The 224340-nt window shown below is 33.6% G+C and overlaps 3 protein-coding genes and 1 pseudogene across 3 annotated transcripts; 2 read left to right on the top strand and 2 right to left on the bottom strand.

Annotated features, from left to right (window-relative positions):
* The first annotated feature begins 498 nt into the window (after window positions 1-498).
* Window positions 499-13042, top strand: LOC140446188 (rutC family protein UK114-like). The gene is made up of 3 exons (XM_072538725.1): window positions 499-636; window positions 4231-4460; window positions 12859-13042. Exons 1-3 carry the CDS (start codon window positions 572-574, stop codon window positions 12975-12977), a joined length of 414 nt encoding a protein of 137 aa, XP_072394826.1. The 5' UTR covers window positions 499-571; the 3' UTR covers window positions 12978-13042.
* Window positions 13043-14845: 1803 nt separating this feature from the next.
* LOC140446279 (large ribosomal subunit protein eL6-like) lies at window positions 14846-20595 on the bottom strand (annotated as a pseudogene).
* A 1740-nt stretch (window positions 20596-22335) lies between these two features.
* LOC140446278 (uncharacterized) lies at window positions 22336-189402 on the bottom strand. Its single transcript, XM_072538816.1, has 14 exons — window positions 189185-189402; window positions 152786-152998; window positions 150136-150267; window positions 140352-140515; window positions 136427-136570; window positions 132102-132307; window positions 131398-131630; window positions 120097-120270; window positions 119294-119473; window positions 94557-94777; window positions 87009-87231; window positions 52641-52964; window positions 51162-51356; window positions 22336-22466 (listed from the first exon to the last, which is right to left on the bottom strand). Exons 2-13 carry the CDS (start codon window positions 152988-152990, stop codon window positions 51172-51174), a joined length of 2391 nt encoding a protein of 796 aa, XP_072394917.1. The 5' UTR covers window positions 152991-152998; window positions 189185-189402; the 3' UTR covers window positions 22336-22466; window positions 51162-51171.
* On the top strand, window positions 29197-39342 carry LOC140446187 (uncharacterized). The gene is made up of 3 exons (XM_072538724.1): window positions 29197-29523; window positions 36807-37375; window positions 39078-39342. Exons 1-3 carry the CDS (start codon window positions 29280-29282, stop codon window positions 39294-39296), a joined length of 1032 nt encoding a protein of 343 aa, XP_072394825.1. The 5' UTR covers window positions 29197-29279; the 3' UTR covers window positions 39297-39342.
* Window positions 189403-224340: the final 34938 nt, after the last annotated feature.

The following is a 224340-nucleotide window of genomic DNA, read 5'->3' as shown; positions in this document are numbered from 1 at the left end:
ATTATGAGAATATCATTAAAATAAATAAATATCATTTGATAGTAAATTGAGTTATATATATGTGGATTGTTGAGTTATATATGATAGTAAATTTTCAGTAATGATACCACTAATTTTGTTATGAACAAGTTCTTCAAGAAGTGTGTATGTGCAGCTAAGGAGTGCCTAAATTGATTTCTAATTTTGCGGTTGGTCTGCTGGTTTTCCTGGCACAAATAGATAAGAATTTATTAAACCTTAGTTTGAACTAAATTTTATTCTTTGTTGATCACAAATAACTCGATTGAAAAGCACCGTAAATTTATATAATAAAAATGTACGGTAATACTGTAAGTACATAGCCCATAAAGCGGAACTTTTGAAGTAAACTAACTTATCGAAAACATTATTTAAATACCTCAAACGAGTATTTTCAATTAGCCATTACATACAACAAACAAATACTTCTAAGTGTTTTATAAAAATATATTTGTAATATCTAGTGATGCATTTATATATAAAGCTTTTCTGAAGAACAATAATTGACATATATTGAAAGATTTTTCATTGCTTGAACATCTTTCGAATCACAATGGCCAACTTAGAAATCAAAATAATTGAATCTCAAGAAGCTCCAGCTCCGATGCCATTTTTAAGGTAATTTTTATTTTATTAAGGTCATTTAAAATATGTTCCATATTCAATAAAAAATATTCGTCTTTTATGTACTTGTTTGTGATATTCTTAACACTGTTATCACTAACATCATCATCAACAATTTTTAACAAGTCATATTCTAAGTTATCTGTTCGATGTTTAGTCCCAGATTCTATGCTTAAGATTTTTATTCCCTTTTCCTCTGCCTTAACATATTTTGCCCACTTATATCAAATATACCTATCGATGGCTTAACTTGCACAGCGGCTAACTCCGTTTTTTTAAACTTTACAGGAACACAAAAAAACTTCTTAAAAAAATTAATACTTACAATATCAAAATTCCAAAAATCTATTTGTTGCCTATTTATTCTGCACTTTGAAGTTACTAAAAAGCATAAAAAAATATTTTGATTAAATAGCAATTATTTAAATTTTTGGAGTTACCCTCTTTGTAATTAAAAGAAAATAGTAAATATTCGGGAGTTGCCCACTTTTCTCTGCATCGTATTATGGAACCTCTTTAGAAAAATGAAATCAATCTATAAGTATACGTTTGTTTATTTTTGTTTTATAATCAAGTATTTTCTTTTTATTATACCATAGAGTATTTTATTTATCAGTCTTCATGTGGCGAATTGTAGTAGTAGTCCCTGTAGTCCACCGGCAAGGTAATTTTTAGTTGTTGTAAGTCTTTGAATATACGACTATAATACTTACTTTAAGCCGATTTTCATGAAGATTCGGTAAGCTTTCAATAGGTTTAACTGAGACCTTTTTATCAAATCGCTGTGGCAGTAACTGCTATTCATCTGTAAACCATAACATAAAGTACAGGTTCACTTGTTTATATTGTAGGGCACGAATATCTGTGACCTAAAAAACAAAACATTAATAATGTTTTTGTCTTCTGTGTCTGTAGAAGACCAAACAAAATTAACATTAAAAGTACCTTGGCATCTCCTATGGCTTTTCCTGGTCTTATTGACTTATAAAACTGTAAACTTGCGAAAGATTTAAAAAATTCATGGGTTAGGTAAGATACGTTGTAAGGTTTAGGATGTTTGCGAGCTCCAATACAAACTTCTGGATATTCAGCTGGTACATAAATTATTTTGTTTTTCAGTTTCCTCTCTATGGTGGCATGCATTTGAGTCCGCTTCCATGTGGGTATGGCCTACCTGTAAATACTTTTGCTGAATTGTGACATTGTTTAATGTTGCCACGTTTAGTAATGCATTTGCCAATATTACGTTTCTATTTTGCGCTGTACATCCATCGCTGTACAATATAATTTTAGTATCCTGTCCAGGTTCTCTGTGAATACCCGGCAAAAGTTCCTCCGTAATAAACTTGACAATTATGGTAGCGTAATTGTCAGAGGATAACCCACCTTCGGTCTCGTTCTAGAGATAACAAAATCCGTCTTTATTTTTTATATTAAATATACAGAAATTGTGCGTGCATATCTTAGTTTTATAATATAGATATGACACATTAGATTTAGGTGCCAATAACACAGCTTGCGTGTCCATTGTGAATACGAATTCTTTTGTATTTTTATCCTGTACTTTTTCAAGTCTAGCTTCATTCTTTCTTTCTATGTGCTTATTGTGTTCTATGTCAGGTATATTTCCGAGTTTGTGAGAGAGGCACTTTTCGCATTTATCTTTTTTTGTACAAGGCTTTTTTTGATCTCCACTCTGGCAACAAATAAAGCTAGGGCGAACTTTTGCGGCAATAATGGGATTCCATTTTTGGAATATTGTTCAAAAACTCTTTAAGTGATTTCACTTATACTTCGTAGGAAGTTTTTGTTGTGTGTTGATTTGTTTTGTAGGAAATATTCTCTTTGCCTTTTTTTTCAGTTCCAGATAGTCATTTTGGTAAGACACAAAGTGTTTTAAAACATCGGTTGACAAACTCTCACGCGGCATTCGTTAGTCAAGTTTAAGTTAAATACCATTCTGCTTTTTCTTTTTGTTAATAATGGGTCTTTTATGTCTCTTGGCTGTTTTGTGGGTACCTCTTGTAGAAGACCATTCACGAAAACTTTTTTTTCCCCCCAAGTCATCCTCCAAAACATTTCAAATATAGTTTTCGTTTCTTCTTCTGAAACTTCGCTACATTTTAAAGCACTTTTATCAGTTGTCCTACATTTGCATCGAGGTTTAAGAACTCGTTTTTTTTTGTGTACTTTCCCATTTCCCTTCAATTTTTTTACGCCCAGTATACTGTTGCCCATTTTCCCTGTGAAGCTTGTTCATTTGATCTTTCCATGTAGCTTTATTTACCTGACACCTTTTTCTTCTCTTAATTCTCGTTGGTTCTTCTTAACTGTTAGAATCAGAGTGCTCAGAATAAGGTACAAGTTGTGCATTCATGCAGTCGCTATCATCACTGAAATATTTGTCAATCAAGCTAGAATTGTAGTAACAGATAATCAGATAGTAAATCAGTAACAGATTTCAAGAAAACAGACGAATTATTCTCGAGACGCGCCATAATCTCATAAGTCATAATCAGTCATAATCTCTTGGAGTTAGCCACGTTTCGGTTTTGTTATGCTAGTGTTAGGAGTTGACCGTTTTATGTGTTCGCCGTTTTCTCCGTAATTTTAAAAGCTAGGGAGATATTTTATTAAACATAATGTGAGCGACAACTAGCAGCAGTCGACAACGCCAAAACCTGTATTTCGGTAAAAAATGGAGTTAGCCGATTTGCAAGTTAAGCCATCGCTATGATTAATATATTCTCTTACTTCTTCACTGCTCTCAATTTTCTTCAATATATTGACAAATTGTTTGTAATTTATTTTTCCGTTTCTATATGCATCAAGATAATATATTATCTTGATATTGTTGATATTTTCAAGAGACTAGAATTATTCTTCTTAATTATTTTCCATTTTTTTAAATCCTTTTTTAGTTTAAGTGACACTTTTTGAAAATTTCTCTTGACATATTTATTCCAAAGTATTTAAGATATTTCTCGTGAATGTTTCATGTTTGAATATATTTTAATACACACACATACATAATCGTTTCTCTTCTAACGTTAAGGTGGGTACACATATGCGAGCCGAACTTTTTGCGAACTGCTCGTGAGCTGTTCGCGAAGAGTTCGTTGAAAATATGTTTATGTTCAGACTATCCAATACCCTAAGTATCTAATAACAAACCGAGAATTATTTTACTTCGTTATTCTAAACATTTCGGTATTTTGTTTACATTATCTGTTATTAATTTCTCTCGTTACTTTTGAATAAGCCGCGCTCGTTCGACAATTTTGTTTAACCGAATGATCTCATCGCACACTTAGCAGAAACAATTTATAGTCTCGAACACCATCCAAATTTAACTGCGAACATTCTTTGTGTTCGTCCCAAAAACCGACAGGCCGCGGTTCCTGACGAGCAACGAACGAACAGCTCGCAAGCGGTTCGTCCCGTCGTACAAATGAACGAATATAGCGTTCACAAACGGTTCGCGAACAGTTCGCATATGTGGACCCGTCTTTAGGTACCGCGAAAGGTGATGAATCTAGTTTAATAAACTCTTAATAATAATTAAAACCGTTCTTATTTTTATTTCAGTCATGCTGTAGCCTTTAATAATGTCCTTTACATGTCAGGATGTCATGGAATCAGGAGAGATACAAATAAAGTCGTTGAAGGAGGCATAACTGCTCAAGCAACTCAAGCTATGGAGAATATTAGGCATGTTCTCAAAGCTGGAGGTTCCAGTTTAGATAATGTGTTAAAGGTTGTGGTATATCTGGCTGACCTTAAAGATTATCCAGGCTTTAACGAAGTTTACAAAAAGTGTAAGTTATGAACTGATTAATTTTTTAATAATATTAAACTTTGGTATATTTTAAAATTATAACATTGGATGTTCTAAGAACAAAATAGCAGAAAAAAGCAAAGACATATATATCACAGAAAGTGATGGAGTTGAAGAAAGCTGCACAAAAATTAAGTCTGATATCTTAGCCTCGGCTAAGGAAATTCTTGGTGGAAGAAATATAAATAAAATTAAATCGTTCCCAAGGCTAAGAACTACATGGTTTTGTACAGAAGTGAAGGAAAAATGTAAAGAAAAGAAAATAGCTTACCTGAAATACATGTCAACCAAAACACAAGAGGCATACCGTAATTGCAAGACAATTAGAAACGAAACACACGCACTTGTAAGAAAAATAAAAAATGATCAATGGGAACGCTTTTCGAAAGAAATGGAACATGATTTTTACGGTCTGCAAAAGAAAATATGGTGCTTTATAAGAGCTCAAAAAACGGAGATAAAGGAACTAATAGAACCAAAACACACAGAAAAGGATACGTGGATTGACTACCTAAAAACGCTCTATGCCGAGTAAGAAACACCATGAAATTATCACAAATAAAGACCTTAATATAAATGTACAGGAAGTTCGGAAATACTTGGAAACCCAAAGAATAGAAAAGCAGCAGGTAAAGACGGGATACCAAACGATTTACTGAAATATTGTGCAGCAGCAATGACAGAACAATTAACAACATTAATTAATAAAATTATAAAACACAATAAAATACCCGAAGATTGGAGAACGAGCGAACTAATTCTACTATTCAAAAAAGGAGATAAAAAACAGCCAAAAAACTACAGAGGTATAAACTGGTTAAATACTACGCTAAAACTTACAACTAAAATTTTACAAGTGCTATAAATCAGAGGATAGGTTTAGCAGATGAACAACAGGGTTTTCGTATTGAAAGATCGTGTACAGATGCAATATTCGTTATAAAGCATATTACTGAGAAATCACTAGAGTATAATAGACCAACATTTTTGTAACTGATTACCTAAAGAAAGCGTTTGACAGAATAAGACTCAAAGATGTAATCCATCTTCTGTATAATAGAGAAGTTCTCCTAAATATTATAAAAACTATCGAAAACATAGTTTACATGATATTACCAGCAACAACGGTATGAGAGTGGCACAGTTGGCAATGGCAAACAAACTAAGAGTTGTTAGTACGTGTTTTCCTCATAAAAATATTCATAAAGGAACCTGAATGATACCTGGTACTAATAAATTTAATCAAATTGATCACATATTAATATCTAAGCGGTGGGCAACCTCCGTAACAGATGTTAGAACATATAGAGGCGCAAATTGCGATTCGGACCATTTCTTGGTTATATCGAAGATAAAACAAAGAATATCAATGGTAAGAAAAGAGAAAGGCGCCAAACAAAGAAAATGGAATACATATATGTTTAAAAATCCTAAAAAGAAGAATGAGTACCAGCAGAAAATAAAAGTAATATTAAATGAAAGAGGAGAACAAAACAACATTGAAGAAGAATGGAATATCATCAAAACGACATGTAACAAATATGGCAAAGGAAACATTAGGTGAAACCTCAAGCCAAAGAAACGAGGAATGGTTTGACCAAGATTGCCAACAAGTAATAAATAGCAAAAATATAGCTAGACAGAAATGTCTACAAAGGGATTCCCGATCGAATAGAAAGGCATATGAAGAACTCAGAAAAGATGCAAAGAAAATATGCAGAAGCAAAAAGAGAGAAATGTTGAATAGAAAAATACAACAAATTACAGATTATAATAACAGAAAAGAGGCTAGACAATTTTACAAGGAAATCAAGCAATGCACCCAAGGATACATAACAAGATCAACAGTTTGCAAGGACAAAAATGGGGCAATTATCAGCGAGAAAGAGGAAATAATGAAAAGGTGGAAGGGGCATTTTCAAGAGCTGTTAAACCCAGAAAAAGAACAAAATGAAGATGAAGAGATAATTCACCACACAGCAGAACAACTAGTTGAGCAACCAACATTGGAAGAAACGATAAACGTCATAAAACATCTAAAAAATAACAAAGCACCTGGCACAGATGGAATAACTGCAGAACTGATAAAGAATGGTGGACATGCGCTATGGAGGCGTATCCATAAACTAATCGACCGCATATGGACACTAGAAGTCATCCCAGAAGATTGGAAAGTGGGAATCATACTTCCTATGTACAAAGGGGGAGACAAACGACTCTGCAAAAATTATAGGGGCATAACAGTTTTAAATGTCATCTACAAGATATTATCAGGAATTATATATAGCCGCCTGGAATCGTTTTCGGAGGAGATTATTGGTGAATACCAATGTGGCTTCAGACCAAAGAGGTCAACTATAGACCAAATACATATGTTAAGAGGTATACATGAAAAATGTGTTGAATATAACATACCTATTTACAACTTGTATATCGATTTCAAACAGGCGTTTGATGGAGTAGATCGACAAAAGATGTTAAAGCAACTATCTATGTTAGGGATACCCAATAAGTTGGTTAAACTTATACGAATGACTCTGGAGGGTTCCAAACTATGGTGAGAATAGATGGAGATATGACGCAGGCCTTTGATATTGAAAATGGAGTTAGACAAGGGGATGCCTTATCAACAACACTTTTTAATCTAACTTTAGAAGCTGTTGTTAGAAAACTGGATATAAACGGCTGTATTAATACAAGATCTATGCAAATATGCGCATATGCGGATGATGTTGCCATAATAAGCAGCAACAAAAGGGTATTAAGGGTAAAAAGTTATAGAACTGAAACGAGAAGCTGCTACGTTTTGTCTATATATAAATGAAAGCAAAACAAAATATATGGAGTGCACAAAATCGAATGAACATGAGAATCTGAAGGTAGACAATCATACCTACAAATATGCCTCCAGTTTTCCCTACCTAGGCTCAATAATAAATGACAACAACAACATCAGTCAAGAAATACAAGCACGGATTCTTAGCGGTAATAAGTGCTTTTATGCATACAAAGACTTAATGAAAAGTAAGTTACTGAATCGTGAGTCTAAGCTGAGAATCTACAAAACAGTAATTAGAGAAGATTAGAGAGATCGAAAGAGAAGTGAATATATTGGAAGAAAATATAACGTAGTGTATAAATGAATGGACATAAAATAGAAATAAGAATGGAATAACTACATAAGCAGAATGGAGGAGACCCGTATCGTCAAAATAGCAAGAGATAAGTCCAATCGGCAGAAGAAGTATCAGACGACCGTGCAAAAGATGGAATGACAACCTTCCATAGAGTTATTAATCCGCCAATGAACATGCAGAATATATGCTTATAAAAAGGAATAAAAAGGAGAAGAACAAAATATGCTTAAAACAACAACTAGGAAAGACATAAATATAAACAAAAAATATGGCATAGAAGTACGCAACATAAAAAGTTTTTCTCTATTTATTAGTTTTTCCAATCCAAGACTTTCCAATTTAGAAGATCGAAATTTTATTTTCGTATTATCATTTGGATCCAATTAATACTAAAAATAATTTGAAATTGTTTTTAAATAAAAGTCGGTATTAAAAAAATCAAAATTTGTCAAGAACAACATATCTCTTTTCGTCTTTCTGTGTGTAGTGGAATACACATCCATCATTAGCATTTTTTATTGACTTTTTTACTTACTTGATTTTCAACTTACTCTTTCGACTATAGGATTTGTCTTAGAACTAATTAATAAGTACTGTGATGATAATAACCTATTGGTATGTTTGATTTTTTTTTTTGATTAAAAAAAGCAATCGGAGATACTTGTAATTTCATAAGTGTAACCTACTTATATTTAAGAATAACCTGATTCTATTTCCGTGTAAAAAAATTATTTTTATCATGAGCTGTAATTAATCGTAACACCTGTAAGACACACGTGTTTTTGAAAGAAAAAATATACAATAGCATACTCATTTTTATTATTTAGGTCAAGGAGATATACCTTACTTGGTAGTTTCTACGCTTCTAATGAATTTTATAGGGTATAATATTTTTATAAATTAATTACTTTGCATATTTCTCTAATTGTCACGAACCGTATGCATTCTAAAGTATAATAATAATAATAATCAATTTTTTTCCACATTTTTAACCACCTGCTTACTTTAATTGCCTTCAGAATTGATTTATATCAAATATTGTAGAATATGGAGAATATTGTGGAAATGTGGAAAATGTTGTAGTTTTGTATTGTACTTTTTGATGGTCAGCAGTAACTCCTTTTCTTCTGAGTACGTCTGCATTTGATATTATATCAGTCCAGGCTGTTTTCAATATTCAATATTAAAAAGTTCATAGTTAGAATGTTTCTATTTTGGTGCAGAAATACTTATTCATTGTTCACGACTTCACACCATAGAGAAGGATACAACGAATATAAAATTTTACTAAACTCTAATTTCACTATTTGGGAGAGTGAGTCATCGTTTGAAGGCGTAGAAGTGGGGAAAGACGTATGAAAATCCAGTGGCGTACACTCACTTTTATTTAAACGTTAATTATATTATATTGTTTAAATATTATTGTTCAAAATAGGCCACAATATATTTATATGCAGGTTTTTACTAAAGTTTCCATCTCTATATCCAAAGACCGTTTTCAAAGATATAAATTATAGTTATATTTATTTTATTTGTTTATTATTATATATTTATATATTCTTATATTATTTTCTTTTTTTTTTCTTAACTTTAAAAACGGTCTCTGTTCTAGAGATCGAAACGTCAGTAAAATAAACATGTAAATAGATGTATTGTGGCTTATTTCCAACATTCTCCCTAAAAATACGGAATGTCACGAGCAAAAAGCCACAGAAAAATAAATATTGCTATCATTTGTATATTTGAAAACGATCTCTTTATATAGAGATCGAAACGTCAGTAAATTAAAACATTTCAATTAAATATATTGTTACTTATTCCCAACATTATTTCTAAATATACAGAACTGCAAGCAAAAAGCCATAGAAAAATAAATATCACATACTATCACTTGTATATTTGAAAACGATGTCTTTATATAGAGATCGAAAAATCAGTAAATTAAACCTATAAATAAATATTTTGTGGCTTATTCCATACAGTCTCCTAACAATACAGAATACAAAATGCCACAAACAAAAAGCTATAAAAAACAAGTAATTTTGCAGAAAGCTTACTGATGCCACCAGGCTGTCGCGGAAGTTACGCTAAAACGTCTTTTGACGTGACCCGTCCTTAAAGAGTTACACAATGAAATTTTTTTAAAACAAATTTTAATACAGTTTCCACACCACCCCAGAGGTATGTCTTGTGGCGCGATACTTTTTTTAAATGGGTGTTCGCCAAGAGCCATATTTTCTTATTAAATAAAATGAACAAAACACTTAAACAGTATAAAACAAAACAAAATAAAATCCTATAAAACAAAGTAAAATTCTATAAAAACAAAATAAAAATAATGTTTGATGTATTTAAACACAAACACTACACACACTTACTATGTTCTTGTCGTTTTTTTTGTTTTTGGTTTTTTTATGCTGATGCCTACTAAACTATTAGAAAATATTATTCGCTGTCTAAATCTGAAGATGCAGTGCTGCTATCGCTGTCATTGTCTTCACCACCCGGTGTAATTATAATTGGCTCTAGTAAAACTTTGATATGAGTGTCAAGTTCCCACATACGATGTTCTTCTTTAATTATGTGGCCTATACATTTAGCCTATTTCTCTGGAGTTACATGGAGGATTGCTTGAATCAAAAGTTTCTTAATTTCGTTTAATTTGAACGTTTTGTTATTGCGTGCTACTTCTCTTTTCACTTGCTCCCAGATAAGTTCAATGGGATTAAGTTCGCAATGATAAGATGGTAGACGCAGAACTTTGACACCATAATCTTTTTCAGTTTCATCTACAGCATATTTAAGATATTCACTTTTCCTTAACCGTGCAATGTCAAGTAGCTAAATTTTGAGCATTGATTCTTCGTATGCAATCCCCTTTCTGTAAGCCATTCTTGAATCCTCCCTTTGAATTTCTTTCATAATCACCTGTTTTTTTCGACTCAAATTGAAGAAAATCATCATCAAGAAACCCTGTATCACTTCCTATATGGGTGACGATTAAACGCCGTCCCTTTCCTGATGGAGCTTTTAATCCTGTATATCAGCCTTCTATAAATGCTTCGCGTTTACTTTTGACATTTAAATCTTGCCAAACTTTTCCAACTGTATGACCTTTTCCAACCTTCGTTAATCCAGGTTTTATCCAAATAACATATTTTGCGTCCAGTGCTGCGAATTTTGCGTATTTCTTCTTCTTCTATTTTCTTTTCCACACAATAATTTTATTTTTTTCTAATAGCATACTTTTTCTGTTGAGTTTTACATATCGAAAGTTTATTTCACGCATGGTCCTGGTTAGACTCTACGAGATATCTTGGGTAAGGAGTCATCGTTTTCGAGCTCTTGAGAAATATTTTTCAATGTTGGAATTTCACTCCGAAAATAAAATGAATGCATTTTTCGACGTATAATATTCCTTATCTCGTCATCCAAAACAATGCTTTTCCTACCTCTAGTTTTACCTTTTTCTTGCATTTTCCGATGTATTTTTAAGTACACGATAAATACAACTAACGGATACTTTTGTTAAACTGCTACAAATGTCGACCGCTTGGCTAACATTTAATTCCATTTTTCTGACGACAATTCCTTCATAAACGTTTCGTATTATTACCTTCTCTTCGGACGTTAACATTTTCCGTCTCTTTTGCGTCATTTCATTTTTGGAATCAACATTAGAATTTTGCTGTCTTCTCTTGGAACAACTCGGTTTTTCGTCCAACTCCAATAAAACTCAAACCAAATAATCACAGAATATAACTAAAAATTTACTATAAAACGACAAACTATAACACTCGTATTATCAATAACAGGTTTTATCAATAACACAAACTTATCGCATAAAATATATTCACAAAATGCAACACATGCCCTACCCTCAGAAACGCCCATGTAAATTAACTATTGTTGATGGGCACTCGCTCGACAAAAACTATAAACGGGTTTCTGTGGATCTGAATCGAAACGGAGTTCCGTCGCTAATTCCAAAGTTGCCAAACGATTGAAAAATATTGTTTTAAAATATCGATTTTTATTTTATAAATTTAAATATGTACCGAAACGGAACATATAAATAAAATTTATTTTTAATACAATTTTGTGCTTAATTTTTACTATTGAAAAATCATGTTTTTTGGTATTTTTATGACGGTAATAATCGCTGCGTGGAAGAATACAGGTTTTGTATGACCATAATTACTACTTGTGAACAAGAATTGGCTACACTGTACGACAACTCCTGGTCAGTTTTTCTATAGAAAAGAACAAATAAATATACTACTTTATATATTCTGTAATTTCTTATGAGGACACGCAAATTGCAATCGAGAAAACAGGCAGTTTTCGAGGGCCGCTGTGTACATTTAAATTTGAGGATATTCGGCGTTTAAACTATGAAATCACTCTTCTGAATTGAGGGTTTCTACTTTAGACGTATTTTTAATTCTAAGTTCAAGTCTCGACTCTCTAGTATTTTTTTCATATTCATAAAGGCGTTTCTGGTTTTTTCAATTTTTATTGTAATTTCCATCGTGGAATCCTTCTGTCAATCTGCTCATTGCTTGGAGGTTAATATTATTAACGTTTTTTTCGATATAACCATAAATTTAGTTTTGTTTATGTTTACTATTAGGCCATATTCTTTGCTTGTTTCTATTCTTCTCTTGTTTTACGTTTATTTCTTCTGTTGATCTTTCTTCAATTTAAATTGTAGCTCTTTGGTTATAGTAAAGATTGGTGACTATTTGTATGTTTATGCAATCTAAATAAAGGGATGGACATGTTTTTTTTTTCGTATGGACGTATGGACTTGAGAGCAAAGCATGGCTCGTGTGGGTATGGCCTCTTACCTGAGAGCTATGGGATAAAAATGAATGGTAAATATACTAAAGGGAAAACGGATTGCGAGACGGCACCAGATTTAACTGAATGTCTCGATAGTAACGAAAGGCAAAATTAAGATACTTATAATAATTTTCTTGATCTAGAAAATTGTTATAGAACTGGCTATTGAGACCATTTTGTGTTCATGGAGATGAGTTGAGATAATGTAATGTAGAATAACAATGTAGAGTTAAAAAGTATAAGTTCCCTTTCCGTTTCTAATTTTGACGTTTAAACATCTAATCAATTTCTATTTAATCACGAAGATAAATTGTTTACTTCTTTTATAATTAACGGAATTTAACGATTATGTGATGCTTTATTTTATAAAGCTACAATTTATTATGTTTTTTACAGATTTTAAAAACGGTCCTCCAGCTAGAACAGGTTTTGCTGTAGGAGCCCTTCCATTAAACTCATTAGTTGAAGTAGAGGTTGAAGCTGCTATTGGAAATGTGAAAAAAGTATTTGTTTAGTTTGTTTATACCTATCTGTACTTTATTAAACTCTGTAGAATTATTAAATAAAAACGTAGAAATTCTTTTCTTTTCCTTTTTTTTATTTAAAGAAAATGTTAAGGTTTGCTATTTGTTATGCCCGGCTTTCAATACTTTTTGCTTTATAGAAAGTTTTAAATCGTCTGTTACATACTTCGAGATTGATTCTGTGTTTTAAATCTTCATTATTGGAAATACTTATGTGGGATGAAATCCACATGAAGTTAACTGTCCCTCTGTTTTCTTGAGTCGGATATACTCATTGGAATTGAAGGAATGGAACCCAAAGAATTGGAAACTTCCGATTCCCAGCTATGAGATAGTGATCTGAGTAAATATTAGCGCATCTATAACTTCTGCAGTTTATAGTATATTTGACCCATGTCATAAATCAATCAGTACGTGATCTATCTGATTTTGGGTCTGTTGATGTAGAGATGTTTGGAGAGAGAGATGGAAACAGTTGAGCGAGGGAAGGCAGTGAATACTGTAGAATCCCTGAATATATATAATATATGATGTAGAGATGTCCACGTCACTTTATGTACACGCTTATATTGGAAGTAGCTCAAAGTGGACGTAAACGTTAACGTTCAACAACTACTAAAATTTGCGTAGAATAGAGAACATTTTGATATAGTGATGGCAAACCTCTAGTAATGGAGTGGACCAAAATCATTATCAAGGATGCTTCGAAATTTACTTAAGTCTCAGAAGATAATTTATTTGTCCTACTTTGGCTTGTCCCTAATAATCAACTTAACGTCAATATTGGGTTGTTGTATTGAACCACGTACGCAGATTTTTTAACCAGGAAATTTTTCGCCTTTCTCATTCCCGGTTTCCTTTTACTTTTACTTGAAGCATTAATTGCAGCAACCCATATCTTTCGCTGTTCCTTATGATGTGATCGGTATTCAATTTTGGCTGTTTTTATTTTGGTAAAAAACTCTTTTTCCTTTTTGCATTCTTTATAAAACGTAATAGTAACGTGGTCGGTATAGAATATCTTCAAGAGTCGACCAAAAAGCCATATTTAGAAAGCCTCAATTTTCTTGCAGGTAGCGTCTGTGAGAGTCCACGAGTCAACTCCGTACAACAGTATAGAAAGATACAACATCGTAGTAACCTGATTTTTATGGGTACTAATAAATCATGGCATTTGAATAACCTTGCCATTTTTGAAATGCAGGTCTTGCTTTCTCTATTCTAGATTTTATTTCTTGGGAATTGTCCCAATTTTCACTGACGTTCGTACCAAGGTAGATGTATGTTTTTACTCTTTCTATTGGTTGACCATTCACACTGATTCTTTCAATTTGCTGTTAATTCTTAGAGATCATCATTCATTTTGTTTTCTTAATGTTTATTGAATTCCGGCTTTAACATCTTCTGCTGCTTCTTAAAAGATTTTCCTAGAGTATATGTTAAACAGCAAGGGTGATAGTATACATCTCTGTCGGACTCCACGTTTGATTTTAATATCATCGGATTCTCCTGCCTCTTTACGGATAGATAGACGATGTTTGATTCCAGTAAAGATTGCTAATAATTCTTTATGGTAATCAATGAAGCATGCATAGATATCGCAATTCACATCTTTATATCTTTGAAATAGCACTTGTATGATAAAGAGATCCTCCCTCGTACCCACTGCGTTCTGATCACTCCGCCTTTTCTTTGTTTCTTGTTCTCTGACTCTTCCTTCACAAGTTGTGTGATTTCGTTCGATTGGCGATTAAGCTCCATTGTCTGCACCGCTCGTTTACAGCTCCGTCCATTGCTTTGTTCTTTCTATTTTATTTTTCAAGATGTTTGTTATCTTGACAAGCTTCGTATTTACAAAGTCAAATGACCAAACAATTTATAGTCTCCTTCAATTCAATCAACTTTAATCTGTGAGGGTACTGTAATAATCTGATTCACCACGTGACTGATAAATAAGCTAAAAGTACTTTGCGGTTTGAGTGCTTCTTGATTACAGGCAGAACTTCTGTATTTACTTTCTTTTGGTCTTCTGTCTTTTTGGTCTACTTCACTAAGCCAAAAACGGATATCTTTTTTGGCTAAGTGAAGATAGCTTTCCTATCTTCACTTACTTTGTAACTTACTTTTTTGGATTGAAAAATATCACCTTCTTCTTTCTTGGACCTCTTCTGCCTTTTTCTTGCAAAATATTCATCATTAAGGTTTCCTGGCAGCTCCAATACATGCCGTTGGCTAATACGCCTCAATGAACAAGCATTAACTCCAAAAAGTCCAGTTATTATAAGTATACCAGAGTGCAGTTGTTTAAGGGATATTTTTCCTTCGTGAAAACGAGCTAACAGGATGAGAGCTGTTGCAGGATTGATTGTATTTCTAATAGATCTCTTGTGCTGATAATGTCCTAGCTGGCCTGGCCTTAATTTTGTCTTGGGTAGGATAGGATGCCTTACGTTTCTTGACCAAAACAAATCTCTTTCCTACAATTTTCTTTATACCAATAATTTTTTCAATAACTTGAGGTTTCTTGGTAGCCTCTAATTTGTACAATGCGTTTTTATGATACTCCATTTCCCAAATCATAGTTTCAAGATTTTCCTGACTTTTGCATCTTAGTGCATCTCCAGCAAGCTTCTTTACAGCCTTTTCCTCAACAATTGCCAGATACGTTTTTCCTTCTTCAAAATTACTTTTTAGTCAAAGATGATTTAAATACTTAAGAATTATTAAATATCTTCTCCATTAGCACTCACCTTTCAGGATGTCAAATATAAAAGGTGGATATCTCAATATGCTTGTCAATATTTTGTATTTGCTGTTTAGTAGAATGATTTCTACAAGCCTAGAAAAGTTGGATGTTTGCCAGACAACCAAGGTAATCCACTACTAGAGACTAAATACTTGAAAGAAATATATGGAAGTAACATTTGGAGATGAAAGGCAGATTGTCATTGAAGACATAGAATGCCAAACAGGACCTCCGATTACCATTGAAGAAGTCACGGCACCTATTAGAAAAACTAAAAATGGTAAAGCTATAGGGCCCGACAAATTTACATACAGAATTTCTGAAACTTATGGACGAACAAGTAATACAATGGATAACGACTATATTTAACAAAATATATATATCTGGAACTATTCTCCAAAGCTGCTTAAAGTCGACCTTCTTAACTGTACCAAAAAAATTTAATGCAAAAACATGCGAAGACTACAGAATAATTAGCCTAATGAGCCACTTACTTAAAACATTTTCGAAAGTGATACCTAACAGAATATATAAAAAATGTGAAGAACAAGTGTCATTGACTCTTTTTTTGTCTAGTTTTTGCAGATAGCCTAGATGGTTTACAAGCAATAAAGTGGCTCATATTAGATATAAGTCGAGAATATAGGCTGGATCTTAATACGAACAAAACAAAGTACATGGTAGTTAGTAAGCTCGTAATATTAAATACACATCTTTTGGTAAACCAACAGCTAATTGACAGCATCAATCCGGTGCATCAGTTCTTCTCCTTCATTTTCATTGTTGATTTCATCTGGTCCTGGTGATTATCCTGATTTCAACCTTTTTACTGTTTCAATAAGTTCTTTGTAAATCTTCCTCTCTTTAATTTCTTATCTCTACTTCCTCAATATTTGTGCTTACAGGCATTATTTATAGCACTAAATATTATAGTTTGTTCTTTAACAGAATAATTCTGCTGGGAAGCTGCTAAGGAATAAGATTTGCTCTTTGAAGGTACGCTCTGTTTAACATTGAATATTGAATGATAATCTGATTAACTAGTTTTACAGAATGTCAGAAACGAATATCTTTCTCTTTGCAAAAAATAAGACTTTGTTTTTTACTAATCTCAAACTTTGACCAGTTTACAGTAAACGGAGCATATGAAAATCCAGTTCAAAATGCGTATGGTTAAACCATCTAATATATTGTGAATATTTAAACTTACAGTTTATATTATTCTTCACGCATTTGAATTGTATATATCTTCTTCTATTCCCTAACTCGGGACAAGAAATTTCCTTTTCTTACATTTAAAAAGTAAGGAAAAACAGTCTTTTTCTGGAAATCAATTACCAAATAATACAATCAAAATCTTATATTTATTTTACTAAAAATTTATAATATGATATCTCTTATAAACTTTTTAAAGACAATATTTTAATTTTAACATAAAATATTCACAAACATTAACTAATTATAAAAATATACAATTTTTTATAGATGATTTATAGGTAATTTGGTTTTTAGTACCTAATAGAAAAATATTATATAAATTAAAGATAGACAATAATATTTTCCAAGTAGCAACAAATAAATACCTACAACAAAACAAGCTTTTCAATTATAAGATAAGTAAATATAATGCAACAGAAAAAGGTGGGTTAAACTCAAAAGTTGGGTGTGGCTCGATGCACACTTGCGTCTTTGCAAGTAGCGTTTGGCGTTTGTTACTCAGAGTTGCCAGATGCGATTTTCTAAATCCACCACTTAGAAACTGAAATTCCCCCAAATTTAAGCTCAAATCCCCCAAACTTAAAATTATAGTAGACTGGAACAGACTACTATAATTTTTTATACTATTTATACTAAAACAATGAATTAGAATAATTTTTCATACTAAAAAAATGAGAATAATTTTACTTCACGATTAATAAAAACTGATGTTACCAGTGATGCCACTTATATTTAAAAATTAAAATTAAATTCAAAAAACAAAATTAGAAAATCGGATGCCATTGATTATGTGTAGAATTTGGACGACTAGGCTCTGAATCCCATTTGTTCTTTTATTACCTCAATAATTTCCAAAGTTTTTAGCCTTCTAAATGACCTATATTTCAAAATTAAAGGCCTATATTTTTGTAAAATATTTAGATAAGTACATTTTTTTTGATGCCTTAAAGGTATCTACTGGAAAAACCAGATATGTATATTATTTATTTATGTAGGAAATAGCCTTTTCTAGTCAGTGTTCTATCTACATTCGCAAAGTTAATTAATGATGATATCCTAAAATCCGCCACAATTTTTCCCCCATCCATTTTGGCTTATAAAAATTCCCCCAGACCCTTTGAAATTACCCCAAAAATGGGGGGAAATATCCCAGTCTGGCAACTCTGTTGTTACTTGCATCTTGCATACTTGCGTCTCGGGACTGCCAATGCGGAGTCACGATTACAAGCGTTTATAGCCGATGCCAACCGAAGTTTTGAATACGCGTTTGATGTTTTAAATTTTTTGACGCCTAGAACGAAAACGTGTAGAATTTTTGGCAAGTAAAACAAGATTCAGTATTTTCGGACGTATTGAAACTTATTTTTTTTTGTCCAAATTTTTGAATATTGTTAATGAATAGGATATTATTATTTGATGAATACGTATACTTAAAGGTTAACGATGTATAAGAAAAATTATTATATCTGAATTAACTTTTTCAAAATTACGAGGATGATTGTAAGATTTATGTCTAAATAGAATATCCGGGAGCAATGCTAAAAATTCGTATAGTTGACTTTATTTTTTGCGTGTTTATTTTTAAAATGTCTTGATAATTTCTTTTTTACAGAAAAAGAAACGTTGCAAACTTAGCAACAATATTTAGTAATTTTATAAATTCTTCTACTTTTGGCATCATAACCCTGGATGGGTCTTTGACTGTCTGGCTATGTCCTTTCATTCAGATCTCTCTTGGACCCTTCTCCTCCATTGTCTTATATATATGGTTTTTAGGTAGTCTTCCACGTAATCCAAACATCTCGTCCTGAGCCTTCCTTTTTCCGCCTTCCTACCGGCTTCCACTGTAACATCTTCTTCGTCATTTTCGTGTCTTCTTGTCGCTGAACATGTCTCAGTCAAGACAGTCTTAGACTTTTCCCAAATTTTACGATGTCATACCCTTCATTCAGTTCATTAACCTCGTCGTTTCTCTCGATTCTCCATGTGCCGTCTTTCTCTTGCACCGGGCCATATACTTTTCTTAGTATCTTTCTCTCGAATGTCCTGAGTTGGGCTTTTTCTTTTTTCGTCATTACCCAGGTTTCACAACCATAGGTTACTACAGGTCTAATCAAAGTTCTGCAGATAGTCATTTTAATTCTTTTGTCTAATAATTTCGATGTCATAATCTTTTATTAGCATAGTATGTACGATTTTTACTAGAAATACACGTGCATTAATTTCGCTGCTTACGGAATTCTTCTGATTGATTTCTGTGCCCAGATATCTGAAAGCATCCACACGTTCAATAGTATAGTTGTCTATTGATATATTATTTTTATTCTCAGGTGTTCTTTTGATAGTCATATATTTAGTTTTTGTTTCGTTTATTTTAAGCCCCCTTTTTTGTGCTTCAGGATCAATTTCCTTGAACGTTTCCATTAGTCGTGACTTGCTTCTACTAATAATGGCGACATCGTCTGCATATGCAGTAATTTGTACTGTTTTGGTATTTATACGACCGGTTACATTGGTTTTTCTGATGACTGTTTCAAGAACTAGGTTAAACATAATGGTTGAAAGTGCTTCTACCTGTCTCACCCCCATGTTGATGTCAAAACAGGGGAGACAGTTCTCTATCTACTCTAACTTTTAAACCCTGCAACGTCATTTTTATGAGGCTGATGTATTTTTTTGGTTTACCTAGATTTCGGAGGTCTTCCAGCATTTTGTGGCTTTTCACTCTATCAAAAGCTTGTTTAAAATCTATATACATATTATATAGTTCTATGTCGTATTCATAAGCTTTCCCTCGTATTGTTCTAAGTATGCTTGTGTTGTCTGTAGTGGCTCTATTTGGTCTGAATCCATTTTGATAATCACCAATTATAATTTCGACAGTATTCTGAGTATTCTGACAATCTAGTGTATCTAATGTGAGAAAGGATTTTGTATATTACATTTAGCAATGTAATTGGTCTGTAATTCTGGCATTCCCTCTTTGCCAGTAACTGCCCATTCTTCTGGTATTTGCTCCTTGGTCCATACCAACTTTATCAGGTAATGGATTCTTCCTCAGAGTTCTTGTCCTCCATATTTCAACAAGTCTGCCGAAACTCAGACCGTTCCTGGCGCTTTACTGTTTTTTAGTTTCTTTATTATTTGAACTACCTCTTCATAACTCGGATTTTCAATGTGCTGCTCCGCTGTAAAATATATTTTCTCGTTTTGATTATTTCCATTGTCTGCGTTTAGGTTTTCCTCAAAGTATTCTTTCCATCTCATTATAATTTTTTGTTTCTCTGTTAGTAGTTCTCTATCCTTGTCTTTGCATATTGTCAATTTTGGTCTAAATGACTGTGTCCTTTCTTTATTCTTTTATAGAATTTCTGCTCTCGTGTCTGTTTTTATGTTCTAGGATTTCTTGTACTTGTTTTTCAAAGCCTCTCTTTTTTTTCTTCTGCATATTCTAGTCGCTTGTATTCTCTTTTCTCGTCGCTGTTATAAATTTCTCTCTTATTTCTTGCGTTTCTTTGAAGTTGGTTAAGCCTAGCTTAACCAACTGTGTCTTTTGATTTTATCACCTACTTGCTGAAGTTCTCCATAGAATCTTTCAACCTCGTCTTTATTAGCCTCTTCCGTCGGTGCATATACATCAACCATTGTCACGTTATGCAGTTTACCTTTGAGTCTTATTGTGCAAATTCTGTCTGATAATGGTGTAAATGCGATAATGGTTTTTCATGGTTTTTCGCAGTCTATTGGTTACTATAAAACCTACTCTTGTTTTACCTTGTCTTATTTCATTTCCGGAGTAGTATAGTGAGAACTTATTTTTACGAATTTCTCCCTGGCGCTTCCATCTGATTTCCTGTAGTGTCAATATTTTAACCCCGTTTTTTTTTTTTAATTTGTTCTGCCATACTCATCATGCCTCCTGACTTTAAGAGGGTTCGCACATTTCAGGTTCCAAATTTTAAATCCATAATTATGTCCATTTTTCATTAGCTATTGTATTCGCAACAATTGAGTTTTACAGGGAAGGGTTGTTAGCCCTTCGCTCAACCCCCTAGTCATCGGAGGACCAAGGCTTCCTTCTTCGTCAGCCCTGACCCCAATTTCCACTGGGGTTGGTTACTCAATCTCCAGTGGGGTTGCTCAGGTTACCGGTTTGTACCCACTTGTAGGTGAAGATAGGAATTGAGTAGGAGAGGCTGAGTGATGCTAACAGGATACGGCATCGTGTATTCCGCTTCTCTACCCCTTTACACACATGTTTTGAAGACGGGCTTTAATAATAAAAATTCAATAGTGACCGGTCAATGGAAGTGATACATTTTATTGATCTCATGAGAATCGTAAAAAATAGTAAAAATCGCTATATGTCTATTTAATATTTATTTAACATCTTTATAGAAACTGACTTCATTTGCAACAATATACAAAAATCATACAAGAAAGCTGCACTTTTCACCTTTAAAATGCATTTTGATTTTTGTCGATAGGACAATCTTATCAAAAGATATCGAATTTTTACCGTCGAGTTGATACAATTTTTTTTTAAATTGATTTGTCGCGCATACCGGACATTAAAAATCACTGGTCACTTCAAGCGTTGTTCCTGAGAGAACGATTCTTTTTACACAAAAAGTGCTAATAAGCATTTTTTTCCCCACTATGAGGGTGGTTTTAGGAGGAAGCCTTGGAGTAAAAGTAGTAAACTTTCTTGAGTCCCAAAATTGACATTCTAAGCAAAATTCAGCTTGTTCGTATGATTTTTAAAGGTCAAATCTCTGACAAATGAACTAATATAAAACAGTTCCAAAATTTTTCTTACAATTCAAAGACAGCTATTGAAATAAAATAAAATAATACTCACTAGCATTGCATCAATAACATGAAGAGTTATATTTAGGAAGGGATAACCAATATGTCTAAATATTCAATGAGTGAATATTAAAACGCTTATTAGTCAATTCCGCTGCTCGGGAAATTAGTTCTTTAATCCATCGATACATAATTCCAGTTTCGAACAGTGTAACTGTTTGTTACACTAGGTTCAAAGTAATTCAACTAAGATTAACATTCAAAAACAATACAACTACTAAAATTTTGTTGATCAAAATTGCAGTCTTCAAAAACTAACTAGGATAGAAAATATTTTTCCATTAGGTACAACGTTCGATAATTTTTTAAATATGTCACAACGTCAGATTTTCATCAATCTTTTACATTAACAGAAAAAGGTGCGATTGTATATAAAAAAGTTAAAAATTTTCCACTTAAGCCTAAAAATTGTGAGTAACAAAAATATCGATGAAAACCTGATGAATAATATATATTTTATAGTAAACAATAATAATTAATCTGTAACGACTTCTTTTCTAGATTCGATAATAAAATCATTAGTATCGTATATATCAGGTTGGTTAAAATGTTTATTATCCGCACCCATATCTCGAAAACCCATTGATTTTATTGTCTTTTGAAGGATGATTGCGTCCGCCGCTGCTTCCCAAAAAGTAGGTGGTGCTCTGAAATAAAAAAAGATGGAATTAAGCATTACGTGTTTAGCAAATTTACATCACACACAAGTGGAAAAAGTTACTTTTACTTAGTGGTGTTACAGATCAAACCATAACCTAACCTAACCTAACCCAACCTTCTTATCTATGAGTCAAACCACCAAACAACTGGTGGGAAAAAGGCATACAATATTTTTTGGGCGTATAAAAAACGCAGTCTTATAGATAAGTACATTCAACCAACTTAAAGCTCTAAACGATTAACGAAATTCACAGAAAACCTTTGGTTGTAGTAAAAAGCACGGTGTTCTTCATAATGTTTAACACTTTGCTAAATTTTAGGTATAAAATTAATATATATATATATATATATATATATATATATATATATATATATATGTGTGTCATTAACCCGTTGTTCATAGTTTTGCATATTTTGTTACATTTTTTTTTAATAAATAGTATTCTTGCATAATATTATTTAACGTAAATTTCTTTCACCTACTTGTTTAATAATTTTTTTCTGAAACAAATACTACCGTACTAAGGATAATTAACACTAGAAAGTCGGAGGGGCCAATTTGGCCCCTGTTGCGATTTGAAGTTATTGTAGTTCTTTTATTTGACACAATAATAATTTCATATTTTATGACTTTTAATATTTTGATACAAAGTCTTATTTAACGCAAAAAAATATTGTTTACTAAATTTATTAAATGGATTTTCTAACAAACCTACCATAGAAGTCTGAAGGGGCCAAACTGGCCCTGTATTAATTATTATCATTTTCTCGGAAATTTGACGATTTCTTTTAACTTTCTGTAGGATAGATAAAATTATGTTTATGTACGTTTATTCCTAGAAGGTATTTTGTTACATACTGTTTGTTCCTTGAAAGTATTTTGTTTATTGAGCGGTTTATTAGGTTCTGCTGACTCTCGTTTCTAGAATATTGAAACATTCGTTCAATTGTGAAAATTCAAGACGACTGTAAAGACGTCTCGTCGTGGACTATCAGAGCTTGAACTTCTTGAAGAAATACGGAAAACACAAGATGTTTCGGGAGGTGAATCTGAATTTGCAGAAAATAATGCGTCAGACGATGAACAATACGTAACACCACAAAATAATGATTCAAGTGACTCTGATGCTAGTTAGAAAGTTTTATTGTACAAGACTCACCAGTTTATGTAAACACTGCTTCTACAACTCAACAGCACGAGTCAGCTAATTTTATCGTGAATCCAAGTGCATCTAAGCCAAGTCACAAGAGAAAAAGAGGTCAACAAGGAAAAACTATTTCAATCGGAGACACCGAACAATCGAAAGACGGAACAACGTGGAAAGTTATTGATTCTGGTAAGATTATGATTTTTAGTATCTTCATATTCATTGAATGTTTGCTCATTACAGGACGCTCAGGACGCTCAGCACAACATTTATCGAGAGGAATCAGGTCCTACGTCGTATGCAAAAAGGAACGTGAGGAACAATTGTGTGGTAAGTGCTTGGCATCTAATAATCAACAGCATGTTACGTCATATAAAAGAATGCACTATTGCAGAAGCACATCGATGTTTGAAAAATGACACATGGACTATAACTTTGGAAGAACTGGAGGCTGCCCTTGCTATTATGTACGCAAGAGGAGTCTACGGCGCCAAAAATTTCCCAACCAACAGCTTGTGGTCAACAGTATGGGGTCCTTAGTTTTTTAAGCAAGCTATGCCACGAGACAGATTCGAGGATATTATAAAATATCTCAGATTTGATATAAAGCAAACGAGATCTGAACGATTGAAAACCGACAAATTTGCTCTAGCCTCTGCGGTTTGGAATGGATTATAGAAAATAGTGGTGCATGTTACAAACCGGGAATAAGCCTTACTGTGGACGAACAACTACTGCCTTCTAACGCCAGGTGCCCGTTCACACAGTACATATCAAATAAGCCGGATAAGTTTGGCATAAAATTTTGGCTTTTGACATGCGTGGAATCAAAATATATTGTAAATGGTTACCCTTATACTGGCACTGATTATCTACGCAAGAAAGATACAAGTGTTGGTGAACATGTTGTTTTGCGGTTAATGGAAAATCAACTGGGAAAGGGCAAAAATGTTACGACAGATAACTACTTTACATCGTTAAAATTGGCCAAGGCATTGCAAAAAAAATCAACAAGTCTTGTGGGCACTTTGAATCGCAACAGAAAGGAAGTTCCTCTAAGCGTAAAGAGTAAAAATGGAGAATTATATGTTACCCATATATTCCAGAGCGACGAAAAGATAACACTTACTGCATACCAAGGAAAGAGTCACAAAAATGTGCTTTTGTTGAGCTCATTACATCAATCAGTGGATGTTGCTGTCGATGGAAAAAAACTTCCTCAAACAGTAAGTTTTTATAATAAAACAAAATACGGGGTTGATGTAGTGGACCAAATGGCGCGTCTTTATACTACAAAAGTTGCTTCAAGACGATGGCCAATGCACGTGTTTTATAACATTCTTGACTTAGGAGCAATAAATGCATGGATTATTTATAAAGAAGTTACTGGAAGTAAAATCAGTCGTCGTAAGTTTATTCTTCAGCTGTGTGAAGAATTGCGGGCTCCATACCTTGCCTCCCGAAATATGGTACTATACCCAGCACCACCGGATTTACCAACCACCAGCACTGTTACTAGCCAAAAAAAAAATGTCAGTTAAAAATGTTTTGTAAAGGAAATCATACTTCCAATGAGTGCCACGGCTGTAACAAGGCAATGTGTGGCAAATGCCAAAAACTGCAAACTGTATGGTGTTCCAAATGTTTAAAATGAAACTAAAAAATTAAATCAAATTCTATCGTCAAGAGTTTATATAATTTCTTAAAACTGTTTATTTTTATTTTTTGTTTATTCCCAAATAAATAGTTAATTCTAAACTTGGTTTTTATTGATTTAGGAACTTGGGGCCAAAATGATCCCTTCGGGCTTTCTAGGTAGGTATGCTAAGCCCGACTTTCTAGTATTAATATTCAAAGTAAATATACAAAGTACTAAAATATCATTTTTAATTTTTGTTAAAAAATACTTCGGAGTAAACTAGAACATTTTCTCAATTTAAATAGTGGTGGTTAGATTGACCATATGTCTGTTAAAGTGTACCGCTTTTGAGACGTCTGCGATAAATGTAGGATTTTGATAAATATATTTAACTTTTTATTTTCAAATGGAAATACTTGTACTAAAAATAAAATAATTGTGGGAAACATTTTAATTTGTTTATGTACGGTTTTCAACCATTTCTAAACTTTTTATCAAACATAATTAAATTACAATCGGCATTCCTAATGATCATTAGGCTAATTTGCTTAATGTATTTAGGATATTTGTAATCGGTTATATTATATTTTACCTCTCAAGCACAACAGTTAGAAAGTTTTTGTTATATTGATCTAAACTCAGTATATTGTAATTCAAACGTGTAATTTCAAATGACCATCATGTCTAGACGTAAGTTGGATATTGATGAGTTAATTGCAAATGTGCATAAATACTTTACCATGGAAACAGACAATGGTGGACCTTTAAAGTCATTATTATGTATAAATCAACGCGTTTGTAACGCACTCGGGATAAGTGAAAGTAAGCTAAAAACTGTCAGAGATTTTCAAGAAGATCTTACTGTGACTGAGTATCACGGACACAACTCGTAAACATTCTAGGAGCATTGAACTACCTGATGGAGAAAAATTTGAAATTCGCAATATTTGTATCGAATGCGTGAAAATAATTAACTTTAGATACTTTACCGACCAAAATAAGAGAAAGACAAATTTCTGAAAGTAAGAGAACTAGCCTTTGGGTAGTGTTGAGAGATTTAGGATTTAAATTAAAAAAAGAATATAATAGGTTACTTTTATGCGAAAGGAGTAGTGTGGTTCACAAAAGAATTAAATTTTGAGAGAATATACTAAAAGTAGACTGTTGTAGACTTAAATCTGAATATGCAACATTCGTATAATAAGATGAGACATGGAAATTTGCAAAGGGTGGAATTAAAATAATTCGACAAGACGACAGCATAAAATCAATAAAACACACATATAGCCAGAGTATATACCACAAATAGTAGTGTCAGTGTAATAGGACGGGTGGAGAGATTTATTTGCATGGGCCCAGCCGTTCGTAATGGCGGCGCGCTACTAGTCACGTTAGGTGGGGGGTATGACATAGCAAGAGACTTATGACGTAAGTAGATTCTTGACTTTATCTCAGTATTAATGTGCCTGTTTCGCCATATAGTATCATTAAGATATTCTGCCAGTCTATTTGCTTTTTTACTTGATCTCTCATTTCTTTATCCAGGTCTTCATAGCTGCACCGTGTAATTACAAGGTATTTTACTTCGAAGAGGGTTGCGTTTCGATTTAATTTGAGTCTCTTACCACTCCCTAACACGTGTTCCTGGGTCTACCCGTCATCAGAGAGAGTTTGTAAGAAGACTCAAACTAAATCAAAACGCTCCGACTACTCTGGCAATTATAGGAAAAATAATTACCAGAGTATGCTACAAGAGATCTCTAGTGAGGAAAGATGAAGTTCTTTGCTGACTATTGTTTTAGGTTTTTAAGATGAGATTGTCATATTAAATCCTTTTGCTCTTATGTTAAATCTGTGAAGTATACTAATGTCATTGATTTCTATTTTACATACTATTTTCTTGACAATATTTATATATTTTCTTTTTTCTTTTACCATTTCTTGCACTTCGTTTGACCACCACCAAGTTTCACTAACCTTTCCTGAGGTTTTTGCAATTATTTCAATTACTGTATCTGTGATAATATTAATATTTTTATAAATTCTAATAGGCACTATTTTATAGTTCTACTCATTTTTTCTTCTACACTTGAGTGCAAATCAAACGAGATTTGAGATTACACGTATTTCAATGTAAGAAGTACAAAAATAAAAAGATGAAATGTGCAAACAATAACTTTATTATTGAACTTACAGAAACTGCTATTTCATTATTTGCAAATCATTGCTTCTCATTCATCATTAAGCGCAGCTTTCGATTCCATTATGCTCCCTGGTGCATGATTTCTGTTCCAGACCCCTAGCTCATCCCAAGCCCTATGCTCGTCCTATACAATATTGAGCAAATCGTTCTTCTGGCCTTCTATACTCTCTTGTAGTTGCCATGTAGGTAGATCCTACTTTCATCCGAGAATATTACCTGACTCCATTGATAGTAGTCCCAATCCAGATTTTCGTGAGCAAATTTTAATCGCCTTTGTTTCTGGGCTGCAGTTATCTTGGGAACTGTAGCCGCTTTTTGATGTCAGGTTGGCTATCTTAAGTCTCCTTCTGACTGTCCCATCCCAAGACAGTCCCTGACTGTCTGACTGAAGTGTGGTTCACCTCAGAGCTCTCTAAGCTTTTCTTTGAGATTAACACCAGTCAAATGTCGATTTCTCAGGGATTTTGATACAAGTAATCGATCATCTCCCTCCGTTGTTATTCGTTTACGGTCTCCTTCTTTTAGACAGACATAATCACCAATATCTTGGTACCAACGATACACTCGGGACACAGCTGATTGGCTTAAATTTAGTCGATTTGCCACGGTCCTCTGGCTCAGGCCTTCTCTTAATAATGCTACTGCTTGAGCTGCTTTGACGGATGTGTAATGCACTTGCGAACTTCGTAAAAAGGACTGATGTTAGTGGGTTGCTATGAAAATTGAGGCGTACGATGTTAACTGAAACAAGTTGGTGCGTGTTGATTTCAATGAGTCAAATTCTGACCTCCTCTCTACATGTTGCAATTTTTATTTTTTCAATAATTTTTTTAAAACTCAATAATGAGGTTAATGATTGTACACTAAATATTTTTACATTTACACGTTTAAGATTGAAACAGGAGACATTCCTTCGTATACATATATTTTCTCGCCTTTTAACATCCCATTACAAACTACTTTGGTAACTTTATAATTTGTTCTAAAATTACTTTAACTAAAAGCAATTTCGTATTTTGCATAATCCACAGGAATAAAAAATTCGAAAGCAGAAATTAATTTATTATTCAGTAATTTCCTTTGTAAACACATTTGGAAAATGCATAATAAAAGTCCAATATTTCAACTTCATCAGATAAAAAAGCGAAAGGTATGGTATTGAGTAAGTTTTAACTTCCAACCTTGAGAATACATTAAGATAAAAATTGCGATTTCAAAGTCGATTTTATATTAGCAGAGCTTATTCATTTTATTATAAAAAAATTTGCAATACAGTGAAGCATACAACTAACTAGTTATCATAAATGGTATCAACTACAGTTGATACAAAAGATGCGAGGTTTGATCGTAAAAACTGCTATCTCCTTCTTCTCCACGTGCCATATCAGAGTTATCCAACTTTGGCGATTTTGTAATATTTTATATCGATTTCTCCTCATTATATATCCCAGATAAGACATTTTTCGATGTTTAACAATCGTTAGCAATTCTCTATCTTTATTTACCCTCCTGGTCGTTTTGCTGTAATGGCCAAATACCCCAGCATTGGCCTACTTGTCAAATACACGAGTAATAGGAGTGCCTTACTTGAAATTGAGTTCGAAAAAATTTGATGTATTTGGCAAGTATACAAATATTGGCGTACTTGCCAAATACACAACTAGTAGGAGTCCACCTTTATCATCTGACATGTGTGTTTAACAAATAGTATGCAGTAAACGATTTAAAAGTGACAGTATTCTGACATTTACCAGTATTTCCTGTACCAAATATTTTTTAGATCTATACAAAATCATAAACTATCTTAAAAATGAACGTTTTGCTAACACGGCATGCCGCCAAGTATATATATTGCGTCCCTGAAGGTCTAAAGGAGTTGATGAACGACATTTCAAGAGAAGTACTAAGAAGCCAACCTGAAAATATCTACTTATTCATAGCTGATTATTTAGAAGCCCTTCTTATTACAAGAGAAAATGCTAGAATCGCCGCAAGGATGGTGCAAAGTATAACCGAAATAACAGAAGCGACAATGGAGTTTTTGGAACAGACCGGTATGTAAAATTTTAACAAAATAATTGGACGAATATATTAAAATATTTGTTCAATGTTATCATTAGCCAGTTAAATTATTTTAGTTCCACTGAGAACTTTTCAGATCTATTGAGGTCCTCTAATCCTAAATTACATTCTTTAGCCTGAACCTTTTTAAAAGGTGTAATATAGGAATAATTTCAAGGCCGAACCTTTCATGTAGTTCTTTGCCGGTGTAAAGAACCGGATATTTGCCAGGCATTGACACAAAAAGTGCTGTGCTGGTTCTTCGCTAGGTAACAAAATCTGTATAGATCATTATTTACCAATCTCATCAGCTTCAACTGCCGATTCAGCTTACAGTGGCCTGTTAACAAATCTACTATGGCTTTGACTGTCCAACCAAAACACTTTACTATCACCTTGAATAACATATGTAAATGTATATTAAATTCTTCTGTAGCACCACATTTCAAAAGCCACAAGGCGTTGTGGTTCACAACGCTAAGATTAATAATTCACAGCCTAAGACTCGACCCCATAAAGTAAGAACGACAACAAATAGCAGCGAAGTACGCAGATTCTCAATGATAATTTTAAGTCGCTGCTGCATAAGGCCTTGGTTATCCTTGTGAAAGCTACTCAGGCTTATTCAATTCAGTATTTAATTTTACGGTGACTATCTGCATTACAATTTAACTGATATCCAAGGTAAAAAATTTGATTAACTTGCACAAGTTTGATACTATTTACATATACAGACGGTTTTATATTCTTTTGATTACTTATTACAAGTATTTTGATTATCGGTATGTTTAGATCGAGACCTGCTTCTTTACAGTTCTCAACGACACTGTCAAGAAGTGTTTGTAGATCTTCTTGACTAGAAGCTACGAGTACTGTGTCATCCATATATAGAAAATTATTGATGACTTCTCCATTCACAATTTTAATTTTCTCTCCAGATTTGATTCCGGTATCCTTTTGCCCTGTGTATCCGCCTTGTGTATGCTCCTACCTTCCTTCGTCTCCTTCTTCATTCATATATGTCATGGAGGACGTCTGAGATGGGTAGGCCATGTAATGCGGATGGAGCAAACCGACCCAGCTAGAAAAACGCTCCTTGATAGACCTATTGGTCAAAGAAGAAGAGGAAGACCCAGAACAAGATTCCTAGATAACATAGATCAAGATATGAGAAATATGGAAATAAGTGCTTGGCGAAGGAAGGCGATGGATAGGGACGACTGGAAAAAAATTCTTGGGGAGGCTAGGACCCACACAGGGTTGTAAAGCCAAAATGATGATGATGTTATGGAGGGAGGTTAAGCATAACCTCCATGGGAACAGTTGGAATAGTCGACATTTCGCTCCTATTATGGTAAAGCATGCTTGTTGTTGAAGCTTATTCAGCTTCTCTTTATTGGTCTCTTCTTGGCGTTTAGACCACCATATTAGTGCGCTCTATGTAATCATAGCTCTGACTACAGCCATATATAGTCAGTACATATGTTTGGTCTTTAAACGTATTTTCCAATCGATACAATGTTTTAATCTTATTTAGGCTATTGCCTCTTCAAGGAAGGGGTAGTTCTTTTTTTTGCTGAGCGAGAGGGTGTGGTAAACGTGATGACGAATGCGTGTGAAGTTGTAGAGGTGAAGTGTTAAAAAGCTCTGCGTCAGAAGGTGGCGTGTGTGATATGGACGATATGGAGCGCACAAGAGGAATTATTGGCGAAGAAAGCTAAACAATTCAAAGAAAGGTGCTTCAAGGTATTACCAGCCATACTGGGAACAGCTCTTAATCAGCGTTTTGGCTTGCTAGTGTTAGCTGCGATGTTTAATGGGTTTTGATTCTAATATATCAAAATACTCATCAAGAAGTTCGTTTCTAGTGTTGTGTAGAAGTTTTCCTGGAGGGAATGGAACTTTTCTTTTAGGAACCCTGGTGAGTATTTGCCCTCGGCGATTGCATGGCCTCTTTAGTATTTGTTTGGCTCGGTTATTCGAGCCTGCAATAGTGCGAAGGACATATCTCTTGCTGAGGGATAGGATTTTGTCCTTAATCGGTGTTAGATTGGCTACCTGATGTATGTTTGCTGACGGATAGTATCTGCACTTCCTCGTGCAGAATCTAAGAATTTTCCTTTCAGTGGCCATGATATTGTTAAGTTAGCGGTCTTATGAAGGTTTTATAGGTGTGCAATAATGTTTTAGTTGACGTCCTGCCCATTTTACCGGACAGCACTTCCAGGAATCTAAACCTCTTTCTTACCCTGTCTAGGGTGTTTTGTATGTCGGTTTTCCAGTTGAGAGTCCTGCTAAAATGAACTCCCAAATAGGAAACCGAGTTTCTGAGAATAGGGTCTTCTCCTAGCAAGATTATCCGGCCATGAACATCACGGCAGTTGGAAGATTTGAATAATATGAGTTGTGTTTTGAAGGCGATTATAGTCATTCTCCATTTATTGCACCACCTAATGACTCGGCCTAGGTAGTTTTGCGCTCTTTCGATATAGACATTTGTCCACGCACTCTTTGTAGCTCTGACGTGAGTAGAGCAGTATCATTAGCATACAGAAGAAGGGTTTGCGATCTATACGCATATACGCAATACGGTATTGGAGCAAGAATTGAGCCTTGGGGTACTTGTGGAGTAAAGAGCCAGGATAAAATGTTGCCAACTTTGACCCTGATCGTCCGATTAGAGAGATAGTCCGAAAGCTTTGCTTTATTGGTTACTTTTACCAACTGGGCTTTTCATGTAAGCCGCTTATCTAGAAATCGACAGGCCAAAGAAACCTACAGAATCTGACAATAGGAGACTATAAGACATCGAAGGCGTAAAAAATTTTACATATCTAGGTTCACTAGTTACCGCAGATAACAATGTCAGTGAAGAAGTTAAGAGAAGAATACATATCGCTAATAAAACATATAATGGACTAATTAAAGATCTAAGATCTAACAACATCACAAGAAAAACCAAATGCAAAATATACAAGACCCTGATAAAACCGGTCCTTGTATATGGATCAGAGAGATGGACACTGTCGAAAAGCGATGAAAACCTATTAGGTACGTTGGAAAGAAAAATCCTTAGACACATATATAAGGGGGTGAAAATGACATACCTATGCCACAGAAGATATAATTTTGAACTATACACAGCATAGAATGAACCCGAGGTCATAACATCTATAAAGATCGGACGTCTGCGCTGGATGGGCCATTTTGAACGGATGTTGGAGACTGAAACACCAAAACATATAATGAGGCAAACACCAGTAGGGAGAAGGTCAAAGGAAAGACCCAAACTTAGATACATGGAACAAGTGGAACAAGATCTGAAAACACTTAAGATTACCAACTAGAAAATGGCGAACAGAATGGCGGAACATCCTAGGACAAGCCAGGACCCAGAAAGGGTTGTCGAGCTACTGATGATGATGATTTGACCTCATTCGTTCATTAGTTTTTTCGTTGTCGCACCACCTAAAAGGATATTGAATGGTCTTTGGAGTGTGCTAGATAGAACATTAACATATTTTTCCCTTAACCTAATTACTAGATCATTACTAGATCAGAAGTCATCCACCAGGAGGGGAGAAAACATTACCCCTGTGGACACCCCTGTAGGGCCAGCTATTGTGGCTAAAATCTCCTCTTCTTGAAGGTCGGTTAGGATCATCGTATTTTCCAGCATTGCTTTGATTCAGTTACATTTGGTAGCGGATATCCCTTTTAATGATACTGCATCATATAGAGAATTTGGTAGTGCGTTATTAAATGCGCATTCTATATCTAGGAAGGCAATTAATACAATCTCTCCATTTTATGAATGTTGAACTAATCTTTTTTGACAACAATTCTTTTTTTTTATCTTCTTTTACTGCTAATTTTAGTCACAACTAATTTTTCTGATTTTTTGTCATATATAATATCATAAGAAAGAAAATTTTGCCGAAAATATTTTCAACTGGTGTGAAAGTTTGTTGCCTGGTAATTTTCGCGAGTAATTCAGTCGAGTGATTTTGTCACAATTTCATAAGTGAAAATTGCCAAAAGGCAACAAACTTGAATAAAATCAGAAGGAAATTTTGTCGGTAAATTATTTTCTCTCGTATGATATTCGACAAGGCTATTTCGCGAGACAATTAATGCACCATATCAACGAAACATAATCTTTATTTATTTGTTAACAATATTAAATGTACAATTATTATGAGCTATAGTAGTTTGCCCATTCTTTTCTACCAAAGCATGATTTTGTGTATTATTGATCTGTAGCATTTGGGAACTCGAAGGTCCAGCTTCGTTTCTTGTTTTGAGATTTTCAATCAACTTCTGGTGGTGACTGGAATCCAGCTGCAGATATGGTTTTAGAGCTTGCATTTGGGTGATCCGCTTATTTAATTAACTCCTGTTTAGAAACACCTTGCTTGAACAAGTCTGACACAGCTGAAGATCGATAAAAATGGTTTGTTATTTTATGTTTTTTTCTGTCTATTCCAATTTTTTCAGCTGAAATTCTTGTCCACTTAGATACGGTGTTGATTACAAGTGAACAGTTTTTGAACCAAGATCCATCCTTCCAGTTGAGGTGAACGGTAGGAAAGAGTCTGTGTGATAAAATCTTTGATCCCCTTTTTCCATTAAGTTGAAAAATAATCTAACTGGGCATAAATTTTCTGTTTGATGTTTGATGAATTTCTTACCAGCCATTTGCTGCTTGCCAAACTTTTCGAACCGCCTTGATTTGTTTTGGAAAAAATGCTGTTGTATTCAATTCGGCCCGTAAATTCTCTCATAACATCAAATTCCTTCTGGAAAAACTGAATTTTGCAGTTTACGGCCTTATCGCCTCTTCAAGCAAGTTCAAATGAGCAAAAGGAAAAAAACTTTTTTTGTGCTCCATCGGGGGTTTCCTCGTCGTAGCTTTGGATGATTTTTAATAGTTCTTTGGTGGATAATGCTTTTGAACTGAGTTTTCTATTTTGTTGAACACTTTGAAGCTGCCTCCTTTTGGTATCTGGCATATTTAAAAGACATATCTGTGAAAGGGTCGATTTTTATGCCGTACTCCGTAAAATATTTTTCTTGTACCAATTTTGCTGTAGTATTTATTACACATTGACTTTACAGACGACTCTTTACAGTCTTCGTCATTGCCTTTTTTTATGTTAAAGACATAATCCTCGAGAATTTTTGCTAGTTCTGTTATGTAGTACATCTTTCAAGCGTAAAATTTCTCACCCGTAGGAACTCCAAAAATTGGGTCCAAATAGAGCTTCTGGACCTGGATTCATTATATCTGTCCAAAATTGATTACACCTTAATGACACCTTTTGTCTAACTGACAACAATAGAATTACCAGACACTTCTGTCATAATTTTGTCGTTGAGAAATCACTGGCAGGAAGAAGTTTTAACAAAGAAAGCATGAATATCTAGGCCACATATTGAGACACGATAAGTACCGTCTACTGCAATTGCTTGTCCAGGGAAAAATAGACAGTAAGCGAGGGCCAGGCAGGAGAAGACACTCGTGGCTCCAAAATCTGAGGAAGTGGTTCGGGCTCACATCGGTCGAACTATTCAGAAGCGCCGCAAACAAGATCAGAATTGCCATGTTAATAGCCAATGTTCGCAACGGAGAGGGCACTTGAAGAAGAAGAAGGAAGAAGTTTTGTCAGTAAGAAACGTGGTATTGCTATGACGTTTTATCAGTTAAAAATATTCTAGTAAAATAGTCATTTAGTATAAAATCTCTTTTGAACTAAAAATTTTAAGATTTCGTTTTGTTATCCAACACATTTTTAGTTCGCGTTTTATTGTTGAAATTAGTGACTGCTTCTATACTATATAATATAAACTATAACTATAGTTACTATTAGGGATAACTTTAAACAATTTATTTTACACATCTGCTTCTTCTTCTTCTTATGGTGCCGTGCACCTATAGTGCGTTGGCGAATTATCTTAAGGTCAGACGTCTGTCTTTTGCGGCATGCAAAAGTTCGCCAGTGTTAGTTACGGCTGTCCAGTTCTTTATATTTCGCAGCCACGACATTTGTTTGCGACCTACTCCTCTCTGGCCCTCAATCTTTTCTTGGATAATTAGTTGAGGGATTGCGTATTTTTCCCCTCTCAGGATGTGGCCCAGGTATCCAATCTTTCGTGCCTTGATCAAGCTGAGCAATTCTCTCTCAGTATTTGCTCTTCTTAGGACTTCCTCGTTTCTCACCCTATCTGTCCATGGTATGCGGAACATTCTTCGCAAGGTCCACATTTCGAAGGCTTCCAACTTGTTAATGGAAGATATTTTCAACGTCCATGTCTCCATGCCGTATAACAATATGGACCATACATAGCACTTAACCATTCTGTAACGGAGATTGAAGGAAAGATTGCGGTTACAAAGTAGCGGTTTAAATTTAAGAAAAGCTTGTCTTGCTTGTTCGGTACGGCATTTTATTTCTTGTTGAGGATCCCATTGGTCATTCACCATCATTCCCAAGTATTTGAATGTTTTCACTTGCTCGATTGGAGCATTATCTACGTGCAGTTGTACTCTGAAAAATGCGCCCTTTCTTATTGTCATGCATTTTGTTTTTCCAGCATTTATCTTCAGGCCATATGTTTTTCCTGTGGTGTTTATTTTATTTAGTATCAACTGCATATCATGTTCGTTATCTGTGATTATTGCGGTGTCGTCAGCGCAACGAATGTTATTTATCGGGTACCCGTTGACCTTTATACCACAATCAGTGCCTTCAAGTGCCTCTGCAAAAACATTCTCCACATAGAGGTTGAACAGCATAGGAGACAAAATACACCCCTGTCGCACCCCTCGTAAAATTCCTCTGTGTTTGTTGATTTGTTCAGCCCCACACGTGCCTTTTGATTCCAATAGAGATTCTGGATAACTCTTATATCTTTCTCATCAATATCAGCATTGTGTAGCATTTTTATTATTTCATCGTGTTTTACGGTGCAAAAGCTTTTTCGTAGTCGAGGAATGTGATGACTATATCTTTTCGTTGGTCCATACAGTTTTGTACCAGGGTATTCAAGCAGAATGATGCTTCGCGCGTCCAGAGTCCCTTCTTGAAACCAAATTGTGTCTCGCCGCTCAGCTCTTCTAGTTTTCTGAACATTCTTGTGTGGAGTATGCGAAGAAATATTTTAAGTAAATGACTCATCAAGCTAATCAGTCTGTGGTCCTTGCACCCTACTACACATCTGCACAAATATTTAATACTTCCTTATATGCGAATATAATAGTTAAACCTAATTTTAGGAATAGACCGTCCACAGGCTGACAAGATAGTAGCCATTATCCATGATACATTTAAAAAACGAATTCGAGATGATGTAGTAACGATACAATTTGAACAACAAACTGAAGACATCGAGGAAGCTAATTTAATTACTGATATATTAACAGAAGCTGACGTGCCGACCGATTTAGCCGAGGAAGCTGCAAAAATAATACAAGGCGCTTATAAAAAGTTCAAATCTCGAAAACAAATGGAGCGGCAACTGCTGAGTGGTATGATCGATTGGAGAATAGCAGCTAGAAGCGCAATAAAATTATATCGACAAACTGGTGTTACCAACGAAGAGGCCAACAGAGCTGCCACGTTAATTAAAGCTGCTTACAGAGGATATTATACTCGGCGAATTATGAACAAGCTTGTGGACGAGCAGAAAATGTTACATCCGATGTTGGAAGAGGAAGTTGGTGATACAAAGGAAGCTGAGGAAGATGACGATATTCCTACATATTATAGTGAATCTAAAACAGTTAAAATTGATTATGATACAGTTATACCCCATGTTGATTTTGACGAGGATATAATCGAAGAGGTAAAAGTTGATCTATTTTTTTATTTATAGTTAAGCCGCGTTTACACGATGATAATTGGCGAGACAATTGTCAGAAGACAACTGACTGGCATTAAATTATTGTCTTCGTCTAAACACTTCAGGCTAAGTGCCTTGCCAACTGTCCTCACAATTGGCCCAAAATTCAGTTGTCTCCGGGAGTAGACTGAGAACAATGAGCTGTGCCCAGTGAGTCTCCCCACCACTCGAAATCTCAATTATAGTGACAATTGTCGCCGTGTGAACGGTGTAGGCCAGTAGTGCTGTCTTGTTTTTTGCCAGTTCCCTCACCGGACACAACAGATGACGAGCAGTCGGCCATGTTTTAACTGTCTACTGCCATGACTGCCATAGTTGGCTCCGTATAAACATCTTCTCGTTCAACTGGACTGGCCTTCGACAATCCGCAACCACGTGATGACAATTGTCCAACGACAATTGTCTCGCCAATTGTCATCGTGTAAACGCGGCTTTAGATCTATTTACTATCTTTTAATTTATAATTTAAGGACCTGTAAGTTACTGAGCATTTGTTTTCTTCTTCTTTTTATGTAGACATCAACTCTGTCTATTTTTCAGTGTGCCCCCAGTAAGTTGTCGTTCTATCATTTTCGTGGTCTTCCTACTAATCGTTTTTGACCGCATTGGCAAAACATTAGCTTTACCTAAAGTTTCTTCCTTGACACTTTCTCTAACTTTATCACTACTATCTGGTTCCTCATTACTCACACTGTTATATCCTACATTAATCATTGATGATCTAATATCGCCAATACAATTAGATACGATTAATTCAGGTGTCTTAACAGTTTCAACAGTTTGGTTTAAACCTCCTAACTCATTTAACACACTAAATGTCCCTTTGCAGCCTCGAATACTTCATTGCATTTCTTTATCCACTTAAATGTATCCTTTTTGGTTAATTCATATAATGGTTTTAAAATTTGTGACAAATTTGGAATAAACCTAATAATAGACGAATAATAATTTGTCATTCCTGCAAAAGCTCTTACTTCTGTAATATTTACAATTTAGCTTCTATATAATGAGCCAAGCTAACCTCTAAATCTATCGCTTGGCGGAAGCCATTCCTACTACTTCTGTCATATTTCTTAAAGCTAAGTTTACACAAAGTATTTCTTAAGATACTACAGTCTCTTGTCGTCTTTACTACACTGTTTGTTGTCATTTGGCATATATGATCGTTCTATTCTACTCTTCTAACAAGAAAGGGCAAGGGTTAGAGAACCTAGGAGAATAGGACCATTTTTTCTCCGGAATACCTAACGATAAAAGAGTCAAGCAAGTAGTGTCCATACTTATTTGAAAAAGACTACGAAGATACATAACATCCTGGAAAGCAGTGAGCTAGCGCATCATTAAACTAAATCTAAACTTGCTAGCAAGTAAAGTCACCATTAACACTTATTTTTTGAGAAACTCTCATATGAAATCTCACAAATAGGAAGCGCGAGAGGAAATCATTCTGTCCCTAGATCGTTATATTTTCTAGTAGTCCTCCAAAGAGTGACACTTAAGGTCATTGTTCTTGTAGTACATCACAATTCATAATATGCTATTATAATATTTATATTTTTGGACCAAAAGTTTTGGATGAAAATTTATAATCTTTAATAATGTTTAAAATGTATCAATGTTTATGAATGTTTAACTTTGGTCTTAGGTAACGCAACCAAAAATTAAAAGGAAAGAATCCACTCCTTCAGATATTATTTCTTTTGCGCTGGACAAAGTATTAGATAACGTTTTGAGGAGAACTGAATCAAGTGCCGAACAAATTATTGAAGAGACACCATCTGAAGTTACTGACGATATAACAAAAGAAGAAATGGATATTGGAACCGTCGAAGACTACCTTAGTACAGATGCTGGTAGTGCTTAACATTAGATTTGATTTTTGTATTGTTTTGTTTTCATAAATATACATGAATAAAAATGTATAAATTTTATTTTTATTTTAAATTCAGCATGGTATATTTTATTGTCAAAATACTTTATATGTGCATTGATTTACGCGTGCAAATAATTTGTAAAATTTTAATAAATACGCAGCATAATATATGTTGATTTGTTTTACCGTGGATAATATTAGCTCTTTGTTCTGTTACACGTTTTTAAAAACTTCATCCTGTCTGGCCTATAAACAATTTTGACCATTAATCAAAAGTGATTCCGATTCCAAAAACTATAGTTTCAAAAACTATGCTTAGATTTTGAATATTTAAACTCACAGATTTCTTGCATTATAATACGTTCAGACATTTTGATTAAGATAATTAATACATTTTTAAATGATGAAATTGTTTTTAAAAACACCTGATTTTATCGGTGTTTTGCTGTTTATCGGCTATTTTGTCCATGATTCATTTAAAATAAACCTATTTTTTATTCTTTTTTTAAATTAAAATGACATATCTTTTACACTATTAGCAGTCAATAAACATTATTCCCATTTTATTAGTAAGCAATGGCTGTCATCAAAGATTCAAATTAATAACTTTAACTGAAAGTTTAACTGAGAATGTTATTGTAATATTTTACTAAAAATTAAAATACATAATTATATAATTAAAATACACAAATATATAATTATAAAGTAATGTTCAAGTTGTTTTTCATGTTGCAAGTAATAAAAATAATATATATTTGCCCCTATAATTGAGTTTTATAAATACTTTTAATAGTCGTGGATAAAGTATAGTATTCTACTCGTTTTATAAATAATAATATCCTACTATTGTTTAGAAACATTTTTTCCACCTTCAACTTTTTTTCTTCTTCATCTTGTTCTCTTTCCTCTTTTACGTAAGGACGCCGACGTAAGGGAATCAACGACGATATAATAAATAATTTTTAACACATTATACTCCAGTCGACAGAGACGAAAATGCCACTGAACCTCTAAAAATCATACCAGCAAGAGAATATTAAATTTGGGACCCCAAAAAAGATGCAAAAAAGTTTACCACTTTTACCCCAGGGCTTCCCACTAAACCCCCCTGTCAGGGCGGTAAAAACGCAAAAAATCGATCATTTTTTGTCTAGAATGAACCGTTCTCTAGAAACAACGCTTGAAGCGACCGTCGATTTGAACGTCAGTTACGCACGCGAAATCAATGTTCAATAAAATGTGTATCAGCTTGACGGTAAAAAATTGATATCTTCTGATATCAAGGATGCAGTATGTCACCCTCACTGTTTAATTTATATATTGAGGCAGTCCTCCAAAATTGGAAAAACCACTGCCAGGGAATGGAAATCCACATAGGAAATGACGTAGTGTTCTCCCTGAACTTTGCGGATGACCAAGTAATCCTAGCTCAAGATTCTTATGATCTACAATTTATGATGAAGCGTCTATACAGAGAATATGTAAAATAGGAGTTACAAGTCAGCATGAAGAAAACATAATATTTAGTTATCAATTCAGATGCAAGGTTCGAAGTGTTGATTGACGAGGACGTGGAAATCAAACAAGTGGAAAAATTTAAATATTTAAGTGTACTCATTTCTAAGAACGGCTTGGGACAAACCGAAATTAAACACCGAATTTCTCAGGGACGTAAAATTGTAGGATGTCTGAACTCCTTATGGTGGGATCGCAACATTTCCAAAAGGAACAAAAAAAGAATGGGCAAACCATGGTTAAATCAGTTCTTTGTTATGGCTCTGAAGTATGGAAAATTAATGCAGACCTGAAGAGAAGATTGTTATTAATTGAAATGGATTATTTGAGAGGAAGTGCTAGAACATCAAGGCAGGAAAGGAAGACCAACGAATATATAAGAAATAAGAATGTTACAGGAACGGTGATTGACAGAATAGAAAGAAAAGGTTCAAAATGGTTTGGACACCTATTGAGAATGCCTGACGAACGTTGGCCCCAAAAACTTCACAAATTGAAGCCCCCTGAAAGAAGAAAAAGAGATAGAACTTGACGCTCATGGAATGAAGGAATTAGAAGAGCGATGGAATCAAAAGGTTTAGAGGAGGAGCATGCCTTAAACCGGCAGGATTGGTGGAGAAGAACGGGAATACGGCGATAGCCGTCTCCAAAATGTATTGTATTTACAAGTTGGATTAATGTCAAACGTTAATAAACTTATTTTAACCTTCAATTGTGGCGTATTCCCATTAAAATAGTAATTACTTTAAAATGCCACAAGAAAATAGCTTCAGAACAATAGATAAGATTTGGATAAGAGAAGGGAGTGTTCCAAAAAGTGAGTGTCGTCAGTCTTACAATGACCTCCCCACCTCTTTCAGAGTACGGTACGTGCCTCCACACCCCTTTCGGAGTACGGTACGTGCGACAGTCAAATGCACACAAGTAAGAGAGGGTGGTTTTAGTTGGTAGGCAGGATAATAAATACCTGAATCTTTGGCACTGCTATCTTTAGTACTTTAAATTAAACTAAAACCCAAATTTTATAGACTCACAATAAGGGTAGCATAAAAAATTTCAAAACCCAACCCTCAGAAAAATTGTGAGTACGCCACTGGTTATGCAAGGAGCACTTTTGTTTATAAATACTAAAATAATTAACTAAAAACGCCTAAATAGTTTTGTAAAACTAAATACGTTTTTTATAGATATATTACTTATAGAGTGTAAATTTTATAATATCGTATTTTCAAAATAAAAGTTGCAGTATCTACTATTGTGTAACTCTGTAAGTTTCAGCATGACCGGTTCAAAATTCAAACCGATAACATTTATATTAAATTTTGTTATAATCTGCCAAAGTGTTGTACAAAGTAATTGATATGGCAACCCTGTTAGTATGACGTTTCGTTTGAAGCGTTTCGAAGCCGAACGTAATGCTATCTATCGATGATAAATACTATAATTGTTTCAGATGGAGCCATCTCCCTATATTACAGTTTGAAGGCGGCAGTTTAAGACATAATTCTTGTTTAACGAAATTTTTCATATGTTTAGGAAAAAATATTTAACGTTTTATTGAAAATATTTTCCAATTTTACAGTTTTATATATGTTGTTATTAAAAAAAATTCGGTTTCTTACCGATAACTTTATTATAAGCCGAAACATATTATTTTTCCCTATTGGGACAAAACTGTAAATTCAACAATTTTCAAAAAATTCATAATGTAACGAAATAGCTCATCTCCGATACGTCATAATTCTTAGAAGGACGAATCTAGAAAACGTAAGAATCGGCATCTCAATAGCGCCCGTCTTTCGGACGGGTGATCTGGATGAGACGAATTAGAGGTGGGACAACGCCAGAATGTTCTCGAACAGTAACTTTATTATATATATGTAACGTTGTTAGGAGTGAGTTTAGTGGATAAGAGAGTATCGAACTGTAATCTTGTAAATAAATATATTTATATAAATTCGAACCGCTCGTTTTATTTAATCTCGCTACAATAAGTATTTCTTATAATTATATCTTGATGCTGTAAAAAAATTAACAAAATCCCATGTTTGGTTTTTCCGCTTTATACTTGGAAAAAAGTAGTTTTTTTGAGTTTTTTCAAAAACGAAAACATGAAGTTTGCTTAAAAGTTGTCAAAATACTTCTAGTCATCACATATACCTTCTCAAATTTTTTCAAATTTTTTGAATTTGGAGTTTGTCTGAAATTATAGCATGAAATTTTAGTTTTGAGTTTTGGTAACAAATGTGAGGCATTTAAAATATGTTTAAAAAAGGCTGGATTTAAACTTTCACATCACAATGGATCTAAAACGTTTTAAACTTTTTGTTTTAATTACACTAGTACGTTTTTCAAAAGAACCAAACTCCTGCTATAAACTATACAAAAAACCGTCTTTTTGGAGGCATTTCTCGTGACTAGCGATCGTTTGTAATGTAAAACATTAAATTCTGCGTTTTTTATTCATATTTCAAAGGCCTCATATTTGTTGCCACAACTTAAAATTAAAATTTCATCTCATAGATTTTAAAGATTGATCTCTAAAAATGGAAATATTACTATGAATAGTCAATAAAAGTGATCAATTTCATTGATCTCAAGAGAATCGTAAAGAATGCCAAGTCGCGATAAGTTTATTTATTTAACACCTTTATAAACACTAAGTTTATTTTCGGCAAAATACGGAAACTACATACGAAAGCTGCACCTATACCTTTAAAACGCATCCTTGATTTTTGTCGATAGGACACTTGGATTAAAAGATATCGAATTTTTACCGTCAAGCTGATACAATTTTGTTGAACATTGATTTCGCGCGCGTAACTGACATTTAAATTTTTTTTTTTATATGGCTTTGGCAGTTTGCCATATAGCCAGTTACATGATCTTTTAATCTCATAAGGCGCAGTAAAAAGTTTTTGAATTATTTGCTAGACTAAAATAGATAAATTTAAAGTTGGGAAAGTAGTACAACAATAATTAATGAAAAGAATAGAAAAAATATATATACATACACATATATATCCATAAACACATACAATAAACATGGGTCACTCGCTTCACGTCCAGGGGCCCATCAGGACTTTATATTATATAACATACACAGGAAAACTAGGTCACGGTAAATAGGATTAAACATATAAAGGAGAAAAAACAAAGGTAAAAAGTAAAAACATTTTTTTAACTAAAGAAGAATATTACATTTGGTCAAAAAATCGATTATGCAATCGTAAATTAATCTATTTTGAGTCGCAAGGGCAGATAAAACGTTAAACGGAGATTTACCGGTAATATGAACTATATTACTGTATAATAAGGTGGATTCTAGGTCACCTTCTACTCCACATTCCACACAGTTTTTACTCTCGATCACATGAATTCTTGCAAGATAAGCAGGAAAACAATGATGTCCAAATTTTAGCCTAGATATGGTTGTTATGTAACGCCTACGGACATTATAAGGTCTATACCAATGTGAAACAGGGACAGTTGTGTGTAAAGAAGTGTATCTATTTGGGTGGGTAAAACAAAACTCAGACCATAGATCACTCCATTTATATTTCAAGACTGCCTTGCGTGAAGCAACCAAATCAGAAACACTGGGTAGATATTTTTTTTTTTTTTTTTTGGCATAGGCTTTTAGTCATTCAGCCAGACTCAACATGGTTAAAAAAGATTGTCTGAGTTTATATTAAAATAAATGTATTTACAAAACAGTAAACAGGTAAACAGGGTCACTCTCTTCTCGCCTAGGGGCCCATCAAGGCATTTTTTTTTTACATACAACACTAGGCCACGGTAAGAAAGGAATTTTAACAATTGGGTTAAAGACAAAGGTTACGTTATTAACTAATGTGTAATTATTTACATGGTTATTTTACTATCTTTTAAAAACATAACTAATAAATCATACACTGCTCTCGAGTCTAATGATAATAGGTACTGAAGGTTCCAAGGGGCTAATATATTGTGTTTATGTAGATTATTTATTAATCTGGATGAAGTTATAATATTTCTGGGGCAACTGAAAAATATATGATCTAGGTTTCCTTCTTCTGTACAAAATTCACATTGATCATTATCTAAAACCTTAAGTTTAAATAAATGTTTGGGGTAACAAGCGTGCCCAAATCTCAGTCTTATGATCGTGGTAACATATTTTCTAGGTACATTAAAAAACTTATACCAAGGAGTTTTAGGAATATCTGTTTGAAGAGAAGTGTATCTATTTGGGGTAACAATGGAATATTCCTTCCATATATTATCCCACCTTTGGTATAATCTTAATTTTAAGGAAGCCAGAAGGTCGCAAGCCGTGATTTTTAATATATATTAAATATATATTAAATATAAACAATAAATACTTAATTTGGCTAGTTGCTCCACGTGTTCATTATGTTTAATTCCACTGTGTGCTTTGCCCATATAAATATCACATTTTTTTTATTTTCTTTAAAGTATTTCACTAATTTTTTAATTAATATTATGTAGGGATAGGAGTATGTGGTTGGAAAAAAAGGTTGGTTAATGGCTGTGAGAACTGACATGGAATCTAAAACAATAATAACGGAGGATTCCCTGTTAGAAACAAAAAGTAGACTTGATATATGGCAATTGCTTCCGCACTAAATATGGGAATATTTGCTTTTAATTTGAACATTTTTTCTACGTTGTCCATGGGGATGTAAAAGGCACATCCTGTACCGTCTTCTGATTTGGAGGCATCCGTGTAGATAGTACTGTAGTAATCCCAATTGGATAAGATGCTTGTTATAATGTTGTTATTTGCTCTTCCAGTGTTTACATAATTTGGTTTAATAAATTTAACGCTATAAAAAAGGTTTCAAAATCATTTATATCTGTGTGTGATTTTAAATTAATAGCTTCATCAGCAGAAACTGTGTTTTCTCTAAGAGCTTCACATAGGGTTGGAGAGTTTTTCTTTATCCAATATTTATTCGTTAAATCATAATTGTTTAAATTTATTAATTCGGTATAAAGGAAAGTGTTCTGGTGTTTAATTTTCAGTTAAAATTTTTCGGCCAAGAAATGTCTTCTAAGAGAAATTGGAGGCTCAAGTGCTTCAACATAAATATGTTTAATTTATTTAGTAAGTTCTTGCTGGCAGATCCATATAACCAACATCGACATTTAAAATTAACGGTCGCTTCAAGAGTTGTTGCTGAGAAAACGGTTCATTCTAAAGCCCATGGGTAAAAGTGGTAAACTTTTATGCATATTTTATGAAGTCTCAAAATTAATATTCCCAGCAAAATTCAGCTTGTTCGTATGATTTTTAGGGGTCAACTCTCTGACGACTGGACTATTATTATAGTTTCTAACATTTTTTACTGCAGTCATTATTATTTGAAATAAATAAATTCCACTGTCGTAATAAAAAACTAAACATTTAATTAGAACATTGTGAAAACATTTCTAAAGATCGTGCAGTCTACTCTAGAAATAACTTAATTTGTTGAAAATATATTTTAGTATATATACCGATTATTATTAATGTGAATAGTATTATATACATTGATATATTATTAGTAAAGTATATATATTTAGTACACATTATTATGATTTCTTAAAACACAACCCAACATGATAAACAAAGATACCTATACATATATGCATGCTTGTAGATGGAGTAATAATTATTATCAATCAAAAAATAAAATTAATATATAATAATTAATAAATATCTAAGTACAAAAATATACTAGTAAGGAGAAAATTCAAAACAACTGCACTGATTCACGAGCGTCTGTTAGCAGACGGAATTCACGAATTACACCGACAACGAAGGCGATGCAAAAACCCATGTAGCCACATAATATATTTTCTACATTCATAGCAGCTGTTGAATATGTATTGTGTATAAATAAATTTATTTATTGTACAGAATAGTTTAGTCAAACACTCCACACGATTGCAGTCTTGTAGCAACAACCGAATAGATATGATATCAAAAAATCAAGAATATTTAATTAACGCTACAATTTAAAAATAATTGAATTATACAGAGTACTCAAAAAAGAGTGGTATATCAAGGTTATATTTTTTCTTATGGAACACCCTATATTTGATGACATTTTTGAATTGTGCATAAAAATAAGCTATATTTTTATAAGAGTTCCCTATTAACTGAGTGTTTTGACTTATTTCGATTTTTCTAAAAATGTAGGATTTCAGAAAAAATTAAATGTCTACGATTCTAAGAATTAAAGACAAATTTTGTCTTGGCTGGTCAAAATATTAGATTTTTGTATAGCAAATTCAAACTGTAATAACATAGGGGGGAGTGGTCCACAGTGAGACATGTTCCACTGTGAAACAATGCATTTTCTGATTCTGAGGACATTATCAATAGCCTTTGTGTGCTATCCCTACCATAAGGTTGTCTCAACAGTTCAATACGTAGAGTCTACCAGAAAATATGGTGATTTTCATCACACTACTAGTGTGATTTTTGCTCCCGAAAGTAATTATATTGTTCCTTACATCGACCGATATTATTTGGTTGTGCATTGAGTTAGTACTTTGATATTGATGGTAAGTAAAGATTAGATATTTTACATGTAATTACGTAGCGATATTATTTTTATTTTATCGAATTCAGAAAAATATCACACTTTGGTGAAATTGTACCTGTGGGTGAGACAATCTATAGTGGGGCAGACTGAGAAGAACAAGAATTTGCACTGGTAGAATACCTCGAGATGTGTTCAAAAATGAACTACGGCCTAACAACTCTTGGATGTCGAGGTTTTTACAACTCTTGGATGCAAAAAATAAAGCTAGAGCTAAGACAGTAAAAAAAAAAACGATTTATCGAATCCGAAAATAGTTCTTTAAGTGATTAAGCAGAATCCTTGAACAGGTCATCTGAATATTATGCCGACCTTGATGCTCCAATAACAGGATTCGAAGAACTGGATAGAAATGCAGTTATTGATGACTATATTCTTGTATAGTTCGCTAACAAAAAGTCAGTAAAATATTTTGTTGGCAAACTAATCTTACTTACTGACTAACCTTTCAGATTATTTCAAATTTGAGATCAATTATTTGAGAAGAAGAAATAAATCGAACAAGTTCTTTTATCCAAACATTCCTGAAGTTGCTAGTGTTTTATCGCAAGACATAGTGATGACATCTTACATGTACTAGTGTTATATGGAAAAACAAAGAGGGAAATTGTTGTTTCGTTGTGGACCACTGTGTCTCAGTGTGGACCATTGTGGGACACAGTGAGACACTTTGCAAATCTATTTCTGTTGTATACTTTTGTAAAATAAAGGCCAATTTACTGGATTATTTGTTTGTTTTCAATATATATTATATATACAAAAAGTTGTGAAAAAATCTCGAATCACTAAAAACCGTCTCACTGTGGACGCCTCTCCCTTACTTATTTTAAATGAAATATCCTATATTTTATTAGTCTGTTATTTAGAAAATTTACTTAGCTTTCAATCTATATTCAAGTTTCCTATACCTATCTCTCTTCATTTTTAAAATATTGAAAGATTTCCTAATTTGTAAGTTTTAACAATAATTATATTCAAGTATGCCGTGGTACATATCACCAAAAATCGGCGATATACCTAGCCTGAATATATTAACAATAACATTTAAATTTTATCATCTCATCACATAGGATGTTTTATTATTTTAGTTGAATTTGGCCTACATAATTATGACATTGAATAATATTCTTATTTTAAATGACATACCATACATTGTATACTGTATTCTGGAATGCATTTATGTTTTCTATACACAAACCCAACGATTAAGTAAAGTTAAAACCACCACTTGTTTATTTAAATCTTTGTGCCTTTTGGTCGAAGGTGTTTCAAGATTCAAAACGGGCTAAAACTTACAAAATGAGTAATATCCCATTCAAAATACTTAGTGTACAGGTGGACAAAAATACTTTATTGGTATTCATAAATTTTTCACATTTTAATGTTAAGTAAATGTTTAATTATTGCAAAATAAGGCTTTTTTTATTTACAGAACAATTTAATAAAAAATCGACAAATGAAAAAGCAAGAAACAAATAAAATTCAATAATAAAGAAAAAAAAAAGAAAGAACAATACGAACACGCTCTAAACGAAATTGTTAACCACCACAATGGATAAGACTCACGAAAATTCTCCAAACAGATAAACAGCTGCAGAAAAGAATTCAAACCCAGAATAATAGCCTGTAAAGATAGGGACGGTTCTATAATTAGTAACAAAGAACAGATACTAAACAGATGGGCGGACCATTTTGAAGAACTCTTAGCGGCAACCACGAAGATGGCGAGTTTGAGGATCCCATGTTTCAAATGAATGAAGATGATCGGCAACCACCCCCCACCGAAGAAGAAATTAGAGAAGCCATCGCAACACTGAAAAATAATAAAACTCCCGGTTCGGATAATCTCCCTGCCGAACTTTTCAAAAATGGCGGCGATCCTCTCATGAAACACATGCATAAACTGATAACTGCAATCTGGCAACAGAAAGAAACACCCAGACTGGAAGTTAGGTGTACTGTGTCCTATACACAAAAAGGGAGACATGATGGTGTGTGATAATTATAGAGGCATCACTCTACTCAATATGGCATATAAAGTGTTGTCCAACGTATTGTACAAAAGACTCCTCCCCTATGCCGAACAAATAGTGGGAGTATATCAGTGCGGTTTCCGTCCTAATAAATCAACAACGGACCAGATATTTACAGTGAGGCAGATCCTTGAAAAAACCCTAGAGTTCGGCGTCGACACCCACCACATATTTGTTGACTTCAAAGCCGCATACGACTCTGTTAATAGAAATAAACTTCTACTTGCTATGGTAGAATTTCGCATTCCGTTTGATCTTGTCCGGTTAACTGAACTTACACTCACAGGTGCAGAGAGCATGGTAAAAATCCAAAACGATCTCTCAAGACCCTTCCATTGCAAAAATGGACTAAGACAGGATGATGGATTATCGTGTCTCTTATTTAACCTGGCATTAGAAAAAATAATTCGAGAGTCGCAGATTACTACGAGTGGTACTATCTTTAACAAATCAGTACAAATTGTCGGATACGCAGATGACATAGACATCATAGGTAGGTCCACAGAATCTCTGACTGAAGCATTTCGGTCGTTAAGAGCATCTGCACACAGAATGGGACTAAATATAAATGTTCAAAAGACCAAATATATGTGTTGCACTAGGTCAAGCAACCCGACACCTACACGAATAATAATTGATGACCTAGAACTGGAAGGTGTTGACACCTTCATATACTTAGGGTCGCCGCTAACCAAAGATAACAACGTCAGTGAAGAAATCAAAAGAAGAATAGTGCTCGCCAATAAGTGTTACTATGGCTTAAGAAGACAGATGGCCTCAAAAATGCCTAGAAAAATTAAACTGACTGTATACAAAACACTAATAAGACCAGTGCTAACATATGGTTCAGAAACTTGGACACTAACACAGAATGACCAAGAATTGCTTAAACGTTTTGAGCGAAAAATACTAAGACGAATATATGGAGGCATAAAAGAACAAGGTTTGTGGCGCAGGTGTTACAATTTTCAGTGTTATAGAAGATTTGGAGAACCTGACGTTGTAAAATTCATTAAGGTAGCACGCCTCAGATGGATAGGTCATTTAATCAGACGAGAGGAAGATGCCATAGTCAGTCAAAGTTTTTGACCGAAGAGGGCCGATCGGACAACGAAGAAGAGGAAGACCGAGACTTAGGTACCAAGACAACCTAGAAAATGATTTGAAGTCTATCAGAATTAGAGCATGGAGAAGAGTTGCCAGAGACAGGGGCGAATGGAGGATTGTTCTGAAGAAGGCTTTGGCTCATAAAGAGCTGTAACGCCACTGATGATGATGATAAAGAAATAAATAAAAGGAATTGTTCAAAGTGACTAAGTGAATTAGTTGAATTTGGCCTACATGTGGCATTGAATAATATTTTTCGTTAAATAATGATCTCAGATTGCATATAAATGTTCCCTATACTCCAATTCACCGGTTATACAGTAAATACTTATTTTTTACATTAAGAGACTATTATCGTCTAGTCTAAATGATAAAAAATCGGGCACTATCTTTTCGCAATTATAAAAAACATGGATATTAATTGCATAAGGATAAACAACGAATCTAAAATATAATGTTAAATGTGTTAAATATGATATGTTAAATTAACAAATAGTTCTTTGATTTATTGTCATTTTGTCAACTTTAAAATATATTTAAAACAAAGTAAGTTTAGTATGTCTACAAACTCACACTAGAGAACAAAGCACGATTGGTTCAACACTCACATCTGACCACTTACTCCTCCTTTACCACTTCCTTAACAGGAGAATCAGCAGGTGAGCTTTTCATAATTTCTTCCATTTTCTTCTCGATTTTGCTTACGTTATCTCCTAACATATCATCCATACTTTCTTCGAGATCGTCGATTAATTCTATTCCATTTTCGTGAATTTCTGCAGCTTTCTCACTGAATTCTTCTCCTGGAACAAATATTTGAATTAAACTACAAAATTAAAATAACTTTTTTAAAATAAAATGCAATAACATGTAGAATAGAATAAAAATGACGTGAAACAAAGTTTTACTAATCTGAATCCACATAAAAGCATATAATTTATTATTTTACTTTTTATAAATCGTACTAAGCCAAAGGCTGATTTAAATAGAAGATGTTCCTTAGCATGGGTAGAATTTGGAAGATTATAAACAATATTTAAATTAAACTTACTAAATACTTTAAAATCAAAAACTTTCGATCAGTACATACTGCCAGTTCTGACATATAGAATTGAAACATGAGCTTTTAACAACATCAACTGACCCAGAGAGCTATGGAACAGAGAATGCTCAATGTTAAGCTCAACGATTGAAAATCCAATAAAGAAATAAAACGACGATCAAAAGTAACAGATGCAATCTAAAAGATTTCTTCTTCTTAGGGTGCCTGTCCATTTCGAACGTTGGCGATCATTCTGGCTATGATGAATGTGTTGGTCGCTATACGGAATAGCTTTGTTGAGGTCTTTCTATACCATGCTCTAAGGTTAGCAAGACAGGATATTATTCTTCGTCCTGGAGCACGTTTTTCTTTAATTTTATCTTGCAAAATGCATTGGAGTAGCTCATATCTGCCTTGATTTCTCATTATATGTCACAAGTACTGCAGCTTAAGGCCCTTTATGATGTTGACCAAATCCGCGGTTGTGTTCATCATCCGTAATACTTCTTCATTGGTGAATTTGTCCGAAATATCAACAAATATCTCAAAATAGCCTACTTATAAGTATTGTGAAATTAAATACTGGCAGGAATTATATTTTTCAGCAGGACGAAGCTGCCTCTCGTATGGTCAGAACCACATACAACTGGTTTGGAAACCACAATATAAATGTCCTTCTTGGGCTTCTAACAATCCCGACCCAAATGTCATTGAAACAGTATAGCATAAAATGAAACAGACACTAACAAATAACCCAAAACGGACATTACACGAACTTAAACCAGTGCAGATTTGCAAGGTTGAATTAAGTCTGAACAGTAAGTGTATTTTGATTTCCGTTACTGATTGGACCTATATCATTAGTAATTAACTACTTACATAGTAATTCACTAAAAAACATGATTAAAAAAATAAACAATTCTCAACTATCTGAATTTTGTGTGTATTTTAGTTTGTCCCATTATCAGCTCTCGTATTCCAAGTACTAAATAGATGATTTCAAAAAAAAAACAAAGAAATAAATGCAAGAATATAATTAACTTACCTACAGATCTTACAGTTTCAAATGCTGGCGACATTTTTGAAGTAAATGCATCTTTCGCACTTTCCGTTTCTGACGCTAATACTGTTTCCGCTTCAGACACCGCTTCAGTTGCAGTCTCAGAAGCGTTGGTCACTAATTCGTCTTTTTTCGTTTCTAAATCGTCTTTTACTTCTGAAGCTGTGGAAGAGGCGAAAGCGAACGTTTCTCCGATTTTTCCCTTAACGGTATCTACACCATGTTCTGCCGTGTTTACTGCGTTATGCATTGTTTCTTTAACTGCGTCCATTCCGGAGGATATTCCTTCTTTGGCTGACTCCCCAACATCTGTTGCAAATAGAAAATGTGATTAGCAATAAATAATAGTATAAAAAAGTTAAATTACTGTAAAACATAATTATTAAAATAGATATTACTTCAAAAAGAATTAAACGCTAAATAATTGTCATATATTTTAGACTTGACCTGGTATTTAACTGATATATCAGTTTTAGCTTAATAGTATAGGCAGGATCTGTTCGAAAAATAGACCATAAAGGTCATTTTCCATAGAAGTCTCTTTTTTTGCTACAATCGCTGCACAATGTACCTTGTATCAATAATCACGATATGTGCCAGTCAAAAGCTTAATTTTTTATTTAACAAAATCTGAAAAAAAAAAAATGGAAAATATTTGCCTAAAACTCGAGAGATATTGCTCCTACAAAAAACAATACCAATAAGCTTAAACTTTCGATCATTAATTTAATATAAGATTTGACTAGCTAGAAATTAAAGATTTATTGTTTAATGTTTAAAAATAGCAATAATTGGGAAAAAAGTGCAAACTTTCCTTTAAATATTTTAGACCTCCTAAACATAACTTATAGTTAAATCCGTAAACTGATTTTCGAAACCAAATTCAGATTTCTGCTTTAATCTGTGCCTTCTAAGAATTGCAAGGAAAAAAAAGGTACATTTTTTCAATTTTTTACCAAAGAAATGATAGAAAGTGTAACATCGTACACAAACATTTTTATTACAACAATTCAAGGAGACTATACAAGGGACGGAGATGCAAAATTAACAACGCCAGAGGAAATCCTTGCACTTCTTGGAATTCTCTTCGTTGCTGGTGTCAAAAAGTTAAGACATACTAATTTTAGAAAGATGTGGGCAACTGATTGCACAGGACTCCAAACCTTTCCGGCATGTATGGGATATAAACGTTTTCTTCACGTCGTGAAGAACGGAAGCAGACAGATAAATTTGCGTCATTGCGAGAAATTACAGACAAATTCACAGACAATTGTCGGAAAAATTTCTGCCCAGGTAAACGTATTACAATTGAAGAAAAGTTAGTTCCATACTGTGGTCGTTTGTAAATTTACTGTGGCAAGCAGCACTAAGAAAGATATAATCTACCAAACACTGCAACAGATATTGTACTCAGATTGGTCGAGCCCTTCAAAAATTTTAAAAGAAGCTTGACCACAGGTAATTGGTCCACCAGTTATTCTTTGTCTCAAGAGCTTCTTCGTCAAAAAATTACTTTGGTTGGTACTTTAAAAAAATAAATAAATAAATAAAAAGAGAAAACCCACCTGAATTACAATCAAGCAAAACTAGACCTATACACTCCTCAATTTTTGCATTTCAGAAAGAAACCACCCTTGTTTCCTACAGTGGAAAAAGGAATAAGGCTGTCATATTACTTTCTGATGATTCTGTAAATGAGAAGTTAGGCAAACCAGACATAGTACTATTCTACAATGAAACTAAAGGGGGTATCGATGTAGTCAACCAAATGTGCAGCAATTACACTGTTCAAAGACGAACTAGACGGTGGCCATTGGTCGTAATTTATCAGAATATTGGAGGAATAAATTCCAATATTTTATTTAACACCACTAATTGCGACAAGGCCCTAAGTCACAGACATTTCTTAAAAAATTTAGCGATTTCTCTAATGACACCCCATTTGCAACAGAGGGCAAATATGACCAACCTATCTGTTGGCATCAAAAGTTACTTAGTTCCATATAAGAGTTTTGAGACCGAGACTTCATAACTACTCAAAAACACAAGAGGAAGGTATACCCAGTGCGCTCGAAAAAAAAAAAAAAAAAAAAAAAAAAAAATACAGCAACCACAATAAAGTGCCAAAGATGCAGTAAACCAGCATGTAAAGAGCATGTGATCACCACACATATTTCCTGAGAATTCCTCCCATCATGAAAATCAAACAGAAAGTCCTTAAAATAAATTTCCTTTTTGTATCTTTTTATGTTCATCAAAGAATTGTTTCTTATTTTTGTATTTTATAATTTATTATATCTTTTACGTAAAATATGTGTTTATTTATTCCTATGTATTTAAGAAATGTAGACTGTTATAATAAATACCTCATTACTTTTGTACAAAGTACGCCAAGCGACCACTTGTGTAAAAAATATTCTAGCGAGCACTTAAGGGTTTAAGACAAAATCGACTGTTGACCTTGTCTATCCAATTATTTTAAGTCTATTATTAAATATTATGACCAATCTGAAGTGTAGGTATAAAATGTGACCATAATTAACCAAATATATTTTAACCACAAGCCATTTATTACTATTTTTATCAATATCAGGTTAAAGCACTTTTGACAGGATTTATGATACCCATAAAAAATTAAAATTTTTGTTATCGCACTAAATGATCGTTTTTGCAACAACCACTTGTTTTTCTTTGTTTTCGCAGACTGCTATCTAGTGCTTTCAAAACGAAATATGCAAATTATAGGGGATAAAACATTGTAGTTGATGAATTTAGGAGTCTACTTGCTCGACCGTTTGAATTGATATCAGAGATCTTTTTTGCATTTAGTAAAAAGGTCAAATGCTATTGACTCAGCTCAGAACACGTAATATATTCTATACGCGGTGTGAAGCTAATATTAAGTGCAGGATTGGTTTAGGACTATAAATTCAACAGTTTTAATTATAGGTATAGGTATTGTGGTACAGGTACCACAATAAACGTTAAATAGAATTTTAGATATTTTTATATTCTATTAAGCTTTCTATAGATGTTTCACTTAGTATTAACAATATTTTTATAATTTTTAATACGATCACATATAGAAGCCGAATAACGTAAGTCGAGCAAAAAATTGTAAAGGAATTAATGACGTTAAGAATCCTATTAAGGCTCCCTCAAACCAACGTGAATTATTCGCAGCGGATTCGTGACGGAAAGTTCGCAGTCGAATTCCTGACGGAATTCGTAAAGAACTTCATATTGAAGCGAATATATTCGCGTCATACTCGTATGTGTCTATTGAGAAGAGTTGGAGACAACGAAAAACAAAGAATACTACTCAGTGATCTCAATTCTTCACAAAAATGTATACATCATCAGATGAAGAAGAAGCTCTTGTAATGTTAGCAATGAAGGACGACAATTCAAGGTAAAATTATTATCTATAGTTATCCTAAAACAACAATATGGACTATATTATGAATTTAATCTTAGGAAAAGAAGAAAATGGGTTCATGATATCAATCTAGAAAGACTGAAATGTGGGGAATATCACACGCTGATGCCTCAATTACGAAAAGACGATAAAAGATGCTACATTTATTTTAGAATGACAATAGATTGTTTCGATGAACTGTTGCACCTTGTAGAAAATGATATTAGAAAATCAGACACGAATTACCGAGAAGCTATTTCTCCCGAAGAACGGTTGGCCATAACATTAAGGTAAGAAAATGAAAAAAAAAAACTGCAGGCATTATTTATATCATTATATTTACTACAGTAAAAGAGAATAAGGATCAAAATAACTCTAAAATATACTTTATGTATTGTAAGGGTCAAAGGAATTGACATAGTTGGAAACTGATGGATTATGAGAAGCTGCTTGGTTGCAACTCTGCGCCAAGTTGTGTAGTGTAACATAATTATTTTCACAATTCACTTCATAGAACCCAGAAGTATTCGATTGTTTAGGTAATGCAGTGTCATTTGGTGAAGGTAGGGATACAACCGAAATACTTCCGACGGAAGAGGGGTTTTGATAGGTGTCTGTACTTTCAGCTCTAGATTGATGGCTATTCAAAGAACTTTCCTCCAATTGAAGCAACTCCTGCTCCATGATAACTTGCGCAATCTTCATTTTTGTTTCAATTTGCCTTCTAGGAGAGAAAGATTTTACCGTAGAAGCATGAGCCAAAAACAGTTGATCGGTAGCATCATGCACTACTCTCTTTTTGCTCTCAAAATAACTGATCATATCTTTCACAGATGTGGATGGCTCAGAATTGCGTTTTCTGTTTGTTCTGCCTGTAGAAGGAGTTTCATTTGAAAGAGTAACCCTAGGAGCTTCATTTCGAGTAGGTTTCGATGAGGAGGGTTGAATCTTATTCTGGGAATCATCTGTCTGAGTTGTTAGTAGATTTTTACTACACGTTGGTTGCTGTACTGCGGAATTTTCATCCGTTAATATATTTTCGGGTGATTCTATATTTGGGAATGCTTCAGATTCTTGTGTATCAACATCTGTGCTATTGGATGCAGTCTTAGCAAAATTTAGGAACGGTTTGAACGATTCCATATGATCTGCCCATATCCATTTTTTTTTATCGCTTGCCGCTTGTCCAGTTCTAGTTTTATTAGTTCTTATGTACTTAGCGTACGTATCGCGCAGATTCCTCCATTTTTTTAAATCTCATCCCCTGAAACAAAATACTCTTTTTTAGGTATCTGGCTACCGGAGATACATTTTATACAATAGGCCATAGTTTTAGAGTCGGGTTTTCGACTGTAAGTGCCATAGTTGTAGAAGTTTGTGAAGCTTTATGTAGAAATTTGCAACATATTTACTTGCCCGAACCAACTACAGAAATATGGAAAAAATCTGAAGAAGGTTTTAGAAATACCTGACGATTCCCAAATTGTATTGGTAGCATCGATGGCAAGCATGTTACTATCAAGTGTCCAGACAAAACAGGATCTAATTATTGGTGTTATTTGAATAAGTTTTCTACAGTATTAATGGCTATTGTTGGCCCAGATTATAGATTCATTTCAGTTGATATTGGCGGTTTTGGTAAAAACAGCGACGGTGGAATATTCGAAGCTTCCAACATGGGAAGAAGATTTGAAACAAATCAGATGGGTGTACCTGAGCCGAAAAATCTCCCAGGCCAGAATGAACTTTCCCCCCATGTCTTAATTGGAGACGAAGCCTTTGCACTAAAACCATACTTGTTGAGGCCCTTTCCATACAGTCAAAGCAGAACAGATATTTTCAAGGAAAATTATAATGTGTAAAGCGAGAAGAGTAGTAGAAAACGCTTTCGGAATATTGGCACAAAAATGGCGTATATTTTACAGACCAATGGAAATAAAAATTGATACTAGTATTCTCATTGTGAAAACTGCATGTATTTTGCATAATTTTCTAAGGACAAAAAAATGTGATGATAGATTCATAGAACTTTTAGATCCACCAGAGCCTGAACTTGGAGCATTTCAAAATTTGGACAATGACCCAAGGAGAGCTGCAAGACTGGCATTTTCTGTTCGAGAAAAATTTGCCACGTATTTTAATTCAGGACTATAAATAGATTGTTCACGATGAAAATAATGGACTCCTCTTGCAGTAAATATAGTATTGTTTAGGCCTCTGCTTTTCTTTAGTCTTAGATGTAGAAAAATAAACCAATACAAATCGTAAAACTACTCACCATTTTCGCCTATTTCTTCTCCTATTCTAGTCCAAATCTTGTCCTTTTTCCTTACATTTTTATAATCTTCATGAGAAAGGGCATAGAGAATAGGATACTTTCGAACCAACTCAATAATTCTCTCCATTTTCAATTTTTTCACATGCGAAACCACTGCGAAACTGAAAAAAACGCTGTCGAGTGCGAACTAAGATTCCGGACGAATAAATACGCAGACAAAACGCATGCCCGAACGACGAAAATCGTACTTGTCTGAACTTGTATACTTACCACAGTGGAAACAATTCAATGCGAATCGTATGCGGTACGGAATTCCGCAGGTATGGTTTATATACGCTATATATATTACGCTATATTACATCCAATTAATGAGAAATTTTAACACCAAAATTGGTCAGTCAAGAACCATCAAAGTAATTAAAGAGTATAAGCTGGGGATCAGGACAGATAAAAGATGATATTCGCTCCAGACGAACCTACAAAAATCAACCCAAATCCGAGGCAAAACGACTCAATGTTGGACAGATTTGTTACCAAAGAAGTTATTATGGAAGATGTCAGCACACACTACGAATGCAGTTGCGACCACAAACCAGTGACGGGAATCACGACTTCTAGAATCAACCTCCCAACGACCAAACCGGTAGAAAGATGGAAATGGAAAAATGCGAACTGGCCAAACTACAGACGACGGCTAAATCAAATGGAAATAAGGAGAGAATTTGAATCAACAGAAAAAGTGGAAATAAAAATAGAAGTAATTACAAGAAGAATCCAACAAGCCATGAAAAATAACATACCAAAGGAAAAGACGAACAACAAAGACGAAATAATAAAAGAGAGAAACAGAGTCAGAAGAGCCTTCCAAAGGACTAGAAGACAGGAATTCAAGATCTACGGAGACGAACTATCCGAAGAAATAAGGATAACTCAGAAGCATCACCGAGGACAAATGGCACAACATCAGGAAAGCAGAAGAAAACCATAGAAACGTATGGAAGATGTTAAAATACAAGTAGAGGATAAAACAGAGGATGCCACAAATATTCGACGAGCAAGTAACACACAAAAAGTGGATGCAATCACAAGAATAATGGCATAGGCAAAATCAAAATATGTCGGATGAAGCAACCAAACCAGAAGTCAACAACGCCTACGAAAGAATAAGAAGCAGAACCGAATTTTTAGTAGTTTAAGAAGATCATCTAAATTCAACAGAAGTTGCTAAAATCATCAGAAGACTAAAAGGAAATAGAGCACCAGGAACGGAAGACATCCACAACATTGCACTCAAGGAACTGCCGAAGAAAATGATAGTGCAACTATACTACATTTTAAGATTTTGCCTATAAAAAGCGCATTTTCCGAACAACTGGAAACATGTAAAAATTATTCCTCTGCTTAAAACCAAGGAAGAACGAAAGAAAACTAGAAAACTACACACCAGTATCCCTCCTGGAGGCAATAGAAACAATATTGGAGCAGATCATCTACAGAAGACTGATGAAGCATGTGGAAAGAGGAAGAATAATTAAAGATGACCAATTCGGATTCAGAAGAGGAAGAAACTGCGCCCTACAATTGGCAAGATTAATCAGCCACACGAAGATCAGATTCAACAGGAAACAGAAAACTGGAATAGCCATTCTAGACATCAAAAAGGCGTACGACACGGTACGGAAGAAAGCCCCCATTCACAAGATGGACAGAGCTAGATTGCCGCATTATTTAATTAATATATGTCTCATATTTAACTAATAGAACTTATCAAGTTTTAGCTGACCAAAAATGTGCAGGATGCAAGTAGTTCAAGAAGAAGTGCCTCAAGGAAGTATTGTATTGCCCATTTTATACAAAATTTTGTTTCAGACTTACCAATAGATGCAAGAACACATACAGCACTATATGCAGACGATACGGCAATCTACACATCAGGAAAAGAGGATAGAAGAATCGTCCAGACTTTGGAAAACCACTTGAAGAGGATTTCAGAATTCACGGACAAACGGAAAATCAAGATAAACGGTGAGGAGGTCATCATCTTCACACAGCAAACTAGCCCACCCGTTGTCGACCTCAATGATAGAAAACATCATACATTCGGAAACATCAGTCAAATACTTAGGAAGCCACTGTTTCACGAAGCATGTTCAAGAAACTAAGGTAAAAGCAACTATAGCTAAAAAACTAATACTTCCTTATATTTTCAGGACAAGTCCCCTAACGAAGGCCAAGAAGAATCAATTATACCAGGCCTCCGTTAGGTCGGTGATTATGCAGTTCCAGTTTGGGGTTCCACAACAGACTACAACTGGAAAGATCAGATACCTCGTGCTACAAACTAATCGACGGGTCGACATGGGAAGACAGAGTATAAAATTCAACCATCCAGAAAAGGCTCCAGTACACACCACTGAGAGAGGTGGTTGAGAACAGGACAAGGTACTTCTTCCACCAAGCCACAGGAAGACTCTTCGACAGAAATCGTATCCAGAGGATGTACAAAACCAAACATAGACTTATCGATCATCTGATCAGTAATTAGCCAGGTGGTTGGCTAATTTTTAAGTTTAAAATATCTTAAGTGATACTGTAAATATTTTAATGGCAATAAACGTTTTTATTCTATTTTATTTTATTTTGTTTTTATACCGTTCCCAGGAAGAAAGTTATATAAAGTTACAACTCAGATTATTGTACTCACGGACAACCTGGACATATTATGTTATCAGATAACATACCATTACTAAGAAAATTTAAAATTAAACTTAAGATATCATAGGAAAATAAGGTCTGGAAATACTAAAGAGGAGATATGTTAGCGTCTTTCTGTGTATAAAAACAACTAGTAATAACAAACACAATTTTCAAACTCCCAAAGCGTCGTCTGTGGAGATCATCAGTAGATATTTCATAGAGATGAATGAAATACATAAAATAAAAAACACAACACTTTTCATCGGCCCAAGAAATTTAAAGAGATCTCTGGAAACAAACGGGAACAACTATTCCAAAGTTTGGACGAACAAAAATGGTCACAGAATATTAGACATCCATGAACAGTTAAAAGAGTGAAAAAACTACATTTCTGAATTATTATTTTGAAGATAAAAGAGTAGATAAATTCAAAGATTGCCATAACTGGTCTATCTATAACAGAAAGTGAGGTTAAATGGGCAATACAAATGACAAAAAGTAGAAAAGCACTTGACCCCGATGAAGTGAATGCTGAAATAGTAAAGTTTTTGTCACAATACCAAAGAAATACAAAGATATTCAGTAATTATTATCGGACAATAAACTATATCTCTGGTAGTTGCTACGTGAATTAAGAAGCTCTGTAGCTATCAGTGCTGGTCCTAAGCCCGGATAAAGGAGGAGAGTTTGCATCATTAATGGTATCTGACAGTAAAAACTTTGCTAAAATCATGGAAAGAAGGAATATGGAAAATAGTTTAGAGTCTAGAGCATTCCCCATAAGCGACGCGCAGTTACGGCCTACCTGGCCCTTGCGAACAGTAAGCTAGGCTTAGAGGACGGAAGGGACTAAAGAAGCTAGCCCTGAGAGTTGCAACTCTCAACGTGAGAAGCATGGCAGGTAAAGGAAAAGAGCTCTCCGATTATATGTAGAGAAGAAGAATTGGTGTTCTTTGTGCATAGGATACTTGTTGGAAAGGTAATAAGTAGACAGATCTTGGATATGCTATAAGTTAATATGTAGTTACAGCAAAACTGGAGTAGGTACGATTTTAAATAACAAATGGAAGGAACATCTTGTAAGGGTAACCAGAAGTAATAGAATAATGAGTGTCCAAGTCAATACTGGCCATATCAACGTGAACATCATATGTGCTTACTCTTGTCAGGTAGGGTATGAAGAACAGAAAAAGGAAGATTTTTGGAGAGCCCTTGATTGCAAGATGCTCGAGATTTTTGTAGACGAAAAGTGTTTTATTTAAGGTAAGTTGAATGGATATATTGGTAGAGATAGAGCGGGAATAAAAAGAGTTCATGGAGGTTTGGGGATGGGAATAAGAAATAAGAGAGCGAAAAGAGTTAAACCGTTCCCAGCGGTTAAGGAAATAGTGTGATTGACTTCGCAGTGACTGGGATTTGGCTGTCCTTAATACGTTCTTTATAGAGACTGAAGACCAGTATGTTATCTGTAGTAGCGAAGAAAGGGAAAGTCAGACAGATTTTGTGTAGAAGTCATTTAAAGGAGGTTACCAAAAGTAAAGTGATAAAGGGTTAGTGTGTAGCTAGTCCGCATCGACCGGTGATAGTGGATACGGAGTTAACGGTGAGGTGGAAAGGAAAACAAGTAGGACACCAGACAGTGTCCTTTATCACTTTGAGAAAAGCTTGAGAAAAAATGCGGTAAATGACTGGTGAGAAGCCAACAGTAAAGTAGTGCAAGTGAGAGAGGAGGCGCTAGTAAAAACATTTGGTAAAGAGACTCCTAGAGATAAGAAAACTTATTAGTGAAAGGATGAAGTGCAACAGAAGGTTAGAGTGAAGGCAGAGGCTAGAAAGGGGATGACAGGTCTAAAAGAGAGAAAGGTACGGATATATGCAAAGTAGTAAAGAGGGAAGCAAAACGCGCTTTAGGTACTAATAAGGAAAGAAGGAAAGATGGTCTGCACAGCTGTATGAAGAGTTGTAAACATCCAAGGGGATGAAAAGGTTATACAGCGTTGCTAAAACTAGGGACAAGTCATCAAAGGATTTGAGCACGTGCGGCAGATTAAGGGTACGGATGGAAGAGTGTAAAGAACCCAAGTTGAAATAAAGCAAAGATGGTATTAGTATTTTAAAAAGTTAGATGAAGAATAGTTAAGGTAAGGCAGTATGACCTGATGGAATACCTTTCAAGGTTCGGGTGGCTCCAGAAGAGGAAGGGGTTGATATTTTGTTGCAAATGATGAGTAGAATATATGCGTAGAGTAAAATATATCTCATTGTAGTGGGGCCTGCATTGGTATACGGCGGTGAAGTGCAGTATGTAAAGAAAATTCAGGAAAAGAAGATGGAGGTAGCTGAAATGAAAATGCTACGGAAGATTTTGGGTAAGACTAGAAGGGACAGGATCAGATCCAAGATCAGACAGAATCAAGAACAGGGCCGGGGAGACTACAGTCTCAAAAAAGATTCAACAATAAAAACTGCAATGGTTTGATCATGTCAGATTTAGAGATAAAAATTATGTACATAGACGAAGGATAGGGCTGCTAGAAGTTGATGGAAGGAGAGGTATAGAAAAACCGAGGGGAAGCTGGAAGGACTGTGTGGCAGAGGACTTAAGAGAGGTTTAGGTGAGAAAGATCTGGTGGAGTAATATATAGCAGAATATACAGTATATTAGAGGAGACAATTAGTAATATTCAGATCAGATTTAGAAGAGGCTTTGGTACGAGAGTAGCCTTGTTCAGTATTCAAGTACTGATACAGAGATGTAGAGATATAAATTGTAGCATTTTAAAATTCCTTGATATATATTGAAATCCCCTCGTATATGTATTAAAACACCAAAGAATATTTTTAATTCCTTTTTGCGTCACCGAGTAGATATAAACCATTTTAGAGTTTGTTTATATTTTACAGATGCGTTTTTCCTCGGTATTTCTTTTGATCTAAACCGCTTTTTAGATATTTTGCGCGTTGCAAATAGACAGAAATATTCTCGTTTATATGTTTTGTTTATACTAAGTTGAGAAGCGAATGATTTTTAAGAATTAACTTACTCTCGCTGAGGCGTGGTCAAGAGCGGTAGGCTTCAGCGTTTGTCCAAATTTTACGTCAAATTTGAAATGTTTTCTCGTTTTTTGTCCCTTTTTAGGGAAAATAAGTAGTTTTGTGGCAGTTAATAGTAGCAGTTCAATGTGTAGTTGCAGTCTAAGTGAGATTTTGAAAGATAACCACATTTTGCTATTATGTTCAGTTCTCCCCGTTCCAGTTTTTTAAGGAGAAAAGTTTCCAAAGTTTGTGTTCCAGTGCTTCAACTTCCAACCTTAATAATTTAAGCCCAGTTCTTCCTCCAGAAATTCCAGTGAAGTCTAGTTTCCACCCCAGCATTTTTGTGTAAAACCCCAGTGCAATCCAGGTAACTTTTGTGTTCAAATTTTAAAGGAAAAGTAAAAATAAACATTTTTATTAAAAATTGTTTTCATCATGTAAAAACATAATTTTTTATTCGTAATAATTTATTTCTGCTATAAATTATAGCCCAGTTACAATAGTAAGTGTTTATCTTTGTTATTTTTGTATTTACTTTTGTGACTATTAATGTAGTTTATTGTATTGTCTATTTTTATAACTGTTTGTGATGAGACAATAAATGTTCAATTTATTTTCGTTACAATCTTAAAATTTTTTCTCCAAAACAATTTATTTCTCACATATGTCGTTATAATGTGTCACCTCGAAGCGGCGTCCTTATTTTTAATAGCTAGAGATTCTTCCTGTTGTTTTGTTTGTCCATTTGTTCCAGGCAATTCATGTAAGTACCCCTTTGTTTCATTTTTGTAGTTGCCCCAATTCAACCCCCTTGCCATTCACTTATCCACGTCCCAGCTACTCCAAATAAACCCTGAGTGTCGTTCGCATAAGTTTCTTCTATTCTGCTTGCCCTATCTCCACCCCCAGTAACTTTTGTCCCCAATTTTCAACCCCTTATAATAATATTCTATGTGGTAGGCAAAATATTTCGTTACAAAATCCGACAACAAAATCCTAGAAATTTATATTGGCATTAACAGGCAAGATTAAAAGTTAAACAAGAACTGACGGATGAAATAAATATAAAAAGAGGAGCGAGACAAAGCAAGTAAGACGAAGAAATATTTAAGAAAGCCGAAATGGAGGCAACAGAAGGTATTATTATGAATGGTGTAAACGTGGTGGAATCTATATTATTTGTCGCAATTGAAAAATGTAGAAATCGTTGAAAATTCACAACTACAGCTTGAACATTGTGTTATTATACACCTTATTTATATACGATGGATGAAATTTAGAATATGTTTTAATATGGTAGGTATGATGTAACATAGTAACAGCAAGAATATACTGCTTTTATCATTTTCCTTAATAATTTGCACATTCTTTTCAAAATCATAATCGACATAATATTTTTTAGCATACCTATTATCTGTTTGTCAAAATCTAAGTGAATATTGTATTATGACTTTCTTATGGAATTCCTATTATTATCGTGCATGTAGACGGTCTCTTAACGTTAAGTATCTGCAAACTCTAGTAATAAGCTTGGAGAACAATTTCTAAAAATATGCAGCAGTGGAGCCCTTATATTAATGTTAGGAAATTACTCTGAATGCCGATTCTGTTGGCTTAACGGCAAAAGTGTTGATCGCGTGTTATGTTTTTCAGCTTCAAAATGTTAACGATTTTTCAAAATAGCGTGAGCATGTTATATTACTGCTTATAAAGTATGGTTTTATTCGATTTCTGGTAGATACCTACTCGGCTTGTTATTCCAGCAACAAAATCACTACTTATACGAAATTAGTGTCATTCAGTTAATGCAGTAAAAATTCAATGTAATAGTAATTATATCTATAAAAACAATAAATCTACTAGTGTATTTGATATTGCAATGCCCCTCTAAAAATGTTACAAAGCTTCATTTACTATATTTATAACCCATTCAAAGTTCATTCAATTTTTTTCTAATTGCAGCTCCTTTAGTGCTCTTTAGAAAGTGCTGCAAAGTACTCATCGACTCAATTGCTTCTTGATTAAATAAAAAGTGCTGATCGTCGAGGAGGATCTTCAGTTTTGAAAATAGCTATGAGCCAAATCTGGGGAATAAGGTGGATGTTTCCATAGTTAATAGTGCATGTCCATCAATGTATCTATTACCAAGATACTTTTGTATTATATGCATTATTCGGGTAGACAAAAATTCTTAAAGCTATAACTTCATAAAAAATGTTAGCATCCAGTTTTGTTGATGATGGTGCCCTTCAGTTTCCAATCAGCAAATATTTTGAGCATCCCACAAAACCTATGGCACGAGCTTTCTGCCTTTTTATCTTTGCTGCTTGTTTTCAAATTTATCATAGTGAATCTATATTTTATCTACTGTAACTTATCGACAAAAAATTTATTAAATCACGCCAACAACATCACGCCACGTCTTAGACTTATGTCTGTCTTGATAATAACTGTTTAGTTCGGGTAATGAACTTCCAACAGCTGGTTTTATATTATTCTCTCGATATGAAGTACCCTGGGTTTACTTCTAGCTAAAAACTGGATTCGGTAGCTTAGATCGTTTATTTTCTACAGGGTGGTGTACGGGACTTCCCAGTTTCGTTGAAGTTTCGGACAAAACTTTTCCCAATTTTTCTTTCAAATTTTCGATGTACGCCAGGGATGCAAACTTTTCTTGGCACGGAGGCAATCTTCCAAAAATAAGATCTTAAGGAAGCTTCATTTTTCTTTCAGTAATCATCATCGATGGAGAATAACCTATTATTTCATGTTCGAAACTTCTATAGGCTAACAGGAATAGAAATATCGCCATCTTTTTGATTATCAGCGACAAACATTGAAAGGTATTGATAAAAAGTTCTATTATGTCTTTGGACCATTCCGTCTGATTGAGGATAGAAATGCGTAGTGCGAATTTTCTTAATACCCAAGATTTCCATTAGTTCTTGCCATGATTCTGATTAAAAATTTTGTGCTTGGATCAGAATGCAACTCTTAAGCAACTCCATATCCTGATACGACGTCTGTTATGAGTGTTTCTGCTACTGTAGTCGCTTTTTGATTAGGAAGGGGTGCAATTTAAGGCCATTTTGAAAAATAATCCATTTCTATCATTAAATACTGGTTTTCTCTCTCTGTCATCGGAAGTGAACCAATAATGTCCACTGCAAATCGTTCAAAAGGCTTTCCGGAAAGATATTGTGCCATTTTATTACGACTTTTTGTTCTAGGATCTTTTCTACCATTACATCAATTGCATTTCTTACACCAATCTTCTACATCTCGGCGACAATTGATCCAGTAAAATTGTCTTAAATTCTGGCAAGTGTTTAACACCAACATGTCCTCCTGAACGGATGCTATGAACTTCTTGTAACATACTTTTAATGTATGTTTTGGCAGTACCACTTGTTGAATTGTACGTACTCCATCAGGACTCTCCCACTTCAGAAATAATAGACCATTGGAAAGATACAGAGATTCTTATTGACCCAATTCGCCTTTATAGTTCCACTGTACTTGGTTATTTTCTTCCAAGTAGGTCTTACTCCATTTTTGAGCCATTCTCGTATGACTCTAATATTATTACCTTTCTTTTGACTCTTTTTAAAGTTTTCCAGACAAATCTAATCAGTATCTTCTTCCTATATAACTGAGGTCCTTCGGAGACTTACTTTTTCGGTTGCATTCTCTTTTTCTTCAAGCTGACACTGACTTTAAACCTGTAGTTCGTTTATAGCATCTTGTAATTCCAAATGTATTGTTTATTCTATAAAATTTATACCTGTTCTCTTAACTTTTCTATTTCATTTTTACTAGTCGCTAGTTGCTCCTTCAAATGTGCAATTTCAGATTCTAGAGTATCCTTTTCACTTCTGTGGTCACTTGGGAGAAACCGATTTCTTAGATACCTACATCTACTAGTATTCTTAGTAGGACTATGTAATTCTGACATTCTTCTTTTCTTACTTGGGATCGGCTTCTGCAAATGTTTTGCAAATGTCCCAGTCTTTCGCAATTAAAATATCTTTTTTTTCATTTCGAGTTTTTTGTTGAAGATTTTACAGTATGCTTAAAATTTGGGATAAAAGAGGTTGTTGGTTATCTGAGGTTGTGACTTCTTCATTTTCTTGAAATATTATTTCTTTTAATTGGTGATGCTGTAATCGAATAGCTTGTTGCATTTTAACAGCTTATAGTCCATCTATGAATGTCTGTGTACCAATTGGTTCCAGAAAATCTTTAGGTGTCTAAGCCATGTGCAATAATCTTTTAATATCGTCTTCATATTTCTAGTTGACTTTAGACAGCCTGCTGTAGATGCTGCTGGTCATATCTGGTCTCTAAAGTTTGAACCAGAGAGGTATAACTGAGTGCATCCTGGGGAAAAAATTGTAGGATGGTTGCTGCCTCGTCCTCGAAACGACACTACCAAGAAAGCTTCAATTTCTTTCTCAGTCCAGCCATTTCTCCTAGCTGTAGCTTCGAATTGAAAACGATAAGTTGTTCATGTTGTTTGGCCATCGAATGTGAGTGGTTTTAAAATTTTTCTAATTCTAATTGTACTTGATACAATAAATAATTATAAAAGATAATGCAGCTGTTTGTTCAGATTCGACGTTAGTTACTAAGACAATATTAGGTAAAGCAGCTTGGGTGTTAATTAATATTTTTCTTCCTAACTCAACCATTTATTTTTCTAAGTTACATTTTGAATCGTTTTGTTGTTGTTTTAAACCATTTTGATGTTGTATTAATTGATTTTTTGAATCTTTTTTTATATAATTTTGTTCTTCTTCTAATTTATGTATTCTACTAGTAATTTGACTTACTTCTAACTAAAAATTTTCGTGAATTTAAGATAAACTATTCATGAGTTCTACCTTTACTTTTCTACGCCTCTCTTCTTTTTGTTGTTTAGGCTTTTCCTTCATCTTTTCCTCTTTTTGTCTACGCTTCTCCTTTACCTCCTGACGCTTCTTCTTTTCTTCTCGATGCTTATTCTTTTCCTCTTTGTCTTCTTGTTTACGTTTCTGTTCCTCTTCTTGTCTACGCTTCACCTTCATCTCTTACTTTTCTTGGTTACACCTCTTCTTCACCTTCCTACGCTCCTCATTTTCCTTCTTCTCCTCTTGCTTACGTTTCTCTTTCTCTTCTTGTCTACGCTTCTCCTTCAACTCGTCCTCTTCTTACATTTTTAAAAACCATGCCGGGGTTCCGCACGTATCCATTTCGTATCCATACATATCAAAATCTGTAGATCTTTTACCATTGACAACTGCTAAATATTTCTTTGGTCCCACCACTGTCACCAATGTTACATCATCATCATCATTTTGGCTTTACAACCCTGTGTGGGTCCTAGCCTCCCCAAGAATTTTTCTCCAGTCGTCCCTATCCATCGCCTTCCTCCGCCAAGCACGTATTTCCATATTTCTCATATCTTGAAGCTGCGAGATCTCTTACTGACCCAATTTGGAAGAACAAACACCCAAGATAAGACACAAAAACAAGAATCTATAAAGCAGTAATTAGACTAATAAAAACAACAGGGATGAAATTACTTCGACGAATATGAAGGAAAAGTCTGTTGTATAGGAAGAGAAGCGAAAACATAAGAAGAGCATGCAATATAGAAGACATAAATGGATGGGCGACAAAACAGAAACAGGAATGAAACAAACACATTAGTAGAATGGCAGAGGATAGGATAGTACGAATAGCACGAGATCAGTCAGCAAAGGGACGAAGAAGTATTGGCAGACCAATAAAAAGATGGTGCGATAATTTAAACAATTTAGGATGCGAATATTGAAGAAACGGGCTTTAAAGCCTACATACAAGAAGGAAGAAGAAGAAGACTTTTCTATATGGAATAAATCGCATGGAACTGCCGTAACAATTTTATTATTATTAAAATAAAAAATTTTAATAGCTCAATATTTGATATTTTGGAGGTTTTTTAGAAGAGAAAATAAGAAGGAAAGTTGCCACTTTTTGAGAGTGTAGGTGAGTATTTTTATTAGAACCGAGTGATTTTAATAATTTTGCAGTACGTACGTTCCTGTTTTGTAAAAATATCAAATGCTTCACAAATAATTGCTTTTTATTCTCATGGTCAGAATATAAGAAAACACGAAACATTTCTTTGTATAACAACTATAAAAATCTATTTTGGTACATTCTTTTTATACCCACTATAATGTAATTCAAGGGTTCGAGTCTAAAACATGTTGCTCCAACTGTAGACAATGGAATTTGCATAATAAGGAATATGAGCTATAATAAATAACTGTCTTACAAAAGGGTTTTAATTCATAATGCAATAATTATACGAAGTACTATATTTAGAAGCGTCAAGAGCTTTTTTCAAGTGTTGTGTGGCTCATCTGAATTGGTAAATATGGTTATTGATTTCTATAAGACGGTGTGAGTCTAATAATAGGATATTTTAGTTTAAAATGAAAATGCGTAATACATTTTTGGCTATGTTGAAAATGGGAAAAGTGATTTATTACCTTTTGGACAAGGCGTTTCAAAACAAAAATATGCAGGTTTCTAAATTTAACCGGCTAAATTGCTAAATTTAGTAATAGTAATGTAATGGTATCAAAATTCCTAACTGGATCTTTTCCAGATTTTTTGTTTTTCCTCTTTGTTTCTTTTGTGAGTTCGTGCCTTTGTTTTTGTAAGGGAAATGTCACGATTTGATATAAAAGATCCATTTTATCCTAACATCTTTTCTACATGAATATTCTAGTAGTCTTATTTTTAAAAGGAACTTGAATGTTGTTGGTATAAAGGTTAATAAATGTATCTACTTTTATTTTATGCAGAAACAAGTATTTTTTACTTGTTAATGTTAAACCATATACCAGATAGATAGAAGCTACAGATACGTCATTTAATGAGTTAGTTTTTTAGTTTTTATTCAGTTTATTGTTAGCTGCCGAAATAAAGTTGTATAATTATGCTTCTCGGAGAGACAAATAATACGAAATTCGGAACACGTAACTATTAATATACGAAGTAAGCATCTAGCAGTGAGTTGTGGTAAAGAGTATAATTATTGTAAATCGTATAATAGTGTTTTTTTTAAACTTCTATCGATATTGTACCGTTTGTAAATAAAACGAGCGGTTCGAATTTATATAAATATATTTATTTATAAGTTTTCAGTTCGGTAATATCTTATCAACTAAACTTCACTCCTATAAGGTATGCTTATAATATAAAAACCACTATGTACTAGAACATTCTGGAGTAGCCCACCTCTAATTCGCCTATTTGACGGGTTGATCTCTCTAGCGCTCGATACATCGCCGGAAACTTCTAGTCGCTACTCCAGATGCCACCGTTACACAGGCCACGCCGAATTCACGTTCGTAACAATATGTATCTATACGAATACACAACTCAAATGTGCTAACAATTTAGACAAGCATAGGAAATGATATGAAAAAGATAAGACGTTTTTTTATGAGAAAACGTAAAAAGCTTTAGATAATCCAAACAAACAGGGAGAAAGATAAAAAGAAGGATAGCATAAAGGTGATATTAAAAAACTTGAATGTAAAGAATATAAAAACACAACAGTTGATTTATGTAGAAAAGTTAAAAGAACTAACAGAAAACCAGAATTCAAAGGAAGAAAATTCAGTTCAATTAAAATGGTATTGAACATTGAAGGCAGTTCGAGGATAAAGTAAAAGATTACGGCATCTAGATTAAAAGAAGGACAATATTATCCTAAGTGGATGGACTATTGACAGAGAAGATTCTGAGTAGCTGAAATATCAGCCCTAAAGATAGGATGATGTCTATTAAAGTAGCTGGAATCCAATTGGAAAATCAAGAAGAGTAAGCATAAGTAAATAATGCTAAACCCGCATAAATTTATACATTTTAAATAACAACGAATTGATATAAATGGTTGGATTTGATAGTATCAGAGAACAAAATACAGAAGAAATTACTTACGGAGAAAAGTACAAGGAGCTCGAAATAAATGCATATTAGTACAAAAGAGGATTCAACAGGTTAACGACATTTTCGCAAATGTAATTATTTATGGAGAAGAAGTGATTATAACAGTATTTTAACAAAATGTTTCACACTTCAATTTGTATTTTCAAATGCGCATCTTACGCTACAATTGAATATACTAATGACGTTACCACTTTCGTATAAATCACCTCATCGGTTTTTTTTAATGGAACAATATATTTTTCTCTTCATTCTTACATTTCACAACAATAGATTACAAAAATGTATAATACTTAGAGTCTAAAATAATTGGTTTGTGAATTACAAACAAATGTGATAGCACACATTTTAAATCTAAAATTTTATTGAAAGGACATTTAAAAATTTAATCAAATGTTCAAAGTGTATGCCGTTGACTTCCTGACAATAACGGCTTGTTTTCAAATGTTCATCATTGTTAGGCCTATTGAAGTATACTTTAGGTTTAAGATAACCCCATAAGTAAAAATCAAGGAGTGTTAGATCAGAAGATCTTGCTGGTTATTCTATAAATCCTCCTTTCTATCCATCTGTTAACGAAAATATTATCTAAATAATCACGCACTTCCTGCGCATAATGTGGTGGTGCGCCATCTTGTTGAAACCATATTAACTTGTGGATTTTAGTTATTTGGACATAACGCGGCAATGGCTGAAATACTGTCATTTTGTAGCACGATTGTCTAATATTTGCTTCTCTGTGCCATGTTGTACCGGCTTGTTTCCTCATGTCACAGTCCCATCTTAATTTTTGACGTCTTCTTGGATACCACAGTGTAATTTTAGTGGATCATCTATTATCAGTTCTTCTCGCTAAATGTCCAGCCCACTGCCATTTTAAAGATTTAATTCTGTGAATTACATCAGTGACCTTTGACCTTGGTTTTCTGTTTGATCCATTTTATTCTTTTCCGATATCTCTTTGTTATATCTAGCATGTATCGCTCCATTGACCTTTGATGAGTTTCGCTATTATCTCTTTCTTTAGTGTCCAAGTTTGGCAGCGGTAGGTCATGACTGTAGTATATACTAATCGAATGCTTTTTTCTTCAGGTGGAGTAGCATCTTATTTTTGAATATAACTGCATTTCTTCAAAAATATACTCTAGCCAGTTTCATTATTTTGTTGATTTCTGGGAGTAAGAAGCCAGATTTATGTATTAATTGTCTCAAGTATACATACTCGTCTATTGTTTCAAGTACAGTGTTGTTTATTATTACATCTTGTCAAGTTTATTTTAGGCCAACTTGATTGCTAGCTGCATTTAGGTCGCTTATAAATTCTTGTAGTTCTGCAGGATTATTAGCAATCAGAACGATGTCGTCTACAAATCTTAGATGACTCAGGTATTCTCCATCGATGGATAGGCCTTTGTTATGCCAGTTCATTTTGCTGAATATATTTTCTAGAGTTGCAGTGAAGAGCTTTGGTAATATTGCGTCTCCTTGTAGGATGCCTATGGTAGAGGAAAATTCTGGACTGTTTTTATAAATTTTTACCTTAGCTTTTGCTTGTCTGTATATATTTGCTAAAGTTTATATGTACGTTTTAGCTTCAATTAATACGTCTACTAATTTTTTGTGATATATAGAATCGAAAGCCCTCTCGAATTCTATGAAGGTTAATACTAGCGTATTTTAAAATATTTAGCACTGTTCATTAGTTTTCGAAACATATGTATATGATACAGGGTGTTGAATCTACTTCTAAAGCCAGCTTGCTCTCTTCACTGTGTAGCAGCTAATAAATTTGTTAATATATTGTTGATAATCTTTGTGAATATCTTGTATATGATTGGTCGGAGACAAATAGATATGCAGTTTTTGATATCTTCTTCGGTACCTTTCTTATCAATGAGAATAATGTTTGCTGTATTCCAGTGGTCTGGTATGCATTTTAATCTTAGGTAGTTTGTAAATATGCCTGCTAAGATTTTCCAGGTTTTATTGTCAGCGTATTTAGAAGTTCCACTGTTTTTCCATCTATTCCAGCTGCTTTACCGCTTTTTATTTTTGCAATTGTCGATTCTACTTCTTCTGGAAGGACTTTCTGGACTTCTAATTTAATTACGAGTTGTATTATTTCATTTCTGTCTGCAATTCTAGTGTTTTCATTTGTTAGAGCAACGATTTGCTTCTTTCAAATGATTAATGCTTTTCTTGTTTTCTTATATTTTTTCCTGTTTTCGATTGCATTTTCTACCAGTATTTCATTGTATTTTCTTATATCTTCCGTAATACTTTTCCTTATTGTCTTGCAAAGTTCTGTGTATTGTATTCTCTGTATGTTGTTACTTACTTTTATTTTCCTTCTTTGTTTTAGCATTATTTTGGTTTTATTAGACAGTTTAATATGTTCATTTTATCATTGTGGGCCTCCGATTTCTTTGGTACTATCAAGTATGATTTCCCTTAATTAAGAGTTCTCGATTTGGTCATATAATCTTTACAAATTTTGGCATTTGGGTATAGGCAACATAATATGAAAAATAATCAGTATTTCTGGATGCTCCATTTGAAATAAGAGAGTTCATTATATCCAGAAAAACTGAAGATCTGACAACAATGTAAATACCATTATAATATCATCCAGATCACCTGACCCGCCAAAATTTATAACAATCGTGCAAGCCGTTTCCGAGATAATCAAGACGTTCCATACTTAAATCTCACCCTGAAAATTAAGAATAAAAAAAAAAACAAAAGCATTATTTTAAAAGTATAAAGAGGCCTTTATTTTTGTTTTTTAAAAAGGTTTTAGATTCTTTTGAACAGATTCTACAGTGATTTTCAGTTCAGCATTCAATTTTTGTTTCTTTAGTTAAGACTCTTTCTTACGCACCAAAATCTATAAAAATATTACAAGCCGATCTAATTGAGGCGTTCCATACTTAAAACTCATCCTGTAGATTGCGAATGATGAGAAAAAAAGTACTTTATTTTAAAAGTACAAAAAAGGCCTTCATTTTTGTTTTTTAAAAAGGCTTGTAGTTGCTTTTGAACAGATTATACAGTGATTTTAAGTGTCGACATTTTTTCACTCCAAAATCATTATTCTCATCAATCACTCTCATCTCATCTCAGAAAACTAAAACAATAGTAGTCAGCAAAGAACCAACCAGATGTGAAATAGAAATTAATGGCATCAGTATTGAACAAGTAATGGAAATAAAATACCTGGGAATTACACTGTCTAGCTATGGAGACCTGGACAAAGAAGTGAGAGATCAAGTAAAAAAGCAAATAGACTGGCAGGATGCTTTAATAACACTATATGGTGAAACAGACACATTAACACTGAGATGAAATCAAGAAATTATAAAGCCAGTGTAAGACCAATAATGACATATGCCTCAGAAACAAGACCCGACACAGCCACAACGCAAAGACTACTGGAAACGGCAGAGATGAGAGTACTGAGAAGAATTACAAGAAATACGCTGAGAGATCGAAAGAGAAGTGAAGACATTAGAAGAAAATGTAACGTACAGTCTATAAATGAATGGACACAAAATAGAAAAAAAGAATGGAATAACCACATAAGCAGAATGGAGGAGACTCTTGTCGTGAAAATAGCAAGAGATAAGTCACCAATCGGCAGAAGAATTATCGGACGACCCCGCAAAAGATGGAGTGACAACCTTCCATAGAGGTATTAATCCGCCAATTAACAAGCAGAATTGCTTATAAAGAGAAAGAAGAAGAAGAAGAAGAAGAAAATCACTATTATTTCTCTCATTTCATTTTTGAAATCCCCCAAAAAATGCACGATTACCCTCGTTCCTGGTGGCGGCACTATTTTTTTCTTTAGTTTTGTGTACTAAAAAACAAATGGTCCAAAGAGTGTGCTCTCAAATTTCTAAATAAATGATTTTGGTATCAAGGAATTAGGTTATAAATATAGATATATTATTCTCATTCTTTTAACATGCTACTAATAGAAGTCACCATGCACATTTCAATATTATAAGTATAGAGAATAAATACGAAATCTTCTGCCAATAGTTCTTATAAGTCTAAACAAACTAAAAGTTATTACCGGCTTATTTACGAATAAGCTTAGGAAATTGATATTTTTAAATCAATTGCACAATTCATTAAAAACTATCGTTCATTTTCAGGGATCAGAGACTCCTCGAAATACGAGATAATGGAAGATTTAATTCAATTAACTGTTTTTATATAAATTTAATAAAGTCTATAAAGTTATAGCAAAATTATTAACAGAAGATATGTTTTTAAACTCACAAAGTAAAAATGCACCTCTTTTATTACCTTTTAAATATTAAAAATAATATACAATACAAACTCCAATGCAAAATTTCTATTTTTAGTAAAGACAAAGAAACGAAATTTAACCTTTAAAAGAATAATCACATTTCACATGCAAATGTACAATTTGTAGGTTTATATTGAACCTGGGTCACAAAACTGAAATAATTGGTATTTTATTTTTACACTGCAAAAAATAGATCCGAACTTTACTAAAACCAATGATTTAAATGGAACAGGGACTGAACATTATTATTTCAAATAAATTCTCCTTAAATATTGTCAATTACGTAACTACTATTTTCTTCTTCTTCTTCTTTTTATATACATGACTCTGTCTGTTTTTCAATGTGCCTCCAGTAAGTTGTCGTTTCATCGTTTTCGTGGTCTTTCTACTGATCGTCTTCCTATTGGGGAACCGTCTCTTGCCCTCTTTACTACTCAATTTGTTGTCATTCGGCTTATATGAACGTTCCATTTTACTCTTCTATTTCTTACCCAGTTCTTGATGTTCTCCACCTTGCATCTACGTCGTATATCTGTACTTGTAGCTCAGTCCCGTAGTGTCAAAGGGTGAGTTCATTACGGAGATCATCGCATCGTATGGTCCGATCGAGAGTCGGCGCCTCGTTATGAACGCACACTTACCATCAATTTTTCTAAGTGTTTTCATCTCTGCTGTTTCTAACATCTTTTTTGCCCTGTCTGTACTCGGTCTTGTTTCTGTCGTGTATGCCATTATTGGTCTGATGACTGTTTTGTAAATTCTGCCTTTCATTTTTTTCCCGATATTTTTATTTCTTCATATTGTTTCATTCAAGCAACCTACGGCTCTGTTTGCTCCATTCACTTGATCTTCCACTTCAGTTTTGAGCTTTTCGTAGTTAGATAATGTGTTAGATAATTCTATTATCTGACCTTCCAGCTGCAATTTACATCTTAGTAAATTTGCTGTTGAAACCATGCATTTTGTCTTTTTTTGTGGAAATTAACATGTTAAATTTTCTGGCGGTTATATTAAATTGGTGCAGCAAACGTTGTAAATGATCTTCACTTTGAGAGAGTAGTATTGCGTCGTCTGCATAGCAGATTATTTTAAGTTGTGTTTCTCCCATTTGGTATCCTTTTTTAGTTCTTACTTTTTTATTATTTCATCCATAAAGAGGTTGAACAGTAGAGGAATCAGGGAATCTCCCTGTCATATCCCCTTGCCAGCTTCAATAGGGTCGGTTAGTTCTTCTTCTACTTTTCCTTTTATTGCGTTGTTTTGGTAGATATTTTCGATCGTTTTGATTATTCCCAGAGGTATCTCTCTTGCGTACAGTAGGTGGATAACGTCTTTTAATTTCTTCTTAAGATTCACAAAACATAGATATGCCGGTTTGTTGTATTCTAATGATTTCTCTTGCACTTGCCTCATTATAAATATAGAGTCGGTGCATGATCTTCCTGACCTAAAACCTTGTTGTTCTTCTGCTAGTGTTATAATTTCATTCAGTTTATTTGTTATCAATTTGGTTGTTAATTTTAGTATTGTGTTTAATAAATTAATTCCTCTGTAATTTTCCGGGTCAGATTTGTCTCCCTTTTTGAAGAGAGGTATTATAATGATCAAAAGACTTTCTTCTTTTCTTCACATTTTGTCTTCACTTCCTCTTTAAACCAAGGCGTTTTCTTTTTTGATATGTTAGTGTTCGTTACTTTCCTCTCTCCAAGTGATTCTTTTGCTGCGTTAATTATGTTCTTTTTGAGTTTTTCCCAGCTTTTCTCGATGTTGTCGTTTTCCAATATTTCATTCCCAGTGATCTTCTCTGATATTCTTTTCCTGTATAAGTATTCCGTGGATTCCGTATTTAGTCCTTCGACTTTGAAGTGGGGCTTCAAAACACTCTTGGTTGTGAAGTATTTCAGGATGATTCCTATTTTACATAATACAAGGCTATGGTTGCTACCTACATCTGCTGAGTTGAGGCATCTTACGTCGATTATTTTCGATGGATGTATATTTCTGTTGGTTATAACATAATCTATTATAGATCTTTGCCCACGTGTGTTACTAAATGTATATTTGTGTTAGTTTTTCTGTCCAAAAAATGTTGTTTATTGTTAGTTCGTTATTTGTGTAGAAGTTGATCATCAGTTCTCCATTTTCATTTTTAACATTCTCGTTATGTTTTTGTTTAATGCCGCATATTACTTGATTGCCTATCGAGCGTTAAAATTCCCCAATATTATCATCGTACCTCTGACTTAACTCTTGATTTGGAAACGTGACGATTTATTTTCCAATATAGTCTCCTTTTACTTCAATATACTTGCCCCAGCTACGCTCCAACTTCTTTAACCCGTCTGAAAATTATGTTTACTCGAGGTCTGTAAAGTAGGCGTCCATGGTGGACATTACCTCCTCATTTGAATCGAATTTCTGCATGGTGACTGACTTTTTCAAATTTGGAAACAAAAAGAATTCGCACGAGGCCAAATCTGGAGCATACGGTGGATGGAGCGGCAGTTCATAGCCCAAGTGGACCAATTGAGTCGTGCGGACGGCGAAGGTGTGAGCCGGTGCGTTGTTATGGTAAAGGAGCTCTTTTTTGTTTGCCAAATGGGGCCTTTTTGCAATTTGGTGTCGAATTGACCCAATAATTCAATAAAGTAGAGCCCTATGACCACGGTTGTGCTTGTTATCCACACTAACAGACAAAAATTTCAAGCAGGATATGACTCACCAGTTTTTGAAATAAATATCACGTGTTTTTTTCGACACCTACCGAGTTTTTGTCAAGTTATTATAAATAATAACTGTTTATAAAAACAAACAAATTGTTGATTAATATTGTTCTTTTTCCATTTTTCTAAAATCGGCGAATAAGCCTGCTTTGACTCGGGGTCAAAACCAAACTACAAGTCCGATTCAGCTAAAATTTTGACATTAGTCTTCTACGAGAATGTATTATATGATAGTAGGTTGATTGCTCTTGCCATAGTGGCGCTATAGGTCGATGATGATAAGTACTTATTGGACCGTCGGCGTATTCCAGGCAGAATAAATGATGTCCAGGTTCCATATGAAAATACTGCAAAATATCTTTGCATTAATTTTGATGCAAGGCTCAGGTAAAGAGCATATGCTAAAAAGAAAAGACAAGAACTTATTCCATCCACAAAGGCTTGGGATATGATATCGTTAGACATACTATCTTTAAACACGCTTGGAACCACCAAAATAGTACCAATATCGAGGCTCTACAGCTACTTTATAACACGAAGCAGAACAGATGATTTAAGAGATATAAACCATACAAGTTATGCAGTGTACACGCTAATTGTAGTGTAAATGAACGATGCCTGACAGACCTAAAAAAATACTGCTAAGTAAGACTTACAAAAGTCTACTTAGTTTAGGTTAGCAATAAGTAATCCAATTACTATCAGTAAACAGATCGTAATTTTAGTCCAAAAGGCGCATAATAAATAATTTTTGTAGATTAAGAGATAGTGTTAGGCAAAAATATTTTCAGTCAATAACGTTTCTAAAAAATATTACTTTGTTGATTTCGTTTTTTTTTACAAAATAGTTCAATCAACTTTTTGCAGTGTAGTACAGTTTCGATTTAACACCTGATAAAATAAAAGTCACGACTTTCTTCTTCTCAATAATTGAATGCAAATGTTTCTTTTCTTTGTGACCCATTTCTGAGCGAGCTTTATATATGTACAACTCAAACGTCATATGCCAAGGGCTGAGTTAAAAAAGCACCAAAATCATTTTTCAAGCATGATTAGCAAACATAAAGATCAAATCTTTTAGATTAATAAGGAAAACCAATTAAAGAAATGAATTTGTGTGATATAGATCGAGATGGTTGAAAGTGTATTTGAAGGTAGTCTTTGGGATACATACGTATAATTTTTATTGCGGGTAAACCTGGAAATAATAAGTTGTTTATTAGGTGAACAAAATATTGGTTAGTTCTTTATCATAAATTCAGTTATTACATATATTTTATATATAAAAAGTTGTTGTTAATTATCAAACATTTGCAAATAAGAATATTTGATATATAATAATAAAATTAAGTTTAAATTGGACTTAAATTTTGGTTTCACTATGAGAAAAATAAAATAGATGAATAAAATAGTCAATTTTAACGATATTTGTAGGTATATGTTAACGTTTTTAAACGAACCAATCAAACGAAACAAGCAAACGGGACTTAAAACAAGATCGTAAAAAAAACAGAAACTTTTTAAAAATAAGAACCAGTTTATATCTAAATTAGAAAACGACAAGAGACAGTATAATAAACAGAATTTAATTAAATGTATAAACAACATTTAAAATATCTTCTTCTTCTTCCTACTTTATAAATAGGCAAAATGCCTGTTTTACTTCGGTTTTTAGTCTCAATTGACGTTGTCTGACCATTTTTTCCTCGGTCGTCCCAATGATCTTCTTCCATTTGGCGATTTATCTCTTGCTATTAGTACTATTCTATTTTCTGTCATTCTTTCGATGTGTTGATTTCATTCCACTTTTCTTCTTTTGATCCACGCGTTTATTTCCTTTATACCACATCTCGCTCGTATTTCCTCACTTCTTACTCTGTCTCTTAGAGTTTGGTTTGATATTTTTCGTAAGACTTTCATTTCTGTTGTTTCCAGTAGTCTTTGTGTTTTCGCCGTATCTGCTCTTGTTTCCGCTGTGTACGTCATTGTCGGTCTTATTGTTGATTTATATATCCTGGTTTTCGTTTCCGTTGTGAGGTATTTGTTTCTCCAGATTGTGTTGTTGAGACATCCTGCTGCTCTGTTTGCCCTGTTCACTTGTTTTGTTCTTCTTCTTCCACTTTTCCGTAGATTGACAGTTTTATTCCCAAGTATTCAGTTTCCATCACTTGTTCTATTATTTTGTTATTTACGACTAGTTTACATCTTCTCGGTTCCGCTGATATCACTATCGCTTTAGTTTTCTCTGTTGAGATCTCCATGTTATATATGAGCGCCGTATCTTCGAATTCTTTAATTAATCTTTGTAGGTCATCTTCATTTTCGGCTGTTATTATGGCGTCGTCGGCGTAGCATATTATCCTATTTCCTTTTCTCCCATTCTATATCCTCTTCTTTTTTTAACTTTCTTTATGATTTCATCCATTATCAGATTAAATATTAATGGGCTCAGCGAATCTCCTTGTCTAATACCAGTTTCATATTTGATAGGTTGCGATAGTTTTCCTTTACCTTACCATAGCTATGTTATCTTTACATATATTCTCAATGGTTTTTACTAAATCCAGTGATATTCCCTTTTCATATAATAAATGTATCGCGTCCCGAATTCTCACTCTATCAAACGCTTTCTTCAAATCTATCAGACACATATATGCTGGTTTGTTGTATTCCAGCGACTTTTCTTTTATTTGTCTTATTACAAAAACTGCATCCGTGCATGATCTTCCTGTCCGGAATCCTTGCTGTTCCTCTTGCAGATATATTCGTTCGTTTATTTTTGTCGCTATTATTCTTGTTGTCAATTTGAGTGTTGTATTTAATAGATTTATTGCTCGATAATTATTGGGGTCTTTCTTATCTCCTTTTTTGAAGAACATCACCATGATCGCTCTCCTCCATTCATCTGGTATTCTGTTCGTGGTGATTATTTTATTAATAAGAAGTTGCAGTTGTTGTACAAGATAATCACCTCCATATTTTAAGAGTTCATTTGGTATTTGATCTTCTCCTGGTGACTTTCTGTTTTTTAATTTGTTTATTCCTTCTTTCACATCATTTTGGAAAATTTTGGTCTTTTCCTCAGTTATTATATTTGGCGTTTCTGGTAAAGGTTCTTCGTTTTGTTTTTTAAACATTTCTGTCAGGAAGGCCACCCATGTATCCTCTTGTATGTGTTCTATTTCAACTAGTTCTTTCATTTCGCTTCTTTGTTGTCGTATGAAGCGCCATACTTGTTTCTGTTGTCTATAGAAATCCATTCTAGTTCTTTTGTGAATCTTTCCCAGTACTCTGTTTTTGTTTTTCTTACCATTTGATGAGTTTCAGTTCTTATTCTTTTATATTCTTTATATGATTATGATTTAAAATATAAAATAAATAAATAAAAAAAGACATAAAATTTAATAAAAAGAGTACACTAATACGGGTTAATTATGTGATAAGTTGACCTAGATCTCTCTCTGGAGCCTGTACCAACCTCTATCGCCAGACTATTAAAGACAATGAAACGTGATTTTACACATAAAAAGATAAAGCCCGGATAAAGTGTGGAGGGTGATTGGCAAGCTTAGCGACCTACCAATCGTAAAAACGTATAATGCTCAAAGAAACAACGTACAGCCTCGGAACAGGATTGATACTATGAAGGTGACCATGGCAAAAATAAGGACAAGCAAAAAATATCCAAAACCCAGATAAGAATTACTACATGGAATATCAGGTCGCTCAACTCAAGGGACTAAGAAATAACCCAAGTGCTGAAAGAGAAACAAATAGACATTTTCTCTCTACAGGAAACAAAAAAGAAAGGAAAAGGACAATCAAAATTAGGTGAATACATACTAATCTACAGTGGAGTAGCAAAAGTAAACACGGCCAAGGAAGTTGTAGCCTTACTAATACAGTAAAGGTATGTTAGACCTGAACATCATGAAGGGAGAGGGAGAGGAATATTGGAGGATTTTAACTCTCGAACAGGTAATCAAGTAATACTCGGAATTAATCAAAAATATAACGAAAATGGAGAACTGATTATAAACTTCTGCACACTTAACGAACTTATAATAAACAACATATTTTTTGACCACAAAGACTAACACAAATATACATTCAATAACACCCGTGGACAAATATCTATGATGGATTACGTTATAATCAATAGAGATATACCATCAAAAATAATCGACTTAAGAGGCCTCAACTCAGCAGATGTAGGTAGCGACCATAGACTGGTATGATGTAAAATAAGAGTCATTGAGCTCACTTCGGAGCTACTAAGAGCGGCGCCAACATAAAGTCGAAGGAGTAAATACAGAATCCATGGAATACTTATACAGAAAAAAAATATCAGAGAAGATTGCTGGGAATGAAATATTAGAAAACGATAAAATCGAGGAAGGCTAGGAAAAACTTAAAAATAATATAAGTAACGCAGCAACAGAATCACTTGGAGAGAGGAAGGTAACAAACACTAACATATCAAAAAAGAAAACACCATGGTTTAGAGAGGCAGTGAAGACTAAATGTGAAGAAAAGAAAAAGTCTTTTTACAATACAGAACACAACAAACACACCAGGCGTACAACCACTATAAACGAATCAGAAATGAAACGAATACTTTAGTTAGACAAATAAAAAGTGAACACTGGCAGAGCGTTTAAAAATAGATGGAACAAGACTTCTACAGAATACGACTTTTACAAAACACAGAAAAAATATGGAGAATGATCAGAGGACAGAGAAAAGAGACGAACGAACAAATAAAAATGAAACCCATTCAGAAGGAAACATGGGTAGACTACTTTCGATCCCTATTTGCTAAAGGTGACGATAATGGACCAGCAACACCAGAGGTCAAGGCAAACGAAGAAATAAATATTGAGATGGAATAGGTAAAGGAAGCATTAAGGAAATTAAACACAACACTAAAATTAACAACCAAAATGATAACAAATAAATTAAATGAAATTATAATACTAGCAGAAGAACAACAAGGTTTTAGGTCGGGAAGATCATGCACCGACGCTATATTTTTAATAAAGTAAGTGCAAGAGAAATCATTAGAATACAAAAAACGGCATATCTATGTTTTGTGGACCTTAAGAAGACATTTGACCGGGCCAAATTAAAAGACGTTTTCTACTTATTGTACGCAAGAGAGATACCTTTAGGAATAATTAAAACGATCGAAAATATCCACCAAAACAACACAATACAATTAAAAGTAGAAAAAGGACTGAATGACCCTATTGAAGCTGGCAATGGGATAAGACAGAGAGATTCGCTGAATTCTCTATTGTTCAGTCTGATTATTAATGAAATAATAAAAAAGTAAGAACTAAAAAAGGATAACAAATCATGATTACATTATCTAGCTACAGAAAGTTCAAAATAAAAGTGGAAGATCAAGTGAATAGAGCAAACAGAGCCGTACTTTGCTTGAATGACACAATATGGAGAAATAAAAATATTGGGAAAGAAATGAAAGGCAGAATTTATTACACAGTCATCAAACCAATAATGACATTCTCGGCAGAAACACAACCTGACACAGAGAGGACAAAAAGAAACGCAGAGATGAAAAACTGATGGTAAAGCACTATGGAATAGAGCTAGAAGTACATATATACGACATAGATGCAAGGTGGAGAACATCAAGGCCTGGTTAAGAAATAGATGAGTAGAATGAAACGATCATATAAGCGAAATGACAACAAATAGAGTAGTAAATAAGGCAAGAGACGGTTTCCTAACAGGAAGACGATCAGTAGGAAGACCACGAAAACGATGGAACGACAACTTACTGGAGTCACATTGAAAAACAGACAGAGTCATGTCTACATAAAAAGAAGAAGAAGAAGACTTTCTCAAACTGCTTCTCAAGATAATTAAAGAATTAAACAGAAATGTGAAGAAACAATGGGAAACAAACAGTTCGGTTTCAGAGAAGGATTGGAAGCAAGCGAAGCTTTGTTCTTAATGCTAACATTACTTCAAAGATCTTGGGAAGTACAGAAACCAATTTACGTCTACTTTATAGATTTTGAAAAGGCGTTAGGCAGGGTCCAACATGATAGGCTGTTTGAGTATCTAGAAATGAGTGAAAAAATGATAAAGATCTGAGGCTTGGAGTTTGGAAGCAAGCGAAGCTTTGTTCTTAATGCTAACATTACTTCAATGATCTTTTGAAGTACAGAAACCAATTAACGCTGCTTTATAGATTTTGAAAATGCATTAGCTAGGGTCCAACATGATAGGCTGTTTGAGTATCTAGAAATGATCGGAATATATGATAAAGATCTGAGACTCTTCTTCTTCTTTCCGTGTAATATCAGAGTTATCCGACGTTGGCGATCACCATTGCGAAGGTTTTTCGATCTTCTGTCACATGGAATAATTGTCCTGCATTTCTTCCTACACCTCTAGGCCTTTTATTTTGCCTTTAAGGATCAGTTGTAATATTCTATATCGATTTCCCCTGACTATATGTCCAAGATAAGATATTTTCCGGTGTTTAACAGTCTTTAGAGACTTTTAAAAAATCTATATTGGAATCAAGAAGCTTCTATCTCTCTGGTAGAGAGCAAAGAAACAAACAAAATTTTCATATAAAGACGTGTCAGACAAAGTTGTGTGTTATCCCCAACTTTGTTTAACGTATACTCGAAAATGATATTTAACGAAGCCTTGGAAGGGCAATGTGAAGTTCGAATTGGGAGAGAAACTATTAACAACATCAGATATGCATATGGCACCGCCATCATGGTTGCAAGTATCAAAGATCTTTATATATCGAGTACTAGAGAATGCTCCAATAACAGGCTTGGTATAAATACATTAAAGACAAAGTAATTTGTAGTTAGTAAACAAGACGTTGGTCCTATGCAACTGATTGTCAACAATGAGCCGACTAAAAAAATTTTAAACTTAGGATGTTGGATAAACGAGACACCAAATCCCGATAAAGAAATTAAAACTTATAGAAATTCTAAGAGAAGCATTTATGAAACTTAGATCTATACTGTGCAATTCTCATTTGATCTTACAACTAAGAATGTGATACTGTGTTAATATGATAAAATATCATGGGTTCAACGTATTTCAAAAATAGAAGTCTTAAACAGCATGTCAACATCTAAGGCATATGATAAGAGGTAGCAGATACTGGATACTGCAGCTAATACTCAACGGAAAGATCGAGGGAAAAATTGGGAATTAGTTGAAGAAATATTCATGGCTCTGAAACCTTAGTCAATGTACTGGCTTATTAGCAGATGAATTGTTACATGCCATCAAGAACAATATCAGCAAATAGTCATGAAAGCTACCCACGCCTAATTTGGGCACGGTACTCAAAGAAAAAAAAAAGAAAAAAATTTAGTGAAATAGTAACTAAATGGAAAAACGGAGAGCGGAGAAGACTTTCTTGGAATAAACCACTAGCTTCAGATACATTATCATCATAGCTCCCCACCCCACGAACGAGATGAAGTGATGATTTAAGCATGAAAGGAGAAGGTGTCTAAAGATAAAACAGGCAGTTTTCTAAATTCAAGGAAAAAAGAATGAGGAAATAAATTATAAAGAGCATCTTGAAAATTATTCTTTTTTAAATATATTTTGGTTTGTCCATATATAATATATATAAATGACACAGCATATGTTTTGATTTTAGAAAAACAAATCCTAATTTTGTCATAATGTAAACACACAAGTCTTTTAGTTAAGTAAAATAGTGTCCAAAAATGTAACGATCTATTACACTTTTACCGTTCGTATCTACTTTAATATGTTGTTAACCAGCTATTTTTAATATTTAAATAGGTAAAACAAAAAATAAAAAAAGACATAAAGCTTATCTCTTTACGACTGCCTTGCGTTTTAACTACTTTATTACCTTCAAGAACTTTACCCCCTTTCGACATGGTGTCCGATACCGTTTCCTTTGCACCGTCCACAAAAGTTTTCCCGCTGTCCATAATAGGAGAGCTGCTAGCGCACCCCATTCTGTTAAAAATGGAAACAACCACTGGACGCGACGGATGGTGTAAAACTGACCGGTAGAAATATTGCCGAGTCGTGGAAAACTGACCAGAGGGTGGTGAGTCGCATGAAATTTTCTGGGAAGGACAAGAATTCGTAGTAGCGTGGCTTGTTAGGAAAATTAATCATATTCCTAGATTTTATAAACTTTTATGATCCAACGTACTTTAAAGGTTTTGTTATAACTTTTGTATAACATGAAAAATAAAATTGATAGCCTGCGTAATGTATAATACAATGCCAACCTTTATTTTCATTGGTTTTAGAAGGAAAATCATACAAACCATGTAAGACAACAACGAACTTTATTTCATCTCTATTTATCTCGATTTATTTCTATAGCAGTAAAATAAAGAAACAAGAGATAAACAAATACGGGTTTTAGTTTAGCTTCTTTTTGTTTTCTTATTCTGAAACAAAGTTTTTTAGTGACTGTTTGTATGTCTTTAGTTATTTTCTCAGCTAGTTCATCTATACTCTTGTGCTCAAAGGTATTTGCTACGCTTTCACTATGGAGATCATCAGCACCTCGATGTTTTTACATACTGATCTATCACTGGAAAGGATAAAATCTATTTCATTCTTAACTTGGCCGTCAGGGCTACGCCATCTCCACTTTCTTTGTATTTCTTTTTTATAGAACGTGTTCAGGCAAAACATTTTTTCGGTGCTTACGTAATTTGGTAATGTCGCTCCTCTGGTGTTTCTGTTGCCTAGACCGAAATTTCCTATGTAGTCATCTGGTATTCGCTGCCCTATTTTTGCATTAAAATCTCCCGTGATGATAACATAGTGTGTTTTTTCTAGGTCTTTAGCTGGCGTTATATCTTCGTAGAGTTGTTCTATTGACTCGTCATCCGCAGTGGAAGTTGGAGCATAGCAGTGTATTATTTGTAAGCTATATCGTTTATTCAGTTTTAATACAAGATATATCACTCTTTCCGACACTGCTGAGTATTTCACAATTTGTTGTTCTATTCTTCGGTTGACCATGAAAGCCACTCCTCCTTAGCCATGGTTCTCTTTTGAATTATATTGGTATAGAGTGTTCCCAGATTGAAGGGTGGTCTTTTTCTCTCCTTGAAAAATTAGTCTTTAGTTCCTGCTGTAATTCCTCTAGATGGTAGTTCGTTCTCATGGTTCTAATGTTGTATTTAGTAATTTTAAATTTTTGAGAATTAATTAATTAATAAATTAATTAATTCTTATAATTTAATTATTATACAAACTAAATAATATGTTTAAAAAAATAATTGTATTTATATGAAATTATGTCAAAACGAGAAGTGTGTTGAAAATTTAAATAGATGGTTCAATACTGTTATTAATCGGATGGCACTTATGACTTTTAAATTTTGACAATCGTTATGATGTGTGATGACTAGAAACGAATTATTCTGATGCTACCCGTGACTACGCCATCTTATAGCGCTAGTTTCGTGACGGCTTTAGCTTGTGGCGCTAGTTCCATGACGCTCGCGTCAGCATTTTACTATAGAGAAAAAAGTAATACAACACCAGTAAAGAAGCTTCGCTCCAAAAATCATAAAGAAAACAGTTACAAAAAGAATAATAAAGACATTTATATAAAATAGCAATATTAAAGTTCGCCTAATGGAAGAGTGTATTAGATTGAGTTCGACAGACAAAATCTAAGAAAAATGGATGTTGATCAAAACGGTGAATACGCTTATGTAAATTTAAGAGTTTAATAAAACATCTTGCTTCCTGTGAGCCTATACTATTTTCAACACCTTCTAGTAAAAGTTTTTTATTATTCAGAGTGTATCGAACGACAGGGCAAGAGGCCGGCCACTTGTTTAAGGGTTTTGAATATATTTAAATATCATTTTCTAGAGTTAATCAATAGGTTGAAGATATTAGGATAAGAGTTCAGTGTGTACTACTTTTGTGAAAAAGCGGCGTCGTGAGGCGCAAAGGCCTAAGTGGTCAAAGACCTGGTCGAAAATTTATGTTCGTATATTTAGTTTTCCGGCATTGTTATCTCCTAAATCTGCATGAATGCAAAATGATGAATTAAGACGTTAATAATACATATTATATAATTAGTAGTTATAGTTTACAATTTTATACAAAAAATTGCATTATTTTTAATAGATATTATATTAAATAATTTTATTTAGTTCCGACTTATAATGATTTTTAACACTTTAATCTCTGTGTGTAACAGAAGAGATTTACAGTATGTTTAACCCACGAGGTATGAGTCTCATATTAATATAGTCACAAAATATCATATAGGTACTCAAACTCAAACTGGGCAGATATTTTATAAACTCCCGAATTGGAGGAACTATAGGTTAAGTATTGTTTGGTCATAAAAACTACATTTTTTGGTTTGACTAGGCGAGATCTTCGGCGGATTGCCTATTAACTGGCTATAAGGCACCCTTTTGTTAAGCACAACATGGCAGCTAAAGCGTGGCTGGACCTATTCATGAAAAGGTATAAGTGCCAAATTTCAATTCGTAAGTCATCAGGAACATCATTCGCAAGAGCTGTAGGTTTCAAACAAAGATAATGTGTCAATGTTTTTGACAGCATTTAATACGCGTTTGAAAAACAGCTATCCAGCAAACAGAATTTTCAACGTTGATAAAAGTCTCCGAGGGAAAAGGCAGGTAGCCTTGATAACAATTGTAGTCTGTATGAGTGCTGGTGGCGACTATGTTCTACCCAGAGTAATATTTCCTCGAAAATGCATGAATGCTCAGTTGCAAAAAACTTCTCTAGGGGCTGTCTTTCACGCGCATCCATCAAGCAGGATTTAAAATGAGCATTTTTTGAGCACTATAAAACCTACAACTGAATTACCTGTTCTCCTAGTCTTTGACGGGCATTCAAGCCAAACCCGAAATATTGACATTATCGAGATGGCTAGGCAGAACCATGTTACAATTATCGTCTTACCGCCTCATTCAATAAGTTGCAGCCCTTAGATAAGTCTTTTTGTCTCGCTTAAAGACATATTATAGTCAGGAGATTAGGCAATGGTTGTTAAAAAACCAACGCTTTTTAATAATACATAAAGTGTCAAACGGTAGAAATAGCCATCAATGGGTTCAAAACAAGTGGAATTTTTCTACTGGATAAAAACAAGTTTTCTGATGCCGAGTTTATTGCAGAAGCCCAAAGGAGAAGCCTATTGATCTAGATAATAACGACTGTATATCTGATGATCTTGTTGAAATTTCTTCGAACAACACACTTAAGGAAAATCCTGAATCTTCTCATCTGGTAACACATTCTCCTTCATGGGTTGCACACGAACAAGCGTCCACCTCAACTTAGTTAGTAGAATCTCCTCCCCTACCTCTGCCATTCCCCTCATCAAGTTCTCTTTCAAATCCTTCTCCAGTTTACACAAGCCCCTTTTAAATCTTGCCTGTGCCCAAACTGATAAAAACTCAGAAATTGCTAAAAAGGTTTTGCCAGGAAAAAAAGGTCAAACACATAAAGACGTCAAAAGAAAATGGAAGAAAACTGGAACAAAAAAGAAGATGTGAGAGGCTGAAAAGAAAGAAAACTTACAGAAAGAGCGTAAAAAGCATAAACCTAGCTCTCAGGTCGAGAGACAATTAGATTTTGACATACACAAGGGATCTTCATCTGAGGAAAAAGATCATTTGTCTTTGAAATCAGTCTCTTCAATCGTATTCGTTGTAAGTCCAGGACAAACACCGGATGAATCGGATGTGACGTGCATGTTCTGCAACGAACAATTGCCAAGTCAGTGACGGGTGAACAGTGGATCAACTGCCTAATGCGTCAATGTTGACCATAAATATGTTGATTCTACCAATGCGGAAAAAGATGATTTATGAAAAAGCTAATTTATTTTGATATTTTTGTATTTAAGTCACTTTAAAGTCAGATTTGTATACAGTTCGTTAATCAATCTATTTTAAAAATAAAACAAATTTATATATTTATTTAACTGTGAATTATTTCTACACTAGTCATAATCCATTAGATTTCTAGGAACTACGAAATACGATGAAAAAGAGGTGTACGAATTTACAGCACTTTTTTTAAGCGACTATTTTGTAAACTTTTGCAAAAATTGGCAGTGTCATATAATATATATCTTTAGAATATTTCAAACTAAGAAAAGTTATTCCTAGATAATATTAGTTTAATTTTTTTCTTAAATTGAAATTAAAACTACCTTAGTATAAATGTTATTAAGTACGAGGGCGGATTCATATATAAAACTAGCCTTTGATAGAAAAAACAAGTTTTTTGGAATTAAATCGATTTATTTCTCAACATAGTCCCCTTTTAGCTCGATATACTTAGTAAGACGATGTTACAATTTTTTTATCCCATCCGAATAGTACTTTTACTGGAGCTCTTCAAAATAGGCCGAAGTTCCAGCGACGACCTTATCATTTGTTACGAAACGGGGTCCTCCGAGCCAATTTTTAGGTTTGAAAACAGGAAAAAATCGCTGGCGGCAAGATCTGGGGAATACGATGGGTTTCAACCAATTCATAGCCCAATTCGTGTATTTTTGCCATGGCGACGGCCGATCGGTGAGCCGGTGCATTGTCTTGGTGAAAGAGCACTTTTTTGCGTTTCAATCCGGGGCGTTTTCGACGCAATTCGGCATCGAATCGATCCAATAATGCTGCGTAGTACTCACCGTTGATTGTTTTTCCTTTTTTCAAGTAGTCGATGCGGATGATGGCCTTTACATCCCAGAAAACAGCCGCCATCACTTTGCCGGCCGAATATGCACACTTTGCCTTCTTCGGCGGCCCTTCGCCGCGTTTGCGCCACTGTTTCGACTGTTCTTTGGTTTCCGGTGTGTAATAATGTACTCAGGTTTCATCAACGGTGATAAATCGGCAAAAAAAATCCTTCAGATGGCGCCGTATCATCGCCAAAAGCGTCTCCGAAGTGGTCACACGTTTTTGCATTTGATCGATTGTCAGCAAATGCGGCACCCATCGAGCGGATAGCTTTTTCATGTCCAAATTATGGCGAGTGATGTTGTATACGCGTTCGTAGGAAATGTTTAGGACCTCTATTAACTCGCGGAGCTTAATTCGACGATCTGCCATAATCATGTCATGGAATTTGTTGATCATTTAGGGCTTTCCAAAATTTTACTGTTGCTAACGAGGGTGAAACCTCACCATAAACTTCGTCCAGGTCGGCTTTGATTTGCACATTCATTTTACCATTTTTGTGGAGGAACTTAATCACCGAACGATACTCGACTTCTTTCATTTCTCCGAAAACACCAAATTTGCTTGCTTTTGACGGCTGTATAAACCAAACTAATTGTTTTTAAAATTTAAAAAGTTGACAGACGTTATATCATGAATGGCAAATGTCAACAACGAAACCAATTCGGTATCAAGTAGCGCCATCTATCAAAGGCTAGTTTGATATCAATATATCCTCGTAAAAACCAATTGGGGGTACGAATTGGCCGCCGTTTCTCTAATATTGTTATTAATCGGATGACATTTATGGCCTTTAAATTTTGTCAATTGTAAATTTTGATCGCGAATCGAATCTTTTATTGTCAAATATTCTTTTAATGTCTTTATTTTGTTAGTTATTTTTCATGCAGATTTTAATTAAAACTTGCTTAGAATAAACATAGAATGACTAGAAACGAATTTATCGAGAGTAGTGAATCGATGCGAAGAACCGCTATTTTATGACGTTAACCGTGAGAACGCCATCTTGTGACGCTAATGCCACGACGACGCCCTCTTGTGGCGCTCGTTCCGTGACGCTCGACTTGGAACATTTTACTAAAGAAAAAAGTAATACAACGCTAGTATAGAAGCTTCGCTTCAATAGTAGTAAACCTTTCTTTTAACTTCTTTCTCATATACGAATGAAAACATGATCCTTTATGCGTGGTCTTTATATTATAAAAAATGCTTACCTTTACGAGAAATTGTTGCCTATTTTCATGGTTGTTTTTATTAGTTATTTTTTAAATTGTAGAGATAAATTCGGTCTTCCCCTTACATACGTTTTTTTCTGGAGTTGTGTATTTCAATATTTTTCTTCAATGGAAATACTGTACTATATTTTTCCATTCTATAGTATGACTTCTCTTCCTCAAACAAATTGAGATAATATACAATTGATTTTTTAACCCACTTTTCTCTTTACCCATTTTCACGCATAATTTTAATCAAAAATCGTTTAAAAACCAATGATTATTGAATGCGTGTCTGTCTGTCTGTCTGTCTGCAGACAAACGTAGTAAAGGAAGACCACCTACACGTCGTGCTGATGACATCAAGCGTATCTCCAAAAATTGGCAACAAAGAGCACAAAATCCTAAATAATGGAGGAGTTTAAGGAAGACCTATGTCCAGCAGTGGACGTGATAAATAAAGGCTGGAGGATGATGATATTCAATGGGTGTAGAAAAACTACTTAATCAACACCAGTTTTTATTTTTTCAACAATACAATAATTGGGTATATTTTGTGAAAACTACCATATATTTCTAGATGTAAATATGTTTCATCATATAAATATAGTGTTACATTACATTCATCACATATAATTGGCTTTAGATTCATATATTCATATACATCTTTAAAATATTAGTGTACAAGAAATCAGTGCTGACCCCTTAAATAAAAAAAAACAGTATATTAGCTTATATTATAATGTAGAACGTGGGAGACCTTTACTTGAAGGAAGACCAGTATTTTATATTATATAATAAATAAACTTTAAAAAAAATATTTCTTGATATGTAAACATGTAACTTAAATTTTATATATCTTTATCATATGCCAAATATTTTATCCAAAAGTTATAAATTTTAATTAGATATACTGTATAGAAATTTTGAAGTAGAAGTGATAATAATAAAAGAAATTTTTTATTTAGATTTAAGAGATATTACATTTATTCTATATATTCGTATAAGAGTCTCATAGTAAGAATAACATATAACCAATAATTTGTTTATAAAATATAACGATTTTCTACAGTATGGTCTTTGGACTTTTTTTTTTATTTATTGAAATTCTTGATAAATTTTAAGTATCAAAGAGAGAAAGACATTTTTCTAACTATTTTTAGAAATTTTAAATATTGTTTTCTGCAAAATTATTTTTCTGATTGTTGACCTTTATTGTAGAATATGTATTGATACTTGTATTTATTTATAAAGAACTGCAGATCGATTTTTGAAGAATTTTTTATTTTCATGCGACTAAATTTAGGTATTCTAATTTTTTTGGAACCAACACAGATAAATTATTGCTATTAATTTTATAGCTTTCACCACATAAACCGTATTTATTGTCATTTTTCTTTTATATTCTTTGTTAAGTACGGTGAAACTTCTCCATAACAGACACCAACGGGAAGACAGATATTTTTGACTTACTCTTGCATCACCTTTATATATAAAGAACATTCTTAGTTCGCGTTCGAAGTCGCTTAATTTTAGGTAAGCATCATTTAAATTTCCTACAGTTGTAGTAAATTCTAGTTCATCGTCACGCTCATTGTCGGAAACGTTAGACACTTGTTCGTTTTCTTTAAAACCACTAACACAACTAGCTAAGTTTACTTCAGGATTTTCCGTCAATAGAGCTGCATAAATCTCTAGGTAGTTAAAAAAATTTTCAACTCCATGACTATCGCAAAAGGATGACAATGGCAAATCATCTTTCAGGTCTTTTAGCTCCAGATTTTCCACAATTTCTTCTCCATTATTATAATTTTTTTAAATAACCGCACCTAATGAAATACTTTTCAATTGTTTTTTTTGGATCGTCTCTCCATGCTGCCACAATCCAAATTAAGGCGTTAGCAATCATTATCGACTTTTCCAGTTCAGACGTTGATAAAGAATATTCTACAGATGATAACATTCTTCTTATCAAAAACTTTCTATACAGAGATTTAAAGTTTTTAATTATTCCTTGGTCTAACGATTGACAATGTTCTGTAGCATAAGGTGGCAAAAATACTATCGATATGTTAGATAACTGAATATCTGGATGGGATGTTGCGTTGTCTAGGAATAAGAGAATTTTTCTTTTTTCGACGTTGCATTTTTCTGTAACATTTGTGCAGCCAATCTTTCATCAATCTCTGGTCATCCAGGTCTTCTTGTTGTATTACCAGTCGACTTGGAGTTTATCAAAGGTTTTTCTTTTTTTCGCCATTTAAATTTGCACACAATAATACGGTCAGCCTTTCCTTAGCAGATTTACTTCCAATGCACTTTTCATTACGAAATGTAAAAGTTTCACTTGGCAAGGCCGCGATAATACATATCAGTCTCGTCAGCGTTATAAATATCTTCAGGTAAATAGCAAAATTTGGCAGTTTTCTTTGCCACTCTGAAACGTCGTCAAGGTTAACATTTGCAGCTTCTTCAGAAATTGCTCTAAATTTAATGTTATGTCTTAAGCAAAACTTGTCAAGCCAACCATTGGAAGCTTTTACATTCAAATTGAGTTCTTTCGCCGCCTCTAAAGTTCTTTTTTTTATTATCGGTACAGATAATGAATTGTTCTTACTTCTCACTTTACAAAACCAATTGTACACCATAGTATCGATAGCAACTCCTTCAGTTTTAATCCTCTTTTTATGTTGAACATTTCCATTTTCACTATAACACTTTTTTAAATGGGACTTTTTCTTTAAAATGTCTCTAACTTGAGTTTTTCCTATTTGAAACTTTCAGGCTAAAACTCGAACATTATATTTATTTTTCAGATGCTTCTATCACCGATATTTTTTCTTCGAAACTTAAAAACTTTTAATTAGTCAAAGACATTGTTACCCTTAGATCAGAATATCGCAACTAAATTAGAAATGGGTCAAAATGATGAATAAATTCTAAAATAGGTGTTTCCAAATCAAACGATGTACCTAAAGTATCTAGTTCTATGACCACAAGTACCTACTTACATAAAAGTCCTTTGTTGGCAGGTAAAATTACAATAATTTCTTAGAAAAACTGAAAACAAATTTTGTCCAGAGTCGTTGTGAAGACGGTCCGTTGTTCGGAGGTGTCTTCATATTTACCCATATATGAAATGTTCGGTGACCCAAAAACTGCCCGTTTAGCAGCGGGTTTCGTTGTGGAGAGGTGGCCGTTAACAGAAGTTTTATTGTATATCCCAAATTGAATTTAATTACCATAATTCTCCTATTTTTTAGTTTTATGTAACAATTCAAATCCACTGTGTATTTTTAATTTTATATTATCTTTTATAATTATTGTCAGAATTTGTCAGATATATTTTACTATTGTATAAGCCATACTTTTAAGGTATATATTGGGTGTTATCAAAGTAATCAGAAATATTTATGTGGACAATTCGTCATTTAATTTTAAGGCTAAAAGTTTGTACAACAATTTGTAAAAAAATTGTCCATGTTCAGATACAGAATGTTGAATATTTTTATAATACACTATCTTCGATTTTTAAGCGATGTTCATCGGTACCGCCACTGGTATCCAAAACTAATACAAGGCTGCTCAAATCCACTTCGTCTCTGACCTTAATCTTTTTGATTTGAGCACGGCAAAAGTGAAATTGGCAGGACTTGTATGTAAGCCGACACTTTCGGCTTAGTAATAGCAGAAATAGACCTCCTCCACTTAGTAATGGAATGTAAGCCAGCTTCCTTCCCATTCTTGCTTCTACCAACAAGTCCACCAAGCACCACATAACGTCTAATCAGAAAACAGGAGCAGCCACACCTAAAGAGGCGATAGGGCCTAAACGAGGTTATCACAACTTGTTGGCACGGTCGTCTTGTAGTTTATTCTAAGTAAATTTGACAATTGGTTAATTCATTTATTTATTTAGTGGATAACGTGAATATACTGTTACACTAAAACATTAAAAAATATTGCAAACATCCAGCCGTTCATTATAGATCCACCTTTAGAGTCGGAAGTAACATTGTAGCCAGTGGTATTACCTTCAAAAGGTCGTCATCGGTACCAATGAAAGCTCTAAGCGGGAACTCCTTAAAAAGGTGGTAAATGGTTTGTTCTTGGGCTCTGCAGTCGCAGCTAATGTTGGGCCTCATGTTCTATCTAAACAGGAAGGATCCTCAAAGGCCTTGGCCTGTACGCATTCTGTTTAATGATGTGTTTAATTTTTTGAGAGGTGGAAGCCTGCTGGATATTTGGAGGGGGGAGGGATTAAATAGGGTGTGTCATTCGAGATTGACTCTATTTGTCCAGTTTATTCTCAAGCTTCGTAGTATTTGTTGCGCTGTCCTCGCTGGTTCTGACTTTGAGTCTTCTGAAATCAATTAAGTCTTGGCGAATAGAAAATCCTGGGTTATTGAAGATCTTTTGTGAACTATTTTATAATTATTTTTCATCTTCGAACTTTGGGTGGCTCGATGTTGCTTAATATCAGCAACCAGAAGTTTTGATAGTCCCAGAGATTATCCTAAGTAAACCAGACTAAGTGAGGTACCTTCATTCCTACCAAAGGTAAAATCATCCCAAATGCCTACGATATCAAAAAAATTGAGAGATGAGAACATTTCCGTGTTATGGAGTCTTAAGTGACCTAATAGTGGAGTATCTGCATCAAATTTTATTACGCGTGTTTTTCGATTGTCGAATCGAGATCTTTACTAAGACCCAGCAGTTTGGTGTTGTCTAAGAGGTTCTCCAAAATGACAGCAATAGTACAGAGTACTTATAATAAGACTTCAATTAAAAATAAGCTTTTATATTAACAACCTGTTTTTCTTATCTATATATTATTATTATTTCTCTTTCTCCAAGATACAGCAGTAATGTTATTTCTATTGCATTGCGGGGAAGATGTTTCTGTGACTGTAAGAATTTTTCTTACTTTTCTCTGACAATTTTCCATACCCGTCTTGGACTTTTCAACACCCAATAAATAGTTAAGCGAAAATTATATTATTTATTACAAAGTAAAAGGGGGAAAATAGTTTTCTACAGTTGGCTGTATACCAACTTCAATGACTTTTCCCATCTTTACTAATACAACATGCAACCCTTCGCCTTCTTTGATTCTGTTTCTACAATTTAAATATTTTTCCACCGATTCTCAAATTACTCTTTATGATTCTTCAGTCTTTAACATTGCCCATTTCATACTTTTAGCTTCATGTTTCCATAACAATTTTCTTTCTCTACATTTTAATTTAATCTTTAGTTAACATTCTATCAATTCTATATAGAAGCCGTGTCCAATAAATTGCACTTCCTGTAGATGGCAAATTCTTATACTCTATACTACTCTATAGGATGTCTTTTATATCTAGTAAAATGATCGTCAACAGTTAAAATTTCCTTAACATACTGGTCTAAAATGACATTTTTAAATGACACATTTAAATTTTAAAAGCATATCAAGAGCTCCTTCTGAGGATCTAATCATTTTAAAGCTTTGGTCAATAAAGCTGATACCTTCTAATACACCTCCTTGTAAAAATGTCCCATGATCGCTTCTCAAATCTCACTGCTATTTAAATCGAAAATATCAAAGTCACTATTCTCAATCTGGATGACCAATTTATCAACTCGTTTAGCAAAATTAAAAGTGGTTAAAGAATTTAAATATCTAGGAGCAACAATCACAAATGACAACAAATTAGAGCGAGAAGTTGAAACGAGAATAATGGCAGGAAACAGATCTTTCTTTGCAATGCAACATCTAATGAAATCAAAACTTCTTTCACGAGATACAAAAATCCGGATATATAAGACCATAATACGACCAGCAGTCGCGTATGGAAGCGAAACATAGACGCTAACAAAAAGAGAAATAAATAAATTGCTGGTGTGGGAACGTAAAATTCTTCGAATGATATATGGCCCTTGCAGAGACAGCGTGACAAACGAATGGAGGGGCAGATACAATAACGAGCTATATTCGGAAAAGAAAATCTAGTCAGATATATAAAGGCCAATAGACTCAGATAGACAGGGCATGTGATACGCAGTAACGACAATCACCTTATAAATAATGTGTTCTGGGAAAGACCAGAGGGAAGGTCTGTAGGGCGGCCTAGAAAAAGGTGGAAAGATGCAGTCAAAGAAGATCTAGAGAAAATGGGAGTGCGACAATGGGAATTACTGGCACAGTACATACAATGTTTAGCAACATTGTATATACCCTGTGGATCGCTGACAATAGATCTCAGCTCAGGTCCAAAAATATTTTTGAACCGATAGATAATCGAAGCCACTTCATTCATATCTCTACAAACACGAGCCATGTAATTAGATGCACCGAAAAGTTTCTTCTTATCAAATTCCCAACTTTGACTTTTTCAGGAATCTTCAATTTTTTGCCTTGTTTTTAAATAGGCGGTTTGCCACATTTCTAACATTTCCCTAGCATTATTGGTTTATTTTCTTACCATATCAATGGGATGTCTGAATAATATTTTAATGTTTAACGAATTCTTGACCTTTTCTATATACACCTATATTCTCTCTATAAACGAAACCACAACTTCATCAGTATTATAGTATCATGGTAGTACCCAAATAAGTTGAAGACCTTAATTGAGGTATAGATTCCGTGACTTTTGGAAAGTCGTGACTATACGTTAGTAGCTTAAGAAATCTGAAAATAGTTCACAGGAATTTAAAATTATCTTTAGCCGTACTATAATGTTACTTTAGGTTTATTTGATACTGGAGGAAATTATCGATTGCTGGAGACTTCGCTCTTTTGAGAATATTACAAATTCTCACTAAAAGAGGCTTGTTTAACTGCTCTACTATAAAACTTAGCGGCTGCTTCTCGATCATGCCAATATTCATATTCTGGTAAGGGTCCTTTTCCCACAGGAGTCCTGACTAAATATGTTTCTAGAGCTTTCAGTATATGTCGCTCTCAACCTTCGATTGCATCCTTTAATAAACCAATAATATTTTGCATTGTGGACAATTCCTCATCAATTAGATCTGTGTGAATGATGTCACTTAAATCCACAATGGTAAATCTAGTTCATTCTCAACATGTTTCGCAACCCATTTGAAAGATTGCACAATATTAGAGATTCCTCTAAACAATTCATCCTTAATGGGTGTAGAAAGATTACTATCTTGTCGATCTTCACGTATTTCGTAGTCGGTCTCTTCCTGAGTTCATTGTACTTTATTTACGTTCATTGATATACTGCGATAATCTTAAGGCCGCCTAAAGTCTGATGAAACCCGAGTACCCCTGACCTCATTATCAGTCTCCTTCGATAATCTCTTAAAAACTTTCTTTTTTTGAAATTTTTGTTATTCTTATTACTTACGGTATATACACAATATTACCATTAAATAAAGTAGATGGTAAAGTATTTCAATAACCACAAAGCTCAACACACAAATTTATATGACTAAAAAAAATAGTAGTACCTACCATTGAACGACGAATCGCTCACAACAAACTTATTTTAAAAACACCCTGTATTTATTTAGATTCATAATAGAATGTGTACTTTATACCAAATTTTACATTGTGACATATATTTACCTGGAATTTTCTAAAATACGGCCTGAAAAATCTTTTATTATCAATAAAATCAACCGAGTATCTATTATTTAGTATAATATAATTATTATAAAAACAACTAAACGTTGTTTAGTATTTCAACTAACCTCAAATATACTTTCAAGTTTTAAATTTAAGGGATCTTCACTGAGGTTTATTAAAATCTGATTGCTTTCTGAAGTCTTTAGATTTTATACAATATCAAGTCTTCTTGATATTTAACGTTTTCAATAGAAATGTGTTATTATTATTATCTGTCATTCCTTAACTAATGAAGTGCAAGTATTTATTATTCTTGGATATCCACATACTAATCAATAGCAACAATAACAACTTTTATAAGGAGATAGTGACAAAATATTGTCTTTTTATGGGAGATATAAAGAAATGGATTACGTATTATACTCTTAAATAATATTTTTTAATTTAATGTCTACACATTTGACTTTTTTGGATACACAGACTTGGGAGAAAGCATGGAACCATGTAAATATCTTTGAATCCAAAAATACGATATTCATAAAGTACAATGACACATAACGAATCTGATTCTATATTTTTTATCACTACTCTACATCTGGAAATCTCTCTTCCTCGTCAGTCCTGGCCCCCAGAGGGAGTGTATTGGTCATCGTGATGTCATGTATTATCCGCCTCCAAAGATTTCTGGTCATTTCTTTTAAGTTATCCATAGCTCTTTTGAATATTCCTGTAATTTGGTCGATCCATCTTCCTCGTGATCTTCGGTCTTCTACCTTTCCTTGGGTAATAAGTATTTCCATGTTTTCTGTGTCTGCTCCCATAACGTGTCCTTCTTCTTCTTCTTTTAATGCCAACTCCACTAATGAAGGCGGACTATAACCATTGCAAATGTGTCTTTATTTTCTGCTCTTCTTAAAACCGTCTGTGTGTTTAACCCGGTTCAGTCGCGAATGTTTTCAGTCAGGATCTACCAGGATTCCTTTTTCCTCCGATTTTACGCTTTCTTATCATCTACAACAACTCTCATTTCTAAGTATGTGCCCCAAATATGCTGTTTTTCTCCTTTTAATGGCGGTCAAAAGTTGTCTATCTCTTCCCATTCTGTGCAACACCATTTTGTTCGTATTATGATCGGTCGATGATATTTTCAAAATTCTTCTAAAAAGCCCCATCTCAAAAGCTTCCAGCTTTCTCATCCAAGTCAACAATAACAGTCCAAGCTTCGGCACCATAAAGATGAATAGAGTAGGTATAGCATTTTACCATTCGATATCGGGTTTGCTGATTGAGTCTTTGTTTACTCAGAAATTTCTTTATTTTCCAATACTAAGTCTTTCTAAGTCTTAGTATCAGTAGGTCAGTATTGGGAATATTAAGCAGTTGATCAACCTCATTTTTAGAGTTCGTGAAATTTGAGAGTCCTTCCATATTTTATCCATCTTTCTTACGGAAACTATTTGTAGATCTGGAAACGGAAACACAAGTCGGAAGTTGAGGATACTCTAAACAAATGTGGAAACGGCTAAATTGTCCCATCCTCTGGCCGAGGCTGTTCCCGCGGAAAAGAACATATTGATTACGGCAGAGCCAAACTCAACAGTGGTTAAGAGTAGAGGCTGGTTTGTGGATGCAATTAGAAGGGTCGGTGTACGAATCTGCAACAGGAAGCTGCGTGTATATGAGAAAATTGCAAAGGAAGTGTATATCATTGTTCAGATGGAGGAATTGCAGCTGGTGTGCTGTTATCTCTCTCCTAATATAAAGGTGGGTGATTATGAGGGGAAGATGGATAAGATCATGGAGAAGGTGATAAGTATGAGAAAAGAATGAGTGGTGCTGAGAGATTTCAACACGCAAAAGTACCGATACTCAGGGTAGAATATTATCTGAAACACCAGTCTTTAACCCACATTCGTGAGGAGAGGTACGGGTACGTACATCGATGTTACAATGGCTATACAGGGGAGTAGCAGTAAAAACAAAAGATTTGTCGGTCTTTTCAGACTATACCGGAACGGAACATCGGTATATCGGATTCTTGATAACAGGAGCAGGAACTACTAACAAGGTTGGTGCGTCCGGGATGTCCTGAGTCGGATACGCCAATGAGAATGACTGGAAGAGCTACGAGGAACTCATTAAATTAATAGTAGGTATGATACAGGGTCTAAGCCAACGGTGGAAAACCTGGAACGAGTCATGAAAGAAGCTATAGAAGGCAGTAGAATGGGGCATCAAGATGTGAGCAGGATGCCACACTGGTGGAGTGAGAACAACGAAAAGCTCAGAGATGAATGCATAGCTTTGAGGAGAAGATTACGAGGGAAAGGGATAGAGCAGGGATAAACTCTGTTGTCGTCAATTAAATCCAGCAAATCGAAGTAGAATATCACGCACAAAAGAGAGAACTCTACAGAAAAACAAAGACACTGGAGAGAACTGTGTGACAAGTTGGATAAAGGCATCTTTGGTCAGGGATATAGGATCGCAATGAAAAAGTTCCATGCATACCCCTTATACTAAATGCTACTAGACAATAAGCTTGAGGTAACACGATAGCTCTTTCCGTCCGGCAGATGGCGTGGAGTGTAGAGGGACGAGGGAGCTGAGAGGGTCGTACCCTCTAAAATGGATGAATTAGTCGAGGCATTGGATGCATTCAAGACACGTAGGATACCACCCGAAGCGGTAAAGGGTTTAGGTTGCGCGAAACCTGGGTTGATTTCCTCAAGGTTGGTACTACTTCCCAAAACTGAGAAGTATCGCCCTATATGGCTCCTTCTATGCATCGGAAGGTTGCACGGAGGAAGCTGCAAGGCAGGATCGACGACACGATTGAGAGATTAAGAGGCATATTCCCGAGACAGTTCGGATTATGCAAAGTGAAGAGCACAATTGACGTAATATTCGATGCATTGCACAACATTGGGGACGAACAGCACTGGGCTACTCTGCTGCTCTTCTATGTTAGAAATGCATTTAACACTCTGTACTGGAAAGGTAATACGTATGAACAGTGTAGCTGTGAGAGAGATGATCGTAAAGATCACGGGAAGTAAGGGGCGATGGAATAGTGTATAAAATTACATCCGAGATTAAAAATAAAAAAAAAGAAGAGAAACACCAGCTGGAGTAACGACAGAGATAAGGTCTAGATAAGAGAAGGGAGTGCTCCGAAAGTGTCGTCAGTCCTACAGAAACCATCCTACTTTCGGAGTACGGTACGTGCGACAATAAACTGCGCACAAGTAGGAGAGGGTGGTTTTAGTTGGTAGGCAGGATATCAGGAAGGCATCAGCAGGACCTCTTTCTAGGGGTAATGGGCTCAGATGTACTCCTCTACTCTGCATCCAACAGACGCCAGCTATTCCTAGAGATGGGTAAACCTGGTACGGTTTTTAAAAATTTCCACCCTTAGAAAAAAAAAAAAAAATGGAAATCTACTTCACCGGAAATACGCACAATTTTTAAAGTTAAATGGAACAAATTTATATAGTAAGACCAATAGAATAATATATAAAAAAACGCTTAATGACAGTTTCAAACATTTTTTAAATCAGACTTAATACAGTAAATGCTATTTTATATAAACAAAAAGAGAAATCAAACGATTTCTACTTAGCGAAACCGAATTCAAATCTTAACCACTGTGTTTCCTAAAATTTGCGAAACAAACAGCTGGATAAATTACTCGGCAAGGGAATCTAAAATTGCATTCCACAAGCCGTTCATCCTAGTCAAAATTCGTAGTGAATTCAGTTTCTCGTACTTCCAACGAAGTAAATAACAAAACAGAATGACGGTATTAGATTTTTGTTTTGATACAGTGCAGCAACAACCGCTGATACGTATTTCGACCTTCTTAGGTCTCTTCAGAACGGTATAGTCAATGCTCTACATTAATCGATGCATTAATATTAACTGCAACAGTATACAATGTATCGTTTGCGTTATTAACTATTCGAATGGTAGTAAAATCCGGGAGTGTTTAAAACGTAAACAACTTGTTTAAATTTTGTCCTGAAACTGCTAAGAAGATTTACATATACTTATTCAAGTTTAGTATAATTGTATGTTTGATTTGTAAATCTAGGAAAATTATTGTTAGTTCTTATTTTTCTTTTAATTTTATTACTGTAGACATTTCTCTAAATATTCCCACCACTTGTATGTTTCGGTAAATTCAACCAATATTTATAAATACCAAATGTCTCATATATGTAATTAAATATTAAATAGGTATATATATGACCTTTGTACTTTTAAAAGATTAGACAAAACTCATGTTATTAACTTTATATCTCCCTATAAAATATTCAGAGCAAATTGATTTCCCCCCACCTGGTAAGAGATGTAACAGAACAAAAAATCTTAAAATTAGGCCAATACGTGGAGGTGAACTTCCAATTAATCCAATCGATGGTCTAGAAAAAAGTGTTACAACAATACAGAAGGATGATTTTCCAAACCGTTTAAATATTTACTCATAGCTCATATTTATTTGGGATTGTAGACTAGGGTAGAGACAAATCTTTAATTATTAATATATTTTGCGAAAGAATTTTGTCTATAATGAAAAAATACGTTTGATTTCTTTTAATTTTAAAATTATTTAAGTTTTTACTACGAGTAGGTTAAAAAGATTTGTTCATTATGTTGATTTTTCTTCTTTAATCATATTTTTTGGTGATATGTAGCTACTAAGTAACAAAATGTAACTTCTTTTTACACATACTCATTAGTTAGTGTGTGTATTTTTTTCTATTTATAATTGAATCTTCTTTTAATAAAACGATATGTCTTGATCTTCTATCCGTGTCATTTCTTTTCTATTTGTTCCATTACATTGGATTACACATTTATTTAAAAAACAATATAAAACCACATTTAGTGTTATCTTCATTCTAACTATCAAATGTTTATTTTAGTTTTCAAATTCTCGTCCTAATATTTGAATCGTCTTTTTCAGAAACAACATGCTTCAACGCAATGTTCTAAGCAGAAACGACATCAGTCTCGACTTGCTGCAATAAACTACAGCTTAATATAAATATCTATTCCATTCGAAAACCACGTGAGTCAACGACTGATGTTGTTTCGGCGCGGAATTGCCATTTGTAAACAAAACGATCAAGATGGCTGCAATAAATGGCACGAATACCTAATGATCTGAATTTAGAAAAAAGTAAAAAAGAGGTAATAAAGACCCCTTACTTTCTGACTTCATAATAAGTCAGGAATTATTAAGAAAGCGGGGCTATGTGGGGAAGAATATGAAAATTATAAAGGTAATGTTGTACCTGAAAGAAAACCAGGAGGAGACTGTCGGTAATTTTTAAGGTTAACCCATTAGCGCCCACCGTTACTATATGGTAACGTAAAACACATGATTTTAAAAAATTCTGCGGTACGCCCATGGAACTAGTCTGCGACATATTTTGAAAACTATCGTTTCTAGGAATACTTCAGGCACCCATAAAACGTAACGGATTCGTATTTTAGTCTTCTCTCAACCGTCGAGAGATAATCATATGACAGTGTGGTTTGAGTTTATAGAAAAAGATGGACGTCCGTTTTGCGTAAGTAATTTTTGACAGTCTTCTAGTAACTATATTTGCATATTTAAAAAAAACTAAGTTTATTATACTCCAACTTATTATAAATTGTTGTATTTTATCAACAATTAAATGTAGCGAATTTGATAGGAATAGTCAAAGTACGCCGTTACCATATGGTTGCGGTGGGCGCTTACGGAGTGATAATTTAATTTTTTTTTCAGTCGTGGATTTTCGTTAGCAGAAGCGCTAGATATGGTTTACGGTGACGAAAAATTAGCTGAGCAAGTCGATAATATTTTTATAACACCGCCAGATGTAAATGGTGCTGATACAGACGAGGATTCTGCGAATGAAGATGAAGGTTGATTCATAAATAACCTAACAGGTGCTTAGTTGTACAAATAATGATATACGTACATATTATAATTGTTTATTTTTACAGGTAGGCAGCTACGAGCGCAAGCAGAAATACAACTTTCTAGCAACGAAAGGATCGGTACTGACAATGAAGAAGTGCAGACAGATGTAAGTATAACCAGTAATTTTTTAATTTGCTTAGGTTTAAAATTTCTTTCTATTACAGTTACAAGCAGTAGTGGAAACACTCGAAAGAGAAACTTAGAGCATCGTTTCAACTATGGCAAAATGAAAGAAAAGATGTATTAATGAAAAACTGTGCTTGGGTTCAAGGAGACTTACAGTCTGCAAGTTTTTCGTTTCCAGAAGAAGATTATTCTAGGTATGAAAATCTATCATGTCTTGATATGTTCAGTATATTTTTTGATGATGAGACAGTAAACTACTTAGCGGAAGAATCCCAACGATATGCACAATTTGTAAACCAAACTGACCCATGCATTACATCTGGAGAAATACGTTGTTTTATAGGTATTCTCCTGCTATCGGGGTACAATCCATTACCATCGAAGAGAATGTATTGGGATACTCATGATGATGTAGAGAACACTTTAGTTTCTAATTCAATGAGACGAAATAGATTTCTGCAAATTCAAAGGTTTTTGCATTTCGCAGATAATACAAAGCCTAATATTAGTGACAAAGCATGGAAAATTCGACCATTGATTGACAGAGTAAAAACAAAATGTCTTGAAAATTTTGTTCCAACAAAAAATCTATCATATGACGAGTCTATGATAAAGTATTATAGCCGCCATCAATGTAAACAATTTATACGAAATAAACCAATCCGCTTTGGTTATAAAATGTGGTCGCTAAATACTTCTACTGGATATCTGGTAAACTTTGACCTATACCAAGGAAGAAATCCACGTTCAAATGAACAATACGATAAACTTTTTGGCAAGTGTTCATCCCCTTTGGTGCGAATGCTTGAAGAGATAAATCACTCAGATTTACACTACAATTTACACGTTGACAACCTATTTTCAGGATTTAATTTATTTAGTTACCTACGATTTTTGGGGTACGGCACAATTGGAACAATTAGAGAAAACAGAATTCCATCTAGCTGTCCCTTGGAAAAAAAGAAGGAGTTTTCTAAAAGAAATCGTGGCTATTCACAACATAAAATAGAAAAAAACAGCGGTATCTTACTGGTGCGATGGAAAGATAACTCTGTTGTCACAATGGCATCTACGAGTTGTGGTGGTTCAGCATTGGGCACGGTAAAAAGATTTTCTCATGAAGAAAAACGCCATATTCAAGTAAGTCGGCCTCACTGTATTGCTGAATACAATAAAAATATGGGGGGTACCGACTTGATGGATCAAGGTGTTTCAACCTACCGAGTAGCAATTCGCAGTAAAAAATGGTACTGGCCAATTGTAACATGGTTGTTGGATGTTGCAGTCCATAATTCATGGCATTTATATAAAAAAAATAAAAAAGATATATCCTTGCTATCGTTTAGGAGAGAATTGGCCCAAGTTCTTCTCGCAAGATATGGAAGTCCTCCCTTATATACAGGAAGACCTACTCTACATAGACAGAACTTGCCAGATCTTCGTTTTGATCGCATCGATCATTTCGTTACACCAAGCAGTAGAAGGCGATGTGCTGGTGAAGGATGTACAACATCTGGACGAACAATGTGCCAAAAATGCAACGTTGGTTTGTGTGTTAATTGTTTTATAGGATACCACACCAGACGATAAAAATATTCTCAAATAAATATTTTAAAAAAAAATAAAAATTTTTATTTCAACGATCCTAAAAATTCCTTAAGCGCCCAGCGTTACCATATGGTAACACCATGTAATTTTTTTAAAAAAGACATGAAACCGAAAAACTTATTTTTTTGGATTAAATTATTAACATTTTCATCTAATTAACCCTAAAAGTAAAGATTTAAAAAAAAAACTTGGGCGCTAATGGGTTAAGATAGTTTTAAAACGCAAAATTATTATATATTTTTTGTAGTTGTCGCTTGAAGTGCTTTGAGAAAATTAATGCGGAAGTAAGGACTGAAATACTTGCTAAATTCAGAAGCATGCTTACCAAGAATGCACAAGATTCATACTTACAAGCTCTTACAAGGGCTTATGTTAAAGTATGAAGTAAAAAAGAGACGACCTCGAAATAACACTAGTTACTCCGTGACAGGCTCGGGTGGCAAAATTATTGTTTGCAAAAAAACTTTCATGGGAATTCACACTGTGAGTCATGAAACAATTCGAAGAATTTGAAAGCTTCTTGTACGTAGAAAAACACCACTAGATAAACGTGGAAAAAATATTTTAGGGAATGCTAAGTTTGAAAATTTAATAGAACAGATTAAGATTTCACATTACACAGGGAAAGAGAAGCATTACTTAGACAAAAAATTGAATGAGCGAATTATGTATGACCTATTTTGTGCCAAATTTCCTGATAATAATAATAATTTACAGAATTATTTGTACATAAAAGACGAGCAAAGTAGTTCTACAATAAAATGGCAGAAATTGCAGAGATATGCAAGACATATGCCACAGTATGCGGCTTGGCGTTTGATTATATATGCAAAATCTTCAACTTCCACTTATTCCTGTACAGGAGACTTTTACTTACGTCAACTAACCTACAACGCCTTTGGAATTCACAATATGCAAAAAAACAAGGGATGTTTTACACCTACCACGAAGGTCAAGCCAGAAAGAGTCTTAATGAAGTTGCTTCATTTCTTATGGATTATATCAAGTCTGAAGTACCTACTGCTGTGAATTTTCAGTTATTTTCTGACAGCTATGCCGGTCAAAACCGGAATCATACTGTAGTGAGATTTCCACTTTCGTTAGTAGATACTGAAAGTTCTAAAACCATAAACTAGTACTTTCCACAACGTGGCCATTCCTTTTTGACGAACGATAGAAACTTTGTGGCAATAAAAAACTTTGACCGTGTCTACCACCCAAAAGAATATATAGAAATGATAGTAAATTCTACACGACACAAAAAGTTTCTTGTAAAAATGGTGGAAACATTTTGAATACGTTTGAATACACGAATAGTTTTGAATTTAAAAAGTGGTGGTCTAATCATTACAAAAAAAAAGTGTTTGTCTACCGACTCAATGTGCAGAGTCCATTGTCCAAGAGAAGGATAAAAAAATCACTTTGCAGATTTCAAACTACTACCAGTTATTTTATTCTCCAAACCAACCGGGGACTATAACAGTATCGGAATATATTAATGGTTTTATCACTAACAACTTTAAACTTTCCGAGTTCCTACATTTCCGGAACTCATAGAAGCTACAAAAGCTCTGTTTAAAATGGGAACAAGAAGGAGATTTCACCACAACAAAAGGACTTCTGCAGGGTTGTTCCACATCTCCAACCCTATTCAAAATATACTTAGAGAAAGCTTTGACTACATGGAAAATAAAATGCGAAGGCATGGGAGTACCAGTACGGAACGAATACCTATATACGTTAAGCTTTGCAGACGATCAAGTAGTGATTGCACAAGACCAAGACGACCTCAGCTACATGATGAAAAGACTACAAGAAGAATATGCCAAGGCTGGCCTAGATATTAACCTCGCAAAAACAGAGTACCTATCTACAAGTGAAGAAGACATAGAAGATATAAAGATTGATGACAACGTAACAATCAAAGGAAAGGATAAATTCAAATACTTGGAGTTTATAATCACAACAAAAGGCAACAACAGAGGAAGAAATTACACAAAGATAAGGACAAACAAGAATAGCAATCCGACAACTTAACTCAGTATGGTGGGATAGACACCTAAATATGGAGACAAAAACACAAATTTATAAAACATTAGTGCGAAGTATTATGACATATGGGGCTGAAAATTGGACCATAAACAAGAAAAACAGCAGTAAGATAGTAGCAACAGAGATGGAATGCCTGCGAAGATGCTGCAGAGTAACAAGAATGGATAGGAGAAGTAATGACGAAATAAAGCAAAGAATATCAATAGAAACAGACATACTAACATATATAGAACAAAAAAGACTAAAGTGGTATGGACATGTAAGAAGAACTAGCGACAGTAGATGGATAAAGAGAATAACCGAATGGAGCCCCATAGGAAGGAGGAAAAGAGGACGACCCCGAAAATCATGAAGGAACAAAGTAGACGACGAAATGAGTAAGAGAGGCCTAAACGATGGAAAACTAAACTTAAAATAAGTGATAGAATTCCATTTTTGCCAACAGTTCTGACCTATCCGGATGATAAAGTACCAATTAATAAAGAAAATTGAAGATATATGGACTACATACCAGAGGAAAAAGATCATTTTTTCAAGAGATTATGCACTGGCCTACTACTGATGCAATTAATGATGATTAATGCTTATACCTTGTTTCACAGACAACAAAATTTTCAAAAAAAATATTTGTTTTTATATATTATTATTATATATTATTTTTATAAAAATATTTTCTCTTCTGAAACAACATAAGTCACTTTTTTTAAAACCATAATAGGACTCAGTAGCGCACCTACAATTTGCCTCGGGGGGGGGGGGTCTGGTTGGTCACCAAATTGTTTTTTTATGATGTTACCTCCATTTTGAGTCCTTAAAATGTGTAAGTAACAGTGTTGGAATAGGGTCCTGGGGGGGGGGGGGGGGTTTAGGTGGGCCACTGATAGGACTTAAGGAAAAACTTAAGAAATGTACAGGATAGTGAAATATTATATATATAATTTAGCTCTCCAGGTCTAGAAGGCCCATGGCTTGGGTTACTATTCTTTTCCATTCTTCTCTGTTTGTTGCTTTATTTTTCCAGTTTGGTATTTTAAGTTTTTCTGTCTTTTTCAACATTCTTCTTCCACCTGGTTTTCGGTCTGCCTTTCTTCCTTTTCCCTCCTATTCCTCCCATTAGCATTCTTTTTGGCAGTCTCGTGTTTTTCATCCTTTGGATGTGTCCCAACCATCTCAGTCTTTGTGACTTTATGAACCCTACGATATTCGGCTCTCCATACATCTCCTCTAATTCCATATTTGGTCTTTTTATCCATATACCATTCCATAATTTACCTCCAAATATTTTCCTGAGGACTTTTCTTTCCCAGACTTGCAGCAAAACTTGCTCGGATTTGTTCATTGTCCATGTTTCACTGGCATATAATACAATAGGTCTTATTACAGTCTTATATATTCTTATCTTAGCCCTTCTAGATATGTTTTTGCTTCTTAATAAATTGTTTAGTGCAAAAATACAACGGTTACCGGCCATAATTCTCGCTTGGATTTCTTCCTTCATATTTGGTCTTCTCGTGAATGTCGCTCCTAAATACTGGAATATTTCTACTTATTCGAATTTATATGTTTTTTCATCTGTTATTACTGTCAGATATTGTTGTTGTAGGTAATCTCTTTCTGTCCATTCCATATATTTGGTCTTTTCTTCATTTATGTACATCCCTTTATTTCTCGCTTTCATTTCTAATCTTTTTATTATTTCTTTTAATTCTTGCTTACTTCTGGCTATCAGTACAATGTCGTCAGCGAATGCTAAGCATTGGTGTTTTCTTTGATATATAAGTCCTGACCTGTTTATTCCAGCTTCTCTGATGGTAACTTCGAGGACGATACTGAAAGTGAAATATTATTGCAATAATTAATTTTAAAGCAGTTTTTCTTACAGCGCTTTAAAAGAATTTTTTGTGATTTACTCAAAACTATAATTTATGACTCATGTTGTTTCTGAAATGACCGATTGATTTGTTTATCACACATACTGTTCCTTGTATATAAATACATGTTTAATACATTTGCTCTCAATTATTAATTTGTAAATTTTTATCCGTAATTGACGTATACCCATTTTAAATGTTATTTTGCTAGATTTTGTTACCTTGGTCTAATTTATGAAAAGTTATACAACACAGTTTTATAAAATTCTTTTTATGGAAAATAAACAAAATTACTTTGACATTAATAAAATCCAAATTTGTCACATGTTATGTTAAAATGATGAAATTTCAAAAGACCAAAAGGTTGTGAATAAAAATTTCTAACATCCTTCTGAAACGAACCGCTTCTGATTGTAACTAAAAACCGTATTCACGTCAAACGATACAGTACATTCTACTAAATAAATGTGCAGAATGTTACCACTTGAAAGACAACCGTTTTGAAGATATTTGAATTAAACTGATATAAAGGCGCCATCTTTTAAGAGTTCTAACTCTCTTAGAAATGACTTCTAGCTTTTGTATAAGTGAGTAGACCAAATGTAATGTTAATACATGGAAATTTAAAAAAATTAAGAAAATCATCCTTCATACTCTTTTTGCTATCAATCTATAACAGTATGTTTTTATAACAGTTATTCCAAGTTTTGTCCAGAGTGAGTTTTGGCGATCTTATTAGCATAATATTTCACGTTTTAAGGAGGGATTGGCAGGTACGAGAATATGTAGTAGGTAAAGTTCGCCTAAAAACCCACTAAACATTTAGAAATTATTAAAAACAGTGACTCTGTACATATGAAGAATTGCCTAATATCTAACGGATAGTACATAAAATTACATAAAATTAAAATCAAGTTTTACATAGATTATGAGAAAAGAAAGTGTAAAGTACATATTGAAAAACTATTTGGGTTCTTAAACCAAATAAATATATAACAATATATGAAGGCTAACTACCAACTTATTATTAATGCTTATGTCCCTATATCTCAGAAATCAACTGTTGGACATTGTAAAGGTTATAGGATACATATATTACAGAATAGAACTTGTAAATACAATACATTTTGGAGACGGCTATCACCGTATTCCCGTTCTCCTCCGCCAATCCTCCCGATCCAAGGCATGCTCCTCTTCCAAACCTCTCGATTCCATCACTCTTCTAATTCCTTCATTCCATGAGCGTCGAGGTCTACCTCTTTTTCTTCTTTCAGGAGGCTTCCATCTGTGAAGTTTTTGGGGCCAACGTTCGTCAGGTATTCTCAATAGGTGTCCAAACCATTTTAAACCTCTTCTTTCTATTCTATCAATGACCGTTTCTGTAGCATTTATGTTATTTCTTATAGATTCGTTGGTCTTCCTTTCCAGCCTTAATGTTCTAGCACTTCTTCTCAAATAATCCATTTCAACTGCCAACAATCGTCTCTTCAGGTCTGCATTGATTGTCCATACTTCAGAGCCATAACAAAGAACTGATTCAACCGTGGTTTGCCCTATTCTTTTTTTGTTCCTTTTGGAAATATTGCAATCCTACCATAAGAAGTTCAGACATCCTACAATTTTACGTCCCTGATTAATTCGGTGTTTCTCCCAATCCGTTCTTATCAATGAGTGCACCTAAATATTTAAATTTTTCCACTTGTTTGATTTCTATGTCCTGGTCTATCAACACTTCAAACTTTACATCTGAATTGATAACTAAATATTCTGTTTTCTTCATGCTGACTTGTAACCCGCATTTTACATCTTCCCTGTATAGACGCTTTATCATAAATTCTAGACCATAAAAATCTTGAGCTAGGACGAATTGGTCATCCGCAAAATTCAGGGAGTATGTCATTTCCTATGGGGATTCTCATTCTCTGGCAGTGGTTTTTCCAATTTTAGAGGGCTGCCTCATTGTATAAATTAAACAGTAAGGATGCCATATTGGTTATTCGATAATATACTTAATTATTGTGTGTTCTTAAGATGTTGTTGAACGTTATATGCAGTAGAATTTATGCGAATAAGAGTCACACGTAAAAAATGCCACACACAGTTTTCTTTCGTGATGGATGGATAAAAGGGAACCGCTATTTATCCTATAATATGTGCTTTAAAATTTACTACTTTAGTATTTTATTACTTTAGCTACAGAAAAACGTTTTAAATAATCAATTACCCGGATATTCTGGCTAAAATGAGACCATAGTGGCTACGGTATCAAAAGGGAATGGCAGATATCGAAAAAGCTCTACTATCGAAAACAGAGCATGATTATCAGCAAGAATATATTTAAGCAAAAACATAAATGCAACAGAAATAGAACCAGTGACAATATTCAATATAAAAACAATAAATTTTTAATAATACAAATGGCTCGTACTGGCTAATTGGCTTAGTTCCAGTGCCATGAAACAAAACACACATTAAGAACTTGTCCCAGTGTACCACAGTTATAAAGATAAAGTGTTTTAAAAAGTTTTATTCAAACTAGTAATCTTTTTAAGGGCTTCTTACTTAAACATTATTAAACGACTTGCATTTCTTCAAATTGACAAAAATAATATATTTCGTATATTTCTTTAAAGTATTTATTGTATGCGACTTTTGAAAATGCTATATATTAATATCTACTATGTCGATGATATCAGACAATTCTGCTGTAATATACTGCACATGCAAAACATTCTGAATTTTATTGCAGTGGTAATATATGATTTATATGTCGAGTATTATGTATAAAATACAGCGTAAGATTGGAATTTCCATACATGAATAGTTTAGAAATAAATAGTGAATTACTAGTTTAAGTAGTTTGGATACTAAGGGTAAAATATAACTATGGACACCTACAATTTCGAAAGTGTCAAAGAATTCCAGTATCTAGATGTCAATATAACTCACGACAACGTCCAGAAAGGTCACAGATTTCCATACATTACAAGATATACTGAAGTCACAGATGCTGTCGAAATCATAGAAGATCCAAATATACAGAACGGTGATTGGACCGGTCGTAACATAAGGCGCAGAAACCTGGACTATAACAAAACAAAACTAACTATTGTTAAGGAGTTGTTAAGGAGTTACACAAATCATTATCATCCAGCCTCAAGAGTCCACTGCTGAACATAGGCCTCTTCCTCATGTTTCCAACCCCGTCTATCTTGCGCCGCTCTCATCCAGTTTTTATTGAGCCTTCTTAAATCGTCAGTCCATCTTGTAGGTGGTCGACCGACGCTTCTCTTGTCTTCCCTTGGCCTCCATTCCAATAACCTCTTTGTCCATCGCCCATCTGTCATTCTGGCTATGTGTCCTGCCCATCTCCATTTTAGTCTGGCTATCTTCTCGAAGATTTCAGTCACTCCGGTTCTTCTCCTGATGTCTTCGTTGGTTATTCTGTCTCGCAGAGTTACTCCTAACATGGACAGCTCCATTCTTTTCTGCGTGACTCTCAGTTTGGTAGCTGCTGCTTTTGTTAAGGTAAGTGTTTCTGCTCCGTACGTCAAGACTGGGAGGACGCACTGATCAAATACCTTTCTCTTTAGGCATGTGGGCAGCTCACTTTTAAAAGTTTCTCTCAGTTTTCCAAATGCTGCCCACCCAAGGCCGATTCTTCTCTTCAGTTCATGAGTCTGGTTATCCCTGCCAATCATAATTTGATGTCCCACGTATTTATATCTATCTACGAATTCTATTTCTTTCCCACCAATACTGATGTTCTGGTTGGGTACCAAATTGGTCATGATTTTTGTTTTCGAGATATTTATATTTAAACCTACACTTTCTGTAGCCACAACGAGTTCCTGTACCATCTCTCTTGCCATACCTAGATCTTCAGCTATTATAAGTATATCATCGGCGAAACGTAAGTTGTTTAGATATTCTCCATCTATTTTTATTCCCTTTGTCATCCAATCCAAATTCTTAAAAGCATGTTCTAGCACCGTATTAAAAAGTTTAGGTGACATTGGGTCTCCTTGTCTAACCCCCGTTCTATTTTTATGCGATTACTGTTAGTATGTAATCTGACAGTGGTTGTTGCCTGCAGGTATACACAAAATACTGTAAAAAATATATAGCTCAAACTATTGCATTCGAACAAATGAAGAACTGGAAACCTTGTATAATTAACCACACCATCAACAACGTTAAAGCTTAGACACTGAGGTGGCAGGACATGTGCATAGAGCCGATGACTAACGGCTCATCAAACAGATATGACAGGAAAATTTGATCAGCAGGAGACTCATAGAGCCATGGGCTGACCTAAACTCTGTCTAAAAGATTTGCACGTCATAGGAATCGACAACTGGAGAAAAGATAAGATTGGCCGAAGTAGGTGGAGGCAAATCGCACGAGCAGCGAAGACCCACGAAGGCGCTTAAAAGAAAATTCACACACAGATAATAAATTAATAGCTTTATTATTTATCATTTACTAAATTTCAAGAAAAAATAATTTAATGACAAATTTTTTCACCAGTATTAAGCATTTTTAAGCGAAAATACACTAACCTTATCAGTTTATAAGTTCCCAATTTAGTTTTAATTTTAGGAAAATTAAAATTTAATACAAATCCCACGCAATATTGATTTTATCCTCTATTGATTCTTTGATATAATTTCCCTGAATTTTTCATGCCCATAAAAGTATTTGTGACATTTAAACTTCTTGAAATTATAATTAATGTTGTTGTAAACAGGAATTGGTATATTTGAAATGCAGGTATGTTTACTGTATTATCAGTTTGAATTATTATCTCCAGTATATATTGAGTGAAGGATAAATAACTTATTATAAAGAATAAAAAAATATTAAGAGAAACGCAATTTTTCATAGAGAGTGACTAACACAGTCTGAAGCCAAAACACAGAAGGAGTTGAGAGATTTAGAGAGGAAATGGGAAAAGGAAGAGACGCAAAAAACAAAAAAAAACTAGTAACGAAAAAGTATAACGACAAGAAAAATCTAATGACGAAACGGCATGAAATAGGATTTTAATTGGACAAGTGAATGTGAGGAACATCTTAACTTGACTTTATTTAGTATTACTTAAGCCAGGTTTACAAGTATCCAGTAACTGGCACCAGTCTTACTGGCATGCCAGTGCTTGACTAGGACAGCGCTGAACTGGCACGTTTACGCGTATTCCAGTAGCTGGTGCCAGTCTCACTGGCATGCCAGTTCCTACTTGGTAAAGTCAGTCGGTAGTTGTCATTGTCAGTGTCGTAATACTTTAACAAAAATAAAGTTAGAGCAAAAGCAGTTGAAGAAGCTGTTTAATACGTTGGAAGAAGAAGTGGTAAAGAAAAAAACGATTGTGAATAAGAAAATGGGTCAGTCTTTGTTGTTACAACAACTAAGAGTAGAAGATCGCACTTCAGTATTAACATACCGTCATGAGAGAGGTCTTATCGGCAAAAATCAAACTTGAAGTAAAGGCCGGCTTACACTTATCCAGTAACTGGCACCAATCGCATTGGTACGACAGCGCTGGCATAGTAGTGGCATCATGTTAACACTTTTTTGCGCGAGTCCCGGGCTTTTTCTAATAGAGAGCTGGTCTATTTTTTATGCCGGTGACCCTCGTCCGCGTCCCCTCTAACCCCGCACCAGTGGTTGTAAACACGTGTAATCATAGCACGTATTTTAGTCGCTGGCGTAACTGTGAAGAGTACAAAAAATGACTGACGTCAGTAGTAGGAACTGGAGTGTCAGTGAAACTGGCGCCAGCTTCTCGATACGTATAAACGTGTCTGCCAGCGCTGTCCTAGTCAAGCACAGGCATGCCAATTATTGGATAAACCTGGCTTACCATCGACTTACTTAGCTACTGGAATGTCTTACCGAAGCCTGAGTCTCTTGTACTGTGTGTCCAAACCTACCTATCTCAAAATTTATACAAAAAAGTGTACAGGACAATTTATGCAGCATTAAAACAATTTCTTCTCTTCTATTCCTTCTTAGCGCTGATGGGCGCATTTGTTTGTTTTTATACACTTCATATCGAATATCCCATAAACATTGTTGATCTCTATAAACTTGCAACTTTAACACATGTTTCGCTTAGTTTTCGGGTAATTTTTTATTTATTAATATCTTAGCAGTTTCCATTTCATAGCTCTATATTCGAGGCAGCGCTGAACTGGCGCAAACAAGTGTTTACATGATACCACTACCATGCCAGCGTTGCTGTGCCAATACGACTTGCGCCAATTACTGGATACGTATAAACCTGCCTTAAAGAAAAATAATATTTCTAAATAGTTTAACACTTTTTTCAAGGTATTGCTGCAATCTATATTATTTTTATTGCTTGCTTATATGCTTTAAACATTAGATTTTGAGGATACAGCATTTGGGTGATTAATTCATTTTGCATGTGCGATAACAATTACAATATTTTAGTCACCTAAGAATATACGAATATTAAAGATATTTGGTTTCTCTACTTATCCTTAAGATAACATCAGTCATACACAATGGTAACATTGTCAAAGTTACAACCTTTATTGCCTTTGTATTTCGTGGAAAGTTTAATTATAATATTTCTTTGAATATTTACATGACATAAAAAACATTGTTTAAAAATAATATTAAATTCTTCTTCTTGGAGTGTTTGCTCTCTATATGCTTTGCGGATGATTCTTAATCTTTCGTATGAACCGCTAACTTATTAAATGTGTCAATAAAGTGATGATGAAATATAATTGCCTTGAAAAAGAGCTTATATATTTTTTAAATCAACTCAAGATAATCTTGTTTAGATATCTATATACAAATAGATCTTGCACATAGCTTGAAACATCTTAAAAATGGTCATTGTAGATGACCATTTTTTCCATCATGTTTTGTATCATTATAAGTAATATATTTAAACTTTTCACAAATATCACGGCTTTAATCTACTCTAGGGGTTCATTGCCGTCTTATTTTTGTGGACTATTACTAAAATGTACACTGTGCTGAGAAAATCTAACGTCCGTATCAGAACCGGCTCTATCCGGATCAGTCTCCAAAGAATTTTGAGCGCGAGTAGGCTGTGGAGTTATCTGCGGGCTGACCTCAGGAGTTATGTGCGGAGTCCTTTGAGGAGTGTGCTGATGGTATCTTAAGGCAGTCCCTAGAATAGAAATCAAGTTTTATTAAACAGAAACATATTATCAAATAAATACTGCTTATAGCATTTAAAGCGAGTATAATATCCTATGCCTATTCTGGGATACAATTATTATTGACATTGTAAATAGGATATTTATATAGGGTGAAGATGTTTCGATTAGGCTTTTTTTATAATCTGCATTTTACCACTTTACTCCCTGTTTAAAAACCATTTTCTTAATCTATCGAAAGGCAGTTTAGGGCTTCAGATTAAAATATTCGTCGGCGACCTAAGAGAGATAAAAAATATAGATAATTGTATAACTTGATTAATAACCTAATTGACTAGCCTGGAACCGTTATCTATTATGAATATTGAGGAAGAATGATATTCGTATATGGTTCCTTCTTAGAGGTGTCCACTCGTCCTCTCGTGATGCACCAATCTAGAACCGAGAATGCCAAATAAACATCGAAGGCATTAGATGAAGCAAAAGCGAATACATCAACAAGCTTCTTGCAGAAAACAACATTGACATAGCCACAGTTCAGAAAACAGACACTGCTGAAGATTTAAATTCAACAGCGAAATTCCTTTAATATTTCCTAACTGAGAAACAAATTTAAATAAAAATCGTAATTTACCTGTAAGTCTTGAGTCTGAACTGATAGCCCTTTCCAGTTTATGTCTGGCTGGATTGCAGTCTCTTCTCCGTTGTCTGGATCTTGAGCCAATATCTGATGCATTCGAACTTCTTCGTTTTGTGGAGGAAGACCGGCAGTGAGTATAGTGGGTAGGTAATTGATGAGCTGAGCCTCCTACAAATATAAAAATATAATCATAAAAATTTCATCAACAAAATTTACATCGGATCGAAAAACTGTAAAACATATGTTCAATATTTTTTAAAAATCTATCGAATGACCGCAGTATCCTATTCCGTGAGGTGGAGAGGAAGGGGCGGGGTTGCAATTTTGAAATCTTAAATAGTATTTTGCATTTTGTATTCCAGATTTAAATTTCTTATGTTTAGTATTTTGAATTCGCATTGAAACAGTCAGAGCTGCCTTCTATAAACTACAGAAAATTCTGATTAATAGAGATATTACATTAAAATCAGATTAATACGCTGCTACATATTCTCCACATTGCTGTATAGCATGAAGAGCTGGACTCTTATAGCAATACTAATGAACAAAACTTGGAGGCTTTTGATATGTGGATTTACCGACGAATATTGCGGATAAGTTGGGTTGATCGAATAACAAATGAAATAATTTTACACCGAATAAAAAAGAGCTCAGAAATAACAAAAACAATAAAAATTCGAAAGTTACAATATTTCGGCCATGTAATGAGACATCCAGAGAGGTATAACCTTCTACACCTCATAATATAGGGCAAGATCGCCGGAAGAAGAGGCATAGGCCAAAGAAGAACATCCTGGCTCCAAAATCTCCGAGAGTGGTATCAAGCGACATCCGACAATCTAATTCTAGTTGCCGCAAACAAAGGTATTATTGCCCATATGATCGCCAACGTTCCATAATCGGACAGGGTACTAAAAGAAGAAAAAAAAAAAAGATCGAACGAGACCAAACACGACCACGTCCGACGCCTCTTCAAAGTGTGAGCTCCCTTGCCAGGGAGGAAGATGGTAAGAGCAGACGTCAGTCTGTGATTGCAGTTGTTTTTGTTTTGCGGAGATGGATAGACGAGTGGCTTGCTAAAAAGCAATAAAAAACAGATATAAGTGTGTGTATTGTTTTATGTTTTGTGGTGCGTGGTGGTGTTGGTGTTGAGACAAGTTGATAGCTATGCCACGCTCTTCTAAGGGGGTACCTTTCGCGAGTTACCAGCTATACTATAGGAACGGCTCTTTTCGATTGAGCATTTTGTCATGTAGATTGTTACCATCTACGATATCGTATTGGCGTTGCTTCTAGGATGTTGAAGTACTCATCAGGAAATTCGTTTCCAGCCAAGTTAAGAAGTTTGGCCTGGAGGAAGGGAACTTTCCTAGTGGGGTGCCTAGTGAGTATGTGTCCTAGGCGGTGGCAAGAAGTTTTTAAAACCTCGTTTGCTCTGATATTGGAGTTTGCTATGGTGCGAAGGACGTATCTCTTGCTGAGAGTTTGTATTCTGCTTTCAATAATTGATATGTTCGCCAGTTGGCGGATGAGTGCCGACGAAAAATCAGTACACCTTCTCATGATCTGTCTCAAGAGAAAGTTCAGTAGCCATAATGCAACAATTAAACAAGGTCAGGATAGCCTTAATGATTTCCAACCTCCAATAGGAGCGGCACAAGAAGAAGAATGGCATTCGTTTGGCGAATGTTCAGTAAGGAAAAAAGAACGGCCCTGTACTCAATAATAGGTCTGATGTAAGTTGTGTAGGTGTGAAGGAGAGTCTTGCTCTATATATCTCCCAAGGTTTGTCTGATAGGGCTTTCACGAGTCCAGTCCTTCTTCGCATTCTGTTTAGAGTGAAATTAAGTTCAGTCTCCCAATTGAAGTTCCTTTGAAATTGAACGCCCAAGTAGTTCACTGATCTCTGGAACGGGAGTCTAGATCCGTAGAGTTCTTGGACATCTGAAGAGGATGGCTTGTGGCTTGGTTGACTTAAAAGTGATTCTCCATTTGTTGCACCATTTGACGATTTTGCCAAGTTGGCCTTAAGACCTACTGAATACAGAGCAGTTTTGTCTACTGTGTCTGAGGCGAGCAGTGCTGAATCGTCGGCATAGAGGAGGGTAGTTTTATTTTGATCATAGGGGCGGGGGAGGTCGCTGTTGTAAACTGTATATAGGATTGGTGCTAAAATTGAGCCTCGAGGTACTCCAGCTTATTGTCCGATTGAAGAGATATGAGTGGATGGTTTTTGGAAAGGGACCTTTTTTATTTTGCCTTTTTATTAATTAAGCGTGAGATGAAGTTTGCTGCTTCTGTCAATGTATTTTAAGAGGAGTGTTTAGTTCTGAATCCGAATTGGAATTTCTGAATGATATTGTTTACGTCTAGGAATTATACAAGTTTCTCCTTTAAGATTCTCTCGTAGACTTTACCTAGAGTGTTCAGTAGAGAAATCCTTAGAAAAGTTCCTTAGAAAAACTAAGGAGTATCCTTAGTTTAGGGATCATGATTGTAGTGGCCAATTTCCAAGGAGTAGGAAAGTAACACAGTAGAAGGCATGCATTGATAATATTAGTAAGCAGCGGGATTATACTCTCTGGGAGTTTTTTGGGAGTTTGGGTTATCTGGTGTGATAAATGTTGCCTGAAATGTATTTTTGAAAGCTTCAGCTTTGTCTAATGGGTTTGATATGATTGCATTATCGATAACGAGATGAGAACGAAGCCTTGAATTTTGTTTAATTAGGGTTTTGAATTTATTTCAAATGGATTACAGAGGATCTCACAAAAGGAGAGAGAGAGAAAATGAAAGCTTTAAGAGATAAAGCAAGAGAAATGAGGGAAAATGGAAAAATGGTCAAAATAGGATACAATAAAATCACAGTAGATGGCAAGGAATGGAGATGGTGCTATAAAAAAGAAAAAGTAGTGGAAATAGAGAGTTCAAAAAACTACCAGAGCAACATAAAAGGAACCAAGGAGAGGTCAAGCAACGAATAGAGAAAGAAGAATTACAAAATTATCCGGACAATGATGATAAATGTTTAGTTTTAAGTAGTAATAGGAATAGGATTAGAAATGTAAATGATAAGTATGCCATTAGAAATTTGACTTGTGATAGGAATATGGGTATAAGGCTTACTAACAGTAGTGATAATATTATAGTTAGGGGGAATATCAAAAATGGGCATAGCATTAGTAATGAAGGTAGGGAAAAATTAAATATTAGCATTAGAAATAAAAACGGTAATGAAATAAATAACGGATATAATGTTAATACAAAAACCAGGGAGCATGAAATCAACGTAAACACCAATAATGGAGAAGAAGAATACAGTAATAAGGAAATACATCTTAACAAGACAAATCATATAGGAATAGCGACATGGAATGTGACATCTCTGACCGGCAAGGAAATAGAAGCTACGGAAGAAATGGAAAAAATGAACGTACAATTAATGGGAATAAGCGAGACAAAAAAGATAGGGAAAGGACACATCAATATCAATGAGAAATATAGTCTATATTATTCTGGAGTACCACAGGGTCACAGAGCAAAAGAAGGAGTCGGTATAATAGTTAATAAAAGAATAGAATCAAGAATAACAAACTACGAAGCAGTATCATCTAGAATAATCACAGCCCAAATAGAACTAAAAGACAAGATAGGAATAATACAAATATACGGACCAACAGAAGGTAATGAAGAAGAGATAATGATAGAATTCTACAACGAACTCCAAAACGCATTAGACAAATTAAGAGAGACAAGAGAAAAAATAGTAATCTTAGGCGATTGGAATTCAAGAGTAGGTAAGGATATTAACAGGGGATTAGGATGCATTGGACAATATGGGGAAGAAACATTAAATAGAAATGGAATTAAAATGCTGGAATTCTGCCAAACCAATGACCTGATAATAGGAAACACATTCAGTGAACAAACCATTAACGACAAATATACATTTGTGGCTGAAGAGAGAAATGCGAAAAGCTTAATCGACTATATAGTCTATACGAGAAACCTAGAACAAAATATAAAAAACATCTTAACGGAAAAGGAACCCGAACTGTCTACACAACACAGGATGGTCACTGCAAAACTGGAGGATGAAAAAATGGAGGAAGTGGAAAGAAAAGAGTACAAGAAAGTAAATGTAAACAAACTAAAGATAAAAAGTGTGCGAGAATTTTACACGGAGGAAACTAACAAAAGACTGAGACAAATAGAGCGCCAAAAAGAAACATGGACAATGGAAGAAAGATGGAATACATACAGTGAAGTATTAAAGACAACAGCAACTGAAGTGTGTGGAATCAAAAAATATAATAAACAGTTAAAAAGGACAAGGTGGTGGAATAAAGAAGTGAAGACAGAAATAAAAAAGAAGAAAATAGCATGGAAAAAATACCTCGAAACGGGATTAGAAGAAGATAAAGAAAAATAATATAGGCAGAGACGATTGGCAAAAAAGACAGTCACACAAGCAAAAACAAAAACATGGAAAGAATTTGGAGAAGAACTTCAGGAAGAATATATAACAAATAATAGAAACTTTTGGACGACAATACGACACATAAGGCAGGGAAAACGAAAGGAAATAAACGCAGTAAGAGATACTTCAAACCAAATACAAATAAGCCCAGAACAAATAGCTAGGGTATGGAAAGAATATTATGAGAAAAAATTTGATACCGAAGTGATAAAGGAAGACAATATAATCAATGAAGGCGAAGAAAACACAGAGCCAGAGCAAATAAGTAGAGAAGAAGTAATAGAAGGATTATCAAATATAAAAATAGGCAAGGCAGGTGGAGATGATGAAATTGAACCGGAAATGGTAAAATACATGGGAGAAGAAGGAATAAACTGGCTATGGAAAATATATAAAGAGGCGTGGGAAAAACAAACAATCCCTAAAGACTGGCAAAACAATATCATCGTGCCAATATACAAAAAAGGAGAACATGTAAACTGCGACAACTATAGGGCAATATGTCTGTCATCGGTGTGCTTTAAAATATATACGAAAATAATAGAGAAGAGACTGAGACAAGAAGTAGAAATGGTATTGGGAGAAGAACAAATGGCATTTAGACCGGGAAGACAGACAAATGACAACATATATAACATTAGAAACCTAATAGAAAGAAGCATAGATACGGGGAAAAACTAGTATTAGCATTCATAGACCTAAGAGCAGCATTTGACACGATAGAAAGACATATTATAGGGAAATGCTTGAGGACAATTAACGTACCTAATGCATTGATAAAAATTATAGAAAGTACTTACAAAGAGGTAAAAGGAAGGGTACAAATAACAGGGGAAAGATCGGAAGCATTTAATTGGAAGAGAGGTATTAAACAAGGAGATAGTCTCAGCCCTTTGCTATTCATAATAGTAATGAACGAATTAATAAGAAACACTAGAGTCAGAACTAATCAACTACAGACAATAATAGGTTACCGCAGATTACAACCGGTAACAATAGAGTCCTTAATGTATGCAGACGACATAGTACTAATAGCAGATTCCGAGAATAAAATGCAGAAACTAATGGATATATGGGTAGAACAAATAGAAGAACTTAAAATGGAGATAAACGAGGAAAAAAGTAAGATAATGATAATCAGCGGCAAAGGAGATAATGAAGATAATCAAATAAAGATAAAATGTAAAAACTCAGAATTGGAAATATTAACAACTTACAAATACCTGGGAAGTATAATAACTAATGATGGAAAAATAGACTGGGAAATAACAAATAGAGCAAAGAAATCAAACAAGTTATATTATGCGTTAGCCCCACTAATGGGAAAAAGAGAACTTCACGAGAAACAAGAATAAAAATATATAACACAATAGTGATACCGACTGTGCTCTATGCAAGTAAAAACTGGACAATTCTGGAAAAACATAAGAGCAGGATAAACGCAATGGAGATGAGACATCTAAGAAGGATAGCTGGAAAGACAAAATGGGATAGATTAAGCAACGAGACTATTAGGAGAATGGCCAACCAGGAACCGATAATGAACAAAATAGCAAAGAGACAAATGAACTGGTATGGGCATCTGATGAGGATGCAATCCAATAGAATAACAAGAAAAATTTATGAAGCAAAAAACATCGGAAAAAGAAAAAGAGGCAGACCAAGAAAAAAATGGATACAGCAAGTAGTAGAGGCGGGAAAACTTAAACAAAAATCACTCGAGGAATTGAAAATAATGGCAGGAAACAGAAAAGAATGGAAGAGGTGGGTAAATGGAAATTAAAATAGCTAGCCCAAATCCGACACCCTGTTAGGGTAAAAGGAAGGGGAGAAAGAAAGAAAGAAAGAATTTATTTCAAAATTTTTTACCATCTCTGTGATCCAGGTTTGGGGTAACTCGTCTCCACTGATGTTGTTTCAATTTGTTGATCTCTAGCCTTACGGAAGCTAAGAGATGATTGTATTTTGTTTTAATGTATGGGTCTCGGAATCTTTTATACTCTCTGATTAGTCTGGAGAGGGTGTCAACTTTGAAAACTTAAATAGAAACCACCATTTTTTATTGCAGATTCGGATTTTGCAAAAAATTTGTAACAAACTATATTCATTACCATAAAAATTAGTTGCCAAACCGTTTAACATTTAGTAGAGGAATTCCCAATTAGATCCTACAATGGCAATCCGTCCGATTTTTAGTTGCGACCAAAGAGTCAATTGAATATATTTTTTGTCAACTAAATGTTTGTTTATAAAAATTAAATATCGTTATTGGCCTCTTTACTTACATATACACACCTATACTCAAAACTTAACTGTGATGTAGCTATACTTTTTCCATCGTCAATTTGCCAAGCGTCGGCTTTTGAGGTTCTTTGATGTCAATGCCGACCATTGGCGTGGAAATTAAGAAAAGGGATCAGTTATCAAACGCATATTTCAAGAAAAATCATATAATTTTTATTAATTTTTACATAATTATATTCAGGAAAATTTCTCAATTTTTGGGCAGAAATTGTTTAAACAACTTTTTAAACAAATTCAAAATATCACCTTTTGTGCTCCAAAAAATATTTTTTAGGTTTTTGGGTGACTCTAAATAAGATCTATGTCATTTTTCTCAAAAGTTAATAGTTTTGGAGATATAGGCGATTTAAAATCCGAAAAATGCGATACCTAATATGCATTTTCGAGGCTTGAAAAATATGTAAATGAGTATTTTTGAGATTCAAGAGTATCTAAACTAAAGTATCAACATTGATTTTGGTGAGAAATCGGAGCAATATTTTCCGTAGCAGAAAAAGGTGATCTTTTGAATTTGAATTGTTTCCGGCAAAAATGTCCGGCACCCTTCAACCTTCGATTTGTTTAAACGGGGCATTTTTGAATAGGACTCTTCAAAGAACAGAATCAGTTTTTTTTTTCAAATGGGAGCGGGCTCACAACACCGAATAAATAACAAATTAATTCTTTCAAATTAAAGCTTGTTAATTTTAGTGATTTATAAGAATATTGGACTTATTATTTAGTTTTTACATAAACCATAATATTTTTTTACAATTATCTGTAAATAATGGCTCATTCTGTCAGAAAATTTTAAAAGATTGTCTATCCAGCAATTAAGATAGTCAACTGAAATTTAATTTTTAAACACGGCCTACTGTTAATGCACAAACAGGGTGAATCTTCAATATTTTGCTTCGAGTTAGAGATATCTGAAAAAGTTATTTGGAAAAGATGTTCCAAATATTATTATAACCCCACATAACAAAGTTTTATGTCAAAATTCGCACTTTTACTTTTTTCATTAATTGAAGAGCTTATTTCCAGTGTCTTAAATCCAAAATTTCGATTTTTTAAATTTTCTTTTTTTAAACTTTATAGATTTCTTCAAGTCTAGAATAAAGTTATATGTACCAAAACAACTTCTTATTTACCATTTAAAAGTGCATATGAAAATTGTAAAATTGTATAATTTGTATGTTAAATTTGTATGAAAATCTGTAATTTCATGGATTTCATTATATGGATGTAAGACACTTTGGAAATAAGCTCTTCAATTGTAGTCAGGATTCTAAAACGGACAGTTGGCTGTCCCGAGATGCATCTTTAGACAGCCAATTGTAGATTTAGGATCGAGATTACAAATAATACTGAAAAACTAAAATTGCGAATTTTGTCATGAAATTTGGTATGTGCGGTTACAATAAGTGGAACAACTTTTCCAAATAAGTTTTTCCGATTTCTCTAACGCGAAGCAAAATATCGAAAATTTACCCTGTTTGTGGATTCGCAGTAAGCCGCGTTTAAAATTTAAATTTCAGATGACTATCTTAAAAAAATGTGCACTAACAACATGTATGACTGTGCAAAATGTCAAATCTGTGTGTATTTTAGTAGCTGATATATAGAGTTGTCTTCATCTTAAATGCGACACACTGTATAATAATGAATACTAGTGTTCAAGATGCATGGCGATAGCTGTAAAGAAATTAATTAGAAGGACTGAAAAGAATCGTCAGTGTGCCTGTAAAATTGTAAACTGTTCGCTGAATAACGTCTTTTGCAGCAGTGTCAATCCTACCCAATTTTTTATTTGGTCGCTTTCGTTTTAAGGAATGATCTGTAACTGTGCCTAATTTAATAATTGTATATATCGTCTTATACCCGATTTTTTTAATACATGAATTCTCGAAACAATTGCATTATCAATTGTAAACTGTTCGCTGAATAACGTCTTTTGCAGCAGTGTCAATCCTACCCAATTTTTTATTTGGTCGCTTTCGTTTTAAGGAATGATCTGTAACTGTGCCTAATTTAATAATTGTATATATCGTCTTATACCCGATTTTTTTAATACATGAATTCTCGAAACAATTGCATTATCAATTGTAAACTGTTCGCTGAATAACGTCTTTTGCAGCAGTGTCAATCCTACCCAATTTTTTATTTGGTCGCTTTCGTTTTAAGGAATGATCTGTAACTGTGCCTAATTTAATAATTGTATATATCGTCTTATACCCGATTTTTTTAATACATGAATTCTCGAAACAATTGCATTATCAATTGTAAACTGTTCGCTGAATAACGTCTTTTGCAGCAGTGTCAATCCTACCCAATTTTTTATTTGGTCGCTTTCGTTTTAAGGAATGATCTGTAACTGTGCCTAATTTAATAATTGTATATATCGTCTTATACCCGATTTTTTTAATACATGAATTCTCAAAACAATTGCATTATCAGCCATCCCAATATTTTCTTTTTTCAAACACTCATACATATTTAAAACTATTCTTTGGGATTGTACGTGCAAATCTTTATTTTTTAATTCAGAGCTGTCATTAACATAATTGTCATTATTTATTGATAACACAGAAGTTGATGCATCTTAAAAAATGCCATCCTAGAAAAATATAATATTACTTATAACTTATATTACCTATACCTTATAAGCCTCCGCCTCTGCAAAAGGAAATATTTTAGGGTGTCGCATAGCCAGACAACAGGTGTTCATTAGAATTTACGGCCTTGCGCTTCGCGCTGTTGCCATAATGCATGAGTTTAAAATTAGTGAATATAACCTTAATACCATTATTAATATATCTGCAATTTTTCATGTTTCCAGGTAAGGTATAAAATCAATGAAATTTGGAAAAAAATAATACAATTCTTGAAACCGTTTTTGAGAACTTGGATTCTTAAAAGTTGTCTGATTTCTTAAAAGTCGATCATTATATCTATAAAAGTATTACCGCTAAATTCACCAACAGGGCAACGTCGAACGTTCAAATTCTCTCCAGACTACAATGTTGCCAATATTCGAAAATTACTTAGAATATAAGTAATATATATAAAGTTCACGGTTGCTTTAATTCATTAGTGAAGAGTCCATGTAAATATTAGTACCTAGTTAATTAATTTATATATATATTTTTTGAGAATATGTTCATATTATTTTTTAAGAGTGTTGTTCGTTGACTAGCAATTGAATAATAACGAATAGAGAATAGAGAATATTTTTTAAATATAACCTTAGGAATTTTAGGAAATATGTCTGACAACCTTGATTTGAAAGGCGGTCTCTTTGATACCAGAATAAGACATGTTTATGTTGGAAAATTATTAGTGGATGTACTATACACGATAAATAAATAAATTCGATATAGCAAGTTATGGCTTCTTAAAAAAGTGTTTCTCTAAGTCAAATATTAAGAAATATTTAACACAATCCTAAACGAATAAAGGATACTGGTAATCGTAAGTAATAATTTAAAGTAATACTTCTCATAGATAGAAAATTACGAATGAGAGTTGTATGTATATACTTTTTTACAGTTTATATTTATCCTTACATCCCAATTTAACTATTGTAATATTCATTCTAAATTGTTACACTTTAAGATTTTTGTTTAAGTTTCAAAGTCGTATTAGGGAGGCAAATATGAAACAATACTCCATTCATATTTAAATTTAAATGTTTTCATGAGTACAAGTGTACATAAATTTTTCATGCTGCTAAACACTGAATTCGTTATCCAACTTTGTTCGTATATTATCTTATTGTTCTGAAATAATTTGTGAAAAATTAGTTTAGAATATAATTATATAATTTCAACGTAATTGCCTAAATATAAACAGATTTCTCTCCTTAATAACAACGAGGCATAAGTTAGGGTTAAAGCTATAAATTAAATAAACAATAATACAACAATTATATAACTGTATACCTCGAATATCTCGTAAAATAACATTATCGTTTCAAATAAAGAGTACATTATTTACATAAAAATTGTTGGAGAATCGAAAAATTGCACTAAAATAGAAATTCCGCCAGTAGCGTAGAATTTGGGAGGGGTCTTCTTCTTCTTAAAGTGCCCTCTCCTCAATGGAGGTTGGCTACTACAATTTTAAAATCTTCTCTATCTTCAGCTGTTCTTATTAGCTGTTCAAAATTTAGCCCTGTCCATTGTCGGATGTTTCTGAGCCACGATGGGAGGGGTCAACCTTTCACTATCCTCTGTCGTACGACTCTGGTCGTAGCTAGAAACATTTATTTTACATAATTTAGTAGCGTGTACAGTACCTTCACTTCCTGCCCAATACGATAAGGATATGCCAAGTAGTTTTAAAGTACTGGGTACAAATAGTTTTTAAATTTTTAAATAAAACCCTGTAACTCAGTAAAGACTCCAAATTTTATTTAAGATATTTGGCGTAAATCTTTCTATTTTGAGCTTAGGAATCTTCAGTTAAAATATTTTCAGTTATTAATGAAACATCGTGAATATTATTCAGTAAAAATAAATTTATTTACTCACCTCTTCTGGAAGTATCTTTCAAACTCTGTGTCGTCAACTTCACTGAACAAGAATGTGAACTTCTTCTAACATTATTGTCGTTATTATGGTTTGCTTCTTCTTCTACTTTTCTCTGTCTTTTTAAAGGATTTCTTCGCCTGTCTCTAACACGTAAAGTTACAGGGCACTCTAAATGTAAATCCATCGCCATAGATCCTTGGCTACCACCAGGGTGAAGAGAATCATTACTATGTCTAGAATTTATCGAAATATTAATTTTATATTCTTAATTTAAGATACAATTTTAATGTTTATGTTCAAAAAGATCTTCTTCGTTATCCAAATGACGAAAAAATAGCAAAAAAAAGTATATAAACTCACAGCACAGAGAAAAACCAAAGTAAGCATATTATTTCCAATTTTTATTGTGAATCAATCACAATTAAAGCTTAAAATTCCTTTATTTCGATATGTAGATTTCCATTTTAGAAATTGTATTTTGAGAACGATTTCAGAAGTGAAAATTAAACATCAAAAAGTCTTTTAAATTAAAATTGGTTTATTTTTAACCTTTGGGTAGTGGCGTCACTGTGTGAGAGACCGAGTAGAGTTTTTTTTTGGATAATGGTATTAAACAGGTTATTGTAAAAAATCGAACGTTTCAGTACCTTTATGAATGTAACGTTGTGACTAAATAAACTATTTATTGATATTTTCATACTCACCTATAATTTCCCGCAGTTTCATCTACAGAGAGCGCATGTCTGTGAAGCAATCCAGGATTGAGCAGTGCACACGCTGCAAAAGTCTTTGGTTTCGAATTGGATTTTTGTGGAACAGGTGTCCGTATCTTTGGCGAAGGAGGTTGTTCCGTACTTGCAGAACGTTCTAGGACAAGATCAGGAGCGGATGGACTTCTATTGATAGAACCCTAATAATAAATAAAAATATAGAGCGAGTTTTAACTATGGAACGCCTCCATGAAATAGGAAACGGCTTGCACGATTTACATATATAAATTTTGATACAAATCTATGTCTTTGTATATTTCTACTAGCATGAATTTGATAAAATATCTTTGAATAATCATCATCATAAGTGGCTCGACAATCCGTTGTGGATCTTGGCCTGCTCACAAAGAAGTCGCCACTTCTGTCGATTCCTGGCAACTTCCCTCCATCTTCTGACCCTTAGAATTTGTAGATCTTCTTCCACATCATCAATCCATCTTCCTCGTGGTCGTCCTCTACTTCTTGTGCCCTCTGGTTTTGAAAATGTTAATGACTTCGTGTATTCGCGAGCTGACATCCAGCCCATCTGGATCAATGTGTGCAGCCCATCTCTGCACTCTGCACTCTGCACTTTAACGAATTTCACAATATCTGGATCGGTGTATAACTGATATAGTTCAAAGTTGTATCTTCGACGCCATAGCCTATTTTTATTTACGGCCCCAAAAATCTTTCTAAGAATTTTTCTCTCAAAAATACCAAGAAGTCTTTCATGATTTTGAGATAAGGTCCACGTTTCAGCCCCATATATCAAAACCGGTCTTATTAAGGTCTTGTATATATTAAGCTTTACTGCACGTTTTATATTTTTATTTTTTAAATGTTTCTGGAGACCGTGACCAGTTCTGTTTGCTATTGCTATGCGTCTTTTTATTTCGTCGCTTGTCGTGTTTGTTGCGTTTACTAGAGATCCAAGATATGTAAATACTTTGACTTGCTAGGTATAGTTGTTAATTTGAATTCTCTGTTGGATATTTCGAGGGTTTTTAGAAACCAACACACATTGCGCGTCACGAAAAAGAGGCCACCTAGAATTTTGTAAGAATTTTTCAATAACTTTAAGTTTATACAATTTATTCTATTATAACTAAATTCCCACAATGCAGAGATAATTTTATTGTCTTTTAGGCACCGACAAACGGTAACCGACAGGTCACTTGTTATTTGTCATTGTTACTTTGATTAATAATGGAATGAGTCAAAGAGAAATGGCCAGACAGCTTGGAGTCAGTCGTTGTATGGTCCAAAAAATTTACCAACGATTCGTAGAGACTCGATCTCACGAACGACGACCAGAATCAGGCCCGAGAAGAATCACGACGGCCAGGGAAGACCGTTCTTTATAACGCACTTCTGTGCAAAATCGGTTCTTTACGTCTAGATTAATCCAAAACCGTTTTCAAAATGCTCACGGGTGGACTTTAAGCACTTCTACCGTGAGAAAAAAGTTGAGGGAATTTGGTCTAAGGGCTCGCTGTCCAGCAACAGGACTTTGTTAACAGCAGCACATCGACAACGATAGATGATTGGAAAAATGTTTTGTTTAGTGATGAGTCCAGGATGGTTCTTTATGGCTCAGATGGTCGCATAAAAACATACAGAAGACGTAGGGAATGATATGCTGCTTGTGTTCGACGAGTACGTGTTGCTTTTGGAGGAGGTTCGGTAATGTTTTGGGCAGGCATTTCATTCGAGGGCCGTACTGATCTCGTATTTATTGATAGAGGAGCGTTGAATGCATACCAATACATTACTGAAATTCTAGACGAGAATGTAATGCCTTTTGCTGGGTTTTTCGGCGAAAACTTTATTTTTATGCAAGACAATGCGCGGCCACACGTAGCCAGGATGGTAACGCAATATCTGGAAACTGTCGGTGTGCCAAAAATGAACTGGCCGGCTCAAAGTCCAGATTTGAACCCGATTGAACATGTTTGGGACCAACTCAAACGAAGGGTAAGAAACAGAATACCTGCTCCAGTAAATCGTGAGCAGCTTCGGTTGGCGTTCATAGAAGAATGGAAAGCTTTTCCTCAAAACGACATCCAGAATTTGATCAATTCAATACCAAATCGAATGAGGAGTGTAATTCACAATAGAGGTGGTAATATACAGTATTAATAATTCACGACTTAATTGTAATTTTATAAAGAAAACAGAAAAAATGTACAATCCGATTTTTTTTATTTTTCAATAAAATCATTATTTTGGAAGAAGTTATTTTTTGACATTTGTTATTTAAAAAATGATTGCATACTGCTTTAGAACATATTCTTAAACATTACACAAACATCTAATGACAATCACTTTGTGGTATGATTCGTAAAAATTAAAAAATGGCAAAAATTTTAGGTGGCCTCTTTTTCGTGACGCCAGTGTATATTTGGTTTTTTCTCTATTGAATTAATTTTTTGTTATCGATAAGAAGAAGAATAATTTTGGCTTATGTGAAATAAAGTTTAATAATATATAACAAAAATATTATCAAATCCGAAGTAAACTGGATTATGGTGCAATATGCTATTCAACTGCGAGTAATCATATTCTTAAAAAACTAGACATTATACAAAGTACATGTTTAAGACTGGTTCTGGGTGCTTACCGAACTAGTCCTGTTTCAAGTTTTCAGGTTATCCTTGATGAACCCCTCTATCAATACGAAGACAACACATTTCTTTAAATTATGGAGCGAGATTGTCTTCCAACCCTAATAACATAAACTACCTCCTTCTTTACAAAACACATCCACCTAGAAATTGACGTCAAAAATTTAAATATCTACCCCTTGAAGAATGTTTAACAAGATATGGTTTTGACCTGGAGCAGCTGACACATTATTATCCTACACAACGAACTATACCTCTCTGGACTACTAATTCTCCCACTATTGCCATATCCCTCACGGCCTATCCAAAGAGTACCACAAATCCTATAATTATTAACACGCTATATCAAGAACGGATATCAGAATACACTGGCTATAACAAGATTTTTACTGATGCATACTAGGTGGCAGCCGTAGCTCAGTAGCTATGTTACTGGCTTAACAGGGGTTCGAATCCCGGCACCGACAAAATTTTCAATTTCTAATTTAACTGAGCTGCCACCGTGCTTCGGAGGGCACGTAAAGCCGTCGGTCCCGGCTACGAAAGTAGTCGTTAAGTTGTGTTAGGAGCGCTTGCGCGACCTGAAAACCCTAACACCAGACCTTAGCCAGAAAGTTACACGAACTTTACTTTTACTGATGCATCAAGAACTGAAAATTGACATGCAGCGGCCTTTATACTAGGAAACATTGAATATTATACAATTCGTAACCCTCAATTCTGCAGCATTTCCACGGGAGAAGCAATCGCCATTTTAAAGGCATTAGACGTATGTAAGAGTAATGCAAGCTCAAAAAATCTTCTCATTACTGACTCTTTATCTGTTCTTCAGAGCTTAAAGCAAATATATCCAACACATGCTATCCTGCAACAAATACAATTGACACTTTACCACCTACAAAACAGACATGCAAAAGTTAAATTTCTTTGGGTACCGTCGCACACAAGTATCGCATGAAATAAAAAAGTGAATAAATTGGCAAAGAAAGCTGTTACTGATAAAAAAAAGGAGTACCCCATTCCTTGAAGAGGCCAAGGCCTAAACAAGGTAAAAACGATCTTGTCATGTTACTAACGAGCAAACGGAAAGAATGACAACAATTCCATTCAGTGATATCCAGCTCAATATTAAATAGCATTGTGTAAAAAATTGGCAACAAATGTGTAATTCTAATACAGCTAAACGTAAAAATGTTAAAACTAGGATTAGTCCTAAACTGCAATTTCCAGAAAATAGAAGGCAACAGGTGATTATAAGCCGATTAAGAATTGGACATACAACGTTAACTCCCAGCATCTCATAACAAAAGAGCTACCACCTGAATGTTCCTACTGTGAATGTCCAATAACTGTTCAGAATATATTGAATGAATGCTCTCTTCATTCCTAGGAAAGAGCCATCAACAACATACCAGAACAAGCAAATAAACTTAAAGATATTTTAAACTGTAATGTATCAAATACAATCAAATTCCTTAAAGACATACGTTTATTACATAAACTTTAATAGATATATATTATTTTGTAATTTATAATGCATTATTTGTAATTTAATTTGTAATTAGTATATTTTGTTACTGTTAAATCTGTAACACTCGCTAATGACCTGTAATTGTTGATGCGGCAATTCTAAATAATAAAAAAATATCTTACCTGTGGAATTTTGAGCAAATTCTTATTTTGTTGCGTTTCTAACGCAAGGCCCCTAGAAAAATGTAAAAAAGACTGAGTCAACGCCCTTCTGTCAGTCGAGGCTACATGCTGATGAGGATGAGGGTGCTGAGCCATAGTCTGAACCTAAATAAATCGCAAGATGTTAGGGAATATAGTTAAGCTGTAAGTAAACAAAATAGAAAATAATCTAATCTTTTTAACAAATATTTTTGAATTAAGTAAAAAAATTAAAAATCCTAAGATTTCCAATGTTTTGAAACTAACTGCTCTTTCTACGACTTGCAAAGCAGACATATTGATAAATTAGGTTGAAATACGTATAAGCGAATGGCAGATGCCCTGCATTGAAATTAAATCTAATACAGTCTTTCTGTTTTAGTTCTTTACTCGGTTTCGAGTACTAGAAACTAAATTCACTAAGAGTTTTTACCGTGATGAACGGCATGTGGAATGCAAATTATAGATTCCCTTGTCGACTAATTTATCAATCTGTCTACTTTGCAAGTTATAGAAAACGCAGTGGTAAAAATTTCAATTTAGTTTCGCCAAGTAGGAAAACTTAGGATTTCGAATATTGTTATTAGATGGCGTTGTAACGTCTGTATCTAATCTGTAAATCTAATACCGTCTTTCTGTTTCTGAATTAATTAAAAATGAATAACGAATATTATTGGGAGTAAATATACAAGTAAGCAGCTAGTAGCAAAATAGTGTAATTTAGCGTTTTTAGCTAAATATTGTGCCAATTCGTGTATGATAATTGGAATTGTCTATTACGATTAAAGCATTTTTTAGAATAAACCCAATCATTTGAGTGAATTGTTATTCAAAGATATCTACAATTATCTCTGACACTAAACAATCTTTAATAAACCATCCACAGCATCTAATAGTAGTTCCACAGATAAGCTTTCTATGAAAACTTGAGACTGGTTTAAATACTTTTGTCCTGGCAGAATTTTTACACTGAATATCCTTCATTTAGCCAATTTAATTTGGCTAATAAATTGATCTGTCAGATCTGAACCTGTGTGTATTTTCGCATATCCCTTTAACACTGCTTTTCCCAACGAAGAATTTGTTCGCTGTCGATTAGCACTACGGTTTGTAAATTAAGCACATCCTTTGCCAAAATTTATTTATATCGTAAGCATTATTGCATCATAAATATTAAATGGTCTATGAGTTTTTCTTCTGAGATTTGACCACCATAGGCCAGGTCAAGGTTGCAGAAGACTTGAGCCGTCTCGAAAAACCTGAAGCAGTCTATCACTCCCTTCATATTCAATATACTTAAAGTTTATTTCACGAAAAATGATTGAGTGCTTAATGATTGCAATAAAACCCTACCGCAAGTACCCCAGCTTAGTCAACATTAGTTGAGCAGGTAAGTATTCAGGTAAAATTGAAGCTACTGTGGAGTGTCGTTAGCTTGTTTGTATAATAAATTCCTGGTAATATAAAAACGATTAAAAAATCGTATAAAATTATAAAAACGATTAGAATACATTTTATTTCATAAAGTTGTAAACATTTTAACAGTGAATTTCACTATCAATGGTTGATCTTTTAATGACCACAATAAATTTGTTGATCGTTAAGTATTTCCTGGAATAATTATACAGGTTCCCTCTATTCTGTATAATTTGTAAAAGTATATAAAACCGATGAGAAATTTTCAAATATACATTTTGTTTCATTTAGTTGAAAGTGTTACAAGTGTTACCAGTGTTTATACCTATTAACAATATAGGTATAAACACTGGTATAATGATAATATGTTGTACGAAGAGCAACGGATACCTACATTAGATGCTTTAAAACAACGGCTTACTAATGATGATACATAAATAAACTGTAGCCGCATTAGTCTTTGGAGGATTTTGTCTAAAATGGACTTCAGATATTGTACAATTAACAAAAGGCAAGTGCTGATGGAGTCCCATCGTTTACAAAAGTGGCGTACTGAATATATAACTTCCATAAGAAAGTACCGTACAGAAGATCGACCAATAATTTATCTGGACGAGACATAGTTTGACACTCATGAAACACCATCCAAAGGATGGTCCGATTCTTCCAACAGGTGTCAAACAAAAGTTCCATCAAACAAAGGGAAAAGAATAACAATTTTACATGCAGGATCAGAAAATGGTTGGGTCCCAAATGCCTTATGGCTTTCTGCAAAGAACATTAAAGACTCCTGTGTGGACTACCATGAGGATACAACGGCAGAGCTTTTTGAGCAATGGTTTAAGAATTGTCTTATACCTAACCTTCCTTAAAATAGTGTGATAGTAATGGACAATGCAAGTTACCACAGTCGTCAATTACATAACTCTCCAAGTGCAAATAACACGAAAATTGAAATTCAAAACTACCTGTTAGAAAACGATATATATTTTGAAGAAAGTTATTTAAAAAATGAACTGTTAGAAGTGTTAAAATCATTTTCTATTAAAAAAGTATATGTTTGTGACGCATTGGCCGAGGACATGGGACATACAGTGTTACGGCTTCCGCCCTACTATTGTTTATTTAATCCCATAGAGCATATGTGGCACCAACTAAAGTCAAATGTTAGGTCACAAAATGTTTCTCCGACTTTAAGTGGTAGTGTAGTCAAATTAATAAGGAAATGTGTTGATGATATCTCCCCAGAAACTTGGAAAAATTCAGTACGCCATGTAATGAAAGTAGAAAATTCATATGTTACTTTGAATCACATAATTAAACCAATTGCTATTAATCTTGAAAAGGATAGCGACAGCGAAACAGAATTAGGTATTTAGGAATTCATAAAGATATTTTGGGTATTTTTTTTTTGTAAATAATAACTTGTATATATTTTTCTATATTTTTTTTTTCAATTCATCTATTTTTTGTACATTATGTATTCGTTTGTATGTATATACTGTAAATAGAACTATTATTACTGTACATTTTTAACGATATCCGATTAGGAAGAGCAAAAACTTTTAAACACGCCAGTTTTTTGCTGACAGTCCTAAGCCTGTAAAGAGTGTGAAGAAAAGTACCTTTCTGAATTTAGATCCATATACTACAATTATTCACGTAGAATAAAAACTACTTTCTTCATGTTAAAAATTGTTCAATTATCAAGTATATTCACTTGAACAACCTGAAAATACCATATGAAATAATTTAATACATTTTTATAATCGTGTATTACACAGCTACCAATGAAATATATTAAATAACAAACTTTCTGAAGTGCGACCCTGTGTACTTCGGTAGTTTATTGAGAGACTCTTGTATACATAATAGGATCAACTCAGGTAACCATTAAGCACTCAACCATTTTTCGTGAAACAAACTATACACACTTAATATTGTTCTGAAGCTATTTTCTTGTGGCATTTTAAATTAATTACTATTTAAATGGGAATAAGCCACAATTAAAGGTTAAAATACGTTTATTGACGTTTCAATTTCCACTTCGGAAATCGTTCTCAAAATACAAACATTAGTAAATTAAACAATTTTTTTTTTTTTTTTTTTTTTTTTTTTTTTTTTTTTAATTTGTTTAATTTACTAATGTTTGTATTTTGAGAACGATTTCCGAAGTGGAAATTGAAACGTCAATAAACGTATTTTAACCTTTAATTGTGGCTTATTCCCATTTAAATAGTAATTTATACACAATACTTCAAAAGTAATTGGAATTTTAAACTTCCCGAAATATACGTTATATTTTTGTTACTTGCATTTCAGATCAAGTGGTTATTTATATTATAGTAAATAAATTCCTTGTGTGAATTGTACACGTTACACGTTTTTGGTTTTTGGTTTACAACATCTAACCCCTTAGCGAGCTCTCAACGATTGAGAAATAAAGTAAAATAAAATTGCGGAAAAAAATTACTAATTAATATATACACACCTGCACTGCAGATGTTTTTAATGAACTATGTCTACTGCTACAACTACCGTGACCGCAGATGCTTGGTGGCCCTGTAGTACTTAACTTGAATCTGGCCGGTACTACTTTGGCAGCAGAGTCTCTGGCTTCAAAAGTCATAACACACGCAGCTACAACAATGAAGCCTGCAAAGATAAAACTCTATTGTTTGCAATGTCAAAGTAGTTTGAAATTAATAATCAAATATATAGAAATAAAAGTGCAGGACTTATCATGGGTAATCCTCTAAGCCCATTACTATCAGCTATTTAAATGGATAATCTAGAAAAAAATATTTTAAAACATCTCGTATTCAAACAGTTTTTATATGGGTGGAGATACGTGAACAATATACAGGTATGATTTACAGCAGAGTTTCCCAAACTTATCTAAACCGCGACCCCTTTTTGCTAAAAAATTTGTTCGCGACCCCCCAATTTCCCCCCACTCATTTATTCAATATTATTTGACAGAAATAGCGTGCTTAATTTACAATTATCTGATGGTTTCTCAAATTTAATTTTACTTTACTGTTTAAGTTTAAATCAAAAACAATTATTTTATTTTAATACAATTATTTTAATGATTGCGATCTGTCCCACTAGTAATTAGTAGTAGGTACTTCTGCCAGAATAGCATTTACAATAAAAATAAATAATAAGAAGTCGACTGCACATTGTACACCGCGACATATTAGCTTGTGTCTACATCGCAAAACTCTTCCATGATAATCGCGAAAGCGCTCGCTACTAGATAGCACTCTGGAACGTTCTCGTAGCCTCGTTTTGGCTATATATAAGTGGCGATGCGCAACGAAACCTCAGTTCGAATCCAAACAGCCTATGGTGGCGAACGCGGTGTTGAGTAATGGGTAAATATTTTACGACTTACGTATTCCCGTTTACGTATTTATTTATGGACAAGTTTTTAAAAAGAAGTGCAGAACCATCTACGTCTGAAAGTGGCAGTAGCAGCAATAAAAAGAAAAACAGATTCTACATTGATGAATATCTTAAATATGGTTTTACCGTTATTTCCAATAAACCACAATGTGTTATTTGTGGACAAGTCTTGTCAAAAGAAAGCATGAAGCCATCAAAGTTACTTCGACATTTAAATAGCAAACATCCAGATAAAAAAGACAAGCCCGTAGAATTCTTTGAAAGAAAGCTGAACGTCCTTCACAAACAGCAAGACAGTTTTCCCTTGGCAACCACTACTAATGAAAAAGCATTATTAGCAAGTTATAAAGTTGCTTATCGTGTTGCCAAAACTAGTAATCCGCACACAATTGCTGAAAATCTGATTTTTCCAGCAGCTGTTGAAATGGTACATATAATGTGTGGGGAAAGAGAGGCCGCAAAATTAAATACAATACCTTTGTCAAATAATACTATCCAAAGAAGAATTAGTGATATGGCAGAAGATATTCAAGCGCAAGTTGTGGAAAATCTTAATAAATGCACGTACTTCTCTCTTCAAATGGACGAATCCACAGATATATCTAACTGTGCCCAATTCATTACGTTTGTAAGATATGATACAAATAATGGCATTCAAGAAGATATTTTATTTTTTTCCCCATTGGAGACCAATACCACTGGAAAATGTTTACTCGACACTTTTGTGAAACGTACAAGTAAATATGATATTGACTGGGGTAAATGTATTGCTATATGCATAGATGGCGCTAAAGCTATGACAGGACATAAATCTGGTCTTGTCGTCAAATTACAAGAAATAATGCCAAATGGAGACATTGTTTTTTACATCGAGAAGCTCTTGCGTCCAAAGCTTTACCTCCTGAAATGGACTGTGTTATGAAAACCATCGTTAAAGTTGTAAATTCCATTAAAGGAAAAGCTTTGCAGACCCGTATTTTGAGAAAAATTTGCGAAGACATGGGTGCTTTATTTGAAAATCTTCTCTATCACACCGAAGTAAGGTGGCTTTCAGAGGGCAACGTCTTAAAAAGAGTATTTCACTTAAGAGCAGAGCTTTTAATGTATTTGAAAGATGAGAAGTCCCCATATGAAAATCAATTTTCCGATCCTATTTGGCTTTTGAAACTAGGTTTCCTTGCTGATATTTTCGAGCAATTAAATATTTTGAACAGTCATTTACAAGGTCGCGACATTAATATAATTACAGCCACAGATAAAATTAAGGCGCTTCTAAGAAAAATCGATTTATGGTCGATTTCACATGGCAAAAAACAACTCGATTCATTCCAGTGCCTTCAGGAAATTATGGAAAATGTATCCAATTACAGTGCTACAAATTTTGAACAAGTTTTTGCTGACATGCATGTTACTTTGCTCAATTTAAAACAACAGCTCTGTGATTATTTCCCCGAAGAAATTCAAAACAGTTACGACAGTTGCAGATGGATACTAAATCCGTTTTTAGCCGATTCCTTTCAGCATGTTGAAATACCAATAAACATGAAAGAAAAATTTATTGAAATATCAAATGATGGAATGTTGAAGCTCAAATTTTTTTCCCAGAACTCGGACCAATTTTTGACCGAAAAGATGCAGGAATACCCCCAGTTGGCGAGTGAAGCTGTAAAATGTTTGGTTCCATTTGTAACATCATATTTGTGTGAGTTAAGTTTCTCGTCTATGACTGCCATTAAAACAAGAGTTAGAAATCGTCTCGTACTTGAAAATGATATAATTGTGTGTGTCTGAAATAGACAGCCTAGATTTGAAAGATTAGTTTCACAGAAACAGGCGCATAGCTCTTATTAAGATTATAATATTTGACTTTGTTTTACTCTTTTATTTTTACGGACTTTAATATTTAGTTTAATATTTCGTCTGATAATTAATTGTTAATTTCTATTTAAGGCGTTGTTAAAATAAAAATACATGATCTAACAAAGTGGTGCTTTTGTCTTATTTTCGAAATGTTCGGCGACCCCCCTAGTACCTCATGGCGACCCCCCAGGGGGTCGCGACCCCCACTTTGGGAAACACTGCTTTACAGAAACTAACACACAACTTGACCAATTCTTATCTTACAATAATTAACTCTATAGTTATATTGATTTTACAACAGAAATTGCACAAAATAAATCCATGAATTTTCTAGATTTAAAAGTGATGAAATTTGAAAACAAACATAAGTTCTCCATATTTCGTAAACCATACTGACACAACTGTATAATTGCATCCTGTTCATCGTCACATCCCACACAACATAAATTATCAGCCTGCCATAGCATGTTACAACAGAAATTCACATGTCAAAGAAATACTAAGAGAGATATAATTCGATAATTATACGGATAAGTTGGGTCGATCGAATAAGAAATGAAATCGAATGAAAAAGAGCACAGAAATAACAAAAACGATAAAAATTCGAAAGTTACAATATTTCGGTCATGTAATGAGACATCCAGAGAGGTATAACCTTGTACACCTCATAATACAGGGTAAGATCGCCGGAAGGAGAGGTCCAGGCCGAAGAAGAACATCCTGGATCCGAAATTTCCGAGAATGGTATCAAGAGACCACCGCTAATTTATTTAGAGCCGCCGTAAACAAAGTTATTATTGCCAATAATAGGATCGCCAACGTTCGATAATCGGACAGAGTACTAAATGAAGAAAAGATAATTCGATACCATTAAGCAAATAGCAGTAAACAATGGGTACAACGAGTAAACAATAAAACAAATTTTAAACCAAAAACTGGATAAGGAAGTCCCCAGCGAAAAAAAAACCCAATATATTTTGCTTATTTACATTTACATGGAAGATATTAACAAAAATAGCCAAACATAAAAAAGAAAGGAAAACTCTAGCTTTCAGAACAAACAGAAACTAAAGCTTAAGATTTAATGATATATTAAGAACAACAAGAGCCAAAATAAAAAGCACTTACACAGTGATGTATACAAACTTAAATCCGACGACTGCTCAAAAACTTACATCGGTCAAACTGGTAGAACCTTTAACAATCGTATAGCAGAACACGAAAGGGTTTCAATAATAGAAAAATAGATTCTACGTACGCACTTTACCTTCTAGATGATAATCATTCTTTTAATGGCCAATTTCAAATTGTCATCAATTGTCATCTAATCAGTCTGAATAATCAACTTAAGACGAACAGCTCTCCCCTCCTCAACTTATTTAGATAAAGACTATAAAGTGTAGACGAATATTAAAAATATACTACTTGAGAAAGGCACTTTGCCAAAACCACTGTAGTGTCGAATGTTGAATGTCGAATTCATTACATATTTAAAAAAAATAAATCTCTCATTATTTACAGGTGATAAATTTGACATAAAAATAACAAACACAACACGATAAGCAACTGTAAGTATCGCTTGATTGGAGAACCTAGTTTTGGCCTACAGGCTACAATACCTAGTTTTGGCCTACAATAGTCTCTATTAACATCTTTATCAACGTCTGGCTATGCCTTGCAATTTATAGAAGGCTCAGATTAAAGCAGTTATCTGAATTGTGTTTCGAAACTATTTTACGGATTTAATATCAGATGTCGCTATTGCGTCCGTTTCGAAGCCATTTTATCGTTGCTTCCCAAAGACAGAAAAGATCTATTTTTCACGTTGAGAACGCCTATGAATAACTGTTCTGTTGAGCTTTATTAAAGCGAAATACGTATAAACAGATACATAGACGATTTGTACGTGAAATGGAATCTTTACTGTCTTTTTCATTTTATTCGGATCTACTCTGTATGAGTACAAGAAACCAATTCGCTAACGATTTCTGCTTAGTTGAGGAGACATGTCGTGGAATGCAAATTTTAGATTCCCCATGTCTCTATTAACATCTTTATCAACGTCTGGCTATGCCTTGCAATTTATAGAAGGCTCAGATTAAAGCAGTTATCTGAATTGTGTTTCGAAACTATTTTACGGATTAAATAAAATTGACTTCTCAGTTGGCTTGATATAATCCAAGAGGGATGAGCTGTGGCACCCTGGACAGCAAATCTACGTATTACTTTTTAAACGAAATTAAGCATACTCCTGTCTCTCTGTTAATGTCTCAGAAATCTTATTATCCAAATAAAAATTTGTACCTTGAGAACGATTTCTGAAGTGGAAATCGAAACTTTAAAATCAACGTATTTCAAACTAAAACAGTAAATCATACACATTTGGTAGTCTCTAAAAATGACTTAATCGACTTATGGTAATTTTGAGATACAAGGAGTCCATCTGAGCAAGTGCAACAAATTTAAGTTTGGGAATGTGACGTAGTGTTTAGCGCAGGTGGGCGGACTGTTTCTACCAATGGCGGGCGGAAACAGGTAGATTTAAAATAATTTTTCATAAGTATATTCAATTAAAATGAAGAATGAGTTTGTTGTTCCAGTTCCATTCGATAAAATAATGAGTAAAATATTAGGAGCACTTTAATAAATAAAAAATTCCTCAATACTTACAATTTATTAACATTACCACGAAGAAAGGGTTTTAAATATACAAAAAAAAAATTAGTAAATAGTTTATTTTAACTAATCTCTATTTCTGAATTTGAATCACTGTCCTCATCCTAAAAATGCTTTCTTTGTATAAACCAGTATTAACAACAAATTGTAAATGGTCCAGCATAATGTCTAACAAATGTTCGTTTTCGATTTGAGTGTTTTCATATTTTTGTACGTTTTTACATATAGTAACCCACTCTTCTATTAACATGTCTAAAAATTTTGTTTTTGCTATATTTTCAACATTATTCATATAAAACGTTATATTATATGTAGCCTCTCTACCTTTTACCAAAGCCCATATTTTTTCGATAAGGTCTAACTCCGAAAGATGGGGAATCAAGCGAAGTACTTTATGTCCATGTTGTTAAAGCTCATAATCTAATACATAAACAAGTGGAAAACGTGGTGTATGGGCTTGTATAATTTTATATAACTCCTCTTCGGTTAGTGTTTGTGGAAAAGGAATACTTTTTTCCTATAACCACTTTACCATAATATCCCTTCGGCTAGCAGACGTCACATTTCTTCCATTAGCACATTATGATAGGATGCATTATCAACTATATATCAGGACCGAATTTTTGGGTAAATTAGGGAAGAGCTGACTTCTGACCCACTTTATAAAGTTAAGGTGGTTTATATCGTCATCATAGTTGCCACTCTTGGATCCCAAAAACATAAATGTCATAAAATTATCGTACAAATTAATTTAGAGGATTTTTTGGCGAATTAAAATAATCATTATATATTATTAATATTTTTACTAAATGTTGCTTTACCAAAAACTTTTTGCCGAACGACCTTTTCCTCGTCAACAGAATTGAATTAATTATGAAACTTTAATAGTAATTATGGCTTACAATACTTTTATTGTTATTAAAATTGATTTTTTAATTATAAGCATGTACCTGATTTAAAAATTAACACAGCGTTAAGTACAAATCCAGTCTCTCTTCCAGCATGAACAATAATCAGCTTTTTGCCCTTATAATCGGTTTCTTTAATTTCTATGGTTATATCCTCAGATTGAGATTAAATTAGCTACTTTAAATATTCTATTCGTTTTAAACGAATATCATAACTTAGCATTAGGATACTCCTATTCTCTTTGAGTTTTCCTCACCTGTAATTTGTTCGAGATGATTTAAGAGTATCTGTTCAAAAGTATAATGATTTAATTTTGTTCATATCTTTTTAGGATATTGTTAAATAATTATTATTAATAACTGAACTAAACCCACTATATGACTTCACTAATTATTACTACCAATATACTAAGCACTAATCTAAAAAAAAAATTAATAAAATATCCAACAAGATCAAATCAACAAGTGAAATACTTTGCGATACGTACTTCTCAAACGACGACACTGGTAAGCAGCACGCTCGTCGTTTCCATGGTAACAATAGTAAACACGATTCACTGCGCATCGTCGAGTTACGAGTCATATTCCCAAACTTAAGTTTGTTGCACGCTACAACTTTTGATTTGATTATTTTTTCGTATCTCTTACAACAAATGACTAAATGAACTTCCTCGCACTAATGCCTCATCCTGCAGACATACCTAAAAATCGCCGTAAAGTTTATGATCAATCATTTTGTGGCCCCCTGTATCTGCAGGTAATATACAAACAATTTTTAAGTCGCAGATGGAAAGGAGTACCAGGCGAAATGGCACCTTAATGTATAATCTATAACACGGAAATAAAATATAAATTGATATTAACTAAACACCTGCATCAACAACTCGTAAATAATATTATTTTAGTAAAAAAAAGTGGCTGCTCTGTTTTTTTAATCGATTATATATAATTTAGTTGCTCATTAATACAGGTTAGTGATATATATTGTTTATTTTTGATATTGTTTTCATCGATTTTACCATAACTTCTAAATGGTACTCGAGTGTCCTAGTAGTAGTTTATACCAGGTCGTATTTTTCCCATTCGTATTGTTTGGTTACAGACTTACTATGGCACGCAGACGTTTTCTATCACAAAAAGGGCTTCAAGAAGAAATTAATAACCTCTCAAATATTTCTGAAAATGAATCCGAGGAAGAACCTTATGCTGCCTTAAAGTCTGATTATATATCTGGTGATGATTCTGCCTCATATTTTGATGAAGTACCTGAAAATACTCTTAACCGTGTGAATGTAAACATCACTGCTTCCGACGAAGAAAGTTCTGATAACGCGGAAATATCTGAAGATGAGTCTGAAACGAATAAATTGATTGCACAATGGAATATATTAAATACAAACTTTTCTCCGAAAAAAGAAATTCCTATCCAGAGAAATAGGATAACAATACTAAATATTGATAAAGGTTCTCGTCCTGTTGATATTTTTCTAAAATTGCTTCATATTGCTTCCTGTACAAATCAAAGAATAGCAGCACTTTCAAAAAACAGAAATATAAAATTAAATACGAAAAAAAAACAGATGTGTAGAAAATAATGAGAGTGAATGGTTGTATTATAGTTATGTGTTACAATAAATACCATCTATCTCACACTACTGGTCACAAAATAAATCACTTTTGAATTACCTTATAAAAAAAAGCTATTTCAAAAGATTGCTGTTTATTTCTGCTATCTAAGTCCTACTATAATAATCTTGAAAGAAATGGTAATACATCAAAAACATATTACATCGATGAAGTGGTTTCTTGTTGAAAACAAACTTTTGTAAAGGCGAGGACTGAGAGTTCCCATCAGTCCATCGATAAATCAATGACTAAGTTCAAAGGAAGATCTGCCCTGAAGCAGTATCTTCCTATGAAGACAGTGAAAAGAGGTATAAAAATGTGGCAACGAAGTGATTCTTTCACAAGATATATACCAATTTTAATATTTACTCGAGAAAAAAATTTATATTGGAACTCCAGGAGAACGAGTTGTTGAAACTCTAGCCAACACCATACGGACACCAGATGTGTGTCTATGCTTTGATAGATTTTTCACTTCGTTCAACCTACTAAACACCTAAATTTTCCATGTTTAGTAACTGAGATGGCCAATCTGGTAAACGTAGCCAAATTTAAAAATAACAAAATGTTAAGGGGTGATATGAAGTTTTTAGTTTCATCCGAAGGAATCTTAGCGGCTAAATGGAAAGATACGAAAGAAGTGATGCTGATGTCCAATTGTCACAGTACAACTATTGGAATTATCAACAGAAATCTGAAAACTGCAGAAAAAGCTGAGTTCACTTGTCCAGATGCAATTATTATTTACAATAATTTTATGAGAGGAGTAGATCACGCCGGTCAAAACGTTAGCACATATGATATGGACCGAAAATCTGCGAAATAGTGAAGAAATTTTTTTTATAGCTATTTGCTATTGTAAATTCTTGGATTATTTACAAGGATTTGCATAAAAGAAGTGTACAAAATTGTACAGAAGATAATACAAAATTTTCACTTTTGAACTTTTTGGTGCCACTAGCAGTACAGCTAATTAAATTAGGAAGATCGAAATCAAATGTAAAAAGACCAATAAGGGGCCGTTCTGAAAGAATATCTAAATGACAGAAACAGATGATCAAAGTTGGAGACCATTGCCACAACAAATACCCACTAGGAGAACGTGCTTTAGATGTTCACAAAATAAATCAGAAACTCGAACTACGACTATTTGTACATCGAGCAATGTGCCTCTATGTAGAAATTGTTTTCTACCACATCATTCATAGGAACTACTACCACATCATTCATAGAAAGTAATGTTTTTTTGTGTAATGTACTTTTTTATTTTGAATATACCTAAGTTTGTTTCTTTACTGATGGGATTTATTTATCCCGCCATTCAATACTAATGGGACATATATGTCCCATGTTCTTTCTAAGGATACAATACCTGCAACAATGTAAAAAAAATCAATCGCTTTGTTACGTCTCTAGGTATCAACGAATATCATTAAAGTCATTTTAAACAGTTTTGTTTAGCTACAATGAAATCAGTAATGAAAGGGAGAATATATATTTTTATTATAGTATTATTTTCATTCTTAAGTTTAATTTTGCTAACTGCAGCAGCTTTGTGGTAATTTATATATTTATGTTTGTTCATTAATCGGACAAAGTAATCTATTTGTGCTAAATTTGAGTTCAAAGCAAATGTTCGCTGGTTTCTTTAACGTTTTTTTTTATATCAATATTTCACTAAGTAATAAAAGGAATTTTAAATTTATATTAGAAGGTAAAGACTACAAAGTAAATTTTAAGTCTCCAAAAAGGTATATTTATTAAGTTTGGAAAGTTTTCATTAAAGTCACTTACCCCCAACTCCCATGACAATGGGTCCAGCATAAGAAAGATTGTTGAGATGAAAACTTTTCGTTTCGTTTTTTGTGCGATACGTAAAGTTTCCTTTGAACTCCGGAGCGACCGATAGATGATCAGCGTAATAACCTAAAAAATATATATCCTTAGAAACTATGAACAGCAATGTATTTTATTAACTGACCAGTTAAAAGGAATTTAATTTGGAAATGTTACTGTAAAGTTTAAAGTTACTGACCGATTTTAACGAACTTATTTAACTGCGATATTTCTTATTCATTATTTTTTGTTGATACGATTACTACATTACACGGCATCCAAATAAATGTGACTATCATTTCGAAAAAATATTTTTACTAAAATCATTAATCTAAGAGCCACAAAAGAACATCCTTATAGTACAAGATCCCACTGCAGGATAACTACGTTCATAACGTAGTTTATTAAACTCAAATTTTTACATACATTTAAAATAAGGAGAATACGTTGATAATATAGTCCAGTTACTGAGGCTTAAATATGGTAATACCTCCGAATTTTTTCTGCATCGATTTCTTTGAAAATTTCAAATTAAGCTTATCTTACCCTCCACTTCAAAAGTTATATACGCTCTAGGTGCGCTTTTTGTTTTTAAGGGGTGAAAACTACCCCTTATTGAAGAAACTGAGAAAAACACGGATTTAATTATTTTATGCACTTAAATCTTGTTTATTCGCATAAGGTAAACATTTCAGTGTGTTCTCTAATATGAAAATTAATTATTCACAATTTTCAAGCTTAAAATCCTTTAAAAACCCTTAAAAGCTAATACTTTTTATAAAAATAATATGAAAAAAAGTCGTAGCAGCTTGAGACATTTCAATTATGTGTTTAAATACAAATAAAAATGAATACCCTAGCTATACAATAATATTTTATTTATTGGAAATTTTCAACCCTTACAACCACCCTTATGACAAAAATGAATTAAAAATGAATTAAATATTTTTATCGGTTTGAAATATTTCTTGAGTGCATTTTATTTAGCGAAAATTACTTACATGCAACACTTACATGGTTGCCAAAGTTTATTTTTAAGTAATTAAAATATTAAATGAAAAGTTGTTTATAGGTGCAACTGATTGGCCACTTAAATGGTAGCTTTGAACATAAAACGTAAAGGTTTACCCAAGGTTAATCGAAAAACCCAATGTAACTACATTTAAAAGGAGGTAATTCTTTGAATTGTCGGCAATAAATCAATTTTTGATTATTAGAAGGTTTAAATGTGAGGTTTTGTTTTAGCTAGAATGCAGGTGCTGACAAATTCAATTAGTTGTTTTGAATCTTTATGTCGTTAAGGTTCATTGGTAAAACCGAATGAAATTAAATTCCAGTATAGGGAAATATTATTTTAGATTTTCTTTTTTAATTATATTATATTGTTCATGTATTATTATAATATCTTATTGAGATGTATCTAAGAAAAGCAAGGGAATGTTATATTTTTTAGTTAATGAAAATTAATTATTAAAGTAGGTTAGTTGTTAATGGATATATCAGTCAAGTTAGTTATCTGTGATGTTGTATTGTTCTTGGTATCTCATTTAATTAAGAAGTGATATATATCGCTTAAATTCTTAATATCACTCTTAACATTAATGGAGAAATCGTTAAGGAAAATATAAGACATTTCAATGAACTCTCTTTTAGATTTATTGTTCTCACGGTGGAGAATTGTATTGTTAGTATAGTCCATGAGATGACCAGTGGAATGGACATGTTTAGCTAATGCACAGCGGTCAGGGTGAAGTCGGGAATCACTTTTGTGTAGTGTAATACGTGATTTCAATAATTGAGATGTTTGGCCGATGTAGGAATTGCTGCAAGAGAGGCATGGAATGTTGTAGACAATGTTACTAAGCCTATCTATGGGAGTCTTATCTTTCATCTTAGAATAAAGATTATTAATTGTTAGGGCTGATATACAAGCCACATTAAGTTTAATGTTGTTATTATTATTACCAAAGCTATTTTCAACACTTTTCAGAATCCTTGTTAACCCCGGAGTGATATCTCTGAAATATGGTAATGAAAAATATTTGTTGATAGGAGTATCCGATACTTGGTTCCCATTTAAGACATCAGGATCAGCATTGTTAGTTGCTACTACTACCCTATCTATACTATATACCCTACCCTACCCTAATATACTATCCATAACGAAAATACTTCACCTTCCCTCGCGACTAACAATGCTGATCCTGATGTCTTAAGTGGGAACCCAGTCTCGGATACTCCTATATATGCTTTTTGCACATAGTAACAAAAAACACGATTATGTTGTTACTAGCAAAGTTTTTTAATATTCTAACTCTACAATTCTAAGTTACGGTAAGAGCAATAATGTTTTTAATAGATAATATATGGTAGCTAATTATAATTTATTCTCTTTCAGCCCTGAAGAAGCCAAATTAATTTCTCTTTGGCGAAAACGTTCGGCGAAACAATTGATACTCATTGGAGTCCTTCTTGCAGATTTTCTCAATATTTAAGAGTTTACTATATATATATATATATATATATATATATATATATATATATATATATATATATATATATATAGTTTTTACTGAGTGAGGTTTTGTATTAAAGTATACATTAATACCTATAGTAGCCATAGCTGCTCCCAACACCATCAGGAGCAGTCCCAAGCTGAGCGCTTTGCAGGCGTTCCACAGGCATTTGCCGTTGACTTTCCCTCTGACGACTTGGACATTCCACTGGGCACCAGAGGCAGGATGAGCTCGCCTTACCACTTCGGAAGCTCCACCGCGGGTCCATCCAGTACCAAGGAAAGGTGCTTGGTGCATGTTGAAGTCTGTAATACAAAGAATAAGGGCTTCAAATTTTAATCTAGTAGTTACATTTTTTGTACATTTAGTGTAATTTGTACAAATTATACATGTAATAAAGAAAGTAGATTACACTAGCAGTAGCAACAATTTTGATGTTTGTAACCATATTCGCTAGTGGATAAATAGATATCTCGTTTATAACCACATTTGCAAAACATATCTTCCCTACATTCGCATTTAAACATACAACAATATTATAATGTAATAAAATATAATTATAATATTACACTTCTTCAACAGTCATGCACACTTCAATTACACATTCATTCAAACAGCAACAATATTACAATACTTGTTTACAACCTTTTCACAGTGACAACTATTCAAAGGTAAAAAAATGGCAAAAAACGCTCCACCTTAATTATTAACCCTTTATAAAAACTGAGTTTATTCTCGGCAAAATACAAAAACTGCTTACGAAAGCTGCACTCCTTGCATTTAAAACGCGTCTTGATTTTTGTCGATAGGACCTTTGGATCAAAAGATATCGAATTTTTACCGTCGAGCTGATACAAATTTTATTGAACATTGATTTCTCGAGCGTAACTGACATACAAAATCGACGGTAGCTTCAAGCGTTATTTCTAAGAGAACAGTTTATTCTACACAAAAAATGCCTATTAATATTTTTGTTTAAAATTATCGCTACATTTTTTATTTGAAACTTTTTTTCTGCGGTGTACAGATTCTTGGTAAATTAATAATTTTTTTGCTTTTTTACCCCCCTGCGAGGGGGATTTTAGGGGGAAGCCCGGTGGTAAAAGTGGTAAACTGTTTTGCACCTTCTTTGAGGTCCCAACATTAATATTCTCGGCAAAATTCAGCTTGTTCGTATAATTTTTAGGTGATCAGTGGCATTTTCGTCTCTGGCGACTGGAGTAACAATATACACTTTCAAAGCGTCACCGCTATGGCTTGAAACTGTTTAAATCATGTAATCCTGAAAGTTATACTCTAAAAATGATTGTGTATACTGGCAGAATGGCTAATAAAGAGCAAGATTCATCGGGAAAAATTGTACTAGATTTAGCAAAAGACTATCTACAAAAAAAAAAAGAGTTTTAGTAACTAATAATTACTACATGTCTGTGCCTTTTGCAAAACAATTATTAGATGCTAATAGTCACTTATTAACTACGTAAAAACAGAAAATATATTCCAAAACATATACGAGAACAATGATGTGCAGAGACAAAGAAGGAGATATAGTAACTCAACAGAAGGAAATAGTAAAAAGATGGACAGAATTCTTCAAAGAAAAGTTTAAAAAAACGAAGATCCACTATGTGATGGAATTATACTGGATCAAACGGATACCAGAGAAACAACCCCCTTCAGTAGCTGAAATGCAAGAAGCAGTTACCAGACTGAAAAACAACAAGTCATCTGTGAACTAGTGTATCATCAACTAATAGTGAACATATGGAATAATAAACAACTGCCACAAGACTGGAATACCGGAGTAATTATCATACTACATAAAAAAGGAGATCAGCTTCAATGTAAAAACTACCGGGTAATAACGCTACTAACTGTGGCATATAAAATACTGTCAAATATTGTGTATGACCGAGTAAGACCATATGCGGAACAAATAGTTGGGGGATATCAATTTGGATTCTGAAGTCAGAAGTCTACAATAGATCAGATCTTCGTCTTGGGGCAAATCTTGGAAAAGACTAGTGAATTTAATATAGACACACATCATTTTTTCATTGATTTTCAGAGTGCCTATGATAGCATCTGAAAGAGTTTAATATTCCAACTCAACTCATTGATATAGTAAAAGAAACACTTAAAGTACAAAGCAAAATTCGAATTCAAAACGCACTAACAGATACAATCTATATGAGAACGGGTCTACGACAGGGAAATGCCCTATCCTGTATTCTATTCAACATCACATTAGAGACCATAATCAGAGAGTCAAAAGTCAACACCAGAAGAATAATAATAACAAAAAGTGTACAAATATTAGCATTTGCAGATGATGTTGATATCATAGCTAGAAGCGAAAGAGAGATAATAGAAGCATTTAATGGGATAGAAAGAGCGGCATAAAACAGTGGCCTAAACATTAACGAAATAAAAACCAAATACATGAAGGCCAGCAAATCGACAGGCCAAAGAAACCTACAGAATCTGGCAATAGAAGACTATATCATCGAAAGCGTGAAAAATTTTACATATCTAGATTCACTAGTTACGGCAGATAACAATGTCAATGAAGAAGTTAAGAGAAGAATGCATATCGCTAAGAAACCATATAATGGACTAATTAAACATCTTAGATCTAACAACATCACAAGAAAAACCAAATGCAAAATATACAAGACCCTGATAAAATCGGTCCTTGTATATAGATTAGAGACGGACACTGTCGAAAAGCGATGAGAACCTATTAGGTACGTTTGAACGAAAAATCCTTAGACACATATATAAGGGGTGAAAGATAATGGCATATGGCGCAAAAGATATAATTTTGAACTACACACAGCATACAATGTACCCGAAGGCATAACATCCATAAAGATCGGACGTTTGAGCTGGATGAGCCAGGTTGAACAGATGTTTCACAAACACCAGTAGTGAGAAGGTCAAAGGGAAGACCCAAACTTAGATACATGGAACAAGTGAAACAAGATCTGAAAACACTTAAGATTACCAACTGGAAAAACAAAGCAAGGAACAGAACAGAATGGCGGAAAATCCTAGAACAAGCCAGGACCCAGAAATGGTTGTCGAGCTACTGATGATGATGAAACATAAGAAATATGGTGTAGCTATAAATAAATCCAAAGCAATTATAGACTACAACAAAGGAAAAGATGGTCTCAACTCGCAAGGCTATTTCTCACCTCAGAAAAACTGTTCGCTGGTACCATAAAGCTGCAATTGAAGTTTAATTGAATACGGCTGTCATCAATAGTTTAATAATATACAATTCCTTCAACGCACCAAAACAGCAAGTTATCTTATTTCGGGAAATGCTAATCTTTATTTTAGTCAATTAAAATCCGATGTCTAAATCTATTACTACTGTAAAGCATATGCGTGTTTCAGTTGACGCCAAAACTACAAACAATAGGAAGAAGAGAAAACGTTGTAACCAATGTTACACTTATACAGTTGCAACAAAATGCAGTAAAGAAGCTCAAAAGAAACCCAAACTTGTTTTTACATTTTGTAATGTTTGCGAAAAATTTTACTGTGTGAAATGTTTCACTAAAAAGCATTAAGTTGTTCACGATCACCGGTAATACTAGTGGCACATACATGTGTAATATGTTACTGCAGTGCCATTAGGATCACCCGTAATCTTGCTATTTTTTTTAAATAAAATTTTTAAAAATGTAAAATTTCTTTGTATTATTTACCATTTGTATAAATAAATATTGTTTTGTAAGCATTTTTCACTTTGGCATCTGGGGAACTTACTTAACACTCTTATGGTGGTACCCAATATTTTGATGAGTTTTGATGAGTTAATTTCACCATAAGAGCTAAATACGAAACATAATGTAAATGTTCATCATACTGCGGTAAATAGACACTTGTCTAACATTTACATTATTTTTTACAGTGTCCTATTACCTAAAAAGATCGCATCTAAATTTTATTTTAGCGCGAAAAATATTACCTATAAAATATTTATTCCATCAGTACATTAACCCATCCACTTTCTCAACTCTTTGTCTTCTCCACTTCGGTAAAATCCACTTTTAATATGCATAACCAACGTAGACCCATTCTCGAAAAATCTGATATACACATCATATTTCACGATGTTGAGCGAATCTTAGAGGACGCCGCATAGCGCATATATACCTACCAAAAAACAAAGTAACTAATGAGGGATGCTCGTCTGAGGATGCTTCAAACCTTTGAAATATATTCCCCCATTCAAATGATGAGTTGAGGTGTCTTGCATTTGAAATAATGGCTCCGCGACGCCGATGCGATGAAAGCATAGCCGTGCTCGGATGTACGTGAAAGCGTAAAAGGAAACTTTTATGTAAAAGGAATGATAAAACACGAGACATTTCTTACAAAAGAATATATGGAATCAAAAATAAAAAGTGGCTCGAATTAATTTCATACTTACCCCGGAATCTTAAAGACAAAAAATAATCTGACAAATTTTAAAAGTATTTTTATGCGACATCATGCACATTAAGTAAATAAATTAGATATCATTGTAGAACTATGCTAAACATACAAATCTGTATATATTGTTATTAATGTATCAAAAGTACTTTCGTACGATTGCCGTGATTTATTTGTTAACAAACAAAATACTAGAGGAATATAAAAACCATTTTTGTAGCCATGTATAGTAAACATCTGACAAAAATATTTAGAACAGTATTGAAAAGTTCCATCTACATACAAAGAAGTACATGTAATTACACAAAAAGTAAAGATTTGTGAAACAACTAAAAATTGCGGAATTATTTTTCGTAGATAATAAAAAGTTTTCACCTGTATTTGTTTTTAAATTTAAGTTCACTAACACTTGTAGAACTTCTTTCTGCGACTTGGGCAATGCTGGTGCGGATTTTCGTCTTGCCGCAAAGATATTTCTTCGAACGCAAGAAATGTCTTTCGTCATCAGCGGTAAATTGCTGAAATTTTCCTTCCTCAATTCCTTGTGGACAATTTTTAAAGGTCTTTCACATATATCTTCTACAGCTTTCCTCTTTGTAGAATTACTCTGGAGCATGATTATGCTCCACCGATGCTTTTTCAAGAATAACGTAATTTTTATCACCTTCGTTTATACGAAGGAATACGTTTATTTAAAAATCGACGTTGCAAATGATCGTTTACTAGTTCCATACCAAGAGCTTCTAGAAAATATCTTCTAGGCATTTTATCTATCTTATTAGATTTATATTTGTTTCTTACAAATGAATTGATACCGTCTACATTCATTGCATAATAAAAAAGACCATAGGCCATCACCATCGGCGAGTGGCTCCAGCGCAATTGTAGGCGGCACACATTTTATCAACTAGATCTACTTCTCCTTTGCATTTATTATAGTCAATGATGATTTCTCGTCTCTTCGGATCAGTAAATTGAAGTGGAAGCTCTCTTTTGTTTTTTCTCATAGTGCCTATCATAGTCTGATGATGTTCGTTCAAAAGAAGATCGGCCAAGCTGAGGCTCGTAAAAAACTTATCGATTGTTATATTTCTATGAGAATCAGATATAGGACTGCAAAGGCAAGGAACGGAGGAAATATTGCTCGTATCAACTTTATATGAGCCAGGTGGCTGTTGTCCAACGTACACCTCTAGATTTGCGGTATAAGGAAACTTAGCGTCTACTAATGCCGTATTTTTATGCCGTATTTATTAGGTTTATTGGGCATATATACCCTAAAGCCACATTTGCCACGAAAAGCTTCCAGTTTTTCATCTACCGTTGTATATGCTGATAATGAAAAATGTTTAGGTAAATTTAAATTAAACGAATCGAAGAATTTTCTCACAGCTGCCAATGTGTCATATTTTTGCCTCTCTAACCGTGTTTGTTTATCGTCAAAACGGATGTGTCTGAGCAAAATCTCTTCAGTAAAAAAACAACTCCAAATCTTTAATGCGCTTTTCATATGTCGTACTTTCCTAGTTACTCCAGAAAATTTTACCTTCATTAAATTGTCACTGCGAGTTCGCATTCGGCAGTTTCCTACATATTTCTTTCATTTAGTTATTCCATCCTTACCAATGAAATACGGCACTCTTTGTGAAACATTCAATACTTCTGAGATTGGCTCCTCAATTTCTTCTTCCATCTCTTCGAAATCTCCTTCCAAACTGGCATCGTCATCGTCAGGTTCAATTTCTGGCTCAGAACTAGAAAGAAATTCCACATGAAGCTTTTCAAGATAAGCTTGTGGCTTTTCAAAACTCATATTCAAACAATTTGTAAAAAAAAGTTTATATCAATCAAATATACAGAAAACATAATTTGATATCGTAGATCTCTCCCAATTATAAATTACATAAATATTTTTTATTTACCGCAGAAATAAAATATTTTAAAATTTAATCTTACCTGAAGATTTGTGACAACTTGTATAACGTGCGGACTCACGTTCTGCAATTCAATACAACAGCACAACTAAATGCACTAGACACCTCTGATAACTGTACTGAATAGCGTATCTCCTCGCTTGAAGCTAGCGAGCACGCCACGAACGAAATCATAATTAATCGTCAGAAATCGACAAATAATTCGACAAGCGGACTCATAGTCCACACGTTAACTCTGAAAGGTTAACATCTTGGCAGATATGTTGTCTTTCATCATTGAGCTTCAGCAGCTCGGATATTCTTATCCATGATACTTCTCCACTGGTCGCCGTCATCTGTTACGTGTACTGCCTCAGTGTAGCGTGTACTGCTTGTTAAGAAGCTTTTTAGTGATGTCTGCCCATTGCTGTGGAGAAATGCTGCGTTGGCATTGACACTGAGACCTTTCTCCGCTCCATTTTGTCACCAATTTGATGAAACAAGGAACTTTAAAATTCTAGAGCAAACAGTACTAGAGAGAAGCTGGTTGGGTATACTTTCGTAGCAGTAGTCTCTATGACCATATTTTAGAAGCTTCTATACGTCGTCTATCTGATTTTTTGACTGTTCATGTCTTTGGAACGTAAGACACAATTGTAATATATTTGGTAAAACCGCAGATACAACTCCCTACTTCTCTCTCCCGGTTGGGCAAAAATTCCGTAGAATTTCTAATTCTCAAGCATATCTCATACGTTAATCCTCTTCAAGACCTTCAGACCATACTTGTTGGGTTTATTTGACATGTACATGTGAAACTTTACATGACCTCTAGAACCTATGAGCATCTTATCAATACAGGTGTATTCACCAATAGAGTACTGCTTCTAATAATTATTTACAAAATTATTAAAAATCACACAATTAAATATATCACGGCCACTGCCATCTGTGGGAAACAAACACTGAATGTCATCGTTGTTTGATTTTAAAACAGAGCTGTAGTAAAATATGCTTAAGAAAGCTTCAAGTTCTATATTATTAGTTCTTTAAGTTCCGGTTTAATAAGTCGCTTAAAGTTTCTTCTTAACTCAGATAATTTTCGATTAGAATGTATACGAATATTTCAGCTAGAATGTCATTATCAATTAGGCACCTTCATATTCGTAAAGGCTTTTTCAACAAGTCACCACTAGCTCCGTTACCATCATCTTCTAATGCCGAATGTGAACTTTATAATACTTTAAATGTCATTTAAATAGCCACCTGTTTCTTCCATATTGCTAACCTTACTTTATATCTCGTCATATCATGCTAACAGAGTCTCTTTATAGTTTTTATCACCGTAGTGTACTGTTTTGGATGGTCCTGCATTTTCGTGAAACTTGAGACACAAACACTGACGTGGTGCCGGTGCCAAAATAACCCCTTTCAAACTTTAGATAGTTGTAAACTCAATAACTCGCCACTGAAGAACTAATCACTAAGTAAAATGATCGATGTCACTGTAACTTAAATAAAACAAATGACTTACTCAACAATATTATATTAAAGCAAAAAGGGAAATCCTGGCCACTTCTTAATAATAGGTAGTGATTTCAACGCCAAAATAGGCACTAAGGAAGACCCCTCTGAAATAATATTGGGAAATTTTGGACGCGAAGACAGAAATGATAGAGGCAAACAACTACTGACTTTCCTTTTGGAAAACAATCTTTATCAAATGAACAGCTTCTTTAAAAAGAAAAAACACAGAAGATGGACATGGGAAAGTCCTGATGGAAAAACAAGGAACGAAATCGACTATTTCTTAACAAACAAAAAAGAATTATTTAAAGACGTAAATGTGCTAAACCAGTTCAGTACAAGCAGTGATCATAGGTTAGTAAGAGCTAAAATAACGATATCAACCGAAAAAGAAAGACTCAAAATGATAAATAAGAAACAACCAAAGAAATGAACAAAACCAACTAACATTCAGGAGTTCGAAAAATATATTGGTAATTCATTGAAAGATACCACAACAGCAGACATCAATATATTGAACAAACAAATAGTCAACACAATACAACAGGCTCAAACTAAATATTGTCCGACAAGCAAAAAAGATGAAAAACTGAGTCAACCCACGAAAACCCTTATAGAACTAAGGCGACAAATGAAAGGAGATAACACTACAAGCAAAGAAGCGATAAATCAAATAAATAAGACGATCACAAAGGCAATAAGAAAAGACATAAGAAACTACAATGTAGAAAAAACAAAACAGGCAATAGAGCAAAATAAGAACATGAAAGTTTTGAAGAGGAGCGTACAAAAGGGGAAAATAGAAATTAACAAACTGAGAAACAGCACTGGAGAAGAAACAACGAACAGAGATGAAATATTAAGAATAGTCGAAGAGTTCTACACAGAGTTATATAGATCAAGAAAAAAAGATAACAATACGGAACCTCCAATTACACTAAAAACTGGGGTATTAAACCAAGGATCAGATTTAATGCCCGATATAACAAAATCAGAAATCAAAGAAGCCCTGAAGAAAATGAAAAATAATCGAACCCCGGGTGAAGATGGAATAGAATCAGAAGCACTAAAAATTGGAGGGGATGTATTACTTGAAAAAATTAAACAACTTTTCAATATCTGCCTTCACAGCGCCAATATTCCAACAGACTGGAACAACGCTACTATGATTCTATTACACAAAGCAGGAGATAAAGCAAATTTAGAGAATTACAGACCGATTAGCCTCCTCAGCCATATATATTGTTATGATATGCAAAATCGAGAAAAATTTTGGGTTGATTAAAATATTTCAAAGTTCAAAAACATTAAAATAATTCAGATAAGTAGGATAATATCCAACAAACATTTCTAAGAAGGAAAGTTATTAAATTCTTGGATTACCTGTACTAAACAAAATGTAAGCTTTGCATAAATTATTTCTTTTGTTATACTTGAGTGACCCGCATAAGTTTAAGTGAAAGCCACAGACAATTGAACGGGGTTTTTCAAAATACATTAATGCAGTGATTAAAGACAATAGAAGGGATTATAGAAAGAGGTTTTTGTTAGTTTTTAAGAATTATAGAAAAATATTATTTGTAAATAAGTTTTAGGAAATTTATAAGTATAGGTAAAAATTTGTTTGTTATCGAAATGAAAAAATGGGGGAATTGTGACGAGTTTTGATTGGCGGAGATTGAAAAAGGTGGGATAAGTATGTAGGAAAAAGTTTAGCGAGATTGAGGAGAGAGAAAAGGAGAATCAGTCGGTTTTCCAAATCTGTAAGACGAACGGTGATTGTTCTCTAGCAGTTCCTGAGAAGCAGCAAGCAGTAGTGTTGAATGTTAGTGAGTTTTTGTGGAGTTAGTGTATCTGACAGAGCTGAAGCAGCAAAATATTGTAAGTCATATTTTCCTACTTATATTCCAAGAGTCACTGTTCAGGCCAACGAGAGATTCAGTTTATCGTAAAGAGAAGATATTCCAAGAGTCATTTTTCACTCGGGCCAACGAGAGATTCAGTTTATCGAGAGGAGAAAGACTATCATAATTTGAATGATTGTTGCTTTTGAAGGAGATCATTAAGGACGATATACTTGCAACAATCTGTTGTAAGACTGCTGATTACATAGGGAGCGGTTGAGAGGAGATAATACAGTCTACAAGGAACAAGGATTTGGACCACTCATCATCAGAGAGAGATATTTTTGTTTTCTGCAGTTTTTTTTTCTTTTATTGATAACACAATTTTTACACGTAATTTAGAAAGGATATAAATATTTTGATTAGGAGAGTTAGAATAGTTTGGGATTTTGAGTTTTCAATTAATATTGTTTGTACCATTAATTTTGATTGTTCACGTACGGAGAACAAAACTTTGAGAATCCTTATATGAGATTTGTTTATTGAAAACTTTTGAGTGTGAATTATTTCATTATTTTTATTTCAATATATAGTGTTAGATCATATGTGTTTTTTATTATTCCGGTATTCTCTGGACCTTACCTTTCACATGTAATAGCATAGATATTGAAGCACGAATTTAACCCTGAGATAAAAGAATTAAAAATTGTGATAGAGTCATAATCATATCATTTAAATAATTTTAATTAATCAAAAAAATTAATTAGCTAATTATTGCTTGGCGCACCAAGACTTTAAATATCCCAATAATATATATAAGTTGTTTACGCGAATACTAGTTAAGAGAATGGAAAGAAAATTAGAGACTTATCAACCAAGGGAACAGGCAGGATTCCGAAAAAGTTACGGAACAAATGACCATCTACAAAGTATAAAAACCCTAATAGAGAAAGCAGTGAAATACAATAAACCTCTAGTTCTAATATTTATCGATTTTCACAAAGCCTTTGACACAGTTGAGCTAAGCAAAATATTACAGGCGCTTAAAGAATGCAGGCTAGATTATAGATATACTAAATTATTATACAAAATATACCTGCAGGCAACAACCACTGTCAGATTACATACTAACAGTAATCGCATAAAAATAGAACGGGGGGTTAGACAAGGAGACCCAATGTCACCTAAACTTTTTAATACGGTGCTAGAACATGCTTTTAAGAATTTGGTTTGGATGACAAAGGGAATAAAAATAGATGGAGAATATCTAAACAACTTACGTTTCGCCGATGATATACTTATAATAGCTGAAGATCTAGGTATGGCAAGAGAGATGGTACAGGAACTCGTTGTGGCTACAGAAAGTGTAGGTTTAAATATAAATATCTCGAAAACAAAAATCATGACCAATTTGGTACCCAACCAGAACATCAGTATTGGTGGAAAAGAAATAGAACTCGTAGATAGATATAAATACCTGGGACATGAAATTATGATTGGCAGGGATAACCAGACTTATGAACTGAAGAGAAGAATCGGCCTTGGGTGGGCAGCATTTGGAAAACTGAGAGAAACTTTTAAAAGTGAGCTGCCCACATGCCTAAAGAGAAAGGTATTTGATCAGTGCGTCCTCCCAGTCTTGACGTACGGAGCAGAAACACTTACCTTAACAAAAGCAACAGCTACCAAACTGAGAGTCACGCAGAGAAGAATGGAGCGGTCCATGTTAGGAATAACTCTGCGAGACAGAATAACCAACGAAGACATCAGGAGAAGAACCGCAGTGACTGACATCATCGAGAAGATAGCCAGACTAAAATGGAGATGGGCAGGACACATAGCCAGAATGACAGATGGGCGATGGACAAAGAGGTTATTGGAATGGAGGCCAAGGGAAGACAAGAGAAGCGTCGGTCGACCACCTACAAGATGGACTGACGATTTAAGAAGACTCAATAAAAACTGGATGAGAGCGGCGCAAGATAGACGGGGTTGGAAACATGAGGAAGAGGCCTATGTTCAGCAGTGGACTCTTGAGGCTGGATGATGATGATGATGAAAAATTGTAACCAAATTAAAAGATATCTGGGCAATATCAGAAGCAGCAAAACATTTTAACATAAGCAGAAACCCAGTTTTTCTATTAATAAAAAATGGAGGGAACAAGAAACTCTCGAAAGAAAGCGAGGGTCTGGAAGACCAAAACTGTACTAAATTTAAGTATGTACAAATAAAATTAATATTTTGTAATATCTCCATCAGCATTGATAATGGCTTGTAGTCTTCGGTTCATCTGCTTGAAAGGAACGATGAAATTATTTTCTGCAGAGAGCTCTTCCCAAACCTGTTGTATACCGTGCCACAGCTCTTCAGCATTTGAGGTATAAAATTACGCCGCTACAACCGTTTTATAATAACCTTCCACGCATTCTCGATTGGGTTTAAATCTGGACTGTAGCTGGGCCATGGTAAGGTTTCGATGTTGTTATTTTGGAGCCACTGGTTTATTATATTTGCAGTGTGAACAGGACAATTATCTTCTTGGAAGATAAAATTGTTTTCTGCATACAACTGTTCTACACTGGGAAATATGATGTTATCTTGTTATGTTATCTATGAAAATCTTAATTTTGTAGCTGATGGTTTCATCAAATATAAGTCTTGATTGCTTCTGTTGTGTAGAAGCTTATTTTTTTGTTGCAGTTCGGTACCTAAGACGCGATGCTTTAATTCTGCGCTAAGTTGTTTTCTTTCTTACCGGAATCTGTGACATAATTCTTGCAGTTTTCGCATCTTCAAAAGGACTCTCTTCTAATTTCTCCAAAAGCGTACGATCTTCATGAGCGGCAGATATTTTTGGTCTTCCAGAACCTTGCTTCCTTTCGAGAGTTTCTTGTTTTCTCCATCTTTTATTAGTATTAAAAACTGTTGTTCTGTTTACGTTAAAATGGTTCGCTACGGCAGATAGTGACCAACCATCTTCTAATTTCGTTACAATTCTTGCTTTTCGTTCTTTAATAGCATGTGGAGCCATTTTGTTGAGGTTGAACAGAATAAGTTATCTGACAAATCTTAAGATTTGGCAGTGACACTATGCAAATAATAAGTATTTATCTTTCAAAATACACTACTCAATTTTCTACAACATACGCTTTAAAGAGTCTTATCAGTTTTTTGAGGAACCAGCTGTACATATCTAGAGTCACAAACCTATAATAACAAAAATTAAAAAATTTAGCGTAATTTGAATTTAGTCGAGGGTCATGTGGGCATCGCGTCAGTAGTAGAAGGCTAATTTCTTCTTTTTTCCTTAACTTTCTTTACTTTCCCTGAACTTTCTTCATTTTTTCTACTTTCTTCACTTTCCCTAAATTTGTACTTTGATAACAATATTTTATTTCCTTATTGGTTTTTTCCGACTCCTGAATCTTTTACCTTACACCTTATTTCTAGATTAACTTTTTCTAAACTAAACAGTTTTTTTGTCATTTGTCTCTTATTAGAAATAAAAAACTGGTGAAATCAAAATAAAACACTTTAGTTTGATGTAAATCTCAACGGAATTGTAACGCATAAAATAAATAGCCCGATATGAATAATTATAGAAAACAAATCTTACAATTATTTTAAAGTAAGTAAAATGAATGATATAACTAAAAATATAAACGGCTCTAACTAAAGAAACTAGAAGATAACATATTATGTTTTGAAGGTTATAAAATACATGACGTCACATAATAAACGATGCTGTCCTAGCTGTTCTATTTTCAAGCATTTCTCTAAGTTAAATAAGAGAAGATTTTTGCAACCAACATAAAGTGCATCGATAACTTGCCCGACACTGAACAACGGAAACATGCCTAAGTGCAGCCTCGCAAAGCGAAAAAATAAATAATTCAACCACCATAAAAATTCCATATCTATGGCAAATAGTCCGGTCAGAATAAATGCTCTAAAGTTCTTCTTTTCTACGTTTGGATTTGGTATAATATATTATATAAAGTAATTCGGCGACAAAATAAAACGTCTAAGGTTATAAATAAATAATATAGTATATACAGATAGATGGGCAACTCAATGTATAAATTTCGTTTATTAGCACCACGATGAGTGGAGTCATTACTAATCATCATTTTCGGGAAATTCAAATGGACACCTCTTTCCCCATACCCTTTAGCGCCTCTTGCGGACTATTTCGTTACTAATTAAAATTGACTGGAAAATGGAAAATATCTTATTATTTCCCCATGAAATAATCTCACATATATTATTAAAAAATAAAAGGATATATAAAAAAAGCACAATTTTTTCTAGATAGACTTACGTGTATTTATTTGTTGTTTAAGATAAAACAGTTATAAACTAATTACATAGTATTTATTATACTTATAATTTCAAAAACAAATGCTAAATACTATAATTGTTTGCTTCCTGAAAATTTTTAAAATTGAAGCTTCTACAAGGAGCTATTCAAACAATCTTTTAAATCTTTGATCAGATAAAAGGCATATATCGAGCACAGTTTAATTAAATCTTGCCCAAGTACTTTCGATCCCTAGATCATCTTCAGGGGCATCTGAAATAAGCCAAGAAACGTTTTTTTATAACCAAAGAAATTGATTAACTTCGACAAAAACTCGAAGTTTATGGTTGAAAAAAGGTTTTTATGTGATTAACGTTTATAGACTTACTTCGTCAATTGTGGCCTATCCGGCAAGAACAAGATGTCATAAACATATAAATGTACATTACACTACAATACAAATGGACAAACAAACACTTTAAAATAATTTAAGGAAGGCTACATTACTTGAAGAAGCCGGAGACAGAATGGCTCCTGATCTAACGGAAATGTTGGGGTGACATGTGACAAATGACAACTTGGATGAGCAGTCACAATCATAGATATGTGATCTGCACCTTTTACAATTCTATGAAACTAAGTATTGACCAAAAGTCCAACTGACACTACTATAGGAGGTCACTAATGAAATATAAAATTATATAGAATATTTTTTTTAAGTAGATTGAATAATCCAGATCTCACACTCAAACATGTCTGTAATAATTAAGGTGTTAGTTTGAGAGCAAATGAAATAGACGAAAAGTAAGAATGCAAGAAGCGGACTAAACAATATGTTAGACAGTGGGTGGTTGACTACAATAAAATGGTCTACCAAGCACTATCTGTAATGTAGAACGGAAGAGATCTGACTATGTAATTAAAATACTAATAATTGAAAATCAAAATGGAAAGCAAAGTATATAAATGGGGTGTAATCCAAGTAGTTCAGTTGAACCCACAGTCAATGGTATAACTATAAAATGACTGTGGGTTCAACTGAACTACTTGGATTACACCCCATTTTTTGGGGGTTTGATTATTTTATTTGTGACACCCCCAGATTGTGTTAAAATAAATGATTGGTTAAAGTCTTCGTAAGCGAGGCAGGCTGCCATTTCTCTTTATTTTCTGACTGGGGTCAAAGTGATAGGGAAATATTCCAAGGTCATTCATATAAGTTTCCGAGGCATGGTTTAAGGTTATAAAGAGATAAGGGAGGGGATTCCATGAGAAAGAAACAATTACTATTAATATATACTAAGATCACTCAAAAATCTGGTTAAAAAGTGAAATACATAAAAAGTTGTTTTACATTACAGATGAAATAATATATTAAGTACTTTCAGTCAAAGATGTGATAAAAAGTTACAAAACTAAAAACAGGGTGTTGGTAAATAAGTACGACAAACTTCAGGAGCTGATTCTGAATAAAAAACTGATGACAGCAAATGATTCGTTTTCTGAGATACGAATTGTTGAATTTTTTCTTACAAACTGACAATTTTAATTTATTACTCTGAACTGGTTAAAAAAAACAGCCAGAAAACTATAGAGGTATAAACTTGTTAAATACTACGCTAAAACTTACAACTAAAATTTTATAAGTGCTAATAAATCTAGTAGTATAATAGTGCTAGTATAATAGACCAGCAGTTCTGTGTCTGATTGAACTAAAGAAAGCGTTTGACAGAGTAAGACGTAACCCATCTTCTGTATAATAGAGTTCCTAAGTTCCCCTAAATATTATAAAAACCATTGAAAACATCTCCTAAAACAACAAAATGGAAGATGGACAACTTACATCAGAAGAAGTAGATATAAGCAGCGGAATAAGACAAGGGGATTCATTGAGTCCCATGCTCTCTAATTTGATTATGGATAAAATCGTCAAAAGCGTTAACAAAGGAAGAGGATACAGAATGGGAAACAAAGAAATAAAAAGACTCTGTTACGCAGACGACGTAATATTGATAGCCCAAGATGAAGATAGTCTGTAAAGACTGGTCCACAGTTTTACATAAGAGCAAAAGAAGTTAATATGACAATCTCATCTCAGAAAACTAAAACAATAGTAGTCAGCAAATAACCAACCAGATGTAAAGTAGAAATTGATGCCACCAATATTGAATAAGTAATGGAAATAAAATACCTGGGAATTACACTGTCTAGCATTGGAGACCTGGACAATGAAGTGAGAGATCAAGTACAAAAAGCACGTAGATTGGTAGAATGCCTTAATAACACTATTTGGCAAAACAGACACATTAACACTAAGAAGAAGTCAAGAATTTATAAAGTCAGTGTAAGACCAATAATAACATGCCACAGATACAAGACCCGACACAGCCACAACGCAAAGGCTACTGGCTACAAAAAAAAAAGATGGAATGACAACCTTCCATCATCTGCCAATGAACAAGCAGAATTGCTTATGAAGAGAAAGAAGAAGAAGAAGAAGAAGAAGAAACTGGTTGAGATGTGGAAATTAAATTTGGTGGGTTTTAAGAGGTAGTTATTGGCGCGCATAGAGGCAATGGTCTCAATTTTTTGTTAAAAAGAAAAGAGTACGTCACTGGGATATTTCAAATTAAAAATCATTTTTGAATTCACAAAAAAAATAAAACACCTTAACGCGTATTTTTCATTTCTTTAATACATTATTATTATTATATTATTCAGATTCAGCCATACGGCTCACATACCTCGAGAGGATAATCCACTCATCCCAGATACCTACGGTATTAAAAGATTGAGCTTTGGTGGGACTCTTTCCGTGTTATCGAGCCCTAGGTGACGCCGGAGTGTCACCCAAAAATTTTGTTATTGAATCAAATCGATTATCGAATCGAATCGAATTGATTATCGAATCGATTGGAGAATCAAATCGATTGTTGACCGGAATTGACTATAGAATCGAATCAATTATCGAATCAAACCGAATCGAATCGATTATAAAATCTACTATAGAATCGATTATTAAATCGAATATCGGATCGATTATCGAATCGAATCGAATTGATTATTGAATCGATTGGAGAATCAAATCGATTGTTGACCGGAATTGACTATAGAATCGAATCAATTATCGAATCAAACCGAATCGAATCGATTATAAAATCTACTATAGAATCGATTATTATCGAATCGATTATCGAATCGAATATAAATAAAATATAAGCACAATGAAGAGGAAGAACAAAGCGGGTTCCGTGCAGGAAGATGTGCACCGATAACGTATTTTGTCTTAAACAAATAATAGAAAAAAGATCGGCTAAGAATCTAGAAACTCATATTACTTTTGTAGACCTGCAAAAAGCATATGACAATATCCCCTTAACAAAACTGTGGACAACGTTAAAAAGATCTAACATCAACCACACATTGATAAATGCTGTACAAGAACTATATAGAGACTCAAAGGCACAGATAAAAACTGGAAAATATTTAACGGAAGAATTCCTGGTTACAAAAGGCCTGCGACAGGGATGCTGTATCTCACCAACCTTATTCAAGATATATGTTGCAGCGGCATTGGAAAGATGGAAAAGAAAGGTGCATAGGATGGGTATAGAGCTTAGCAATGAATGTATATATACACTCCAGTTTGCTGATGACCAGGTAGTGCTAGCGACCGACAGGGAAGACATGCAGTACATGCTTAGAAAACTGATAGAAGAATATAACGATTGGGGAATGAATGTCAATACAACAAAAACCAAATATCTTTGTATTGGAAACGAGTCAGATAACATAGACCTCGAAAACGGATAACATATTTCCTGCTGTCAGAGCTATGACTACTTGGGTGTTGCCTTTGACAATATAGGAACTGATACACGGGAAATAGAAAAACGAATCACTCAAGCAAAGAAAGTCTTAGGATGTCTCAATGGTATACTGTGGAGTAAAGAGATAACAAAAGGAAGAAAATTTAATATATATGAGACCATGATTAGAACTACTCTTCTTTATGGCGCTGAAACATGGAGAATTAGTGAAAAGAACAAAAAGCGAATAGAAGCAGTAGAGATGGATGCAATGAGAAGATCTTTAGGTATTTCCAGACGAGACCGAATCAGAAATGATGTAATAAAACAACGTATGGGAATAGAAGGAAATATAACTCAAGATATAGAGAAGAAACAATTAAGGTGGTATGGGCATGTTCAACGGATGCCAGCAACAAGACTCCTCAAAAAAGTAATAGAATGGCAACCGATAGGTCGACGGAAAAGAGGAAGACCCAGATTAGAATGGCAACACGGCGTAAACAAGTCCATGAGCGAAAGAAATTTAACAACAAACGACTGCGAAGATAGGAAGAGATGGTGTTTAGGTATCGAACAACGTCGAAAGACTTTCTAAACCGATGTATATATATATATATATATATATATATATATATATATATATATATATATATATAAAATAGAATATAATAGAATAAATTAAAATAAAATAAATTGAAGTAAATTAAAACCATCGTTCCTCGCTATGCTCATACGATTAAAAAGCTATGCTTCCATACTCGGCCACTCCCGTAGTGCCACATTTCGTTTTTTTTTTTAGTTTTCAGGACTGGAAGTTGGAATCCCAAAAAAATATAATTTTAATTACAACCATTGTGGTTTATACTCAAAAATAGAAAATATTTAGCTATAAAATTATTACGCTATAACATTATTACGAACAACAGTATTACGAAGACATAGTAGAGTTCATATCATTAATCACAAAGTATAGAAATAGCAAAAAAATCATATTTCACCTTTTGTAAGACATGACTGACTGAACTAAAAGAAAGAAATAAAGAAAGGGATTTTATATATGCCTACGTGAAATGGCCGTGACATTTGAAAAATATTTGCTCGCGCAAAATCAGGATGAGTTTTGACAAAAATGAGTAAGTGGTTGTCGAGTAAATTGGGAGAATGATAAAAATTAGGGTCGAGAATAGATTATACAAAAAATGGGTCCTCACAATGGAACATTAGATATGGGTTGCTTTAAAATTTAAAGTGGTTGGCTTCCCAAGCTCTTTTATTATTCTCGTTTATAAAGAAATAAGTATGTGGGGGTAAATTGAATAACACAAAAGGCCGAATATTTTGTAAAAAATAAATTTTGGGTCATATAAGGAATAGGCATTTTAGAATATTTTATTTTTGTTGGTACTCTTATGTATAATGTGTTTAGTTTATATTTTGTAAATTATTTTTGGAGTTACTGGTTACATAACAAACTTTTAGTATGTTTGTGAAAATAATAAAATATTGAAAAATAATTTAACACAATTTAACTCATGTAACATTCAAAAATTTAGTAATTTAGTCTTAAAAATAATAGCTCAACCCAAATTTTTTCACTAAAAGACTTGTAAACCACCTCATTATTCTTCGGATCATACACCAGGAAGTTTTTCCTATTACAATATCCATTTTTTATGTTCCACTGTTCTCTTTCCGTAATAGTTATATTTGATAGCCTTTAGCGGTAATTAAATTTAAGCTATTATAACTATGAGGTTCAAATTGGGTAATGATGCGCAAAATGTGACCCTGCGCCCAGTTAGCAATCTATCTCCACTAGCATCTCCAACTCAATTTAGACTCTCACCTCCACGTGGCGAAACTTTGGAAACCTGAGCAACCCTGTGGAAGACTGTGGTAACTAATCCCATTGGGGTCAGGGTCGGAAATGCTCCTCCGAAAAAAAGGAGGTTGGGCCGGAAATTAACTAGTATTCTACACAGACTGTTCTAAATGTTTTTCGTTATATTGTAATTTGGATCTCGTATGCTGGGACAAATATACTGGGATTAGCTTTGCCATACTTTGTTCTCAGTACAAGCCTTATTGCAGAGATGCAGAGACGTCAACTGCGACGTATACGCATGTCTGGTTGATTACGAGAAACCGTTTGATAGAATGTTTACTGGAATCAGACAGCAAATCTCAGAGTTGAAGGTGAACACACTGACTATGTGAAAATCATGCGTGGAGTGTGGCAAGGCTCTATTTTGTCTCCTCTTATCTTCAATCTGTACTCTGAAAGAATATTTATCGAAGCTTTGCACGAAACTGAAAAAGGTATTCTACTAAATGGTTACCGGCGAAACAACATCAGATGTGCAGATGACACCAAGAAAAGGATATCAAAAGGTCAACTCTACGTCAACCAATCCCCTGTTGAAAGAGTGACGCACTACAACTACCTCGGCACCATAATAAATGAAGAATGGATCAACAACCAGGAGATTAGAGCACGCATCGGAAAAGCTAGATCCACCTTCAATCGGATGGGGGCCCTCTTCAAGAGTCACAACCTCTCTCTTGATACAAAAGTAAGAATGCTGAGATGCTACGTCTTCTCTGTCCTTTTTTATGGTATTGAATCGTGGACCTTGAACGAAGATATGTGCAGAAAACTGGAAGCATTTGAGATGTGGCTATATCAAAGAATGCTTAAGATTCCGTGGACTGTCCAAGTCATAAATGAGAAGGTTCTCAGAAGAATGAATAAGAACCGAGAGGTACTGACGATCACTATTATGCGAAATGAATCCAGATATGCTCTCCTTCAAGCCATCCTGCAAGGAAAAATATTTGGAAAACGAGGTCCAGAAAAAAGAAGAACATTTTGGTTAAAGAACCTCAGAATCTGGTTCAATACAACATCTGTGCAGCTTTTCCGCGCTGCTGCAGATAAGATAAAGATTGCCATGATGATCACCAACATTCGTAACGGATAGGCACATCAAGAAGAAGAAGAAGCTTTGCCATTCTACGAGGCTCGACACCAAAGCAAGATACAGCACTCGTCCATCACCAGGTCCATTCCCCCAAGGGATTACCTGTGCCATTCCACCAGCTTTGACCCCAAAGCATGGTGTAATGCTAATATCACCAGGTCCAATCTACCCAATATAACACGAGACCAACTGTGCGGTGCACTCCACCAGGTGCTAAGCTACTAACAGACCTGATATTATACTTCCTATTAGCCATTTTCCATCCAGAAGTCACGCAAGGAAGACAGCAGGGCACTTTAGGTGTTTTGTTCGGACAATTTTTTCCCTTCTTTCTTATTATGGAATTCAGCCCAAAATATTTTTTAAATAATATAACACATCACATTTAATTTCAATAAACAATCTACACAATACCTACTTTCTTAGTTTATTTGTTAATATCTTTTCCCCCCAACTTTCCTTTTATTTGTTAAATAGTTAAAATAAAACCGATGATCACCCGTCACCAGATTACAATAACAGTTTTAACTAAAGCATTAAATAATAATCCTTGTATTGGCATATAAATAGTTATTAGTTATCTATTTATTTAGTTTGAATTCTACTAGATTGTTTTTTTACTTAAATTTTACTTTGTGCATTTAATCAATTTTTAAAGACATATTTAATAATCACACACACACACACATATATATATATATATATATATATATATATATATATATATATATATATATATATATATATATATATATATATATATATATTGGCATAATTGCTGTATATTCTGTACCAGAGAGCATCCTAATACGGGTTATTATATTTTCAGCATTTAGTTTACCATGTATCGTTGACCTGAAGATGCATAGTAAATTGTAGTATGCAAAACCGGTCGTTGGTGGTAGAATAAATTGATTGTGAGTAAGTCTTATTCTTATTTCTTTTTACCTAAAGGACACTAGGGTTCTAAGGTGCTAAGTTTCTTTAACTACGATGTTCTTCTTCTTCCTGGACCTCTCCTTCCTAATATTTTTCCTTGCAGAATGGCTTATAGGAGGGAACATCTTTTGAGTTTGATTCGGAGTACTCTCACGAGTATTACTTAAAATGTAATTTATTTGATTTCTAATGATTCTCCCTGGTCTGTCTTCAGAGGATTTCTGTGGGTACAACTTTCGCGGTGGTAATTAGAAGCATGTGTTGATGACAACTAATTAATTATAGTACCGAATATAAGAATTGGTACTAAATCGTAACAAATTATTCTTAAGAATTACGTTTTTATTTATTCATTTTAACGTTTACGTCATTTCTTTTTTATTTAATAATTTTACTAAACAATAATATTACTTAGTGAATAGTACAACTTGGTATATTAATTTAGTTTATTATACCTCTATAAATATATTTGTATTAAAAATATTCATTAAATTGGATTTTTCTGTTACCTTTCTCTCTGTGATTTAATCAACTCCATATCTGCCGTATCGATTTTAATGTCAACTCTGAAATTTATGTGAATTATAAAAGTTCCATAACGCTTTTGCATCGAACCAAATACTGCCAGTGTTCCTAGTCTAATCTTGTTTTAGTCGGCCATTAATTAAACCGGCTAAAATGAAGAAGTGTCTAAGTCTAAGAGAAAATAATGGAAATGTTGGATAAGGCATTTGAAATATGTGGCTCCTATATCAGCTGATATTAATGATAACATTATTTAAATTGATTAAAAATATTTTTTTATTTATTTATTTTACAATAAATTTGAGCAGGGGTCGCAAAACCCATATACCCATGTGAATACAATGTTATATAGTGTGCAATGAAATGGTTACATTATAATAGTTACATATTAAGCACTAACTAACTAAATAAATATACAAAAACATAGGTAATAGCAAGTGTTTAGTACAAATTAAATGTTCAACTATGGAGCAAATGATCATCCAGTTTATTTTTGAAAATATTGACAGATGGAGCATTTATGATCTCAGCCAGAAGGCTATTCCATATCGAGAACACTCGATTACAGAGAAAAAATTGTCTAGTTGTTGTTAAAAAAGTTTCCTTTTTAAACTTAAGTTAATGGCCACGAAGACGATTGTCATTGTCTAGTATAAACATATCCCCCACATTTTCAAAGTTGTATTTTTCTATCCGAAACGTAATAATTAAATCGCCTTGAAGTCGACGTTGTTCAAATGTAGTGAGATTGGCCATATTCAGTCTTTCTGTATACGTAGGTCTTGAGCGACCAAAAGACATCCTAGTGCACTGCCGCTGTACGTTTTCGAGAATATTACGATCGCGCACTAATACCGGACACCAAACTGTTACGCAATATTCCAGAACTGGACGAATGTACAGTTTATATAGCAAACTTTCGCAAACGCTTTATTTAGTAGATATAATTTACTGTTAGCTTTTTTAGAAATATGCAAAATATGTTCCGACCAACTTAGAATGTTATTAATTATAACACCTAGATCATTATGTGATTTCACTGTTTTTAACATGCACCCATTAATAGAGTAAGGAAGACAAGGATTATTTTTACTCTTGTGAAGAATTACACATTTGTCTACAAACCACACATTAAGAGGCAGTATCCAAGTAAAGCACCATTCCGATATGCAATCAAAGTCATCTTGTAGTAACTGGAAATTTACGGAGGGATTGGAAAATAGCTTCATGTCATCTGCATAGAAAACTTTGCTGCATTTAATGTGAAATTGTAGATCACTTGAGTGGTGTGAATTAAAGTGGACTCAAAACTGATCCTTGCGGAACCCTACTTAAAACCGTTCTCTCAACTGAGAAAGAGTCCCCAACTCTAACACAAAACTTTCTATCTGTTAAATAAGAGTCGATCCATTTCAGTGATTGACCACGGATACCAAGGTGTTCCAATTTATGTAATAGTCTTCGCTTTGGAACTCGATCAAAAGCTTTAGCAAAATGGAGGTAAATAATGTCTACCGGGGCTCTTCTGTCTAATGCTCTTGACCATTCATTGACACACCAGAGAAGATTTGTCATTGTAGAACGTCCTTTACAAAACCATGCTGCTGTTCTGCTATGACCAGTTCATTTTGCAGAAAATCAGAATTTGTCTCGGCAATAATAGATTCCATTATCTTAGATATTATAGGTGTTAAGCTGATAGGATGATAGTTATTAGGATTCAGTTTGTCCATTTTTTTAAAAGTCGGTGTTACAGATGCGGTTTTTCATATAGGAGGCAAAATATGTGTGGTGAATGATAAGGACATAATCACATATAGTGGGTAAGATAAAGCATCAGAACATTTCTTTAAAAATAAAGAAGATGTTAAGTCGAGACCAGGAGACGAATTATTTTTTAGGCTTTGAAGATGATGTTTAACATTTTCAGGAGTAATGATTATATTCTCAAGGGAAGAACAAACTCGTGACGAAGTAATATTAGGCAACTAACCGATGATTAGTGGGATATATCCCCATTATCATTTTCCAGTAAAGGTATAGAAACTTTAGTTATCAACGAAGATCTAATATACTTGTACAATTTTTTACAGTTATTACTGATGGCTATTATACTCTCTTTGTAGGCAACACGAGCTTCATGTAGAGATTTCTTTAAATCTTTGGCAAAATCTCGATGAATTTGTAAATCCTCTATGCGATTTGTACGTCTATATTTGTTACACAACTTTCTTTTATACTTGATCAGATATATTAATTCCCCATTAATCCAAGGTTTGATGTTCTTTTTGTATATGGTTTTTTTGAAGGTATTTTGGTTTTTGCAGAAATTAACAACGTGTAAGAACTTATCCCAGAATACAACAACACCCTTTTTAAATTGATTAGAAGGTTAACATGTGGAGTAAAGAGATAACGAAAGGAAGGAAATTTAATATATATATATGAGACCATGATTAAAACTACTCTTCTTTATGGCGCTGAAACATGGAGAATTAGTGAAAAGAACAAAAAGCGAATAGAAGCAATAGAGATGGATGCAATGAGAAGATCTTTAGGTATTTCCAGACGAGACCGAATCAGAAATGATGTAATAAAACAACGTATGGGAATAGAAGGAAATATAACTCAAGATATAGAGAAGAAACAATTAAGGTGGTATGGGCATGTTCAACGGATGCCAGCATCAAGACTCCCCAAAAAAGTAATAGAATGGCAACCGATAGGTCGACGGAAAAGAGGAAGACCCAGATTAGAATGGCAACACGGCGTAAACAAGTCCATGAGCGAAAGAAATTTAACAACAAACGACTGCGAAGATAGGAAGAGATGGTGTTTAGGTATCGGACAACGTCGAAAGACGTTCTAAACCGATGTATATATATAGAAGGTTAACATATTTCCTGAGCAATATGGCCCCTCAAGTAATTAAATGGCCATCAGATAAAGAGAAAATAGAAATTGAGAGAAACTTTAGGCAAAAAAAATTTCCAAGTGTTATTGGAGTAATGAATGAGAACCACATTAAAATAGACAAACCAACAAATGATCCAGACTCATACTTAAACAGAAAACATTATTATTCTATTCAGGTAATCACATACTAATACATAATCTTATAACCTTAAAAACTGACTAGAATTTTTATATATATTTTTAGTTGCAAGTAGTTTGTGACCACCAAAGAAGAATAAGGGATCTATTTGTCGGTTATCCAGGATCAGTACATGGCAGCAGAGTTTTCAGAACTTCACTGTTAGATGATACTATAGTTGTAAAGTGCGCAGATTATTTCATTTTAGGGGATAGTGGTTCTCTATGTTTGCCCAATCTCGTAACTCCTTTTAAAGATAGAGGTAACGTTACAAGAAGACAGCCGAATTAAAATATGAAACTAAGCAAAAATACATATTATGGAGTTGAACACTTTTTTGGTCTACTTAGGCCGAAATTCCGGCAGTTGTACCTTGTAAAATTAAGAACTGTACCAGATATAATACATTTTATAAGAGCATGTTGTGTTCTTCATAATATGACAATCGAAGACCAATTTGATTTAATTATGAGGCTTTCTGCTTCAAATAGTTTCTTTGTTTTGTTTTTTCTTTGTGAATTTTTAGCATTTTTGTATAAAATTCCTTTTTGTCTTCATGAATTTTTTGGAGAATATTGTTTTTGCTGACTGGTTTATCTCTCTTTCTTTTAAGTGGTTGTGGTGTAGAACTAAGAAGATTAGCTTGAACTGTTGCTACATCTGCAGGCTTTGCATCTATGTGATGTGCAAATGTTTCATTAGATAACAGCAATTAAGGATTGAAATTTCTTTTTTGCCCAAATATCCCATACAGTTCATTACCATATTCATTGTTTTGCTACCTTTGCCCACATTATTTTCATGGATTTCATTTGGAAACTCCCTACCCCATCTCTGTATTTTTTATAAAAATCTATCAATGAAAGTGTCTGGTTGTGGGTCCAAGATATACCGATTGAAGCACTTGCCGATGGGTTTTGGATTTTTACAATTATAAACTCCTGTAAATCTGAAACAAATGTAACCTTTAAATGCGGTTTACAAAAATGTGTTTCATTATTATTTTGTTAAACTCTCACTTAAGACGAAGGTATTGTCTTGAAAAAAAGTAAGTAGTACTTACAATGCCATATTAAAAATATTTTTGTTTGAATAAAAAATTATGAATTTCGATATTAACCAAAAATGTTAGGTTTAGGTTAGATTTAATTTTGACAATCAGCAAATCGTTCGCATACATTTTAACTAAGGTCAGGAAACAGTCTAATTTCACGTCTGCGCAGAGTGCTAGTTTACAAACGGTAAGCAAACCACTGCAGAAACAAACCTAATAAATGCCAAAGTAATGCCCTTTAAAGAACAATTGAACTGCTGAAATAAAATTATCTTGTCTGTTTAATAATGAAATATGACTACTTTTTGCCGATTTTTTATCTACGATGTTCTTTTTTCTTAAATCTTTCGCTTTTAATTTCACCTTAAAAAAATTTACATATATTATGATATTCTTTAGTTTTCCATTTTTAATCCATGTTCACTGTATATTTTCCAGCAGTTATTCGAGTCCAGATATTTCTGACTATTATAGTAGTATTCTGGTCACAGAAAGTTACATAACAATTAATTATCTATACGAAAATGGTTGCGTTTCGATTTAATTTGAGCTTCTTACCACTCCCTGACACGTGTTTCTGGGTCTTCCCGTCATCAGAGAGAGCTTGTAAGAAAACTCAAACCAAACCAAAACGCACCGACTACTCTGGCAATTATAGACAAAATAATTACCAGAGTATGCTACTAGAGACATCTAGTGATGAAAGATGAAGTTAAATGTGTCGATAGCAATTAAAGTAAATTGTATACTCACGCTTAATCAAGCCATTAAGAGCGATGCTGGGAATATTTATATTCCACTATGCATCAACAATTTACCCATATAAATTACCATCTTTCTTGTACTCATTGCGTCGAGTAAGGACGATAAATATACGAAAATAGTTGCGTTTCGATTTAATTTGAGCTTCTTACCACTCCCTGACACGTGTTTCTGGGTCTTCCCGTCATCATAGAGAGCTTGTAAGAAAACTCAAACCAAACTAAAACGCACCGACTACTCTGGCAATTATAGACAAAATAATTACCAGAGTATGCTACTAGAGACATCTAGTGATAAAAGATGAAGTTAAATGTGTCGATAGCAATTAAAGTAAATTGTATACTCACGCTTAATCAAGCCATTAAGAGCGATGCTGGGAATATTTATATTCCACTATGCATCAACAATTTACCCATATACCATACGCATACGCATACGCAACCATTTTCGTATATTTATTGTCCTTACTCGACGCAATGAGTACAAGAAAGATGGTAATTTATATGGGTAAATTGTTGATGCATAGTGGAATATAAATATTCCCAGCATCGCTCTTAATGGCTTGATTAAGCGTGAGTATACAATTTACTTTAATTGCTATCGACACATTTAACTTCATCTTTCATCACTAGATGTCTCTAGTAGCATACTCTGGTAATTATTTTGTCTATAATTGCCAGAGTAGTCGGTGCGTTTTGGTTTGGTTTGAGTTTTCTTGCAAGCTCTCTCTGATGACGGGAAGACCCAGAAACACGTGTCAGGGAGTGGTAAGAAGCTCAAATTAAATCGAAACGCAACCGTTTTCGTATATTTATCGTCCTTACTCGACGCAATGAGTACAAGAAAGATAGTAATTTATATGGGTAAATTGTTGATGCATAGTGGAATATAAATATTCCCAGCATCGCTCTTAATGGCTTGATTAAGCGTGAGTATACAATTTACTTTAATTGCTATCGACACATTTAACTTCAATTAATTATCTCATTATCATACTTGGCACCTTTCATCCTTGGGGTTAGGTGAAAAATGTCTCTTAGCATCACGTAGATCAGTACCTAATTAAGAAAGAATCTTAAATTATGGTGACCTAACTTAATCATAATGTATGTAGGTATTATTAACTAGAATTTCTATCAGTTGATAAACGTTTTATGTCTTTCAGTTCATCTTTCGAAAATAACTTCGATAAACCGAATTGATAGAAGTATAAATCAGTTTGGGTTAAATCTATCTCTGCTACCTTCGTAAACGATTATCAGGCGTTTTCCTTTAGTAACGGGAAATTTCAATTTTCTTCTCTTCCCCGTGACATAGGTGTCTTATGAAAACTATCTATATAGGGTAAGTTATATCTATTGAATAGAATCAGGTTATTGAACCGAAATATACCAATTAGACCAAATCTGTCTTAATAAGATATTGCTATGGAAAAAGATACAGTGTGCTAAAGAAATGAATTTGTAAAAGATTTGTGATTTGGTTGTCTTTCCTAATATTTAATATAACAATCCAGAATATCTGGCTGAGATTAGAGACTCAAACGATTTTAAACATTGTAAATAATTGTGAAAGCATTACTGTTTATATGTCGCGAATTGGTGTTATTGAACTAGTTCACCAATTGAATTGAACGAATAAACCCATTTATAATATTGGCTGTTTGTTAATGACTAACAACTAATTTCGATAACTACTAGACAAGATATCCGATTTGTTTTAGAAAGGGTTTCAATACAAGTGGGCATCTTCGACTAGACAAGGGTACTGTCTTTCTTTCGAACATACGAACATAAGATATAAATATTCTTAAATATCATACGATATTTAAGAATCGAATTTATAAAAAATGTAAAATAGACATAAGTGACTCTCAGTTCGAATTTAAAAAGGCCTTGGAAACAAGAGAGGAGCTGTATAAGACTCAAAACACTTATTCAAAAATACCTCGATCACCAGAAAAAAATATATCTATGTTTCATCGTTTACCAGAAGGCTTTAATCGAGTCCAGCATTAAAAATTGTTGTATGAACTACAGAAAATGAAGCAAGACGGAAAAGATCTCAGCATAATTCAAAACCTTTATTGGAACCAAGAAATAACCTTAAAATATTCCAACCACACAAAAAGCGTCCGTATACAAAGAGGTGTTTGACAAGGCTGTGTCATGTCTCCATTGCTCTTTAACTTGTACTCTTCAAAAAAACAGAAATTGGTATAAAAATAAACGGTAAATATATTAACAATATGAGGTATGCAGACGATATCGTTCGGAAAGCAGAAAACAATGGAAGACTTACAAAATATACTAGACAGAGCTAATAATGCAAGTGAAGCAATGGGACTGACAATAAGTACCGACGGTATAAATGAACAGTCCGCTGTTACTAGTAGCAAAAGTGCAGTGATTAGTGATCAGTGTAGTAGTGTTTGTGGGCTCGGGAGAGTGAGACATCGGAAGCCCTGAAGAAGACATCAGATAGGATGTCGAAAGCTCGATGCAGTAATAATCGAAGCGGTTTAAGTCGGAAGCCTATTGAGTATAATATTACTTTTTGTAATAATGTTAATCTTACATTTAGGTTATATTGATGAATGCCTACTTCCTTTATCACGCCTTTACTTGAGAATCACTTTACCGATTTCATTTACCTTTTGTTTTAAGTTTTGTAATAGTTGTGGAAGGTTCTTAAGAAAATTGAAGTTTTAGAAAACTTAACGATTACTTAACAAATTTCGTTTAACAGCTGTTCAGTGGTCGGTCGAATTTATTGACAGTGATCCACTTTGGGAAGGATTATCCCTGATGAGCTTAACATCTGTCGGGTTAACTAGTATTGTATATTTGTTTTTAACTATAAAATAATATTCGACTACTGGTTAAATTTGGTATAGAAATTGGCATTTTTGTGTGTGTATAACAGCATTAGATAGAAGCCTATCTGTCACATTATGATGAAAACCATTTGTGGCATTTTGTTTTACTATGAAACGAACCAATAAATCATAAATATTTTACAACGATATCTGCCTAGGGTTAAAATATTAACCTATTATGAAAACTTTAGTTCGATTATTGAGGAAATTAACAACAAGTTTTTTCATTTGCCTATTTAATACATTCAAAGAAAATATGATTCAAATTCTACTAACGTCATGTTATAGCAAGGAGAATTAGGCGAATCCATAATTTTCATTTTGTATAGTGATACTTTATTAGATTCTAAAACTAGGAATATACTGGTAATAAATTTTAATAAAAACAATATCATTTGGTTTACTGATATATGGTTATTGACTTCATTGTAATGCAGTGTAGCAGAAACTCATCAACAATGCAGGAATGTTAATTTACTAAACCGTGTAACATTTTAGACAAATAAATGATTTCAATAAAACAATATGTGAAATTACCGTATTTTATACAGCATGATATGACATTTAACATCCTATTGTAACAGAAATGATATTTGGGATCGTTATTATAAAGATGTAATGGCTACTTCAAATCTAACGTTATTCGTTAAGTGCTTGCTGATATAATAATATTTTTCATCGTCATAATTTCATTTGTTGTATTCTAAGGATTTTTCTTGCACTTGCCTCATAAATATAGGTGGGTGCATGATCTGCCTGATCTAAAACTTTGTTGTTTTTCTAATAATGTTAACGTTAATTTCACTTTGTATTTGTAGTACCACTTTGGTTGTTAATTTTAATATTGTGTTAAGAATAACCATAGCTCAGGGTATGATAAAATATCAAATAGCTTAATAAAACTGTCTATCTTCAAGCTAGCAACACCGACACACAACAGAAAATTTACCGATCGTTAATTCGTTCAAAAATATATTATGGTAGTATATATTAAACACGTCAGCTCCCAACTCACAACTAAATTGCCTTTGGTGTGTTTAGATCTAGTTCCACAGAAAGTAGTCAAGTCGAATCTAATAAACCACCTACCAATATTCGTTGTCAGCAATTTCTTCTGTCCTACTTTGTTAAAGTATCAGTTGATCCAAATAAACCAGTCAACGGGTTAATCAACCCTATCAAACCGATAACAGTAAACGAACCCAGAGTAGTAAAACCAGCTTCACAATTTCTTAAAGAACTGAAGGGTAATATAAATTAACAAAGTACTACTCCAATCTCATACTTTAATACTCCACCATGGGAAAAAAAATTGTCCAATATAAACACCAGTCTTTTAACATATAACAAAAAAGAAACTTCTGTCATAACCACCAACGAAGTTATAGCTACATACTATCTTGAATATTATTGTAGCATCTACACAGCCGAAATGTATGTATTGTATAAAACTTAACAAAGAAAACCAAACAGCAGAGATAAAAAGACGAGTTAGACTTTCATGGGCGGCATTTGGTAAACTAAGCTACATTCTTAAAAACAAAAGACATCCACAGCATCTTAAGACCAAAGTATACAATCAATGCGTACTTCCTGTTCTCACTTATGTTTCCCAAACGTGGACATTTACAAAAGCAAACATGGACAAAATCATAAAAACCCAAAGAGTAACGGAAAGACAAATGTTGCACATAAGACTAATGGATAAAAAGAGAAACGAGTGGATAAGAGAGAAAACAAAAGTGAGGGATGTTAGACAAGAAGTTGCAAAATTGAAATGGAGATTTGCCGGATACAACGTAAGACAAAAAGAAGACCGATGGAATAAAACTCTTATAAGTTGGAGACCGTAAGAATATAAACGAAGCAGAGGAAGGCCCCAAATGAGATGGGTAGATGATATAAAGAAGCACGTGGGCTCTAGGTGGGTGACTGTAGCGACAGACAGAGAAGAATGGAAAAGGATTGGGAAGGCCTATGTCCAAAGATAGACCAAAGAAGGCTAATTAGATAGATAGAAAGATCCACTTACTGTAAGCAAAAGAGATATCTCTAGGAATAATCAAACGATCGAAAATATCTACCAAAACAACAAAATAAAAGTAAAAGTAGAAAAAGAACTAACCAACCCTATTGAAGCTTACAATGGGATAAGACAGGGAGATTCTCTGAGTCCTCTATTGTTCAATTGTGAATGCTGCACCAATTTAATGTAAGCACCAGAAAATTTAACATTTTAATTTCTACAAAAAGGACATAATGCATGGTTACAACAGCAAATTTACTAAGATGTAAATTGGAGCTGGAAGGTCAGATAATAGAACAAGTGGTGGAGTTTAAATATCTAAGCATCAGATTATCTAGCTACGGAAATCTCGAAACTGAAGTGGAAGATCAAGTGAATAGATCCAACAGCCGCAGGCTGCCTGTATGAAACAATATGGAGAAATAAAAATATCAAGAAAGAAATAAAAGGCAGAATTTACAAAACAGTCGTCAGACCAATAATGACATACGCGGCAGAAACACGACCTGACACAGGGAGGACAAAAAGGATGTTAGAAACAGCAGAGATAAAAACACTTATGGAAAATTTATGGCAAGACACTATGGGACAGAGCTAGAAGTATAGATATACGACGTAGATGCAAGGTGGAGAACATCAAGAACTGGGTAAGAAATAGAAGAGTAGAATGAAACGATCATATAAGCCGAATTACAACAAATAGAGTAGTAGAGACGGGAACAGACGGTTCCGTAATAGGAAGACGATCAGTAGAAAGACCACAAAAACGATGGAACGACAACTTACTGAAGGTACATTGAAAAACAGACAGAGTCATGTCTATATAAAAAGAAGAAGAAAATTCATTAATTCAAAGTATTAAAAACGCATGCCACCAATTAAAAGATAAGGACGAATTGGTTAATATAATTTGGATTCTATCGTACGTAGATATTACAGGAAACAGAAATGCAGATCAAGCGGCTAAAGAGGCATTCCAATAGAAAGTATTCAATCTGGGGTAGATTTACAAGATACAATCAATTAAATCTGCTTAAGAGCCTGGCAAAACCTCTGGAATAGAACAGCCTCAAAACTTTAAGATATTCAACCCAGAATTCCTACCTTGAAAATACCAGCACTTTGTAGAAGAGATAAAGTTGTCATAAAAAGACTAAAGACAGTTTTACATTATGCTATTTTCATGCTAGGCAAGAGCCATGCAAGACAGATCATAGAACTGCGCATGCCCACGGGCTATTTCCATGCAATTCCTGTGCTAGACGAAAAATTAGAACATGTTCTATTTTTCATGCTATTTTCTTGCAATTTATCGTTAAAATTCATGTTGCCAACATAACAATTTATAATAGATTACAGAATAAAACATAACCTTATCTCTATCTTTAGCGTATATCATAAATTGCCCTACACACAATGGGAATAAATTGAGATATAGCTGATTCTGATACTCTAAAATTTTACATTAGAGATCGAAACGTTTCACCAGTTGCCAGATACCTTAAAGTTATAATTAATTTTGTCCTTGATGGAATGCACTGGCGAAAATTGGTATCTCTTTTCTGAATTAAGGGATTAATTTTTTCCAGGAGCTTAAGGAAAGTGGACTCGTTCATTCGAAGAAAGTTTTTAAAACTTTGAAGGTCTCTAGCATCCAAGAACTCTTGGGGTAACTTCAAATTTCCCAGTCCTGCATTCAACCAATGTTTGACCCAGCATTTTCTAGGTTTTCTTTTTTTATTATTTTTCATGATTGTTGCTACAACAGCAATATTCAACAATAACAATGTTTTCTTTTCTTTGGTTGACATCATTCACCCTTTTAATAACCATAAATAGTGTATATTTATTTATTATATTATTTATTTTAGTACTTAATTATATTTATTTAAAATAAAATAACCTCAAATTGATAAATATTTTCTCTGTTGGCAACAATGAAAGTGGGATCTAAAATTGCACAGAAATATCTCTGATGTAAAAAGGTCAAGCTAGGCAAGAGATGTGCCATGCAAGACGGACTTGCATAGCATGAGACTTGCATAGCCTAGATGTAAAGCTGCCTTACGAGTTGCACATTGCCGTCTTATGCATGGATATCTGATGAGTCAAAGCAATTCTGCTTGGTGAGATATCTGCAATACCCATATCACCGCTAGACACATTATACTATGTAGTTGTGTGCCAGCTAAACACCAACATTCGAAGACTACACAAACGTGTGCCACTCTTAGTGAATAGTAACTTTAATTATGTGATAATGTTTCTCAAAGACTGTCAGTTATACTGCGCCATATACAGTGGTGTTAAAAAGTCCTGTATCACCTAAGCGCCTTATAGTTTTTGAGGTTTAACACAAGTTTTTGTATATTTTCGTTAATACATTTTAAGTTTGTACTTGTAATTAGCATTATCGGTATACTTACTAATGTTTTTTAATTACTAGCTCAAAATTCTACAGAAAAGATTAAAATAATCTGATTTAAGAGATTTCCCATAATCCGAGAAAATTATGAGGTGATTATTAAGTCGTTAAAGTACTAATAAATTGAATCTTAATGACAAATTTGCCACATATTTTGACTATATAAACACTGTAGTTACCCTAACACATTTATTCGCTCTTTGATTTTTGATAAAAAGGTCAAAATGTCATCCCAGACCAAAAACAAACTAAATTATCGGACGAAAAGCGCTTTGAAATTATTTTTCACCATGAAAACGACAAATCTAGTCGCGGAATAGCATCCGCAATAAACTGTAATCAATCTACAGTAATTAGAGTAATTAGAGTTATTAAGAAGTATGCTGGACAAGGAAAACTCGACGACAGACCGCGTAGTGGCTAACCAAAGAAAACTTCTGTTCGGGATGACGCTGCGTTAAGAAGAACAAGTCTGGCAGACAGAAGCCTTAATTCCATCCAACTGACGAAGCTGTCGTCTGAATCTGCAGGTGTAAGCGTGTGCACTTCCACTGTGAGAAAAAGACTGCTTAGTTTTGGACTTAGAGGATGTAAGACACGAAAGAAACCACTGCTTTCAGAAAAGCAAAGATTGCACCGTTTAAAATGGGCCAAGGAACATCGAATCTGGAAAGCAGAGCAGTGGCAGAGTGTACTGTTTAGTAATGAAACCCTGTTTCAATATTAATAATTATGCTGAAATGCCTACGTCAGAGTTGCATGTCCGCTCGAGGAGTTGGTCACCTACACGTTCTCTCTGGGATGATAAATGCTACCAAATACATTGAGGTACTACAGAATAAGATGCTGCGTAGTAGAAAAGACCTGTTTGGCGCAGAAAAATTTATTTTTCAGGATGATAATGCTTCTTGCCATAGAGCAAAATTGGTTAAAGCTTGGATGGAGAGTAATGAAATTGATAGGATGAACTGGCCAGCGCAATCCTCGTACCTCAATCCCATCGATAATTTGTGGCAAAGGATATCAAACATCATTTCCAAAAGCAAACCCACAAATAAAACGATATTAATCGAATCTCAAATCCACGCTTGGCATCACTGTATTTCCGTGGAGGAACTGCAAAAATTAATAAATTCCATGCCCAAAAGATGTGAACTAGTTATTAAAAACAAGGGCTAGCCAATTAAATATTAAAATTAGTTTAAATTACTTCAATGTGATTACAATATCGGTACAATATCGTTTTGATGTAAATAACCTAATTTTTGTAATATTGAATAAAAAATTTTCCGAACTACATGTTTTTATTAATTAAAATTTTTGTTGTGTTTCCATTTTATAATATTGTGTTTAAGTGCTTGTTTGATGTAGATAGTAAATGGTTAAAAAATATTAAGGTAAATGCCTTAAACTTCTATTTTCATGTATTTGGTAAGGTGATGCAGAAATTTTTAACACCACTGTAGATATTGTTCTTATCATTTTGCTCACATTGTTACCTATTCTTTTTTAAATAGACTGTAGTCCTTACTTTTGTAACCGTGTCAATGGCCTTTGTTGCTGAGAAACGTTAATTTAAATAAAAAAAAATATAGGTACTAAAAATTAGTAACAAGTGCATTGAACCATAAAAAACGATTATAGTTAAAAATATTGAAGGGATAATTAATTAAAAATATTAATTATTTATAAAACAAAAACATAATTCCCTTTTTATGTAGAATTTTTTAGAATAGTTTTTATTAAATAAACATATGTTGGTGTTTTCGATATCTAATATAAAAATATGTAACCTACTTTCATTGTCTTTCATTGTCTGTTTGTATAAAACAATCTATATCACTAAATAAGTCAACCAAATAAATTTTCCTTAACGAAGAATTAGTATATTGTTCATAAACATGAAATCATTTTAAGTGGATAAATAATAAACTCTTATTCTAAAAAATTACGACTTACCTAAAAGATTGCTTTAATTCAAAGGCTTCTACAATTTCACAACACATTTCTGAATTGAATCATTACTGCCGACGCCACCAACTAAAATCGTTTCATTCTCACTAAGATTATTGGTAAATACAGTGCAATTAATGCAATTATATCGAAAAGGATAATTCTTCCAGCATCCCAAAGGACCCACGCGGGCAACAGGTTCGATCATGCGTCATAGCACGGGGTGAGAGTATCGACCCTTTAGGCAGAGGTGGACTTTAAAAAAGATGTTATTATGAACTGATGACGTATTTTGTATAAGTAAATGAAATGTGGAGGGGGCATTAGGTCAGGAGGTTGATGAAGGTGAATGTCCTTTAAAAAAAGTTACACAGTGTTACCAAAAAAACAGTTTTTAAAAACTTTTTTTTTTAAAGCTAAAACATTTATTCAATACCCAATGAATCTCCGTTTTTGTTACTAAATAATTGGTCATTGTGTTGGTAACAATACTTCTTTAAAAGGATTGGTATGAACCAAGTACTAGACGACATTTTCTTCTTCTTCTTCTTTTTCTTCTTCTTACGGTGCCTTTAAGTTACGGATGTGGGTCACTTATATGGCTATTTTGACTTTGTTGACTCCTGCCCTAAAAAGTCCGATAGTAGTCACGTCAAACCATTTTTATAGATTGTGAAGCCTGGATATTCGTGGTTTTCTTGGACCTTTTTTTAAATGCACCTTACCTTGAAGTACGGTCCAAAGTAGATCGCATCATTGGTCATTACTCATTATAATAATTTGACCCAGTTTGGGATGTTTTCTGGTTATAAATAGTTCGCGTTCTTTACCCATTATGTGCCTCACTTCTTCGTTGGTAACTTTGTGTAGCCAGGAAATCCTCGAGAAAGAACGGAGAATACATAGCATTTTAGTAAACGAACTTTTATTTCGAATTTTATCTGATAACTATTAAAGATTTTTTTCATTTTGACGAAAGCAAGCTGATCTTACCTTCTCATCCATATCTTAATTTTCTTCGAATGTTTGCACCGTCCACTGTGGATTTGTAATATAGGTTATTGGTTTGGATAACTAATAATTGTTCCTGTGTTTGTTCCTCCTTTGGTTCTTTATGTTAATGAAGATAATATCCATCGCCTACTTCACACAATGTAATCTAATGATTAAGGGCGCTCGACTCGATTTCGAACCAGTGATCCAAGATCATATCCAGAGCTATCCCGAGCTGCTCCCGGACAACACCAGCGATACCGCCTGTTCTACCAAGGATTGTCGTAGTCCCATCCTCACGGGTTTCTGTAAAAGGACATCTCAGAAAACAGCTTGAAAGAAGTACTATCAAAATCATCTGGGAAGCTCTAAAAATGTTTCAAAACAAACTTGGTCCATAATAAACGATCTTCGAAATAAAACTAACACAGCTCAAACATTTTTTCTTCCAAACTCTGAAAATCTAAATAAATACTTTGTTAATGTTGTGATGGGTAGCTCTTTCGGGACGACAGACTCAATAAAACACAGGTTGAAATAAAAAAATAAATCTATTAATTTAGCATATATACAATAAATAAAATAAAATGAATTCTACGCCATACATACAATAAATAAAAATGAAGTGGATCCTACGTCTCCGTCTGGGTCCCGCGATGAATGAACTCCCCGGCGAACGTCTATAAAAGAAAAGAAACTAATTATTACTGATAAAGAAATGAAATAGGTGAAGTCGATCACACGCAGACTTATGCTCTCTTCCGCTTCAATTCAGTGGGAGCTCTGAATGCACTCACAAATAAAATATCCGGCTGTGCAGACCCACGGCAATGTTCAATACACAATACCGATGGGTTCCGCTTGGTTAAGGACAGAGTACGATCCTCAATAAGGAAATCTCTCTGTCCGGGTTGGCTCGCAGGTTCACTACACCGGCGAGTCAGGGAGCCTAGAGCGCTAGCTACAAGACTGTCTAATTCCGCTACTCACACGCCTTAAATAGCCGTTCCGAATCCCCCTTCGTCGTCTCGTTGTAGAAGTGGATGCGCAAATATTGACACTCCCACGGTTCGAACTGTTAAACGATCAGAACATCGTTACAATGTAAGTAAAAATATAATATTAACTATTTTGCCACAACAAGATCCTATTCCTAACTCCCCAATTCAAAAAAGGTCTCGAGTTCATTCTTTATAAGACCAATTGATAAATCTGAACTGATCCAATTGATCAATAGTATCAAAAGCAAATCTTCATGTAGTACTGATGGACTATCCATAAAATTTTCTTAAATCTCCTAAAAAATGTGTTGGAAGTCCTGGTCTCACTAATTAATGATTCCTTGCCTAAAGACAACCCTTATTATCCCTCTTCATAAAGGTGGTGAAAAATCGAATGTCTGCAACTAGTTAGAGCAAATGATACTAACTCTAGTCACAAAAGCATTGTATGTGGAGTACCACAAGGTTCAATATTGGGTCTAGTGTTCGATATGGTCTTCCTTTTTGAGGTTCCAGTGTAGCTGCCCAATCTGATGTTATTTTTAAATTACAAAAAAGAGCAAGTCGGCATCTTTTTGGTCTCACTAGAATAACACATTGCAAAAACTACTTAAAAAATTACCGGATTTTACGTCTTCCCTCTTTATATATTTTAACTGTATGCTTAATTCGTAAACACCTACATGGTTTTCCAGCAAGACCTAATCATGTCTACTCCGCCAGAAATTCAACCTTTGTGTATTTGCCGATCCCGTCCACCGAGTTAGTAAAGAAATATATATTATATTCGGCAAAAAAATTATACAATCAATCATCTTCCTTTGCAACTTAAATATGCAACTTCTTTCCTTAAGTTCCGTAAAATGACAAAATAATATCTATCTGAAAGATCATATTATTCAGTAGAAGAGTTTCTTGACGAATAGCTAAGAAATGACAGTACCTTTATGTACAAGTCCCTAAAGTATTTTTTATATACTGGGTGATGATTGATTGGTGTGAGGAAGCTCAGTAGATCTGTTATAGTAAAAATTACAAAAAAAAGTTATTGACAAAAATTGTAGGCAGCTTTAAACTCCACATTTTAAAATTAGTTACAATCATACACGCTGTTCCATAAGATGGTGGCAGACCAAACTTATGTTTTTCTAAATAGAACACCCTGTATTTTATTTTAAATTTGAAATCTGCTTCACTTCCACATCACAACAATATAAAGTTTTATTATGTTATACCGGGTATTTAAAAAGTTATAACCAATATTACCTGAAAATCGTATCAAGTTTAACTCCCTGTATAATTAAAAACTAGTGTAGGAACATTGATCTATTGCAACCATAGTTTTTTAATAATTGTTAAAAATTATAAAACATGTTATTTTTCATAATATTCGTTAAATCAAATACAGGGTAAGTCAAACTGCAAGTACATTATTTTCTTGGTAATTTTAAATAGAACACCCTGTATTTTATACCACTATCGAAAAGTACTAATATCGTACTTCAAATTAGGGATGGGAAAAACCTACCGGTTTTAACCGAAAACCGGTTTTTTTACTTTGCAATAACCGGTTTTATCGGTTGTTTTTTTTGTCCCGGTTATAACCGGTTTTTTATTTTTAAAGTAAAAACCGGTTATTAGGTTTTTACGGTGATTAGGATTAGGTTAGGTATTATTTTGGATCAAAATCATAATTATTATTCTCAAGTAATTATTCCAAACACAACCATAATTCAAATTTTATTTTATTTTATAAATACAGAAGCAAACTGAAAGTGCAAACTTCTAACCTATTGGATTAAAAAAACCGAAAACCGGTTTTTGGAAAAACCGGTTTTTTTGGCCGGTTATAACCGCCAGGTTAAACCGTAAGCAAAAAAAAACCGGTATAACCGAAAACCGGTGTTTTGTCAAAAACCGCCATCCTTACTTCAAATTGTATGAAGTACTCCCTATACCTAAGGTTATCAGTTTTCTAGATATTTTTATTTTTCCATCAAAGTATTAATTTGGTAGATATTTTAACGTTTACCAATAATTATTGTGAGTTGGCCATGATTGATTTATCAGAAACTGACAGTTTGACATTATTGTTTATTAATTCAGTAACGAAATAACGACACATAAAAGAAAACAATTTATTTTAAATAAAATTTATAAAAAATAACCGACGGTAAATTAAAAAAAAATAACAACAACACATAGAAAAATAAAAAACAACAGTAATTTTAACTTATCTTACTTAAGTAAGGTGTTCAAAATGACCTCCCAAAACATCTACTTATGCATACTTAAAAGCGGTCATTGAAAGAGTTACTTACATTACTAAGCATTTGTAAAGAAATATTTTGAAATGCAATTCGGATTCTATTTTTCTTATCATCCCTTGTTGTTGGAGGTATTTTATATACCTACTTCGTTCTTAACGTAACCCCAAAAAAATGAGTCCATTTTATTGAATTCTGATGACCTTGGGGGTCACCTTACCGGTCCATCCCTTCGGATCCATCTTTCACCAAACTGATCATTCAAGTTCACCACGTACTAATTCGTTGTGGTGTGCAGGAGCACAGTCATGTAGAAACCACATTTGTTCACGTATATTAAGTGGAACCTATTCTAATAATATCGGTAAATGATTTACGATAAAATCTAAATAAATCTCACCATTTAAGTTATTTTCAAAAAAATATGGTCCTACTACATGGTTACCGACGATACCTCCCCACACATTTAGAAACTATCTTGTTTGACTATGTATTACTATGTGGTATGGATTACTTGTTGAATAGTAGTGAAAGTAATGCCTATTAACAGAACCGTCTCGATGGAATGTAGCTTCATCACCAAATAGGACATAATCAAAAAAATCTCTCTGCTCATTAATTTTTTCTAAGGCCCATTTACAAAATATTATTCGTTTCTGAAAATTATCATTATTTAATTCTTGGTGCTTTTGAATATGATAAGGGAGCATCTTGTTTTTAGATAGAATGTTTTGAACAGAGTAGTAACTAAGTTCTTGTTCATTGGAAATACTCTTCTGTAACTGCCATTAACACACTCATTTCGTTTTCCTCTGCCACACTAGTTTTTGTGAATACCAATGTGGTTTCAGACCAAAGAGGTCAACGATAGACCAAATACAAATGTTAATAGGTGTGCATAAAAAATGTGTTGAATATAACATACGAATATATGTAATAATATTATATTAAGTAGATAATAATTAATTTTTAAATCATCTTTTAACCATAAATTGACAGTGTCATTTGCAAATTATAAATGCCAAACATGCCATCCGAGAAAGTTGTAGAGAAAGTTCTTTGTGGGTTAAAAATCAATAAATCAGTAACCGATAATAAGTAAAACATGTCTCTGACTTTAAAACCATATTAAAATAAACAGTCTTGCCTTTTTGACCTACTAGATGATAGAACACTAAGCAATTCAAAGGAAAAATGAAAAATATCTTATCCTTTTAGTATCTTAAAACACACCAAAATTAACCAATAATTGTGTACATTCATTTTAATTAAAAAATAGGTTTGTAATCATAATAATAAAAATAAATGGGTACTTTTTTATAAATATAAAATTCTCGAATAATATTTTATCCATCTGCCTTTCCGGGCAACGTCTGTGATTTCTTTTATTCCTCAATAGGTAGGTCATCTCGTAAAAAATTTAATTCCCAATCTTAATAAATCTTGACGGACCCACTAGGAACATCTAGGAACATTTTTTCGCTCTTCGCTAACAGAATAAAGAAAAACTATATTTTTGTTGTGCATCTTTTAAACATACTCAGAAAATCCATTATCCCAACGACAATACAGCCACAAGCTCATCTTGCAGAAGAGTCCATTGCTAAGAAATAGCTGAAAAAAGCAATTTTCTGACACAATTCAGCGACATCAAGAATTCATGCGAGTGGTTTTTTGAGTAGGACTTAGTCTATTTATGGCCCGTTTTGCTTTAGGATTTTTATGTGGACTAAGAATGTTGACTGAAAAACGTCGATAATTTACACAGTGTCTCAAAGAAAATATTAGTTAATATGAAAATTATTTTACACATATTGCTTTTCTTTATTGGGTGTATTGAAATACTAAAAATTATACATGAGGAGCACATTGATGTTTTAGTCACTCTTGAGCCAAATTTGTAGCTGCAGTGTATTACCGAAAGACTGGTTTACGTCAATCTTTATTTCTCTCAAAAAAAAAATCGCAAGAAAATGCGGCCATTGCCGCGCCATTAGCTTGATGTCCCATGTGCTTAAGTTACTACTAAAAGTCATCCATAACCGAATATATCTTAAACTAGACTTAGACATTCTTCTTCTTTACGTGCTATCTGCGGTCGAAGATCGAAGGTTGGCAATCATCACTGCTATTCTAACTTTTGACACTACAGCCCGAAAGAGTTCAGTTGAGCTGCATCCAAACCATTCTTTGAGGTTTCTCAGCCAGGATATTCTGGTTCTACCTATGCTGCGCTTTCCTTGAATCTTTTCCTGCATTATTAGTTTTAGGAATTCATATCTGTCACCATGTGTTATATGATCCAGATATTTTAGTTTTCTTATTTTGATGGAATCCGGTATCTCCTGGCTGTTCTCTATTCTTTTTAGTACTTCTTCATTGGTTATTCTGTCTGTCCAGGAGATTCTCATCATTCTTCGATATGTCCACATTTCAAATGCTTCCAATTTATTGAGACATTGTTTATTTACAAGTTGCATGTCTCCACACCATACAAAAGAACAGAAAATACATAACACTTTAGTACTCGTTTTCTTCTAAGATTTTTTCTAATTTCTTTGGTACAATCGTTTATTTCATTAATGTTTGTACCTAAATAGCTATAATTCTGAACTCGTTCTATTATCTTATTATTTACGTGTAGATTGATGTATCTAATATTTTTCTTTGATATAACCATGCATTTTGTTTTTTCTATGTTTAGTGAAAGACCAAATTCTTCACTCGCTGCAACAACCTTATCTAAAATTCTTTGTAGATCTGTAATATTTTCTGCTATTAGTATTGTACCATCAGCACATCTAATTCCAGGTATGGACAGGCCATTTATTTTTATGCCTGCTACTGCATCTTTTGATGCTTTTTTAAATATTTCCTCTTCTTCTTCTTATGGTACCCTATCCAATTAGTGGATGTTGGCGACAATTCTGGCATACTCCTCTCGGTCTTGCGTGGTTCTAAAGAGTACATGGGCATCGAGGTTTGTCCAATCCCCTATGTTTTTGAGCCATGAGTATTTCTTTCTTCCGATGCCCCGTTTTTCTTCTATCTTCCCTTCCATAATAAGCTTTAAGAACTGGTACTTGGAATTTCGAAATATATGGCCCAGATAAGCAGTTTTTCTTCTTTTTATTATTGGCAGCAATTCTCGTTCTCTGCCTATTCGATTTAATACTTCGACATTTGTTGTGTGATCTGTCTAGGGAATTTTAAGTAGTCTTCTAAATACCCACATTTCAAAGGCCTCCAATCGGTTCATCACATTGGCCTTTATGGTCCAGGTTTCTACACCATATAGCAGTATGGAGTAAATGTAACATTTTACAAAGCGATATCGAAGCGTTAAGTTAAGGCTGCTGTTGCTTAGCAGCCTTAGCAGGTTCTCACATTAGTAAATGCTGTTCTGGCTTGCTCCATCCTGCTACGTATCTCTATGTCTGGATCTAGATCTTCAGTTATCCAACTACCGAGATATCTGAACTTCGGGACCTTTTGGATGTTCTCCTCTAAATATTTCCTCTGAGCATGCATTAAACAGTGATGGCGAAAAGACACATCCTTGTCTAACACCTCTTTTGATTTTTATTTTATTAGTTTTTAAATTATTTATTATTATGACAGCTTCTTGTTCATAATAGAGATTATTTATTATTCTTATATCCCGTGTGTCGATGTTCTTTGTTCTCAGTAGTTTTATTAATGGATTATGTTTCACTGTATCGAATGCCTTGTTATAATCTAGGAAGCAGACATAGGTGTCCTGGTTTACATCTAAACATCTCTGTATTAGTACATTTACTGCATATAATGCTTCTCTGGTTCCTTGAGCATATCTAAATCCGAACTGAGTTTGTCCAATGTCTTGTTCTAACTGTTTATATATTCTACGATGAATAATCTTTAGGAATACTTTTAGTATGTGGCACATTAGACTGATGGTACGGTGATCGCAACATTTTCTGGCGTTTTTCTTTTTTATTATAGTCACTAATGTTGATAGAAGCCATTCTTTAAGTAATATACCTGTTCTGTATAATGATATTAAATAATTCGGCGATAAGTTGCAATATTTCTGTATTTCGTCTGGTCCTACTGCTTTCCCAGTTATTTCCCATTATTTCTTTAATTGTGTGTTTTACTTAACTTTCTGTTATTTCTGGTCCAGTCTCTTCAACGAAATATTCATTATCTAATTTGTCTCGTTTGTCGTTAAACAACTTTTCTATATAGTTTGCCCATACCATCAATTTGTTTTCTGTATCCATTACTGTGTCTCCCGTTTCATCAACTAGTATATTTTGTTTGTATTCTGGTCTTCTAGTTAATTCTTTTATTTTCCTGTTTAAATTAAAGCTGTCATGTTTATTTTGTAGCATTTCTATTTCATCACATTTTTTTTTTATTTTTTCTGCTATTCGAATTTGTCGCCGTATTTCATTTTGTGTTTGCTGGTACAATGATTTATTTTTGTCCTTATATACCCTTCTTTTGTTCACCAAGTTTAGTATTTCGTCCGTCATCCAATCTTTTTTCTTTTCTTTGGTTTTGCGTAGATACTTTTTTAAAGATTAAGTGAGCCTTTATTTTTTCCCAGTCTTTGTTGATTTTTTCTTCATTGCATTCCCCTTCCATCAGAGTTTAGATGTTCATTTATTTTTCTTTGATATTTTCTCTGATTTCTGGATCTCTTAGTGCATTTATATCAGTTCTTTCTTCTTTTGCTGTGTTCTCTCTTCGTTTTATTTTAATTTTCATATGTGCTACTAAGAGATTATGGTTAGATGCTATATCTGTTCCAGGTTGTGTTTCGACTGCAGTAATACTATTCCGATATCTTTCCTTGATCATTATGTAATCTATTTAATTTCACATTATCTGATGTTCATTTCTCTTGGCGATTTCCACGTGCACAAATGTCTATTAGGAAATTCAAAGAACGTGTTTGTAACAATCATATTATTATCTTGGTAGAATTGTATCAACCTATCTCCTCTTTGATTTCTATTACCTAATCCAAAATTTCCCACTACGTTGTTTGAGCTACCCTTTTCATTTTGGCGTTCAGGTCATCCATTATTATTGTGACATCACGTGCTTAGGTAGTTCTCAATGCCTCTTGAATTTGTTCATAGAACGATTCCACCTCTTCGTCATCTTTTTCGGCCGTTGAGGCATAGACTTGAATTATGTTTATTTTTCTGTCTTTCGTTTTTAGTTGTAGTAGCATAACTTTTTCGAAAAAAGGTAGAAAGTTCTGGACGTGTTGTGCGATTTCATTGTTCAGTATTATTGCCACGCCATGTCGATGTTGTGTGTCATTATTACCCGAATAGTATATCGTATGGTCTCTAACTTTACATTGTCCATTTTTTATCCATAGGGTTTCACTTATACCTAAAATATTGATGTTAATTCTTTTCATTTCTTGGATTACATTGTGTGTTTTTCCGGATTCCAACATGCTGGTCACATTCCACGTTCCAATTTTAAATTGACGGTCTGCTTTTTTCTTTTTCTGGTAGGTATTTCTCTGGTTGACGACCTGAAAAGTCCTGACTCCTTTCCTGCCGTATCTTGGTCTCCGATACCCATGATCAGTATACGTCTGCTTATTCTGTCTTCTCAGTTCATGATGATTCGACTAGGGATATTTTATGATCTTTAATACAGTGGTTTCCGTTGCCTTCTGTATTCTTATCCCGTTGGCTAATGTCTTAGCTCATCCGCTTTTAGGGCCAGTTTCCCAACCTTAGGACAAAGCAGTGTCCTGACACTTACAGCTGATCCGCCCTAAGTAGTTGGTAAGTAAGTGGGGGGATTGCTTATACAGGCAAACTCTCGGACGTCAGAGCCTCGTTTGACACTTTCAAGTTTTTCAATGGGGGGAAATCCATTTTAATCTTCGGAATAAAAATGTTAAAGTACAAAAAATATTTATCACTATTAGACAACTATTGTTGAAAAATTGTAAAATAGTTTTAATATTTAATTAAAAAGACTATTACGTCAAAAGTAGTATACAAATATCTGTATTTTCGATACAAACATGTTTTAATCTTCCCCGTATCATTCCGTTAATTAAAAACACTTTCCCTGTACCCTTTTGCTAGAAAAACATAGGATACGTTATTGTTTGCTTTACACCAAACCGAATTGTACCTTAACATTGGCAAACAAGCTCGATCGCTTTTTTTGGGGGACTTCGGAGGTCTCGTTTCGGAATGTGTTACGGTTGAATTGGTCCTTTTCCAAATTAATGGAGGCATTTTTTGCCTAGAAACACCAGAATGTGGTTTAAATTATTACATAACTGCGAAAAGGGTGCTTCATAGAATATGTTGAATTTCGGAGCTTAGTGTTTGTTGGTGGTTAAAACTATTGTGAAAAGTCTAATGGAAATTTATGATTTAAGTTGTAAATTTATACTAAAGTGACGTTTTACATTTTCAGTGAAAAATTATAAACTATCATAAATGGAACTTTTTATTTTAAGCTTAAAGTGGGAAAGGTCCCGGGGGTTGGCTGTATAACATAGTAGTTAAAAAACTTTACAACAAAGTAAAAACTTCTTGGAGTATATCAATTACACTAGAAGTATTTCCTTATACTCCAGTCGTCAAAGACGAAAATGCCACTGAACCTCTAAAAATCATACGAACAAGCTGAATTTTGCTGAGAATGTCAATTTTAGGATAGGAAAAAATGTGCAAAAAAGTTTACCACTTTTAACCTCGGGCTTTCTTCTAAAACCACTCTCGTAAAGGGAGAAAAACGGGAAAAAACCAATTTACCAAGAATTTGTACGTCATAGAAAAAAATATTTCAAATAAAAAATATAGGTAAGATAAGTTTGAACAAAAATGTTTATTGGCATTTTTTGTGTAGAATGAACCGTTCTCTCAAAAACAACGCTTGAAGCGATCGTCCATTTTTAATGCCAGTTACGCGTGCGAAATCAATGTTCAATAAAATTTGTATTAGCTCGACGGTAAAAATTTAATATCTTTTGATCCGAGTGTCCTATCGACAAAAATCAAGATGTGTTTTAAAGGTAAAGAGTGCAGCTTTTGTAGGCAATTGTTGTATTTTGACGCAAATAAACTAAGTTTTTATAAAGGCGTTAAATAAATAAACGTGGCGCGATTTTTGCCAATTTTTATGATTCTCATGAGATTAATACAATTTATTTCTTTTATTAACCTATACCGTGAGTTTCAATAAGTAGAGCCTAATCTTTAAAACCTATAACATGAAATTTTAATTTTGAGTTTTGGCAGCAAATGTGGGGCATTTGAAATATGCATAAAAAACGCTAAATTTAAACTTTCACATTTAAAACTGCTCTTTTTTAATTGCACTAGTACGTTTTTTAAAACTACTAATTTCTGCTACATCTTCTTGAAAGCATTTCCCGTGACGTGCGATCGTTTGTAATGTAAAAGTTTAAATTCTGCGTTTTTTAGTCATATTTCAAAAGTCTCATCTTTGTTGCCACAACTAAAAATTCAAATTTCATGATATAGGTTTTAAATATTGGTCTTTACTAATCGAAATTTTACTATGACCGGTCAATTAAAGTAATCAATTTTATTGATCTTACGAGAAATGTAAAAAGTGGCAAAAATCGCGCAACGTTTATTTATTGAACAGATTTTGTAACGATTATTTTGCCTACCACATAGGGTATTACTATGGGGGGTTGAAAATTGGGGACAGAAATTACGGGGCTAGAGCTAGGGTAATCAAAATAAACCAAAACTTTAGCGAACGGCTACTCAGGGTTTATATGAGAGCTGGGTCCTGGATAAGTGAAAGGCAAGGGGGTTGGATTGGGGTAACTACAAAAATTAAACAAAAGTGGTACTTACGTGAATCTCCTGGACAAACAAAATACAAGAAGGTTATCAAGCTATTTAAAATAAGGACGCCGCTTAGAAGAATCTTCCTGCTGGATGAAAGAAATGGCTCTTTCTTCCTAAAGACACAAAAGGAGTTAGAAACTTTTTCTAAAAGAAATAAACAAATTGGTTTAGGGAAAAATTAAATATTTATTGCTGTCTCACCACAAACAGTTACAAATATAAATAATAACAATAAAATACAAAACAAACTTACTATGTCCTATCCGTTTACAAACTCTAGAAGTTGGAGATACTACAAAACTTACAGTTGTTACTGGGCGATAATTTGTAGCAGAAATAAATTATTAGAAATGAAAAATATCTTTTTAAGTGGGACTATACATAGAGGTTAACCTTTTTTTTTAAACAAAACAAAAACAAGATCTGTTATGATTAGGTATGTATCAAAAGTGGATGCTGATAAGCAAAAAGCAACAACCTGCTCGACAATTACGGATAAGTAACATACAAATTGACCATGTAGAATCTTATGTGTACCTTGGCACCAACGTAAATGCAAAATGGGAACAGGCCACAGAAATTAAAGCGAGAATAGAACGAGCTAGAGCAGCATTTAACAATATGAAAAAGCTCATTAAAAGCAAGGATTTGTCTCTTCCCCTAAAACTACGTCTAGTTAAATGCTACATTTTTCCGATCTTACTATATGGTATGGACGCCTGGACGCTGACAGAGATGCTCACGAGAAAACTAGAAGCATTCGAAAGGTGGGTGTACCGACGCATTCTTCATATATTCTGGACCAATATGTCATCAACATAGAGGTACTCCAAAGAATCGGAAAGGAGAAAGAAATCGTGAGCACAATCAAACAAAGAAAGCTTGAATATCTAGGTCACATATTGAGACACGATAAGTACCGTCTACTGCAATTGATTATCCAGGGGAAAATAGACAGTAAGCGAGGGCCAGGCAGGAGAAGACACTCGCGGCTCCAAAATCTGCGGAAGTAGTTCGGGCACACATCGGTCGAACCATTCAGAAGCGCCGCAAACAAGATCAGAATTGCCATGTTGATAGCCAACATTCGCAACGAACAGGGCACTTGAAGAAGAAGAAGATGTGTCAAAAAAATAAAGCTAGCTGTCAGATGTCAATAATAAATTTTAAAATTGAGAACAATTAATATGACAGCTAAGCCCCACCCTAAGATTTACAATTTTAATTATTTTAATTTCTTAAACTGTTATGAAAGCAATTATTATTAGAAAATGTTTATTTTTCCTTTAAAAACCAACACAAAGGAGTTACCTGGATTTCACTAAAATTTCTGGGGTTAGGAACTGGACTTCACTCTCTGCCACACGAACAAATGAATCTCCAAACTGCGGAAATATTCTGAAACGGCTTCTTAGAACAAACAAATTGAGGCTGGAAGTTGTTCACTGGGACGCAAATTTTAGACTCGGCTTCTTAAAAAACTGCAACACATGTGGGTACCTTTCAAATCTGTTGGAAACGCCGCAAATCTCTTAAATACAAATCTCTTAGGTGAGATACGACATAAAACAAAAACAGTGATTACTCTTGACTATGCACTATTAACTGCTCACCAAACTACATATTTTCCATAAAAAAGGACGAAAAACGAAAAAATGTATGAATTTGAAGCTAAATTCGGACTACAACGAAACAAGCTGCTCTTGACAGCGGCTTTACGGAGAGTGATGTAATTCTCTTTCCCGCAAAACCTTCTCAGCAATCTAAGTGGATGTTTATTTCAGGCGCAATATTAAGCGGCTTTACGATCAAAGAAAATACCAAGGAAATATGCATCTGTGATATATAAACAAACTCTAAAATGTATTTATTATCAACTCGTCGGCAAAAAGGATTAAAAGAATATTTCGGTGTTTTACTAAAATGCTACAATTTATAGAAACTGACTTCATTTGCGGCAAAATACAGAAATTGCACAAGAAAACTGTACTCTTCACCTTTAAAACGCATTTTGATTTTTGTCGATATGACACTCTGATTAAAATTTATCGAATTTTTAATGTCTACTTGATACACATGTTATTTTACATTGATTTCGCGCGCGCAGCTGACATTTAAATTCGCCAGTCGCTTCAATCGTTGTTTGTGAGAGAACGGTTCATTCTACAGAAAAAGTGCTAATTAACATTTTTGTTTAAAATCATTTCAGCTACATTTTTTATTTAAAACATTTTCTCTACGGTGTTCTGATTCTTGATAAATCAATTTTTTGAGTTTTTCCCTCTCTACGATGGGGGTGTTAGGGCCAAACACAGGGGTAAAAGTAATAAACTTTTTTGCATCTTTTTGGAGTCCCAAACTTTATATTCTCAGCAAAATTCAGCTTGTTCGTATGATTTTTAGGGGTCAAATATCTGACGACTGGACTAGTAAAGTTTTTTGTTTTAACTTCATTTAAAACTTTATATCTTGTTTTATTCTTAAAAATTCATCATCAAGAAGTTTAAGAAATTCAGACTGTACCCTGTCTGGTCCTGGAGCTCTCCCTTCTTTTAGTGATGGCTGGTCTTATTTCTGCTACTAGTATAGGTGGTTCTGTCTCGGTAGGTATTGGGGACTGGTTCTTCCTCTCATCAAAAAATAAATTTCGTATGTAATTTTTCCAGGTATTATCAATACTCTCTTTGTCCACGATTACCTCTCCGTTGTCATTAACAAGTTTACTTACTCTTCTGCTTTTACATTTAAGACAATAACACCTATAAACTTCAAAATCCAAATTACAACTTACAAATTTTCGACATCTGTTTATATATATTTTTTGACATTTCACACTTTACTTGACATTTCAAGAATTTTCAATGACATCTCGAGAATTCTAGACTTCTTCATTACCGCTTTTTTTACGTCGAGGGACTTTTTCTATATGAAATATATCTTACGAAATTATCGTAACAATATTTTTGAATGTTGATTTAATAATTTCTTGCTTAGAAAACTTTAAAAATTATAAGAACTCTTAATTTTAAATAAATGTTAATAACTATTGTAACAGTGAATCTACAACCTTGACATCGCATAAAAAGTTAGGTGTTAAAAATGTTGTTCAAATTTCAGAGTGATTCATCAATTATTATGAGTAGTTTAAAAGTTATTTCATTTGTTTATCCAAAACAACGTTTTTTCTTGCAATAACATAAGTTGGAAAAAAAAATGAACTTACAATGATTCTACGGGTAGCATAAGCAAGGAAGAGAGTAATCAAAAAAAAAAAATAAGTTAGAAAAACCTATTTTTAACATTGTAAAATTTAATTGCAATGCAATTTTTTGCGTGTAAACAATTTGAATATATTTTTTCTATTGCCCAGGATAAAATTATTTTTCAGGATTAGGTTTGGGTTATCGAAGTCCATCAAAAAAATTGTCAGATATCTGGCCGGTCAAGCTGTCTGGTATATCTTATTTCTCTGGACTATAATGCCACTTTTACGAGATAGCCTTTTGGTGGAGTTTTTGGTTCATATGCAAAATGACATCTTTGAGTCTTATTCTATCGAATGCTTTCTTCGAGTCAATCAAATGTAGAAACGTTGGCGTATCTATCCAACGAGTGCTCGTTAATTTTCTATATGACGAACACTTCATTATATACATGATCTTCTAATACGAAAACCTTGCTTGAAAAAATTTCTTTTTGCATAATTTTAGGTATACGTTTCACGGTGGTATTTAAAAATTAATATCTTGGTGGTAGTTTTTTTGGAGCTGTAATAGCCTTTTTTAAATATCAGGATGAATTCGCTAGTTTTCCATTCTTCTGATATTTTATAATTTTGTTAATTATTGTCCTTTCTTATTCAGTTATAGCTGCTCCACAATAGTTTAACAATTAATTTTGGTATCCCGTCTTTACTTGTAGCTTTATTCTTCATTTTTAAATGTGTTTTAAACCTCCTGAGTATTTATATTAACTTCTTCGTCTATAGTTAGTTCTAGTAATTCTGGTTATAACATAATTTATTATTCCTCTGTATACATATTCTATAAATAGTTAATCCATGTATTTATTAAGTTGTATATATTTTAGCTCTATTAGCTCCTTCATCTCCGATCTTAATAACAAGCCTTAAACACCAAGGAAAACGTTTTACGACGAATTGCAACAAGTAGTAGATCAAGTCAGAGGGAAGATAATGGGGGATTTTAACGCTCGAATAGGCAATCAAGTAATACTCGGAATTAAGCAAAAACATAACGAGAATTGGAGAACTGATGATAAACGTCTGCACGAATAGAGAACTTATAATAAACAAGACATTTTTTGAGCACAAAGACCAACACAAATATACATTCAATAACACCCGTTGACAAAGATCTATGATAGATCATGTTATAACCAACAAAGATATACATCCATCAAAAATAATCGACTTAAGATGCCTCAACTTAGCAGATATAGGTAGCGACCATAGTCTAGTATTATGTAAAATAAGAATCATCATAAAATACTTCACACCTAAGAGAGCGGCGCCAACACAAACAACAATCAGAGTCGAAGGACTAAATACGGAATCCACGGAATACTTATAGAGAAAAAGAATTTTAGATAAGATTGCTGCGAATGAAATATTAGAAAACGATAACATCGAGGAAAGCTGGAAAACTTAGAAATAACATCATTAACGCAGCAATAGAATCACTAGAAGAGAGGAAAGTAACAAACACGAACATATCAAAATGAACCGCATGGTTTAGAGAGAGAGAGAGAGAGAGAGAGAGAGAGAGAGAGAGAGTGAAGAAAAGAAGTATGCCTTTTTACAATACGGAACATAACAAACAGGCATACAACCACTATAAACGAATCAGAAATGAAACGAATACTTTAATTAGACAAATATAAATGGAACACTGGCAGAGCTTCCTAAATAGATAGAACACGACTTTTACGGTATCTTCTTCTTCTTTAAGTATCATCATGGCTATTCTGACCTTCGAGGCAGCTGCTATGAACAATTGCCTTGAGCTGCAACCAAACCACTCTCTCAGATTCTTCAACCAGGAAACGCGTCTTCTTCCTAAGCTTCTCCTATCCTCTACGGTATATAGAAAGAAATATGGAGAATGATCAGAGGACAAAAAAAGAGATGAACGAGCTAATAAAAACGAGACACATTAAGAAGGAAACATGAGCAGACTACTTTTAATCCCTATCTGCAAAAATCGACAATAATGAACCAGCAACACCAGGTAACGACAAACAAAGGAATAAATACTGAGGAGAAAGAGGTAAAGAGAGCAATAAGGAAATTAAATAACAAAAAATCACCAGGAGATGACAGAATACCGAACGATCTCCTAAAGTACGGAGGACCAGATCTTACCCAACAACTACTAAAACTTATCCAAAAAATGCATTTGACCTCACGAGAATCGTAAAAAATGGCAAAAAGCACGCCATGATAATTTATTTAACACCTGTATAAAAACGGAGTTTATCCCGACAAAATACAAAAACTGCTCCCTTTGCTTTTAAAACGCATCTTGATTTTTGTCAATAGAACATTTGGATCAAAAGATAACGAATGTTTACCGTACCGCTGGTACAAATTTTATTGAACATTGATTTTGCGCGCGTGACTGACATGCAAAATCGACGGTCGCTTCAAGCGTTGTTTCTAAGAGAACGGTTAATGCTACATAAAAAATACTTATAAATGTTTTTGTTTAAAATAATCTCAGCTACATTTTTTATTTGAAATATTTTTTTCTACGGTATACAGATTCTTTATAAATCGGTTTTTTGCGTTTTAACTACACTCCCCCTCCCCGCGAGGAGGATTTTAGGGGGAAGCCCGTGGGTAAAAGTGGTAAACTTTTTTGCATCTTTTTTGGGGTCCCAAAATTAATATTCTCTGCAAAATTCAGCTTGTTCGTATGATTTTTAGGGGTCATCTTGCCTCAAAACTTGTCAGCTGATAAACAATCTACTGACTAACAGACTGTTTCAGGTATATATGAATGATGCACAGAGTAACGTTAGAAAACTTAACAACGGCTTACCTCAAGGCTCAGTGCTAGCTCCTTTATTATTTAACCTTTATACAGCAGATATACCTGAAACAAAATCGAGAAAATTTACTTATGCTGACGACCTGGCCATTGGCTTCCAAGATAATAGTAAAGAAGCAGGAGAACTAGCTCTAAACGAGGACTTAACTACACTAAGTAACTATTTTAAGAACTGGCGCTTACGTCCTAACACAAGCAAAACTGAAACCTGTCTCTTTCACCTGTCGAATCAACTTGCGGGCGATACTCTCAATGTAACTCTAAATGATACAGCTATCAAACATAACAACAACCCCAAATATCTAGGCGTCACACTTGATAGAACACTCACCTTTAAAAGTCATCTTACAAGAAATAACTTAATATCAAAACTTGCTGGAACAACTTGGGGTGCTTCTGCAGATACTCTTCGGACCTCTGCTCTAGCTTTGGTTTTTTCAGTGGCAGAATATTGTACACTAGTATGGCTAAATAGTGCACATACAAGCAAAATCGATGTCCAACTTAACCAAACCATGAGAATAATCACTGGAACAATAAAACCAACGCCAGTGAGATGGCTGCCTACTCTGAGCAATATTGCTCCACCAGATCTACGCCGTACAGCAGCATTAGTGAGAGAGTACCAGAAAATTGTAGCCAACGTATAATTACCAATACATCAAAATATCCCAGACATCTCAAAAGAGCACCAGCGACTGAGATCTCGAAATCCTCCAATACGATCTGCCCGAAAAATTGGTAATTCCTATGATATACATAGGCAATGGACAACAAGATGGATACCAACAGTAGAATCGGACTATATTAAGATATCCACCCCAACTCAGGGTTTCATCGGATCAAATCTGCCTCGGTCCACTTGGGCAAGGCTTAATCGTATACGTACCGGATATGGTAAATGTGCTGATTCGCTGTTCAGGTGGGGTCGTGCAGAAAGTCCACAGTGCCATTGCGGACAATCTAGACAGATCATAAGCCATTGTGTTTCAGACTGCTTGAATCGTGCCTACCGTGGAAACCTCCAGGACTTTGCGGAATGTTCCCCAGAAGCAATTGAATGGCTATGTAAATTGGACATTAATATTTAGTGTTATTCATTCTATCTTTAGTGTTTAAATAATATATTTAATATATATGTACATATTATTGTATTTATATATTTATCGTACTGTGAAAGTCCATACGCTAAATAAATAAAGGGGTCATCTCTCTGACGACTGGACTATATTGTTCAATCTGATTATGGATGAATTAATAAAACAAGTAAACGTATGCTGCACCAATTTAATATAACTGCCAAAAAATTTAACATGTTAATACACTATGGGACAGAGCTAGAAGTACAGATATACGACATAGATGCAGGGTTGAGCATATCAAGGACTGGCTAAGAAATAGAAGAGAGAATGGAACGATCAAATAAGCTAAATGGCAACAAAGAGAGTAGTAAAGACGGCAAGAGACGATTCTCCAATAGAAAAACGATCAGTAGGAAGACTATGAAAACGATGGAACGACAACTTACTGGAAGCACATTGAAAAACAGACAGTTATGTCTACATAAAAAAAAAGAAGATGAAGACCTCCGTTATTTGACCTCATATAATGCACCATATTTCCATAAAAATCATACTCCATTTCTTTTGACAAACATTCCCAGTCATAATTTTTTATTTTTCTGCAAAAAGTGACAAAATTGTTCAATAAATATTGTCTTGTACTTTAAGACATGTATGTTTTGTTATTATTCATGTTTTATTCTTGGTTTCTAAAAAATAAAAACGTTTTAATACAAGGTGGTCCAGAATTATGTACATTAATTTCTAGAGCTCATAGTACGTCCAAAAATAAGGGTACTTCTTTATGTACACTTTTTTATAAAACTGAATAATAAGGGAGATACAACCTTTTAAAGGGGTGAATTGAAATTCTTATTTTTTCAAATATCTTCCAAACGGTTTTGAATACGGAGTTCATATTTTGGGAGTGATTCTAAGACATTAGGATAATTAATTTTATGTCACCACCTACCACATCCTATATTAATACAGGGTAGTTTTGGAGGGTAAGTGGGGGTTATTGCGTCACATGTTTTTTAATTTTCACATATTTTAAACAATTATTTTAAAAATTGTTTTCTTAGTCTTTTCTACGCAAAAAAGGTGCTCTTGTATTCGATATTTCGATAGATATCACCGTTTTCGATTTATTTAAACTCAAAGGTATACATGTATTTTATTGTAATCGTTACATTTCTTAATATTCATCAAGTATGCTTTGGAATTGACACTTGTGTTAGCAATAATATTACAAATTAATGGAAAACTTAATTAATACTTAACATTTAATTAATGGCGAAAATAATATTTCACAACAACTGTTCAAAATGTCCTCCATTTTGTTGAATACATAATCTAATTCTTTTATTTAGCGAACGCATTAATCCATTTAATGTTACTGGATCGTTTTGTAAATCGGTAAATACTTGTTCAATTTTGTCTCTTAACTCATTTACTGTATTAATTGGAGTGTTATACACTTTTGATTTCAAATAACTCCATACTGTAAAGTCCATTGGATTAAGATCACAATTACGAGCAGGCCAATGAATCGGTGCATCCGCACCCCGGCCTATCCACCTATCAGGGAAATGTTCATGTAACCACCTTCTACAAATTCTTGTGTAATGTGGTGTAGCACCATCATGCACGAAAAACATGTTTCTTCGTATTTGTAATGGAATATCTTCCAAAATATTGTCTAGAAAATTGTAATACATGTTACCATTTAAATTTCCGGGAAAGATGTGGTATCCTATGAAACTATTTCCTAAAGTAGCTGCCCAAACGTTTATCTTGAACGTGTGTTGGAAGTGAGTTTCCATTGTAGCCCTTGGATTTTCTTCAGCCCAGAAGTGCATATTTCTAGAATTGAACATACCTTGTCTTCTAAATGTGGCCTCGTCTGTAAACAGAATGTTGCTTAAAAAATTTGGTGCAGTTTGAACTTTATTTTGCAATACTTCACAAAAATCAACTCTAAGTGGCATATCGTCAGGTAACAATTCCTGCACTTGTCGATAGTGGTAAGGATGTAATTACTCTTCATGCAGAACTCTTAAAACACTTTGATGGGAAATATTCGTTCTTAATCCTAACCTGCGTGTACTTATTGTGGGGTCATTTATTACAGCATCCAATATTTGCTGTTCAACGCGAACATTTCTTGCTTCTCTACGACGACCAGCATCTGTATTCCTTCTTTGAAGACAACCGGTTTCTCTCAGTCGTCGTTCAGTACTTACAAAAGTCCTGGCATTGGGAATATTTCTGTTCGGATACTTTTCTCTGTAGCGTCTTACAGCGGCAGCAGCATTTCCCGAACATTCCCCTAATACTAAAAGTATGTCTGTCATCTCAGAATTTAAATAGTGTGCCATATTGCGGGCAAACAAATTTAAAAATATAGCAAAAGAGACGTGTTAAACAAATTTCACTGTCGAGTACAATAAAAGTGTAGATAAAATATTTTAATTGTTATTAAACGTCACTGACAATTCATAGACTACTTGAGATTAAAGTTTTGTTGCTAACACAAGTGTCAATTCCAAAGCATACTTGATGAATATTAAGAAATGTAACGATTACAATAAAATACATGTATACCTTCGAGTTTAAATAAATCGAAAACGGTGATATCTATCGAAATATTACAAGAGCACCTTTTTTGCGTAGAAAAGTCTAAGGAAACAATTTTTAAAATATTTTTTTAAAATATGTAAAAATTAAAAAACATGTGACGCAATAACCCCCACTTACCCTCCAAAACTACCCTGTATTATTATAGGATGTGGTAGGTGGTGACATGAAATTAATTATCCTAATGTCTTATAATCACTCCCAAAATATGAACTCCGTATTCAAAACCGTTGGAAGATATTTGAAAAAATAAGAATTTCAATTCACCCCTTTAAAGGGTTGTATCTCCCTTATTATTCAGTTTTATAAAAAAGTGTACATAAGGAAGTACCCTTATTTTTGGACGTACTATGAGCTCTAGAAATTAATGTACATAATTCTGGACCACCTTGTATACCGCAAAATATTCCCTAATAAAAACAGCGGTTCATCTGTTAATTTTTGATGATTTCAATAAAAATCAAATGTTAATTTTAAGAAAAACTAAGTTTGTATTAACTAAGACCTACAAATTGCAGTTAAATATGTGGTATATGTCCGCATCCGTTACAAATCAAAGAAAAAATCGTGTTGTAATGTTCATGAACATTGAAGAGCGCTTGATGCTAATCCTTCCAATTTGTCATGGGCCTGCACTGACTCCCTCCGACTTTGCCAGCATCCCACGGCACGGTTCAATTGGCCTATTTCCAAATTATCTGCTCTAACCATGGATAAATAACTGGCAGGTAAAGCTAATCAGTTCTATGTCTGGCAGCAAACCAGCAGAATTTCCATTCACAGCACACCTGATCGGAATAAGGACACTTGCGCTGCCTGCGCCCTTCACGTGCTCTTAACGGCTACGAATACGGAACAAACAAGCTGTTGCTATGGAGATGATGTGAATCATGTCACCACAGACATTTTTACAATGTATCTAATACGAAGAATATACGAAATAAAAATTAAATTCAAAAGATTTTAAATGAGACGGAAATGTAAGTTTCGTCTTTTTTGCAGTTTTTATTAAGTTGACTATATTTTTCAATATTTTTCAAACTTATATTACCTCTCGGGTGAATAAAAATTTAAAACTTTTCTAAATTATACACAAACATACTGTGAAAGTTTTATGGAGGAAAGATAAGTTGAATACAATTTATTAAAACACAAATATCCTTTTAACATTACCATTTACGGAAACAGCTTTTGATTTTTGTCAACTAAGAATTGAACTTCGATACTATCAAACATGACAAACTCATAGAACTATTACATCTTACAGGACTTGACACTAAGGACATCCAGATTATAAAAAATCTATATTTGAATCAAACAGCCCACATGAAGAATGGACATATGGTGAGTGAAAACGTAACCATTTCGAGAAGGTTTAGACAGGGCTGTATTCTTTCGCCACTGCTTTTCAACCTGTACACGGAACAAATATTTCTAGATGCACTGGAAGAGTACAACGAGGGCATCAAGATTAATGGCGTACCAATAAGTAATTTTCGACATGCAGATGATACTGTTATACTGGCCGATAACATCGAAGATTTACAGATGATGCTAAATAGAGTAAATACAACTGGCAACCAATTTGGATTGAAGATCAATAGAAAGAAAACTAAATTTATGGTGATCAGTAAAAAGAACATTCAACATATCGACCTGAATATTGAAGCCGAACGTATTGAAAGAGTACACCGATTTAAATATCTGGGATATACAGTAAATGATAAGTGGGACCCAGACGTAGAGATTAAGATCCGAAAGGAAATAGCAAGATCCAAATTCATCAAAATGAGAAAGCTCTTAAGCAACCGCCACCTAAGCGTTAACCTCCGATGGAGGGCGCCACGAAATGCTACGTACTCTCTACGCTACTTTACGGAGTTGAAGGGTGGACATTAACAGCAGCAACTATAAAGAAGTTAGCGGCTCTAGAAATGTGGCTGTATCGACGAATACTGAAAATACCTTGGACAGACAGAGTGACCAACACCGAGGTATTAAGACGAATGGGTAAAGAGGTGGAATTGTTAACAACTGTTAAAAGGAGGAAAGCGTCATACCTGGGCCATGTGTTCCATAATGATAAGTACAGTCTGCTACAGCTTATCGTGGAAGGCAAGATTGAAGGTAGAAGAGGTTTGGGCAGAAAGAAGAAATCCTGGCTGAAAAACTTGAGAGAATGGTTTCAAATACCAGAAGCTGCGAACATAATAAATGCGGCACGAAACAGAGAAACCTATCGTTTGATGGTCGCCAACCTTCGGTAGAAGACGGCACATAAAGAAGAACTGAAGTACACAGAAATATAGGATTATTTCTGCAATATTCATTTTGTTACTATCGATTAGGTTTGCCATTTTGTGCTTTTCTGTCTATAAATCGTTGCAATTTTGTTGCACACACTAAAATTCATATTAAAAAAGATTCATAATAAAAAAGGATGTTTATATTTTTGGATATTATATCTATTATGCAGAATTTGTATAATAATCTTTTTGGTCATAAGAAAGTAGTTTCAAACATGATTACTCTTCTTATTACTGGGCTATGATCGATAATCGTGGGTTGGCTATCAAATTGATTATGCTAATTGTGTTAACTTTTCCTATCCGTTACAAAACCACGTCCTTACGAACTCTATCTACTCAACTTATTCGTAGGATTCTCCGATAGACCCAGATTTCTAAAATTTACAGTTTTCTGAGAAGCATATCCGTTAAAGTCCAACCTTCCACACCGTATAAAAGAATAAAGATCACATAACATAACATGAAATAACTCAAAGTGATATGGTTTCCACATAATACTGTGTCTTACATATTCTAATTTATTTGCTATTTTAAAGACGGGATACTTTCCGCTTTTGTGGAAGTTAGCTTAAATTTTATTTCCTAAACCAAATTCCTAAACCAGGAAAACCTGCTGAGCAAACAACAACCTACAACCTATTAACCTACTTCCTGATATGGCAAAGTAAAAACGATGGACTATTAATAAACAAAATAAGAAAAAGCTTACCGAACAACATTTTTCTTATCCTCAAAACCTACCTTCAAAATAGACACTTTCAAGTAAGGTGTCAAGACAAAACCACATTTTCTATATCATCTACTCAGCTGATATAACATCTCACAAAGATCTTGTCATTGCTTCTCAAATCTTGCATATTCAATTGAATGTTATATCCTTTTAGCTAAAAACATGGCGAAATAAATTCAGCAGTACAGAGGAAAATACCTGGATTGATTATTGGGTAAATACTTTTTTAATCTTCATTTTTGGTACACAGTAAGTACTGGTTGTACATGGTTCTAATTTTGACCCATCAATGTAATCTAAATAGTTACTTAAGACTTCTTTGAGAGTATTATGACAAAATTCAGTTTGGTATTTAAGAATAATGTAGATAGAACACTTGTCAGGTGTGGTATGTCCAATGATTTCCAAATAAGATTATAAAGAGAATTTATGAACTTAAGTTTTTTGGAAATTACTAATGCGATTGCAAATGATGGGTAATTATTTTTTAAGAAGAGTGTAGATGTTAAATTAGCTGTATTTAATTGATTAATTATTTTGGCATTATAGTTGCAGTGATGACGTTGCATTAGGACATATTTGTTTGCCAGATATTCTCTGCGTAATGGGAGTGGGTTTTCGGATATTGGGATAATTCCAAATGATTTAGGACAGTTATTTTAAGATACATAACCCTATCAAATATCCCATGTGGCATAAGTTCGAGAAACTTTCGCAATGATGATCGCCAAGGTCGGATAATTCAGGTGTTACTCGTGAAAAAGAAGAACCCTATCAAGGAGTATAATTTGTAATTTTAATAAAAGTAGTAAGAATGTTAAGAGTCCCAGTTTTTAAGGTCAAAGAAACTATCCAGATAGTTGCCAAATCACTAGAAGATATAGAGTTAAGAATACTGAAATCAGAGAGCGTATGAGCATAGTCAATGACAACTGGAAACTATAGAATTCAAAAGGCTGAAATGGTATGGATATGTTGGAAGGATGAATGATCAAATATGGCTAAACGGAATTTTACAGTGGATTCCTACCAATCGCAGGAAAAAGGGGAGACCAAGAAGGTCGTGGAGACAAGAAGTAGATGGTGCAATGTACAAATGGCGATAGCAGTAATAAATTCATTTTCCAGAGTATCCAGGTCAACAAAAGTAAGAATATATACAACAGGAATCCAAGCTATGGTGCTTTACGCATCCAAGGCCTGGATAATTAATAAATATATGAAGCTAAGCTTAAATATATTGAAGCGAAAGATACACGGGGGTTTACGAAAGGGGACTGTCTGGCGACGAAGAACCAATACCGAATTAATGCAAATATATGTACAACCAAAATAAAGAAATTTTACCTTTTGGTCTTCTTTTTCTTTTTATGTAGACATGCCTCTGCCTATTAGGTCAAAGGTTCCAAAATCTGGCTTACCAATTGGAAACACTTTCCACTGAAGCCAATAAAATAGGTTTGAAAATCAATATTAGTAAAACCAAGTCCATGAGAATAAATGCAAGGAACAACACGCTATTTACTATCGGCAATATGCAGATTGAAAATGTGGAAAACTTTACGTATCTTGGAAGTGTCATATCAGAAAACGGAGGTACACAAGACGATATTCGTATGAGGATACGAAAAGCCCAACAAGCTTTCAGCACGCTCAACCCTGTTTGGAGATCTGGCGAGTATACTACAAGGACAAAGATCCGAATATTCCGATCAAATGTCATGTCTGTTCTACTCTACGGATGTGAAACCTGGAAAGTGACAAACACCCTCACAGACAAACTGCAGGTCTTTGTTAACAAATGTCTACGAAGAATTTTTCGTATATTCTGGCCTAACACCATCAGAAACGAAGATCTGCTACACCTGACCGAACAAAAGAGGGTACAAAATGAAATTAAGTCCAGAAAGTGGGATTGGATCGGTCACACACTCCGAAAAAATAGTTCCAGTATCGCAAAGACTGCCCTAGAGTGGAATCCTCAAGGGAAAAGAAAAAGAGGTCGCCCAGTACAAACTTGGAGAAGATCCATCATGGACGAGATAAGAGGCCAAGGAAAGTCTTGGAATGAGGTGAAGGCCTTAGCGCAAAATAGAACCCGATGGCGCGTTTTCACTGAAGCTCTATGCTCCACTTAGGAGTTCAAGAACCTTATATATATATATATATATATATATATATATATATATATATATATATATATATATATATATATATAATTGTTATGATGTATTTTTTGTTTGAATTATGAGCAATGAGTATTTTAATAATATAGGGTTTTTATCGCGGTTCTCAAAGAATTAGCTTGTAAGTACTTTTTTAAATTATCTTTATTATAACTATTATGAAACACACATATATATCTAACCTAGTCAATGTAAATTTAAAATAAACTATCTTTAAACTGATATTCTTATAAAACTAATTAAACTCTATAGACAATCTAAAATTTAAACAAACTATCTTCAAAATTGAAATTGTTATGACACTAACTAAATTATATTAACAAAATTTTGTACCTTTCTTTCACTGAATGCCTAAATGAACTATTTTCCACTAAGTATATAGATTCTAATCACCACTGAATGTCTTCGTACTTCAGTTATCCTTGTTTTTTGTGAAATTACTTTTTTCAATTATCAGCTTCTACCAATTTAAGATATATTTTTCTTCACCAGCATCTATACACCACCAACCAAACCAGCAAACAGCATTTATATTTATTCTTCTTTTCAATATACCAATATCCAATTATTATAAGTTGATTTATACTAATCTCCAACCATAATATAATTTAATTTCTTCCAATATACCTTTTTTATCTTCAATAATTATTTGTGTATAATTATAAATGTGCATTAAATTATATACATAATTTTTAATCTTCATTTAACTCACTATATTAAACATTTTGACTATTTGTACTTGATTCACTGACTCCAACTAACTTTCATAATAAACTGCTTGACTTCTGACTAAAAACTTCCAAAACTGCCAAAAACTTCTTAAAACTCTTCTGACTGCACTATCTAAAACTTTTCTGACTAAAAACTTTCAAAAACTGCCAAAAACTGCCATCTTGAATCCAAATCACGGGTATTTATATCTTTTGGACATTCTAGAACCATCTCGTAAGAGATCATGTTCTATTCAGTTCTATTTAATACATGTCTGAATTTTCTGGAACAAACCATTTCGCAAACATGGCCATCTCCGGAGATCCAGAGAATTCCGTTCTTTTCTATTAATAATTTTGTTGACATTTAGGCTTTTCAGATCAGAATATATAATTAAATTAGTAACTTAACATTCTAATTTAATAAAATACACATTTCAAACAATATATTATTATAACCCACTTTATATTCGTAAATATTCTTAAACGTCACTTCAGAGTATAAATATCTGTCAATCTCCGAGAGTATTTTTGGTTGCCTAAGCACATGGCTCACTTATATATATTTACAATATTAAAATACAACTTTTTACAATTATTATATGCTAATTTATTAAAAATGCCCTCACATAAATATATTTTTATTAAATTCTCTAGTATATAACTTATTTAAAACAACCAAATATCTAATATTATGTAGTATATAACTTATAAATTATTTTCTATAAACCCTAATCGTCACAATACCCCAAAAATAATATTTAAAATAAATAATTTACTTATTATTTTTTTAAATATTAATTTTCTCATACCTTATTAAATTTAATAAATTAATAATTCAATTTTTTTTTATTATTTAAAGTGTGTTAAATACATCCCTGTTCGCTGTCTATGTCAAAGCAGAGAACAACGGAGCACAGTTCGGCTATTCTATGGTCAAACTGTCATGTCAAATGGAGAGAATAAAATATAACCTTAATTAAAAATATAATGGATATTGTGTTCTGTTTATTTATAGACAAAATCTAGGAATTATTTCCATTCAAAATAACTTTCATCAATATAAATTGGTAAGTTTTTCCACTTTATTATATTAGAAAGACATTTTTATAGCAATTATAGTATCGAACCCCAAATTATGATTTTTAGGGTATCAAACAATTTCCATATGTACAAAATTCAACAAGTATGATGTCAAATTGATTCAAAACAATGAAATCTACCATCTACCATTTAACAAATCAAGTCTATTGAATAAAATGGATATATCAGTAAGTTATTAGTGTTATTATATTTGTGTTAAAGGTATAGAAAATATTATTCAATCTCTTCATGATATTGAAAAATGTCGTTGATATGAAATATGCCTCTTAGTCTGTTCTCTGCATCTATTAACACATAACTATTTAGTCCATTCTGATTTTCAATTGTATATGGACCTTCAAACATTGGTTGTAATTTCTTACAACGGTTTTCTTTAACATTACTTTTTCTAAGTGAACGAATTAACACTAAGTCTCCTTTTTGAAATGTGATTGGTTTTTTTATATTTCGATTTTGTCTTCTGATATATTTTTCAGCTTTCCTCCTAATTCGGTTATTCACTTTCTGCATTACTTGTTCTAACATATCCTGATTATATTCACTAATCCACTTTCTGTTTCCTATATGGCCAAACATTAAATATTCTGGTACTTCCTCTGTATTTAAATTATGTGTATTATTTAAAAAATACTCTACTTGTGGTATATGTTGCTGCCAAGTTTCGTGTTGATTTTGGCACAGTATCCTTAAATATTTTATAACTTCTTTAATATATCTTTCTGCAGGATTTGCCTGAGGATGTCTGATACTTGTAAAATGAATGTTGATTCCCTTTTTCTCACAAAATGTCCGAAATTTTTGGTTGTTAAAATATGTAGCATTATCTATTATGCAATTTCTAAATGGTCCTATTTCTTCGAAAAATTGATTAATATATAATTTTAATGTTTTATCATTTGTTCTGGAGCAGGGATATAGTTTAATAAATTTTGTATATAAATCAACTATCACTAGTATATGCTTTTTTCCTGTTGGACTGAGAACTAAATTTGAAATAAAATCCATGGAAACTGTATTTAGTTTTTCATATACAACATTAGATTTATATGTGTTCTGGTTTTTGAAATTCTTTTCTTTGTTTAGTTGACATATTGGGCATTGGGTAGTAATTTCTTTTGCTATACTTATGTCATTCTTTGCAAAATAATTGTCCCTAAATAGCATCCATAGCTTTCTTGAACCAATATGCATATAATTGTTATGTAAATTTTTCAATATTTTCTTTGCTAAAGTTCTAGTTATTACATATACTTCTATGCCATTTATTATTTTATAATATACTCCATCTTTCCTAAGGACTTTTTGTTTTTCACTCAAATTGATCTGATCTCTTATGATTTCTTCTTTATAATATAATCCAGTATTTTCTACTAATTGATTTAATCCAATTTTTATTGTTCGCTGCCCTTTTTGTGATGTATTTTCTAACCTTGATAAAGCATCTGCCACTATATTGGATTTTCCAGAAATGTATTTGATTTCAAAGCAGTATTCACTAAGTATTAGACTCCACCGATGTATTCTACTGTTTCCATATTTGTTATTTAATATAGACGTTAAAGCTTGGTGATCTGTTTCTATTGTAAATTCATTACCCAACAAATAAAATCTTAATTTTGTGACACAGTGTATTATACTTGCTAGTTCTAATTCTGAAACTGAGTAACCCTTTTCATGTGGCTTTGTGATTCTTGAAATGAATTGTATTGGGTATTCGACCCCATCATGTATTTGTAATAATACCCCTGATAATCTCTCTATTGATGCATCTGTTCTTAATATGAATGGCTGTGTGTAGTCAGGATAGTATATTTTCAACTTTGACAGAAAAATGTTTTTAATTTCTTGGAATGCTAGTTCTCTTCTCTGATCCCATCTCCATTTTACACCTTTTCTCAGTAGTTCAAGTAATGGAATTTCTTTTATACTTAGATCTGGTATCATCCTTTTATAATAATTAATTATTCCAATAAATCCTCTTAAAGTTCTTAAATTGTGTGGTGTTTTATATTCCTGAATGACTTGTGTCCGTTCTGGATCCATTTCGATTTCCTTAGTGTTAAGTTTATAACCTAGATATATGACTTCTTTTTGAAAAAATGTACATTTTTCTTGATTTATTTTTAGTCCAACTTTGTCTAATCTATTTATTATAATTTTTAGGTGTTTCTCATGATCTTCAGCCGTTTTAGAAAAAATTAATATATCATCAATGTAGTGAATTACAAAATGTTCATATTGATCCAAAATATCATGAAGACATCTACATAGAGCACTGCAAGATGATTGAAGTCCAAATGGTACTACTTTGAATTGATATACTACTCCATCTATCTGAAATCCTGTATACTGTCTACTTTTTCTTTCTAGAGGTATTAACCAGAAACTATGCTGTAAATCGATTTTAGTGAAAAATGACATTCCTGTAATTCTTCCTAATATTCCATCTATACTCATTGGTGCTTCAAATTGCTTTTCAGTAATCTTGTTAATATTCCTTGCATCCAAACATAACCTGATTTCACCTGATCTTTTTCGTACTACTACTATGGGGTTAATAAAACGTGTATCTGCCTTCTCAATGATTCCATCTTCTAACATATTATTAATTGTTTTGTTTACTTCTTCTCTGTATTTATATGGTATTGGGTATGATTTTGTTTTAAAATCTTTTTCCTCCTTAACTCTTATACTATGGATATAATTCTGTGCAATTCTATTTTCTTTATTGACAAGTCCCTTGTGTTGCTGCAATATGGAAATGACTATTGATTTATATTCTTCAGGGCAATTTAAAACTTTCATCATATCTTCTTCTTTACAAATAAAATTATTCTTCATTATGTACTCATTATTCCTTGCTTCCAATTTTACGCACTCCGCCTCGTAGGCATCCATCTGCTTAAAATTTCCATTCCTTAAATATTCACTACAATAATTATTCTTTACATTCTTTTGGGACATTTCCCTATCATCAAAATACATTTCTTCTTCATAAACATCATTATTTTCTTTTAATAATATCCTATCAACTCTTATTCCTTCTTCTACCTCATCTTTCTGCATAAATTTAATTATTTGCCCTTCCAAAGTTACCATTTTTTCTTCAAAATCTATCTTTACTTTCTTCTTTTCCAATTCATCATTTCCCATTAATATATCAACACATAAATCCTTGACAATAAATCCTTGCATATTAATTTCTTTATTAAGAATATTAATTTTAAAATTGGCTAGTTTATCAATTTCACCCAACTTCTTATTATTTGCACCAACAATTTTAATTTTTGGAATCTTTATTATATCTGATAGTTTTAATGTATTAAAAATAAAATTCTCCGAGACTAAAGTACTTTCTGAACCAGTATCTATCATAATTTTAATCATTTTATTTTTGGCCAAAGCATTTATATAAATTAAATTAATAGAGTCAATAATTTTATCCTCATCTAAAGAAATAAATTCAGAAGGTTTTTCATAATAGCAATGGCCTAACTTGTAATTCAGAAAGTTTACTGCACAAAATTTTGATTATTAGAATTGTCAGATTGTATCTGACCACTTGGATCTGATGTCCTATGTCTTTCCCTACTATGACTTCTACTCACATTTTCCTGACTTGTACTACTTCGTTCCCTGTCTTCGCAGCTTCTATTCCTTCGAACACAATTTACCTGTCTGTTATAGTTAGGTTGCTCTGTATTTCTTCTATTGTTAAAATCTTGTCTATTATTATTAGTACTGTTATTAAAATTTTGTCTATTATAACTAGTATTATTATTAAAGTTCTGTCTATTTGGATTACTGTTAGTATTATTAAAATTTTGTAAACTATTACCATATCTATTATATGATTGTCTATATTGTTGATTATCATTTTTACCATATTGAAAGTTATTATTGTTTTTTCTGTTGTTATTATTACTTGTCATATTGCCTCTTTGTATTCTTTGAATAAAATTAATAAAACTATCTATTGTTTGAATATTTTGTACAGTTACGGTTTGCACAACATCAGCATCAAAATGTCTAGATACATTTAAGACTGTTTCATCCTCTCTAAGTGGTGGTTCTAAATATTTTGCAACTGTTATCAATTTCAATGCATAATCTACCATATTTGATTTTAAATTTTGATTATACTTTCCAAAATATAGAATTTCTCTAAACTTTGCTTGCTCTAATTCACCCCAATAATAATTTAAAAATTTATTTTCAAATGTTTGAAAGTTATCTAAATCATTTTCAATACTAGCAAACCAAGTTGCTGCATTGTCATTTAATGTCATTCTAATATAATCTTTAATATCATTAATATTATTCACAAATCTTAATTTATGTTTTAAACTATTTATGTATACTCTAGGATGCAAATTTTTTATATTACCAGAGAATTTTATCCCAGTCTCATTTGTTAAATTTAAGTAAGGTCTCCCTATGTCTCTCATTTGTGAAATATCATCTATTCTCTGTTCCACATTTCTTATTTGATTACAATTTATTTGGATATTTTGTTGTATATCGTCTAATTTTTCTTCTGTGTTTCTCCTGTCTTCGTTAATTTTTACTTCTAAGTTACATTTCTGTAACTCTATTTTCTGTTCTATATCTATCTTATTATCTTGAATAATCCTCTTTACTTCTGTCCTCTCATTGTCTATCCTTTTCTTGTAGTCATTCCGTATACTTTTTATTTCATTTGCTACTTTTTTCTCTGCAGCTTCAAGTTTTTTATCCATTTGTTTTACAATTTTATTATTATTATCTTCTATTTTCTTTTCTAATTTTCTATAATTCTCTTCCAATTTCTGTTCCATTTTTTTCATGTCTTCTTTGACTTCTTTTGAATTCTCTTCCAATTTTTTTATGTCTTCTTTGATTTCTTTTGAATTCTCTTCCATTTTTTTCATATTCTCTTCCATTTTCTGTTCCATTTTTTTCATGTCTTCTTTGATTTCTTTTGAATTCTCTTCCATTGTCTTGTTCATCTGCATCATTAATGACATCAAAGCTGCCATATTGACATTTTCCTCTCTTTCTGGATTCATTTCTGCAGTATCTTGTGGAACTTGAACTAAACTCTCCTCTTGTATAAGTTGTGTTTCTACTTCCACATCTTCTTCATTCTTTTTGCTTCTTGTACCTTTCTTTCCTTGAGACATTTTGAGACTTTACTTGTTCAAATATAATTAAAATTAAAATTTATACTTTTTTTCTTTCTACTGATAATTAATTTAATTATATGAGAGCACTTATCTTCCCAAACTAATTCTTTTAAATAGAGAGCCACCGCGTTGGGTGCCAAATTGTTATGATGTATTTTTTGTTTGAATTATGAGCAATGAGTATTTTAATAATATAGGGTTTTTATCGCGGTTCTCAAAGAATTAGCTTGTAAGTACTTTTTTAAATTATCTTTATTATAACTATTATGAAACACACATATATATCTAACCTAGTCAATGTAAATTTAAAATAAACTATCTTTAAACTGATATTCTTATAAAACTAATTAAACTCTATAGACAATCTAAAATTTAAACAAACTATCTTCAAAATTGAAATTGTTATGACACTAACTAAATTATATTAACAAAATTTTGTACCTTTCTTTCACTGAATGCCTAAATGAACTATTTTCCACTAAGTATATAGATTCTAATCACCACTGAATGTCTTCGTACTTCAGTTATCCTTGTTTTTTGTGAAATTACTTTTTTCAATTATCAGCTTCTACCAATTTAAGATATATTTTTCTTCACCAGCATCTATACACCACCAACCAAACCAGCAAACAGCATTTATATTTATTCTTCTTTTCAATATACCAATATCCAATTATTATAAGTTGATTTATACTAATCTCCAACCATAATATAATTTAATTTCTTCCAATATACCTTTTTTATCTTCAATAATTATTTGTGTATAATTATAAATGTGCATTAAATTATATACATAATTTTTAATCTTCATTTAACTCACTATATTAAACATTTTGACTATTTGTACTTGATTCACTGACTCCAACTAACTTTCATAATAAACTGCTTGACTTCTGACTAAAAACTTCCAAAACTGCCAAAAACTTCTTAAAACTCTTCTGACTGCACTATCTAAAACTTTTCTGACTAAAAACTTTCAAAAACTGCCAAAAACTGCCATCTTGAATCCAAATCACGGGTATTTATATCTTTTGGACATTCTAGAACCATCTCGTAAGAGATC

Source organism: Diabrotica undecimpunctata, chromosome 7 (genome assembly GCF_040954645.1).
Source record: "Diabrotica undecimpunctata isolate CICGRU chromosome 7, icDiaUnde3, whole genome shotgun sequence".
Classification (NCBI taxonomy): Eukaryota; Metazoa; Arthropoda; class Insecta; order Coleoptera; family Chrysomelidae; genus Diabrotica; species Diabrotica undecimpunctata.
The sequence above is the reverse complement of the archived record's forward strand: the minus strand, read 5'-3'. Positions and strand labels throughout refer to the sequence as shown.

Coding starts and splice junctions, on each gene's coding strand:
- LOC140446188 (XM_072538725.1), top strand. CDS start 572: ATGGCCAACTTAGAAATCAAAATAATTGAATCTCAAGAAGCTCCAGCT. Junction 637..4,230: donor GCTCCGATGCCATTTTTAAG/GTAATTTTTATT, acceptor TTTTTATTTCAG/TCATGCTGTAGCCTTTAATA. Junction 4,461..12,858: donor TAACGAAGTTTACAAAAAGT/GTAAGTTATGAA, acceptor TGTTTTTTACAG/ATTTTAAAAACGGTCCTCCA.
- LOC140446187 (XM_072538724.1), top strand. CDS start 29,280: ATGAACGTTTTGCTAACACGGCATGCCGCCAAGTATATATATTGCGTC. Junction 29,524..36,806: donor GGAGTTTTTGGAACAGACCG/GTATGTAAAATT, acceptor ACCTAATTTTAG/GAATAGACCGTCCACAGGCT. Junction 37,376..39,077: donor ACGAGGATATAATCGAAGAG/GTAAAAGTTGAT, acceptor CTTTGGTCTTAG/GTAACGCAACCAAAAATTAA.
- LOC140446278 (XM_072538816.1), bottom strand. CDS start 152,990: ATGCACCAAGCACCTTTCCTTGGTACTGGATGGACCCGCGGTGGAGCT. Junction 150,268..152,785: donor AGCAGCTATGGCTACTATAG/GTATTAATGTAT, acceptor TATATTTTTTAG/GTTATTACGCTGATCATCTA. Junction 87,232..94,556: donor TATATAAAGGTGATGCAAGA/GTAAGTCAAAAA, acceptor TGTCCTTCCCAG/AAAATTTCATGCGACTCACC.